Source organism: Ahaetulla prasina, chromosome 11 (genome assembly GCF_028640845.1).
Source record: "Ahaetulla prasina isolate Xishuangbanna chromosome 11, ASM2864084v1, whole genome shotgun sequence".
NCBI lineage: Eukaryota > Metazoa > Chordata > Lepidosauria > Squamata > Colubridae > Ahaetulla > Ahaetulla prasina.
Window position 1 is genome coordinate 28405166 of NC_080549.1, and position 237149 is coordinate 28642314.

General features: G+C 45.0%; 3 protein-coding genes across 5 annotated transcripts; 1 reads left to right on the plus strand and 2 right to left on the minus strand.

The window, feature by feature from the left end:
- Positions 1 to 26331: 26331 nt before the first annotated feature.
- OPHN1 (oligophrenin 1) lies at positions 26332 to 150228 on the minus strand. 3 transcript variants are annotated; one of them, XM_058196665.1, is made up of 24 exons: positions 149928 to 150228; positions 109355 to 109450; positions 107478 to 107539; positions 106393 to 106464; positions 95110 to 95211; positions 93772 to 93882; positions 92636 to 92740; positions 91312 to 91441; positions 87402 to 87502; positions 84663 to 84757; positions 83474 to 83552; positions 80302 to 80335; positions 78503 to 78565; positions 76566 to 76640; positions 67799 to 67883; positions 66570 to 66628; positions 62134 to 62239; positions 51907 to 52066; positions 41541 to 41688; positions 39500 to 39811; positions 30961 to 31123; positions 29845 to 29895; positions 28470 to 28522; positions 26332 to 28290 (listed from the first exon to the last, which is right to left on the minus strand). In XM_058196665.1, the coding sequence occupies exons 1-23, from the start codon at positions 150079 to 150081 to the stop codon at positions 28480 to 28482; spliced, it is 2406 nt and encodes an 801-aa protein (XP_058052648.1). In that variant the 5' UTR covers positions 150082 to 150228; the 3' UTR covers positions 26332 to 28290; positions 28470 to 28479. The 3 variants fall into 3 exon arrangements, with proteins under 3 accessions (XP_058052648.1, XP_058052647.1, XP_058052649.1); XM_058196664.1 differs by having other exon boundaries at positions 39500 to 39814; XM_058196666.1 differs by lacking the exon at positions 106393 to 106464 and having other exon boundaries at positions 39500 to 39814.
- Positions 150229 to 201962: 51734 nt separating this feature from the next.
- LOC131205179 (potassium voltage-gated channel subfamily C member 1-like) lies at positions 201963 to 206527 on the minus strand. Its single transcript, XM_058197161.1, has 3 exons — positions 206420 to 206527; positions 204450 to 204948; positions 201963 to 203315 (listed from the first exon to the last, which is right to left on the minus strand). The coding sequence occupies exons 2-3, from the start codon at positions 204933 to 204935 to the stop codon at positions 202506 to 202508; spliced, it is 1296 nt and encodes a 431-aa protein (XP_058053144.1). The 5' UTR covers positions 204936 to 204948; positions 206420 to 206527; the 3' UTR covers positions 201963 to 202505.
- A 1223-nt stretch (positions 206528 to 207750) lies between these two features.
- Positions 207751 to 212113, plus strand: LOC131205178 (potassium voltage-gated channel subfamily C member 1-like). Its single transcript, XM_058197160.1, has 2 exons — positions 207751 to 208545; positions 209701 to 212113. The coding sequence occupies exons 1-2, from the start codon at positions 208054 to 208056 to the stop codon at positions 210505 to 210507; spliced, it is 1299 nt and encodes a 432-aa protein (XP_058053143.1). The 5' UTR covers positions 207751 to 208053; the 3' UTR covers positions 210508 to 212113.
- The last annotated feature ends 25036 nt before the right edge of the window (positions 212114 to 237149 follow it).

Sequence of the window (237149 nt, forward strand, 5' to 3'; positions counted from 1 at the left end):
GTCCTTTGTGCACAGTTCACACAACCAGCTGGATTAGGCCATGTTGTGCTTGGGAAATCTGCTTCAGGAGACAGCTTTGGGCAAGTTGCTTTCATTTTTTTTCTTATCTCTAAAGAGTCACTGAGGCAAAAATGGCAGAAGAGTTGCTCCACGCCATATGTTCGCACCCAGAGCCACTGTTGACAAGCTCATAGCCAGATTGTCTTTCCAAACATACTTGAAGCTCAGAGGTCTATGCAGACACGATCAGAACCGTTTCAAGTCTGGAAGATAGGCTTGTGTTTCTTGGCACTTCCACTGTAACTAGCTCTCTCAATTGACCTTCTTGAAAGTATTTGGGTAAATATTAGAAGAAAAATAGGGGTCCTCTGGTGGCTCAGCAGACTAAGTCTGTCTGTTATTAACACAGCGGCTTGCAATTACTGCAAGTTCAAGTCCCACCAGGCCCAAGGTTGACTCAGCCTTCCATCCTTTATAAGGTTGGTAAAATGAGGACCCAAATTGTTGGGGGCAATAAAGTTGACTTTGTATATAATATACAAATGGATGAAGACTATTGCTTAACACAGTGTAAGCTGCCCTGAGTCTTCGGAGAAGGGCGGGATATAAATTCAAATAAAAAAAAGAAAAAAAGAAATGACCTTGCTATAGGTATGTACTGCAGGCCACCCAACCAACCAGAGGACATAGATGAATTCTTTGCTGTTAGCTGAGGTGTGCAGAAAACACATCAGGGTAGTAATGGGGCACTTTTAACTACTCTGACTTCAACTGGGAGACAAACTCTGCAGGCAGAAGGAGAGCAAACAGGTCCCTTCCGTGCCTAGCAGGCCACTTTGTCATACAAAAGGGATAGCAGTGGGATTCATAATTTTTTACTACCGGCTTGCAAGGCTTGGCAAGGGAAGAATACTGTAAAATCTCCATTTCTACCCCACCCCACCCCACTCACCTGCTTTCCAGCTCCATGTGTAGGGCAACAAAAGAAAACCCAGGAGGCAGCAAATAGATGGAGGTGGGGCCAGTCAGAGGCAGTATTTGCTAGTTCTCCAAAGTACTCAAAATTTCCACTACCGGTTCTGCAGAACCGGTCAGAACTGGCTAAATTCCACCTTTGAAAAGGCAGAAGATCCAGAGGGACAGCAATACTGGACTTAACTGATACTGATACTGAGAGAGAGAAAATAGTTGAGGGAGTAGAAGTTAGAAAATCTTTGGGAAAAAGCAACCATGTCATACTTGAATTAATCATAATGCAACCATGGTTAACTACCTGTCAGACTAGTGTTTTAGACTTTAAGAGAGCTGACTTCAACAAGCTAAGAGAGACACTAGGAAGGATTCGGTGGATGGGTGTCCTAAAAGGGAAAACATTTCAAGATTCTTGGGTAACCCTGAAAAAATTAGATACTGAAGCCCCAACCAAAATCAAGGTTGCAGAGGAAGACCAGACAAGCAGGGCTGCGCAACGAACTCTCCAATAAATTAAGGGACAAAAAAGGTCGAATAGAAAAAATGGAAAGAAGGAAGGGCACAAAACTAAAACCAAATATCAATGAATAGCCTGATCTGCAAGGAGGCAGAGAGGAAAACTAAGGCTCAGAATGAGCTGAGACTGGTAACTAATGCCCCCCACCAAAAAAAAAAAAAATCCAAAAAATTTCTTTCAATACACAAAGAAGAAGAAAATGAAATAAACAATATTAATGGGAGCAGATAACAAGAAAGTGATAGGCAGCAGGGAAAAGGCAGAACTGCTTAATTAGGTAGAAGATAATTAATTAGATAGAAAGGGAACACATCTTGCAGACAATGCCAAACTTTAGAAGAAAGGCTCAAGAGCCAGAAGGATCTTGACAAAGTTGAACACTGGGCCCTACTCAACGAATACAATTCAGGAGTGAGAAAAATCAGGTTTTACCCCTAGGCAAGAAAAATCAAATGCATAGGTACGACACAGGTGGTACCTGGCTCCACAATAGTAACTGAGAGAGTGGTCTTGATGTCTTGTGGACCAGCACTGACGTGTGAGCCAACAGGGTGTTGCTGTTGCCAAAAAAGCCAACATTGTCCTAGGGTGCATCAACAGAGGGATAGCATTGAAATCACTTGATAGTACCACTTTACACCACACTAATGAGACCATGCTTGGAATGTGGCGTCCAGTTCTGGTCATCATCATATAAAAAAGAGGCTCTGGTAAGTATGCGGAGAAGAACAGCAAAGATGGTTAGGGATTAAATCATATTATGAACAGCTGAGGATGCTAAGAAAGTCTAGTCTGATAAAAAAAGGACTAGGAGAGACATTATAGCAGCCTTACAATATGTGAGAGACTGTCAGAGAGAAGTCGACCTATTCTCCACAGCACCAGAAGGCAGGACAGGAAACAATGGATGGAAATTAATCAAGGAGAGATCCAACCTAGAACTAGGGAGAACTTTCCTGACAGTGAGAACAATTAACCAGTGGAACAGCCTGCCTCCAGAAGTTGTGGGTGCTTCATCAATGGAGGTTTTCAAGAAGAGATTGGACAGCCACTTGTCTGGAATGGTATAAGGTCTCCTGCTTGAGGTCGGACTAGAAGACCTTCTCTCCCGAGGCTACAATTCTATGATGCTATAATAATAGCTGCAGCAGAGTAGAAACCTTTATTTTAAAACATGATTCTATGTGGCCATGCCTTTGTTGTTTTTTTAAAAGTATATAAGTAACAAAAGTGAACTAACAGAAGTAAAGGTTTATTTTGACAATGCATAACCACCAGCATGAATAAGGATTGCATTCATGCCACACACAATCAGGTCAGTTGAGATCTCTGCTTGGGGATGTTAATGACTCAGTGAATTAAGTCTGAGAAGTTCCTTCTGAATGGGCCATTTTGCTATGCAGAGCAAGGGAAACTCGGGCAGGGGGCACCAACTGAACGGCGGGTGAGGGTGGGGAGGTCCTACCACAGCTCACTTCAGCCAACCAGAGTGGATGCATTAACCTGCATGGCAAAAGGCCCAGCACATGAACCAGCTGCCCTCCCTTCTGGTAAGAGAAAGTGGGACGTAAGAGCTGTAGTTGCTGCAGACTGGGGGAGGGGAAGGATGTCCTTTGCTTATTTTCTCCTGAAATGCTGGATAGCTGGAAGAAGCAGGAACAGCCCTTTGCAGCTGCATGATTGAATTTGCTCTTTTGAAGCAGCCCCAGTTTTGATTCATGGAGTTCTTTGCACAGAGTGATTCAGTGAAAGTGTTATCAAACCAATGTCCCTTTCTGAAGCATTGCACACCCTTGACATTATCTTAAGGATTTTCTAACCAGGCCACAAAATACCCTGGGAACATCTTTTTTGTCATGTCCTCCTGGATGCTGTCTTCCTCATGTCCCTAGGAGTGAAATAGTTTTAAATCAGTCAGATCGCGAAACCCGCAGAGGAATTGGAGTGGCTATTTTTTACAAAAAGTCACTGAATCTAAAAAATATTCTCGCTCTTCCTGAAACTATTGTATGCGAACTGTCCCTTAACATCACACTTCGCTTCTTGCTATGCTGCAGAAACCCTGACTACGACATTGCACATGCGAACATGTTAACCACACTACTAATATTTTGGACCCAGCTATTTTGGGTAATTATCGTCCAGTCTCCAACCTTCGCTTTGTTGCGAAGGTTGTAGAGAGTGCTGTGGCGCGACAGCTACCCCAATACCTGGATGAAGCCGTCTATCTAGACCCGTTCCAGTCCGGCTTCCGACCCGGGTACAGCACGGAGACAGCTTTGGTCGCATTGGTGGATGATCTCTGGAGGGCCAGGGACAGGGGTTATTCCTCTGCCCTGGTCCTATTAGATCTCTCAGCAGCTTTTGATACCATCGACCATGGTATCTTGCTGCGCCGGTTGGGGGGATTGGGAGTGGGAGGCACCGTGTATCGGTGGTTCTCCTCCTATCTCTCTGACCGGTCGCAGACGGTGTTGACAGGGGGGCAGAGGTCGACCGTGAGGGACCTCACTTGTGGGGTGCCGCAGGGGTCGATCCTCTTGCCCCTTCTGTTCAACATCTACATGAAGCCGTTGGGTGAGATCATCAGTGGCTTTGGGGTGAGATACCAACTGTACGCTGATGACACCCAGCTGTACTTCTCCACCCCAGGCCACCCCAATGAAGCTGTTGAAGTGCTGTCCCGGTGTGTGGAAGCCGTACGGGTCTGGATGGGGAGAAACAGGCTCAAGCTTAATCCCTCCAAGACGGAGTGGCTGTGGATGCCGGCATCCCGATTCAGTCAGCTGCAGCCGCAGCCGCAGCTGACTGTTGGAGGCGAGTAACTGGCCCCAAAGGATAGGGTGCGCAACTTAGGTGTCCTCCTGGATGATCGGCTGTCGTTTGAAGATCATTTGACGGCCGTCTCCAGGAGGGCCTTCCACCAGGTTCGCCTGGTTCGGCAGTTGCGCCTTCCTTGATCGGGATGCCTTGTGCACAGTCACTCATGCGCCTGCTACCTCTCGCTTGGATTATTGTAATAAAGCCTCTACATGGGGCTCCTTGAGGTGCACTCGGAGGCTTCAGTTAGTCCAGAATGCAGCTGCTGGTGATAGAGGAGCTACGCGTAGCTCCCATATAACACCGCCTCCCGCGCAGACTGCACTGGCTACCTGTGGCCTTTCGAGTGCACTTTAAGGTTTTGGTTACTACCTTTAAAGCGCTCCATGGCTTAGGGCCTGGGTACTTACGGGACCGCCTGCTGTTACCACATGCCTCCCACCGACCCGTACGCTCTCACAGAGAGGGACTTCTCAGGGTGCCGTCCGCCAAGCAATGTCGGCTGGCGGCCCCCAGGGGAAGGTCCTTCTCTGTGGGGGCTCCCACACTTTGGAACGAGCTTCCCCCGGGTTTACGCCAAATACCTGACCTTCGGACATTTCGTCGCGAACTGAAGACACATCTTTTCATTCGCGCGGGGCTGGCTTGAATTGAATTTTATTAATTTTAAATTTTTATTAATTAATTTTAAATGGGGTTTTTAGTTTATTGTATATTTTTACTTCTCAGGCTAATTTTAAAATAAGTTTTTTAACTTGTATTTTAAATTGTATATTGTATTGTTTGTTTTTACTTTTGCCTGTACACCGCCCTGAGTCCGTCGGGAGAAGGGCGGTATAAAAATCAAATAAATAAATAAATAAATAAATAAAATATGAGCTACCTCTTGCCCATATCATCTCATCTTCCTGGGTGACCTCAATCTACCTCTTATTAACTAGATAACAAACGAATGTACAGCTGAACCCATCCATACTACTGTTCTGTCCCCCCCACCTCAGTCCGGGAGACATGTGAACTGTCTTAATTAGCCAGCAATTTAGTCCATGGCAGCTATCAGCTCTGGCAGCAAATCAGCAATCATCTGCCAAGGTTTTCTTTATCTTCCCTAATGCCGGTGTCACAGAAGCTCGTTACTGGAGCAACCAGGAAGTCAGGAACAAACAGCAATCCAGGCCAAATGCTCAGTCAAATAGTTCAGCTCAAGTTTTCTCCAGTCAGTTTGTTTTGTTCGTCACAAAGTAGTAGAGCAGCCCCTCCTGCTTTTATACCCTGTGGGGTCTGGCTCCGTGACTCAGCACTCTCTAGGCCTGCCCCACCCCTTCTTTTGTTGTTCCCGCCTCTCTTGTCTATGAAATCTGGGATCTAACCAGGACTGATTGTCCACAGCTGGGTCTGGAAGCACTGCCTGGGCTGGGGGGAGATACAGGAGACAGAAGCCTCGTCACCTCCTCCACCTGGCCTGCCTCTGGCTCCTGGAGCTGAGCCAGAGAAGTCAGCCCTGCAGAGGGGAGCCCTGACGGCCCTTCCCCCTCACTCTCTCAGTCACTTTTTGGCAGGGGGCCAGGCCCAGGGGGGGGGGGCTGGAGCCACAACAACTACCCTATACAACGCTGTTACAAATCTAGGTCTTGATCAACTAGTAACTAATAACACAAGACTCAACAGCTGCCTAGACCTCATCTTCTACAACAACGCAAACTTAATTTATGACTACAAATAAAAGAACCCTTTTCCAACAGTGACCACAGCCTGATAGACTTTTGTCTCAATACATGCCCTTACAAAAATCTTCATAATAATGGTATTCCAAACTACAATTTCAAAAAAGCCAACTATGACCTTATAAACACCTACCTCTCATCTCTTGACTGGCAAAATCTATTCTCAATTTGTATCACTGCTGAAGACCACTATAGTGATTTCCTACTTGAAGTCAATAGAGTCATTAAACTATACGTACCACAAACTACCACCAAAATCAGAAAAAACAAATTACCCATATCAATAAAAAAGCTCCAATCCAAAAAAAAAAAATCCCTCTGGCGAAGAAACAAAACTGGCTATGTAGCCAACTTCAGAAACCGATACAAAAATATATGCAACCAAATAAAAATTGAATGCACCAATTACCACACCAAACGAGAAGAAGACATTCTGCACACAAAATCCAATTGTGCTTTTTATAATTTTGTAAACAACAAACTTAAAGACTGGAGATCCATCCCACCACTAAAAGGATCTAATGGTAAAGAATATAATGATGAAACAGTTAAAGCAAACCTCTTTAACACATTCTTCGGCTCAGTCTTTGTTAACAGTAATGGCTAACACCCAATATTCCCCAGTCGTACCAGCAATGAGTACAATGACCTAACACAAATAGATTTCACAGAGGATAATGTTGAAAAGGCCCTTCGCAAACTGAAACCATCTCTATCTATTGGACCTGATGGCCTATGTACATACTTCTTAAAAAAGCTTTCCACTAATATAGCAGAACCCCTAAGCATAATCTTTGAAAAAGCTTTCACGACCAGCTCCCTTCCCAAACTCTGGTCACTACAGACCAATCTCTCTATGCTGCGTCACCTGCAAAGTAATGGAATCAATCATCAACCAATCCATTATCCTCGACCTAGAAACAAACAACCTACTTTCTAATAAACAATTTGGTTTCAGAAAAAATTTATCCTGTAATTTACAACTTCTGCACTGCAAAAACATATAGACTACAAATCTTGATCAGGGCAAAGCAATAGATGCAATTTACATAGACTTCTGTAAAGCTTTTGACTCAGTGGTACATGACAAACTTCTCCTAAAACTAAAATCCTATGGCATCTCCGGACCCCTCCACAATTAGATAACAGCGTTCCTGTCAAACAGACAACAAGTTATTAAAATAGGCAGTGCCTTATCAAATCCTGTTCCTGTCAGTAGCGGCGGTCCCCAAGGCAGCGTTCTTGGACCAACACTCTTCATATTATACAATAATGATCTGTGACCATATTAAAAGTAATTGTGTTCTCTTCGCTAACAATGTTAAACTATTTAACACTACCAACAATACAGCTACCCTTCATAAAGACCTTGACTTTGTGTCGGAATGGTTAAAAATTTGGCAACTCCAAATCTCAACCAGCAAATACTCTGTCTTACACATTGGAAAAAAGAATCTGAACACTAAATACAAGCTCGATGGACATTACCTTGTAGATGACCCCCAACCCATTAAAGACCTTAGAGCTTTCATATCAAATGATCTAAGTGGCAAAGCTCATTGCAACTACATCACAAAAAAGGCTTTAAGAGTTAACTTAATCTTGCATAGCTTCTTCTCCAGAAACACTACACTACTAACCAGAGCATATAAAACATTTGCTAGACCAATTCTTGAATACAGCTCGCTTGTCTGGAACCCATACCTCATTTCAGACATTAATACAATTAAGCATGTCCAGAAATATTTTACAAGAAGAGTTCTCCACTCCTCTGAATACAACAAAATACCATATGCCATCAGATTAGAAATCCTGGGTTTAGAAAATTTAGAACTCTGCCGCCTTCGACATGACCTGTTCTGCCTGTTCACCGCCCTGAGTCCTTCGGGAGAAGGGCGGTATACAAATTAAAATATTCATTCATTCATTCATTCATGACCTGAGTTTAACTCATAGAATCATCTGTTACAACATCCTTCCTGTTGAAGACTACTTCAGTTTTAGTCACAACAATACACGAGCACACAATAGATTTAAGCTTAATGTGAACCGCTCCAATCTTGATTGCAGAAAATATGACTTCAGTAACAGAGTTGTTAATGCCTGGAATGAACTACCTGACTCTGTGGTCTCTTCCCAAAACCCCCAAAGCTTTAACCAAAAACTATCTACTATTGACCTCAACCCATTCCTAAGAGGTCTGTAAGGGGCATGCATAAAAGCACCAGCGTGCCTACCGTTCCTGTCCCAATGTCCCCTTTGATTGTATCCAATTCGTATAGTTATTTTATACTTATGCTTATATATATGCTTGTATATCGTATAGTTATTTCATGCTTATGCTTATATATACTGTTGTGACAAATAAATACATTAAATAAATTAAATAATAAATAAGTCATCCCCAAGTGAAAGGTATTAAAGGAAGACTGCCTCCATGACACCAATAGCATCAGTGACAGTTGCAAAGGTGTAACATTTTCTTTTCCATCCTTTACCCTGGGTGAAAATCTAGGTGACCAATAGTGGATAAGAGCAGAGAAGGGCACATTGTCCATTTTATTTATTATTATTTATTTTATTAAATTTTTATACCACCCTTCTCCCGAAGGACTCAGGGCGGTGTACAGCCAAAGTAAAAACAAAGATATATACAGTTTAAAACAACAATTAAAAAGAGCAAATTTTAAAGGCCGATTATTAAAATTTAAATTAAAAAGTTAAAAAATATTAAAAACCCAATTAAAATACATCACTAATTATGCCAGTCCCGCTTTAATGAATAAATATGTTTTGAGCTCACGACGGAAGGTCCGAAGATCGGGCACTTGACGCAGACCGGGGGGAAGTTCGTTCCAGAGCGTCACTGCCCCCACAGAGAAGGCCCTACTCCTGGGGGCCGCCAGCCGACACTGTTTGGCGGACGGCACCCTGAGGAGATTTTAAGTTGATGTGGACCCAATTTGTCCAGTCTTTCCAGCTTTGTCTGCTGCTGCTGTTTGGCTGTGATTCCACTCAAGAACTTGGAATAAAAATGCTGCTTCTGCAAAACAGCTGAAGAAACAGTGGCCCACCAAGTTAGTTGCAGCAAGAAGATTGCACAGACTGAATACAAAACACAGCATGGCAAATTAGCAACAATGGAAATACCATTTGCCTGCAAGCAAGATTACAGAAAGCTGCTCCTTAAAGAAACGTTGCTTAATTTTTAGCAGATGGTCTTGTGAACAAGAACTTCTTAGTGAGTTGCAAAGAATAATTAAAAATAAAGACACCATTAGAGAGCATTTCACCGAGGCAGCCTTCGGTGGCACCATCTTAGATTCAAACAGACAAGCCATTCCACTGGTTAATTATTTTCAATGCCAGGAAATTTAACCTTAGTTCTAGGTTGCTTCTCACGTTAGTTTCCATCCATTGCTTCTTGTCTTACTTTCTGGTGCTTTGGGAAATAGGTTGACCCTTCATTTTTGAGTTTATTAGGTATATTTGATCTGATAGTTTAATATGTGTCTCTTGTAAACAAATCACATCATTTTAAAATTGTCTCAAATAATGAAATATTTTTCTTCGTTTCTGCGCTGAATTCAAACCATTAACATTCCAAGTCAAGAATTTATTTGCCATCACTGGCCTCATGAAGCTTTTGAGCAATAAGCTGAAGATCCTCACTCCCCTTTGTCTTTGGCCTTGCTCCTCCCACTGCTTCTGTAGTAAAATCCTGACTTTTACTTTGAAGTTGATCCTCCTTTTCTTTGCGCTTAATAGCCGCCCTTGTCATCCTTTGTTCTTGTGGCTGTTCTTGGGATAATAACATCAAAGGGGCCAAGTCGGCTTCCACACTCATTTGCCTCTCTTGTGGGCTTTTATCTGTTGTTTCTAGATCAACTTTCAGCACATTAAAGAGGAAATCTTTTGCTTTCAACACAATTTCAATACGATATCTCCTTCCTTGAAAAAACACTGTGAGACCAGCTGGAACCTCCCATCTAAATTGAATCTGGCGTTTCTTGAGTTCTTGTGTAAAAAATATAAACTCTTTCCTATCTTTTAACAGGGGGAATCTCTTTCAGAACCATCACCTCTTGTTCTCTTATTTGCAACTTTTTCTGATACGTGGCTTGCAGAATTTGATTTCTCATTGTTCTTGTCAAGAAATAAACCACCATGTCTCTTGGCAATTTTTTTTGTCTAGCAATCCATGAATTAACTCTATATACTTTATCAATTTGAAAAGCAACCTCTTGTGGATCATGTCCTAGCATTTCAGCCAAAGCTTCTGATAGGATTTTTTAAAGGTCCTCATCCTTTACTTCCTGCAAACCTCTGATTCTCAAAGCACCTTCCATCGCCCTGTATTGTAACACCACCACCTGATCTTCATTTTTATCCACTTTTATTTGCAATTCTCCCATTTTATTTTCCAAGTGCTGATTAGATTGATTATTTTCTTCCACTTTCTCTTCCAAAACCTCCAAATTCTTTTCCAAGCCTTGAAAAGCCATCAAAATATCATCTATTATTTTTTTATTATTTTCTTTCATTTCCTCTCTAGTCAGTTCAATATGGTTCATAACTTCTTTAAACCTTTCTTCAAATATTTTTGTCTGTTCTTTAAACATATCTTCCATACCCACTTCAGATCCCCTTCTTGTTGTAGGTTTAGGTGGCTTAGAAGCCATTTCAATTTCCAAGTTAAAATTCAGTTATAAAATCAGAATCAAAGATATAAAATAAAATCTATCTTCTATCTTCCTTTCAATATAGGAGAGCCTCCACTTTGTTACAATCCACAAATACAATCTCCACTTGATTACAAAAACAGCTTCCAACTTTTTCTTCCTCTCAGATGCCATTTTCAGCAATCTTAATTAAAACAATAGAAAGTTTATTTTCTTAAAGGGTAGAAGTCAGGTTCAATACTTGCAATCCCAATGATCGATCACTTGTGTTTTTTCCGTCTGCATCCAGAAATCCAAAGAAAAATCACTTGAGCAGAGGTGGTAGCTTTCTTCTTTTCCTGCTACTGCAGGAGCGCGCTGGATTCAGAGCTCAGCGAAGTTATGAACCCTCCGAGGTTTAAACCCTCCGAGGCTTCACTTTCACAAAGCAAAGCAAAGCCTCTGGGGAGTTCTACCACTTTTCCGCTGCTCTTTCCCTTCCCTTTCTCCCAGGGAAGGTACTTCAAGCCAGCGAGCAGCTGATTTTCACTGTTTTTGCCAGCTTTTACGATACCTCAGCACGGGGCGCCTTTTCAGGCGTCTAGCGAGGAAAGTGGCGCCACCAGAAGTCCGTTGACCCTTCATTTTTGTGGCAGCCCCTCCAATATTGGAAGACTACTATCATGTTGCCCTTAGTCCTTCGCTTCACTAGACTAGACATACCCAATTCCTGAAACTCTTCATCATGTTTTAGCTTCCACCCTAATGGGCGAGGTCATCAGTGGCTTTGGGGTGAGTTATCATCTGTACGCTGATGATACTCAGCTGTACTTCTCCACCCCAGGCCACCCCAGTGAAGCTGTCGAAGTGCTGTCCCGTTGTTTGGAGGCCGTACGGGTCTGGATGGGGAGAAACAGACTCAGACTCAATCCATCCAAGATGGAGTGGCTGTGGATGCCGGCATCCCGGTACAGTCAGCTGCAACCGCGGCTGACTGTTGGGGGTGAGTCACTGGCCCCAACGGAAAGGGTGCGCAACTTGGGCGTTCTCCTGGATGGACGGCTTTCGTTTGAAGATCACTTGACGGCCGTCTCCAGGAGAGCTTTTTACCAGGTTCGCCTGGTCCGCCAGTTGCGCCCCTTTCTCGACCGGGATGCCTTATGCACGGTCACTCATGCTCTCGTCACTTCTCGACTGGATTATTGCAATGCTCTCTACATGGGGCTACCCCTGAAGTGCACTCGGAGACTTCAGATAGTCCAGAATGCAGCTGCGTGGGTGATTGAGGGAGCACCACGTTGCTCCCAGGTAACACCACTCCTGCGCAGTCTGCACTGGCTATCCTTATGATTTATATTGATATATTGATCATCAATTGTGTTGTAAATGTTGTACCTTGATGAACGTATCTTTTCTTTTATGGACACTGAGAGCATATGCACCAAGACAAATTCCTTGTGTGTCCAATCACACTTGGCCAATAAAATTCTATTCTATTCTATTCTATTCTACCTGTGGTCTTCCGGGTGCGCTTCAAGGTTTTGGTTACCACCTTCAAAGTGCTCCATGGATTAGGGCCCGGGTACTTACGGGACCGCCTGCTGTTTCCACATGCCTCCCACCGACCCGTACGCTCTCACAGAGAAGGTCTTCTCAGGGTGCCGTCCGCCAAGCAGTGTTGGCTGGCGGCCCCCAGGGGAAGGTCCTTCTCTGTGGGAGCACCTACCCTCTGGAACGAACTTCCCCCCGGTTTACACCAATTGCCTGACCTTCGGACCTTTCGCCGGGAACTGAAAACTTATTTATTTATACAAGTGGGCCTGGCCTGATTTTTAAATTCTAAATTTTTTATTTTTAATTTTTAATGGTAATTTTACTGGGTATTTTATATGGTCAATTGGACGGTTTTAATTTTGGCCTTTTATTGAATAAACTTTTTAATTGTTATTTTAATATGTATATTAACTGTTTTAAATGAAGGCTGTACACCGCCCTGAGTCCTTCGGGAGAAGGGCGGTATAAAAGTTTAATAAATAAATAAATAAATAAATAAATAAATCATTTTTGTTGCTCTTCTCTGAACTTTCTAGAGGCTCAACATCTTTCTTATATTGTGGCAACAAAAACTGGAGGCAAGAATTCCAAGTGTTTTAACATGTTTCTACCCATGACTTCTTGTCCTACCCTCAGGTGTCCTAGAGCAGCGGTCACCAACCAGTTTTGGAATCCTTCCTAATCTCAATCTCCCTCTCTCTCCCCCCTCTCTCCACCTTTCAAATCCTTCCTAATCTCTCCCCACCCTCTCGTTTGGAATCCTTCCTAATCTCAATCTCTCTTTCTCTCTCCCTCCCTCTCCATTTTTGGAATCCTTCCTAATCTCTTTCTCATCTCTCTCTCTCCCTCCCCATTTTGTATCCTTGCTAATCTCAATCTCTCTCTGTCTCCCTCCCTCAACCTTTTGAATCCTTCCTAATCTATCTCTACCCCCCTCTCTCTCCCCATTTGGAATCCTCCCTAATCACTCTCTCCCTCCCCTGCACGTTTGGAAACCTTCCTAATCTCAATCTCTCTCTCTGTTTCTCTCCCTCTCTTCACCTTTGGAATCCTTCTTAATTTCTGTCTCATCTCTCTCTCTCTCCTCCTCCACCCTCTCTCTCCACATTTGAAATCCTTCCTAATCTCCCTCTCTGTCTCTATCCATCCCTCTCTATGTTTGAAATCCTTCCTAATCTCAGTCTCCCTGTCTCTCTCCCTCCCTCTCTCCACATTTGGAATCCTTCCTAATTTCAATCTCTGGAAGGGACCTTGGAGGCCTTCTAGTCTAACCCTCTGCTCAAGCAGGAGATCCTGTAACAGTGGTGAAATCTAATTTTTTTTGCTACCGGTTCTGTGGCCGTGGCTTGGGGTGTGTGTGGTGTGGCTTGGTGGATGTGGCAGAGGAAGGATACTGCAAAATCTCCATTCCCCTCCCCACTCCTGGGGGAAGGATATTGCAAAATCTCCATTCCCACCCCACTCTGGGACCAGCCAGAGGTGGTATTTACCAGTTCTCCGAACTGCTCAAAATTTCCACTACCGGTTCTCCAGAACCTGTCAGAACCTGCTGGATTTCACCCCGACCTGTACCATTTGAGACAAGTGGCTGCCCAGTATCTTCTCCAGTGATGAAGCACCCACAACTTCTAAACGTAAGCTGTTCCACTGGTTAATTGTGTTAGGACGTTCCTTCTTATATCTCTCCTTGATTAGTTTCCACCCATTGTTTCTTGTCCTGCCCTCTGGTGCTTTGGAGAATAATTAGACCCCCTCTTATTTATGGGGCTCCCCTTGAGGGGCATCCGGAGGCTTCAGTTAGTCCAGAATGCGGCTGCGCGGGTGATAGAGGGAGCCCCTCGTGGCTCCCGCGTGACACCTATCCTGCGCAGACTGCACTGGCTACCTGTGGCCTTCCGGGTGCGCTTCAAGGTTTTGGTGAACGTCTTCAAAGCGCTCCATGGCATAGGGCCGGGCTATTTACGGGACCGCCTACTGCTACCGAATACCTCTCACCGACCCGTGCGCTCTCACAGAGAGGGACTCCTCAGGGTGCCATCGGCGCGACAGTGTCGTCTGGCGACGCCCAGGGGAAGGGCCTTCTCTGTGGGGGCTCCCGCCCTCTGGAACGAACTCCCCCCAGGACTCCGTCAACTTCCGGACCTCTGAACCTTTCGTCGCGAGCTTAAAACTCACTTATTCATCTGCGCAGGACTGGGTTAGTTTTTTAAATTTATGGGTTTTTAATGGGTTTTTTATTATTTATCCTAAATTTTAATCTCGGCCAATTGAATAAGTTTTTTAATGGTATTTTAATTGTATTTATATTGTAATATTATTGTGTATTTTTATCTGGCTGTGAACCGCCCTGAGTCCTTCGGGAGAAGGGCGGTATAGAAATTTAAATAATAAATAAATAAATAAATAAATTTGGGGCAGCCCCTCAAATACAGGAAGACTGGTATCATGTCACCGCTAGTTCTTTTTTTCTCTAGACTAGACATATCCAATTGCTGCAACTGGATTGGGTGGATTCAGGCAGGACGACAGAGGCAGGTCTTGAGAATATTATTTGGGCGGAGTTCGATTCTGTGACTCCCGAAGACATGGACAGGATACTGGGGAGGTTGAATGCTACCACATGTTTATTGGAACCGTGTCCCTCCTGGCTGATGCTGGACACTCAGGAGGTCACACGAGGCTGGCTCCAGGGTATTATTAGTGCTTCTTTGGTGGAGGGAGTCTTCCCAGCCGCCTTGAAAGAGGCGGTTGTGAGGCCCCTCCTCAAGAAGCCCTCCCTGGATCCAGCTATTTTATCGAATTACCATCCTGTCTCCAACCTTCGCTTTGTGGCGAAGGCTGTTGAGAGTGTGGTGGCTTGGCAGCTTTCCCGGTACCTGGAGGAAACTGTCTATCTAGACCCGTGCCAGTCCGGCTTCAGGCCTGGGTACAGCACGGAAATGGCTTTGGTCGTGTTGGTTGATGATCTCTGGAGGGCACGGGACAGGGGCTGTTCCTCTGTTCTTGTCCTGTTAGATCTGTCAGCGGCTTTTGATACCATCGACCATGGTATCTTGCTGCGACAGTTGGAAGGTTTGGGAGTGGGGGGCACCATTTTTCGGTGGTTCTCCTCCTACCTCTCCGACCGTTCGCAGACAGTGTTGACGGGGGCAGAGGTCAACCGCTAGGCAACTCACTTGTGGGGTGCCACAGGGGTCGATTCTCTCACCTCTCCTGTTCAACATCTACATGAAGCCGCTGGGGGAGATCATCCGTGGTTTCGGGGTGAGTTGTCAACTGTACGCTGATGACACTCAGCTGTACATTTCCACCCTGAACCACTCCAATGAAGCCGTTGATGTGATGACCCGGTGCCTTGAGGCCGTTCAGGTCTGGATGGGGACAAACAGACTCCAACTCAACCCATCCAAGACGGAGTGGTTGTGGATACCAGCATCCTGGCACAGTCAGCTAATTCCATCGCTGACTGTGGGGGGCGAATCGTTGGCCCCCACGGAATCGGTGCGCAACTTAGGCATTCTCCTGGATGCACAGCTGTCTTTAGAAGACCATCTGACAGCCGTCGCCAGGGGAGCTTTTTATCAGGTTCGCCTGATTCGCCAGTTGCGCCCCTTTCTTGATCGGGACTCTTTATGCACAGTCACTCATGCCCTCGTTACTTCCCACCTGGATTACTGCAATGCTCTCTACATGGGGCTCCCCTTGAAGAGCACCAGGAGGCTCCAACTGGTGCAGAATGCGGCTGCGCGGGGGATAGAGGGAGCGTCGCGTAGCTCCCATGTAACACCTCTCCTGAGCAGGCTGCATTGGTTGCCGGTGGTCTTCCAGATGCGATTCAAGGTTTTGGTCATCACCTTTAAAGTGCTCCATGGCATGGGACCGGGATATTTACGGGACTGCCTGCTGCCGCCAGTAGCCTCCCATCGACCGGTGCGCTCTCACAGGGAGGGCCTCCTTAGGGTGCCATCGGCCAAACAATGTCGGCTGGTGGTCCCCAGGGGAAGAGCGTTCTCTGGGGGCTCCGGCCCTGTGGAATGAACTACCTGTGGGGCTACGTCTTCTCCCTGATCTTCGGACCTTTAAGCACGAGCTCAAAACTTTCTTCTTTCACCAAGCAGGGCTGGCCTAACGATAAATTTTAATCGAGGGTTTGTTAGTGGGGCTTTTAAGGGGTTTAATTTATTTTTATAATTTTATAAACTTATTTTAATTACCCAGCTTATCGAATTAGATTTTTGATGAATATTGTATTTTAAATTTTTTGGTATTTATGTTTTATTTATGCTGTACACCGCCCTGAGTCCTCGGAGAAGGGCGGTATAAAAATGTGAAAAATAAATAAATAAATAAATAAACTATTCTTCATATGTTTTAGACTTCAGGCCTTTAATCATCTTAGTTGCTCTTTTCTGCACTGAACATCTTTTTTGTTGTGTGGTTTATTTATTTATTTATTAATCAAATTTCTAGACCGCCCTTCTCCCGAAGGACTCAGGGCGGTGTACAGCCATATTAAAATACATAGATAGACAATGAATTTAAAATAATTTTAAAATGAAATATTTAGCCGGCCAATTGAACTAAAAATAATAAAACCAATTAAAATCAGTATAAAATTTAAAATTTAAAATTTAAAAGCTAAAAAATCTAATCCAGTCCTGCGCACCTGAATAAGTGTGTTTTAAGTTCACGACGGAAGGTTCTAAGGTCCGAGAGTTGGCGAAGTCCTGGGGGGAGCTCGTTCCAGAGGGCGGGAGCCCCCGCAGAGAAGGCCCTTCCCCTGGGTGTCGCCAGACGACACTGCCTAGTTGACGGCACCCTGAGGAGTCCCTCTCTGTGAGAGCACATGGGTCGGTGAGAGGTATTCGGTAGCAGAAGGCGGTCCCGTAAATAGCCCGGCCCTATGCCATGGAGCGCTTTAAAGGTGATCACCAACACCTTGAAGCGCACCCGGAAGGCCACAGGTAGCCAGTGCAGTCTGCGCAGGATAGGTGTCACCCGGGAGCCACGAGAGGCTCCTTCTATCACCCGCGCAGCCGCATTCTGGACTAACTGCAGTCTCCGGATGCCCTTCAAGGGGAGCCCCATGTAGAGAGCATTGCAGTAATCTAGGCGAGACGTCACAAGGGCGTGAGTGACCGTGCATAGGGCATCCCGGTCTAGAAAGGGGCGCAACTGGCGCACCAGGCGAACCTGGTAAAAAGCTCTCCTGGAGACGGCCGCCAAATGATCTTCAAAGGACAGCCGTTCATCCAGGAGGACGCCCAAGTTGTGCCCCCTCTCCATTGGGGCCAATGACTCGCCCCCAACAGTCAGCCGCGGCTGCAGCTGACTGTACCAGGATGCCGGCATCCACAGCCACTCTGTCTTGGAGGGATTGAGCCTGAGCCTGTTTCTCCCCATCCAGACCCGCACGGCTTCCACACACCGGGACAGCACTTGATAGCTTCATTGGGGTGGTCCGTGTGGAAAAGTACAGCTGGGTGTCATCAGCGTACAGCTGGTACCTCACACCAAAACCACTGATGATCTCACCCAGCGGCTTCATACAGATGTTGAACAAGAGGGCGAGAGATCGACCCCGCGGCACCCCACAAGTGAGGTGCCTCGAGCCGACCTCTGCCCCCCTGTCAACACTGTCTGTGACCGATCAGAGAGATAGGAGGAGAACCACCGATAAACGGTGCCTCCCACTCCCAATCCCTCCAACCGGCGCAGCAGGATACCATGGTCGATGGTATCAAAAGCCGCTGAGAGGTCTAATAGGACCAGGGCAGAGGAATAACCCCTATCCCTGGCCCTCCAGAGATCATCCACCAACGCGACCAAAGCCGCCTCAGTGCTGTAACCGGGCCGGAAACCGGACTGGAACGGGTCTAGATAGACAGTTTCATCCAGGTGTAAGGGAAACTGATATGCCACCATACTCTCTACAACCTTCGCCGTAAAGCGAAGGTTGGAGACCGGACGATAGTTGCTTAAAACAGCCGGGTCCAAGGCAGGCTTCTTGAGGAGGGGTCTCACCACCGCCTCTTTCAAGGCGGCCGGGAAGACTCCCTCCACCAAGGAAGCACTCGTAATTGCCTGGAGCCAGCCTCGTGTCACCTCCTGGGTGGCCAGCACCAACCAGGAGGGGCACGGGTCCAGTAAACATGTGGTGGCATTCAACCTACCCAACAACCTGTCCATGTCCTCGGGAGCCACAGGGTCAAACTCATCCCATAAAATATCACCAAGACCACCCTCGGACGCCTCCCCTGAGTCACTGCAATTTTGGTCCAGACCATCCCGAAGCTGAACGATTTTATCGTATAGATAACCGTTAAACTCCTCAGCACGTCCCTGCAACGGGTCATCCCGCTCCCCCTGGTGAAGGAGGGAACGAGTCACCCGAAACAGGGCGGCTGGGCGGTTATCTGCCGACGCAATGAGGGAGGAGGCGTAGCAATGCCTCGCATCCCTCAATGCCACTAGGTAAGTCCTAGTATAGGACTTCACTAGTGTCCGATCAGCCTCGGAACGGCTAGACCTCCAAGAACTCTCCAGGCGTCTTCTCTGGCGCTTCATCCCCCTCAGCTCCTCGGAGAACCAAGGAGCCGTTTGGGACCTGCGCCGGGTCAGAGGCCGCAAAGGCACGACACGATCTAAGGCCCCCGCCGCAGCCCATTCCCAGGCCGCAACCAGTTCCTCAGCCGTGTCATGAGCCAGACCTTCAGGAAGTGGCCCAAGCTCCGTCCGGAACCTCTCCGGGTCCATCAGGCGCCTGGGACGGAACCAACGTAATGGCTCCGTCTCCCTGCGGTGTTGAATGGCGGTCAGAAAGTCCAGGCGAAGAAGAGAGTGATCTGACCATGACAAAGGTTCAATAGCTAATTCCTTCAAATCCAGATCTCTCAACCACTGACCAGAGATAAAAATCAGATCCAGAGTGCCACCTCCAATGTGAGTAGGGCCATCAACTACTTGAGTCAGGTCCAAGGCCATCATGGAAGCCATGAACTCCCGAGCAACTGTCGATGACGAGCCGGAAGATGGCAAGTTAAAATCCCCCATGACTAAAAGTCTGGGGGTCTCAACTGCCACCCCAGCAAGCACCTCCAGGAGCTCGGGCAGGGCAGCTGTCACGTAGCAAGGAGCCAGGTACGCGACCAGCAAGCCCATCTGACATCTATGACCCCATCTCACAAAGAGGGATTCGCACCCGGCAATCTGAGGTACAGTGGTCTCCCTCGGCTCTAGACTCTCTCTAATCACAACCGCCACCCCACCACCCCTACCCTGGCCCCTCGGCTGATGAAATGCTCGGAAACCCGGTGGGCACATCTGAACAAGGGGCACGCCCCCTTCTGGGCCCAACCAGGTCTCCGTAACGCCCATAAGGTCCGCGGCACCCCCCTGAATAAGATCGTGAATTAGGGGGGCCTTATTGGTCACCGTGTGGTGACCAAAACGATGCAGTATTCCATGTTCCAGGTGTTTTATAAGGCGATGCTATTTGCCCCACACAGGGATGATACCTGGTGCAAAACTGGGCAGAGTTTATTGTTTTGCTTTTCCTAAAAAAAATTGTTTTCAAAAACAATTTGAAAAATTTTCCAAATTTTTGCTGTTTGTCTGTTTTCCTGCTGTACCATTGAAAACCTGCCCTGCCCTGCCCCCCCCCCCACTTGGCAGTGCTCGGTCCTTTGCAGCATTGCAGCTCTGTTTGGAAAAAAGCTCTTTCATCCATTCCAAGTGATGAGCGCAAGAGTAATGATTGGTTAGAAAACAGTCATACAGGAAGTAATTGGTGGGTGGGGGGAAAGAGCAACAAATTAAAAGTGTTTCAGCAAACTCGGGCCCGTGAAGCTGCAACCCTCACCTTCTTTCCTTAAAGGGAACAACTATATTTGGGCTGTTGTAGCTGAGGAATTATTTGACCTTTGACTCAAAGCACGCCTTCTCTAATTTGATTGGCATCAGTGGGATTATTTTTCACATTTCTGAACCAGGCCTCAGTCAGAGTTGTTTGGTCCCGGTCCAGGCTTCCTAGAGGAACCTCGAAAGGGAACGGCCTTCTGGCAGCCCCAAAGAGTGCGAAGGGTTTAGGGAAGCTGCTTTTGCTCTCACATAGAAAGGAGGAGAGCAGAAAGCATGCAGGGAAAACATGGGGTGAGAAGACCAAAACTTTCCTGTGCTCCGCATTTGGAAAATCAATGTCCTCTGGTGGCCCAATGAATGGATCCAGAGTGATCCATTCAGAGTTCCTGAAAAGATTGAGTAGATGCTGCTGTTTACACACTGGGTAGTGTATAAGATGCAGCAGGCTCAATGAATGTTTTGCCCAGATTTCTATTTTTGTTTCAAATGATACCGGTGCTTAAGAATGACACCAAATTACAGGAATGGCAAAAGGGGGTTAATAACTTTGTATGGATGGGCAAAAAGCCAAGAATAAAATTAAAAATAATGCAGGATATAAGGGAAAGGGGGGGTCTTAAAATGCCTAATTTAAAATTGTATTATGAAGCAGTTGTCTTATCATTAATTACTGATTGGATTAATTTGACTGAGGAAAGAGTTTTGAATATAGAAGGTTATGGTTTGTTATATGGGTGGCATGCCTATTTATTATATGATAAGAAAGTAGATAAAATATTTAAAAATAATATAATTAGAAATGCATTATTGAGGGTCTGGAGGAAATATCAATATAAATTAGATGGAAAGATTCCAATATGGGCAATCCGAGACACATGATAGAAAATATAAATATATATCAAAAGATGGAGGTAGTTACCTATAAAGAACTTCTTTGTATGGAAAAGGGGGAATTACAATTAAAATCTAGAGAAAAGATGGGGGAAGAAGGGAAAAATTATACATGGTTCCAATATGGACAATTACAAGCTAGATGGAAATTAGATCAAAAAATAGGTGTTAAGCAAATTGAGGATAATTTGTTAAAACAAATGAGAGATCAAGGTCAACAGCATATTAAGAGGTTGTATAATCTATTAGTAGAAATAGACTCAGAGACTGAACTGGTTAAGGATTGTATGATTAAGTGGGCACAAAATTTTCAGCAACCGATAATGTTGGAAACTTGGGAAAGAATTTGGGTGAGGAATGTTAAATTTACACAAGCGCAAAATATGAGAGAAAATTTTTATAAGATGTTTTATAGATGGCATTTAGACCCCAAAAAATTGTCATGTATGTATCCTAATGTACAGGCTAAATGTTGGAGATGCGATTGTGAAGACGCCACTTATTACCATATATGGTGGACTTGTAAAAAAGTTAAAGCATTTTGGATTAAAGTATGGTGGATCATGCAGAATATTTTGAAAAAGATTAAGTTTACTCCGCAGTTCTTTCTACTAGGAATAATTATGGATTGTACAGCTATAGAGACTAAATTGATTTTGAACTTAATAACAGCCGCAAGACTTTTGATTGCTCAATATTGGAAGAAAGAAGAATTACCTACAATTGAAGAATGGACACTTAAAGTATCAAATCTGGCAGAAATGGTAAAATCTCTGCTTATTTGACAGACTATACACAAGAAAAATATATTTTAGAATGGAAAATGTGGATTGATTATATTCAAAATAAGTATCAGATAAAAAAATATCAAATAGCATATGAGTAAATTTAGGAAATATTTTGTATTAGATATATTTCTGAAGGAGAGGGGAATTGAGAGTGTGATTAAGTGTGGAGTGACTAGAGATTATAATGTAGGAATTATTTTAGATTATGATTGTTAGTTTTGATACCCTGCATTTTGTTCTGGGAAGTCGGGGTGGAGGGTGGGGGGTAAGGGGGAGGGGAATTGGGGGGTTGAGACTAGATATGGAGTGATGGTTAATGTACAGGGATTATTGAAGATGTATAAATATAATTAATGTAGGGTCGGGTCTGCCCAGTTACCATTTTAGAACGGTGGGGAGGGAGAAAAGAGAGAGTAGGAGGTAGGAAAGAGGAGAAGAGGAAGGAAGAGGGGTAGAAGAGGGAGAAGGAGTGTAGGGTGGAAGGAGGAGAGGATGTAGATAAGAGAAGGAGAGGAAGGTTTGGAAAGTAAAAGAAGGTAGAAGAGGGAAGAGTGTTAAAAAGGGGGGTGGTGACTGGGCAAGCCCGACTAATTGTATATAACTGTACATTGGATGAAATATTTGATATGATTGTAAAAATAAAACTTTTTTCTAAAAAAAAAAAAAAAGATGCAGCAGGCTCAAAAGAACTTTGAGGTTTGCCTACCTCATCGATCATCAGTTCAGGGCTGCAAAGCACAAGAGGGGATCTCTTTGGACAAAGGTGGGAAGGCCTGAGCTCTGTCCCAAAAGATCGTCCTCCACCACCCCACACCCACTGCATCCAGGAGAAGTATACCATGGGCTCAGTGCTCTTTGACATTTTCACAAATGACTTAGCTGAGAGGATAGAATTAAAATTAATTGGTGACACAAAAGTGCGGGTGGGGAAATGCCACTGCCAACATCTTAGAACTTATTTTCTCACTGGTTTGGCCAAACTGGTTGTTAACTTTGTGTGCAGTTTGGCAAACTGGCTGAATCATCACACACGGCCCGCCCCTCTCCTCCCTGCCACTCGAGCGAGTTGTCCCACGGCGAGTTGGCCATGGCGTGTTGTCCCATTCCATGGCTTTCTCCGGCAGGTCTTCATACTTGGACAGTTCATCAGCCATTAGGTGAGTCTTTAGCCATTAGGCGAGTGTTGGCAGCAGCACCTGGGATTGTGCAAGGAAGCCAAACCACTCCAAGGAAGGAAGCTCAGGAACAACGAATGGATGCAGTTCCTTGCACTCATTTGACACCAGTTGCTGTTTCCAGGCAGTGTGGAAGGATGACGTGCTAAATGAGGCACGGAAGCCACAGGGCTATTTTACAGGAATGATTTTCTGTCCTCAAGGACTTAAAGAAAGGCGGCAGAGGCCCCCCCCTTCCCCCCCCATCCAGGTGGGTCCATGTGCTGCTCGCCAGCATTTTCTGCCCTCGGATGGGCTCTGGTTGCCTCAGTTTGACTGGGTCTGAGCTGCGCTGGTGCGCCGGCAATGCTGGGGAACTCTTGGTGAAAACTGAAAGCACCAAGAACGGAAAATTTAGTAAGGGGAAAAGCTGCTATGCCGTTGCTGGTTTTCAGTCCTTTTTAAAGTAAAAATGCATCAAGATTTCCTTAAAACCAGGCATGCTTTCCTTTCCTTTCAGTAAACAAAAACTGCAAAGAGGAGACGTTTTGTCTGCCATAAGATGAAAAATGCCTTTTGCATTTAAGCTTCTGCTCCATGTGCAGACCGGGTTATCTCATGCTCTGCCTGTATCAAGCCATGAAACAACCTTCGTTCATGTCTGCATGCATCATATTGTCCAGAATGGTTTCTCCTCAGCAACTGCTCCATGACAAAGGTTTTTTTTCAAATCACAACGCTGCTGAAATCTATGCGCAGGGCAGCGGGTGGGGGCTTGGCAAGTTGCTATCGGAGCTTCCATTGTGGCGGCTGGATGAGCATCGAAGGGTCAGAGCAGACTTTCCACAAGGCTCCCTTTGTCACCATGGCAACCTGTGGAAAAAAGTGATGGCCGTCTTTCAACTCCCTATCAGAAGCTGAGGCAGCAAGCGGTTTGTAGTCACACAGATCCAAAAGGCCAGGAAAACGGCATCTCCCGAGGGCTGAAATGGAGAGCAAACGCCTCCAGACTGTAAGCAGAGCAAAGATGTCTTTGGAGAATCTAGGCGTCGGCTCAGCTCTCTCAGCTCAGGAGACCCTTGCTAGGCTTCAGCTCCCATGCTCCCCCACCCTTGGCTAATGCTGGTGAGCACTGGTTCAATAGCTGGAGGCCTGCATCCTGTGGCCCCTTCGGCCCCAGGGAGGCGTCCTTCCCAACTTTCCCTGGAGAAGCCAGGCCTTTCGCAAGATGGCTGACCAAGGGCTGGTCGGAGCAGGAAGGACCCATTTTGCAATGGCTGCCCAGGCACCTTTGCTTTGCTTTTCTCCATTATTACTATTATTATTTATTAGATTTTTATACCGCCCTTCTCCCGAAGGACTCAGGGCGGTTCACAGCCAATATAAAACAATAACAATTTACAACTAAAACAGAGATTAAAAAACTTATTATATAACTGGCAAAATTTAAAACATTTAGACCTAAAAACCCCTAAAATTTATATTAAATATAAATTAAAATTCAATCCCTATTAAAATATTAAAAATTTAAAATTTAAGCCAGTCCCGCGCGAATAAACAAATAAACAAATAAACATGCCGGCTTTAGCTTAGCCGTGCAACCCAAATGCTGCCAATGCAGTCAGCTGATGGGTCTGAACGGGTCTCACTTTTGACCTGGTTACTTATTTACTTATTTATTTACTTATTTATTTTTACTTATATTTTGTACTTCTTAACCACCCGTTTCCCTCAGAGAGGGGCTTTGGGTGATGTATAATTTAATCAATAAAATTTCGCATTAAAAACAGAATAATTTAAGATTTTTTTTCAAAAAAACTATAGAACATTATAAGATTTCAAAAGATTGAGCGTTCCAGATTGGGGAGGCTAGGAGTTGTTGATATAGGCATGGGGGTCTCATGGAGCTAACCAGCCCCACAGTTGTGTAAGACCATGTGTGCCCCACCCAGTTTTGACCCCCTTGTGGAAGGCCAAGTGACTGGGGGCTTTCCTCACCTCTGTGGCAGGATGTTCCCCAGTGCAGGGGCAGAAAAGGCCCTCTTCCTAGACCCTACCAGTCGAAATTCCTTGGCTGAAGGGCTCTGCAGTCTCCCCTTCCCGATCAAGTGGGAAGGGGGGATGTGATGAGGCAAATCTGGTTCCATAGGTAGCCTGGTCCTATAGGTAATAACCGAAACCTTGAATTAGACCCAGAACCAAACTGGCACCCAGAGCAGTTTACGGAGCAGAGGTGCTATATGTGGCCGCCTTTGGGCAGCCAGTCTAGCTGGCGCAGCTGCGTTCTGCACAGGTTGAAACTTCTGGATCCATTTCAAGGGTAGCCCCATGTAGAGCGCATTGCAGGAGTCCAATCAGGCGACGACCAGGGCACAAGTCACCGAACAGAGGGCCCCCCTGTCCAGGGAGGGGCATAATTGGCATACAGTGCGAAGTTGGGCAAAAGCTCTCCTGGCCACGGCTGCCATCTGCTTTTCCAGCAGGAGCCCTTAGTCCACGAGGTCCCCCAAGCTATGCATCAAGTCAGTCTGTTGTAGTGCAACCCCATCCAGGAGCAAAGACGATAAACTCCTGGACCCAGAGCGTCTCACCCACGGCCACTCCACCTTAAACAGGCTTGGTTTAAGGGGGCTGTTCCCCAGCCAGACTCCCACCGCCTTCAGGCACTGCATCTCTCCCTTCACCTGGGATGGAGATACATGGCTGGGTAACATCAGATTACTGGTGATCCCTTGCCTCGTGCAGGTTCATGTAGATGTTAAAAGGGACTGGAGAGAGTAAAGAAACCCACAAAGAAACAACCTTGCCCCCTATTACCACCATTTGGGACCGGCCTCAGAGGAGGGAGGTGAGTGTGCCACCTGCCTCCAACTCCATAAGTCAGTCCAAAAGGATACCATGGTTGACAGTATCGAAAGCCAACAATGAGACAACAATGAATCTGAAAAGAATAATGAGAGGTTATGAACAACGAGGGAAGAAAGTTAAAGAATTAGGAGCACAAGTGGTGTTTTCATCTATACTTCCACCAAAAGGCCAACATCCAACGAGGGAGCAAAGAAACAAACCACTGGTTGATTTTGTCAACAGAACTTTCCAACATGGCCCTCTGCAAATGGGTTGGCTTTTCATCCATGGCAACAGAGTCCATATTAAATCCAGAGAGGAAAGGCATACAGGCCAGCTCCTCTAAGGGAACTCCCAAGTAAGTGGACTGCAACCTTTTGTAACTCGTGTGCATGTGACCCTAACCCCAACTCTTGCAATGAGCAAGTGGTCTTGCTCCTCTGTCTAATGTTGGATGTGATCAGTCACGTTATGTTTTGCAAGCTGACTTTACTATTCTACAAATAAAGTTCACACAAGTTCAAAAACAACAGTCAAGAGTAATCAGGTGGATTTGTTTAATCCATGGGAACTTTATAAACATTATTACAAGTAATCTACTTCTTTTACCAGACAAGTACACCAGGTGGAAATTACTTTAAGTGCCTTTAAATTCACAAAACAGAGAGAGCTGAATTGCTGCACATCTTTAGCTTATGACAAAAGCAGGTTTGAGGAGAAATGTACCCATTTCGGATGTGATCACCACATCATCGTTTGGGAGCTGAGTACCCACCCTTCCTGCAGAGAGAAATGGCAAACGTTCACTTTCAGAACTTCCTTTCCTATCTCAGCTTTTACTCTCTGGAATCGATCACATCTTGAATGCCCCCCCAGTCATTTCCCACAGTTGAAATCAATGGTATCAGCATAATCCATTAATGGATTCCTGGGAAAAACAGATCGACACAAATTGACGTTTGCCCAACGCCTGGACTTCCTGGAGGTCACCGCAACCTCACACTACTCAATGAGCAAAGATCTGTGGCTCCAGGATTGGACTGACAAGGCTGCCAGGAAGACGTGGGCGTTTTCATATCCCTCAATCAACCTTCAGTTATTCTGTCCAACTTATAGTGGTGCTTAAGAACTCAGACTTCACAGAATGAACAATCTTCTCTATTTGATCAGCAACTTTGGGGAGTTCAAGTGAACACTGGATGGCACCGGTACAAAAACATAGGAATAAAGCATATACATCACTTTCTTCACCCCTCAAGGCATGTTAAATATCAATATGGCATTTTCTGACGATTTCTGTGGAAATAATTAGCAATCTAGCAATCCAGAGCCACTCTCAAAAGTTCATTTATTTCTTGTATCTGCAAAGCATGGCTAAAATGTGCTAGATGGATGCTTTCTATCTTGGTCCTTGGAGACATTTACAAGGTGAACTGAAACCTCTGTGGAATGGGGAATCCTGAGGAGGGGGCTGTCCAGAGAGTCTGCAGGGATCCAAAGTGGAGCTTGGCGAAAGAGCATCCCAGCTGAGATGCCAGAAGCTGTCAGACGCCTGAGGCAGAGAGACATGCACACAAGTGCAGGCAGGCAAGCAGACAACTACAACCAAAGCATCTCTTTCTTCCTTTGGCTGCAGGTCGAATAAAAGCAGATCTAAATGCAGGCTCTCATCTCACTCTACCGCAAGCAGGAAGGGCCCTTTGGGGAGAAAATAAGTCAAGGTGGAAGAGCGGAATGTCGTCTAACAAAAGATAAAACTACCTGGAATGTCTTGAAGCTGCTTTGGACTTTGGGGAAACTAGCCTCGCAGAGGGGCGCAGTTGGTTTCTGCTCCAGTTTCAGCACCATTCCTTTTGGGGTGGAGCATCTGGCTTCAAAAATCTTCCTCCTGTCATTCACTCTCTGGAACATCTGCCGGCTGTGCAAGCACAACCAGTAAGAGGTGTGGAGGCCTTACTGGGAATGTTTTCAGCCTCTTATGAGTTAACAGTTAACCCCACTCCTGCCCTCCACACAGCACTGACACAAAATCTGTCTTTGAAAAGGAAAATAAAATAAAATAACACAATGTGACACATTTGGAGCCACCCAGTCAGAAACCTCCTGAGGCAGAGAAGCCGCTTGCAGCCCAGTTCCTAGATCCAGGAAGCAGCTCTTCGAGCAGGACCCCATAAGAGGCCAGAGGTGGTGGATGGGCCTCACCTCCCGATGCTTCTGAACACTTAAAGGGGAAAGCAGCACTTTCTGGAGACGAGGAGGAGGAGGAGGAGCTTGGAGTGAGAGAGGAGGAGGAGCAGCAAAAGGCCCGATTGTTGCTCTGTCTTTTTCAACACTTACAGTAGCAGGTGGAACTATTGTCCCCCCCAAGAATGTCTCTGCTTCTCTTATCACAATGCAAGAGGTTCACAACAACATGCTCAAAGACGGGGTTGGAAATAGCTGATTTACAGAGCACACACCATGTGTTGCAAATCCGTGATCCAGGCTCAGCCATGCAGAAGTCTGGGAAGAAAAGAAACACAGGGAGTAAAACAAAGTGGAGGATGTCAAAACGCAACGCACCAGTTGGCTTGTTGGAGCTGCAGCCAAGAGGGAAATCCCCCAGGAGGTTTCTGCAACCCGCCCAGAACACCTCCAGCATTCGGGTTCTTAAGAAATCGGAAAATAAATGGCAGGATTACCTGGGGCCTTTCATCCCTCCTCATTTGGGGATCTGCCCTGGGGACAGGAAGAACTGCAAAAGAAGTGAAGCAGTAAGGAAAACGACCAGGGAGAAAGCAGGAATGCAGCTGTATCTCTACTGTCGGCCAGGCTGAATTGGAGTTAACTAGAGGGCCTGTGTGGTGTGGTGGCTTAAGTGCTGGACTAGGAGTAAGGAGTCCCAGTTCTCATTCCCCCCTAAGTCACGGAGATCCCATTCTGTCAGCTCAGCCCACCCGCAGGGACTGGCAATACACACCCTGATATATTCAATGCTGAAAAACAATGCCTGAAATCTTTGCAAAGGCCAGAAGGCTGCAAGAGACTGGAAGGTACAAACTTGCAAGATTCAGCAATCTCAATTGACTATCAAACAAAAGAATTATTTTATAACTCATGATGAAAATACTGCTGACCCTGAGCCTGCAATGGCAACTTCAGTTGAAAAGGACTCTCCTTACAAAGGAGATGAAGAATTGGGGTGACAGGGAAGGGAGGTTACGGCCCCTCAACAGGCCAGCTGTCCAACGCAGGAAACCAGAAGCCAGAGCAGTTCAAATGAACTCAGCTTTGTTGCATACTGACAGGCTCTACAAGAATCTAACGATCAAAGCCAAGTGGCGGGGGATAAGGGTCAACGGGGGAATTCAAGATGGGCTGGACTTTGATCTTTTGTGGGCACAGAGGGACTCGAGACTGGGAAGCACTTGTCCCCTCCCTTGGGCTCAGCCTGGTCATCTCCTCCACCAGCCAGCAAGACAAAAAGAGCCCTGAAAAGCTCTTCTACTGCCAGCTGGGCAACCCATGAGGCCCTCAGGGGCCAGTGGGACATTTTAGGGGGCAGAATTTGGCAGGTCTTTTCTTTTCTTTTTTTTGGTAATAGTAATTTTATTCCCAAGGCACCTAATAGCTGAAGAGCAATTAACAAGCAATTTCCCAAAATGATTAGGAAAGGAAGTATGTGAAGCGCTAACTTTGATTTGAACAAGGTTCCCTCATCCCCCAGAGTTGCAAACCCACCAGAGATCCCCGTCTTGCAGTTTCCTTGCTAGGAGAAACTGTCTGGAGCAGTTGTGGGCAATCTCAAATCCTCCCCTTGTCCAGAGAGGAATTATGAAGAGCCGGTCTATTCGTGGTCATCGGCTCCACTCTCAGTTGAGCCATCTTCAATTCACCGTCTCTTCCCCAGATATCTCACCAAAAATCTGCCAGTCTTTTCCACTCTCAGGCATCTAAAAAGCGCCTCTCTATGCAGAGGGGATGTATTTGGGATAAATGTCCCAAATATCCATGGGCAAAATCAGAAGGCCGCATGATTCACCAGCTTTTCAGAATGCAAACTTTTCCTGCTCTTACCTTCCTCTCCTGAAGGAAGCCGTCTCGAAGAACTTTGCCCTGGACGCCACCCTGAAAAAGCAACCAGCACAAACAGCCTCTTTGCTTTGTGGTAGCAATACAGCTGCTTGGTCAAAAAGAGCCCAAGATCAAAGAAGCAAATTTCCATTAACTGAGGCTGGATAGATATGAGAGAACACATGTGTGGACCAGGTTTCTAATCCTTATGACTGCCAAATTCTATTTGAAAGGAGAAAGGGCAGTTTTTGACAAGTTCTCAGAAGCTATTATATATATAATCAAGGATAAAGATATACAAACTCATGTTAAGCCCCCACTATGATTGCAGAACTGTTGCAGTTCAGCTGACAGAAATAGGAGAACTGGAGAGAACCAGTCTGTCCTCCATCATAGAAACCCCTTGTTTTTGTAAGGCTTCCTTGCAAGTCCACCCCATCCCCACCCCACCCCCTCCTCAGGCAGGAGAGGAAAGAGAGGAAGCAGCAGACAGGCCAAGTGGCTCACTGCTGATTTAACTGGTAAAAAATCTACTCTCCTTGGTACAGAACCTGCTAAGGTTCAGAGACACTGTGTGTGTGTGTGTGTGTGTACATCTATAAGGTGATGTACACTTGACAGGTCAGAAGGGTGTGCCCAGCTCTCCTGAAGCTTCCACCTGCCTTCAGTGGTGTGACTTAGTAGTTCTTGCCTGAAGGAGCTACCCAGAAGGCCTGCAACTGTCAGCCATGTGGAGGGAGACGTCCCCAGAGCTCAGGAGAAAGCTCATAGTTCACAAATGTTGTTTTCTGGGTGACAACAGAGGGACCTGTGGGAGAACAGTGGAGGATGTGCAATACAAGCCTGCCCCCCCTGCCCCCCCTTAGGAGGGCTAAACAGGGGCTCCAGAAGCCTTTGGCTTCGGTGTCAGCAGAGAACCCCACTCTTCACTTCAAGGGCTTCTGGCGTGGGAAGCAAACATTCTTCCTTGAAATGCGCTCCCTGCTTGACTGGGTGTCCTCCAGATGGGGAGCACTGAAGTTTTCCAAATTCCCCAGCCAAATGGCAATCGTTGGGAGGGAGGCCGGGAGAGTTGCCATCCAACCTGGCTGGAGGGCTGGACTTTCTGCCACTACTCACACTGAGGAGGGGGCTTCTGCTGCTGTTCCCCCAAGGTCTGCCTTGGCTTCCACCTTCTGTGGCACAGGAGCCTTGCAGGGAGGATCTGGCGGTCGCATTGGAGGTCGCGTGATGACTGGTTTCTCCCCAGGAAGCCGTGCTTTAGTAAAGCTCTCATATTCGCCTGGGGTGAAAAAATATTAACTGAAATGCAGGAATGAAATGGAAGAAAATATGCAGACCCCCACAAAAGAGCATTCATCAACAGTTTCTAAAAAAGAGGCACAACCCATTATTCCTGTGACAGGAAGAAAAGTATCCCAGACTTCCCTAAGGGGGAAAAAAGGCGAATATTGGTGATAAGGAGATTCAGTTCTTTGGGGAACAGAAGCTATAGTCTGCAGGCTGAACAGTCCATCTTTATTTATTTATTTTTATTTTATTTTTCATATTTATATACCGCCCTATCTCCCTAGGGACTCAGGGCGGTTCACAGGCAAGTAAAACATATAAATACAGACTAAAATAACAATTAAAAAACTTATTCTAATAAGCCAGATTATTAAAAACAATATAAATGATAAAAACCCATTAAAAACCAACAAATTTAAAATCTAATCCAGTCCTGCGCAGATGAATAAGTGTGTTTTAATCTCGCGACAGAAGGTTCGGAGGTCCGGAAGTTGACGAAGTCCTGGGGGGGAGTTCGTTCCAGAGGGTGGGAGCCCCCACAGAGAAGGCCCTTCCTCTGGGTGTCGCCAGACGACACTGTCTCGCTGACGGCACCCTGAGGAGTCCCTCTCTGTGAGAGCGCACGGGTCGGTGAGCGGTATTCGGTAGCAGTAGGCGGTCCCGTAAATAGCCCGGCCCTATGCCATGGAGCGCTTTGAAGATGGTCACCAAAACCTTGAAGCGCACCCGGAAGGCCACAGGTAGCCAGTGCAGTCTGCGCAGGATAGGTGTCACACGGGAGCCACGAGGGGCTCCCTCTATCACCCGCGCAGCCGCATTCTGGACTAACTGAAGCCTCCGGATGCCCCTCAAGGGGAGCCCCATGTAGAGAGCATTGCAGTAATCCAGACGAGATGTCACGAGGTACCTCTTGGGAGGTATATTGTCTCCCTGGAGCAAAAATCAAAGATGTAACTGAGAACCTTACTAAAGGATTATTACCCCTTTCTTCTACTACAAGTGGGGACCAATGACACAACAATGAATCTGAAAACAATAACAAGAGATTACAAACAACTAGGGAAGAAAGTTAAAGAATTAGGAACTCAAGTGGTGTTTTCAACAAAAGGCCAACTTCCAATGAGGGAGCAAAGGATTTTAGAAATGAACCACTGGCTTAAAAACAGCTGTGGTCAAGAGAACTTCAACTTTTTTGGATTGATTATATTCAAAATAAATATCAGATTAAGAAATTTCAGATTGCCTTTGAATGAAGGATGTTGTTTTTGATTTTAACGGAAGAAGTCAGGTTATGAGAGAGAAGGATTATAATTGTGTTAGATTTTAAAAATTTAATGTATGACTGTTTGTTTATTGAAGTATACCTTGTGTTTGCTCCGGGAAGTCGGGGGGGGGAGGGGGGTTTTGGAGGGAGGGGGGAAGGAGGGGGGAGTGGGGAGGGGAGGGGAAAAATTTAATTGTTGTTGTAAAACTTTTTCATTAAAAAAAGAAAGAAAGAGAACTTCGGCTTCCTAGACCATGCATTTCCTACATGAAGGGTGACTGGCAAGGGATGGAGTGAACTTCACAAGAACTGGAAAGAATATATTTGGAAAATGACTGGCTTATCTTATCAGAAGGACTTTAAACTAAAATTGAGGTGGAACAGGGGGCAATCTTTACAACCTTTAGAACCAGTGGTGGGTTACTACTGGTTTGCCCTGGATCGGGCGAATCAGTAGCGGTGGCAGCAGGAGGCTCTGCCCACCCGCCCAGATGCTTCTGCACATGCGCAGAAGCATCACACACACTCACACGCATGCCCCCAAGCGAACCGCTAGCGACGGGTTTTGAAACCCGCCCCTGTTTAGAACCTAATTCCAAGCAAAAACCACTAGATAACCAATCACATAAGGAAGTAAGGAGTAAAGAGAAAAAAGAAATAAAGAAAAACATAATGAAGTAGAGAGTGATGGGAAGGATGGAAATCCCAGTTACAAGGTAGGTGATATAAGAAACACACCCAAGACCCCTAAAGGACTCAAATGCCTATACACAAACACTCAAAGTTTAGGGAAAAAACAGGGTATTAGTACATGAAGGCAGGCAGCATATAGTTGCCATTACTGAAACTTGGTGGGATGAAACATGACTGGAATGTACTGATGGAAGGATACAAACTATTAAAAAAGCCAGACGAAACAGGAGGTGGAGTTGCATTATAGCAATAGTAATAGCCCTTAGACTTATATACCGCTTCACGATGCTTTCCAGTCCTCTCAAAGCGGTTTTCAGAGTCAGCCACTTGCTCCCAGCAATCTGAGTCCTCATTTTACCAACCTCGGAAGGATGGAAGGCTGAGTCAACCTTGAGCCTGGTGAGATTTGATCTGCCAAACTGTTGGCAGCCGGCAGACAGCCAAAGTCATCTGCAGTACTGCACTCTAACCACTGTGCCACCACCGATTGATTATATATAAAAGATCACTACATCTCTACAGAAATCCATAAAACCAAGAATGTCTATGGAGATTCTTAGTCATCCAGGTCCTGGTTGTCCCAAAAGTGCTTTTTCAAGAGTTAACTGGACTTTCTGGTTTTTCTTTGAAGATGTTTCCCTTCTCATCTGTTAGATTGGGTGAGTGAAGAAACTCAAAACAGGCTTCAGACAACAGCTCTCTATTTGACAACTATCTACAATCCAGCAGCTTGCCTCTCTGACAGCCTGCCCTTATGTCGGGAGCTGTCAGGGAGTTCAGCCAATCACGTTTGAGTATTCTTCCCACTCAAATGAACAGACCAGAGGGAAAACTACCAGGCTGTCAGTATCTAACACCATCCAAGAAGCTTCTACAGCTCTGACTGGATGGTGCGGAATGGAAGGATTTATACTCCTTGCAGACAGCTGGTCCTTTGCATTCTTTTAGAGGGTCCTTGAGGCCACCTGGAGGTTTATCTGTGTCCTCAGGGTCACCTGAGTGGTGCAAATGGGTGTGGAGATGCAAGGGCAGGAAACATTCTGCAAAAAGCACAGCTTCACAACACAGTCCTTTCAGCAGATCCAAGAAGGCTCCACACCCATAAAATCCTTCTATTCCCCACCATCTGCAAGGAATATAAAACTATAAATATAACTCATCAAATTTGCAGATGACATTAAGCTGTCAGGAATAGCCAACACCCCAGAAGACAAGTCCAGAATCCAAATAGACTTGAGCAATGAGCCCTATCCAATAACATGGAATGTAAAGTGGAGAAAAACAAGGTTTTACAGCTAAGCAGGAAAAACCAAAGGTACAAGTACATATTAGGCGAAACCTGGCTCAAAAACAGTTACTGTGAGAGGGATACCTTGGAGTCCCAGTGGATGATCACTTAGACAGGAGGCAGCCCTGTGCGGCAGCAGCCAAAAAAGCTAATACAACCCTTGGTTGTATAAACAGAGACACAGACTCAAAATGGCATGAAGTCTTAATACAGCTTTATAAATCTTTAGTAAAAGCACACCTGGAATACTGCATCCATTTAGAAAAAGTGCAAAGAGCAACTAAGATGATTAAAGGCCTGGACACAAAAATATATGAAGAAAGTTGCAGGAATTGGGTTTGGCTAGTCTAGAGAAAAGGAGGACTATGGGTGACACGAAAGCCATATTCCCATCTTTAAGGATCTCCCACAAAGAAGAGGGGGTCAACTTATTTTCCAAAGCACCAGAAGGCAAGACAAGAAACAATAGATAGAACCTAATCAAGGGGAAAAGCAACCTGGAATGAAGGAGAAACTTCCTAAGAGTGAGGACAATTAACCAGAGGAACAGTTTGCCTTCAGAGGTTGTGGGTGGTTCATCACTGGAGGTTTTAAAGGGAAGACTGGACTATCACTTGTCAGAAATGGTATAGGGTCTCCTGTATGAGCAGCGGGTTGGACTAGAAGACCTCCAAGGTCCCTTCCAATTGTATTCTGATTCTAATGGGAAAAGCATAGGCACAGGGGCTTAGAGCCATTTCCCAATCCTACTTGTGACCCAAGGCAAGGAAGAAACCAAGGAGCAGCTGATCAAAAATTCCGTTTTGAAAAGAACCCTTTAAATATTATTTGAAATGTGCCAACTGACTAGAATGATGTCTTATTGCAGCTGCCTGAACTTCTTGCCATCAGAAAGCAGAATGAGCTCTAGTAACGATTGTACAGTGGCCGACAACAGAAAGATTGGGAATGCTACCAGGTATGAAATAAATCCTTTTCTGTGGCAGAGCTACAAAAATTCAAAATACAGAAATGCAAACAATGGAGCTACATTGTATTTTCAATCCAAACTATGAACAATTTGTAATTGACTTAACAGTTGAAAATAGATTATCTGAATTTGTTTTAGTCCTCAGCATTTCAGGATATTCGAACAATTGTACACCAGAAGATTTTTAACTGTGGTAGAAATTCTGTCTATTGAATTTGAGACAGCTACAAACATGCCCTCTATAGCTTTTCTTAACAATTTATCTTATGTTGATGCATGACGACCATGGCTGTGATGAAATATCAAGACCCGTGATGCAAATCATGTAGTTTTACATCACCTGATCAATATGTGTGACTCCATCAGAGTTTGTATGAAATAAGCCATGTTCTGCTTAACCTAGTTCTGCAATCTGTCTTAATGATGTCACACCGAGTTGGATGCTGTTTAATAGTTCCTACTTTGTTCTTCTTCACTGCTCCTGCTGTTTTTATGATACTTTTACAGTGTTTTTTATAGTTTGCAGTGATTTTGTCCTTTTATTGTGTAATAATGATTTTGTGTTTGTACAATGGAGGTTTTCTTGTTATGGCTTTACCCTTGATGGCAGTTTGCACAGGATATTTTAAAGAAATAATGAAAATAAAAAAGAAATGACTCAAAAAACAAACAAACTGGTGGACAATGAAAAAATGGGATCTAGTTACAGCCTGAGTGTGTAATGTGACCAGTAGTTCCAGGGAGTGTGAGGAATGGTGGGCAGGTTGAGAGGAACCCCGAGGGGCCTTGCAGCTGCCTGTCTCCCTCTGTCCTGATTCAATGTCTGGCCTTCAGGAAAGGAAGCGGAGACCAGGAGCACATTCATCCCTATGGCACAGACCAGCCATCTTTTCATGCAGATCCTGAATGCCAGTAACACACAAATACAAATGCGACCAAATTCTTGTGGGATTGTAAAATGTATGCCATCTTAAGTATTTTTTTTTTACGAACGTGGCTGGAGGTTTTGCAGATGTGGTGTAGAGGGTAAAGAAGATGACCTTGAGAGAGACCAATCAAGTCGTTTACCAAAGCGATGAAGAGAAAAACATGGCTTAAATCCACAAGAGACGGACATCCTTTGGAAGTGCTTAGCCAGACACCTCCCTAATTCATTGGGGGGGGGGATGTAATTCATAATTCCTAGTCAGACCCGCAAGATTCCGTTAGCAGAGCCATTTCAATAAAAGTAGTTTTAACCTTCCTCTGGAGTTGATTTCTGATCTACTGGTGGGGCTGCCTAGCCATTTACAGCATTTGTTGAGCTTAGAAGAGAAGAATTATGTGACACATAACAAGGACTCTTATAGTTCTCTCACTGTTTTCTGTGCACACTGTGATGCAACGTGACAGGTGGGCAGATTGGCTGGAAAACTACAGTTGGACACCTTAAAGCAGTGGTTCCCAACCTTTTCTTGTTTGAGGCACAACCTTTTCTTGTTTGAGGCACCCTTGGAAAGCCTTTCAAAAGTTCCCGGCACCCTTATAAGGAAATAGATATTTAAAATCTCCGTAGCTCAAAAGTTCCCGGCACCCTCAAAAGATCTCACGGCACCCCTTAGTGCCGCGGCACACTGGTTGGGAACCACTGCCTTAAAGGATACACACCTCAAGGAATGAAGAGCACGTGCTAAATAATGCAAGGTGTCGGTTATCACCTTCAAAGCTCTTCATGGCAAGAGTCCAGGTTACTTCAGGAACCATCTCATTCAACTGGGAGTGGTCCCCGCCACCCATGCCGGCAGAGTAGACATGCCCTGGGGCCCGTCAGACGGGGAGTTCCAGCTGGTGGGTTCCAGAAGGGCCCTTGGGAACATCTTGCCCCCCAGAATAAGGCCAGCACCCAATCTCCTGACCTTCTGCAAGGGACTGAAGTCCTAGCTCTGACACTTGGCCGGGCCTTCAGCGGGTGACCATCACACTGGAGGTGGTTGATAGATTAACTACAGATCCCACCTCCCCATCTTTTAGTTAAAGTATTTGTATAGTGTTTTATTCTTATTATATAGCGTACATGTTCTTGTATAATTTTATTATTTTTAACATTGTAAGCGTCACCTTGGGGTGAGATGAGTGGCAAACAAATTGAATAAATAATAAACTAGGAAAGGGCAAGGCTTGGCAAAGCTGCTCCCCATGTGAAAAAATGGAAGGAGTCTACAAGAAAGGGGTTGTGGGTTGACCAACATGCATCAATTCCATGACAACAATTTGAGACTCAATATTGTCTCATTTATTTCCCGTTGCTCCTCAAAATCTGCATGAATGTGAAAAGGAGGCACCAGGAGGCTTCAGGGACGTGTGTGTGTATATGTGTGCGTGTGTGTTGCCATCTTGCAGGTTACAAACAGTCCCTGAAGATGCCGCTGGAGTTCTTCCTCTCCAACTCAAAGGAAACTCTCCGCGTCCTTGAATGCTGCCAGATGGAGAGTCCCAAGTTAAATAAGAAAGGCATCTGCAAATTAAGGCTCAGCTGTACTCCCCCCCACCTCAGCTGGGGGTGTGGCTTGGAACTTCAGCCCCTGCGCTTGCCCAGGGTTGCCCCAGGCAGGCTGCTGTGCCACCCATGAACCTCCCTCAACCAGCTGGGACTGGTGACATTTACAGTAGTTCACGTCTTGTCTTGATGACTGGAAGGGAATCCGGAAATTATAATTCAAACAAAATGCAGTTGCTAAATTGGTAACTGGTGCAAAATACAGAGATTACGTGAAGCCTGTTCTGAAATACTTATGCCAGTTCCAAATGCTTATTAAGCATTGTTTTACATCTGTATTTATCTTCAGAGTCCTAAATGCTAATGGACCCTTCTCCCAGAAGGAACCTGTCCAGCTGTTAACATCTGCAGAGAAAGCTCTCTTGAAAAAGTCCTCGCTGTCCCTCTGGCATGCAGGAACAAACCATTTCCCAAGGATGCAGATCACGTGCTCCTGAAAACAGCAACAGGGGCCCGTTCCCTCAGCAAAAACCCAGATGTTTAAGTAAGATGATTCAGAGCTTCTCTTACTAATTTTGATATACGTTTGTAATGCTTTGTTTTCTTTTAGATTTTATTACCCTAGCTTTCTTGAGTTCTCACCAAAGTAGAAAGGTGTGGTACAAATTAAATTACAGAATAAGAGAATTGGAAGGGACCTTGGAGGTCCAACCCCCTGGTCAAACAGGAAACCCTAAACCATTTCAGACAAGTGACTGTCCGGTCTCTTCTTAAAAACCTCAGTGTTGGAGTACAGGTAACCCTCAATTTACAACCACAATTGAGCCCAAAATTTCTGTTGCTAAGCAAGACATTTGTTAAGTGAGTTTTGTCCCATTTTACAACCTTTCTTGCCTCAGTTGTTAAGTGAATCACTGCTGTTGATAAGTTAGTAACCCAGTTGTTGAGTGAATCTGGTTTCCCCATTGACTTTGCTTGTCAGAAGCTCGCAAAAGGAGATCACGTGACCTTGGGACACAGCAATGGTCATACATATGAGTCAGTTGCCAAGCATTTGAATTTTGATCACACGATCATGGGGATGCTGCAAAGGTCGTAACTGTGAAAAACAGTCATAAATCACTTTTTTCAGTGCCATTGTAACTGAACAGTCACTAAACAGTAAATCCAGGACTACCTGTGAACTTCTGAAGGCAAGCTGTTCCACTGGTTAACTGTTCTAGCTGTCAGGATATTCCTCCTTAATTCCACTCCCTGATGAGTTTCCATCCATTGTTGCTTGACCTGCCTTTTGGTGCTTTGGAGAATAATTTGACCCCCTCTTCTTTGGGGCAGCCCCTCAAATATTGGAAGACTGCTATCCTGTCTCAAACACAAACACACACACACACACACACACACACACACCCTTCTTTCCGTTGATAAAGATGGTGGCCCAGTTTGGTGTCCTGGTCTTCTTATGGCTTCATGTATTCCAACTGCTCAGCCCTAAAATCAAGGGGCTTTCTTTGTTTGAGCAAGGACACATATAGCTACAATGCTTATTTTGGGGAGTTTCAGACTTGAAATGAGGAATTATATTGTAGTTTTACATATCCCACCATACTGACTATATCCCTGCCTTAAATAAAACAATCATACCACAATGTGATTTCCTAACCAACCCAAGAGGCTCACCTTCTTTGCAGCCAGCCCCAGGCCTTGGAGCAGGCTTCTTGGGGTGTAGGTTGGAAGCCTTCAGGGAATTGGGAGTTGGCCCGATGCTGTTGGCAGATTTACTGGAGAGTTTTGCTCCTCCTTCTTGGAGCCTGGACACCAGCTTTCCTACATCCACCTCTGCACAGGGTTCCCCAGTTCCACGGTTCTCTGGGCTGGGCCTTCCTGGATCCAGTTCTCCCGGCCTCTGCGGTCGGCTACGCTGGAACGGCTTTGGAATATCAGGGCCAATGGCAGCAATTATACCATTTGGGGTCAGGCCACAGCTGTCCTCTTCTAGAGCAAAAACAACAGATGGTTAGTTCTTAGGGCATCCAGGCAAGTCAGAAATGGAGGGAAGCTCTCCATAGACAACAATGGAAGCCGTGCGCTCCCACTGACGTTCTGAAATCCAGCTGATAGCAAATTTCTTGATTTTTCATTTCATGTCTCTGCAACTGTATCTTATTAATCTGTCCATCTATCCTGATTGCGTCTGATACTTTCTACTGAACCTGGATACTGACTCTCAAGCTATTCGGCTGGCAATCTGAAAGGGAAAACCCAACTCAAAGAATTCTGGCCACCAGGAACCTTTTCTGAGCCTACAGGTCGTACATGAACGGTCCACTTCCAGGAGGAGATGGCCATGTCAGCAAGGACAATGAAGATTTGGGTGTGTGTGTGTGTGTGAAAGAATGTCCGCCTTTCAATCGCCTGAAATTAATCCACTCAAAAAATGTCTACGTCAATATTGCCATGGAAATAGATTTCCCTGTTAGTGTTAAAAAGGACTCCTTAAGTATTTTCTCCAAATACATAACTTTATAATTAGTATTAGTATAAGGAACAGCAAGAATGACTGTAATAAATAGGAAATATATTTATAGGGCTTGGGGGCTTCAGGGCGTGCTTTTATTTAGCTCTAAGGTGATGGCAATACGCCCTCTGCACTGTTAGTAGGATTGGAGGAGATGGTTTTCAGGAGCTGCTGCCAGGAAGGAAGAAGGTATGAGTAAGTTCAAATTCATTTTTGCCCAATCCAATCCGGTCGGCTGAAGGGAGAGCCATCATTCCGAAAGGCTGCAACACCTCGACCCTAGGTTGTTCTGGATCAGCTTGCATCCAGCCAGTAGGATCACTGGCTTCAATTACCCTCGGAGCCCCACCCCACCCCCCCAAGAGGGCAAGTACTGCAACGCCCAACTCTTGCACATGTGATGTTTAAGATGCTTGCGTGTTCTGGCTCTCTTCCCTCTTCCGCTAGCAAAACTGCAGCACAAACCCCAGTGCTGGCTGTCAGCATGATTATTCCAAGCCCCTCCCCAATCACCCTGAGGACAATGTTCTCCTACAGCTTCAGACTTCTGAAGGAGCTAATGGGCCTTTGAAATACTTGAGTGTTGAAGAACAGAGAGTACCGGTTTGGTCAGGAAAAGAGGCTCAGATTGGAAATCTCCAGTTCCCTTTACAAAGTGACAATTCAAGTGGTCACCGGCTGCTGTTCCCAGAAGAACAGAACAATCCTCACAGCGAGTGTTGGAAATTAACAATGCGTTGGATCTTGGAGCCCTGGTGCCAGGGTCTCTTTGCTCCAAGCGCAAACCAAAACAACACAGGAGTCCATTCAGACATTCAGTTTTCCATCTCATCATTGCCACAAACCCAAAGTCCAGGCAAGCCAGCAAGACCAATGTCCTCTGGCCTTATGGTGAAATTATGGCAGCCACATTCTGGATCTGTTGCGTGAGAAACCAGAGTTCATAACTGCTTCAAAGTTCCAAAAACTTTTTGTCAGGTAGACTGGGATGACAATTTCCTTTTCAATAACTGTTGCAAGTTAACACCAAGTTTAATTTCTCTTCTATTAGTCTAAAAATGCCATACCTCGTTTGGCACATCAGGAGATATAATGGCATCCACCCCTTGACCCAAAACCATTAGAACTTGATCCTAATGACGCTCCAGCCTCTACCGATGGGAGGATTTGTGCTACGAGGAGACTGGGAACAAAAGAACCCACCTTCGCTTTCTTCCACAGACCCTCCAAAGAAGAGGGGTCTCTCTCTTAGGGGGCGCTTGGAAATGGTGATGGGCTTATGCCTTCGAGTGGCTACCCGGGGAGGTGGAACAGGGGGTGCAGCATTGTCTTCAGGCGGCCCAGAATAGATCTAAAAGGGGAAAAAGAAGCATTAAGAAGGAGATGAGAGAATGATGTGATAACCGTTTCATTGACTGAACAGGATGATCTTGATGGGAGAATATGCTTAAAAGCAATACCCAGTTTTCTGAAAGTGTCTGATGGATCAGAAAGAAGCTTGGGCTCCTGAAGGGCCAACTCCCAAGAAGGCCACTAACAAGGAAATAGAGCTGCAGCCCCTTTCAAACCATCTTAATCAGCAGCACTTCTTGCAATTGGAATTCTTTAATTTTGGTATTGTGAGAAGGAATACAGGGTCCTAGTATCACACGAGGCATGAAACGTCTCTCTCTTTCCCCACCTGGGGCTCGATTTCCTCAATAGCCACAGTCATGTCGCTGTTCAATTTCCTACTTAGAGTGGCAAACTCCACCAGAGTCTTTGCCAACACCTTCCAGCTGGAAGCCATAAATTCAAACCATACTAGTTTATGTTGGGTAAATGACTTTGCACAGAAATTCTCTTTTGAGTCTTGGGATGAGTTCCACAACCCACTATGAGTTTGGGAATCAAGACCATACATAAGGTATGTTACAACTCCAACTACAGAAGAACTGAATTCAGAACTGAGAGTTAGCAATCTGGGAAGCTGCCTCAAACCTTCTGAACTACCTGGCACCTATCACCGATGAGGCTAGCAAAAATGTTTAAAAATATGTCTACCAAATGTTGGAAATGTAATAAAAAACCGGGCATATGTTATCATCTATGGTGGATGTGCCCAAAAGCAAAAAAACGTTGGATGAAGGTGCATACATGGTTAGAAAAAAATGTTAAAAGACAGCATATAGATTGTAAGCCAGAATTATTTTTGTTAGCCATTAATACCAGAAAAATATGATAAAGGAAATGTATATTTGATATTGCATGTTTTAACAGAAGCAATAATTGTATTTGCACAACATTGGAAAAGGAAGGAAACACCCATGGAAGAACATATAATTAAAAAAATATTGGACTGTGCAGAAATGGACAGATTAACACTGAAAATAAAAGAAAAAGACACAGAATATTTTCAAACTTGGGACTTATTTTATCAATGGCTGGATAAAAGAGGTAGAAATTAGGAATTTAATAAGTATTATTATGTAAACAAATTGACCCAGACAGTGCACTGTTCATTAAGCACATATTGTATGTAAAGAGAAAACAAATAATAATAATAAAACCTTCTGAATTGCCTCTTTGGATGGGACACAGGGTGACAAGTTTTCCCCTTTGATTACAGCTCCTGTGCTCTCCACGCATCATAATTAACAAAGTAGCTGAGGATTATGGAACTCAAGTTCCAACACATTTGGAAGGCGCAAGATTGGAGAGCTCTGCCCCAAATTGAGTTTCCTGCAGATTGATTGGATTAGAGGACCCTTGCAACTCTACCATGGTGAGATACGATTCTGTGGTTGCAGGAACAAAAGGCAGGGATCCTGTTGCAATCCAGTGCGCCCATCTCTGTCCCCAGCAGCCAGAGGGGAGAGCGAATTGCTGCAAGAGCTGCAGTCTCAGGATGAGAACAACTTCACCTGCTGAACTTCTGCCACATTACACAGCTGTGAGACTGCACCCAGTCAGGAAAAAGAGATGCCAGTTGCCACCCAAGACACGGCCAGCAAAAGGAAACGTTTTAGAACACAAAGCCAGGAATAACCAAACTCCCCTTTACTCCTCTGTTTGGGAAAGGTGGCCTCTCTCAAACATCTGAAAAACACACCTTTTATAATAACAAAAGCGACTGCAAATGAATGAGTTATGCAGGTAGATACCAAAAAAAATAACTGTTGTTAAATTACACAAAGAAGTACATTTATTATTTTTGAAGTGACATCCAAGCTAAAATGACTGTCAACAAAATCTTTTAATTATACATTACTAGCGTTCTGCCGATCTATCAAGTCTGATGAAGTTATGATGAACAGTTAAAAAACACTTGAGAAACACTTTTATTTGCAGAAAGCAGCATTTGGAATTGGTGTATTTTTGTTTACTTTGTTCTACCTGATGTTCAAATCTGTTTGCCCCCTTCCTTCCTTCCTTCCTTCCTTCCTTCCTTCCTTCCTTCCTTCCTTCCTTCCTTCCTTTCCTTCCCTTCCCTTCCCTTCCCTTCCTTCCTATCCTCATCTTCTGCTTCTGAGTCAGTATTGATTTCTGACAACTGTCTGGACAACAACTGTCCATCCAATTTTCTCAGCACATTTTCTTTTGGTAGAGACCTGCCCCCCACCTCCCTGCGGGTGAGTGAAAGGGCTGAGAGAAAAGGATTGGCCCAAAGGCATCCATTAGGCTTTGTGCTTAAGTAAGACTTTTTTTTCTTTTTTTTTTTCTGTAAAAAGTTTTATTTTCATTTTCCAACAACCTATTCAATATACAGTCTCTTATTCAACATTAATCATTAACTTTCATTTGTTACTTATTCGGACCTGCCCAGCTACCACTTCCTTCCTTAACAAACCTTTCCTCCTCCCTTCTCTACTTTCTTCTACTTTCTTCATCCTTCCTCTCCTTCACTTTTCTACGTCCTCTCCTCTTTCCCTACTCTTCTCTTCCACCCTTTCTAACCCTCTCTCTTTCCCCTTTCTTCTTCCTCTCCTTTCCCTTTTCTACCTCTCTTTCCTACCTGCTTTCTTCCTTCACTCCTCCTCTCCTCTCCATTCCTTCTGAAATGGCAGCTGAGCAGCCCGCTTTCATTTCAAATTATTTCTATTTCTTAATTACATATCTTCAATCATTCCTTTACATTGATCCTTCATCTCCCCTCCCCTCCCCTCCCACCCCCCGAGACTTCCCAGAACAAAGTACAGGGTATAAAATTAACAATCATAAATTAAAATACAACATAAGTCAAGACCTTAACTCCCCTTCCAAAAACAAAACAAAAAAAAAACATTCTTCTTCCAGTCCATTATATATCAGTCCATTCCACTCCTAAAATCTTCAGAATCTTCCAATTAAGTTAGTATTTTCAGTTCATCAATAAAATATCTTCATCAATTAAGACCAAATATATATCCAATCTTCATCGATCAAGACCAAAACGATATTCCATCTTCCAGTATTCATCAAAAATTCTTCTATAATATACCTTTGATATATGTGAGGTATAAAGGAATGGGAAGATGGAATATTGTTTAACTTTTGGAGGACAGATAGAAAAATTTATGGATGTAATGTTGGTATTTGGTTAAATAGAATTTAATTGTTATAATTGATATATTTTGGATATAAGTTATAATTTTAATAATGTTATTTGTTAGATGTAAGGTAAATTGAAGAAATATTAATATTTGTAATGTTATTTGATTTATGTAAGTGATATTTTTGGAGATTGAAAATGTGTAAGGAAATGTGTAAGATAGAAGACAAGGGGAAGGAGAATGTTTAAGATGTGATTTTGATGGTATCTTTTTTTTTATATATATATATATATAGGGTTTAATTGTAAGGTAAATTGAAGAAATATTAATATTAGCAATGTTATTTGATTTAGGTAAGTGATATTAAAGATATGAGAAGATAGAATATTGTTTACTTTTGGAGATTGGATAAAAATTTAAGAATTTAAGCTGGAAATATGAATTATGTTTGGGACACTATTAAGGAAGAAAGGTGCTTAAGTAAGACTTGACTAGATGGTCTCCTGGTTTCTAATCCGGTGTCTTTAATCACAATGTTGATGGGACTCTCTAGTTTGGCATTTTTATTTTTATTTTGTTCCTTGCAGTTTGGCAAGATTCCAGAAGTGGTTTGCCATTGCCTTCTCCTTCCTAGGGCTGAGAGAGAGTGGCTGGCCCAAGGTCTCCCAGCTGGCTTTGTGCCTAAGGCTCACAGTCTCCCGGTTTCTGATGCTTTGACCATTCCAATGGCTCCCTTAATTTGGCATTGTACGCATTAAACGTTTCGGTTGGTCCCCATACATCCTTTTGGTGCTGCAGAAGAGGAGGAGAATTCTGGGGTGTGGCAATCTGTGGTTTGCCCTTTCCCTCAAAATGTGACCTCACAAATTAGGGTAGAAAAGTATTGTTGGATGGTTTGTTGATATATTTAAAAATAGCCACAGTCTGGAAAATGCATTAAAATGACATTAAAGTTTTGTTCCAGGTTAATGAGAAAGGCTTTTGCAATACCAGATTACTTAGTTTTGTCGGCCAACTTTCAATTTATCTTAAAACAAATAAAATGGTACCCAGGAACTTATTTTTTTTCCCATTTGGATGTCTGACCTTTCAGTAAAAGAAAGAGACAAAACTTCCACCACATTATGCTCTAATTTAAACTGGAGAAGGGAAAAATATATTGTGTAAACGTGATGTGATGATTTTTAAAATCTTCTCTCATGGAAAGAAATATGCCATCTTCTGCTTTAATTTCTCCAAATTCAGATTGTTTCCAAAACAATTTTCAAGAGTTTGTGGTCCAGCCACATTAATTAAATACATATGTTTGTGATTTTCAATAGAGTTGCTTCCAATTGGTTCAGAACATTGATTCTATACAATAACGATGTGGGATAGACAGCATCCCCATCAGATGGATTCGTAACTGGCTGACCAGCCATACCCAGTGCGTACTTCACAACTGAACAACATCTATGTGTAGGGAAGCATGCAGTGGGGTACCCCAGGGTTTTGTCTTAGGCCCAGTACTCCTCAACAACTTCATAAATGACTTAGATGAGAAGATAGAAGGGGAACTCATCAGATTTGCAGGTGAGATTGAGCTGGGAGAAATAGCTAAGATTTAGAAGATACGGTCAAGATCCAGAAGGATCCTGACAGACTTGAGTATCTATCCAGCAGTTCAGTAATGAGAAAGGTAAAGTTATAAACTTAGGCAAGAAACACCAAACTCATAGATACAGAATAGGTGTCCCCTGGCTCAACAGTATTAACTGTGAGAGGGATCTTGGAGTCCTAGTGGACAACCACTTAAGTATGAGCCAGCAGGTTTCTGCAGCTGCCAAAAAAGCCAGTGCACTCCTCAGCTGCATCACTATATGGATAGCATCAAGATCACGAGAAGTGAAAATACCACTCTGTGCTGCACTAGTGAGGCCACACTTGGAATACTGCGTCTCATTCTGGTCACCACGATACAAAAAAAAAAAAATAGGCTAAGGAAAAGCTAAGAGAATTTAGTATGCCTAGCCTAACAAAAAGAAGAATGAGGGGATGACATGATAGCTGTCCTCCAATACACGAGGGGTTGGCACAAAGAAATGGTGGCTGACTCATCCTCCAAAGCACCCAAGGGCAGGAGAAGCACCTGTGTGGGGAAGCTATCGGAGGAAAACCCAACCTGGAACTAAGGAGAAGCTTCCTGAATTTACAAGACCTCCAAGGTCCCCTCCGTCTCTGTTATTCTGATAGTGAGAACAATTAACCAATGGAACCATTTGCCTCCTGGAGTCATAGGTGACCTATCACTGGTGGTTTTCACGAAAAGGCTCAACCACCATTTGTCGAGCATGTATAAGGTTTCCTGTCATGGGCAGGGGGTTGGACTAGAAGACCTCCAAGGTCCCTTCCAGGCCTAGGACTCTATTACTTTTGTATCCCCAATGGAAACAATAAATCCAGGCGCCCTTTTCTCCTGGAGGAACGAATCTTCTACGTGTGGCATTCTGTAGAGGACTTCCTGCATCTTCCATACCTTCTTTTCCTCACATGTAAAAATGCCCTTAGCTGCTCACATGGATCCCTAGGAAGCTCTTGGACACAAAGAAGAGCCGTCTCTAGTAACAGAAAAATGCCCTGTGCCGCTGGTTGCTTCATTCAGCTCCCTTTTGTGGCAAAGGCATGTTGACAGGTAGCTTTTCTGAAATGACTGGTTGGATAGGGTGAGGGATCTTTCTCCAACTTTTACAGCCAGGTTGCCCCCGCCAAGTAGAAGCAGACAGACTCCCAAGGGGCAGCTGACAAGGACTTTTCTTCAGGTAATGAGAAGGATCGCCTGCTCCTTTCCAAAGAGGCTTGAAGCATATCAAATCAAGCAACTTCTAACAGAGAATCAATTCGTTCATCCTCCATTTTTTTTAAAAAAAGAGATCACCAAGGACAGTCCACGGAACCAGGCAGACCAAACTAATGTGATTGATGTTTCCATGGATCATGATGGCCTGCAGAAGTGATGACAGATGGCAAATACGTTCCCGCTTTTGAGGGTCATTTTAAGGATGAGGCATCTGGACCATAAAGACACGGGGGTGGGGGGGGTGGGGCTCATGCCATCCATTAAGCGAATGCTTGCTGTATCCGTCCTGCCCTCTTTTTACTGCCACTTTGGTGTCCAAGACTGCAATGGATACATACAAGCTGTCAACACAGATCTTGGGGTGGACTGTTCCTTCTGTTTCTCCGACCAAAATTAAATACCTTCCATGTCTGGCAACAACACAAACTTTGCTTTCAGAATTACTGGGCAGCCAGAGCATTTTAATAATACTGCCCAAATTTCATTTGCTCAGAATTTCTGACCACCAAATCCAAATATAGTAAAGCAGCTGCTAAATCTTGAATAGGTTCTGACACCAGGAGGGCTGCATTTGGGACAAAGAAACGATGGTGTTTTCCAAGGCTGGGACTCAGAGGAAGCTGGGCACCTTCCCCACCCAGAAGTCACAAACATTTTGACTTGTAAAAAGAAGAAAATTATCTATTGCAATTGAATGATTGGATGGCTGAAGAAAGTCCCTCCTTTATTTCATTTACTTCCTATCTCCTTTCTCTTTATATAGCAACCACAATAGGAGTACTACAACTTATTCATCATGTATTCTATTCTATTCTATTCTATTCTATTCTATTCTATTCTATTCTATTCTATTCTATTCTATTCTATTCTATTCTATTCCACCTGATTCCAAACAACCCTGAGAACCTCTCAATACTATATAAGCATAATACAGCAACCAACAAAACCAAACTAGAAGAAAAGGAAGAAGGAAGACCGGTACTGAGAACTTACTAGATGCCTCAAAGCCTCCTACCAAGCTTTAACCTTCCGTGGAGCAAGCCCCACCCAGCCTCGCCCAAGGCCTGGCAGGACAGACGGGCCCTTAGGGCCTCTGGGACGCTGTCAGGGCAAGAACCATCTGGGCAGGCCCTGGGGCAGAAGGGGCCCTTCCTGGATCCCAGTACAGGACAGGCCTTATTGGGAGGGAGCCAAGTCTGGTTCCAGCCGGTCAAAAACCACGCAGGGCCTTGGATGGTAATTAGCACCTTGCTTGACTCACCTCAGGAAACAAACTGGCAACCGGTGCAGCTTGCAAATCAAAGGTGTCGGGTGGACACTGGGAGTTGTTAACCATTTCTAGTTTAGTAAACCAATAACATTTTATCACAGTTCTCTGATTCAGAGTTAATAGGGAGCTGTGATTTAAATGACTGAATCCTAACACCTCTTGGACTTGCACAGCCACTGAACCAACATTTGAAGCATTCCCACATATTTCTCTTACTGTTATTTCAGACCCCCTTCAGCCCAAATAGTTAAATACTGCAATACTGGTAATAAATGTAACAGTCTGTGTAACAATGTAACAAATGTGTGCATGTATGCATGGATCGGTTTTATCCATATGGTATATGGAGATCAGCAGGACATGCAAAAAATAGTGCCATTTATCAAACCAAAATATTCCTTTTTCTTGGAGCAAAATTCATACAACCTATCGACAGAATTCTACAAATAAGTGTTTTTCTGGATACTAATGAGAATCCAAATGACCAAGATCACTAAGACTTTTCCAGCTTGAAGTCCCAACTGACAAGGGGCAACCATTCATGTGACACCCCCCAACCTCCCCCCCACCCCACACACTTTGAATTAAAAGTTATATTTATATGATTCATAAGAGAGGTGATATTGATCTAATCTCCACTTTCCAGGGCAAGGTCTGTGTATTGCCACATATTGTTTCCTGTGGGATTACTTTTTAAATTTTAATTTTAGTGTACATGTTTAAAGCTGCCAGAGCAATAATTATCCATACCAGGGAACATTTTCCTCCATCCTTTGAGTCTTCGTAATTCACATACAAATTATATACCATCCCGGCTTAAAAATTCATTTGGAATGTTTGCTTATGTGCAGGCTGAAGCATCAACTTCAGAACTACATTTAACAATCACCCAGCCTAATAAAATGTTACTAGCTTAACCTTATCATAGCAGAAATTGAAGGCCAAGGAGACACAGCCTCTTTTTTAATTAAAAGACTTCACTCTGGGGATCAGACATGATTTTTTTCTCTCCCTCTGCTGGCTAGAATCTCCTGTGAAACAGAGAAATCGTGGAAAAACTTTCTGAAGCCACAGCTTGGGCCTGTTATCTGAAAACAAAGCACTTTGCTGTTATAGCTGTTTTGGAGTTATTTTAATTCAGTGGAAAATTGTGTCACCCACTCTGCTTGGCCTTGAACGCCATTTATGGTCTTACACCCCATCAACAACTTCCAGTTACAGCTTAACTCCAGCCTCCCTCTATAAAACCAAGATGGCAGCTGGCAGCCTCAGCAGACCGGCTGTTGGTCTCCTATTTGTTCCATGTTTTCAGAAGTCTAGTTTTGAATTAGAAATAACCCAAATCAATTTTCCTCTTTTTGATAGCAACAGATGCTTTTAAATGAAGAGCCGGAAGTGAAATAGAATAGATGTGCTGATCTGTAAGAAAATACCCATATGCTTGGGGAGGTCTTTTGTTAGAGCCAACCAAATGGGAATAAAACTGTGGATAACTATTTTAAATCACTGGACATATTGTTGAAAGTACCCAAAATAAGAGGGAAGAAAGAGAATGATTTGAAGCTGAAATCATGGAAGGAAATAATTAAAACCAGCCTCGTTAAGATAATACTGAAGAAACTGTACCCTTGGCATGGCACGGGAATTTCGGGAGCAGAAGCCATCCATCTGCAAGAAATGTTACCTAAGTTAACTCACAAGATCAACCTGTATGTCCATCTGGGTGAACTTGTGATATTGCTTTCATATTCATTGCATTGCATTCAACCAGTGAATCTTTGGAAAACTCAAAATCATAATACTATATTTTATTCTCTTACAAGCAAATCAGTAAATCTCTTCATTTGGGAAAAAAAAAGATATTTTATGCCATAACTACCAGCCCTTTTCTATGGTTAGAAAATTAAAACATAATGCAATTATTACATAGATAATTGTCATAATTATCTACTACATAGTCCTACTGTCTTATCATATTATGCTTTCTAGTATAATAAAATATCATCTAAAACTATGCAATTTAATGAAGACAAAATAAAGGCTTCATCAGATTGTAAGCCAGTCTGATTCTGGATTGGAGAGTATTGTTCCATGGTCTTAATTTTAAAAACTGGACCCTCATCAAACACCGCGCCAGGAATGGAAAGCCAGAGGCGTTGCAAGGAAGCACCAAGAGAAGTTACGGGCAAGAGAAGTCCAAGGCTTCTGCTCCCTGGTCCACGCCTGAGGCCTCCAAACAGGGTGGAGGATCCTGGGGGGCCCTGGCTGCCCACCCTCTTGAAAACACCCTGATGAGGTGCTAAAAAAAAGCAAGTGTATTCCAGCAGTTTTCAGAAGGAAATTGATTAAAATTGGTGGGTTGGAAACACTGCTAAGACAGGTGTGGTCACCTCTGAACGCCATTCTGAGAATTCCTCCCCCTCCCCCCAGTCACCGCTTGCAGAGGGGTCCCCAAGTGGGTCAGAGCAAAAGCCGGACGCAGGGACAGGATTCCCAGCACTCCTCCTGGCAGCTGCATTCAGCCTGGGAATGTCTGGCAAGGCAACGCACAGCCACCGTTGCATAAAATAGAAATATAGAAGTCACCCAGGTCTTTTTTCCTTCTGAAAAAAACATATGCTGAGGGAAGGGGATTATTTTCAGACAGCATCTAGATGCATCATGGTGTTCTGGCCAGGCTTGCCCAAAAGGAGTGGCCCAGTTTCTCGACAATCCAAGCGCCTTGTCTTGAGCCAATGACTTCACCCAAGTTCCTTTCCAGTTGGGTCTGCTGGCCACCTCTTCCTTCCCCAGATGCAGCTGGCTCCCCTCTGGCTCTGGAACCATCTCTGCTAGCTCAGCCACATTTCCTAAGATTTGTTTGCCTTTTCCTAATTCTGTTTGTGTTCCGGGGAGGCCCTGCAGGCATCCTTGAGAAGCTGTCTGGGAAAAGCCAGCCAGGCACCCCTGTACCTTGTTAAAGTGCTCGATGAGAATCTCCACCACGATGTTCTGGAACTTAATATTCATCATTGCCGCAACCGTGTCCTCTTGTGCACGCATGAGGGTGGGGCCAAAGATCACCCCCATGTTGGAGGGGGACATGAGATTCTCCCTGCTGTGTTCACACACACTGTCAGGAGAAGGAGAGAAAACAGAGAGGGGTTTAGCCAAGGGAAAGGCACAAGAGACAGAGAGCAGGCAGAGGGGGAACTCCTTGAAGGAGGACTTGGAACTGCCCCCTACAGGCTGAAGAGGATGCAAAGTCAGGACCAGGGAAGTGCCAGGTGCCCGGTTTCCCGGCTGCCCTGGCCAGTTGGCAGAGGATGGAGGTTCTTCCCTGGCCCAGCTGACCTGGAGAGCCCAGGAGAGAACAAACACCTCCCGAATCAGCAGGGCCTGGCTGGATCTTAGAGCAGCACTTGACGTTGTCCAGGGGAAATGAATTCAGTCATTTTAATTTCTTCCATATAAACATACGCAAGCAGGAACTATTTTCCACTGCGGCTGAAGCCAACGGGAAGCACAAATATGTACTCAGAGGACTCTTGCCATGTCCCGGAAGGCAGCACCGCAACAGCCCTGATACCTGACCATTGAGGGTCCCAACTCACTCTTTCACCATCTGCTCACATAAAAAGCACACAAAGAATTTGAAATGATCTATGTCATTAAAGCCCCACTCATCTGGGTCAGAAAATGTTCCCTCTTATTTGAGAAATTGTAAGTACCACATCTCCATGTGTGCGTGTGTGCATATGTGCGTGCAAAAAAAGGACGCAAAATGGCAGTTATGAGCAAATTGGCTGTCGAAGGGAGCACCATCATTTTCCCTTTTGTGGCCTTTCTGGTCCCCTTTAATTCAAAGCATGGCTTCTTTCCGAAAGAAGACTGTTCACAAAAGGCTTTGCAAATAAAGCTAGAAAGAGGATCAGAAGAGACAGACAAAGAATTTTATTTCAGTCATTGACCAATAAAAATACAATCAATACAATGAACAACACAAAACTATCCCTGAGCAACAAGAACTACTGACAACCATTTATGGGCAAAGCTTACACATAATGTAGCAAACTTTCGCTGCTTAGAGAAATATTTTTTTCTTGATTGTTAAGCAGATAGTGCAAATAAAAATTATCAGAATGCCCTGGAAATTTAAATGAAAGAGGGGTGGAAAATGCCCCCGTAGTACTGACCGTATAGAAGAACATGCACTGTAGTTTCTATGGCACCTATATCACAGGGGCAGCATCGGGTCTCATGTGGGGTTTTTCTATATTTCCCTTCCAGGACACCTGGGGGACAACAAGCTACAAATGAGGTTCTCCCGAATTTGAGAGGCAGAGCATATTTTAGAAAGTTCACCATCTCTCTTGTGACAGATCCGGGCTGCCTACAAAGCCACCTCTGGGCAATTTCTGTCCCGTGCCAAGCCAAGCGGTTACGAATACACAAAGGGCTGGTTTTGTTCTCTTTAGTAAACGAGGCTTGCAGGCATGCACATTTGTAGTCTACAGACACATTTTCCCCCAAAGTTCAGCAACTCTGGCTTACAAGAGTTTCCAATCAAAGCAGCACGCTTTCAAATCCCCCAGCTTCGTCTTGGCGCCGTTCTGTCATTAATCGGGGAAGGGGGGGGATGACAAATGGGCAATTTGCTGTATACCTTTATGGCAGGATATTGGGAGGGGGGAAATTGACGGTTGAGGAAGAACAGAGCTCTTTGGAACCAGGTTCGTCCTGGCGCACTGGCACTTTCAAGGTCGCTTGTCCTGAGTGTGGAAATTCACCAGCCCAAACACCTCAGAGTTTCCCATAACAACTCAGCAGCGCTGGATTGGCTACGCACAGATGGACCACACGGGAGGGCTCGGGAAAACCAGGGGTTTAGTCCTGTATGGGCGCACAGGAATTCCCCTTGACTTCACCGCAATCAGCATCTCTTAGTAAAAGGGCCTTTTCACGTCAATCAAATGAGTTCTGCGTTGGGATCAGCCTGGGGCTCGTCTGACACATGCAGGCGAGAAGCCAGGTGGAATCTGAGGGCTCAGGCTTGTAGCAGATTCGTCAGCCAGTCCAGGTTCAAAGTCAGAGTTACGAAGTGCACAAGTCAAGGCACACAGAGTGGGGGTTAGTGAGCTCCTGTTGCCGACACAGAGCGGGTGCCAGCTGCTCCAGCCCCAGGGTAGTTGATTTAAAGGTGGGAGAGTCCTTCCGTGCAAGCAGTCTCCCAAAGCGCCTCGGCTCTACTCTTTTGGCCCAGCTCTTGTGTGGGGAGAGGGCGGTGCTCCCATCCCGCATCTTCAGCCATTGTCGGGTTGCCGTTTACCGTTTTGCCCTGCCTTCTTTGCCTGCTCAGGCAGCAGGAGTCTCTCTAGGGGAGCTGGAGTGGGCTGCTTCTAGGATCCCCTCCGACTACAAATCAGACCACAAATCAATTCCCACAGCAAGAATATGGAAGTGTTTTGCCACCGCTTCTTCTGGAATGCTTCTGCTGATTTCCCTTCCAACTCACAGAGATAAGGTTTCCTGGTGGTCTCGCACCCAAGCATTAGCCAGTTCTATTTCTGCTTAGCCGTTTAGTTGGATCCAGCAGGGGAAGAGAGACCTCTGTGGTATTGCTGGAAGCAGCAAAGAACTGGAGGATCAGCAGGAGGGGCTCATTTCCTATGCAGGTGACATTTGGGATTTGGGAAACTTCACAGGCTTTTGTGGCAGGTGACGTGGCTGTGGCATTTTCTTGGGTGTGACTGACACGGCCCACACATCATTCCCAGCTGGGCATCCTGGGAGATGGTTAGGGGAGGGGAGAAGCTGACAAGTCATCTGCATAGTGATGAAGTCTTCTCTTTCTACGCTGGCCTTCAGCTGTTCAGTTACCCTTTTCTTTTTGGTTATGCGTTACTTTGCCTGGGATTAGGATCTTGACAGAAGAGAGAGGGGGAAAGGAACGTCCCAGAATAAAGTGAAGAACTGGTTTGGGTTCAGCTGGGGGATAAAGGAGATGTCCATTCTCCAGGATGCCCCAGCTTGGCTTCTGAATGGATCCAGGGGCTCGGTTGCCAGGAGACTCTCCGGGCCCAACAGCTCAGAGCAGAAGAGGCCAAACAGTTGGAACAAGGAGATGGAACTGGACAGCATCATCCTGGGTACCAAGACAAAAGTCCAACCTGCCAAAAGCAGTTTCCTCTGCAAAGCGGTCAGCTTTGGATTTTATCTGAACAGAAAATGTTTTTCTAAAACGAATTTTAGAAGCTCCTGCACCTTCTCCAGGGTTTGCTAGAATTACAACTACCTCCTCTGTTGCAGATGCTTATCACAGGTAGGCTGGGATCGGGCACAGTGTAAAGCTTTCTGAATCATTCTTGTGCCCAAGTGAGCCTTCAATTTCACACTTACTCCCCACCTTGATGAAAGCAAGAAAGCTACGTGATGCAAAGCACAGCCACTCGGTACAATTGAAAATTGGTACCATTTACCAAGAGAGGAGCAACACAAGGCATTAGGAAGGAGTGCCCAATGGAAATCCTGCACAGGCTCCAAAACTAACTTGCACCAAAGAAATCAGAGCCGCTAATTGCTGAGCAATCACAGAACCCTGGAGGGTGAGGACTTCCATTCCCTTCCAGCAGAAAAGGCACGGACAGGCAGAGCCAAAGGAAACTAGGTCGGAAAAGAAACCCCTCAAAGAACCCTTAACTAAACATATTGGCCATTTAGTTTTCCAGAAAACGTGTTGTAAAGCTGTCCTGTGGGCAGTTGGAAAATAGCTAGAATTGCATGTAATTTGCTTGGTTTTGGAGGAGCCAACTGCAGGGAGTCAGACCATGAAGATCTTAACCATGAGTTACTGCTTAATGTTACAAGAGAACCGAGCCAATTGTGATTCCTTCAAAGGAAGGAATCCTTCTTCAAAAGATTGGTTCCCATCTTCAAAAAGGAGGGGGAGGGGAAACAGATGCAGGAAACTACTGACCAATCATCCTGACATCAATACGTGGGAAGATCCTGGAACAGATAATCAAACAATAGATCTATGAACATCTAGAAGCAAGCAAAGATATAACTAGAAGCCAGCATGGGTTTGTCAACAACAGATCATGCCAAACAAATCTTATTTCATTCTTTTACAAAGTGACTAAAGTAGTGGAGCAGCGAAATGCTGTGGATTTCAGTAAAGTATTTGACAAAGTAGATCCCAACCTACTTCTTAGTAAGTTATAAAAATGTGTGATAGACAGAGAGAGAGAATAGAGATAGAAATACATTTTTGGACTAATCTTTGCTAAGCCATATCAAAGAGAGATCTTCCTTAGACAAGATTTAGGGAGAAATCAATGGCCAGGGCCAATTAAGGATGCAGATTAATTTTGGTTGAGCCATGATCTGAAGAGGGTGACTAAGGTCAGCATCTTGCTGGTTGGTGTACAGCAGCTATTTAGAGATATGTGGGTGGTGAGTAAGGAAAATGAGGACCATCCTTCTTGGCTTGGGACTTTTTCTTTTCCTATGCCAAGTAAGTACTTATTTCTTTAAATAAACAGCCATGGGATACTGTAATGTAGAAATCAGCCAGTTTAGTGTAGTGGTTAAGGAGCTGGCCTAGAAACCGGGAGGTGCTTTTTCAGGAGGCAACTGGACTTCTTTTTAAGCACCTTTGGGACAACCATGACCTGGATGACTGAGAATCTCTACAGACTTTTAGCTATACAATTTGAGATGAACACCCTTTGAATGGTGTGGGAGTAGGAATGGATTTCCAGAGGAGGGAAAAATGACGCACTACAGGAACCATGAGCACTACTCAGGTGACCCTGAGGACACAGATAAACCTCCAAGTGCTTCAATGACCCTCCAAAAGGATGCAAATGACCAGCTGTCTGCAAGGAATATAAATCCTTCCATTCCCCACTATCCTGTCAGAGCTGAAGGAGCTTCTTGGATGAGAAACGAAATGTCTTCAAAAAAAAACAAAAACAAGAAAGTCCAGTTGCCTCCTGAAAAAGCACCTTTAGGAAAAGGAAGACATATGCATGTTAACCCTCCTTGAGTTATTTGTAAAAAATAAATCTAATAAACAAACAAAATAAAACATTCAAACGGCCTTGGAAAAGGTACTTTACTTCCTGCCCCTGTAAAACGTCACACTGCTGCCCCCTCCACCCACCCACCCCCATAGTTACATGTTTGCAACACAGGTGCTCTGCACTTCCAACTGCCTGCCAAGCGCCTCAGGATCGCCATTTGCAATCTCCTCTATCGGCTTCCCAGACAATCAATGAGGAAGCAGGCAGAGAAGGCTGCTGCTGCCTGCCAAGAAGACTCTCTCTCATCTCTGGGGACTGGCTGGAAGAGCTGCCTGCTGAACTTCAGTGGGATGCAAAAAATGAAGCTCAGATCCTGACAGTTTGAGCACCATTTCTGGACCCTGCTGAAAGCACTCCTTCGCCGCAGAGAGGGGAGCTGACATCCTTTGGCAGGCAGCTCTTCCAGGCAGCTCACAGAGATGAGCCAGAGCTGAAATTCCAGCAGAGCGGAGAGGCATGGAATAAGGGGAGGAGTGTGGGTGCCTCAGGTGGTTGGGGGAGGCCCTGGAAGGCCCGGCACAGGCCAGGCATCTTTATTGATCAGGGACTGGAAATCCTGCTTGGATTTCAACAGGGGCAATTTTCAGTTCCTGAGTAAAAACTCCCAGGGTGTTCTGTCCCCCCCCACCTCACCTAAGAAAACACACGTGCCGAAGAACGTCTGCCAGCAATTTATTTACAAGTTGGCCTGGTTTCCTTTGGCGGAGGAAAGTTCTGGCAGCTATTCTCCAAGTGCCTGCCAAGTTCTTATCAAGAGTCAGCGTGTTTACAGTCCGTTGCCAGAGCAACCAGGAGTCTAAAGAATGGTCAAGAGTTACTCACGAAAATCCAAGCCTTAAATCCAAAAACTGTCTGAAGCTCACACGATGCAGTTCACCCTTAGTAGCTTTTGTCCATCACAAGGGCCAGATGGCAACCCCACCCGCTTTTATCCCCTGTGAGGTGTGGCTCAGTGACTCAGCACTCTCTGGGCCTGCCACACATCTTCCTCTGCTGCGCACACCTCTCTTGCCGAGGCTGCCTAGGGTCAATCCAGGATTGATCCTCCTTGTCTTCCATCTGTTGGGGCTCTGACACGCCTTCTTCCTGGCCTTCTGCCGGCACTTGAGGCGTTGCCAGGAAGGAGGGACCTGGAGAGGGAGGCCTTGTCGGCTCCTCTCTCTCACGCTCCGAGTCATCCTCCTCCATGAGGACAGGCTCAGGGGCTGGAGTCACGACACAGGGTCTCCATCAACCCCCAAGGCACCCACACTCCTTATCTGGGGTTCTGTCTGCTTAACGACTGCAACTGTGAGTGCCAGGATTGCAATAGATGAGGATTGCATGGCCTGGGCAGCCATGAGATATCTCCCTTAAGTGCTTCACTCAATGACTCAGTTGGTGTCAGGCGTGCCTCCTTTCAAAACTCAAGAAAGGTCCAGCTGCTCGGAAGCTGACCGAACACTAGTTAGGTTATATATTCAGACCTACCTAGTGGCATTGAGGGAGGCTAAACGTGTTTATGTTTCCACCCTCATTGCGTCGGCAGATAACCACCCGGCCGCCCTGTTTAGGGTGACCTGCTCCCTCCTGCATCAGGAGGTGCGGGACAATCTCTTACAAGGGTGTGCTGAGGATTTTAGTAAGTATCTGCATGATAAAATCGCTCAGCTTCGGGACGGATTGGACCAAAACTGGGTAGATTCAGGTGAGATGATGGAGGCAAGTCTTGTTGAGACCATCTGGGATGAGTTTGATACTGTGGCTCCTGAGGACATGGACAGGTTGCTGGGAAGGCTGAATGCCACCACATGTTTATTGGACCCGTGCCCCTCCTGGTTGGTGCTGGCCACACAGGAGGTTACACGAGGCTGGCTCCGGGGAATTGTTAACGTTTCTTTGATGGAGGGTGTGGTTCCTACCGCCTTGAAAGAGGCGGTGGTGAGGCCCCTCCTCAAGAAGCCTTCCCTGGACCCAGGTGTTTTGGGAAACTACCGCCCCATCTCCAACCTCCGCTTTGTAGCGAAGGTTGTTGAGAGTGTGGTGGCACAACAGTTACCCCAGTACCTGGATGTCTATCTAGACCCATTCCAGTCTGGCTTTCGGCCCAGGTACAGCACGGAGATGGCTTTGGTTGCGTTGGTGGATGATCTCTGGAGGGTTTGGGACAGGGGTTATTCCTCTGCCCTGATCCTTTTAGATCTCTCAGCAGCTTTTGATACCATCGACCATAGTATCCTGCTGCGGCGGTTGGGGAGTTTAAGAGTGGGGGGCACCGTTTTGCGGTGGTTCTCCTCCTATCTCTCCGACCGGTCGCAGACGGTGTTGGCAGGGGGGCAGAGATCGACCACTAGGCGCCTCATGTGGGGGGTGCCACAGGGGTCGGTCCTCTCGCCTCTCCTGTTCAACATCTATATGAAGCCGCTGGGTGAGATCATCAGTGGTTTTGAGGTGAGGTACCAGCTGTACGCTGATGATACTCAGCTGTACATCTCCACCCCTAACCACCCCAACGAAGCTGTCGAAGTGTTGTCCCAGTGCCTGGAGGCATGCGGGTCTGGATGGGGAGAAACAGGCTCAAGCTCAACCTCTCCAAGACGGAGTGGCTGTGGATGCCGGCATCCCGGTACAGTCAGCTGCAGCCGCTGCTGACTGTTGGGGGCGAGTCACTAGCCCCAATGGAGAGAGTGCGCAACTTAGGCGTTCTCCTGGATGGGCGGTTGTCCTTTGAAGAACATCTGACGACCGTCTCCAGGAGAGCTTTTTATCAGGTACGCCTGATTCGCCAGTTGCGCCCCTTTCTAGACCGGGATTCCCTATGCACAGTCACTCATGCCCTCGTCACTTCTCGCCTGGACTACTGTAATGCTCTCTACATGGGGCTTCCCTTGAGGAGCACCCGGAGGCTCCAGTTGGTCCAGAATGCGGCTGCTCGGGTGATAGAGGGAGCCACTCATGGCTCCCATATAACACCTCTCCTGCGCAAGCTGCACTAGCTCCCTGTGGTCTTCCGGGTGCACTTCAAGGTGTTGGTTACCACCTTTAAGGCACTCCATGGCTTAGGACTGGGCTATTTACGGGACTGCCTACTGCTACTGCTTGCCTCCCACCGACCTGTGCGTTCTCATAGGGAGGGCCTCCTCAGGGTGCCGTCAGCCAAACAATGTTGACTGGCGACCCCCAGGGGGAGAGCCTTCTTTGTGGGGGCACCCACCCTCTGGAATGAGCTTCCACCAGGACTTTGACAACTTCCTGACCGCCGGACCTTCCGCCGCGAGCTGAAGACATATTTATTCTTCTGCGCAGGACTGGCATAAAATTATTACTATTGCTAATTTTAATGGGGTTTTTTATGATTTTAATGTATTTTAATTATTTTAATTATGGGCCAAATTGAATAAGCTTTTTAACATTGGTTTTAATTGTATTGTATTTATTTATTGTTGTTTTTACCTGGCTGTAAACTGCCCTGAGTCCTTCGGGAGAAGGGCGGTATAGAAATTAAATAATAATAATAATAATAATAATAATAATAATAATAATAATAATAATAATAATAATAATAATAATAATAATAATAATAATAATAATAATAATAATATTTTTAAAGAAAAACCCCAACTCCATTGTTTGTTTACTGAGTATGAACTGAATGCATCGCAGGAAAAGCAAGCTCTGGGCAATAGGTGTGGTTTACACATAGAAGTTCTCACATTAATCCCTCCTCCCCCCAAAGTTCAAGCAGTCTTGTCCAATCCACCTTCTTCTCAGGTGCCACGTAAGGATCATCTCCAGATAAGTTTTGTTTCAGCCCAAACTGGCCAAACTCCCCCCTCCCTCCATTTTATGACAGCCAAAGCAGCTAGACCCCAATCAGGAATATATTACCCACTACCATGTGCCTATCACTAAAATACAGCAATAAAACAATAAAACAATGAACTGGCAGTAGAAAACAACAAATGTAGCATGCGGAGGCTGACAGTTGGGGTTAAAGTTGAATTGTGGTTGTAAGTCGAGGACTACATGTAAGAAGGGCTTCTAGCTGCTTGGAAATGGCTGGAACCTCAGTGTTGACAACTTAATATTAGCTTTTTTAAATAGGTAAAAGATGAATATACGCACACTATAACTCTGTGCAACTACAGCTGTTTTTCATAATAACCAGGGGTGAAATCCAGCAGGTTCTGACTGGTTCTGGAGAACCAGTAGCGGAAATTTTGAGGAGTTCAGAGAACTGGCACATACCACCTCTGGCTGGTCCCAGAGTAGGGAGGAAATGGGGATTTTGCAGTATCCTTCCCCTGCCATGCCCACCAAGCCACGCCCACAGAACCAGTAGTAAAAAAATTTGGATTTCACCACTGATAATAACTCATAGTGCCCTGCTGTCTTTGATACAAAACTTTTTTGCATTTTTCTGTAATTGTATTTCAGATGTACTTTGCCCGTTTGATGCTCTTCTTGGAATGAGACACATTGCTCTACAGCCTAACCCGGCCTGCCATGGGAATCCTAGGCTATGTTGGCTTACAATACCCAGCATCCCCAGCCCAGAGGGGTTGGAGCTCAGCAATGCATGAAGAGCCACGTGGCCCAAGAAGAACTGCTTGCACCCGCTGATGACCAGGCCAGGCTGCCTGGAATGAGTCATTGAAGAAAGAAAGTGAATCAAAAAGGAGAGCCCAGGCCAAAAAGGGCCCCCCTCTCAGTGTATGAAACACAACCCCACAAAAGGGGAGGGGCCTTCTACAAGTGATTCCGGGAGAGAGGGGAGGACAGGGAGCCCAGCATGCTGGGGTCCATGAGGGTCACAAAGGGCCAGACACGACTTAGCAACTGAAAAACAACAACCATCTCTACAAATATCACTAGTGCCAAAAAAAAGGCCCCCAAATGGAAATGTGCTTACTTCATCCCCAATTCCAGTGTGTTTTATCTTTCTCCGCTGGAAAAAAAAGTGGCCATGTCACGCCTGCTCGTTTCTGGAACAGCTACTCAAGCTGCTTGGACACCATCGGCTTCTACTCCACTTTCCACCCCAGGCCCCCCAGGCCCCCCTTCCCACCCAGGCAAATGAGGCCAAAGCTCCAGAGGAACCCCTTGCTCGGGTTTCAGATCAGCTCCCACTTACTGGACCAGGTGCCTGATGAGCAGCTCGGACATCTCTCGGTTCTTGTCAGGAAGTTTATAAACCAGGGCATGAATGGCTCCCAGCCTGTAATCCAGGTTCTCAGACTCTGCGGGAGGGAAAGAAAAAAACAATAATAATCAGGCCCTCGGGGGCTTCCTTCCTTGCATGGAGGGCAATTTTACCAGGCTCAGGTTAGATACCTTCCTAACTTCCTAAGTTGCCTCTCTTTCTATAAAACCTGGGAAATTATGGAACTGGGATGAGGCCCTGTATCTTGAGAGGGAGGGGTGCTGGAGGAAACGGGGGAATGCGATGCGTGTGTGTGTGTGTGTCCAGCATAGTTAGACTATATGCCCTGGAGCTATATAGTCTATATGTTTTAAAAGCCTGGAATTTCATAAATCTGTATGCCACTCATCTCACTGTACCAGGTAATTCTGGGTGGCTTATAATACAATAAAAATTTAGGAATAAAAATACTACAATTAAGATTAGCAACCATTAAATAGCAAGTTAAAACCAAGGGTGGAAGCAGATCCCATCTCTGGCGGTCAGATGTTGCACAGGGTGGGGGCTACGGCAGAGAAGCTAAAATTCCAGGGCTGAGGGATCCCAAGAAGACCCCTTTTGCTGGCGCAAGTGGATTGTGTTTTTTTTTAAGCGTATGGCACGTATTAGCCAGGGATCACCAAAGTGGCTGGCTGCCTCTGTGAAAGGAAATTTTTCGAGCGGTGTTATTTTACCTGCGGGATGCCTGAATGCTGGTAGGCAATCTAGGGAGGCTCCTTTCCTGTCCCTACACGGTTTATTCCCCCCCCCCCCGGAATCGAGCTGCCAACCTCAGCGGTGCGCAGGCTCAGCCTCTTACCACATGAGCCACCACAGACCCACAAGTGGGGTGAAGCAGTGACTAGATAACCTGGCCCCATGTCATGAAGGGCTTTAAGGGTGATAAGCAACACCTTGAATTGGACCCATAAGCAAACTGGATTTAAATTTTTTTTAATTAAATTTATTTGCTGCCCATCTCGCTGCCGATCTTGTTTCAAAGCAACTCTGGGTGGTTTACAACATAAAAAGCATTAACCCCCAATGGGCCATGGGGCCGAACCAGGCCTTCAGGCTCTTACGGAAGCTCAGGAGGTGTGGGGAGGAGATGTTTCAAAGGATGTTTCTCCACCAGGAACCATGGTGGAGAAGGCTCTTCTCCTGGAGCAGGCCAACTGAACTTCCTTGGCTGACGGGATCCACACTATGCCCCTTCTGCCAGCGTGGGTTGGCTGGAACAGTCCCATCAGGGTCTTGGACCCATGCCATGCAGGGCTTTAAAGTTAATAACCAGCACCTTGAATTGGACCCGGAAGCGAACTGGCAACATGGGCCACTTTAGGGGCCCGAAGAACTGTCTGGCCACACATTCTGCGCCAGCTGCAGCTTCTGAATGTTCTTCAAGGGAAGGCCCATGTAGAGCGCACTGCTGTAGTCCAAATGTGAAATGAGCAGGGCTTGGGACTCCTGATCCAGGAAGGGCCACACTGGTGCATGAGACAAAGTTGTGCAGAGGCTGCCACAGTTACCCCCTGCTCTTTGGACAGGGTAGGTGACTCCAGAAGAAACTCCATGTTGCAGACTGGAGCCATCTAGGGCAGTGTCGCCCCATCCAGAGCTAAGGATGTTAAAAGTCCCAGGTCTTGAAGCTCCATGCACCCAAAGCCATTGGCCTTGCCAGGGCTCAGCCCATTGGCCCCAATCCGGCCTCCAGGCACCGCGAGAGGCCGGCAACAGCATCACTTGGACCACCAGGGTCAAGCAGGTGGCCTCAACCAGGTTGAGAATCTTCAGCATAGTGATGATAGCTCAACCGCTGGGGGTGGAGAATCTCACCGGCAGCTTCATGCAGATGTTACAAAGGAGTGAAGAGAGCACCAAGCCCTGTGGCGGCTCCAAAAAGGAGTGGCCATAGGTCAGCCCTCTCACTCCCTATCAACACTGATTGGGACCCTCCCTGAGGAAAGGAGTCAAACCAACACAAAAGTGTGTCACCCAGCCTCAAACCCTGCAGCTGGCCCAAAAGGGAAGCATGGCTGATGGTACCAAAGGCCGCTGACAGATCAAGAGAATGCACCACCCCATCCCCCTCTCGCCAGAGATCAGCAACAAGAGCAACCAAGGCTGTTTCCGCCCCATCCCCTGCTCTGAGTCCTGACTGAAAGGGGCCCAGATGCTTCATCCAGGACCCACCGAAGCTGCCAGGCAAGCAGCCTTTCTACCTTCCCTAAGACGGGAAACTGGACAAAACTGGATCAAGCGATGGTTACTTTGGGGGGGGAGGGGCAATGCAAGAGGCCAGCAACAGCATCACTTCCCCTCCTGCAGTGAAGAGTTGATCACTGCTCGCACCCACTTGAATGGCTGGAGATGGTTCCCAAGTGAGTTTTAAAAGAAACTCAGCAACGTTTTTACTCCCCGGATGCCTCCAGCTCCTGCTTTTCTCAAGGGGTTCTTGGAACAAGAGGCAGCAGAGCAAGTGCCTTTCTCCCCCCAAATGTCCCCCTTGTTTGGGGACAGAAGCAGCGTCCGATAGCTGGCCAAAGAGCACTGATGGCAGTGAGGGGGGGGGGAGAGAGAAGGGCCCTTATTCTGAAGGGTTTGGAGTAATGGCTGCTTCCTATCCGTCACCCCAACATTTGTTGCATTATTTTTATTTTGTTTATTAAAGATATTCATATGCTGCTCCAACTGGAACGTAAATGTAAACATTAAACACTGGGCTCTTGTGCCCCTAGAGATCCCCTCCCTTTTCAAGGAGCACAGGGTATCAAACTTCCCAGCTGCGGAGAAAGATCCTCCACAGCCAAAGTACCAGAGGAAAATTGGGAAATAAAATTCCATAAAAGAGCAACTCCAAGGCGGGAAGCCTTGGGGAGCTCATTAACGCTGAAGCTCAAGCCAAGCAAGACGACATGATTAGTGATTACCAGACTCAACGTATTCGATTACAGCCTGGTAATTCAATGCAAATGAAGATGGTCAAAGCGGCTGGGAGATTTCATGGCGCATTATCCGAGCTGCTCTAACAAGGCACAGCACAATCCATTTATCCATTTGGAAAATAACTCTGTCAGTCTCCAAGCGTCAGCACGTTCATTCTGGAAAAGGCCTCCGTTGTTAAAACTAAGTCAAAATGCCCAGGACCGCAATTTCTCCATCTAAGATTCCTCCCACTGCAGGGTTAAGGCAGAGATTGCAAGAAGGACAGGAGAGTAATGGGAAGGCAAGATAAAATAGTCTCATACATGGGGACTAAGTCCAGGATGCAAGAAACCCGGGGAAGAAACAATTCAAGCGTCTCCACTTCAATTAACGGATTAACAAATGAGGGTTAAAAAGACCATCTGCAATTTCCAAGGGGCTTATAGTTATCTCTTAACACTGATCTTTAAGACACCTTCCTGAAGTCTATGCCCCCCATGGGAAATAATATTTACAGTCCAGAAACACTCCCTCCTCCCCCTGTCCCCCCCACAAAAATCTGCCTGTGGTTTCAGGCAAAGCACAGCCATCTGGCTCTGCAAGTCCCCCCACCTCCGTCCAGAGACTTTCCAATTTTGGACTCTTAGTTCCCTCATCAATATTCCGAAACAGACCGCTGCCCGCAGCTTTTACTGATTTCACCACTAATTAACCTAGACTGCTATTTTATGTTGGCATTTTAAGGTTTTATTATATATGTTTCCATTTCATTTTTGTCACTGCCTTGAGGACCATTTTGAAGAGAGGCAAGACCTGACACAAGACAGAAAAAAAGAGCTAAAGGCAAAAGAAACCCAATTTATTTTAATGGTAAATTGTGTTTAAGCACTTAGTTTACTTATAGTTCAAACCAAATCCGTTGTTCCCTTATAGAAATTCACTCAAAATCATGACTTACACTTAACCGTGATGTAGCATCAATGGCAACAAAACTCCATAGCAACATTGGGGTGGGCCATACGTGCTCCATGCAAAAAACGAAAGGACTCCACTAATTGTTGTTTATCGGAAAGATTCTACTTCTGCTTACAGCAGAAAAAAGCAACTAGAAAGTTTATGCATCACATTAAGCCATCAAGTAGATGTTTATTTTAGTCCACATGATGTATAAAGCCAACCATTATGACTCAGGTTTGCACCCACTTGTACCTTCTAGCTTTCTTAATGGACTGTGGCTTGAAAATCCTGGTTTGGCATTTGGTACAAGCAGAGCCATTAATAGGCAAGGCTGTTCCTGCTTTTTGTGAGCCAAAGTCTCCTGGGGTTATTGAAGAGAGCAGCAGCATGGCATTTGTTCACATTTCACATTCCAGAAATGTATTTTTCACACCATCAGGAAAACAAACAACAAAATCAGGAAACCCTCCAAAACCGCCTCCTCTGCCCCCCTCTTGCAGACTTACTGGCAGCCAAGACCAATTCTTTGTGAAGCTTGTATGTCATGACAGGTTCAGAGAGGTTCCTGGAAAGAGAAGAAGCAACAGTGCCAAAGTCAGCAACAACCAAGTGCCATTCAACATTGGGAAGAATTTGGGGGGGGGGGGTACTTTATATTTCAATTTGTTGCACCGAGATTGCTCATCTGGTACCCTTTACACTCTCGTTCCCTATGACGCCTAGAAAATGATGCCTTACGCTTTTTTTTAAAAAAAGCAGCATCCTCTTTAAATAGTTGATAGAAGCATCAAACTGGCTTGATAAATGACAGGGGAGAAAATTTGCCCATCTTGTAGCAATTTAGGCAGCCTCATATCCAAGCTATTAAACAGCACGGCACTCACTTCCTGTATTCCTTCAATTTTGCCAAAGTTTTCACTACTCCACTATTCTGCTCCCATCACAGGCCCAAAGCCTGCCAGTTGCTCTTTGCTGATCGCTGCCTCCGACAGCAACCACTGGCCTGGCCAAGGGCCAGCTGTCCCCTGATGTGCTTAGCAGTGGTGAGACTGGTGGGTTTAACTACCTTTTGCCTATCTGAGACCAAAGGGAAAGCTTTGTTTCTATGGCTTTTAGTTTTCACCCCACCCTGCAATGGCCTCCTGGGATGAGCGGTGGAAAATGACCATAAAGGGGCAGAGCTAAGACCCATACATCCTGGAAACTCTATGAAGGCACAGTCCCAATCACACCACTGTAGATTATTAAAATTTTATTTTATTTTGCTCCACTGTTAAAGAAAAAGGAAGTGAGGCAGAAAACGAAGTTTCCAGGCTAAATCTGCCCACTGCCAGGAGTATGATCTTGACCGGCTCAAGCTTGACTCAATCTCCCATCCCTCTGAGGTCGGTAAAACAAAGACCCATGTTGTTGTGGGCAATATGCCGGCTCTGTAAATTGCTCAGAGAGGGCTGTAAAGCCCTTTCTAGTGGTACATAAGTCTAAATGCTATTGCTATTTCCCCACCCTCTACCAAGGACAATTGTCCAATGGCAGTTGCAACTCTATTCTCCTCTTGTGCTTACAGCATTGTGATTGGAAGGCCACCATTTGTGGTTTTAGGCAACTCTGACACAGAGCAGTGGATCCAGACATCACTGGCTAACTAAGCAGGAAAGCATCTGGGCCATGAGATCCATCTACAATCCGGAACACGGACAGTTATTTGGTAGACGCAAACAAGTTTGGACACTACCTCAAGTAGAACTTCAAGGAGCTAGTAATAGTCTTGATGTCCCAGTCATTGCTCTGGAAATCCACATCCCCGGGGCACTTAGGATCTTGAGAAGGAGGGGGAAGTAGAAAAACGTAAGTTAGATTGATTATGCATGAATGTATACTTAACATTTAGCTGTAGAGAAATAGAGGAATGATTTTGTAAAATCAACAAGACAAAAGGCAAATCCCAAAGCATTATTGAGGCAGTCCACAACCTGCGGCCAAAGTTCTCACCCAAAGGGTACTTACGCCCTATTTGAAGCTCCGACCATAGTCCCCACCCCCACCCTGAGATCACATGACCGCACTTGGGGTGCTTAGCAAAGCTGCTGCAAAATAGGGTCAGGTGACTGCAGGACGCAGCCGATGGCTGTAAATGCTAAACACTGGAAGGCTCCCGGAAGCTCAGATCCACGCCCTCAGCATCCCAGGGATGGCAGCTGCTAAGCAACCTGTCTTAAAGGCCACCTGTCGGCCTAGAATCAAGACTAGGATGGAGTCTAGAACAGACCAAACAATGACTGAAAACAGTGCAGTGCTTTCCAGAAGCCACTATGGATTTATCTGGAATTATTCTCATCCCATCTTCTTCCCCTGGCTTTCATTTATTTCTCAATAAATTGCCAAGGATGCTATAGGCCATGGGTATCAAATTCAAGGCCCGTGGGCCTTAGATCTGGCCCGCAGGGTTGCCCTGGAAACAGCAAAGGACCATCCCATGGTGCCTCTGCCAATGAAATCGGAGCTTGTGAGGGCTGCATATGGCCCTCTCGATCTCCGTTTTTGCTGGCAGGGGGTTGCAGGAGGCTGTCACAGCCAAAACTGGAGATCATTTTTGCTGGCAGAGCACTTGGGCCACCACAAGTGCCCCCAACACGAGTGACATCAAACTGGCCATTCCCCCCACCCCAGTCAAACACAATCCTCAATGAAATAGAGTTTGACATCTCTGCTACAGATGTATTTTGATTCAGAGAAACTTCTAACAAAATACTCTATTTCTGATTTTAGCAAATAATTTAAGCCTGATAATTAAGAGGATATGTAGATTATGAAAATATATATTCAGTTACTGCTCATTGATGCTTTTTCATCAATGTGGGATGCAGTTGTGGATGAAGGCCACAAAGTTTAAGCATTGGTTCCATATGCTTTGACGTTTATCAGATTTGACCCTTTTCAATCCTTACTGAATGATACAAAACTGGGTAGAAAGGTAGCCCCCTAGACCAGCAGTTCTCAAAGGGTGCCCATGAAATCAAATAAATGCATATTTTAAAACTACTCAGTTTTATTTTCTAATACAGGAAAGCTATAACCCACATAAACCAGAGCTCATTAGGGTCCTCAGCCATTTTCAAAAATGTAAAAGGGTCCTAAGATCAAGATGTTTTATCCGCCTTAGATGACTGAAATAAAATCCAAAATGACATTTATTAAGTCCGTGACTAGTGGGTCCAGAAAGAGTCTCACACAGAGGTTGTAAGGAACACAACCTTTATTTAACTCGCAATTAATCACAACGGAATAACATGTTAAGCTCAAAACTAACTCTCCGGGTGACAGCCCTTATATACTAGCTGCCTCAGGAACTTTATCCAATGACAGGACTTCCAAACTCCCGCTTCTTCCCTCCAGCGCGTCTTAACCAATCAGAGACCGCCTGGCTGTTGTCAAGGCTCAGGCGGGTCGTAACCCCGAGGACTTTGTTAGACATAACACCCTTCCCCTCCTGGATCGCGCATGCGTAATCGGCTAAGTACGCGGGCCGACGTCGACTCCGCTCCGATTTCCTTATTACAGGGCCGGACGCCGGAAGAGTGGGCGAGGCGGAGGCTGGGCTCGCTGCCGAAGGTATCTCCGCCCTCGGATTTGGATTGGGCGAGGCTTTGTTGGGCCTTGCCGAAGAGGATGACTCCACCCCTAGGGAAGGACTGGCCAGCGCTGGAACACTCGGAATCTCAGGTAAGTTTCCCGCCGAGATCGATTCACGGTTTAAGGGTTGAGTCCTCCCGCCTCTTGGCCCGGAAGGCTGGTCTCTGGACGGGGCCCAGCGTTGTCGTAGGTTCCTCTCGGGGTCATCGCCCTGGCGGTTGGGTAGTCCTGCTCATGGAGTGGCTCCTCGATGCCCGGCATTCTCCGCCGGAGCTGGTTCACATGCCGGCGCCACTCTCTCCCATCTGCCAATCGGACCCTGTAGGAATAGGGCCCAGTCATTTCCGTAATGGCTCCTGGCACCCATTTAGAGACGACCCAAAGTTCTGGGCAAAAACAGGGTCCCCTGAACTAAACCCCCGAGGCACACTGGCATTGTACCGAGGTTGGTCAGTATCATACTGTGGGTGTAATCGATCCAGGGTCGTCCGGAGACGGCGACCCATTAACAACTCGGCCGGAGTAAGATGAGTGACTGGGCACGGAGTGGTATGTTGTGCCCTTAAATACTGGCAAATTCGGTGGTGCCAGTTAGTGGGCCCCAAACGGCCAGCGCCTCCTTCGCCGATCTAACGGCCCGCTCTGCCCGCCATTAGCTTCCGGATGGAACGGGCCGTGGCGCATGTCTAATGCCATGCCTGGCTAAAAACATCTGGAACGGTGCCGACATGAATTGAGGCCCGTTGTCCGTCACCACGAGATCTGGCAACCCGTGGGTGACAAATAACCGATCTAAAATTCGGATGGTGGCCTCAGCGGTGGTAGTGGGCATAATTGCCAACTCCACCCACTTGGAGTAGGCGTGCACTACCACCAAGAATGACTTACCTGGCACGGCCCTGCATAATCCAAATGGATTCGGGACCAGGGTGAGCGGGGTACCTCCCACTCCCTAATGGGCACCGCCGGGGGAGCTGGCCTCGACTGTTGACAACTTGTGCAACAGGACACACACATTTCAATATCCCGGTCCACCCCCGGCCACCACACATAACTCCTGGCCAGCGACTTCATGCGGACAATGCCAGGGTGGGCCTCGTGTAGGGTATTCAGAATGACCCCTTCAGAGTAGACGGAATCACCACCCTACTTCCCCACAGAAGACATCCCTGAGCGCAGACAGCTCATGCTGTCTGCGCCGAAAGGAAGAAAATCCTCCGGCACTGGGCCCACAGGCCAACCCCTCGGACCCAGTCCAAAACCTTGGCCAGGGTTTGGTCCTTTGCAGAGTGGTGTGCAATGTCTGCAGCAAATTGGGGTCCCCACTCTTCAACTAATAAAACAGAACCGGGGCTGGGTCACAAACCAGAGTAGGCAGGCAGCGACTCAGGGCATCTGCATGCCCGATCGCTTTCCCTGGCCGATAAATCATTTTATAATTATAAGCGGACAAGAATTCAGTCCAGCGAGACATTCTTGGGGACAATATTTGGGGTGATGGCCTGTCACCTGCTAAAATGCCAAGGAGCGGCTTGTGGTCGGTCACCAACGAAAAGAAACGGCCATAAAGATAGTGGTGGAATCTCTTGATTCCAGCCACTGCTGCAAGGGCCTCTTTATCCAACTGGCTATAGTTCCGTTCGGACGCTGAAAGCGTCCGGGAATAATATGCCATTGGAGCCTCTGCTCCGCTAGGTAGCACGTGACTTAACACGGCTCCTATGCCAAATGGCGAGGCATCGAGGCCAGAATGACAGGGAGGAGAGGGTCGATTGAACTAGAACCGCTTGGGAAGTCAGAAGGCCTTTAACAGCCTTGAATGAAGCGGCCGCTTCTTTACCCCACTTCAAGGCGCATTGGCCTCTAACAATCGGTGCAGGGGCTCTGCCAGGGTCGCCTTATGGGGCAAAAATACGCATAAAAATTCAGGAGCCCCAAAATGCCTGAAGCTCCGTCTTATTTGAAGGGTGGGGCTTGTAAGATAGCCTCGACCTTAGAAGGGCAGGGTGGATTCCTTGGGAGTCCAGGAGGAATCCCAGGAATTCCACTTGTGGAACTCAATGTGGCACTTCTCCTCTTTAATTTAAGTCCCGCCTCCTGAACTGAGACAAACGGCCCTCAGCTTTTCGCCAGGTCCTCCGGACCCGTGGCGAAATGAGGACATCGTCAAAATACGGGACGACACCCTCCAATCCCTGGAGCAATCGCTCCATCAGGCATTGGGACAACCCGGGGGCAACGCTAACGCCAAATTGCAGGCGCGTGCATTTGAATGCCCCCCGATGTGTCACAATTGTCTGGGCCAGGCGGTGGACTCGTCTACCGGCAATTGCTGGTATGCTTGAGCGAGGTCAAGCCGCAAGGGTGCCCCGTCCCAAGGTGTGGAGCAGGTGCTGCACCACAGGAACGGGGTATGGATTGGCTTGCAGAGCCTTATTAAGCGTCCCCTTATAGTCGGCACATAACCTAACCGACCCATTTGATTTAAGGGAAATCACTAATGGCGTTTCCCAGGGGGAATGATCTATGGCCTCTAGCACCCCCTGGGAAATGAGTTTGTCCAATTCCTCGTCAACCTTAAGCCTCAATGCAAGTGGCACCCTCCTAGGTTTTAGGCGAATCGGCGCTATTTGGGGGTCCAAATTAAACGATATCGGGGTACCCGTATATTTACCCAACTGATCACTGAAAACATCAGCGAAGTCACGGATGATACTCTCGTAACAGTCGGGAACAGTGGAATGGACCCCTATGACATTCAGGCGGAAAGCCCTGAACCAGTCCAACCCCAGTAAGGTTGGCAGGTTACCCCTCACCACGATTAGAGGCAACCCACCCGAGAACCCCTCATGAGTCACAGGGACATTGCAACAACCCATAACTGGAATAACCCGCCCCTGATAGTCTTTGAGGGTGACAGGGCATGGCCTCAGACGAGACTTGGAGAAAGTTGGCAAATGTCGCTTGAGGGCGGACCAGGCCATTAGGGTTTTGGATGAGCCAGTGTCCAGTTCCATTCTGCATGGCTTGCCCTCTAGATTCACCGTAAGGTAGATCTTATTACCAAGAGGGTCAACGGTGGCATGCCCGACAGCGAAACAATCATCCTTGCGGGTGGCCGGCAGGCCAGAAGACTTCCGACGGGGAGCAGGATCTCTCAGGGAATCAGCCATAGCAACCCCGCCCGGCAGACCCGGGCTAGGTGGCCACGCTTCCCACAACGGCGGCAAACGGCATTTTAAACCGCAATCGGCCCTCCCGTGGCTTCCCCCGTAGCCAACACAACTCAGCGGAGAAGACTTGGCGGCTGGCAACCCGCGCCGAGGAAGGGACTTGAGACGGCGCACATCATCGCCTTCAACCGAAGAGCCATATGGTGTCTCCGATGGTTGCGCCTCCCCGTGGTGAACCGCCAGGCCAGGTGCGGCTTGAGTCTCAGGTGGACGGAATCTCTGAATCTCCGCCGCGGACTTCTCCGCCAACTCGGCCCCCTGCGCCTCAACCAACGCTGTGGCCAAGGTGATGTCTGAGCGGGCTGGCAGCCGGCGCTGCAGCCGCAGGTCAGTGGTCCCAGCCACCAGCTGATCTAGAAGGACATCGTCCAGCTCCGGGAACTCACAATATAGGGCAGCAGAACGCAGGGACGCCATATAATCGCTGATCGATTCCCCGGTCGCTGGACACGCCGCCGAAACGCAAGCCCCGGGGCGATACGAGAAGGCGTTGGGGAGTAATGGCTCCACAGCTTGGCCAATAAAGCATCCCACGGCATTTCAAAAACCAGCGATGGGGCAGCCAGGACTCTGGCGTTGCAAAACCTCACGGCCACAGAGGCTCAGGAAGTAGCCGCGCTTACGAGAGGCAGGCAAATCCACATAGTCCTGGGAGTGCAAGAAGCACTCAAAGCGCCCAGGAACGAATCCCATGTCTCAGCTGCCGGCTCAAACGGCAGGAATGCTTGGGCCTTCTCCATCTTGAGGTGATCGCGAGTGAAACCGCAGAACCGAAAAACAATAATTAGGTTGCTGCGCTGTGCGGACTCCCCACACCTTCGTCGCCAGTATTAAGTCCGTGACTAGTGGGTCCAGAAAGAGTCTCACACAGAGGTTGTAAGGAACACAACCTTTATTTAACTCGCAATTAATCACAACGGAATAACATGTTAAGCTCAAAACTAACTCTCCGGGTGACAGCCCTTATATACTAGCTGCCTCAGGAACTTTATCCAATGACAGGACTTCCAAACTCCCGCTTCTTCCCTCCAGCGCGTCTTAACCAATCAGAGACCGCCTGGCTGTTGTCAAGGCTCAGGCGGGTCGTAACCCCGAGGACTTTGTTAGACATAACACATTGATAAGTTCTAGGGAAAAGGAACAAATGAAACGGAGGATGCCGTGAGGCAAGCAGAGAGTTAGAAATATGGTCTCCGTCTTATTAAGTCCCAAGAGAGAACCACAAGCCAAAATCCAGTCGGCCGACTGGCCACGGGCCAGCCTCTCCCTAGCACTGCCTCCAGGGGAGGCAGGGGTGCCTTGCTCCAGCCTGTTCCCCCAATGACCCCAAGGGATGGAAGCCACTGCAAGTCTCTCTCAGGGAGGCCGGAGCAGGAGAGGGTCGGCCCCCTTTCTATCCTGGCCATGCAGGGGCCTCTTCTGCAGCCTGAAACCAAACACCTCCCCACTGGATGCTGGCTCCTTCCAATAGATCTCTCTCTTACCCGAGGGGAAGGAGACATTCAAACGGCCCATGCAATGTTTAACTTTCCCTGGTTGTGACCCTTTCATTTACTGAACTTCCAACGTCTCCGAAGCCCTTCCTGGAACCGGGTCTCCATTTCCCCTCTTGGCATTGTCACAACTGAACCTGCCTTCAGGTTATTCATTCTTCTTTATGAAGGACGGACCTATAATTTACTAATGACTTTAATGACTGCTAACCTCCCTCCCACCCCCCAGAGCAGAGACTCGGCCCTGACCTTCCCCTTCTCTCCTTTATCCCTTTTCTTTTTAACCAGGGAGGAAAATCTGTCTTTTTTCTTTTTTACTCCCCTGGCAATATTTCTGCTTTTGTTGCCTGCCCAACTGTCTGCAGCCTTTCATCATTTTTATTGGCTTTTCCCTCGGTCCCAGAAATCTAACTCTGGCCCTTCTCCTCTAAGCCTGAGCAGCTGTGATTGCTAGCTGCAATTTTTCACATTTATATACTTGTCAAATCAACCATCAGTTTTCCAGCTATTTAATCTTTACCAAACTCTCCTCTGTTTTCCTTCCCTCTTTGTGCTCGTATTTCTACTTCTCTTGCCCCAGATTGTAAATCTCCATATTCAGTCTAAAAAAAAAAAAAGCCCCAAGGATTTATTTTCATTTAGCAAATTGTTCCGGTTGTACTAGCAAGTAACAGTGATAGTTCACAATTGCAGCTGAATCACCAAAATGAGTGGAAAGTTGGAAGGTTTGGATTTACATATTTCAACTTTTCCATCAGCTTCCGGAAAATTCAAAGCTAATCAATATATTTTTACAAACACAAATCTTCACTCTCTTATGCAGAGCCTAATTCTCCAGGGCAAGCGCTGAGAGGCTCAATATTGGCAGAGTAGCAGATCTATCCATGCTCTCTCTCTCTGATGTTAGTCCGGTAATGAAACACCTGCAGGAAGCAACCAAGGGCTCCGCAGTTCAACCTTCAGCTCTGACTATTCTCTTTTCTGGAAACTGGTTCCTGTCCACAAGTTTGTGAGCCTGTTCAAGGGGGCACAATGTGTCCTGCAGATGTTCTATCCAGCTGCAAACATCACCGCATTAGACTACACCCCTTCCCAGGAATGACCGCCATCCAACTGTGGTGGAAAAGATGCTCTTGAAGGGTCCGATCCTGTCAGCGGCTCAGAAACCCTCCCATATGTTGCCGGATGACAGGGATGAAAACTTCCGGAATGCATCAGCTTGGATGCCCCCCCAGGGCCACACGGGCAGCCTCAACTGGGACCAGAACTTTCATTAGTAAGTGAGGATCTGGTTAAGTGAGTCATGCCCAATTTTATGACTGTTTGTCACGGTTGCTAAGCAAATTGCTATGAATCATGCAGTCATTAAGTGAATCTGGCTTTTCCCATGGATTGTGCAAGTCATCTGGGAAGGTGGCAAATGGCGACCCTGGGACATTGTCCCCCTCATAACCACCAAGTGCCTAGATTTTGAGGCTGCTGCAATGGTCACATGTGTGAGGACCAGCGGTGGGTTTCAAAAAATTTTACTACCAGTTCTGTGGGTGTGGGTTTGGCCTGGTGGACGTGGCTTGGTGGGCATGGCAGGGGAAGGATACTGTAAAATCTCCATTCCCACCCCACTCCAGGGGAAGGTTACTGCAAAATCCCCATTTCCTCCCGATCAGCTGGGACTTGGGAGGCAGAGAATAGATGGGGGCAAGGCAGAATTTTTACTACCGGTTCTCCGAATTACTCAAAATTTCTGCTACTGGTTCTCCAGAACTAGTCAGAACTTACTGAAACCCACCTCTGGTGAGGACCAGTCATGAGTCACTTTCTTCCATTGTAATTTCAAACGGCTGTAAGTCGAGGAGAGCCTATTTGCAGTAAAACACTACCAGTTCTGTCCTCTCTCCCTGCTTCCCCCCCGCCCCCGAGTCTAGTTTTCTATGATGTGGAAAACAGCATGCTAATAAAAGCCATTCTACCATAACTATGATGTGAATTTAATTCCCATGAAAAAGATGATCACAGATTATTCAGCAAATTAAAAAAGAGGAAACAGTGAAACGCTGAGGCAGATTTCAGAATGAACGGTGGTGGCTGGGTTTCCTCGCTTCCCTTCCTCTTGGGCAGCTTCTGATCGAGACCTGTTTCTTACCAAAGAAGGCATTCAAGAGCTTCTGGACTTGGATGTTGCTCCCAACGGTGCGATAGATCCCTTCCGTGGCGATTCCTGAAGGGGAAGAAAAAACAAGAAGCCACTCAAATAATTCACCCTAGCAAAACAAAGATCTTTATTAGGATTTGAGGAAGCTCACTAGTGCCACCTTATGCCACCATTAACGGGGGAAATCATTTTTCAAAGGCATTTTGTAACAAACTCTGGAATAATAATTTAAAATGGAAAGGAATCCAGAGACCGCAGTCCTCTTTAAAATGATTTATTAGAACACAGTAATGCTCAAAAAAGGCTTCCGGGTAAATTGCCTGCAGATGTTCCATGCGAGCTCAGGCAGGTAGGACAGCCATGTGGAGAAGTCAAAGTGGGGATTGTCCCACTCCAGGAAGTTGCAAATCTGAGGAAAAATGGCTCCCAGCACTTCCAAAGCAGCCCACAGCCTCTCCTCCCTTACTATCTGAAGTAATTAGTCATAGCCCCAAAATTTAGGAGCCACGAACCCTTCATAGAACTCTTTTGTGGCAGGAAAGTCTGTCCTTCGTGGCTGATGACCCTTATCCACATGGGGGTCTCGGCACGCATGCAGGCTGCCAGGAGATGTGCATAGTGGCACCAAACACAATCTATGCTACCTTCTAATTGAATGTCCCCAGAATATTTCAGCCAAAGAATTTACAAGGATACGCAAAGAAAACAATGACAACCTCTAAAGCAAACTGATACTTCTGAAGTTCTTCCCTTTATTTTGTTCCATTGTTGGCCACTTGTTTCAGTTTTCTGCCAGAAACACTCTACTGTCTGGGATTTTGAGTGTTGTCTGAAGAACTGAACTGAACAGAACCCATTTATTTCTGTGGCGCTTTTATGACACGGCTTCTCAAAGCCAGAAACAGGAGACTCACCCATTCCTTCTGCTCTTTTTTATTGTTTCATTCTGGAATATTAGCCATCCTGAATTTTCCTCTGAGCAATTCAGAAGTATATTTAATTCCCTTCCCAGTTCTTTTGAAATCGTATAAAATGTCATCCGTATAACAGTTTTCCACTCTTATTTATAGCAGGTGTCAAATATTTATTTTAATGCTTCTAAAATTGCATGTCATCTTTTCAACTGCTGTTTACAAGAGGTAACAAAAATGTGTGTCTCCACTAAATTGCACCTTGCTTTTGACAGATTGGCTTAATTTAGTGATTTAAGAATAAAGTTAAGACTACTTTGGCGTGTAACTTGCAAACTCTGCAACACTGTCCTAGAACCAAATAATTCCTCAGATCCCACCCACTCAAATTAGAGAAATTGTCTTTGGGAGCATAAAATTATCACTTCGGACCTCTACCTCCACCCCCCCCACAAGCTTCCTCACTGCCCTTTCTGAAAATATATCCTGCCCACCAAAAGCCTCCACCAGAATAACCTGAGGAAAGGCAGGACAGGAGATGGTTGGACTCCAAAGGAGGCCAAAGGTCTTTGTAGCCTTTCGCCACGTCCTCCACAGGTTGTTGTTGTTAGGGGCGGGGGGGTGTCCTTAGAAAAGTGAGTTGATTGGCCCCTCAAACAGCATTTCTCAACTCCAGCAACTTTAAAAGTCTGTTTAGAATATTTTTCCCCAACTTTGTGTGGACATCTGGGAGAATTCTGGGAGTTGAAATCCAGAGACCTTAAAGCTGTCAATGTTTGGGGGGGGGGGGGAATGACCTAAACAGTCTTTTAAAGCTGGGGGCAGAAAGGAGATAAAGAGGAATTTCTCTTTTGCTTCCCCTATGGAAAGATGCAACTACAAGAGACGAATTGGGGAAGCTCCATCCTTTAAGGACTGCGATTCCAGGTCAGCACTGCTCAGCCAGACATGCCTCCCCACCGCTGAACTCCAGTGTCTCACTCTAGTTTAATCAAATGGGCCACGTGCTCTCCTTACCGTTTGTCTCTACTGCATTGATGCATTTCCGGACAAATCTGAAGCCGATCTCGTTCAGTTCCACTGTTGCAAAAAAACAAAACAAAAGGCAGAAAAAATTATCCCTCGGCAATCTCCATAAAAGCAAGTAAGAACATGTTTACTTTGCTCCCCCTGAAGTCGCAATGCTACTTTTATGCAGCCAGCATCTGCTTGCACATGCAGGCAAGAAAGGCTCCCGTTCCTTCCAACCGAGGGTGAAACTATGGAGCAGCTCTGATATCCAATGAGGCATGAACAATGAAGCCAGCTCAAGTGGCAAGAGGCCCCGGGTTTAATCCTGCCCTTCTCCAGGTACGGCCAGGCTCAAATTTGTGGGATGTTAAAAAACTGCTGCCAGTCAGAGCAACCCAACCTAAAGCATGCTGGGATAAGAACCTGACTTATTCTAAGTCCTGGTGGTTATGCAATGAGAAAGCAGGTGATTCCAGATCCCACGAGACACAATGACATTTTGGAACTTCAAACCCAACCCTGCTCTGCAAATGTGGTTGGCTAAGAAATCAACCAAATTCAGTACAGTGGTCAGGGAAGTCTGCACTATATTTGGACCTCTCTGATTAGATTTAAGGTACAATTGTTTTATGGTATAACAGTGGTATGTCCACAGGTGTTGAACTCCAATTCCTGTAAGTCCTTAACTATGTGGACTGGGGAGGAGTCTGCGGGCAGAAGACCGGAGAACTGGAGGCACATACCGCAGGTAGGGAGGGGGCAGGTAGGACCATGAGAATTCAGAAAAACTAGTTTCCCCCATAAAGCCCCATCCTTACTGAAGTCAGTTTGGACTCCGTGTATCACATGCAGGAATACATATGCTAATTAAAATATCCCTAAGAGGCGATTAATGATGTTGGATAACAAGGTTAACAGGCTGGGGCAGAAACCCTCCACAGCGAGGAGGCCCAGCTGACTGGCCTGGCTGGGCTGCACTGAACGATGAGGAATTGAAAAATATATAATGGAGTTAATGCATATAAATCACGGGTTGGACATGCCCTCATTTGGTGGCCTTAATGAACATTTCTAATTAACTATTCCTTAATTTTTTTGTTTTTATTTTAAAAACAAATTTTTAAGCTTAATTCATGCAGGCACGGATCCTGCAGGAAGAAAGGAGCTGGGCACATCTATGCTGCACTCTTATCACGTCCTTGCATTTTACTACTCCGAGTCACATTTGTGGAGAAAGGTGAATGGCTTCCTGGGACCGAGAAAGGCTGGATTTGAAACTTTAAGTTAAAAAGAGCAGCTGCTGCCCTTCTTCTTTTCTAAGGCTGCCCTGCAGCAGAGTAATGACTGATGTTTTCAGAAACATCAGGAAGTCTAACAGGGAAACTGTACTGCTCCCATCAAAAAGCTACTAAGCTGCTGAAAAAAAACCCAAGATATCTGTAGCTAAAACTTGGAAATGGTGCAAGACAAGTTACCCTTTCAGAAGGCCAAGACTGTGAATTGCCTGCAGTTGGATAGATTCTGTAAGCCTATTCAAAAAGTTGACACCGAAGTCAGAGCAAGACTGAAGAACATGGAAGGAAGATCCTTCCCAAAACAAAATGCAAGATTTTTTTTTTTAAAAAGGAGGTTCGTTGACTTGAACCTTTTAAATTTCCTGACTCTAGCAATGTTGCTGATCATTCCTAATTTAAAGCCTGATTACAAAACCTGGACATGCCACCAGCAGGGGGCAGCAGGGGGCTCTCTATGAAACAGAGCAACTCCCTTTGGCATCCCCATGCTGGGAAAAGTCACATACTCACTTTCTTCCTGCTTGGTGATGGGACTGTGGTAGATCTAAACAGCAAAAGGGAGGGGAGGGGAGGGGAGGGGTCAATAAGGAAGGGTCAATTAAAAGCATGACAGGACAAAGGAATTGGGGGGGGGAGGGAGGAGAGAGAGACAAAGAAAGAGAACATCATTTGAAAATAAGCACTTGGGTTAATTTTCATCTTTGCAGTTTTTGCCAAGCTGCACATTAAAGACTTGAAAGGCTTAAGATGGAAAAAAGGCACCCTAGACGTGTGTGTCTGTGTGTGTGTTTCTAATTTGCTAAAAACAGTATTGGGAAGGGCCTGTTCCTAATATGAACTGACCCAGCTCCGTCTTCCAAATTTTGGCTGCCTAGCCTAGTGGGGAGGGACCTCCTAGTGCTACCCGTCAATGCTACGGCTCCCTCTTGAGGACAGAGGCGTCCACCATTTCATGTCTTCCATCCCATTCCTCTTTCTGCAGGCCTCTCTGTGCGGCTGCTCCAGCCTCCCGGGCCCAGGCACAGGACACCCCACATGAAGCGCCATCGCTCCCCAAAGCGGTGCTTGCTTCTGGCAACCGCAACTCAGCTGGGCAGCTCCACACAGAAGCAAAGGCTTCTTCTCCTGTCCTGCTAGTGGGCCAGCTGCTCCCCACCATCCCTGGCAGCCCCTACCATCCTCTCTTCAACAGCAGCATGAGATACACTGAGGAACGCCCCCCCCCACGCCCACCCACAGGCCTTCGCCTACTCCAAAACATCTGGAGGACACAAAACTGCAACAGGGAAAAGTAATTGTTGGGTGGGTGATGAATTAGGTATAAATAAGATATAAAGCCTCATTGGTTAGAATGCAGGAATAGAAGGGAAGGGGAAGGGGAAGGGGAAGGGGAAGGGGAAGGGGAAGGGGAAGGGAAGGGAAGGGAAGAGAAGAGAAGAGAAGAGAAGAGAAGAGAAGAGAAGAGAAGAGAAGAGAAGTTGGAAGGGATCTTGGAGGTCTTCTAGTCCAACCCACTGCTTAAGCAGGAAACCCTAGACCACTTCAGACAAATGGTTATCCAATCTCTTCTTCTTAAAAACTTCCAGTGTTGGAGTATTCACAACTTCTGGAGGCAAGTTGTTCCACTCATTAATTGTTCTCACTGTCAGGAAATTTCTTCTTCGTTCCAGATTGGTTCTTTCCTTGATTAGTTTCCATCCTTTGCTTCTTGTCCTGCCTTCAGGTGCTTTGGAGAATAGGTTGATCCCCCCCCCTTCTTTGTGGCAGCCCCTGAGATATTGGAACACTGCTATCATGTCACCCCTAGTCCATCTTTTCATCAAACTAGACTCAATTCCAGCAACCATTCTTTATATGTTTTTTCCTCCAGTCCCCTAATCATCTTTGTTGCTCTTCTCTGCACTTTTTCTAGAGTCTCCACATCTTTTTTACATCGTGGCGATCAAAACTGAATGCAGTACTGCAGGCTATTTCTGCTGACTGCCGGCTGTTCGGCAGTTCAAATCTCACCAGGCTCAAGGTTGACTCAGCCTTCCATCCTTCTGAGGTGGGTAAAATGAGGACCCAAATTGTTGGGGGCAAGATGTGACTCCGTAAACCATTTAGAGGGCTGTAAAAGCACTGTGAAGCAATATATAAGTCTAAGTGCTATTACTATTGCTAATAAAACCCACTTAGAGCAATTCTCATGAAGAACCTAGCAACTAACAAAGAGAACGAATCTCTCAGGGCCCCTCCCATAAGCAATAGGGTGGGGGCAAAGTTTAGAGGTCAGCCTGTGGCCCCATTGCCAGGTTCACAGGGGGCTTTGGGCAGGTTGCTCTCCAGGGGCGCCACACATTGCCCCCGTTGCTTCGCTGGCCTGCTCCTTCTTCCCCCTTTCAGTTTTCCACCTATTCAGCTCCCCCCCACCCTCCCCGCACTCCCTCAACACCCAGACCTGCTGCTTTCCAAGTGTCAGAAACAGAAGATCTGACCAAAACGAGGTCCCTCTTGTTTCCCAGAATGCTCTGCTGCAGCTGCCATATCTGGAATTCACCGCAACTGAGAAGAGACTACAAACCAGCCAGGATCTACTCTTAAATGGGGTGGGGGTGGAGTATCCAGTTGGGTGCTGGCCAGGGGTGAAATCTAATTTTTTTTGCTACCGGTTCTGTGGCCGTGGCTTGGTTGGGGGGGTTGGGTCATGTGACTGGGTGGGCGTGGCTTTGTAACCATGTGACTGGGGGATCAAAAGACAGAAACTCACTAACGATGTCCTGCTGGAGAAGGGTTGGACTAGATGACCTCCAGGTCCCTTTCAGCCCTGGTTTATCCTCTGAAGCTGCGTCCTCCTTCCTCTCTTCTCCTCCTTTCTTCCTTCCTTGCCTCCCTCCCTTTCTCTCTCTCTCTCTCTCTCTCCCACACACCCTGTTTTTCCTCCCAACAGTCTTCCCTGAAGCTGCTAGCCAAACCAAAAACCGGGCGGGGGGGGGGTGTTTGTCCGTTTTTCTTCTGCGGCTGCAGCTATCTGAGGAGGAGCAGAAGATGAGGGGCAGGCCTGGCGCTAAGCTGTGGTGGTGGCTATTCAAAGGTAGCTCAGACGCAGCAGACTGAATCGTTCAGCCTGAGAAGCAACAGGGAAGAGAAACGGGACTCGGTTTCTTTTTCTAACTCTCCCAACAGGCTCAGCTGGAAGTCACGCTACCCTTTCCCCTGAGGGGGCTGAAGCGATGCCAGGAATTTGATATAATCCCATAATACAAAGACTAAAAAAACAAAATGTAAAAAATTGCCAGGACATTCATTTCTTAAAAGATCTCAACAACTCAATTACTTGTTGAATTTATTTATTTTTTTGGGTGGGGGGGAGGTCCATGAATGCCATCTGACGATCTGTCCTAAGGAGCCAGGTGCTCCGTTGACCACACCAACCTTAAGTGATGTCCAGCTTCATTCAGAAGGACTTTACTTCTGGGTGGACATCCACTGGATGACACGGACGGCTCCAGACTGAAAATTAATCCCAAGGCACCCTTTTAACCATGCCAAGGCACATTTTTTATTTTTTAAAAAATCAGCTAAAACCCTTTTTGTGGAGCGTTTGCCCATCCAAAACTGCTCCTTGAAAGTCCCATTCTCGGAAGAGGAAAACGACCAGCCGATGCTCTGGCTTCAGCCAGGAGCAGCCCTCCATACCTACCGGCTCCTTCCCATCCATGGCCTCCATCCAGAGCCGTCGGTTGGCTTCTGAGGGAGCTTGTAAGGTGATGGCACCAGACCTGCATAAAATTCAGCGGGGGGAACCGGACAAGAAAGAAAAATTAACAGCCAACTCAAATGTAGCTTTTATTTTTTCTCACAACTCCCAAAATAAAACTGAAAAATATGAGGGAGACTGAAGGAAGGGCTCACGCTGAGAAAAGGAGGCAGGGTTCTTTCAGGAAGGACTCCTCGCTATATTAATGCTTCAAAGTTTAGCAATTGGAGGGAAATATTTGTTCATTCTGGTTTTTCTCCTCTTATGGTAAATCAATGCTTCTCCAATTGACCAACTTCTCGACATGTGGATTTTATCTCTCAAAATCTCAGCAGTGGCCATAGTGGCTGAGGAACTTGGGGGCCTGAAATCCACAGATCTGGGAGCTGCTCAGCTGGAAATAAAACCAGAGGAAACAGGCCAGCTGCTGGTTTGATCAAGAGAATGTCTTGGATTAAGGGCCGGACTCCTATTTTAGTTCAATCCGAAACTGAATACAAATGCCTATGAAATTTATTCAAAGAAATTTACCAAATTTATCAAATCATTTCTAAATTTTTCTCTCTGTATTTAATCCATTTTTCCACCAATCTCCCCTTTTTCTTTCAGCAGATATTTTATTAAGTCAAGCGTCTCATCATCAACACTGCCATGACCTCATCGAGCAGCTCTGGATTTTTAACCAGCATCCAATCTAGATGCCAACAACAGCTGAAAGGGAACAGAAATCCCCACTAACATTATATCTGAGCAGAGCTGCTTCCTCTTGAAATTCTCCATCATCACTGCAGGCAGAAAGCACTAAAACTCTCATGTGAATGATTTTAGGAAACCCTTCCAAAAAGCAAGAGCAAACCCAGAGAAATGACAGCATTCCCCTGACGTGTTTGAAACAGAGAAAGGAGAGACGTTGGCCAAGAAAGCTTTAATCTCCATTTATCCACTTTGGGGGAGGGGAGAAGGGGGAGATCCCTACAACCCTTTCAACTCTCAAATAGAATAACCTTCCCACTCATCTGAGTGAGGAAAAGCTTTCATAACCTTCATTATGGTTTATTTTTATCTGCACAATCTTTAAAGAGGAGCTGCCCAATATTTCACTGGGACCGAAACGGCCAAAGGTTTCGCTCACCTTTCAACTGTCTCAATGTCAAAACAAAACCTTTTGTCTATGGAGTCCGTCTTCCTTCGCACGCAGGATTTCAGAATCAAATGTACAGTGGGGCCCTGAGAGAAACAGAACATTTAAAAGAAGCAACAACAGCAGGGAAGGTGGCGCTTTAAGAAGCATGCGTCAAGAGTAATACCCAGCCCTCCAGTCAAAGCACAAGTTGAAAGTTTAATCTTAATCTCAATCTGATCTCAGCCAATCAAAGCACAAGACCAGGAACCAACATTTTCTCATTACAGGAAACCTTGCCGGACAGAGGGCCGAAGCAGGAACAGCCTGGCAGATGTGCCCTTTGCAGCTGGACTCCTGGCCAGGCTTCATTCGTCTGCCAGGAACCCCCAGCTGTCACCGTGGGATCTTGTGCAAGCCTTGATCCTGCCACTGGCTTGAAGGAGCAGCCTCACTTCTGCTGGCACTTTGGAGCCAAGGCTCCTGGGAAGCTCTGAGAAAGCACCCAGCCAGGACCAATGGCAGGGAGGGAGTGGGATGCGAAGGGGGACACAGTGCAGCGGCACCTGGGGAAGGGGGGCACCTGACAGAAGGGGAATGGAGGAGGACCTTCGGGGCAGCAGCCAGCCTGCTGGGCCAGGAGGGTTACTAGGCAGTTACCGTGAGCGTCTTCATTTCTTTTTTAGGTATGAGTAATAATCAAGTGGAGCTGCAAAACTGTACGTAAGAGGGGAAAGGAAGACCTGGATGGGACCAAGTAGGCGGAGGATGTCTGGGTGGCCCAGGGCTCTGGCAATGATGGGGATGGATCTCCTGACACCACCTTGCCACTCTCCTTCCAAAAGCCCGAATCCTAGTAGCAGAAACTGAGGAGGTAAAATGCACCAAGATCCCAATGTGGTCAAGAGGTCCTGGAAAGCGGCAGGAGAGGGAGGTCCTTTGCGGGCTTTGCCTTCTCCCTTCCGGGAGGACTGTGGCTTGAACCAGGAGGCCTACAGCTTCTTCTGGCCAAGCTACAGGCTCATTCACAGCTGCCAACTGAGCAGAACACCATCTGTCCACACTGGAGAGCTGGAGCCGGGAGTCGCATGCCCAGGCAAAAGCCCTCTGAGGATTGTGCCTTGCGCCTGCAGCGCCACATGGCTGCCAGAACTCGGTCCTGCTCTGCCTGGATGAGCCAGCAAGACAGATGTTGGGCTTTGCCTGGTCACAGAGAATATGGAAGGGAGCCCAGCGGATTCTCAACGGGCAGCCGGCAGGCTCACTCCAACTGGGAGGAGCTCATCCGTTTTGCTCACCATGGGGAACTCCCACCCATGCATCCATTCTATGGAACCACCAGTGGGCCAGAAGATGCGGGGCTGGAAGGCAGCTGATCCTGCTGGTGGGATCTTCCTTATTCTGAATCGGCTTAGAACGTCTTCAGGCATCATGATGTCACTATTGTGTTATTGTTATTTGTTTTTACGTTTGTTGCTTTTGGATTTTTAATACTATCTGCACCCTCCACACCTGCATTTGCAAGATGGGCAGCTATATAAATGAAAGGGAATAAACACCTAGCCGCTACCTGGGGTGCAATTTGTTGGCAGTGTGGAGAGAATTAAACATTTGCTTCCCATACAAAAATACTCGTTCTTTTGCATTTCTTTCCAGTAGGTCTCATTCCATGTGATGAGATTTCTTTCAAAAGAGAAGAAAAAGTTGACAAAGGCACGACCACATTCTTTAGTTAGCCAACACCCTGCTTTCTCTAGTTGCAATGTACGTCCCGGTCTGCCACTCTTCCCGTTTAATCTGACGGAAAGATCAGAAGGGAACTTCCTGCATGGGACCCCTTCAGACAGGGAAGCAGGGGCAGCCAAGGGGGTCCAGCACACTGGAGAGACAATCAGCAGCCGCCCAAACAAGATCATCAGTTGGGACAGGCACAGCAGAGAAATCCAAAGGAAATGCTCAAACTTCCCCAGGAAGAAGTAGAATATCAGAAAGTCTTTTTGGCAGGAGAAGAACATTTTCAGGAACTTTATATTCCTTCCCTTGCTGGCAATGCAACTGGGTGAAATGAAGCTTCCTGTTGTTTCAGTAGAAAGATTTTTCCAAACCTGATTGATAAAGATGCAAATAGGGAATTGCAAGTAAAGAGAGGTCTTGGGTTAGGCATGCAAAATTTTGTCTGTATTAACAGAAATGCTGCTCCTTTAAGAGAGGCTTCACTGAGAAAAGGTCTATAATGAACTACTTTTTGCTTGATGAAACGGCATTTTGGAGGAACAATAAAGTTTAGCGAGATAAAAGATTTTGGTATGATCCAAGAGAACGTCCTCAACTTCAGAATTCTAGACAGAAGACTTGGGGAAATGCCGAAGGTTTTCTCTTGCCCAGACAGCTGATCCTGATCCTGCAGGTTATTAGAAGATCAGTTGTCCTGCTTGTGATTCTTCTGACAAATGACACAATGCAAATGTGACATGTCAAAGAATTTCCATTTTGTTAAGAGGAGGTTTCCACAAACTAATGTCTTGTAGCTCTTACAATCGCCAGCCTGCACGATTTTGCCTCTAAACACTCTAAAATTAGTTGGTGAAGATTACAAACAAACGAATAAAGCCAAGTACCTCTCAACTGGAGACCAGGAAGTTAGAGAGGAGGGGAGAAGCCACAAGTTGCCGTTTGAGCCCAGTTAAGAGCTGCCAAAGGGGTGCAGAGGTTCTGCCTGGTTTCCCACCATTGATGCAAGAAGCGACTCACTTGTTTTGCTCCTGGTTTCTGCTCCATGGGCGTCATTCTTAACATCTTTGTTTCCTTCTCATACTGGCAGTAGTATTTGACCCAGGAGATTCCCAGTGCCCCTACATCAAATCAAGAGACGAATTAATACCCGAGACCCCCCATCCCAATTCTCACATTCAGAGACATGCAGTATCTAATACAACCATCTCAAACACTGCCTGGGTCTCCAGCACTAAAAAAAAGACAAATGGCAGGCAGACCTCTCTCACTTCTCTGGGTTGTAAATAAAAAACCGATGCCATAGGCTAGCTATCACATCCTGGCCCTTGCCGACTGTTCTCAATTCAATATATGTGAAGTCAATTCCTTGACTTCAGTTCTGGTTACAAAGCTGAATTTAACTAACTGCATGGCCTTTGCTTTCATTAAAACTCATGATATTCTCATTAGCAGAATGGGGAAATCTGGTTTAGATGATACCACTATCAGACAACCCCATAGTAGGACAACTACATTGCCTAAAGAATGCTTGTTAATGGCTCCATTCAGCTGGGAATAAAGGACCACACCTTTACTAATGGTTTACTAATGATTTACTAATAAATCATTTTATTAATTAATTAATTTATTTATTTATTTATTCGATTTTTATACCGCCCTTCTCCCGAAGGACTCAGGGCGGTGTACAGGCAAGATAAAACATACAATGTACAAATTAAAATGCAATTTAAAAAACTTATTTTAAAATTAGCCTGAAAAAATTAAAATATGCCAAGAACTAAAAACCCCATTTAAAATTAATCAAATTTACAAAATTTAAAATTAAAATTCAATTCAAGCTAGCCCCGCGCGAATAAAAAGGTGTGTCTTCAGTTCGCGACGGAATGTCCGAAGGTCAGGTATTTGGCGTAAGCTCGGGGGAAGCTCGTTCCAGAGTGTGGGAGCCCCCACAGAGAAGGCCCTTCCCCTGGGGGCCGCCAGCCGACATTGTTTGGCGGACGGCACCCTGAGAAGTCCCTCTCTGTGAGAGCGTACGGGTCGGTGGGAGGCATGTGGTAACAGCAGGCGGTCCTGTAAGTACCCAGGCCCTAAGCCATGGAGCGCTTTAAAGGTCGTAACCAACACCTTAAAGTGCACTCGAAAGGCCACAGATAGCCAGTGCAGTCTGCGCAGGAGCGGTGTTACGTGGGAGCTACGCGTAGCTCCCTCTATCACCCGCGCAGCTGCATTCTGGACTAACTGAAGCCTCCGAGTGCACTTCAAGGGGAGCCCCATGTAGAGAGCATTACAATTAATGACCTTGGCTGTGGCTCAGATAGAGGAGGGAACCCTATTCCAAACATCACAGTCTGGAAGAAGAAAAAAAGACAAATTGGACTATCTCAGAAGAGGACTAAATGACCTAGGAACGGAAATTGTCCAGTGAGGAAATTTAATGGAAGGATATTTGTTTTCTGTTGCCCCAGAGGGCAAGACCAGAAGTTGAAATGTAAGGAAATAGATTCAGGTAAGAAATTAGGAAGAGCTTCCTGAAAATGAGAGCTCTCAAACAGTGGGACAGATCTGCCTTGTACATCCATCCCCCTTTACTGGAGGATTTTGAAGTGAAGCTGATTGCAGCAAATAAGGTGGGGAGGGGTCAGATGGTCAGATACTTTCCAGCTGTGTGGTTCTATAGGAAACTGGGGGTGGGGGGGAGAAAAGGGAGAAAAGCAAATACGGGAATCGTTTATTTCTTGAAAAACGGAACCTGGGAACTCTTTTTGCAAGGATAACTGCAGTCATATACAGCTCGCAAATAAGCATTTCTAGCTTCCTGAGTTTTTCAAATAAATAGCAGAGACTCCCTATGAATACGAGTGTGGATGCACCCTTATAGTTAGAACAAAACTGAAACTCACGAACGTATTTATCCATGATCGCATGCCTCTCCCCCACCCCCTACTGCTTCAAGGGAGAAGGGTTGGCTTGGGTCCCTCAGAATGAGCTCCATTCAATTTGCAGCCATGCTAGATCCCAAGCAGGGGGGGTTCAACCTGGGGAAGTACAGGTGGTCTTCAACTTACAATTATTTACAATTCACCATTATGATTATTCATTTAGTGACTGCATATATTTATGAGAGTGTGCACCCTCCTGGGGCCACATGATTGCCGTTTGCCATCTTCCCTTTCGAAGAGCAAAACCAGTGGAGGGAAATGGGGGAAAGGTCATAAAATCAGGCCTGGTCACACCTAATGACTCACCTAATGGCCAAATCGCTTTGCAACAAAAACTCTGGTCCTAACTGTGGCCCTAAGCTGAGGACTATCCATAATATGGGGAAGCAGGAAATGATTCCATTTCAATTTTTCCTCTTTTTCCTGTATCCTTGGTAATTTTTTTAAAGGAATAGTGAGGATTCTAGTTAAATCCCCATAAATGGTTGAAGGGATCTCCCTCTATTGGAGCAGAAGCCTCAAGGGAGAAGGGTTGGCTTGGGTCCCTCGGAATGAGCTCCATTCAATTTGCAGCCATGCTAGATCCCAAGCAGGGGGGGGTTCAACCTGGGGAAGTACAGGTGGTCTTCAACTTACAATTATTTACAATTCACCATTATGATTATTCATTTAGTGACTGCATATATTTATGAGAGTGTGCACCCTCCTGGGGCCACATGATTGCCGTTTGCCATCTTCCCTTTCGAAGAGCAAAACCAGTGGAGGGAAATGGGGGAAAGGTCATAAAATCAGGCCTGGTCACACCTAATGACTCACCTAATGGCCAAATCGCTTTGCAACAAAAACTCTGGTCCTAACTGTGGCCCTAAGCTGAGGACTATCCATAATATGGGGAAGCAGGAAATGATTCCATTTCAATTTTCCTCTTTTTCCTGTATCCTTGGTAATTTTTTTAAAGGAATAGTGAGGATTCTAGTTAAATCCCCATAAATGGTTGAAGGGATCTCCCTCTATTGGAGCAGAAGCCTCAAGGGAGAAGGGTTGGCTTGGGTCCCTCAGAATGAGCTCCATTCAATTTGCAGCCATGCTAGATCCCAAGCAGGGGGGGTTCAACCTGGGGAAGTACAGGTGGTCTTCAACTTACAATTATTTACAATTCACCATTATGATTATTCATTTAGTGACTGCATATATTTATGAGAGTGTGCATCCTCCTGGGGCCACATGATTGCCGTTTGCCATCTTCCCTTTCGAAGAGCAAAACCAGTGGAGGGAAATGGGGGAAAGGTCATAAAATCAGGCCTGGTCACACCTAATGACTCACCTAATGGCCAAATCGTTTTGCAACAAAAACTCTGGTCCTAACTGTGGCCCTAAGCTGAGGACTATCCATAATATGGGGAAGCAGGAAATGATTCCATTTCAATTTTTCCTCTTTTTCCTGTATCCTTGGTAATTTTTTTAAAGGAATAGTGAGGATTCTAGTTAAATCCCCATAAATGATTGAAGGGATCTCCCTCTATTGGAGCAGAAGCCTCAAGGGAGAAGGAGAACAAGGATGCTTGGGAGCAGGGCTTGAAGCAGTGCGAGAACGGAAGATGTGGAGAGTTGGACACAGCAGAATGGATATCATCATCATCATCATCATCATCATCATCATCATCATGACTTGAAGGTTTGAACTGGGCAAGTCAAGGCACCAACCTCCCAGGTTCATTTTTGAATTGTTCTGCCCTCCCCCCTCCAAACTTTCATAATTATTTCAATTAGTTTTAGGCCAAGGCTTAATCAAAAGGTAAATTTTGATGAGATCAGTGGGCACAGGGACCTTCAGTTGTCTACAAGGAGGCAAGCTGAAGAGCAGAGGTCACTTATTTCCAAGATCTTCTATCAAAGGCATATTTTAGCCATAGCCAGAAGGAATGATTCTTCCCTTTCAGGATTCCACTCTGTACAACCTCATTTAAGAAAGCAAGTCTGCCTCTTACATTTTTCTTGTGAATAGAGGTATCCCTCAATGGCTGGTTTGCCAGGTAATTTGCAGGTCAGTGGGGCTTCTTTCATTCTTTTCTTGAGGTCTTCCAGCTCTTCACGCGTACTGCTGAAATGATTCCTTGTCTATTGAGCAACGGGAGAAAAGACTCAATTCGTATTTGGGAGGCAGACAAAATCCTTATGTTCAGACGGCCAATGGGACACTTCAATGGTCTTCTATGAAAGAGCCAGAGAAGAAGACCACTCTAGCAATCATTTCAAGCAGAGGCTGGCCAGATGACCCTGGGGACTTTGCAAAGATATGCAGGAAGTAAAGGTGTGTAAAACATTCTAAGATCAGTGGGGCTGTTTTGAGAATGTGCCTCCACAGAGAATAGTGGAAGAGTCGACTTTCCATCCTGGAGCTTTAATATAAATGGATGGTAATCAAATAGCTCTTACTAAAAGTTTAGCCAAAGGGATAATTTTTAAATATTTTAAACAATCAAGCATACTTTTGCATCCTGCTTTCACGGTGCTTAGGGAAGGTGGGTTTTACCCAAAGTACAAAACAAAACTTTTGCATATTTGGGAAGAATATTTATCCAAAGAGGCTCAACATATTTGATTCGTGACACACGGTTTGCTCTTCCCTGGAGCCTGGGGAAAGAGGACAGAGCCTTGGGTTCAAAGCTGTTCTGAAACCAGTTCTCTCCCACTGGGCTGGGCAGGAGTTTGAGGGGTGGCAGGTCTCCCTCTCTCCAGAGGTCCATCACGTCTAGACACCCACCAGCTTCCTAGGAAGGAGGAGGCATAGAATCAACACGGCCTGATTTCTTCCCTGGGCAGCCATTTCTCCCTTCCCCAGGTTGGAGAAGTGGAGGAACATGTCCAGCTCAGCTCCTGGAGGGGCCCTCTGATCCACTTTTCCCTCTTCCAGGGAAGGCATCTGCTGCAGCTGGGATCCCTGCCAGTGTAGGCCTGGTGTCCTTGGCTAACCAAGAGACTGTCCCCACACCCTTTGGGGAAGGCCCAGAATATCTGAGGAGGGCCACAGGGCAGTTTCAGCAGACAAATTCATCAGGCCCCATGGATCAAACTAGGCCACAGCTGGGGTTTCTCAGATGTCCCTGTCTCGGGTTAAAAAAAGGTTGAAAACAGACCCAAGTGCTTTCTAGACATAACCGATTCCTTGTATTTTTTTAAAAAGCGAGTTAAAATGTACATGCCTAAGCCTAAAAATCAGTGGTGAGAATAAGAGTTGTCACTAAGAATTGTTGCTTCTCCACGTAAAAAGAAGAGGTGGGAAAACACTTGGAATATTGGAAATTCACTTACATTTTGCAAACTGAGCTGAAGCTGTTGCTTGTATGGAAGGAAATCTTGTGTGAGCTCCACAGTCAGGTTGTTGTAAGTGAAGAGGCTATGAAGAAAAGCCAACACCTGTGCAGGGAAGAATGATAATATTCTTAAAAATTGTACAGGCAAAAGCCACAGACCATGTCAAAAATGGAACTGGGCCTCTGCAGGAGGAAAATGCTGCCAAATGACTTTGCAACCAATTAGAACTGCTTTCACACTGGCCAAGCAGGGCTGATGGGCATCACAGGCGCCTGACAAGTTAAAAGATTCTAAGTTCACACCCGAAGAGGAAACATAAGCAACTAATGATCACCTGCTCTTCTTCACTGAGGTCTCAACCGATTGTATGGAATAGGTTTTTCCCTCTAATTCTAATTTATTAATTATATAATAATTTATTATATATTTTCTATAAATCAAGGACAACAATGTTTGAATATAATAGTAGTGGTAGATATGGCTCTCTTTTGCAACTTTGAGGGTTAGCTGGTACAGGTAATCATTTCTTATGCAGACTCAAGTTTATATAGTTTATAGAGAATACAGAACCAATTTTCTACCACTTCTAAATGGAATGGAACTATTTATTTCTGTGTGAAACTCTGCAGATTTCACTTTCCTGCTTTTGATCACTTTACAGCCAAGAGAAACCCTCAATTTCTACTTATAGCAAAATGAAATAAAAAGAAAATAAAATGCAAAATTGAAGACCAATTTCACCTCCATGAATATTTTTATTTACTTTTCTTCACATTTTCTTTCTTTTCTCTTAAAGAATAAAAGCATTTCTGAAACAAACAATTGTACCTTGATGAACGTATCTTTTCTTTTATGTACACTGAGAGCCTATGCACCAAGACAAATTCCTTGTGTGTCCAATCACACTTGGCCAATAAAAAAATTCTATTCTATTCTATTCTAAAGGCTTACACTAAAGAGTACATAGGTAGTTTTCAACTTATGACCAGCCATTTAGTGACTGTTCAAAATTATGCCAGACCGCCCAAAAGGTACTTACTACCCAGTTCTGAAGTTCCAGTACAATTTTTAAAAGGTTGTAAAATCTAGTCCGTTAGTCTAGGCGAGGGGGGTGGGGGAGGCATCAGACTTACAGGCTCCACAATACTGAATTTCTTGCTCTCCTGCACTTCTTGGATTTGATAAACATATTCCAGGGAAGATTCAAAAAAAACGTGTCGCTCTTTATCAACCAGCAAATCAGCCTGAATAGGAAAAAAAAGAAAGGAAATACTACACGATCTTTCTGCTGCAATTAAGGAAGCTGTAAATCTATGAGCAGCTAAACACTATTTCTAAAAGTAGACAGAGAGAATGGGGAGGAAAATACCCCAGAACAGAAAGCACCATGTGTTTTGAATTGTTTCCCCAAGAACAAACTGTATTAGCTATACTAGCCAGAATTCCTATTTGAGACTTGCATTCATTTCAAAGCGTCCATTAAAGCGGGCAAATCAACAATACTTTACATAACAAATAGGGGGAAAATAAATAAAAAAGTTCAACTAATTCTCTCTATTACTGAACACACAATTTTGCCAGTTTGTGAATTTTTATTTATATTCCACCTTTATTACATTTACAAATAACTCAAGGCAGCGAACATATCCAACACATCTTCTTCCTCCTATTTTCCCCACAACAACCCTGTGAGGTGGATTGGGCTGACCGAGTGACAGGCCAAAGGTCATCCAGCTGGCTTTCATGGCTAAGGTGGGACTTGAACTCACCGCCTCCTCCTTTCCAGCCTGGAGCCTTAACCATCAGACCAAACTGGCTCTCCAAACCATCTTCATGAAGAGACTCATTCCAGCTCTAGGCCTCTGCTCATGGATGCGGAAGCCAGGCGAGGGCGGGGGGAGGTGTTGGGCCAAGACTAGCAAATCCAGGCTTGGTCCCCTTAGCCAGCAGGACTGACTGGCTGACCTAGGTCCAAGCGCTGCTTTCTCAGACCAACCTAACTGACAAAGTTGTTGCAGAGGTGGCTCTTGTTCCTTCTTGGCTGGCCGCTGAGAATAAAATGTAAAGCCCAGAATGCTTTTGCTTGCCAGTGAAGTGCCAAAATAAGCAGATGTAATGAGTGCAACAGCTATATGATTGTGGCCTGTTATATCAATTCAAAGAGGTAACTGTCAACCATTGATTGATAGCCTTAGTGCCAATCTGTTTGCTGGGGTGGGGTGGGGTGGGGGTCAGTGGGCCTGATCCACTGGTGAGAGAACTCAAGGGTGGGAGAAAACTTCCTGGCAGGCAGAAAAGGAACAAGAAGCACGGGGAAAATGCAGAGCGATTCCTGTGTCTCGATATCCTGAAGAAATGGCCGGACATAAATAAACAACAGACAGCCACCTTGAGCTGCTGGGCTACATGAAGATGCCTTTCTCGCAAACACAGTTCTCTGACCACCACCCAACCATCAGCCTCTCCTTTACCTCTTGAAGTTGAGACTCCTTTTTCTTGGAAGATAAATGCAGGTGGCGGTCCAGCATGGAGTAAAATTTCTCCCCATCCTTTTCAAACTTCTTCTTCCTTTCCTACGGAGAGGGAATTTGCACAAACTTCTGTCAGGATCCACTGAGCACAAATGGAAGAGCCAAAATCAGAATTCACTCAAAATGTTAAAACTTGGATCTTGGAGAGGAAGGGAAATTGTTCTGATTATGCTCAAAAACTCTGCTAATATTATTTTCGTATAATCCCAATTTCTGGCTGGGGAATGCCCCCACAAGCCCAAAATGTAAGTGTTTTGATTTACACACACACATTTACAACTATGTTTGAACTTAGCCCATGAGCACTGTGAATGGAGGATTCTCAGATTAATTTTTCCTATGATTTGCCCAGAATGTTCATGAGGAAATCTGAACTGAATGCCCATCTTCTGTATCTCCCCTTTGCTTATTCTGCTGTGCAGAAAAACAGTTTATTTCTAACACAGACATTGTGTAAAATGTTAAATTGCACTGAGTCCAGGAATAATTAAAATACTAGAATAACAGACTAATAACAAAATTATGCAGATTGTTAACCACAAATGAACTCTTAAACCCTAGACTTTACTACTGTATATGAATTGTACTTTCTATCAATATTAAAAGTATAATTCATAGACATTACAAACTATGATATGAGACCCAGTTTGGTGTAGTGGTTAAAGTACTGGCCTAGGAACCAGGAGATTAGTAAACAGCATTTACTAATGAATTTGTTACTCTAAATGAACAGAACAAAATATTATTCTATGATATCATAAAATCTTTGCCATAGTAACAAATATTACCGTATTTCCCCAAAACTAATACCTCTCCAGATAATAAGTCCAATCGGGCTTTTCACTGCATGCATTAAAATAAGCCACCACCACCCCAAAATAAGTCCCCCACCAACTACCTACACACATGCACAGCCGGTCCCGCCATTTCCTCTGCTTGCTTGCCACGCAAAAAACATGAGGTGAGGAGGTGAGGCCAGGGGGGGATGGAAGGGGGGGGACATACCCTCCTCTTCCTGTTTTTTGCGCTGGCCGAGCAGCTGGCTGCTGCTGCCCTGACTTGTCCTGCTGCCACTGCTGCCTCATGGAACAGGACTCTGCAAGGCTTGTTCTGCCATTGCACGCACGAACAGCAGCACCGCTGCAAGCTTCATCATACTGGCACAGCTTGCGTCCTGCAGCTCGCGGCTGCACCAGTAGCAGCAGGACACCAGTAGTGCCGGTATGTCAAACCTCGTGGCAGTGCTGCCGTTCATGCGTGTGGCGGCACAAGCCTTGCAAAATCCTGCTCTACAAGATGGCGACGGCACAATGAGTCTCACAAAGACTCATTTCTGGCAGGTGGGGTGGGGGAGCATGGAGCAAAACGTGGCTCCCTTTGCCATCTCGTCTCCCCCCCACCCCCCTTTTTTTTTAACATTGTAAAAAAACCTACTGAACTTGCAAGAAGTTTTTTTTTACAATGTGTTTCCCTGGACACAACGGTGAGGAACGCCACGGAGCTGGAAAGCTAAGACCCGCGTCCTGCTTCTCGCCACCCCACTTGCCACCCTCAAATTGCATCACTAAAGGGAGCGGGTGGCTAAACAAGGGGCAGGAGCCCTGCCATGCCCGGCGAAGGGGGGGAGAAGAGGCGACAAGGGAAGCCATGTTTCCTGCCAGAAATGAGTCTATGAGACTCATCGCGCTGCTGGCGCTGCCTCGTGGAGCAGGCTTGTGCCATTGCATGCACGAACGGCAGCACTGCCACGAGGTTCGACATACTGGTGCAGGCGCAAGCGGCAGGATGCCAGCTGTGCCGGTATAATGAAGCTTGCAGTGGTGCTGCAGTTCATACGTGCAACGGCACAACAAGCCTTGCAGAGTCCTGCTCCACGGGGCAGCAGTGGCGGGACACATCAGGGCAGCAGCAGCCAGCTGTTCGGCCAGCACAAAGAACAGGGAGGGGAGGTGGCAGTGGCGACAGGACATCCAGTCCCACACTTGCTGCCTCCTCCACCCCCAAAATAATAAGAAACAAACCCACTCACCCCGATAATAAAGCCAAGCCCTTATTTTGGGATTCAAAAGAAGATAAGACCCTGTCTTATTTTCAGGGAAACACAGTATTACTGTAGAATATACTGCCTTTTTCAAAACAGATCCATCACACATTTTCAATAATCATTCCTTGACATCTGGAATATCACATTACCAATTTCTCAATATGATCTTTCTTGACACCCCTGTGCTCAGTACAACTATATTCCAAAGCTTTGCTATATAACATTATGTTAACATAAAGATTTGAAGTTACAACTGCCAAAACATTTTAGGAAGATATTACATGAACGAAATTCGAACAGCTTGACACAATGGTCACATATGGGAGATTCCATGTTATACCTTACAATGAGCGTCTCTGCATTTGCGGAGACCTGGCTCACATCCTATTTGATTGTTGCTTGTATAAGGGGGTGAGAGACAGTTGCCTTGGTCCATATACCAAATGAAGGACCCATTGGGATCCCCATATCAAAACAACTTACTTTATGTGCGGCCGGAACCTGAAAATAACAATTAACACAGCACAGTATTCGAACAAAATGGTTCGGTTGAGATCTGTGTACGTGGGACTGATTGGGGTAGATTGTAAATGTGACACCGAAATATAATTTTATGTTATTTTATTCTATTTTATATATTTATGTATTAATGTATTGAAATAAAATACCTTTTCTGCTACAGGTTATACTAGCCATAATCACATAGGTAATAATTTGACCGGAAGCGTCACGGTGAGACAGGGAAGAACGAGCTCCATCAAGCTTTGCGAATTCTCAGGCTGACAAACCGCCATCGAGGGGATTTTGGACCAGATCTGTCCTGTAGGGACAGTGAAGAAGGAGAGGCACCTTGGATGACTGGAGAGGAACCAGCAAATTCCTCAGAGGTTAGAGGGAAAGCTCTTTGACTCGGCGACAGGGGCAGTGGCCATAGCAGCCATCATTAAGCTGGGGCAACTAAACCAAGTTTTTGAGCAGGAATGGTGATTTGAACGGAATGTTGAAGCCGGGTGAGTGAACACCAACTCACAAAAAAAATACTTTAATTTGAAATTGGCAAAGAAACTTTTTTGGCAGTGGAATAGCGGCTAAATTGAGAAGGAACGAAAATGTAGTAAGCAACAAGAGAAACGGAAGTATTTACCCTAAGACCCGAAAGGAATTTGGCTTCTTAAACTGAATTGGAGATCCCCCAAGTAGAAGGGGGGGAAGGGGGGGGAAACCTCAAATAAAGCTGGAGAGGTTTGGAGATTTTTAAACTTGTTTCCGGAATATAAAAGAAAGCTGGGGGACTTAGAATTACAATGTGGTGAAATTTCTCTGACTTCCTTTTTTCCCCTGGTGATTTGGATTTAAAATAACTGAACATAGACTCAAAATTGAACAGTTGGGAGAAGTTAAAAAGTAAAGCAAAATAAAGTGCAGATTTAAGAAAAAGAAACAAAATGGATACCTTCGCTAATTGTTGATTGGAACTATGGATTGGAAAGAGACACCCTTAGGTGGACAGGAAAACTACATGGACTAACATCTGCTGCGGAAAACTTTCTTGTTGAAGCGATAAGGCTGGTGAGAATTTTAAGGGAGGATTTTATGCCTGCATGCTGTTTGACTTTGATAATAAAATAACAAATACAATCCTGAAAATACAGAATGGCACAGGAAATAATTGAAATGGTGAAAAAAATGCATATTACTTTAAAGCGAGAAATAAAAGAAATAATTACAAGACCATATGGACAACAGAAACCAGAGGAATTAGGAGCTGCACAGGAATCTACAGAAAACAAAGAAAAGGGGAAAAGCACAAAGAATTTAGAAGATTATACTGGGATTGACAGTAACAAAAGAGAATCATTAAAAGGGGAAGGAGGAGAAGAGTAAAAGGGAAAATATTGCAACCAAAGAGGGGAAACAAAAATAGGGAGGGACGGAAGAGACAAGGAGAGGAAGAAGGGAAGAAAAAAAATACAAAGTTAAAGGATCATTTTGGGATTAATAGAGAAAAGATAAAAAAAGGGGGAAGAGGGGAGAAGGAGAGTTGATGGAATTATAGGACAAGCAAAGAGAGTAGAGAATTTTAAGAGAAAAAAAGAAAAAAGGAGGAGAAAGAGAAGGAAATTAAAAATGAGAGAAAATATATTGATGAAAGCATATAAGATGTGTTGGAGAAGAACTAAATTTGGTATGAACATGTACCTGACCGATATTCTGTTCAGAAAAGATGCATTGCATTTTGTTGTTTGTGTGCAAAAAATAAAAAACCTTTACAAAAAAAAAGCACATAGGAATGTGTCATTATATATTCATTTTACAAGCAGCTATCTGATAAGGCCATTTATTAAAAAAAAATTACAGGGATTGTTATTGTTAGTTGCGAAGTCGTGTCAATTGTGTTCTCTTTGCTGACAATGTCAAACTATTTAACACCACCAACAATACAGCTACCCTTCAAAAAGACCTTGACTTTGTATCAGAATAATCTAAAACTTGGCAACTCCAAATCTCAACCAGCAAATGCTCAGTCTTACACATTGGAAAAAAGAATCTAAACACTAAGTACAAGCTCGATGGACATTACCTTACAGATGACCCCCACCCTGTTAAAGACCTTGGAGTTTTCATATCCAATGATCTAAGTGCCAAAGCCTACTGCAACTACAATAGCAAAAAAGGCTTTAAGAGTTGTAAACCTAATCTTGCGTAGCTTCTTCTCCAGAAACACTACACTACTAACCAGAGCATATAAAATATTTGCTAGACCAATTCTTGAATACAGCTCTCCTGATTGGAACCCATACCACATTTCAGACATCATTAAAATTGAATGTGTCCAGAAATATTTTACAAGAAGAGTTCTCCACTCCTCTGAATACAACAAAATACCTTATGCCACTAGACTTGAAATCCTGGGTTTAGAAAATTTAGAACTCCATCGCCTTCGACATGACCTGAGTTTAACTCATAGAATCATCTATTACAATGTCCTTCCTGTTGAAGACTACTTCAGCTTCAATTGCAACAATACACGAGCACACAATAGATTTAAGCTTAATGTGAACCGCTCCAATCTTGATTGCAGAAAATATGACTTCAGTAACAGAGTTGTTAATGCATGGAATGCACTACCTGACCCTGTGGTCTCTTCCCAAAATCCCCAAAGCTTTAACCAAAGACTATCTACTATTGACCTCACCCCATTTCTAAAAGGTCTGTAAGGGGCGTGCATAAGAGCACATACGGTGCCTACCGTTCCTGTCTGTTGTTTCCTTTCATTATATCCAATTAATATAGTTATTACATACTTATGCTTATATATATGCTTATATATTGTATAGTTATTTCATACTTATGCTTATATATACTGTGTGACAAAATAAACAAAATAAATAAATAAATAAACGTTCCTCCAGGCCTTCCTATCCTCTGGAGTCTATTTAAGCTCACACCTACTGCTTCAATGACTCCATCCAGCCACCTCATTCTCTGTCGTTTCCTTCTTTTGCCCTCAATCTTTCCCAGCATTAGGCTCTTCTCCAGGGAGTCCTTCCTTCTCATTAGGTGGCTAAAGTATTTCAGTTTCATCTTCAGGATCTGGCCTTCTAAAGAGCAGTCAGAGTTGATCTCCTCTAGAGAGGACTGACTTGTTTATTCACCTTGCAGTCCAAGGGACTCCTCCAGCACCAGAGTTCAAAGGCCTTAATTCTTTGGCGCTCAGCCTTTCTTATGGTCCAACCTTCACAGCCATACATTGCAACTGGGAAAACCATAGCCTTGACTAAACCCACTTTTGTTGGCAGGTTGATGTCTCTGCTTTTTAGTACGCTTTCTAGATTTGCCATAGCTTTCCTCCTCTGGAGCAAGCGTCTTTTAATTTCTTGGCTGCAGTCCCCATCTGCGGTGATCTTGGAGCTCAGGAAAATAAAATCTGTCACTACCTCCATTTCTTCCCCATCTATCTGCCAGGAATTGAGAGGGCCGGATGCCATGATCTTAGTTTTCTTAATGTTGAGTTCCAGCCAACTTTTGCACTCTCCTCCTTCACCTGCATCAAGAGGCTTTTTAGTTCCTCTTCGCTTTCTGCCATTAGAGTGGTATCATCTGCATATCTGAGGTTGTTGATATTTCTTCCGGCAATCTTAATTCCAACTTTTGATTCATCCAGCCCCGCCTTTCTCATGATGTGCTCTGCATATAAGTTAAATAGGCAGGGTGATAGTATAAGGCCTTGCCGGACTCCTTTCACAATTTTGAACCAATCAGTGGTTCCGTGTCCAGTTCTCACTGTTGCTTCTTGATCTGCATACAGGTTTCTCAAGAGACAAATAAGATGGTCTGGTACTCCCATCTCTTGCCACAATTTGTTGTGATCCACACAATCAAAGGCTTTAGCATAGTCAATGAAGCAGAAGTAGATGTTTTTCTGGAACTCCCTAGCTTTCTCCATGATCCAGCGTACGTTGGCAATTTGATCTCTAGTTCCTCTGCCTCTTCAAAATCCTGCCTGTACTTCCGATCAGTGGTGGGTTGCCCCGGTTCGCTCCGGTTCTGTACAGCCACTAATAAAACTCTGCTGGCGTTCGGAGAACCGGTGGTAATGGCTGGCTGGCCACGCCCCCAAACCGGTTCTCCGATCATCAGAGGTTTTTTGTTTTGTTTTGTTTTGTTTACTTTTAAAAGCCTCTTTTCTTCAGTCATGTTGTGGCTGAGCAGGGATCCCCAGAGAAGCATTTTAAAAACTTTTTTTCTCTGGCCACCCAATCCCCACTCCTCACTTAATTAAGCAAGCTCCTTTTGGGCTCCAATCAGTTACATTGTCTAGAAGGCAGAATCAGTTGCAGTTAATGTAATTGATTGGAGTTCCCCAGGAACTCTGGGAGTTGAAGTCCACAAATCTGCCTGGAAGCCATTGCTCAGCCAAATGCTTTGCTGGCTGAGGAACTCTGGGAGTTGAAGTCCACAAACTTTAAAGTTATTAGGTTGGAGACCCCGTTCTAAAAAATTTAAATAAAATAACAAAATATTTGTGCAGCTTTCTGAGATTTGTTGTGTTTCTGTAGTGTTTCACTCTAACTACACAAACACACAGAATCTCACAAAGCTGTATGTGGCATTTTGTGTGTGTGAGTCTGTTGTGTTGTGTTGTGTGTGTGTGTGTAAAGTGTGAAACTTGGTTTTTGAGCTTTTTGTGGCTTTGTGAGGTTCCTGCTTTGTTGCAGGGGCCCTTTTGGGTGAAGTGCAGCTGCTTTTACATTGTGTGTGGGTCAGTTATGTTGTGTTGTGTGTGTGTAAAGTGTGAAACTTGGTTTTTGGTACCTCTTATTGTTTTGTATACTTTGTTTATTATTTTTATTATTTATTGTTATTGGCCACGCCCATCCACTCACATGATGGCCAAGCTACTCTCACCCAGTCACATGACCACCAAGCCACGCCCAGTGTCACATGACCACCAAGCCACACCTACAAAATAAGCCATGCCCACAGAACCAGTAGTAAAAAAATTTAGAACCCACCCCTGTTCTCGATCCACATACTGCTGGAACCTAGCTTGTAGGATTTTAAGCATAACCTTACTAGCATGTGAAATGAGTGCAATGGTGCGATAGTTTGAACATTCTTTGGCATTGCCTTTCTTTGGAATTGGAATGTAAACTGACCTTTTCTAATCCTGTGGCCACTGCTGAGTTCTCCAAATTTGCTGACAAATTGAGTGTAGCACTTTTACTGCATCGTCTTTTAAGATTTTGAATAGCTCAGCCGGAATAAATGTTATATAAACAGGGATAAATGCTGCCATTTCATAAAGAATATCTACGTTTTAATCTGATAAAAGGAAGCAGATATCTGGTCTACCTCAGTATTTGCTTAAAAGAAGAGAGCCATGCTGGTCTGTGGTTGCCAAGAATCAGGTGTCTGTTCATCTGTTGAAACCAAGATATTTTATTAAAAGGCATCAGCTTTTGTGAGTGCTTTTCCTCAGATGAAGGACATTGAATTTAATTCAACAGTACTGCCACTCAAATCATCTGATGAAATGAGCTGTTGCTCACAAAAGCTTATGACTTCTGATAAAATTTGTTAGTCAGAAAAGGTTCCTCCACGTTTTTTGAATAATGATTGGCAGTCCCCGTTAGGAAGAACACTGTGATGATACCCATGACACTGATTCACAAATTTAGAAGGGAACAAACAGGGATGGTCTTCACTATTTCTTGACCTTTTGGCTAAGAGCAAAACCTCTGTGGCTGGTGGAAGGGCATCTAGGCAGGCACTTGCTTCAGGATGACTTCCATTCCTAACTTTGTACTTTAGGCGGAACTTGTATTTGTTAATAGGCTGCCTACTGCTCTGCATTGCCTTTCCTTGAACAAGGCTGCTGAAAACAGGCTGAATATTAAAAATGGGTGGCTGAATTATTATAAAGCATTACATGGCTTCCGTGGTTTGTCAGGTCAAGGAAGGAAAACGGCATCTACCATTTTTAGTAATAGGCAGCCCCGTTGCAACTAGGGGTTGTCCTTCAGTCTGACATTCTTAACCTGGGGACTTTAAACTCTACGCCATATGACTGAACATAGATGAATCCTATAAATCAGATCCTCTTTTTAAAAACGCAGCATTCCTGAATCACCCATGCTAGCCAACCATAGGAAACTGCTGATCTAACCCCCACCTCTACAGTGGTGGACCACAAGAGGAACAGATTGCCTTCAATTCACACACACCCCACTCAACAAAAAACCAAAGGAATTGAGCAGCTGCCACAAAGGAAGGAGAAATCATTCAGAAAAGGAGGCAGACAGCAGGTGCCAGGTCAGCCGGATGAATCATTAACCAGGTGTTATGCCTCGTCCTCCCTCCTCTCCTCAGCCGGGCCCCTCCCGTCTCCACCCGGACCTGTTATCAGATTCCGAGTCTGATAATGAAGATGAACGACCTATCATGCCTCCAGCCCCCGGCCTTGGCCCCATGCCCGGAGAGGATTCCAGGAATGAACAAACAAACCCGATAAACCTCACTCCTACAGCGTGTGAGCAGGAGCCACGTGCTGGAATTACTGACAGCAGATCCAGCTGAAGAGAATTCAAAGTGGGAGAATCCTCGCTTCCAGAGATCTGAGAGGCGACGCCAGCAGAAGGAAGGGAGGGGCAGGCCTGGATAAATGCTGAGTCATGGAGCCACACCCCACAGCCTATATAAAGGACCTGCTTGTGGCATTCCAACCTTGAGTCAAGCAAAGTCTCATCTAGTTTGCTGCTATCGGACTCTATCACTGAAGTCACAACTTGGACTCCTGCCTGCCCTGAGAAACCTTGAAGGAATTTGACAAGCTGCAGAGGCTTCATTGCCACGTTTGATACGGACTTCCTTGACCCGGTCGTCGGAGTAAGAGGGGAACACGACACCAGGAAGGTTTAGTTTAGTTATCTGTTGTGGCTCCAGCTCCCGCCCCCCCCCCCAGGCCTGGCCCCCTGCCAGAGAGTGACTCAGACAGTGAGGGGGAAGGGCCGTCAGTGCTCCCTCCTGCAGGGCCGGCTTCTCTGGCTCAGCTCCAGGAGCCAGAGGCAGGCCAGGTGGAAGAGGTGACAAGGCCTCTGTCTCCTGTATCTCCCCCCGCCCAGGAAACGCTTTCAGACCCAGCTGAGGACAATCAGTCCTGGTTAGATCCCAAGTTTCGTAGACAAGAGACGCGGGAACAACAGAAGCAGGGTGGGGCAGGCCTAGAAAATGCTGAGTCATGGAGACACATCCCACAGGGTATAAAAGCAGGAGGGGCTGCTACACTACTTCGTGACGAACAAATCAAACTGCCTAGAGAGAACTTGAGCTGAAGTGCTGTTTATTCCTGACTGCCTGGTTGACACGCCGGCATCAAGAAAGATAACAGAAAAACCTTGGCAGACGCTCGCTGGGTTGCTGCCAGAGCTGATAGCTGCCGTGGACTCAATTGCTGGCTAATTGAGACATTTCTCGTGCCTCCCGGACTGAGGGGGGGGGGACAGAACATTATCTCCATCACATTTTTTTCACCCACGGAGGAGATTCAATCACAATTATTTTTAGTAAAAAGTATGTTTTGGTTTGATTTAACCCAAACAGATACTCTTCGAGGGGAGAGAGAGAGATGTAGAAATCATTTTAAATGGAACAGCCCCTCAAAGCCATTTTCCAGCCAAACTGTTCCCACATTTATTTTCTTCCAAAATGGAGCAGTGATCTGAGTAGCAATGAAGGAGGCAGAAATTTTGAGAAACCACTGGGAGCTCTACCATGTCCAGGTCAATTAATTATTATGGAGGTTTGGGAAGTATTTTGCTGTGCCAAGAATATAATTATCAATAATTTTTTAAATGTTATTTGTAAAATGTTCACAACAAGATCTTATTTATAGCCGGAAAAGAAAAAGGAATCTCCTGGACTGTCTCACTTAAATTCTTGGGACTTAAATTTTGCTTCATTCCCCCCTTTCCAGTCATCTCCCCCGTCTGCCTGTTTATAGACTGCTGTCGCCACCACCCCTTTCCATCACCATCAGCCCCATTTTTCTAGACATTGCAGGACCCCCCAAATTAAAAAGGAATAAACAATACAGTACCCCAAGAGAGCGAAGGAGGCCTTTGTACTTTTTTCCTCACCCTGAAATCCAGCAAGGATGAGCTGCTGGTCTAGACTCTAGGAATGGGACCCCCCTTCTGCAAGGGTCCCTGGGTCAAGCTGGCCCAAACAGAGAGGCTGGAAAAAGTCCCTCACCTCCAAGGAGCTCCTTGAAAGGAGAGACTCACTCTCAACTGAGTAAAAAGTGGCACTTAACAAATAATTAAACATGAAGGTTAGTTTTGTGACTTTGTGACAGAAGGCCAATTCAAAGATATTTGTATTCATAACATAACATATTCCTTCAGCTGTTTTACAATATTCCTCGTCTGCACAGGAGACTATTGCGTAGTTCACAATATGGAAAGAGCAAAGTCAGAACATCCTAATTTTTAAAAAAAGTATAAAAAACCATAACTACTGATAAATGTAGCCATCCGAGACACTACTCTGCAATTTATTTCTTTTTAGGAACTGGCTAGAGATTCTTTGAATGAGCGTTGAGAGTCACACAAAAAGAATGACATCTCCTCTTAATACAGTTACGTTACAAATAAAATGGAGTTAGGCGGAGAACTTACTTTGGTGAATCCAATTTGCTCCTTACGGAATTTTTCAAGAGGTTTGATCAACAAATTACTGGCATTTTGCACCTGTGAGAAAAAATGTAGCCAAATAATAAATAGGCAACAACTCTATACCTTTCAAATCTGCATGATTTGGTCTTCCACTGTGCTCCAGAACTAATTTTAAAGTAACTAATTTGAAACTCTGCAGAACTAAGGAAGGACTCGTGACACGAGAGTTCACAGGAGCAGAGTTTGGCCAGGTTCTCACCTCAAACTAAGTCTTCTTCTGGATTAGTGTGTTTTGTGAGACCAGCCACTTTGGTCTTTTCAAGAAACCATAATTAAAAGCTAATCATGGAAAGGAGTAATGGAAATCATGATACGATGCAATAGGGTTTTTATAATGTGATGTGTGGTTTCAGGAAACCTCCTGTTCCAACAATTTGGAGACCTCAAAAATCCTCAGTTGCCAAGAGCTCTATAACATATCAAGCATCTCTTAGAATGTCCAAGATCTTGGACTGATCAGTGTTTTCTGGAAGGGAGTTTTTTAGAAGTTTTGTGCCCTGAACTGAAAGAAGAATGGAAAAACCTGGAAGAAAGAGGACATACAGCTTTGCAGAGAAATGGGCATATTAAGCGTGCACCAGAAATGCAGCTGCTTGATTTAAAACCCCCACAAAAAATACCCACAGTAATTAAGATGTTTTAATTAAGGAATCTAATAATTAGGAGTGAAATGTACAGAATCCCAGAAAATCCCCGGAAAGAAAGTAACTTGTTAAAATGGGATAGATCCATACTGACTCCTTTCCAGCAGGGAATTCTGCAAGGGCACACTATGTTAGAAGTTGTAGCTATTACTCATTTTATTTTGGCTGGGTTTAGACATCAAATATGGATCATACAACCTATTATGGTTTTAGTTGGTCAAATAAACCACAACAGCAGAAATTTTCAGTTCCCAAGGTTCAACATTGACACAACTTGCTAGGCCCAAGGCAAACATGCTTTGGGTCATGCAATGATGGAGCTGAGTCCCATTTATTGAATCCTCAACCCACTTCTGACTAAGGAGGAAGGAGAAACGTCCTTACCATCATGGACCGCTCAAGTTCCACCTCTTGGAGCAGCTCAGCAAATTCCTTAAAGGATTCAGCTGAAAAGGAGAGAAAATACTGTCATGAGAAAACATTAATTAAGAGATTAAATAATTGAGAAATAAACAGAAGCCAGTTTGGTGTAATGGTGAAGGCACCAGACTAGAAAGCAGGAGACTGTGACACACGCCTTAGCTAAGAAAGCCAGCTGGCTGCCTTTGGGCCAGTCACTCTCTCTCAGTCCAACCCACCTCACAGGGTTGTGGGAAAAATAGGAAGAAGGGGAAGGTTATGGGATCTGTTTCTTGCCTTGAGTTATTTGTAAAACTAATGAAGGGGGGATACAAACGAAGACTGACTCTAAGAGATGGGAATATACAGTACTTCCTATTTCCCCCATCTTGCCTTTAGTATCCTCATAGTGGATTAATACCCTGAATGTGTAGGCTTCTTGGCCAGTTATCATATCCATGTGTCAGGACAGATTAGTCAGCTGTGACCAACGAGAAAGGATGTCCCAAGTCTCCCATGTCCAAAACAACCACCCACTGGAACCAAATGAAGCATTTCCACGTGATCGTTTTATTACTCCCTCAAATCTGGGTCAAACCACATATGGCTTCTGACCCAGAGCCCGCCGTCTTGCCTCGGCTTTTTGATTTAATTCAAAAGGGCCCAAGAAGATGGATCTCTTCTACCCCAGCATAATGCTCACAAATTCTTCCCTTTCCTTACAGGATAATATGGAATCATCTATTGGATATTTATGATGCGCCAAATCTGTTTTGCAATTTATCAAACTTTTTCCCTCCTTCTTTAGAATAGAATAGAATAGAATAGAATAGAATAGAATAGAATAGAATAGAATAAAATAGAATAGAATAGAATAGAATTTTTTATTCTTATCCTCAGGGTGCCCCAATGCTCACCAGAGAGGGCAGGAAGGCAACCCAGGCCTGCTGCTTTCTGACATTTGTCTTTTTTCATCACGTTGCAGCTGCCTTGGCTGTTCACACCTTCATACCTTCTACTTATTCTTCCCCCAGATATAAATTCTGCATGATTTTACAAACATTTACTAATTCCGCAATAAAAAAGCTGATCTGACCTTTGCATCTATCAATCCATCCACCTCAAATATTAATGGACAAAGTAATCACTGATCAAACTGGGTTGTTTATCAGCTAAGAAATGTGAATAGTAAACACACTCTTTAGAAAAGCATTCTCAAAAGACATTTTCCAGTTTATTTTCTTGCCATGGAAATAAGTAGAAGCCCACCTTCTGATCAGGACAGACTATCATACAACTCTAGCATGAACAGACTTTTTTCAAGAGAAGGAAGTTGCATTGTGTTAAGGGCCTCCCAAGTCATGCTGGGAAGGGGAAACCAAATGGGGTGGGGGGGTGGGGGGGTGTCCCATGCTTGGAAACACACATTCCAGCTGTTGCTGGGTTCCTCAGGCTGCTACACGGATCCCTTGGCCAGGGGAAAACAAGACATAAATTGACTAGACATATCAACAAGGCCAGATATAATTTGAATTTTTATTTATTTATTTATTTATTCGTATTTGTATACCGCCCTATCTCCCGAAGGACTTTTAAACTTAACAACTTGCACTTTTCAAAGAAGTTTCAGCTGACCTAATACACGGCTGCTGCTCTGGATCTGAGGTGTTCCAAGTACTGAACTGCCCATCACAAGAGGCGAACATGGCAGTTATGGAGAGGCCGTTAAGTATGCCTGATAGGTTTGATGCACGATATTCTAAACTGAATTGCAACCAAGAATTTTATTACTCAAACAGGACATTAAATGGACTCCTAGCCCTGACAAGGCCAAAGAGGCAGCTGGCCAAAAAAGCACTTACCAATGTTGATTTCATCATCCGTCAGAGTGTCCCCAATGAAGTCAAACTGGAAGGATTGGAGTGTCAAGGAGAATTTCTGGACAGCCAAGGAATAATCTGGGAAAGTTTAAATGGGAGAGTTTCACACGTGAGGATACAAAGAGAGCAACACAATTTGCAGAAACCGCATAGATGAAGCAGAGCACTGATTTTGAACTTTGCCCGCCCCCCCCGCCGCTCGGGGACTTCTGAATGAAAGCTGGGCTCCCCCAAACATCACCTGCTTAGGAAGAGGCAACTGCCCCCTCGCAGCTGGTTTGCCTGCCTCATCCTAGCTCCTCCCCCTTCACTCCCGGCCCCGCCCACAGCCCCGACTGGCCTCTGCAGCTTCTACAGAGCGCCCTGGATGCAGCTCCTGACTTCTGCCTGCCAAAAATGCCTTTGGGGGCCAACAAATATTCTTGGAAAGAAATCTCATGTTGGAGGCTGGCACTCTATTTTATAGCATGGCAGCTTCTCAATATTTTTTTTTCATGAAAACAATCTGTAATGGAATCAGGAATCAGAGAGAGGCAGCAGAGTAAATGTTTACCAACACGCTGCTCTCCGTGGCTATTAAACTGCCTTCACCAGTTTTAAAATAAACATGCAGAAGAGGGACTTCGTGTGCATTAAAAATAATTTCCATGCTGGTGTCAACATAGGTCTGTCTATGAAGGAAGGAAGGAAGGAAGGAAGGAATGAAAACGTTGGCAAGGCTGTTCTGGATTTGGTTCTTCTGCAGAACAATCATCCGACTGAATGGTTCTGCAAAAGTGCTTAGAATAGAATAGAATAGAATAGAATAGAATAGAATAGAATAGAATAGAATAGAATAGAATAGAATAGAATTTTATTGGCCAAGTGTGATTGGACACACAAGGAATTTGTCTTGGTGCATATGCTCTCAGGGTACATAAAAGAAAAGATACGTTCATCAAGGTACAACATTTACAACACAATTGATGGTCAATATATCAATATAAATCATAAGGATTGCCAGCAACAAGTTATAGTCATACAGTCATAAATGGAAAGAGATTGGTGATGGGAACTATGAGAAGATTAATAGTAGTGCAGATTCAGTAAATAGTCTGACAGTGTTGAGGGAATTATTTGTTTAGCAGAGTGATGGCCTTTGGGAAAAAACTGTTCTTTTTTTTTTTTTTATTGAAAGAGTTTTAAAAAACAAAAACATTTTCCCCCTTTTTCCCCCCTCCCCCCCCCAAAAAAAACCCCTTCCCCTCCTCCCCGGCTTCCCGGGTCAATCACAAGGTATTGTTATACATAAACCAAACATAGAATAAAATTTTCCCTTCCAATCCAAATAACCACATCCAAAGCTTTTCATCTCCCAACCCCCTCCCCATTACATAAAATAACTTTCTAATTATTCAAAGGCAATCTGATATTTCTTAATCTGATATCTGTTTTGTAGATAATCAATCCATTTTTCCATTCAATTAAATATCTTTCCTATTGTCTTTTAAAAACGCTGAGATTTTAGCCATCTCAGCCAAATTAATAACTTTCAATATCCATTCTTCTATTGTAGGTATCTCTTCTTTCTTCCAGTATTGTCCAATCAACAGTCTTGCTGCTGTTATTAAATTCAAAATCAATTTAGTCTCAATCCCTGTACAATCCGTTATAATTCCCAAAAGGAAAAATTGTGGCAGGAACTTTATCTTCTTCTTCAGTACATTTTGAATAATCCACCAAATTCTTATCCAAAAGACCTTAATTTTCTTGCAAGTCCACCAAATATGAAAATATGTAGCATCATCACAATCACACCTCCAACATTTCGCTTGGATATTAGGATACATACATGATAATTTTTTGGGATCTAAGTGCCATCTATAAAACATCTTATAAAAATTTTCCCTTAAATTCTGTGCTTGTGTAAACTTAACATTTCTAACCCAAATTTTCTCCCATGTTTCCAACATTATTGGTTCCTGAATATTCTGTGCCCATTTTATCATACAATCCTTTACCAAATCCTTTTCGAATCTATTTCAAGCAACACATTATACAATCTCTTTATATGCTCCTGGGTCTGATTTCTAATTTGCTTTATTAAATTTTCCTCCTTTGCATTATACCAATTTTTTGATCTTCTTTCCATCTAGCACTTATTTGCCCATATTGAAACCAAGTATAATTCCTCCCTTCTTCATTTAATACCTGTAATGATTTTAATTGCAATCTACCTCCTTCAGCATACAAAAGTTCTTTATAAGTAATCATTTCCTGTTTCTGTTCTATATTTATATTCTCTATTGCATGTCTAGGGCTCACCATATAGGAATCTTGTATTCTAATTTATAGGAATATTTTTCCAGACCAAAAGAGCACTTCTCAACACATGATTCTTAAAAGCCCTATCCACTTTTTTTCCATAAAATAAGTACGCATGCCATCCATATAACAAGTCATAACCTTCTATATTCAAAATTCTTTCCTCTGTTAAGTTAAACCAGTCACTTATTACTGAAAGGGTTACTGCTTCATAATATAGTTTAAAGTTAGGCATTCTTAAACCACCTCTTTCCCGTGAGTCCTGTATTATTTTCATTTTAACCCTCGCCTTTTTACCCTGCCATATAAATTTATTAATCCCACTCTGCCAATCTTCCAAATTTTTATCCTTTTTAATTATTGGTATCATCTGGAACAGAAACAAAAATCTAGGTAACACATTCATTTTAATAGCCGCAATCCTTCCCAATAGGGATAACTGCAATTTCTTCCAGCCACTCATATCATTCTGAACTTTTTGCCATAGCAAGTCATAATTATTCTTATAAAGTTTCTTGTTCGATGAGCTAATATAGACCCTAAATATTTAACCTTTTTACTACCTCAAAATCCTGTCATTTCCTCTAGTTTTTGTTTCTGTTGTATAGACATATTTTTAATTATCACTTTTGTTTTATTCTGATTTATTTTAAATCCTGATACCTTTCCATATTTATCAATTACTTCCAACAAAAATCTACTTGAATTTATAGAATTCGTTAACGTAACCACTACATCATCTGCAAAAGCTCTAACTTTGTACTCATATTGTATATTCGTTGCCACCTGGTCTGCCATTAACATATTAAATTGACTCTGTAATATTTTTATAGCCTCTTTAAGTTTATGATCTTGTGGGTTTTGAATTAATAACTGTTGCTTCCTTTGAATTTCTTCTTCCAAATATCTACGCTGCCTTTGTTTATTATTCCTTTGCCTATTGTCCAAGTAAATCAATATCCTCTAATAAACGCTTTGCTCGCCTCCCACACAGTTCCTATAGGTGTCCCTTTGTACATATTAAAATCAAAAATTCTTTAACTGTTTCTTACAATAAGTTACATTATCCTCATATCTAAACAGATTTTCATTCAACCTCCATGTTCTACCACCTTTTTCCCTTGTAATAATTCCATCCATACTGGGCTATGGTCAGTTAAACACCTCGAAATATCTTCGTTTTCTTCACCCTAGAAAGCAAGTCATTAGAAATTAAAAATAAAATCAATGCGTGAAAAGATTGATGCCTATCAGAAAAAAGTAAAATCTCTCTCATCTGGATTCCGTAACCTCCATATATCTCTAAACTCAAAGTCTTCCATCATTTCAAAAAGATTTTGGTAATTTTGCATGTATAGGTATCTTCTTGGAGGAGGTTCTCTTATCCTTCTTGTATCAATTACTCCATTCCAGTCTCCTAATAAAATAAACGAACTATAATCCCAGAGGTCAACCTCTCATGTAACATTTTGTAAAACTAATGAAGGGGGATACAAACGAAGACTGACTCTAAGAGATGGGAATATACAGTACTTCCTATTTCCCCCATCTTGCCTTTAGTATCCTCATAGTGGATTAATACCCTGAATGTGTAGGCTTCTTGGCCAGTTATCATATCCATGTGTCAGGACAGATTAGTCAGCTGTGACCAACGAGAAAGGATGTCCCAAGTCTCCCATGTCCAAAACAACCACCCACTGGAACCAAATGAAGCATTTCCACGTGATCGTTTTATTACTCCCTCAAATCTGGGTCAAACCACATATGGCTTCTGACCCAGAGCCCGCCGTCTTGCCTCGGCTTTTTGATTTAATTCAAAAGGGCCCAAGAAGATGGATCTCTTCTACCCCAGCATAATGCTCACAAATTCTTCCCTTTCCTTACAGGATAATATGGAATCATCTATTGGATATTTATGATGCGCCAAATCTGTTTTGCAATTTATCAAACTTTTTCCCTCCTTCTTTAGAATAGAATAGAATAGAATAGAATAGAATAGAATAGAATAGAATAGAATAAAATAGAATAGAATAGAATAGAATTTTTTATTCTTATCCTCAGGTGCTAATGCTCACCAGAGAGGGCAGGAAGGCAACCCAGGCCTGCTGCTTTCTGACATTCGTCTTTTTTCATCACGTTGCAGCTGCCTTGGCTGTTCACACCTTCATACCTTCTACTTATTCTTCCCCCAGATATAAATTCTGCATGATTTTACAAACATTTACTAATTCCGCAATAAAAAAGCTGATCTGACCTTTGCATCTATCAATCCATCCACCTCAAATATTAATGGGCAAAGTAATCACTGATCAAACTGGGTTGTTTATCAGCTAAGAAATGTGAATAGTAAACACACTCTTTAGAAAAGCATTCTCAAAAGACATTTTCCAGTTTATTTTCTTGCCATGGAAATAAGTAGAAGCCCACCTTCTGATCAGGACAGACTATCATACAACTCTAGCATGAACAGACTTTTTTCAAGAGAAGGAAGTTGCATTGTGTTAAGGGCCTCCCAAGTCATGCTGGGAAGGGGAAACCAAATGGGGTGGGGGGGTGGGGGGGTGTCCCATGCTTGGAAACACACATTCCAGCTGTTGCTGGGTTCCTCAGGCTGCTACACGGATCCCTTGGCCAGGGGAAAACAAGACATAAATTGACTAGACATATCAACAAGGCCAGATATAATTTGAATTTTTAAACTTAACAACTTTTCAAAGAAGTTTCAGCTGACCTAATACACGGCTGCTGCTCTGGATCTGAGGTGTTCCAAGTACTGAACTGCCCATCACAAGAGGCGAACATGGCAGTTATGGAGAGGCCGTTAAGTATGCCTGATAGGTTTGATGCACGATATTCTAAACTGAATTGCAACCAAGAATTTTATTACTCAAGCAGGACATTAAATGGACTCCTAGCCCTTCCAAGGCCAAAGAGGCAGCTGGCCAAAAAAGCACTTACCAATGTTGATTTCATCATCCGTCAGAGTGTCCCCAATGAAGTCAAACTGGAAGGATTGGAGTGTCAAGGAGAATTTCTGGACAGCCAAAGAATAATCTGGGAAAGTTTAAATGGGAGAGTTTCACACGTGAGGATACAAAGAGAGCAACACAATTTGCAGAAACCGCATAGATGAAGCAGAGCACTGATTTTGAACTTTGCCCGCCCCCCGCTCGGGGACTTCTGAATGAAAGCTGGGCTCCCCCAAACATCACCTGCTTAGGAAGAGGCAACTGCCCCCTCGCAGCTGGTTTGCCTGCCTCATCCTAGCTCCTCCCACAGCTTCCATAATGGGATCCTGACTTTTACTTTGAGACTGTTGCTCTTCTTACGCTTAAGGGCTCCTCTTGTCACCCTTTGCTCTTGTGGTTCCTCTAATACTGGCAGCAATGAAGGCTCTTGGATCACCACGCCTTCTTGAATCTCTTGAAGTTTTTCTATCACTTCTATTTCGACTTTCAAAACTGTAGAAAGAAAATCCTTTGCCTTTAAAACAGTGTCAATTCTATATCTCCTTCCTTGATAGAATACTGTCAGTCCAACTGGCACCTCCCATCTGAATTGAATCTGATGTTTTTTAAGTTCTTGTGTAAAAAAAGCAAATTCCTTCCTGTCTCTTAACATCTTTGAAGGAATCTCTTTCAACACCTTCAACTCCTGTTCTCCAATTTTTAAAGTTGTCTGATATGAAACTTGCAGAATCTGATTTCTCATAGTCCTTTTCACAAAATAAACCACAATGTCCCGAGGAAGCTTTCTCTGTCTTGCAATCCAGGAATTAACTCTATATATTTTATCAATTTGGTAAGCTACCTCTTGGGAGTCCACTTCAATAAATTCAGCCAATGCTTCTGATATAATTTTTCTTAAATATTTTCCTTCTTTTCTGAGCTGAATTCAAGCCATTAACATTCCATGACAAGATTCTATTTGCCATTACTGGCCTCCTGAAGCTTTGAAGCAGACAACGGAAGCTCCTCCTCCGGTATCTTCCGTCTAGCTCCTCCCCTTCACTCCCGGCCCCGCCCACAGCCCCGGCTGGCCTCTGCAGCTTCTACAGAGCGCCCTGGATGCAGCTCCTGACTTCTGCCTGCCAAAAATGCCTTTGGGGACCAACAAATATTCTTGGAAAGAAATCTCATGTTGGAGGCTGGCATTCTATTTTATAGCATGGCAGCTTCTCAATATTTTTTTTTCATGAAAACAATCTGTAATGGAATCAGGAATCAGAGAGAGGCAGCAGAGTAAATGTTTACCAACACGCTGCTCTCCGTGGCTATTAAACTGCCTTCACCAGTTTTAAAATAAACATGCAGAAGAGGGACTTCGTGTGCATTAAAAATAATTTCCATGCTGGTGTCAACATAGGTCTGTCTATGAAGGAAGGAAGGAAGGAAGGAAGGAAGGAAGGAAGGAAGGAAGGAAGGAAGGAAGGAAGGAAGGAAGGAATGAAAACGTTGGCAAGGCTGTTCTGGATTTGGTTCTTCTGCAGAACAATCATCCGACTGAATGGTTCTGCAAAAGTGCTTAGAATAGAATAGAATAGAATAGAATAGAATAGAATAGAATAGAATAGAATAGAATAGAATAGAATAGAATAGAATAGAATAGAATAGAATAGAATAGAATTTTATTGGCCAAGTGTGATTGGACACACAAGGAATTTGTCTTGGTGCATATGCTCTCAGGGTACATAAAAGAAAAGATACGTTCATCAAGGTACAACATTTACAACACAATTGATGGTCAATATATCAATATAAATCATAAGGATTGCCAGCAACAAGTTATAGTCATACAGTCATAAGTGGAAAGAGATTGGCGATGGGAACTATGAAACGATTAATAGTAGTGCAGATTCAGTAAATAGTCTGACAGTGTTGATGGAATTATTTGTTTAGCAGAGTGATAGCCTTTGGGAAAAAACTGTTCTTGTGTCTAGTTGTTCTGGTGTGCAGTGCTCTATAGCGTCGTTTTGAGGGTAGGAGTTGAAACAGTTTATGTCCAGGATGTGAGGGATCTGCAAATATTTTCACGGCCCTCTTCTTGATTCGTGCAGTATACAGGTCCTCAATGGAAGGCAGGTTGGTAGCAATTATTTTTTCTGCAGTTCTAATTATCCTCTGAAGTCTCTGTTTTTCTTGTTGGGTTGCAGAACCGAACCAGATAGTTATAGAGGTGCAAATGACAGACTCAATAATTCCTCTGTAGAATTGGATCAGCAGCTCCTTGGGCAGTTTGAGCTTACCGAGTTGGCGCAGAAAGAACATTCTTTGTTGTCCTTTTTACCAGCAACACCAGCAAACCTCCAAGAAAAGCCTTGCCTTTGCCCACCCTTGAGACCTTCACTGGAGATCTTGCACCTTCTAAGCAAAATGTGCTTTTATTTATTGCATATAAATTATACTTCCATTCAAAACCACATTTTTTCAGGATGGCTTTTATCACTGACCCTTAACCTTCCCCTTTCATGTTCATGTTCATTGATCAGGTTTTCAAGCCATTAATTCTTATTATTTATTATTATTTATTTTATTTTTATCCTGCAATTATTACTTTTTATAAACAACTCAAAGGGGTAAACATAACAATATAGAGTCACAGGGCTGGAAGGGACCTTTATCATCTTTGTTGCTCTTCTCTGCGCACTTTCCAAGATGTTTCCAACATCTTTTTTGTACCATAGTGACCAGAACTGGACTTGGTGTTCCATATGCGGTTTCAGTATAAAGAGGCATAATCACTTCTTGTGATCTTGATACTGTCCCTTCCTGCATGATTGATTGTGATTTTTGATGCTTCCTCTTATTCTTCCCTCTCAGTGCAACTGAATCTGCAGACAGCATGTATGAATTAATTTACTTTTGAGTCACAATCTCTAAAATGCCTTAAAAGCTCATCTGCCCTCTTTTTCTATGCATTCTGGAATTTGGAAGTTTAGAAAATACTTGCCTAACCAAAAGCAACTCGGTCTTAAAGACCAAGAGAAGATAACTGTTTTGACCAGCGCCATAGACTTGCATATGAACTCAACAGAGTTGCTTGGTGGCACGTGAATTAATTTGAAGGGCAGGAAGCAAAACTCTCAGGAAAAAAACTCTGATTGCCATGCTGGGCTCATGGAGCAGAATCCAAAGAAGAGCCGTTTATGCTCTTCAGCCTGGTGTGAAGGCCAACAAACCACAAAGACGCAAAGGGCCAGGCGGGTGAGCTGCAGATAAACCAGACCCTACACTGGTAAATGCCATGGAACCAGTGAGGAGTTTGATATCTCCTGGCCAATAAAACCTCTGACTATCTGGAGTCAGATGAGTGAAGGATCCATGGGAAAGGAGAAATAGAAGGACCTTGAGCAAGATCCTACATAGCCAGGGGCAGTATTAAGGGCAATGGACCAAGAACGTGAAAGGAATTAAAGCGCAGCGTGAATGTGTGTACTATGTGTGTATCATTTACTCTTTCCACCCTCCCCAACCCTTCCTTATTTTAACCATACACTCACATTTTGAGGTAGGCGGAGCTGTGATTCAGGGACTGGCAACAAAAAGACCTCTAAAGATTTGTAAGAAAACAAGGACTCAAGATCTGGATGTCTCTTCATCTCCACCCCAACCCTGTCCTAGCTTCCTGTCAGTTCTTTTCACCACACCAAGTCTCTTCCCATGGCCAACTGCCACATTCTCAAGCGTAAAAAGATTGCTTTTTTTGAGCTTAAGCAGACTCTTAATTTGCAGTGTCTTCAGCGTAAAGCATCTAGGAACTGGACATGGGTGTGTCCAGGAAGAGCTGCAGAGCCCCAGATGGGCTGCATTGAAGAGGAACAACAACAACAAAAAGGTCAGCCGGGTCAGAGAGATGACATGATGCGGCCAACAGCCACTCAACTCATCCTCAGACTGTCCGCAACAAGCTTCTGCCTTCTCCGTTCACTTGTTCTGCTAAGCACAAAAAAGAAGAGCTCTTCAGAAAGCCCAACTAGAAGGTGGGGTTTTTTCCGTCTTATTTTCTGAACCTTTAGGCAGCCAAAGGTTTTTCCAAGGGTCAGGAGATGACTGGGCCGTTCTTCAGGTTTATGATGTTTGACCATGGCACAAAGAAAGGTAACATGATGCAGGACTCTGCTTCTATCTGGGCTGAGGGAATGACTGGCCCAGAATCCCCCACTTATGCTGTATCCATTACACTCCGCTCTTTGCTCCCCCCCCCCAGTTCTCTCCAGATGCTGGGATGCGAATCTCTGCTGCACCCCGTGGTTTTATAAAGGGCTAATTCTGACCCCAACCTTTTTGGCCTTCAGAGATGGTCACCCTGCAACTCTTTGCCACGTCACAGAGGGGCCCTCAACCTCCTGAAGGAGAGAAGCACCCAACATGGTGGTCCTCCTTCCTGTTCCTCTTGTGCAACTCAGTGCTGAAAAAAGATCCGGCAGCTGAAATTCATTCAGCCCTTCATTCAGAGGGAAAAGATGGTTGGCCTTCTCTGCAGAAGGAGATAGAAGGGCACAAGTAGTCTATGGGGAGGTTAAGCTGGTTATGTTTCCTTAGAAGTTGGACCACAGTCATACATGGGACTTTAAGGTTATTGAAATTGGGGGGGAGGGGGGAGTTATTTAAAAAAAAAAAATCACCAGACTGCCAGAACTAATCAGTTGGATGTGGAAAACATTTGATATGAAATGGAATATTTAAAAATCTATAGATACATGAGTACCAAAATAGAACCTATAATGGAGGCTTTGCTGATTTCCTGACTGTGACAAATGAAACAAAAAGTTATATCCCTAATTTAGACATGTTTATAATAGTTTAGATTTTTTATTTCATATTTTGAATTTTTATCTTTTGTTTTTATAAAAATGTGATGTGAATGTGCCGTATGATAACTAAAGAAATGATGATGATTCCTCCAGATGCCAGTTCAGAGGATGGACCAGTCCCAGCCACGTCAGGAGGGCAGTTGGTCATTGGCTCCGAGCAGCTGCCCGAGAGGGATTTGGCTGAAGCACAGCTGCAGCAGGGCAGCCCTGAGGCTTCAGGTGGGGGAAAAAGCACACAGGTGCAGCTGATTAGTGAAGATGAGGACGAACTACCTTCTGCACCTGATCTGAGCAGAGAAAAGGCAGGAGCAGCAAAAGTCAGCCTGTTTACTCGTGGGAAGGCAGCCTCGTCCCTCCTGATGGACTGCACCAGAAACTGGTAGACAGATGGAGACAATACTTGGAACGTGTAAATTTCCTAGCTGTTTGCTCTTGGGATTCCAGCCTTGCCTCGACTTTGGATTGTACTTTCTGAATTCTGGACTTTTCATAACCTCTCGTATTGTGGTTTTAATTTTGCCTGGTGGGTTGATCCTGTTTGGGAAACTTTCAAGGGCTCACTGGCCATTGCTCTGTGGACTAATATCAGTCTGCATTTGGCTGGACTTAATTGGGACAGCTTTAGAGAAGGGAATTGCTGGGCAATGTTAATAAACCCACTAACTCACCATTACGTGTGCTTGTGAGTGAGTGTGACAGCCAAATGTAAACCTTCATCAGTGTGAATATTACAAAACTCCCTACTTAGATGGTCTTTACATGCTTGGACCAAATGTCCAGCTTTCCACCAATCTGCCCTTGTGGGACAAATGGTCAGGCCAGCTCTGGCTTAGACAATTAGGAAAGAAATTGGTGATGGGTTCTTTTACTAAAGTTAAGTGGTTGCCATGAAAGCAAATCTAGAGCTGAGTATTCACCCACAGGAGCTACACTTTTCTCCCTTTCCCTGGCCCTCCTCCTTTGACCAGTTCATCTGTGTCCAATAGTATTCCTTTTTCATGTTTTGCGAACTGCTTTGAAGTTTGGCGCCTCTCAACGCAATTTTGCATTCTGTTCCCAGGCCAGGTGTCCTTGGTGGTGGCTTATTCCAGTATGACATCTCTGGTTCTTTCAACTTGTCTCCCCACCCCGTTTTAGTCTTCCCATTCCCATGCCCAAACTTCATTTACCCAAATTCTTTTCCCACCCTCCCTTGTGTTTTATGGCAGAATGTCAGCGAAGCGAAGAACCTCAAGATGGCAGGCCTGACACAAATTAACTAATAGTAGTTTTCAAAAGTTCAGAATAAAATGCTCTAGAAAATAACCCTTCTTGTAAAACAGTATAAAAAAGGATGCAAAGAACAACAAATGCCCCTCCTTCAAAGACCTGCTGCTGACAATTGGACGTGTGTGTTTGTGTGTGTGTGTGAGAGAGAGAGACAGAGGGGGGGAGGGAGAGAGAGAGGGAGGGAAGAAGGGAAGGAGAGAGAGAGTTAACTTTCCTGGCAAGATCGGGTGGATCCCTTGTGCCGATTTCTTTTCCTGCAGGAGAAGAGCGAGTCCAATATTCCCTAGACACCTCTGCGCAGGCCTGGCCTGCAGGCAAACCCAGTGCTGAAGTAGGGCATAATGGAGACGGTTAAAACGCCATTCCCCATAGCCCCCATACAAAAAAGGGAAGGAAGAGAGCTTGAGCTGAGCCCTGTGAATGAGAGAAGCCCCGCACCTATTTCTGCCCTTCCTCTCTGCAAAAAAGCCTCTTTCAGCGTTTTCTGCCCACAAAGATCTGTTTTCCAACTCTGACAGGAGGAAGCGCTCAGCTGCTACCAGTCTCTTGAGAGCCGTTCAAAGAAATTCAGAATTACCTCCTCCATTTTGAGCGGAGGCTGAGCCTCTGTGGCTCTTTTGTGGCCATTCCTCAGAAGGGCAGCCATAGGGGGAAGACTCACTGGCTGGGCGGAGCTTTCTGCCCTTCGCCAAAACTTCCAGTGAAATGCATGATTGAGAAATGAAAACTTCAGCTGAAGACACTGCAAAGCCAATGCTGATGCTGGGCAAGCCCCCAAGGAGGGAGACCCCTGAGAGATCCCGACAGGGAAAAGGTTCTCTCTCAGATCACAACATGCTTCCTCACCGGTGGCAGCAAAACCCGGCAGGAAGCTCTGCCGGGCCCCTTCCTTCTGGGGTGCGCCTCTACCTCCCCCATACTTGTCCTCTGGGGTTTAATCTTGAAACCCTCGGTCGTGAAGCTCAACCCCGGAGAGCTGGACAACTCTTCCTTGGACAGAATCACCGTGGTGCCACAAGCTCAGCAGGTGACTCTGCCAAGTGCCTTTTGCAGTAGACAACATCTCAGGAGGAGAACCGGACGGGGGCCTAATTCTCCATCAAAAGCTTCTGGCCACCGAGATTGACCACTGTTCTAAGGTGACTGAAGAAATGACCATCCAACAAAATCAGGAAGATCCAAGTACTTAAAAGAGATGAAAATTAAATTCAAGCGATCCAAATTATCAGGACTGTTCCTAGGCAGCAGATTTGCAACCGCCTTCTTTGTTTGCTCCTCATAAGTTCCCTGCAGCAAGAGGCCAATGGAGGAAAGATGAAAGATGAATGCTACATTATCAGTCTGCCCACTACAAGAGGCCAGGTGAAAAAAAACCACTCTTGCCCTTGCAAAAGACAAGCAAATGGGAAAGGAGGCAGATGTGGGGGGGGGGCAAATCAGACAGGAATTGTGGCAAAACAATGTAAGGATGGGAGAATAATATTCTCATTAACTTCAATCTCACCAGTCTAGTGCAACTTGCATGAAGAAGAAATGAAGAGAACTGGGATGTTGCGGTTCTGGGATGAAGGAAAGCCGAGTTCTGGTCTATGCAAAGGTATGGAAGCTCTCGGAGTGACCTTGGGCCAATCTCAGCCACTCAATCCATCCTATTGGGAACCTCTGTTGTGGAAGGGCAGGAAGGCGGGACAGAAGGTGCCCCGTATGCAACCTAGCAAATCAATTCTGAGTTAATCATGCCTCATCCAGCCTGTGAAAAGCCAAAAGATCTCCCACTGGCTCCCTGCCCTTCATTCTAAAGGTTGGGACGGAAAAGTAATTACTCCTTATGTATCACTCTGGAGAAGACAACAGCGTTGGGCATAACTCAGAGCTAAACTGCCTGGGCGGCATCCTAATTAGTATCCGAATTGGCTTAGGAAGACTTAAGCTCATAATAATAAATGCACTGTTGTTGTTGTTTTTTTGACCTATGCAGGAAGAGAGGGAACCAGATTGGAGAGTGATGGTGCACAATTCCAATTACCACAAAGCAAACAAAACTTAAATTCAGCATAAACGGTGTCATCTCCCATTGCCACTTTGTCCTGTGCTAAATGTTTTCGTGGATCAAGGAACTTAGTAAAGCCCCACCATGAGGCATGTCCAAGACAAGGAGTCGTCTGTTACTTGGAGGGAAATGGTGAGTAGAGAAAATGGGGGCGGCGATTCAGATTCTTGTAATGCCTCTTGAGGCCAGAATGCATTTAATGGAAAACAGATTCAAGGCTGAGCAAATGAGATTGTACTACAATATTCAGGAGGCAAAGCAGGACTTGGTTTAGGTCACTTTTCAAACAAATCAAATATGCCAAAATAGAAAAAGGGACCATGGAAATTGTTCAAGCTGCTAATCCCCCGCCCCACCAACTCCGGGCAGTTGATTTAACAGGAGGGAACTGTAGCTTTGTACTTCAGACTAACAGGGAAAAAGAAATGCACAGCGTGAATTAAAGTTAAATGGGGAGGGGATGGAGGTAAGTAATTGACTTCGCTTTTGTATGGAAGAGGTTTACGGGAAGCTGTTTCTGTTTCTGTTTGTGAAGAGTAGAGCCAGATTTCAGAGACTCACAGCGTTCTGCTGCCTGCACTTTAACTCCCATTCTGCTTGAACCCATTTCCCATTGGAAGACAGGCGAGTCTCTTGCTTGGTCTTGCTCCATTTTGTCAGTCTGTCTTTTCCTTGCAGAAAATGACTGGGCTTGAACCACTGAACACTGGATGGTCGCAGAACAGGCCAACCGATCAGCAACAACACCAGCACACAACACCAGTGGAGAAACCAAACATCGGAACAAAAGCAACCTTCAGTTTGAGTCGCTCAGAGCTGCCGCTCATTTTCTTTCAGTTTTCCATAGTCAGTGTAAGTAATCGGCTTAAGAATCCAAAAGCAGGATAGGAGGAAGAGTTTATCAAACAAGTACGAAGATTAAATAAAGCCTGTGGCATAATCTGCTCAGCGGGACTAATTCCTAGTTAAATATACAGAAGCATACAATCCTACGTGCACTTCACATACAAGCATGCCTGCTGCCAACTTGCCCAAACGTTTCCGTATACCAAAGGGAACAACATATTGCCACCCACTGTGCTTGGTAGATGTCCACACACTTTTAAGGCTGCGTTTTAAAAAGTTGTGTTAGTGCACATTGTTGAAATACTTCAGATTTCTGTTCCCTCCCAACAAGAGGTGTCCAGCAGCTCTGTCTGAATAGGGCCGAATACGTCAATGCCCCTGTTCATTCATATATCTTCATTCATATATTAGATCCAGACTGGTCCACAACTGGCCTTTTCACAGGCCTGAAAATAAAGACACAAGTTAATACTAGCAAGAGGTCAAGATGAAGAACACTTCTAGGAGCGAACAGACTCCATGGTATCCTTTGGGTTCCTTTCAATATTGTCCGGTTCTCAGGGACTGCCACTTTCTTGGGAGGGTTTTTCAGAAGTGGTTTGCGTTGCGTCTTTCCTGGGACGAAGAGAAACTGACTAGCCAAGGTTACCAGACAGCTTTGTGCCTTAGGTGGGGCTCACAGCCTCCCACTTTCTAATCTGGGGCTTTAACCACTACATCAAACAGGCTTTTTATTTAATTTGAAATAAATACTAACAGCTGCAGAGACAGCAACCAACAGCTTTTTCTTGCTAACTTCTCCTCACTTGGTTAAGCAATATTTTTTATGTTTTATAAGCAGACGCAGCCTGAGTCCAAACTGATTTTTCCTTCAGCTTGAAGTGCAACTAGCAGGTCCTGAGATTAAGCCACTGATCAAAATGTACTTTTTTTTCCTTCATCAACAAAGATTACAGTTTACTTACTCACTATACACAGGTACTGAATACCCGAGAGTAGGCCTTTAGTATAGATTACCTTTGAGTCTTGATAAACAAACATAACATTATAAGATTAAATAAACGCAATGACCAGGAAACAAAACAGCAAACATGAAAAGGCATGGAGTGCAGGAGAAGAGAAGAGCAATAGCAGCAGCCTATTTCTGTTTGAAAAGCCCAGAAAACATAACAGGGGCTCAAAGAAATTAAAGCAAGCTGCAAGGGAGGTGTAATGTTCCTAAAACAAGCCAGGACAGAAACACACACAATCAAAATGGTTGCCAATTTTTTCTCCTGAAAAGAGTGGTGTTATTTTGTCTTGCCTGATGCAGGATGTAACAGGCTGTGTTTGTCCCAGCAGGAAAAGAAGCCCAATGGAGCTGGGCTGTAGATGTGGGCCACAGTGAGAAGTTTGCATGCAAAAGCCCAAATGCCTGAGAAAGACCCTCACTCAAGAGCCCACAAAGCCTCTGCCTCCACCAATATCAAGGAAGCAGAGACACATCACCTATTGGTCGACTACACAACCCCTAATTTGGACGCACGGTGACGTCCAGCATCTCACTTTCTCCAAGTCGCTGCCACCGGGAGGAAAGGGTTGACGAAAAACAGATTTGAGGCAGAGCCAATGCTGAGCCTCCCCTGAAAACCCCTCCGGTGCCCTCTTTCCTGTTGCAAATGGCTCCTGCTCAAGGAAGAAAGCTGCCCCCGCTTCAGACTGGTGGTGAACCCCAAAGTGTGTATTTGTAACAAACCAGCAGGACAACTCTGCACCGAGAAAGCAGGAGCCAGAGCCAAAGCCAAAGCCAAAGTTTTACGAGCCTGTCACAAAATAAGAGCAAGAAACCACCAACACAAGGATTGCTCAAATAAGGATAAGAGTTTACATGCTTGCCAAGGAAAATGGGCCCAAAATACAACTTCCTAAACCCTCTATTAAAAATTGGATTTGAGCTGCTACAAATATTAATCTCTGCCATCTATAGCAGTGGTCTCCGACCTTGGCAACTTTAAGACTTGTGGACTTCAACTCCCAGAATACCTCGGCCAGCAAAGCTCTATAGCAACGTCTCCCAACCTTGGCAGCTTTCAGAGGGGAGGCCTCCAACTCCCAGAGTTCCTCAGCTGGCTGGGGAATTCTGGGAAATAGAGTTCACCCATCTTAAACTGGCCAAGGTTGAGAAAGGATGTGTAAGGAATGCAAAAAGAATGACCATCCAGGGAGACAGGCCTGTGGGGCAGAAGAGCACAAGCCTTTGACCTGTGGGGAGGAGAAGGCCGATATCTGGCCTTTGGCTTGCAGGGCTTGGGCCCTCCTCAAATGGGAGCAGCAGCTGGTTCAAAACAGCTCCTGAAAAGCACACCTGGGTCTTGCACAACAGTGCCTACCTTTCAGCATCGCCAGTTTTGGAAAAAAATGGTTATTGTTTATGTTTAAAATACAAATACTTTGCAGTGAAGTTGTCTTCCAATGAATTATTTGTGGGGGAGGGGGTGACTTAGATTCAGCCATTCAGCCATTCCCATACCAAAATACAACAGATGTAATGGATTCAAGCTTGAAGACAAGGATCGAGTGCTTACAGATCAACAGCAGAATAAAATTATGGATCTCAGGAATGAGTCTTGATGATAAAAGATTTTCTACTTGCTACAATCTCTCTTTAGGCCACCCAGGTAACAGATCGCTTCTGCGTTCCATCATTGCATTCTAGGACTTTTGGTGCTTATTTGGTGGGCATCCCATGTAAGTTCTCTGAGAATTCATGAGCCTCGTTTCCCTTCCTCTTTCCCATCCCTTCAGTCCACATTTGACACTGCCTAAGCAAGGACAGATCTATGATTTATACTGTGGGCAGTTTACAAACCATCACAAATTATAACTTGATCAGTTTTAAATTTGGGGATCAGGCAAAATCTAGAGTCAAAACAAGACTCTTGCATAAAACATATATTTTGTGCCTGTTTCCTTTCCTGTCCCCACTCCAAGCTTGCAATATGAAAGATGTTTCTATCAAGCCTTGTTCTTGTCATCTTCTTCTGCTACACATTTCCCATCAGTTTCTTACACCAACTGCAGCACCTGAAAATTAGAAACCTTTTACAATCTTTCCTCCAGTTTATAACTACCATCTCCTTGTGGACAGTGCTTCGGTCACTTAGGTCTTTTTCTGCTGTCAGATTTCTAGGATTCTGTGTTTCTATATTATTTTAAAATCTCCGTCAGTGTCATTATTTTCAAAAATATTTCTGGTCAAGTCAGAAAGCGAGTCTGTCTATTCAGAAAAGAGACAAAGGTGAGCCCAGATGACAGGAAGCAACCTCTGCAGTCAGTCTCCTGGTGCTTTAAAAGGATCCAAGCCATTGGCACCAAACTCTTATCTCTGTCCACTGACTAAAAAAGATCCTCGTGCAGAGAACAGCTGATCCTTCCGTAGTGTCCCTCAGTGTAGTGCAAAGTAGCTTCATGTACTGCATTCAAAAATTTCTCACAACAAAGACATTTGTTTGAATGAAGAGATGCCCAAACACAAGCACTGAGCCACTGGTACCCATAAAGGTGTCCTGTGTATCATATCATCACACCAATGTTTGCTTCATTTGCATAATGATATCATGGTACGTGAGACATCAAGCACTGTTCCCTCTAGAAACCTACCATGAAGAATCATGCTATGGACACAGGGAAGCAATGGCACAGTCCTGGGCAGTTTTAGGAGCTCCACTGAAACCCTGAAGGGACCTGGAAGATGTGCCCAACTCTTTGTGGCAGGAGCACTGCCTATGCCTTTGCAGGAGCCCCCAAAGGAGATATCACCAGGGGAAAGAAGCAGGCAGAACCAAGACAAAAGCAGAAGTTAGTTTACATTTAAATGCGTATTACGATTCTTGAAATATTTCAATGATTTCTCCCTTCTATTGCATTACTGATTACAACTCTAACACCATTTTCAGAAAGGCTACACCAAAAGGCTGTGTATGTGTGTGTGTGTGTGTGTGTGTGTGTGTGTGTGTGTGTGTGTGTGTGTGTGTCATAAAGTGTGCCTCCCGCCCAAAGGCATTTAAGCAGAGTGGAAAGAAGAGCTGAGTGAGCTGCAGAAGAGAGAGGGAGACTCCAGAAAGAGGGGTTGCCCTAGAAGCTGGAGCTCCAATGCCCTTCTTCAACCTCAGCTCAACGTGCCCAAGTGGGCTTTGACTGGAACCAAGACAGGTGGACAGAGGAGTCTTCATCTTCCCGCAGCATCTTGCCAGCATGAAAGACGCACACACACTTCCAGTGCTGGCAGAGCCACTTCTGGGGACATGCACCCAAAGCGATAAGACTCTGGATTTCAAAGACCTGCTAAACTGGTCCTGCAACTAGAGACCAACTGTGTCATGCCAATGAATTCTTGGGAAAAGCAGCAGGTAGACAAGCTATTTTTCTGAAATTCACCTTGCTTAACTGTAGCAGTGCCAGGCACTCCCTAATCCAGAAGAGACACACTCATTTTCGGATACAAAGTTAGCAGCAGCTGCTGCCACCTTCAGTAATAAAACTGCAGCTGGGTTTCGGTTGGGTTGGGTTGGCACTCTTCTGAGCCCAGAGGTTCTCCGACTGGAGGGTGTGAGCTCTTGGGGAAATGGTGAGCCTCTCAGAAGGGAGTCCCAGCATTGGCTTTAAAGCAGATGAGGCTTGGGGCAGGCAGTTTGTGGGGATGATGTCAGGATGACTTCGGTTTTGCTGTGGGTGGGTGGGGGGCAAGCCTGCAGCAGCCTTGTCCAGAGTTTTAGAGGGGCAAATCCGGGGGTCTCGCCGTCTGTCAAGATGGCTCAGTTTGGCCCCGACTGACGTCTTCTAGCAGTATGCAATATATCCACAGCCTTTGGAACGTCTGTAAACGTGTATGGGTTATGTTTGCTGCCTTGAGTAATTGCAAAAATAATAAAGGCAGTATATAAATAAATACATTTTTAAAAAAAATAATGCTCTTTTATCTCCTGTTTTAAAAGTGTACTTTCAAAAGAGAGCAGTTTTTGCTGGGATTCACGGACTATAGCATTGTGGCTGAAAAGTTTCCTTTTTCTCCTCAAGGCAGCCAAAAGGCAAGACCAGAGCAACATCTGCAGAAACGCCAGAGCTCCCTTCCCTCTTTCCGAGCCCCACCCAGCACCCAGCTGGGAACTGCAGCCCTGACACTGACACCAACTCTCCACCCACCCAGCCTGCCTGCCTGCCTGCAGGAAAGGCTTCTCTCTTGCATAAAGCTTTCTGAGATGCAAACGTAACCACAGGAGTAGCTCTATTTCCATAAAAAACAACCTAACAGACCCCAAGAAGCATCGCTGAGGGCAGAAGAGGCTAGCATGATAACTTGCAGGTACACAGGAGCAGCTATGTGGGTCAGGCTGCCTTTTTCAGTCTGCACAATCTATGCCAGTCCACGGAGGGGAGCTCTGGCCATAAGAGGCAGTGAGGAAATCAAGTGTAATGAGTGAATTTTTAAGAGAGAGAATGTCATTGTCCAGTCTGACAGGCCGTGAGACATCCGTGTCTAGAAATCAGAAGTACCAAGAACCATGTGGGGAAATTTCTTGAAAATGACCGAGAGAAGAGGGAGTGGAGCTGCCTTTGAAGGTTAACACTACGGAAATCATAGAAGCACTTGTGACCTTAAAGTTAACTTCAGGATGATAGCTTTAGTCTTCTAAAAAATCCATCTTCCTGTTTCATCTTTAATAGCTTTAAAAATGTATGGTTTTGTTCCGAGACTCTAAAATATGAACCCCATGATAGAGTCAAACGATCACTGAATGACTGGTCATTAAGTGAAGACTGCCTGAACTGTGACAGGAGGCTGAAGCAGAGATGCTTTCCAATTTTATAGCTTGTTCATTAACCCTTTATTCTGATATATGTGCTGTACGCAGTTCTATTTCTGAGAGATATTTCTGAATATTTCTGAACCTCCTAACCGTGGGGACAGCTCACCTGCTTCTTTAACAAGGGCCCTGAAGTCCCCCTGACGGCTACGATAATGCCACACTGCGGGCACTTTGCCAGGTGGGGTCGGTGGCAGAACAAGCATCATCACCCATTCAACACAGATAGATGCGGCTCTTCCAACAGGATTGGCAAAGTAGGAGAGCCACCCACAGATAGCAACCTTTGCCTTTCAACCTCATTCACGAAGAAGCTCCTTTTGTGGCCCACCAACAAAAGCTCCATTCTTCTCCTCTTCAGGGCTCCTGTGGAAGGAAACAGTGGCCATGGATTCCAGGGCAGAAGTTTGCTCTGTCCGAATTATAGACAGCAACAAGAAAAGGGGACCCTTGTAGAGAGGGAGACCCTCGTCGGACAGGCACTGCTTTCAGAGCTCAGACTGCCAGCCATGAGCTGCCTGGCATATCCCATGGACCTGCTCCTTCCTCTGCCCATCTGCACTGAAGCCTGGAGGAAATGACAACAGGCTCTTTCAGCACTCCCCACTGCCCATGGGGGAAAGGATATGTTTGGAAAGGGTCAGCATTCATCTTCAGGTCCCACCAGCACTTCAGACTGGAAAGAGAGACCACAGACAGACAGCTTTCTCTGCAACCTGCTCATCTGAAGGCCCCTGAATGGGGCAGAGAGCAACTCTTAAAGAGCCATCAAATGATTCCTTGTGCCAACACGGCCAAAAGGCCAGACAAAAAGTCAGGCACTTTAAAGCCGTTTTGTTACCAAGAAGATGAAGAAATATCTCATCTAAATGTATAAATTATCCTTTATAGCAGAATAAAAACTAGATGTAACTAAGGCCGTTGGGTATTGTGGTTAAGGCGGCAGGCCCAGGCACTGTCTCCCGGCCCTAGTAAGGAAGCCATGGCTAACCACTTCTAAAAACCTTTGCTAAGAAAACTGCAGGGGCCAGTCCAGGCAGTTACCAAAAACTGATCGAAGGCATAAAAAAGAATAACTATTTTCAGAACTAGAAGAGCAGAAACCCCAGTGTGAAGGAAATGCACTGAGATACACACACACATACACACCGAGAGTAGCTAAGAGGAAGGCACATAGTTCAATAGCTTCACCTTTTCCAGGTACCCTAAGGGCTGAAGTAGAAGATGATAAAGTTGACTTTTTAATTTAAATAGCAACTATTGAGGAGAGAGAGGGTGGGAAGAGTTTTCTCTACGCAAAGATCTTAGCATTTCACACCAAGAATTATTCTAAAAAAGAAAAGACATAATTTACTATGACCTAGAGTTGGCCTTCAGCCTTTTGACAATTTAGGTCAACATCTTTGATGCAGGACTCCAAGGACTCTGAAGCTTTTGGAGGTGCCAAAGAGACAGGCTCTCCTGAAAGTGGCAGACGCTCCTTCTTTGCCCCCTTATTTCTCTCAGAGGACCGTGCTCAGTTCATGTGCCCGGATCCCAGCACCTTCGCCGTTCTGTTCCTCCCGAGTGATCTTCAGGCATTTCATAAAACACTGCCTGTCAAGCAAGCCCAGAAGAAAAAGGCATCTCAAGGCAACTGGTGAAAACCAATCACATCAAAAGAAGCATTAAGCAAATACCTTAGAATTCTTGATGAAGGTATCTTTTCTTTTATGTACCCTGAGAGCATGTGCACCAAGACTAATTCCTTGTGTGTCCAATCACACTTGGCCAATAAAGAATTCTATTCTATTCTATTCTATTCTACTTCCATTCCCCAAGGCTTCCTTGGGACACATCCCCTCAGGGCCCAAAGAGCATCCCCAGCCATCCACAGCTGTGCATTATTGTTCTCAAACCTAAGAAGGCCTCAGGATAAGGCAAACTTTGCCCGGTCATAAGGGAGAGGAACGGCCACTTACCACTTGTGGGAGGGAAGCAGAAGCTTCTCTAAGAAATATTTGATTTGAGAGGAAAATTAAAATGCCGGTGCTAAAATGCAGGACCACCTGAATGTCCCAGAAGCTGTTCTAGAAATGCGGAGGGAAAGGGAATGGGAATCCCACCTGTTGAAAGTCCCGGCACAATCCAAGGGCTCAGAGGAAGCCTACAAAGCCTGTTGGTGCTTTCTGGCCACCCCTAAGTATTTAAATTCATCAGGCAGAATTTCAAAAGGCAAGGAAAAGAAGTTTAGAACATGTTCTACAACTAAGACGCCTGGTGATTCCTCACCGGTGGCCTTATGCAAAGGAAGGCCAACTCTGACTTTTCTCCTTTCAAAAAACTATTCACAGCAGGCTTGCCACCTGGGGGGGGGAGGGGGGGAGAGAAAGAGAGAGAGAGGGCGGGAGAAAGAGAAGCTTTCTCAAAGAAACCAGCATATCCGTCTCCTTTTGTCTACAGAACCAACTGCTGGAGAACTGCCAGGGGTCTTCGCTTCCTTCAGGAATGGACAGGCAGGGGCTGTGGGGGGCTGCTGAGACCCAGTGAGGTCTCCCAGGAAAGGCCACCTAGCCTGGAGGGAGGCTTGTGGGAGCCACATGCCCAGAGAGCTCTCGTCCTTCCTGTTTATGCATAGACCAAAAAGGAGCCACCCAGCTAAGCTCCTGCATTTCAGCTCCGGATTGATGGAAAAGTAGCAGCCAGGAACTCCTTGTTGGCCAGGAACTCCTTGTTGCACCGCAGGAGTAGCTGCATCCTCTTGAAGTGCTCTCCTTTGCAAAGGTTCAACAGCAACGGCTCTCCTGCTCCTACAACCTCTATACATCTGGATTCTCACAAAAAGGTTTGCAATGTCCCATAGTGGTGCAATGTGATGGTTTGATTCCTACCACAAGTGAAAACCATCACCAGATTCCCACAATGCGTTGCCCTACAAGCTGTTCCATGTCATTTGAGTTTGGACAGCATTTTGTGTGAATTCAACCTGAATCTCTCTGTTGTCATGGCTGAAAATGAGTTTGATGATCCCAGCCATCATCATCAACAAGAGGAAGATTCTTAGTAGGCAGATTCTGTTCACCTCCAGAATTTGCCTGGCCCACCAAGCTCTCTACCAGATCGGCTTTCCTATGTATGTCCACTGACCATTCAGACAAGCAATGCAGAGAGAAGAGAGGCCAGCGGTTTATCTGGGACAATTCTTATAACACTGTAAAAATTTGATGAACAAAATAAATCAAGCTAACACCCACAGCAGCTAGACAAAAAGCAAAATCAAGAAAATATGTGACTAATATATCCAGTCCTGTGGGCAGTGATTTATAACCTGGTGCAATGCCCAATAGCAAGCGCACAAAATGTATCTTTTGATTGGAGGTCTCCTATGCTGAAGAGATGGGGAGGGGGCTCCTGCCTCGTTGCAGACTCTTTTAGAAGACTACAGGAAGGGCATAGCCCACTTATAAGGCATAGGAAGAGTGGACTTATAGGCCAACACATCCCGAAGACATCAGTTTGGAGAAGGCATTATCACCTCTCAAACAAATTATCCGAAATATACTCCTGGCCCTAAAAACAAAGATCAATGGAAAAACTTGAAAAGAGGTGACAGGGGATCATCGTCCTTTACTTCTAAGAGTCCTTAGACTGTGGCAGAACGTAAGTTGAACAAGCTAATAAAAAGCCAGGCAGCAAATGCCCACTTCCTGGTCAGATTGCGGGGAGTGGCTGATTTCAGTATTTCCAACCTTGGCAGGAAGCCAAAGGACTCACAAAATCTCTCTCGTGATCTATGAGCCATCCAAGGAAGCGGTGGGGGGTGGGGCGGGGGGTGAGAGGGAGAAGTCCTCTGAGCATGAGCCACACTGGCTGACCTGAGTGCATAACTGCAGCTTGTACCTTCTTGGAAGGCACCCGCAGCTGGAAGGGAGGAGAAACAAGCGGCTCTCCCTTTTCCTGAAAGATCACCCAGCTCAGCCCACAAGGCCACCATTCATGGGATGCCCCAAGCCACAAACAATTGGCATTCATCCCACTATAGGAGGCCAAGACTGCAGGGGCCCTAAGCCTCTTTAGATCTCTAGGGCCAACATCCCACAGCCAGTCAAAACCTCACACTGAGACCCTCAGAAGTCTCTCCCCACAGATATAACCTATTTCAAAGGGGGGGTTCAGCATCACATATGCCCGGAGCCCAGTGGTGAAATTTAAAAATTTTCCCTACCGGTTCTGTGGGCGTGGCTTGGTGAGGGGTTCCTGTGACTGAGTGGGCGTGATCAACTTGACATCACTCACAACCACGCCCACTCAGTCACACGACCCCCACCCCCACCAAGCCACACCCACAGAACTCAGAATGAAAAAAAAATGATTTCTATTTTCTATTCCAAAACCCTATTTTCCCTGTCACAAGATGCCTCTTTTTTTCAGTGCACCTGGAGGCGCTTCTTGCGCCAAAAGATGCAGTGGCTGCAGGTTTCTTGTAGCAAAACTTACCGGAGCCACGCTCCTTATTAAACATGCGGTGAGAGGGATAGGCCCAGCTGCACCACCGCGGAGACTTTCCCTTTGCCCTGGGCAGTGGCGCTTGCCCGGCCAAGCCAGTACAGGTAGCCCTTCATCTTGCCAAAGACCAGGTCGCCGCATTTATAGTCGCATGGCCGGTCAGAGCGGGACATGGCGTGGGCGGAGAGGCCAATGCAGCCCCTGCCAAGGCTGCCCTGGTTGAGCAATCGCAGTGCCTCCACAGCAACAGACACGCCGCGGCCACCTTGCCCGCCTTCACTTTCATGTGCTGTGCTTGGAAGGGACTGCCGTCGCTCTCCCTCCCCACCTGGCTGCGCAGTGTACAGACATCCGACTGCCCTCTTGCAGCAACTTTTACCGGCGGCGCGGCACATGCAAGATGCTCCCCTTCTTAAATGCACACTGTTGCCTGCTGCGGCTGATGAAAGTGAACGGTGGCGCCACAGCAGTGCTCCGGGAGGGCAGGCTGTCCGTGGACATCCCAAGGCTGCTGCACATCACACGTGCCGCTGCAGCGCCATTCGCTTTGTTCCTTGTTCTGCTGCAAAATGAAAGCAAAGGGTGGCGGGGTTGCTTTGAGTGGGCAGGCGGATGTGTGCACACTGTGCAGCCAGTCAGGGAGGGAGAGCGGTGGTGGCCCCTTCCAAGTGCAGCACACACAGAGGCAACACCTGTTGTTGCAGAGGCACTGGGATCAGTCAGCCAGGGCAACCTCACTGGAAGCTGCACGGGCCTCTCCTGCGCAGCTTCTGCGCCATGTCCCGCTTCGGCCGGCAGCGCAACTATAAATGCAGTGACTGGTCTTTGGCAAGATGAAGGGCTACCTGCACTTGCCTGGCTGGGTAAGCGCCACCGCTCAGGCTGAAGGAAAAGTGCCACGGGCTCCACGGTGGTGCGGCCAGGCCTGACCCTCTCCCCACAGGCTGGCAGGGCCTGCTGCCCTACCAGCCACCAGAGGCTTCCACGCTTCTTGCTCCGATTCTTTGCTGGTGGGAAGCGGTGTTGCAGCCGAGCCTCCTTTCCCCAGAGTGCCAGACTCTGCAGGCCGAGTTCCTGGAGTGCCACAAGTGGTCAAAGAGAGCAGGCAGGTGGCCAGATGGGAAGCCAGTGGGCTGCTTTGGAGCCCCAAGCCCCGTGGAGCTGGCCTGGGAGGAAAGCGGGCCCAGGTAGAAAGCAGCCTTTTCTGCAGCATCTCCCTCCACTCTTTGGATCACTCTGCAAGGGAGGTGGGCTCTGCCTATGCAGAAACAGGGCAGGCAGCAGCCCAGGGATGTCCGCTTGCCCTCCCAGAGCACCACTGCCACTCCTCTCAGCCCCAGCTCAGCTTCTGCGTTTCCTCCAAGGACCGCCTGCCTGCTCACTGGCGGGGCTGGGCTGGACGCCAACCTCAGAAGGCTAGCAGGCATGGGTGACCACCAGGAAGGCTGTGTGGCAGGCAGGCAAGCATGGCAGGGCTGTGGAGAAGGGAGTAGGCTGCTAGGTCCTTTCCCTGCAGCCCTGCCATGCTTGCCTGCCTTGTACGTGGCCTTCCCCTAGCCTGCCTTCGCAAGCTGGCCATGGGGATGCCAGGAAGGCCCCGTGGAAAGCAGGGAAGCATGGCAGGACAGCAGGCCACAGGGGCATGGCCAGCAAGCAGTTGCTACCGGTTTGGCGAACCAGCCCCAATCTCTGCTACCAGCTTGTCCGAACCGGTAGCATTTCACCCCTGCTGGAGTCATTGGATATGAAATGGGCAGCAAATAAATAAATAAATAAATAAATATAAATACACCTCCCCAATGCCAAAGTTTGGTTAAAAAAACCTTAACATTAAATGAACATGCATGTACACACACAAAACATTTGATGGCATATATGGCAGAAGAACATTTGCGCCGAGGCTCCCCTCAATTCTCTTCAGAAAAAAAGAGCCACAAGGAGATGTGTGAAGTCTTTTTCAGGAGCAGGTTGTGCTCAGTTGGAAAGCGGAATGCCTTCCAGCTCCTGCCTGTCTATGTGGCGCTCCACTGCTGTGTACCTGAGCCCTCCCATTTTCGGGGTCTCATGCAGTCAGAAGGGACGGGAGTGTTCATATTCACTGGGACCCAAACAGCCTTTCTTCCAAAACAGCAGGAGATTGGAGAGGATGCCCTGCCTTCCAAAGCCCTTGGGCACTGCCCACTGCAGCAGGTGGCAGCACCTGGCCAGTCATGTCTGCGCTCATTAATGCCTGGAGAGGAAATCCCAGAGACATCTGGCAACCCTCCCAAAGAAGAGGTGCCATCTGTGGAGTCCTTGGCGCCCTGTGAGCTCGCTTGCTCTGCCAGTGTTGATCGGGTGGGGCTTCTTCTTAGAGGTTCCTTGATTAGGGTAAATTCTGCTGCAGAAAAGAACACTCTAATCAAGGAAGTGCCAAGGAAACACCCCCCTCCCACCCACACTGGGGACGGGGATTTCATCAATTCTGAGCGAACCCCACACTCGTTCACACTGATGAGGTTACCTATTTGGGTAATGAAATGTCTGCAGCCAAGCTAAGAGAGCACCAAGGACCCCACAGTTCAAATATCTGACCTACGGATGTTCTCTTCTATCAATGTAGAATCTGTAGTTCAGATTTAATCTTTTTTACTTACCGGTAGTTCCAAGGCAGTTTCAATATGGTCTTTCTATCACCTCCATCTGAAGTCTATTCATAGGGCAGCACTCAACCACTACGTGCTAACTACACCAAGCATTTCAATGCATTAAACAGTACCCATAAGTATAAAACTCATTAGATACCCGTGTATTTAAAATGCCTAAGACATTGGAACGCTCATCTGCAACAATTTAGTGTATGGCCAGCCAGTCTATTAACCAAGGATGCTACAAACAATGAAGAGTAATGAAATGAAATGGTTTTCAATCAAAATTAAAAATACGCTAATAGACAGCACCTAAGAAGAAACCCAGGTACCCAACCAGCTTGTTCATCAAAGATCTTTCTCTGAATAAAAACTTATTTGGATGCCAGCAGAAGGGCAGGTGATAAGGAACCGGCTGAACTTCCCTTTGCAGCTAGGTTCACAGATGGCAGCAGTCAAGCAGCCCTTTCCGACATCGCTGGCCAGAGATGCTCACCTGATTTTATGCCATGCAGGGCTTGGAACTGGGCCTCCAAACAGGCTAGAAGTCAAGGGCAAGTACTGATTATTTGGAGTAGCATTCTGACCAGATGAGACTTGTAAACATTTTTCAAAAGTTCCCAGGATGTTGTAACAAAACGATTCTGTTTGAAAGCATCTCCTAAGAGGATCAAAGGCCTATAAGTCACCGGCATCACCTGGAATTAGGCTCAGACTCTTCCTTTTCCCCAATGCAGGGCACAGAGGACAGCTGTCCAGCTGCTAAAGTGACTCTTGCCTGCTAGCAGCAACATTGGGGTTGCTTACAGCGTGTGTTCCAAAAAGGGCAAGGCAAAGACCTCACCCTGCAGAGAATCCCAGTCACTTCCTCTGGGTCCAACAACTTTGACAGACTTCCAGATGTCCTCACAAGCCTTGCCCTTGCTGCACTGTAAGAGCCTGCTACTCTGGAGCCCAGGCCCCAGTGAAGAGGAGCAAGAGTTGCTTCAGCAAAACCAAGTTCTCCTGCTCACTCCTTTCCCCAGAGGGAGCAGTGCTGCCTGGACAGCATCCCAATGGTTTGACAAAGTTGGAGCAATCCTGCCTTCTTTCTTCTTCTTTTTTTTTGCCTTGTCACCACCACGTACGTTTGGTTAGACTTATTCCATGTCTTTCTCCTCTACCACTGCTCTAGCTTTTGTATCTTCAACCATGATGGGGTACCCCAGGATTTGCTGCAGCAGTCGTTATGTGACGGCACCACAACCACCACTCGTCACCCTCCTGTTCCACAGATTAGTAGCAGAACTGCCCACTCTTTCACTGGAATCTCCCCAGCACTTGATGGAATCCAGCAGGATCCATAAAGCATCTCCTTCTCTTGTGGAGTTAGAAATAGCAACTACTTGCAGACTGGTGGCCAAAAAGTGATTCAATCCCAACGGTCGTAGGCTGCGGACACATTCAGCTAGAAGTTACCATGTGTGTCATTGTGAAGGACCATCTGACTGATGGCCTCCTTCCACCAATACAGATAAGGAAGAGACTCTGAAGGTATTACATAAATGTCCAACTGAAGGGCGCACAAATATTACAGCTGTTGCAAAATTTCTTTCGAGATGAGAAATCTCCCTGCTGTTGCTTAGATCACAACATCTGTTTTCAATTTGCAGCAACCTGGGAGGTAGCTTTTGGGGGGAAAGCACAACACAACAGCCTTAAAGAAGAGGGTACCCAATAGCTTTCTAAACCAAACTTACCTGCCCAAGCCCAACTGCTGAGGGGGCAGTGAGGATGGGGGGTGGGTGGGAATGGGGTCTTCTTCCAGTGGGCTCTGCACAAGAATGGCTGGGAGGAACGGACTTGGCAAACAGGAGAGACTGGGGCCATTTACTCAGGTGAGAAGAAGGTTTAGTCCAATGCTGCCTTTCCCAACCAAGTACCCTCCACCAGTGGTGAAATCTGAACTGATTTACTACCGGTTTGCTGGCTGTGCATGCGCAGTGTGCACCATGCACCAAATGTAAGGTCAAATAGGTTGTAAAAAAATGCTTTTAAAAGAAAAAAAAGGCTCTGACAATCAGGCAGCTCAGCTGGGATCGTCAGAGTCCTTTTTTTACCTTTAAAAGCATTTTTTAAAAGAAGCGGCAAGCGGGGAAGTGGGTGACCGGGCATTGAATGGGCATGGGCGGGGGAGGGATTTTTGCTACCGGTTCTCCGAACCATCCACCACCATCGCTACCGGATCAGGTGATCCGGTCTGAACCGGAAGCATTTCACCCCTGCCCTCCACCTATGCTGGGCAACAACTCCCATTAATCTTAGCTCACAGGGGATATTGGGATTTGTGGCCTGGAGATCCCCAACACAACAAAATGTGCAGGTACCCTTAACCAACGCCTCAAATCTGTAAGTAGTCTTCATTGTGATTCCAACCCCTTTTCCCACTGGGGATGTTCCCTAAAATAACTCTACAGTGTCTGAAAATATTGCTAAGAATTCCTTGTTAATGAGTTCTTTGATTTCTTGACTAGAAGCTGCTGAAGTCAGGCATGAAAACTGTCTGAAATATGAATTCAGTAATAGGAGACTTCTGTGAGAACAAAGGCTTTGTAAAAAGAGGAATGTAGATAGAAATTGTTATGCATACTAGGCCTGTTAAATACATATACAGACACACACACACATCTCAGGACCAGGCTTGAAATGGTGGGCTCTGATAATGTTATCTAGTTTGGATAATGAAATCTCACAAGAAAACCACCCAAGCTCAAGAGTACCAAGGACCCCACACACCCCCGCACATACACACCAATTTTCAGGCCACCATCTCCCAGCAAAGATCTCTAAGAAAACCACCTTGGTGCTAGAAAGACACCAAGGAAGACAGGGTCCCTACTCCCACACATGGTCTTCCCCAGCATCCCCAAAGTCCAGAGCAGCTTCAGAAACATCGCTGGACACAGGACCTAAAGAGCAGGAGGCATGCTCAGCGCAAAATTCACTCAGCAAACTACACCACCACCTTAATTTTAGACTTCAGCTATTTCCTGGAAAGAATAATTTGCTACTGTCAAGCCGACTTCCAAGATTATGTCTGCCTCTGAGAGCAACGGGCACTTTTCGGTCACAGTAAAGGTGGTTGTTTTTTCTAAGCGGTTGGCGTTAGACAGCCATGAAAATTCTTTAAATAATTAAAAAACAAAGGCAGTCCATTCTTGTGTATCTCCAAGTTAATTGTTTCTTGCAGAGGGATACCCTAAAAGAGGTGGAATTCTCATGCAAAGCTCAGCTACACAATCCGCTGATCTCCTACCCATGCTCAGACCCCATTTCCGTCTGAAGCCCTTCAAGGAGCATCAAGCCCTCCCATGCTCTTCCGTGATACGCTAGACCCAAATGGACAAAATCCACAAGCTCTGCTCTTTTGTTCTGCCCCAACAAATAAATCATATGGAAGTTCAGTGCTCTAAATCTCTTCACATTCCACACCGAGACAAAGGCTGAACTTCCACTACACACAAACTGTCAACCTATTTAGTTTAATCCATGCAGCACATGCAACAGGGAGCGCACGAAAAGATGCATTATTCACACTTGGTTTGCTGAATTGGCTGGATTTACACAATAACTAAACCAGGAAGTGTGATTTGTTGCTGCAACTTGCTAATCCAGTTCCAATCAAACTCCATTACAATTGAGCATAAAAGCCTTTTCTGCCCTTTGGCCAGATTTGCTGAATTTCAGGCAACTGTTGGACGGATGTTGCTGAAAAAATTTAGGGATTAATTTTGCTGGAATGTCTCCATCTGCCCCATCACCCTCTCAAGAGCACCAGCTGAGCACAAATGCAAGCGAAAAGAAGGCAGACAAAAAGCGCTTATTTGACAATTCCCATTTTGTTCTGTTTCAGTCTGATCACTGTGTAAGCCCAGAGAAATACACAAAAAAATCTTATGATTTGATTTCAGTTTAGCACATTGCGTGAATCCAACTTTGTAGGCTTTAAACTAGGCAGGACCAGAAGTAATAGGTGAAAGCTTGTTAAAGAGAGGTCTAACCTAGAACGAAGGAGATTCATTGCTCTCTGACAGAGAGAACAACCAAGGGAACAGCTTGCCTCCCAAAGTTGTGGGTGCTCCATCACTGGAGGCTTTCAAAAACAGACTGGACAACTGTTTGACCGGCTGGTATAAGGTCTCCTGCCTTGAGCAGGGAGCTAGACTGGAAGACCTCCAAGGAACCTTCCAGCCCTATGATTCTATGTCCTAAACCATGGTTTAAGGCATAAATGTCATGGAAATCCAGTCAAGTGTGGTTTAGAGCAGTTCCACACAGCCTCCATTTTCACCCACCCAGACCACCTTAATTGTATCTTACTCTTGTCAGAGACTGAAGAGAGACAAACCAAATGATATTCATATCTTCTGCTATATTTCTACTGGAGTGGCCAAACCACCTTTGCGCAATCTAAAAGGGTCGTGAGATAGAAGGCGGCAAGGAAGGCATCCTTCACCAACAATGGGAAAGCCCGGAGGCATTGGTTAGTCTTTGCCAGCTTTTCAAATGGTCAGGAGATGATGATGATGATGATGATGATTTATTGGATTTCTAGACCGCCCTTCTCCCAAAGGACTCAGGGCGGTGTACAGCCAGGATAAAACATAAACAATGTACAATTAAAAACTGAATTAAGAAACTTATTATACAATTGGCCGAAACATTAAAATATTCAAAAATCTAAAAACCCAATTTAAAACATAAATAGAATTTAAAAATTTAAAAATTTAAGCAGTTTAAGAAAAACTTAAGTCAGCCCCGCGTGAATGAATAAATGCGTTTTCAATTCACGGCGAAAGGTCCGAAGGTCAGGTATTTGGCGTAAACCAGGGGGAAGGCAGAGGAGTTTAACAGTTATCTATACGATAAAATTGTTCAGCTTCGGGATAGCTTGGACCAAGATTGCGATGATCCAACCGAGATGGCGGAGACACGTCTTGTTGAGGTTATTTGGGATGAGTTTGATTCTGTGGCTCTCGAGGACGTGGACAGGTTGCTGAGGAGGTTGCATGCAACTACATGTTTACTGGACCCGTGTCCTTCCTGGCTAGTGCTGGCTGCTCAGGAAGTGACACGAGGCTGGCTCCAGGGGATTATAAACACTTCTTTGGTTGAAGGGGTTTTCCCCGCCGCCTTGAAAGAGGCGGTGGTGAGACCTCTCCTGAAGAAGCCTTCCCTGGACCCAGCTATTTTGGGAAACTACCGTCCAGTCTCCAACCTTCGCTTTGTGGCGAAGGTTGTAGAGAGTGTGGTTGCGTGGCAGCTCCCCCGGCACCTGGAGGAAGCTGTCTTTCTAGACCCGTTCCAGTCCGGCTTCTGACCCGGTTACAGCACGGAGACGGCTTTGGTCGCGTTGGTGGATGACCTCTGGAGGGCCAGGGACAGGGGTTGTTCCTCTGCCTTGGTCCTATTAGATCTCTCAGCGGCTTTTGATACCATCAACCATGGTATCTTGCTGCGCCATGGCTGGAGGGATTGGGAGTGGGAGGCACCGTTTATCAGTGGTTCTCCTCCTATCTCTCCGACCGGTCGTAGACGGTGTTGACAGGGGGGCAGAGGTCATCCGCGAGGCGCCTCACTTGTGGGGTGCCGCAGGGGTCGATTCTCTCGCCTACCCTGTTCAACATCTATATGAAGCCGCTGGGTGAGGTCATCAGTGGTTTCGGGGTGAGTTATCATCTGTACGCTGATGATACTCAGCTGTACTTTTCCACCCCGGACCACCCCAACGAAGCGGTCGAAGTGCTGTCCCGGTGCCTGGAAGCCGTACGGGTCTGGATGGGGAGAAACAGACTCAAGCTCAATCCCTCCAAGACGGAGTGGCTGTGGATGCCGGCACCCCGGTACAGTCAGCTGCATCCGCAGCTGACTGTTGGGGGCGAGTTAGTGGCCCCAAAGGAGGTGGTTCGCAACTTGGGCGCCCTCCTGGATGGACGGCTGTCCTTTGATGAACATCTGGCGGCCGTCTCCAGGAGGGCCTTTTACCAAGTCCGCTTGGTCCGCCAGTTGCGTCCCTTCCTTGACCGGGATGCCTTATGCACAGTCACTCACGCTCTGGTTACGTCTCGGTTGGATTACTGCAATGCTCTCTACATGGGGCTGCCCTTGAGGTGCACCCGGAGGCTGCAGTTAGTCCAGAATGCGGCTGCGCGAGTAGTAATGGGAGCCGCTCGTGGCTCCCATGTAACACCACTGCTCCGTAGTCTGCACTGGCTTCCTGTGGTCTTTCGGGTGCGCTTCAAGATTTTGGTTACCACCTTTAAAGCGCCCATGGCTTAGGACCCGGTACTTACGAGACCGCCTGCTGTTACCCTATGCCTCCCACCGACCCGCACGCCTCATAGAGAGGGTCTCCTCAGGGTGCCGTCCGCCAAACAGTGTCGGCTGGCGGCCCCAGGGTAGGGCCTTCTGTGGGAGCATCGACGCCTGGAATGAACTCCCCTGGCCTACGTCAAGTGCCTGATCTTCGGACCTTCCGTCGTGAGCTAAAAACATACTTATTTATTCAAGCGGGACTGGCATAATAGTTTGATTTTAAATTGGGGTTTTATTAATATTCTTAAATATTTTAAATTTAATTTTAATTATTAGCCGTTTTTGTAATTTTGATATGTTTTAATTTGTTTTAATTGTACATATTTTGTATTTTATCTCCGGCTGTCCACCACCCTGAGTCCTTCGGGAGAAGGGCGGTATAAAAATTCAATAAATAATAATAATAATAATAATAATAATAATAATAATAATAATAATAATAATAATAATAATAATAATAATAATAATAATAATAATACCAGAGAGTAGGAGCCCTCACAGAGAAGGATCTTCCCCTGGGGGCTGCCAGCCGACATTGTTTGGCGGACGGCACCCTGAGAAGTCCCTCTCTGTGTGAGCGTACGGGTCGGTGGGAGGCATGAGGTAACAGTAGGCAGTCCCGTAAGTACCCAGGCCCCAAGCCATGGAGCGCTTTGAAGGTGGTAACCAAAACCTTGAAATGCACCCGAAAGGCAACAGGTAGCCAGTGCAGTCTGCGCAGGAGAGGTGTTACATGGGAGCTACGTGGAACTCCCTCTGTCAACCGCGCAGCTGCATTCTGGACCAACTGAAGCCTCCGAGTGCACCTCAAGGGGAGCCCCATGTAGAGAGCATTGCAATAATCCAGGCGAGAGGTAACGAGAGCATGAGTGACTGTGCATAAGGCATCCCGATCGAGGAAGGTGTTCTTGAAATGCAACCCCCACCTGACAGATGTTGAGAGTCATGTCAGAGAAGATGCCCCAACACCTGCAGCTCAACCGCCTGTCCTTGAGACCTCATGCCTCAGCTCATAGAGCAGGAAAGCCAAGCACCATTGCAAATGAGAGCCAAGCTTCTCCCAGGGTCTCCTTTCCTTCTTTATAAAGAGAAGCTTCTCAGTCCGGATGCATCAGGAGAGGAGCTGCTTCCTTCCACCCAGACTTTGAGCTCGCTGCAGCAACGCAAAGCCAAGAGCCCAAGGACTGCAGTCATGGGAAACACACATGTAAGAAGCCCAGCCCCAAAGCAAAGGGGGCTTTCAGCCAAGTTTCCCTTTAGGTGCTAAGAGGCTCCTTCTGCCATGGAAGACAATCAAGGAATACAGCTCTTCTTTGGGTAATTAACATCTGTCTCATTTTTCTCGCTTCTTTTATTTATCTCTGGGAGAGAAATTGATGCTTGCAAACGAAAGTAAAACATCTTTCTTCTTCTTAGCCCAAGGAGAAAACCATCCCAGTCAGTTATCAGCCTCCACTGGAAATCGGCTGTGCTTGCAGGATGCAGAGAAAGCAGAGAAGACCACCACCACGCCGACAGATCCCCTGGGGAAACTGCCCTCTTGGAAACCAAGCCCATCTCAGTAGGCAGAGAGTGCTAACCTTGGCACCCCGAAGGACCTTTGCCAAGCCTCAGCATCCTTTAGCAGCTTCCTCCTGCTCCAAGCCACAGATAAGCAGCTTTGCAGCCTCCCCTTCCTTACTCAGCAATACAAGCTTGGAGGAAACTCCCATTTATAGCATCGCAGGCAGAAGAAACTGAACTCGTGTCTGCAGAGGAGCATCGACCTCCTTGTCCTGCCCTCAGGTGCTGGAGAATAAATCAACACCCTCATCCCTGTGACAGCCCTTCAAGTAGACAGTCCTCAATTTGTAACAATTCATTTAGTGACTGTTCAAAGTTACAACAGGACTCATGACAAAGGTCACACTTATGACCTTTTCAGCACCTCCATTGCCATGTAGTCAAAATTGTGATGCTTGGCAACTGGCTCATATTTATGACTGTCTCCCGGGGTCACGTGATTTCCTTTTGCGACCTAGAGGCAAGCAAAGTTAATGGGGAAGCCAGAGTTACTTAACAACCATGTTACTAAGTTCACAATTTCAATGATTCACTTAACTCTGGCAAGAAAAATCCTAAAACGGGGCAAAACTCACTTAACAAATGTTTCACTTAATAACAGAAACGTTGGGCTCAACTGTGTTGTAAATCGAGGACTCCCTGCCCTGGAAGACAGCTATCATGTCAGCCCCAAGCCTTCTCTTTGCTAGGCTGAACATACCTCGTTCCTTTAGCCATTCATCATCCAGGCAGCCACTGTAAGAGTTGCAGACAGCTGTTAGGTTTGCACCTGTCTACTCCAAAACACCTTTTGGGATCAAATCTAAACCCAGGTGCAGCCCTAAGAATTGCTCGCCGCCGCCGCCTCCTCCCATGGAAATCTCGTGGGGTTTTTTTTTTGTTTGTTTTTGTTTTTGTTTACATTTATACCCCGCCCTTCTCCGAAGACTCAGGGCGGCTTACAGTGTATAAGGCAATAGTCTCATTCTATTTGTATATTTTTACAAAGTCAGTTTCAGTTTCAGTTTCATCTTCAGGATCTGGCCTTCTAAAGAGCACTCAGGGTTGATCTCCTCTAGGACTGACTTGTTTATTCACCTTGCAGTCCAAGGGACTCACAAGAGTCTTCTCCAGCACCAGAGTTCAAAGGCCTCAATTCTTTGGCGCTCAGCCTTTCTTATGGTCCAACTTTCACAGCCATCCATTGCAACTGGGAACGCCATAGCCTTGACTATACGCACTTTTGTTGGCAGGGTGATGTCTCTGCTTTTTAGTATGTATGTAATAAGTAAATGTATGTAATATGTATGTATCATGTATGTAATACATGATACATACATGTATGTATGTAATGTGTATGTAAATGTAATAGCAGTTACTTTTATTTTAAACTGTAGTAGAGTTAATTCAAAATAGTTAATTTGCTTTGCCCCACATTTCACATTTTTCTTCCATCACTTGAAGAAGCACCATTTCAAGGTGGGGGAGGGGACAACCGAGATACACCCCCCCCATGCTTCATACCATTTGCCATGTGGTAGCTGAGTGTGCAACTCTAGTTAAAAGGCTATTGCTTTACATGATAGCAGCTCAGGGTGTCAAACTGTCGTCCCCCGCCCCCCCGCCCCAGCTGGATGCATCTCACACACAGGCCACGCCCACCCGGGCTCTGCAGAGGCAAAAAATCTGCAGATCTGTCACATGACTTCACATGACGCAATCCATGTGATAGCTGAACCCAAGTTCAGGGCAGTTCAAGGTGAAATGAGAGGAGGAGACATTCAATTAATTATTTTGGTTTTCATCAAAACTGAAACAGTCCAATCTTCCTTTCCGAAATTGCCAGGCTTCACCATCTGCTGCCAACTGGCTTAGTGCTACCTTGTTTTTGTTCAACTGCCCAGTGAAAACCGAGTGCCACTGTATGGCACTTTTTAGGAAAAGGTCCCTGTCAGCTTTTTCTATCAGGTAAAGAGCTACCTGTTACTGCATTATTCTGGGAACAGGCTTCAAAGGAACTTGCTGCTTTTGAGGGGTTCAGAAATATGTCATTTTCATTTGTAGAGAATTTAGGCAATTATTATTTCTGGTTATTCTACAGACTGTCCTGGCAGCAGATCAGCTCTAAGGAGACAATTTAACCTACCAGAATAAAACACCCACGTATCTGGAATCTGCACTCCTTTTAAATGAAGGAAAATGAGAATTCAGCCTTTGTGCCTCAATTATAGGCTGTGCCGGGAGAAGTTGCAGAGTTCTTTGGCATCCAGCCCTAACTTATCCTGCAGCGTATCTTTTGCCCTCTATAATAAAGACATAAGTAATTGCACATCCCACTTGTTATTTTTCACAGATAGTTATGATTATAGATTCTTTCAGGCTATGCATGTGCATCTTTCAAAAGACACACATCAAAGACACAATACTGGTGAAACAGCATAAAATAATTTCTGGGTGAGTATTTCTACCACCCCACCCATCTTCTGAGACTCTTGTTGGAATGGACAGCAGTTCTTGGGAGGCTGAAATCAAAGGCAGGTATTTATGAACTTGGGGGGCGGGGGGGGCTTAAAATTTTTCTTCTTGTAGCGTCTTTGCGCTCTTCTGCCTATTAATTAGTAGCGCAATGCTTACAGCTGATGCAATTTAAATGACACACTGCTGTCTCATTGTATCTGGAGTACTCCAAAATCCATCACTGTTTTTAAATATTTCAGCAAACAGAAATGTACCTCCTAGATAAAGTATTGTATAACTCCAGCCTTTTTCAACCAAGGCATTCTGTGAGGATGTTCCTGCGAAATGAAATTTCACCTCTGAAAGTCTAATTTCTCCTGCAGGAAAGTGGGTTGACTGAGCTGATTTAACATCTTTTTCAATACTACGGTGCTCAGAATCCAAGGCTTCTCAACTTCCTAACGTCCCACCTAGCCCACCATTGCCGGCTACGTTAGGTCAGCGAGAGGTAAATGGCCATCAACAATTGTAATCAAAGAATACAACCTGCTCTCGATGGAGCACATCACTCAGCAAGGCCACTGCATTTTAGCTCAGCTGTGAACGACAAAGTTCTTCCTCTCGGGATCTGGACGCTTCATCACGTCTCCAGATGGCTGAACAGATGGAGCATGGCTCCTTTTCAAAGACGCCGTGAGATCATGGCTGTCAACAGATGACATGGCTCTCGCCAAGGTTCTGTTCCTCCCTCGCTGCCTTCCCAGTTTTGGCATCCTCCAGGTGAATGGACTTCAACTCCCAGAATGCCTCAGCCAGCACAGCACATGACACATGTGCTCACTGCCTTCCAGAAAGCTGCGTTTCCAAGAGCCTCTGCAGCGATAGCAGCCAAATTTCACAACCATCTTGGAGAGCAAACTTTGAACTCCCAAGCTGGTGTTCCTACCTGGCTGGCAGCATTACAAAATGCCAGCAAATCTACACACCTTTCCTCACATTTTCTTTCAATTTATTTGGCTCAAATCTCTCACACGAATCTTTCCTGGAGATGGCAGGACTGGCCATGAAGCCCTGACTCGAAGGCACATCTTCCACCCAGAAGCTGCCACGTTTACGATCTCAAAAAGGAACAGCTACCTGCTCAGCCCATAAGGAAAAAGTTTGCCCATAACACTGCCAGCCCCACATCTGTGTGAGTTGGGAGCCGGAGCTGCTCAGGCAGCAAGGCCAAATCAGCTGAGATCTCACGCCAGGAAAGGGAATTTCTCAAAGCAAAGCAGCCAAGGCACCCCCAAGATGGGGGGATTCTTTTCCAAGACCACCCAAGGGCAGACCTTAGCGGCTCTGAGTCTCTTCCCTGGGACTGGCCACACAGAAAAGCTGAGAGGGAGAAATAGAAACCTTGAGAGTGGAAGGGGAGGATGGGAAGCAAGCTGACTTCCAATCGACCCACCTACTATAGGGTTGGCTTTGCATAAACGAACCCTGATTTACCTAGCCATGGTTTACTGAATAAGTTACAAATGGCTGGGTCTATACATTGTGTTAAATCATAAACTGTGTTTTACAGACTGTGGTGCTGGGACTATAGGACACTTCCAGCCATAAGCAAGTGATCCAGATTAGAGTTTAGCCCAGGTTTGAACCCATGCCCGAGGGTTGCCTCCGCAAGACTAGTGTTCCTCTTTCACCTGCATCTGAGTAAAGGGAAGCAGGTTAAAAATGTCCTTGGCATCCTGACAAGACTACTCTCCCCCACCCCCACCCCAAGAAATCTGCAGGCAGCTCATTCTGAATGAGTGTAAGGTAAGCAGAGATTCCTGCTTCCCTGGAGAGGAGTCCCATCACCCTCAATGCAGATTCTCTCCCCGAAAGACTTTTTAGCCCTTCTGCGGGGCACCTGCTGCTTCCCAGGAAGGGCTCATCCTGCCTAGAAATGTCTTTTTTCAGAAGCTTTCATTATGCAGGAACGAGAAACATGCCACACAATCCGGTTCTCGCACAAACGTTTGAATAAAATACCCTGCCTGTTAGATGTTATGTATAAATTGCATTTTCCTCTAAAATCTTCACTCTCTCAGAGGAAAAGGTAAAGCCACACTCAGAGAATAATAGGTATTCCAGAAAAAATGTCCTGTCCTGGAATTCAACACATGCAAGAAAGTCTGCCTCTGTTCCCCAAAATAGTGCCCAGAACATTAGGAGCAGAAGTCCTGGGAGTCCTATCTCTCGGTCTGCCACCTGAGAAAAGGGGAGGTGGGGAAACCCTCCGAGCAGCTCCTGGGGCTGCTGTCTTAAGCCCCTTCCCAGTGGAAGACAAGCCAAAGTAGCCCAACAAGTCCAAGAGGGAACCCCACTGATATCCCACACCACCAACCTCTCTGAAATCCTGACCTCCGCCCCAAGAGCCAGAGGAAGCCACATCTGGTGAAGGGGTTGCCCAAATTACCGAATCCCAGCCAAGAACCATCAAGGCCCGAGGCCCTGACCTCACTTGCCCCCAGAGCCGCAGCTGCCCCCGCTGGCGTTTATCCAGCCACGGGGGTCCCGACACTCGCACCGCTCGCCGCCTTAGCCGAGGCTTGCGGAACGGACCGTTTTAAACCCGCAGAAGCGACGTTTGGCCAGGCGCCCCAAAGCGCTAAACTGGGACTGAGCCCCCGCAGGGCCCAGGTTCAGGAGACGCCGGCGAGCGGCGCAAAGAAGCAACCGGGGCTCCTGGGACGCCCGGCGCAGCCCTTCCTCGCCACTGGCAGAGGAGCCCCTCCGATGGCTGCCGGGGCTGGGGGGGGGGAGCGGTCGCAGTCGGGGATTTCCTCGTGGCCTCCCATCGAAGCGCCGGCCGGGCAGAGGCCGCAAGGCGGAACTACGGCCGCCGCGAGCGCCGCTCCATCGCCATCTTCCAAGGGGAGGCGGCGGCGGCGGCGTCCCCCGAAGCCCGGCTCGCCTCTCGCCCGCCGCTTACTTTTGATGGCCCCGATGAGCGCGTTGCCGTCCTTGACCACGTCCTTCAGGAACTTGTTGGTGCGCTCCAGCTCCTGCTCGGAGCACCGCAGCCGCTCGCGGAAGGCCGGGCTGTCCAGGTAGCAGTCGCTGAACTCCAGCGCCGGGAGCCCCATGGCCGCCCTCCGCCCTCCGCAGCCTCAGCCCCGGCGGCGCGCTCGCATCCCGCGGCGGAGGGGCCTCCTGGCAAGGCGGGCGGCGCTTGGGCGGCTCCGCATCGCCTCTGAGTGAAGGCGGCGGGCGCGGGCTCCGCTCCCTCCCCCGGCGGGCCGCCCTTTGTTCGGCCGGAGCGCGGCGGCGGCGGCGGCGGCTGGCGCCTCCCTCGCGGCCGCTCCCCTTAAAGTCGCAGGCGGCGCTGCCGGGCCCTCCGCGTGGCCGGGAGGAGGCTCTGCCCCAGCCGCGACCCCGGCCTCGCGGGACGCTTCCTCGCCGCCCCTCGCAGCTGACTCCGGGCACCGCTCGGCTGCCTCGCTCAGGAAGCCTCCCGGGGGGGCTCCGTCCTCGGCGCCCACGGAGGCCTGGGGGGCGACGGGCGGAACCCCGGGCGCCCTCCTCCGCCTGCGCTCGCCGCCCCTCGGCCTCCGCGAGTGCAGCGCCCTCCTGCCCCGAGTGCGAGGGTCCCAGCCAGCGGTGAAATCCAGTTTCTTTACTACCGGTTCTGTGGGCGTGGCTTGGTGGCGACCCGCCCCGCTCCAGGGGAAGGATACTGCAAAATCCCCATTCCCACCCCGCTCTGGGGCCAGCCAGAGGTGGCATTTGCCGGTTCTTGGAACCGCTCAAAATTTCTGCTACCGGTTCTCCAGAACCTGCTGGATTTCATCCCTGGTCCCAGCCTGCTTTTGGACAGGCAGAGGGGCAGCCTGGCATGGCAGCGCAAAGCGGGGTGCCCAAAGGAACGGAAGGAGTGGAGTGGACGGTGCCCCGAGCTGCCTCCGCAGAGCTCGGCCTCGCATGAGGTCAAAATGCTCCCGAACTTCCTCTAAAAAATTGGTCCAGCTCCTTTTGGAACAGAAGCCACCCTCATTCAATGGTCAGAGTTGCAGCAGGAGCCCCGGGAGAGCTGCCCGGCTTTCGGCTGGCCTCTCTTGGAAGCAGTTACTGGCTTCCTGCCTCTGAGTGGAATAGCAACCACGTTATGGCTGAAATGGGCAAATGATAAGGGAAAAGGGAACAGCTGCAAAAGTTCCACTCTGGGCTGGGATGAAAGCAAGGCCGTTTGGGGGGCTGGGGGGGGGAGGCGTTGATTTAAGGATGGTGAATCCTTGGTGTGTGCTGTGCTTCTAAGGATTCACCAGGTGAGAAGTCTTCCCATTAACTCCCTCCCTATTCAGTGTCAACTTAGCATGAAATAGAACAGCCCCAGATGCTGGCCAGCCTACCAAGGGCATATTGCACCACAACCTCTTGGCCTAGTCAGCCTCGGGCCAGCCCTCCCTCAAAGCCAGGAGCACTGGAGCAGCAATGTTCATACAGTGAGCGCTGGTGTTTCTAGGCGACTGAGCGAGGCAACCAAGTTGCTAGGCAACAGAGCTACAAATTAATACCACTTTAGACTAGCAAGTTGTAGGAATCCAGGCAGCCAAGGGTAAACTTGTTATACAAGCACAGTCACTTTGGATGAATAAACTCTTCATGCTGTGTACAAATCCTGGCCCACTCGGCAGGAGTTATGGGACACAACCCAGGGAGAGCCACCTATTGGGGGTGCCAGCGGCCAGACCATTCCACCAATGGCCTACTGAGTCCACTTCTGGTCACCATGATACAAAAAAGATGCTGAGGCCCTGGAAAGTGTGCAGAGAAGAGCAACAAAGATGTTAAAAGGATCTGGAGGCTAAAGGCTAAAGGCACGTGTAGCATATTGAAGAGAAGGATGGGGGGGGACATACGATAACTGTCTTCCAGTACTTGAGGGGTTGTCATAGAGAAGTTGTCAACTTATTCTCCAAAGAACCCGAGGGTAAGACAACAAGCAATGGGTGGAAGCTCATTAAAGAAAGATCCAATCTTGAACTAAGGAGAAACTTCTCGATAGCAAGAACAATCAATGGAACAGCTTGCCTCTAAGAGTTGTGGGTGCCCCATCACTGGAGGCTTTCAAAAAAAAATTGGACAACCATTTGTCCAGGATGGAATTAGGCATCCTGCCTTGGGCAAAGGTTTGTATTAGAAGACCTTCAAGATCCCTTCCAGCCTTACGATTCTAAGTTCAACCCATATTCTCCTTGCCTGCTGGACAAGAAGAGGGAAACCTGGTTCTTCTTACCTTGGCAGCCCTGAGGCAGGAGGGAATGGAGATGCCACTTCCCTGCGTCTCCCCGAATGAGGCCATTCAGAAGCTCCCAGGAAAAGCTCCAAAGATTGCAGCCTGTTGTCAGTTTTGAAGGCATAGCCTGATCGTGGAGGTCCCATAATTCCCTGCATGGACCAGCTATTGAGGGAAACCTCCATTGGAAGATGTGACCACCAAGCTTGGCAGAGCAACAGAAAATCCCAGCCCTTGTTAGCTCCTTCTCTCTGACCATCTCTCGGTGCTTTGCAACTAGCATATGTTTGAACTTTCTTCAAAAGACAGCTCTTAAAGAGAAGACTCTCTAGTTCAATGTGTCTGAAGTAGAGCAACTTCAAAACATGGATTTGCTGAGGTTGAGATCCTCATCTCATCTGACTGAAGCTTTATCAAAACTCTGGATTGGGAGGAGTTACGAAGCTTCTTGAATAGGATTCAACTATCATTTCATCAATGAGAGTAGCTCACCATTTTAAACACTGGGATTGGATTGGATTGGATTGGATTGGATTGGATTGACTGATTTAGCTGTAGGATGGTTTGTGGTTTCTTTGAATTGGCAACTATGGTTTGCTCCTCAGATCACAAAACTAACAATGGCTAGTACAATCTGTAGCAAGCACATGGACAGCTACACATAACACAGATATGGGACTGCAGTAGAGTGCAAGTGTCATCATGTGGAACGTGGAATTGTTGCACAAATGCCATAAATTATATGTTTTGTGTCCAACACATGACAATCTCCAAGGTCTACCACTCCCCCATACAACAGCAATTTGAGGCAACCAGGAAACAAGTCACAGGGCCTTCAACAAGCTACAAAAAGCTGGTTTTGTTTTCCATAATGCTCTGGAAATTGGTGCCTCTGTGCAGACAAACTTTGTGATATGACATTTACAAAATAGGAGGAGCAAAGGGCTTCTGAGCAGTGCAAAAGTGCTTCTCTCCAGCAAGCGGCAGATTTTTGAAATGGAAAATTGGTGTCTGAGCCAGTACTGAATGTTGAAACGAAAACAAGGAAATCATAAAAAGGCCAAGGCCGTTCCCTTCTCCGTGCATTTCATCTCATCTCTCTGGGGAAATGTCTTGTCAGGAGAACGTTATTCTGGGCAGGGCAAGACAGCGTCTCTGTTTTTCCCACTCCACCCAAACTAATCCTAAGAGAAATAGCTCAGTGTCCAACTGGCTTGGAGAAGTGAGTAAGGATCGTGTGATTCCTGATTGTCCTAGTGCCTTGAACTCTGTTCTTCTGCCAGTTGCCTTGCAATAACATCCTGAAGACAGACCTGTGTGGGGCAATCAAATCTGGGTTCTCGCTTGCCCAAAGCTGTTTGGGGAGGGGGTGTCAGGACTGACTCACATTTTCATCTCCATTCTCCTTCGCTCACAGCTTGACAATGAAAAGGAAGGGGTGGAATGGAATGGACAAGGGTGGACAGAATGGCATCCAAGCATCCGTCGGTTCTTGTGAGGCATTGCTTCCACCAATGGTGGAATTCAGATTTTTTTACTACCAGTTCTGTGGGCGTGGCTTGGTGGGCTTGGCAGGGGAAGGATACTGCAAAATATCCATTCCCTCCCCACTCCTGGGGGGAAGGATACTGCAAAATATTCATTCTTTCCCCGCTCTGGGATTAGCCAGAGGTGGTATTTGCCGGTTCTCCAAGCTACTCAAAATTTCTACTACTAGTTCTCCAGAACCTGTCAGAACCTGCTGAATAGCACCCCCAGCTTCCACCAAGTGGAGGTCCCAGTGTGGCTGGGATAAGAAAATGAGCAGAAGTGATTGGTGGACATAATGGTCTGTGGGGAAAAGGGGGAATGAACTCTGCATGTTTTTGAGCGGGAAGCCTAGAGCTGGTTTCATGCCTTCTGTCCAGTATGGATTTATTCGGTAAAGTTTATACTCTTGATAAAATAACATCCAGGAGTTTCTTTTTCTGGAGTTGCCAACTGGACAGTTGACATTAAACCAGCTCTCTTAAGTAGCAACCTACCTGGACCCCACCAGGAGGTTGGCAGTTTTGAGATGTCGGCAACCAACAAAGGAGTGGAAGGGGGGGCAAAGCCAGGGAATGCCTCCTTTTGAGAGACCCCAGCAGCAGCCCAAGCTGAAGCCAGGGTGCAGGTGGCTGGCACAAGCCCCAAAGAGTGGACTGAGAAGCTGGAGCAATAGCCTGCTCAAGGAGGAGAGCACGACAGAAGAACCCTATTTGAGCACCAAGAACGAATGGGCGGGGAAAGCATGGAAGCAGAGGATTAATTGATCCCCCTGGAGTCACGGTGACCCTAGGGAGCAAGTGAAAAGCTAAGAGAGCAGCCGAATGGGAATACCCAACCAAGTGTAAGTTCCCAGCTGTAGCTCGCAGTCTGTCTATGAAGCAGCTGAGAGAGAAGTTGGAGGTCTGGGGAGCCACCTCACCAAGGGCAGCAATCATGGGATGGAGGCTATGAAACCATTGCCTATCCCGTCTCCTCCCCTCCTGCAGCCGATGGTTCCAACACCACCCGGGGCAGTAGGAGCCCCCTACCAAAGGACAGCGGCTCCTGTCCCTGCTGCTGCCCCATTGTGGGAGTAGGCACCAGCACACACAGCCCCAGCAGCAGCCGGTATCCCTTTCCACTCCAAGCCCACCTTCATCAATAGGTCATCTTTATGTCTCTGGAACCATTCATCCGTCTCCAAAGCAGTGGTTGTATTGCCGAGTCCCCAGCTGGCTGCAGGGCAAGCGCCAAAAATACTGGGGAGAGATAGAACAGAGAGGCAGCTCCCAATCAGCTCATCTGATCCACGGGTTGCGATTAAGGGGCTCAGCTGCCATTAGCTGACCGGGGAAGGGAAGGGCTCCTCCTGTGCTGGCCATGCCCACCCCTTCACTAGGGCTTATTGGGGGAAGGGAATATATTTATGCCCACCCCAAAAATCAGGCTTGGCCTTATTTTCAGGACATGTCGTATTTTTGGGGAAACATGGTAAGTCTAGTAACTAGACCTTCTAGTTTCCTCTTCCATCTTTTGGGAGATAAAGTTCTCAGCTTCAGCGGACTATAGTATACATCTATAGTAATGATGTTTTTCCCCCCTAATATTCACCCAAATACTTTAAACATAGCTTTCATCCTTGGTATTGTGTATTTCTGTAGAGATACAGTAGTTCTTTACATACATTGCAACTCCTCTCCACTTTTGTTGGGTCTCTTTCATTTAACAATTTATATCTCCTTCTTGTGGCTTGCCAGTGGATGAGGAGGTTGGGGAGGAACTTGGGCCAGTCCTGGAGTCTGGGGAAGGCTCTAATGGATGCTCTGCATCAGAAGTAGAGATAGGGACAGGGCCATCCAACATTTCCCAGCTGCCTTCGGAGTCGGAGATAAGTCAAGAAGAACAGCTGCGGCCTGTTCCAGATGTGCGTATGTGCAGAGCTGTCAGGAGAGGAGAACAATTGAGGAATGGGCTGACTCAGGAAGAAAGGCACACGTGGATGCTGAATGGTCCCTCCCTGGCTGGGGAATAAAGAGAGGCAAACGGAGTGGTGGTTGCAGGAGACAACAGTTTGTATTTCTTTCGGAAGATTTGCTAATAGTGGTTGGTTCCTCAGAGAGGACTTGCCAGGAATGAATTTACAGCTTTGTGACTGGAAGCTGGCAATTATCCAAGGACTGATAAGGTCTGTTATTGCAATTAACCCTTGGAAGGATTATTGCCTGGACTTTTCTGTGTGTGAATGCCATGAATTCACAGTAGCTAATAAAGAGGGGGTTTTTTGGGACAGGGAGTCTGTGTCTTGGTTCTGCTAAGGCTGGGTCGGAACACCCCTAGCAGTATGTACCATTTGTGGGTTTCATCCCACCAAGTTTCAATATTAGCTGCAATATCACATTGCCCTCATGTCCTAGGATCTTAGATTCTCCCTGTTTGTTCCCCATACTTTGAGTATTAGTGTACAGGCATCTGAGCCTTTTATGGCTGACCCTGCCTTTGCTTCCTGCAGTTCCTCTTACACGCCTCAGTGCCCCTTCCTTTTCACTACCTCCTTCCTCATTGTCTGATTTATTGTCTTGGTCTTCATGCTTTGGGTTTGGTCCCAAAATTTGTCTCCTTCCCCTTCCAGCTTTAGTTTAAAGACCTACGGATGAGGGGAACCAGCTGTTTTCCAAACATATTCTCCTCATGCCAGAAGCCATTCCTGTAGGATTAAAATAAAAATAATAAAAAAGTTTCTTTCAACATATAGAAAGCAAGAAAAAAGTCAAGGGAACAATCAGTCCATTAATGAGAGAAGAGGGCAAGGAAGTGGCGGGCAGCAGGGAGAAAGCAAAGCTGCTTAATTCTTTCTTTGCATCTGTCTTCATACAAAAAGAAAAAGTAACCCATCTACCAAAAACAGAACCACAAAAGACAGACTAGTAATTCAAATTTTAAAAGGCAAGAGAATGGTAAGAGAATACCTGTCCACTCAAGATGAGTTCTGAAGTTTCTGGCAGGTGTGATCATGGAACTATTGAACTATATTTTTCAAAGATTCTAGAGCACCAGGGAAATGCTAGAGGATTGGAAAAGAACTGATGTGGTTCCTATCTTCAAAAAAGGGAAAAATAGATCCAGGAAACTGCAGATCAATCAACTTGACCTCAATACCTGGGAACATCTTGAAAAAAATAAGCAACAGATCTGCAAACACCTAGAAGCAAGTAAAGTTATAATCAAAAGCCAACATGGATTTGTCAGAAATAGACCATGCCAAACAAATTTTCTTTCATTCTTTGACAAAGTGACTAAATTGGCGGGCTAGCAAAATGCTGTGGACATACTATACTTGAATTTCAGTAAGGCATTTGACATAGTAGCCCACAAACTACTTCTTGGCAAGCTAGAGAAATGTGGAATAGACAGCACCACCACCAGCTTTTATTTTTATTTTTATTTATTTAATTTGTCAAGTATGTATTAGATAATATATATATATAGGTATAAACATGAATTGAATATATAAAATGAATACAAATAAAGGGAACTGTCAGGCTGCCTCTGATTATATGTAGGAAAGAATACACCTTGACTTCATTTGCAAATAAAGAAAAGTACTTTTACTAGTTACATCTGGATAGCAGCAGTGCTAAGTTGAATCTGAGACAAAATATGGCTAACAATCTGTATCACCCTATTCCTCCCTCCTCTTTCCCAAAAGGTCATCAGGTCTGGTCCAATGCCAGCTCCTCCGTGGTAATCTTCCGCAGGTCTCGGGTTGTCAATCATATCAGGAATGCAATGTCCGTTAGAGTTCGCGCTCAAACATTCCTGTTGAATTCAAAACATTAATCTCCCCTCCCACCTTAATTATGTCAGACCGACACTCTTAAAGGCCCCTCTCTACTTAACTTGAATCCAATAGCTATTTACATTAGAAATACAATCCTATGCTATCTAACAACTGAATATAAGGAGTACAAAGAGATACGAAGTTTGGAGTGGAGGCTGACATTCGGCCCTCCTGTAACAAGGACGTCAGTCCTAGAAAGAAAAAAAGAAAAGTTAGGGTTTGTCAGGATATTTTTTATAGAATTGAGCTATTTTTTCTGAAGCACGAACATCTTCCTTGTTCACCCATTCGGCCTGGGACAAAGGGAAGTGCTTCCAGGCAATGAGATATTGAATTTTATTTCTATGTTTTCTTGAATCCAAGATTTCTTTTATTTCAAAATGTTGTTCGCCCTCTATGAGAATTGGTGTAGGAGGGGGTATATGGTCAGCACGAAAATTGGATGTGTGTTCCGGTTTCAGCAAGCTGACATGGAAAACAGGATGAATTCTTCTAAGTGTTTTTGGTAATTCTAGCTGTACAGTCACGGGGTTGATGATTTTCACTATGGGGAAAGGTCCCACATACTTAGGTCCCAGTTTTTTAGACTTTTGAGTGGTTTGTAAATATTTGGTGGAGAGATAAACCTTGTCACCAACTTGGTATTTGTTCTCAGGGGATCTTTTTTTATCTGCTTGTTTTTTATGTGCATGGTGAGCGTCATCGATCGCCTTGCGAGTCATTTTCCATGTGCTTTGTATTTGATCTATCCATTCTGATAAGGAGGAAACCGTGGTTTTCTCCTTTGGAAGTTCTGAAATGGGAACAAAATCTTGGCCTGAAGCTACTTTAAAAGGAGTAAATCCTGTACTACTATGAATTGAGTTATTGTAGGCGACTTCAGCAAAAGGTAAGTAGGTCTGCCCAATTGTCTTGTTGATAGTTAATGTAACAACGTAAATATTGTTCCAGTACCGAGTTCGAGCGTTCACAACTTCCATTAGTCTGGGGATGATGGGAGGAGCTTAAACCTTGGGTGGAGCCAATCAGTCGCAAAAATTCTTTCCAAAATTGAGAAGTGAAAGCACAGGGCTGTAGTTTACCATCGGAATTGTTTTGGAGTAAAACGGCTCCGACTGCTACATCACTAGCATCAGCTTGTATCACAAAAGGAACATCCATGTCGGGGTGTTTTAAAATAGGTTCAGCGGCAAACAGTCGTTTTAATTTCTCAAACGCTGCTTGACATTCCATTGTCCATTCAAGAGGTAATGATGGTTTGGGTTTTGTATCTCCTTTAGTTTTTAAGAGGTTGGTGATTGGCAAAGCAATTTGAGCAAAGGAGGGGATGAATTGACGATAAAAGTTTGCAAATCCCAAGAAACTTTGCAATTGTTTGCGTGTGCGTGGGGGGGCCCATTCCAAGACAGCTTTCACTTTCTCTGGGTCCATTTCTAGTCCATCCGCCGATATGCGGTACCCTAAGTAGTCTATTTTAGTTTGATGGAAATCACATTTGGATAGTTTGCAGTAAAGTTCTGCAGATAATAACTTTTTAAGAACTGCTCTTACTAGTTTAATATGTTCTTCCATTGTTTCTGTATAGATAAGTATATCGTCAAGGTAGACCAGAACTCCTTTAAACAAATGTTGATGGAGTATTTCATTTATTAGTTGCATGAAAACTGCGGGCGCCCCCTGCAGTCCAAACGGCAAAACTCGAAACTGGAAACACCCTAGGGGGCAATTGAAAGCGGTTTTCCATTCATCCCCCTCCTTTATACGAACTCTGTAGTAAGCCTCTCATAGGTCTAATTTGGTGAAAAATTTCCCTTTTGCTAGATGCGCTAACATATCTTTCATGAGCGGCACAAGGGTCACCTCCGACCATCCTCTCATCAAGGGAACTAAATCACTGAACTCCTGGCTGTAATCAGCCATCAGTCTCCTCCCTTGCCTGATGGTTTTCATCCGGCCTTTGGCCTTCTGCTCTGCCAGGGGGTCCTCGAACCTCCTCCTCAGTGCAGTCATAAAATGTTCGTAGTTTTGCAGTAAGGGGGAGTGGTTGGTATATAGTGACACAAACCATGCAGCTGCTCTTCCTGTTAGGTTGTGGGTCACAGCTCTAACTTGTGCCGCCTGTGACCAATAATCTTCCCCCTATCTATCATGTGGTCATTCACTATCGCCAGGAACAGTTCTAGCTCCTTGGCATTTCCATCAAATTTCTCTGATATGGGGGGGATTTTTGGCTTTTTCCTTCCTCTGCACAGCCTCACTTGGTCAGCAGGTGGCATGCGCCCTCCATCCAATTCAGCTGCCTCTGGGAAGGGGGTTTCTGGCTCTGGGCCTTCCGAAATCTCTCTGCCCTGGGAATCTCCTCCAGCTGGCCCCTTTGTATTTACTTCCTCCTCTTCTCCCTCCCACCTGGAGGACTGAACAGGAGATTCATACCTTTGGCGAGCAGCTTGCCTTACTTTCACTTCACGAAAAAGACGCAATGCCTCCTCCAACTGGAGCTTGTCCCTTATCTCCTGTTCTTCCTTCCAATCTGAAAGTCTTTCTTTCCCCTTTTTTTTTCTTTTAGTCACTCCAGACGGAAACTCTTCAGGGTTTGGTTTCCACCCTTTCTCTTCCAGTTGTAATTGCTCTATCCACCGAGCTCTGCAATCTTCCAGTTCAGGGTTAAAAGTGTCAGCAGAAAATCCTCCGGACGCCTCCCCCAGTTCAGCAGTTGGCTGGCTTTCCATCAAATTTTTTCTGTCGACCCCCTCGGTATTTTGGTTAAAATACTGGTTGGTCGACATGCTGTGAGATTCAACTTACTGTCAGGCTGCCTCTGATTATATCTAGGAAAGAATACACCTTGGCTTCATTTGCAAATAAAGAAAAGTACTTTTACTAGTTACATCTGGATAGCAGCAGTGCTAAGTTGAATCTGAGACAAAATATGGCTAACAATCTGTATCACCCTATTCCTCCCCCCTCTTTCCCTAAAGGTCACCAGGTCTGGTCCAATGCCAGCTCCTTCCCGGGGTCCCGTGGTAATCTTCTTCCGCAGGTCTCGGGTTGTCAATCATATCAGGAATGCAATGTCCGTTACAGTTTGCGCTCAAACATTCCTGTTGAATTCAAAACATTAATCTCCCCTCCCACCTTAATTATGTCAGACCGACACTCTTAAAGGCCCCTCTCTACTTAACTTGAATCCAATAGCTATTTACATTAGAAATACAATCCCATGCTATCTAACAACTGAATATAAGGAGTACAAAGAGATACGAAGTTTGGAGTGGAGGCTGACAGGAACATCAGGACAGGGATAGTCGGCACGCTGGTGCTCTTGTGCACACCCCTTAAAGACCTCTTAGGAATGGGGTGAGGTCAACAGTAAACAGTCTTAGGTTAAAATTTGGGGGGTGAAACCACAGAGTCAGGTAGTGCATTCCAGGCATTGACCACTCTGTTACTGAAGTCATATTTTCTGCAATCTAGTTTGGAACAGTTCACTTTAAGTTTTTATCTATTGTGCGCTCGTGTGCTGTTGTGGTTGAAGCTGAAGTAGTCATTGACAGGTAGGACATTGTGGCAGATAATTTTATGAGCTTCACTTAGGTCATACCGAAGGCGGCGTAGTTCTAAGTTGTCTAAGCCCAGAATTTCAAGTCTGGTGGCATAAGGCATTTTGTTGTGAGAAGAGGAGTGGAGGACTCTGGTGAAATATTTCTGGACACGGCCAGTTGTATTAATGTCCAATATGCAGTGCGGGTTCCAGACAGATGAGCTGTATTCGAGAACTGGTCTAGCAAATGTTTTGTATGCTCTCTTTAGTAGTGTGATATTACCAAAGAAGCTACATAAGATTAGGTTTACAACTCTTAATGCCTTTTTGGCGATGTTGTCACAGTGGGCTTTGGCACTTAGATCATTAGATATCAGTACTCCAAGGTCCTTGACAGAGTGAGGGTCATCTGCAAGGCCATGTCCACTCAGCTTGTATTTTGTGTTCTGATTCTTTTTGCCAATGTGTAAGACAGAGCATTTGTTGATTGAGATTTGGAGTTGCCAATTGTTTGACCATTCTGACACAAAGTCAAGGTCTTTTTGAAAAGTAACAGCATTGTCGGTGATGTTAAATAGTTTTATATCATCAGTGAAGAGAATGCAGTTGCTTATGATTGCAGAGGTCATTTATGTATAATATGAAGAGTGTTGGTCCTAGAACGCTGCTATGGGAGACACCGCTATTAACAGGTGCAGGAATTGAAAGGGCACTCCCTATTTTGACCACTTGTCTGTTTGACAGGAATGCAGCTATCCAATTATGTAGGGGTCTGGAGATGCCATAGGATTTTAGTTTTAAAAGTAGTTTGTTATGTACCACTGAGTCAAAAGCTTTACAGAAGTCTATGTAAATTGCGCCTATTGCTTTGCCCTGATCGAGATTTGTAGTCCATATGTTTTTGCAGTGTAGAAGTTATAGATTACAGGATAATTTTTTTCTGAAACCAAATTGTTTGTTAGAGAGTAGGTCATTTGTTTCTAAGTGGAGGGTAATGGATTGGTTAATGATTGATTCCCTGACTTTGCAGGTGACGCAGCATAAAGAGATTGGTCTATAATTTTCAACTAGGCTGAGGTCTCCCGTTTTGAAGATAGGGATGACCATGGCTAGTGACCATAGGCTGGGTAGGGAGCTGGTCCTGAAAGATTTTTCAAAGATTATGCTTAGGGGATCAGCTATAGCAATGGAAAGCTTTTTTAAAAAGTATGCACATAGTCCATCAGGTCCGATAGATAGCGATAGTTTTAGTCTGCATTGTGTCTTTTCAACATTATCTTCTGTGAAATCTATTTCTGTTAGATTGTTGTAGGTATTAGTGGTATGACTAGGGATGCTGGGCATGAGCCATTGCTGTTTACAAAGACTGAGCCAAAGAATTTGTTAAAGAGGTTTGCTTTAACTGCTTCATCATTGCATTCTTTACCGTTAGGTCCTTTTAGGGGTGGGATGGTTCTCGAGTCTTTAAGTTTGTTGTTTACAAAATTATAGAAGGCGTGGTTGGATTTTGTGCGCAGAATGTCTTCTTCTTGTTTGATGTGCATTCAGTCTTTATTTGGTGGCATATATTTTTGTAGCAGCTTTTGAAGTTAGCTACGTAGTCAGTCTTGTTTTTTCAGAGAGATTTTTTTTTGATTGAAGCTTTCTTATTGATATGGGTAATTTGTTTTTCCTGGTTTTGGTGGTGATTAGTGGTACATTCAGTTTAATAACTCTATTGATTTTGAGCAAGAAAATGTTATAATGGTCTTCGGCAGTGTTACAGCCAGAAAATAAATTTGCCAATCAAGAGATGAGAGGTCGGTGTCTGTGAAATCATAGTTGGCTTTTTTGAAGTTGTTGTTGGGTATCCCATTATTATGGTGATTTTGGTAAGGGCGTATATTGAGACAAAAGTCAATCATGCTGTGGTCACTGTTGGAAAAGGGTTCTTTTATTTGTAGTCCATAAATTGAGTTTAAACTGTTGCAGGAGATGAGGTCGAGGCAGTTATTGAGTCTTGTGTTGTTAGTTACTAGTTGGTCTAGACCTAGATTAATAACAGCATTTTATAGGGTTGTATGGATGGGTTCCGTTGTACATTCGTTTATTGTCCAATTAATAAGAGGTAGGTTGAAGTCACCAAGAAAGATGAGAGGGTATGGTCAGAAGGCTGCCCACATTAGTAGTGACGTTAACTTGTTCGCATATGTGATTTGTAAGTGGCTGATAAACTGCACTCAATGAGTCATCCTTAGTGGAACTACATCTACACGGAGGGAAGTAAGCAGTGGGGTCCCAGGACACGTCAATGTCTTCATAAATGATTTAGATGAGGGAATAGAAGGGGAACTCATCAAATTTGCAGATGACACCAAGCTGGCAGGAACAGCCAACATCCCAGAAGACAAGTGCAGGATCCAAATAGATCTTGACAGACTTGAACAATGGGCCCTATCCAATAACATGAAATTTAATGTGGAGAAAAGCAAGGTTTTACACCTAGCCAGGAAAAATGAAAGGTACAAGAATAGATTAGGCGAAACCTGGCTCGAAAACAGTAACCAGTGATAGGGACCTTGGAGTCCTCATGGATGATCACTTAAACAGGAGCCAGCAGTATGTGGAAGCAGTCCAAAAAGTTAATACAATCCTTGGTTGTATAAACAGAAGCATAAAATCAAAATCGTGAAACATTAGTACAATTTTATAAAACTTTAGTAAGACCACACCTGGAATACTGCATCCACTTTTGGTCACCATATTACAAAAAGATGTTGAGACTACTGTATGGAAAAAGTGCAAAGAAGAGCAACTAAGATGAATAAAGGCCTGGAGACTAAAACTGAAGAATGGTTGCAGGAATAGGTCTTGACAGACTTGAACATTGGGCCCTATCTAACAAAATGAAATTCAATGTAGAGAAAAGTTAAGTTTTATATTTAAGCAAGAAAAACCAAATGTATAGGTACACTTTAGGTGAAACATGGCTCAATAGCGGTAATTCTGAGAGGAATCTTGGAGTCCTAGTTGGACAAACGGAGCCAATGCGTTGGTTCCGTCCCAGGCGCCTGATGGACCCGGAGAGGTTCCTGACGGAGCTTGGGCCGTTTTCTGAGGATCTTACCCACAGCACGACTGAAGAACTGGTTGCGGCTTGGGAATGGCCTGGGGCTTTGGACCGTGTCGTGCCTTTGCGACCTCTGACCCGGCGTAGATCTCAATTGGCTCCCTGGTTCTCCGAGGAGCTAAGAGAGATGAAACACCGGAGAAGACACCTAGAGAGTATCTGGAGGTCCAGCCGTTCCGAGGCTGATCGGACACTAGTGAGGTCTTTTACTAAGACCTACCTAGTGGCAATGAGGGAGGCGAAACGTTCCTACGTTTCCACCCTCATTGCATCAGCAGATAACCGCCCGGCCGCCCTGTTTCGGGTGACCCGTTCCCTCCTTCAACAGGAGGGACGGGATGACCCCCTACGGGGACGAGCTGAGGAGTTTAACGGTTATCTATACGATAAAATCGTTCAGCTTCGAGATGGCTTGGAACAAGATTGCAATGATCCAACCGAGATGGCGGAGACTCGTCTTGTTGAGGTTATTTGGGATGAGTTTGATTCTGTGGCTCTCGAGGACATGGACAGGTTGCTGGGGAGGTTGCATGCAACTACATGTTTACTGGACCCGTGTCCTTCCTGGCTAGTGCTGGCTGCTCAGGAAGTGACACGAGGCTGGCTCCAGGGGATTATAAACGCTTCTTTGGTTGAAGGGGTTTTCCCCACCGCCTTGAAAGAGGTGGTGGTGAGACCTCTCCTGAAGAAGCCTTCCCTGGACCCAGCTATTTTGGGAAACTACCGTCCAGTCTCCAACCTTCGCTTTGTGGCGAAGGTTGTAGAGAGTGTGGTTGCATGGCAGCTCCCCCGGCACCTGGAGGAAGCTGTCTATCTAGACCCGTTCCAGTCCGGCTTCCGACCCGGTTACAGCACGGAGACGGCTTTGGTCGCGTTGGTGGATGACCTCTGGAGAGCCAGGGACAGGGGTTGTTCCTCTGCCTTGGTCCTATTAGATCTCTCAGTGGCTTTTGATATCATCGACCATGGTATCCTGCTGCGCCGGTTGGAGGGATTGGGAGTGGGAGGCACCGTTTATCGGTGGTTCTCCTCCTATCTCTCCGACCGGTCGCAGATGGTGTTGACGGGGGCAGAGATCGTCCGCGAGGCGCCTCACTTGTGGGGTGTCTCAGGGGTCGATTCTCTCGCCTACCCTGTTCAACATCTATATGAAGCCGCTGGGTGAGGTCATCAGTGGTTTCGGGGTGAGTTATCATCTGTACGCTGATGATATTCAGCTGTACTTTTCCACCTCGGACCACCCCAACGAAGCGGTCGAAGTGCTGTCCCGGTGCCTGGAAGCCGTACGGGTCTGGATGGGGAGAAACAGACTCAAGCTCAATCCCTCCAAGACGGAGTGGCTGTGGATGCCGGCACCCCGGTACAGTCAGCTGCATCCACAGCTGACTGTTGGGGGCGAATTAGTGGCCCCAAGGGAGTGGGTACGCAACTTGGGCGTCCTCCTGGATGGAAGGCTGTCCTTTGATGAACATCTGGCGGCCGTCTCCAGGAGGGCCTTTTACCAAGTCCGCTTGGTCCGCCAGTTGCGTCCCTTCCTTGACCGGGATTTATTTATTTATTTTATTTTATTAAATTTTTATACCGCCCTTCTCCCGAAGGACTCAGGGCGGTGTACAGCCAAAATAAAACACAGAATATATACAATTAAAAGAATTTAAAATAAAACTATTACTAAACTGCTGATAATTAAAAAGATTTAAAAATTTAAAATATTAATAAAACCCCAATTTAAAATCAACTATTTATGCCAGTCCTGCTTGAATGAATAAATATGTTTTTAGCTCACGACGAAAGGTCCGAAGATCAGGCACTTGACGTAAGCCAGGGGGGAGTTCATTCCAGAGCGTCGGTGCTCCCACAGAGAAGGCCCTACTCCTGGGGGCCGCCAGCCGACATTGTTTGGCTGACGGCACCCTGACAAGGCCCTCTCTGAGAGCGTATGGGTCGGTGGGAGGCATAAGGTAACAGCAGGCGGTCTCGTAAGTACCCGGGTCCTAAGCCATGGAGCGCTTTAAAGGTGGTAACCAGGATCTTGAAGCGCACCCGAAAGACTACAGGAAGCCAGTGCAGACTACGGAGCAGTGGTGTTACGTGGGAGCCACGAGCGGCTCCCATTACCACTCGCGCAGCTGCATTCTGGACTAACTGCAGCTTCCGGGTGCACCTCAAGGGCAGCCCCATGTAGAGAGCATTGCAATAATCCAGCCGAGACGTAACCAGAGCATGAGTGACTGTGCATAAGGCATCCCGGTCAAGGAAGGGACGCAACTGGCAGACCAAGCGAACTTGGTAAAAGGCCCTCCTGGAGACAGCCGCCAGATGTTACTATTATTTGAGCTGTTTGCTTTTGATATATAGCCTTAATTGCTTGAATAAAATAATCCCCAAATTGCATTTTTTCTATTACTTTAAACAAAAACTGCCAATCCAATCTATCAAAAGCTTTTTCCGCATCCAAAAAGAAGAATGCTGTTGAGACCTGGCTGTTTCTTTCCAAATATTCAAGTAAAATTACAATTTGTCTCATATCTCATCTGTCTCCCCTTAATAAATCCTGTTTGATCGTTATGAATTAATTGAGTCATCAGTGGCATCAATCTGTTCGCTAATATCTTAGCAAATATCTTATAATCAGTATTTAAAAGCGATATTGGCCTATAATTCTCTAGTTTAACACCATCTCGATCTTCTTTAGGTATTAATGAAATAAAAGCTGTCCTCCATGAGGGAGGAGCTTCTCCTCCCCTTTGTATTCTGTTAAAGAACTCCTTAAGTGGTACAATCATCTCATTTTGTAAATTTTTATAATAAGTAGTTGTCAAACCATCTGTACCTGGTGCTTTATTCACTTTAAGCTGCTTAATTGCAAACACTATTTCCTCTGAATAAATTAATTGATTCAACTCTTCCCTTTGATCTACTGTAATTTCTAAGATACCGTGGTCCTGTAAATATCTATCTATATCTTTATCATTAATAACATCTCTAGAATATAACTTAGTATAATATTCTAAAAAAGCTTTTTTAATCAAATTTTGCTGATATACTTCCTTACCTCTACATTCTATTTTATCAATTATACGTCGTTTCTGTTTCTTTCTTAATAAATATGCTAACCACCTTCCAGGTTTATTAGAATTATTAAACAAATTATGTTTTGCATATTGTAAATTAGTTACCACCTGATCTGCCATTAACATATTAAATTGACCTCTTAATATATTTATTGCCTCTTTTATTTTACTATCTCCTGGATTACATACCAATAACTGCTCCTTCCTTTTAATTTCCTCTTCTAATTCTTTTTGCCTTTTCTGCAATCTATTTCTATATTTATTATTCATATCTAATAATAATAATAAAGGGCCGGGATAGCTCAGGCAATAGAGAAGCCTGTTATTAGAACACAGAGCCTGCAATTACTGCAGGTTCGAGCCCGGCCCAAGGTTGACTCAGCCTTCCACCCCTTATAAGGTAGGTAAAATGAGGACCCAGATTGTTGGGGGGGCAATAAGTTGACTTTGTAAAAAATATACAAATAGAATGAGACTATTGCCTTATACATTGTAAGCCGCCCTGAGTCTTCGGAGAAGGGCGGGGTATAAATGTAAACAACAAAAAAATTCCCCTCATATAAGCCTTGCTGGTGTCCCAAACTATCTCTATAGGTGTCCCCTTATCCATATTCAAAGAAAAAAATTCCTTCATTAGAATTTTACATTCATTTACATTTTGTTCGTATTTAAACAAGTTCTCATTCATCCTCCACGACCTCCTGGCCTCCTTTCCCCGATTTAGCTCAATCCAAGCCAGGCAATGATCAGACAAAGTTCTAGAACAAATTTTTGTCTTCTTCACTCTGAAAAACAAATCATTGGTAATTAAAATAAAATCGATCCTAGAAAAAGATTGATGTCTATCAGAAAAAAATGTAAAATCTCTCTCTTTTTCATTGCGTTCTTGCCATACATCTCTCAATTCTAAATCTTCCATCAAATCAAAGAAGGCCTTTGGCAGTTTTACACGATTGGAAATATTTCTAAGACTTCTTTTATCTTTCTGGATATCCATCACTCCATTCCAATCACCCATTAATATATGAGTTTTATAATCCCAAGATGTTATTCTTTTATGTAAAAACTTATAAAATTTTTCTTGTTGTTGATTTGGTGCATAAACTCCTATTAAAAGTATTTTTCTCCCCTCCAATAAAAGTTCAATAGCAATATATCTTCCTTGATTATCCGCCTCAATTAATGTTGCAGATAAATTACTCTTCATATAAACAACTAGTCCATTCTTCTTTTCTGTAGCAGATGCAACAAAATGTATTCCCAATTTTGAATTTATCAAATATCGTCGTTTCTGTTTCTTTCTTAATAAATATGCTAACCACCTTCCAGGTTTATTAGAATTATTAAACAAATTATGTTTTGCATATTGTAAATTAGTTACCACCTGATCTGCCATTAACATATTAAATTGACCTCTTAATATATTTATTGCCTCTTTTATTTTACTATCTCCTGGATTACATACCAATAACTGCTCCTTCCTTTTAATTTCCTCTTCTAATTCTTTTTGCCTTTTCTGCAATCTATTTCTATATTTATTATTCATATCTAATAATAATAATAAAGGGCCGGGATAGCTCAGGCAATAGAGAAGCCTGTTATTAGAACACAGAGCCTGCAATTACTGCAGGTTCGAGCCCGGCCCAAGGTTGACTCAGCCTTCCACCCTTTATAAGGTAGGTAAAATGAGGACCCAGATTGTTTGGGGGGGCAATAAGTTGACTTTGTAAAAAATATACAAATAGAATAAGACTATTGCCTTATACATTGTAAGCCGCCCTGAGTCTTCGGAGAAGGGCGGGGTATAAATGTAAACAAAAAAAAAATTCCCCTCATATAAGCTTTGCTGGTGTCCCAAACTATCTCTATAGGTGTCCCCTTATCCATATTCAAAGAAAAAAATTCCTTCATTAGAATTTTACATTCATTTACATTTTGTTCGTATTTAAACAAGTTCTCATTCATCCTCCACGACCTCCTGGCCTCCTTTCCCCGATTTAGCTCAATCCAAGCCAGGCAATGATCAGACAAAAGTTCTAGAACAAATTTTTGTCTTCTTCACTCTGAAAAACAAATCATTGGTAATTAAAATAAAATCGATCCTAGAAAAAGATTGATGTCTATCAGAAAAAAATGTAAAATCTCTCTCTTTTTCATTGCGTTCTCGCCATACATCTCTCAATTCTAAATCTTCCATCAAATCAAAGAAGGCCTTTGGCAGTTTTACACAATTGGAAATATTTCTAAGACTTCTTTTATCTTTCTGGATATCCATCACTCCATTCCAATCACCCATTAATATATGAGTTTTATAATCCCAAGATGTTATTCTTTTATGTAAAAACTTATAAAATTTTTCTTGTTGTTGATTTGGTGCATAAACTCCTATTAAAAGTATTTTTCTCCCCTCTAATAAAAGTTCAATAGCAATATATCTTCCTTGATTATCCGCCTCAATTAATGTTGCAGATAAATTACTCTTTATATAAACAACTAGTCCATTCTTCTTTTCTGTAGCAGATGCAACAAAATGTATTCCCTATTTTGAATTTATCAAATATTTCTGGTCTAATGTTCTAATATGTGTTTCTTGTAAACATACAATGTCATTTTTAAATTGCTTCAAATAATGAAATATCTTTCTTCTCTTTTGTGGTGAGTTTAGTCCATTAACATTCCAAGATAAAAGTCTAATTGCCATTATCAGCGATCAGAAACTTTTGAAGCACCAGCCGCAAATCATATCTTTCTTTGGGCCTTGCTCCTCCCACTGTTTCCGTCTTGGTAGTAGCAGATTGAGCCTGTTGAGCCTTTTCTTCTTGTTCCTTGCGTTTGACAGCCGCTCTTGTCATCCTTGGCTCTTTTGGAATCTCTGATCCCATCTTAGACACATCCAACACTTGTAAAAGGTCTTCTTCCATTACTATCACTTCTTTTTCTTTAATTTCGCCTTCCTTTCTCCTACCATCTGGAGATGGTGGACTTCCAGCTTTAAGCACATAAGCATAAAACTCTCATGCTTTACTGACTGTATTAAGACGATGTGCTTTCCCTTCATAGTAAACTATTATACCAGTTGGGATGTCCCATCTATACTCAATCTGACGTTTTTTAAGTTCGTTCACCAAAAAAGCAAACTCCTTCCTACCTCTCAACATTTTGGGGGGAATTTCCTTTAGTATTAAAATATCTTGGCCAGCCACTTGAATCTTGTCTCCTTTAAAAGAAGCTTGTAAAATCTCATTTCTCACTGTTCTAGTAGTAAAATAAATGACAATGTCTCTCGGAAGATTTCTTTGTCTTGCTATCCAGGAATTCACACGATAAATTTTGTCAATATGAAAAGCCACATCTACTGGCTGAACTGCCAAAATCTCCGCAAAGGCCTCAGAAAAAATTTGCTTCAAATTTTCTTGTCTATTTTCTTTCAGGCCGCGTATTCTCAAAGCAAGTTCCATAGCTCTATATTGTACCAAAACAATTTCATCATCAGCTTTATCCATTTTACTTTGAACTACCTCAATCTTATTTTCCAATTTTAAATTAACTTTCTTTATTTCTTCTACTTCCTGCTCCAGTAAAATCACATTTGATGCCAGACCCTGTACTGCTGACACCAAACCTTCCTTGACTTCTTTATTTCCAATTTGAATTTCTAACATCTGTTTTTTCATCTCTGACATTTCTTCTGTAATTAATTTAAACTTATCTTCTATCTGAGAGGTTTGCAAATTCATAGCATCATTAAGAGATTCTTTCATAAAATCTTTCAAATTATCCTGAAGTGCTTCCAAATTTAGTGATTTTGTATCTGCTGTATGTGCTGGAGAGACTCCCGGTGTTGATGTTCCTGGGGTTTTTGTTACAGTTGTCTTTAATTGTTTTGTTGCCATCTCTTAAAATTTCTCTTTAACTTAATGTTACGTATAAATCTTCTAAGTCTTTTAAAGAAACAGTCTCAATGTCTCTTCCCCCTTCTCATTACAATGTTTTAAAGAATCTCCAGCTGGTCTTCAGCAATAAACAGCAAACAATGAGAATTGTAACACTTTCGTTTTCAACTGCTTAGCTCATTAAAGAACAGCCGCCATTTTCGCTTTAAAGTCAACTCCAAAACTTAAAAAAAATAACAGGGAATTGATTTAATTACTTGCTTTTATAGTTAGAGCTCTCCTGTTTCTGTTCAGTCCGGTATTTTCTTCTTTAAGTTAAGATTGGTCCCGGCAGTTGGTCGCGGCAATTAGGTCTGCCGAAGCAGGAAAAAAGCCTCAGATCTGGAGCGCTTTGAAGTTCTAAGGGGGCTTAACCCTTCGAGCCCCCTGGTGTCTTCCAGGAGTTCTAGGGAAGCTCTACCTCTGCTTCTTTCGCTCACCTCCTCTTCTTTGCCCGAAGAGGGGGAATTTCGAACCGCTGGGCAGCTGATTGTCGCTGTCTTAGGGGTCCAACATGATCCAGAGGTTGGTGATCAAACAGATCACCTCCATTGCCAACGGAGCCAACCAGGAAGTCCCAGGTTTCTACTGTTGATACTGTGTTGTCTAGTATTGTGAGAGGTGGAAGTATGGAAGGGTTTCTCCTAAAGTCTACCGCCATTTCTACGGTTTTGAGTGTGTTCAGTTCCAGATTGTTTTGGTTGCACCACAAGGCTAGTCGTTCGACCTCTAGTCTATATGTGGATTCGTCATTGTCTCGAATGAGACCAATCACTGTTGTGTCATCTGCGAACTTCAGTAGCTTAACAGATGGATTGTTGGAGATGCAGTCATTGGTATACAGAGAGAAGAGAAGTGGAGAGAGCACACGGCCTTGGGGGGCCCTGTGCTAATTGTACAGGTATTTGATGTGAACTTGCTTAGCTTCACCTGCTGCTTCCTGTTTGTTAGGAAGCTTGTGATCCACTTACAAGTCTGTTCCGGTACCTGTAGCTGGTTTAGCTTAGTTAGAAGAGTGTCTGGAATGATGGTATTGAATGCTGAACTAAAGTCTACAAAGAGGACCCTTGCATAGGTCTTTGGAGACTCTAGATGTTGTAGGAGGTAGTGCAGACCCATATTAACAGCATCATCTGTTGATCTATTTGCTCAGTATGCAAATTGCAAGGGGTCTAACAGCGGATCAGTGATGGTTTTCAAGTAGGAAAGCACTAGCCTTTCAAAGGTTTTCATGACTACAGATGTTAAAGCAACTGGTCTGTAGTCATTCAGTTCCTTGATGGTGGGCTTCTTCAGCACTGGGATGATGGTAGAGCGTTTGAAGCAAGAAGGAACATAGCACATCTCTAGTGATTTATTGAAAATATGGGTGAAGATGGGGGCCAATTGGTCAGCACAGACTTTTAAGCAAGAAGTTATTTTGTCTGGGCCTGGAGCTTTTCCTGGCTTTTGTCGGTGAAATAGGTCCTGCACTTCCTTTTCTGTCATCACTAGGGGTTGTGAACCCAATGAAATGGTGTCAGTTGTAGGAGGCTTGGCTGTTGTTGGTGTGTCTGAGATGGGGGTTGTGGAGATAGGTGGCTGTAGTTTCCTTTCAAACCTTTCAAACCTGCAGTAAAACTCATTCAGGTCATCTGCCAGTTGTTGATTACCTTCAGCCTGGGAAGGAGGTTTTCCATAGCCGGTGATATTTTTAAGAGTTTTCCACATGTTTGCTGGTTCATTTGCTGAAAACTGATTCTTTAGCTTTTCAGAGTAGCTTCTTTTTGCTGCTCTGATCTCTCTTGTTAGTGCATTTCTGGCCTGATTGTACAGCATTTTATCACCTTTTCTGTAGGCTTCCTCTTTGGAATGTTGTAGCTGCTTAAGTTTAGGTGCGAACCAAGGTTTGTTGTTACTGTATATTCACAAGTTCCTTGTAGGTACACATAGGTCTTCACAGAAGCTGACATATGATGTTACAGTATCTGTGAGTTCATCCAGGTCTGCAGAGGTCTCTTCAAAAATATTCCAATCAGTGCAGTCAAAACATGCCTGTAGCTTTAATTTTGATTCCTCCGTCCAGGTCTTCACTGATTTAATTGTTGGTTTTGTGGTTTTAAGTCTTTGCCTGTAAGCAGGTACAAGGTGAATCATGCAATGATCAGAGTGTCCTACTGCTGCACATTGTAAAGACCGATAAGCATCTTTTAGTGTTGTGTAGCAATGGTTTAGAGTATTCTTGCCTCTGGTGGGACAATTGACATGCTGAAAGTATTTTGGTAGCTCTTTCCTTAAGTTTGCCTTGTTTAGATCTCCCAAAACAATGGCCAGTGAATCAGGGTGTTTGGTTTCAGCCTCCATGATTTGGTCCACTAGAGTTCGTAATGCCTTGTTTACACAGGCTTGTGGTGGGACATAAACAGCAATTAGAAGAAATGAGGAAAATTCATAAGGCGAATAGTATGGTTTGCAGTTGATAATTAAAGTCTCTAAATTGTTGTCGCAGAATTTGTAAATTATTTTAAAATCTTGACACCAGTTGTTGTTAATATATAGGCATAAGCCTCCTCCTTTCTTTTTACCAGATGTTTCTGTAATCCTGTCTGATCGTTGAATCTGAAACCCTGGAATGTTCATGCTGCTATCTTCAATTGATTCATTTAACCAGGTTTCCGAGAAGCATAGGACTGCTGAATTGCGAAAATCAGAATAGTATTTGTTTATGAGGAGTATTTCATCCATCTTATTTGCAAGTGAGCGTATATTTGTTAGGAAAATTGAAGGCAGAGGAGTTTTAATGCGATTTCTTAATCTGTTTAAGATCCCAGCTCGTTTACCTCTCTTCCTTCGCTTCCGTCGTTTGGTTTTTTTAGTAATCCATGGCTCTGTGGGAATTGCCTCCTCCTGTGTTAGAATCTCCTCCGTGTTGTAAAGACAGGCGATCAAAGAAAGCTGCTCCTTAAAGAAATGTTGCTTAATTTTTAGCAGATGGTCTCGTGAGTAGGAAATCCGTAGTGAGTCACAGAGAACAATTAGAAATAAAGAAACCATTAGAGAGCATTTCACCGAGGCAGCCTTCGTCGGCGCCATCTTGAACTGCCAATTCACGTTATCAAACACTTTCTGCGCATCCATAAATAACGCCATTTGCTTTTCTGGATGTGCTTCATAGTATTCCAATGTGTCCAATATAATTCGCATATTATCTCTAATCTGTCTTTTAGGTAGAAAGCCATTCTGATCCGGATGTATAAATTCATTTAATAATCTCTTCAATCTTTCAGCCATGATTGTTGCAAAAATTTTGTAATCCGCATTTAATAATGAAATTGGTCTATAGTTCTTTATTTGTTGTAGATCCGATTCTTCTTTTGGTATAAGGGTTATATATGTTTCTGTCCACGAATTTGGAATTTTGGGTTTTAATAATAAGTCATTAAATGTAACATTACATTGCTTAATACATCTTGCAACGTTTTGTATAGTTCTGCTGGCAATCCATCTGGTCCTGATGTTTTACCATTCTTTTATTTCTTAATTCCCTCCATCAATTCCATCATCAATATTCTTTCTTCTAATAAGTTTTTACATTCTTCTGGGGTTTTAGGCAGTGGTGGGATTCAAGTAATTTAACAACCGGTTCTCTGCCCTAATGATTTCTTCCAACAACCAGTTCACCAAACTGCTCAAAAAGTTAACAACCGGTTCTCCCGAAGTGGTGCGAACTGGCTGAATCCCACCACTGGTTTTAGGTATTTTAGCTTTTTCACAGTATCGTTCTATTTTTCCTTCTGCCATCATCTCTTGTTGGTATAGTTAACCACTCCAGCTTAAGCTTTCATTGATCTGCTTAGTCTTTTTAACTTCAGTAAACTTTATTCCTTGGCATATAAGATCAAAGGCTTAGTCTTCTAAATATGAAGCTCCAGACTAGTTTGGGAGATGTGAAGGAAGCAGAGATATAAGCATCCAGGAGAAGTCATGGCAGCCTCATATATTTCCTGTAGATATCACACACATTAGGTGACTGATGCAAATGACATAGTTCGTATGTTTACTCCATGATATTAGGATCTAGGTGACATTATTTGCCCAGACCAAATTACTCATGGGAAGGATTGGGGTTAGATACCAAGGTCCCAATTTACAGAGTGGCTATTGTCAGTCATTTGTTTAACCATGGTTTACTGACAAAATCACAATTGCCTGGGTTCCCATAACTTGCCAAGCCATATAACGTGATCTACAAAGCATAATAGATTAGTTCCCAGGAATATTAAGGCCACATGTCATGGGGTTGGAGGTGGGAGCTAGGTGGGAGCCTGCTGCACTGGCTTGCAAACTAGTCAGTGTGTCAGAAAGTGCATGTACAAGGCTCCAAAATTATTACAAGTAAGCAAAGTAATTTAACCACAGTAAGCAAATATCTTGCTGCTAGTATAAAGCTTCTCCTAAAATCTTTTGAATTTTTCTCATTAATACAATGTTCCTTTGGAAATAAAGATGTGGGGCCTCTAGCAGTGTTGGTCTTTTTGTTCTAGAAAAACTAATAGTGTTTGCAAATTTATTTAACAAAATTCCCATATTGATTCCTTTTCCCTGCAAAATTAGCATCTTTGAATACTTAGAACTTCAAATGGAGACTTTGCTTTATATGCCAGAGAACATTTCTGTTTGCAACATGGAAAAAGGAATCGATGAGTTGTTAGGGAGATTCCTTCAAAAACCCTCAGAGAGGGTGGACCTAGCCCAAGAAGGCGAGTTGGACAATCTTTCCAGCACACACGAAAGCAGTGCTGAATCTTAGCAGTCCTGACCATCCCAGCCTGAACTTGCTTTGTTGCCCTTGGGACCAGCCCACCAATCCAGCTCACAAGGAGATGGGAAAGTTAAGAGGGGTCTGCTCCTGGCAGCTGGCGCATTTCGCACAGGGACGCTGCCCAGTCCATTTCTCAGGCCCATCGCCCTCCATGGCTGCAGAGGGAAGGTGTGGAGAGCTCCCCTTTCAGGCTTTCTCAGACTTCTCTCTTCTGCATTGTGGGGATGATAAGAAAGCAAAGGCAGGAATAATTCTGTGGGGGCTCAAAGTGAATTGGGGAATGTCGCAATCCACTGCAGTTAAAGGAACTTCTGAGCAATCAGGAGGGGCCTCTTTGGGTTGTTGTTTTGAAAAATGACATTTTGCAATTCCCAATAGCTGTTGCAAGTACCCTTTTGCAAAGAGGCCTTTCTACGTAGCAGCCATTTAGGGTGCACATTAAAAAGCTCTCAGAAATCCAGAGTTCTGCTTTTTCCTGAACACTCAACAATGTATTGTGATGTTGCAACTACTTCTTTTTGGGTAGCACCTTCATTTCCACATTGCCTTTCCTCACAAATCTTTCCAGGGTTGCCCATTGCCAGATGTGACTGGGAGGTCTTCCAACTTGTCATTGAGATGGTCAGTAGTCTTAGTGTGCCCCCTGCTGGGCAGAGGGAATCATTGACCTGGCAAAATAGCCAGTCTGGGCAACAGTTGGAGGCAAAGAAAAACCAAGTCCAAACTGGTATGTCCTCAAATGCCAGGCAACCTCAGCTTTGGGAGGAGCTGCAGGGTGGAGTGCAAGTTAAATCTCACTTCTCATTCTCATCTCTTTACCCATCCTAGCATTTACATATCACATGAAAACAACATGCCACCTATTACAGAAGGAGATGTGAACAGAACCAGTTTGCTGTGGAGGTTCAGGTGCTGAGTAGAGAGCAGGAGAAGGTCTCTTTCTTGGCCTCCCTTGGTTATGAAAGCTATCTGGGTGCCTTTGGGTCAGTCACTCACTCTCAGCCCAACCCACCTCACAGTAGGCAGGTATATTAGCTACGCTTTCCACCTTGAGGAGAGAAGAGAAAAGGAGAGAGAAGAGAATAGGAGAAGGGAAGGGAAGGGAAGGGAAGAGAGCCCCAGTGCAGATCTCATCTTTCATCTTATGGTACTTAATGACCTCATCTACAATGAGGCAGGCTAGTGTTGTGCACACATGTCAATCCCGCCACTGTCAAAGTGGACAGGAAGTGAAGCAAGAGGAGGAGGCAGCAGAGGCAGCAAAGAAGGGGGGGAGAAGAAAGAGGGAAAGAGGCCGAGTCAGAAGCGGGTTCATCCCAGTTGGCCAGGCACTGAAGCACCGCTGCTGCAACGCAGTCATGTACGCATCTGCCACTATTCACCCCATGTCAGCCATGCTCTCCATGGCATGCTGCAGCTGATCCAAGGCACACAGACCAATGCCCTTTGGGCGCATGCCTCCCTCTACCTCCTGCTGCAGCCTGGTGGAGTGCTAACCTCTGGCCCCTGCCTCACTCCCACCTTGCCCCCTGCGCCTCTCTCCAATTCTCCAGAGCCATGGCCATGCCGCCTTTCCCCTTCTAAAGATGAAGCAATCTGGCTTGCCCAGGGTCAGGTTGGCTGTTGCGGAAGGTGGGGGCCGAGTGCATAGGGGCCACAGCATGGCACCACCCCCATCTACCCTTATCCTCCAGCTCTGCCGCACATGAGGGACAAGCATGATGGCCAACCTGACCCTGGGCGAGCTGGATTGCTTCAGCTGTGAGGAGCCTGGCCTAAGGTTTCCATCACCCAGGCTTCCTGAAGGGGATGGGAACTGCAGCCCACCATAGCTGAAGAGTTTAGCTGAGCTGTGAAGTTGTATGTAACAGTGGTGCGTCCCGATCAAGGAAGCGCTATGAGTTTTGAGGGTGCAAGTGCCTCATGCGCAAAATTCATACCGCGCCTTCCCATTGGTGTTCAAGGAGGCTAATCATGGTCAATACAAATACAAATTTTTGAAAAATAGAGGGATGGATTACAATATTGATGGTGAATGTGAATGAAAAGGCAGTTTTAATTGATCGTTGAGGCTCCAGCCAGCTCCCACCCTCGCCTGCCTGCCCGCCCACCTGCCAGATTCCTTGACTGAGGGCAGGGATAGAAAATAGTCAGCCTCTGTTTGCCTCCACCCCCAGCTCTCTTGACATTCTGGCCACCTCAAGGTGGTGGCATCAACAGCAGGCAGAGGCAGAGGCACAGGGGGGAGGCATGTGATCTGGACTGCTGGACGTGCCGCGCAGTTGCCTGCCCCACCACGGCCATGGTCACAGGCAAAAAAAAAAAAAGACAGTGGGATGGAGTGGACGGACTCTTAACTAGGGCTTATTTTTGGGGTAGGGCTTACCATTAGGTGCACACTAAAAATTATGCTAGGGCTTATTTTCTGGAAAACATGGTGGTAGTCCAAGGGCAAAAAAAAATCATCCACAATGTCAGAGTTTCTTGCAAAAATCAAATCCAGAAGCACACACAGATAAACTGATTCAGCAGGATTCATTAACTTCTTTATATACATATAAAGATGAAGATAAATGTACAGTACCAATATAGATTCTTCTTCAATGTGGTAGCAGTTACAAGTAAGGCACAAGGCAGGAGAGAATAGTTAGTTTCATTTCAGCAGAGCAGACAAGCACACACTAGTTTCAGTTTCAATTCTCTGCACAGACTCAGAAGCTGCAGACTAAGACATGCCCTGGCTCCAGTCTGTCTCAGCTCCCAATTGGCTGACTTAGTTGCTATGCCTATTCATTGGCTGACTTTGTTACCATGTCTCTACCAGTTCATGAATAATCTGACACACAACATCCACATATGTAACAGCTCCTATGTAGGACAGAAAGGCAAAAAAGTTCATTCTTTTCTTTTCTTTTTTTTGTAAAAAGTTTTTTATTATTTTTTTTATTACAAAGATAAACATTCCATCTTTCCTTATGCAGTGTGTCATCTGGGTACAAACATTTCTGTGCTACATCGTTCTTTATTTGTCACATCTTTCACATTCACATTCACATTATTTCTCTAAGCTTAATATTATAATACATTAAATATTTAAACATTGTAAAACTCTCCATTTTCTTAATATTTTCTAATAATAATAGCATATTTACATTAAATATCATTATTCTCTTCATACACATACTAACAATTTTCATCCTATTTATATCTCTATCTTAATATATTTTCTATTTATTCTTTAGTCTTCTTCATTTCCAAACTCCATTTTTATTCTTTAAACATTGATAAAATACTTTCCATATCATATAATATTCAGTTTGCTGTTTCTCTTTAATTGCTAATGTTAATCTGTTCATTTCTGCACATTCTAATATTTTCTTTATCACCTTCTCTTCAATGGGAATCTCTCCACTTTTCCAATGTTGTGAAAATACAATTCTAGCTGCGGTTAATACATGAATGGTTAAATATACATTATTATAAATTTCAGGTAAAATTCCTAGCAGAAATATTTCTGGTTTCAACTCAATACGTTGTTGTATCATCTCTTCCAACCATTTCTTAATTTTTGCCCAATATTTCTTTGCTTCTCCACATGTCCACCACATATGATAGTAAGATCCAGGTATTTGGTGACACTTCCAACATTTAGCTGATTTATCTTTAAACATCTTTGCCAGCCTTGCCAGTGGTAAATGCCATCTGTAAAACATCTTACACAAATTCTCTTTATATGCAGTTGACATCATTAATTTATAATTCCTATCCCACAATTTCTGCCATTTATCTAATTCTATCGTAAAACTAAAGTTTTTCACCCATACTATCATTGTCTCTTTTACTTGTTCCTCTTCCAATTTAAACCCAATAAGTAATTATTGTATATAGTTTGTTTATTAACCTTTCTTCTGTTCCTGTTAAGATATTATCTAGCTCTATTAATTCTTTGTAAAAGCCCTGTAATTTAACATCTTTCTCGTATCTAGACTGTATCTGCACATGTGAATACCATGTTGTATCGATCCCTTGCTCACTCATTTCTTCTTTCATTTTAAGACCCCCTTCTTCATTTAAAATATCTTTATATCTGATAATATTTTCCATATTAATATTTGGGTGAATCCATGCTTCTATTATTGAAAGGCAAACTGGTATCCTCCAATAATGTTGTTCTTTAATTTTCTCCCACACCAATAATAATGCATTCCTTATATAGTGTCTCTGAAAATATCCATGTATCTTGTTTTTCCCATACCATAAAAATGCATGCCACACCCCAGTGGTAAATCATGTCCTTCCAAGGTCAATAATCTTACACTCTTCAATACAATCCACTGTTTCGTCTATGCTAGTACTACAGCCTTATAGTACAATTCCCAGTTTGGTAGTCCAAAGCCTCCTCTACTTCTTAAGTCTTGCATCATTTTCAAACCAATTCTTGCTTTTTTCCCTTGCCAAATATACTTACATATTATTTTATTAAGTTCCTCAGAATATTTCTTTTCCAGTATTAGTGGAATTGTCTGAAATAAATACAATAATCTTGGCAATATGTTCATTTTAATTGTTGCTACTCTTCCTACCAGAGATAATTGCAGTCTTCCACTTTTCCAGATCTGCTTGAATTAGCTTCAACAACTTATAATAGTTATCTTCCTTAATTGTTACACATCTTTTTGTCAGCTGGATCCCTAAATATTTAACTTTCTTTGCTATCTGAATGTCTACACTGTTTATTAATTCTTTTTTTCCCTTTTTCATGAGATTTTTAACTAAAATCTTAGTTTTCTCTTTATTTCTTTTCAAACCTGCCACTTCTCCATATTCTTCTATTTTTTTTTAATTAATTTAGGCCCTATTGTTAGTGGATCTTTCAGAATAAAAGCTAAATCATCTGCAAATGCCTGTAATTTATATTACATTATATAACAATAATGGAGACAGAGGGCATCCTTGTCTTGTACCTTTCTTCATACTTACTTTCTCAGTCATATCTCCATTTACCATCACTTTTGCAGTTTGTTTATGGTATATCGCCTTGATCATTTTAACAAATCTCTCCCCAAAATCCATCTTTTTAAATTGTGCTAGCATAAATTGCCAATTCACTTTATCAAATGCTTTCTGTGCATCTAAGATCAAAGCCATCTGCTTCTCTGGATGTGCTTCACAATACTCCATGGTTTTGCCAGCAGAGGGCACTCTGGCTCTGCTACTCTCTCTCCTCCTAGTCTTCTCTTTCAGACAGTATAAGCGGTTCAGTCTTTAGACAAAATAAAATAAAATAAAATAGGGGCAAAAGGCAACTCAACTTCTCCAAATATTATGAAATTCAAAACTTTTCTACAGTCCAATATTTACTGGATATTTTCACTCTTTCCTAAAAGTTCCTCCAGCCTCACTTCTTGTTTTAAAAGTGGCTCAAAAAGGCTCTTCTCGCCACTGCATGGGGAAGTGGGAAAAAACAAATCTATCTCCTTCTTGGAGTCCCACTTCCACCAGCTACTTCCCAGAGGGACTCTTAACTCCGCTTCTAATAACAAGTTGTAAGTAGGAAATCTCTCACCCAGATCAATCATACTGACAGTCTCTCACTTCAATGCTTCCCTTCTTTGGCTGCCCCAGCTTTGGTCTGGTATGCCGTGGCTTTTGTTTCCATTCTGTTGGGTTTGAGAGCCTTCTCTGGATCGATCGGGGAGTTTGTGGGTTCCATGAGATTAGCAGAGCATTCTCTCTTCTTCCTCACCCCTTCAAGGCGATTCTGGTCCTAGTGGACAGTCCCGGCAGCAGGATTCAGCACTATCCCCCAGGAGGCATGTCATCTTGCTCCGATGCTAGCCACACCTTCTCTCCAAAAGAGCTCATTCTTGAACACCAAGTAGCAGTCAGAAGACAGAATGAAAACACATGAATTTATATGGGGGAACTGAGAACATGGTAAACCAAGTAAAAACCTTTCACTGATGTTTGCTAGTTGGTTCTGCAACTAATCAGCCAAGCTCAGAGAGCACCCATTTTGCATTTTGTCTTTCTTAGCAGCCTTTCAAGAGCCACACGCAGTCCTGAAGATACGTGGTGTTAAGGGGAAGGCTGGTTTCTCCTGGTGTTGACAGCAAGGTAGCAGGAGTTGGTGGAGTTTAAGGCAAAAGCAGGGATGCAGCAAAGAACCAAGCCGGACAAGGCAAATTCCAAGTCAAGAGGTCCAAAGTCAAGCTAAAACGTGCACAATTGTTGCCAATCTTTCCTTAAGCTTGGCTGCTTCATTCAGCATCTTGATGCTTCCTTGCCAGTCTCTCCCTGCAGCAGGGTCCAGAGGAATCGGGTGGGTCTAAGTGAGCATGTGAAGCAGCCTGTGTGGTGGCTGAGTTCAGCTCCGAGATCACAGGAGATTTCAGGCCCTTCCTCTTGGTGGTGATTTAAGGCGATCTCAATATGGTCTGGATTCTTCAAGACATCCATTTTGCACATTTTGTTTGGATCCCTGGAACCATTTCCCCAGACTGTTTCTGGCTTCATCTGGAGATTCTCGTCTGAATCTTTTCAGATATGTTTGTAGCTTGTACCCCTGTTCTGCACAGAGTAGAACCACACACTCTGGAACTTGCAAATCTATCCTTAAGCCTCTTTCAGAGCCATCAGGTTCTACCCAAATCACTTTCTCCTTATTCTTTATTAGGCTTGCTTTTGATGCTTTACAGCAGACATGTCAAACTCAAGGCCTGTGGGCCAGATCCAGCCCATGGGCCCGCCCTGGAAATGGCAATGGAAATGGGGCCCCGCCCCGCCCCACCCTGCCCTGCCTTGCCTCGCCTTTCAAATTTCCTTGAAAAATTTGTGTCTTACAAAAGGAAACAGTGAAATAAAATCAGCAATGAATATTTGTTCATCATCAAATATAAATTTGAATATACATCTCCTGGGTACTCTAATGGTCCTGTTCTTAAGATGACAAGGAATTCTGGGAGTTGAAGTTTCAGCATTTCTGGGTGGAAAACTCAATCTTATCCAGCAGTCAAGGTAACAATATAAAAACAATTATCACAAATTCACTGATCGATTAATGAACCCAGGAGCAGCTGGGTTTAAGGAAGTACAGAGTAGACCCATTTTTACTCAAATATTTAGCAATTTTGCACAGCGGCTTGGTAAGCTTTTGCAGCTTCTTTCTGGCTTCCACTGCGCCCGATAAGAAGGAATGGGACATATGGGAAGTCGTTCTACTATAGCCCCAAACAGCAAAATATGGATGAAATATTCTAATGCTATTCCTGCTTGTGTATATATTGATGTGTGGGTTTTAAAACATTTCAAGAATACAGATTTTCTTTCCCTGGTGGCACAGTGGTTAGAGTGCAGTACTGCAGGCTATTTCTGCAGACTGCCGGCTGCCTGCAATTTGACAGTTCAAATCTCACCAGGCTCAAGGTTGACTCAGCCTTCCATCCTTCTGAGGTGGGTAAAATGAGGACCCAGATTGTTGGAGGCAAGAGGCTGACCCTGTAAATCGCTTAGAGAGGGCTGTTAAAGCACTGTGCTGTAAGCACGGTATAAGTGCTATTGCTATTGCTATTCTAGTTTAATCAGGGCTGGATGATCTTGGGATGCCCTAAAGGAGGCAGGATTATTCCAGTGGTGGGTTTCTACCAGTTCACCCTGCTTCATGCAAAACAGCAGTGGCGGCGGCAGGAGGCTCTGCCCACCCACCTGGACGTCATCACAGACACTCTGCATGCGCAGAAGGTACTGTGCATGTGTAGAAGCACCATACATGAGCAAAGCATGCACACATGTGCACGCTCACAGTTCCAAACTGGTAGCGAAGGTAAATGAAATCCACTACTGGATTATTCTGTCCCTTCATTTTAAGTGGAAAGTGCACAAAAGATGAATTGCACCCATGCTAAATTCATGTAAAATCTCCCATGGGAACTTTTAAATATGTTCCCATTAAATATGTTAAATCAATATTTACAATGATTTAAGCTGGATCTGCAAATTCATTGATTCATTCATCTAATATATATGGCTGCCCAACCAGCAATAGAGACTCTGGGTCTCTCTGTTTTTTCCCCTTTCTATTTGTTTGCATTTGATGCACAACTTCTGAATGCAAACTGGTCCACTGGTTAATTGTCCTCACTGTTAGGAAGTTTCTCATTAATTTCAGGTTGCTTCTCTCTTTGATTAGTTTCCAGCCATTGTTTCTTGTCCTGCCCTCCAATGCTTTGGAGAATAATTTTACTCCCCTCTTCTTTGTGGCAGCCCCTCAAATTCTGGAAAACTGCCATCATGTCACCCCTAATTCTTCTTTTCTTTAGACTAGCCAAACACAATCCTACAGCCGTTCTCAAGGCCTTTGATCATCTTAGTTGCTCTTCTCTGAACTTTTTGCAAAGTCTCAACACCTTTTTTGTAATGTGGTGACCACATTAGCTGAAAAAGAACAAGAAAAGGAGTCAGGAGAAGATGTTGACTCAGATATGAAGCAAGAGAGGGTTGAAGCACAAGAGCAATCAATGCCATGCAGGAGAGAGCAATGGAACAAGGGGATTCCACCTGACAGATATTCTGCTAGTGAAGTAAAGGTGTGTAATGTATGGTATGAGCCAAGGAACTATAAGGAAGTATTGGCATTACCCAAAATTGAACAACTGAAGTGAAAAGAAGCCATGGACAAAGAAATGCAATCCATGGATGAACAAAAAGTGTTCACACCTGACTTCCAGTTGTAATTCTTGTGCCTTCGGAAGTTAGACTGTGACCTCTGTGGCCCCTTTCCAATCTCTCCTCATTGGAGGGCTCAAAATCGAGCCATAGCCACCCTGGAGGGCTGGTGAAGGAAGGGGGGACCACCTGGCAGGTCGAGGAGAGCCGCATCTCTCCTCCCTGACTAGGAAAGCCCCCTCATGAAGACTTGGAGCAGCAGCAACAAACATGGCTGCCATGAAGCTGAAGACAGCCTGAACACCTAAGACAGTGCTGGAGTGGAGAAAGAGCAGTGTGTGAACTGGGTGAGAGAATACTTTTGATTGAAAAATGACCCCAAGAAATCCAAGGGGAAAGTATACTTAGAACCATCTGCCAGCAACGGATAAGAATATTTACAAAAAAAATATGGAGAATTTAAGAAGAGAAAAAAAATTAAAAAAAAAAAAAGAAATATGAACTCTCAAAGTGCAAGACATGGTATTGAAAAGGCATTGTAAAACATTGGAATTAGATCTGGAACTCTTTTTCTATTACTACTGCCCACTTATTGGAGTTACAATTTTAAATAATTAAAATTGGAATTGTCAGCAATAACACAGACAGGCTTCAGCAAGTTGAAGTTAGAGTGCCATCTGCTGCTAAAAGGAGAACTGTGCAATTTTGGGAATAATCATCTAGATTTGCTGGATTATAAGTATTTACTTTAAAAACCATTGCACATTAAACATCTTTAGTCAAGAGACCCCCTGAACATTGTTGAATAAATGAAAGTGATTGGAAGAGGTGTGGATAACCCCCTGTTGTTGTTTTTTAAATTGGATTGACTGCTGGTTGATTAGACATTTAAAATTGTGAATTTAGTAATTTCTGGACAATTGGCCTAAAAGGAGAGCTGTTAATCAAAGACATAATATAAAATGGAAGCAAGTGGAGATAATGAAATGGAGCTGAGGTATCAAAACAATAAGGATTTCATAAAAGAACAACATAAGGAGAGGATGGAAATGCTTGATCACATAGACTAAAAATTGGAAAATATAATAAAAGGAGCAAAGACAAGGAAAATGAGGAAGAAATAGAGCTAACAGAAGAAATGGAGGAGGCAGCAGAACCGAGAAACCAGCAAGAAGAAAACAAGAAGGAAGAGACATTAATAAAATTAATATGACTAAGGAATTAAAACAAGAGAAAAATATTTTAAAAGATTTAAAAAGGGAATGGGAGAAACAGGAAGATAGCTGGAGGAAAGAGACAGGGGCTAGAATAGACAGCTTCAAAACTAGACAGTAGGGAAAGGTAGAGAGGGGAGAAAAAAGCTAGAATACATAGCCAAAAAATAGACTTAAATGTAGATGAAATAAAAGAATTAAAAGAAGGATATGGGAGGCAAACCTCTCCCAAAAAAGAAGAAGACTAAAAATTGGGATACGGGCAAGTGATAATGGATAAAGGAAAAAGGAAAGGAAAGGAAAGTGAAAGATATTTCATGATAATATTTTAATAATGTGCATTAATATAAGAACTATATAATGGATAATTACTTTGTATGTAGCGTGGAAGTTAAATATGTATAAAAATATAGCTAATAGTGAAATGCTAGAATTAAATAACAGGTGATTAGATAATGGAAGAATATATTTTAATGTAAACATGTGTATTGATAGTAGAATTTTGTGTGCTAACTTTCTACACTAGTTTCTGCCCCACTTTTTCCAGAAGGGGAGGTGGCTGTGGCTGAAATTCTCACCCACTTTACCAATATAACAATTGGTGTACCCCCTCAATGATTGTACCCCCTCAATCAGAATTACACTGAAACCCAGATTTGGGGGGGGGGAAGTCATTTCTAAAGCAAATTCTCCTCCGTGAAATGGGAAGAACTGTGGACAAAACAGGCCCATTTCATGATTTCTAGCTCGAAGGTGCTGGGGGCAAGGATAGAGAGGGCACTAGCATCATACAGCTTCTCATTGGGCTCCAGGATCTCAGCCAGATCAGTCCCTCCCTCTGGGAGTGACTCCGGGGTTCCCTTCCCAGAGTGAACCTCATTCCTAGGATTGGAGTCGCAATGGAGGGAGGTAGCAGGTTCTTTGGTCTTCTTTTTTATTTATTTTTAATGTTTATTTATTTATTTTTGTCACAACAGTATATATAAGCATAAGCATGAAAATAACTATATAATATATAAGCATATATATGAGCATAAGTATGTAGTAACTATATTAATTGCATATAATGAAAGGAAACAATAGGACAGGAACGGTAGGCACGTTTGTGCTCTTATGCACGCCCCTTACAGACCTCTTAGGAATGGGGTGAGGTCAACAGTAGACAGTTGTTGGTTAAAGCTTTGGGGATTTTGAGAAGAGACCACAGAGTCAGGTAGTGTGTTCCAAGAATTAATAACTCTGTTACAGAAGTCATATTTTCTGCAATCAAGATTGAAGCGGTTAACATTGAGCTTAAATCTATTGTTTTGCTCTTGTATTGTTGTGATTGAAGCTGAAGTAGTCTTCAACAGGAAGGACATTGCAATAGATGATTCTATGAGTTAAACACAGGTGCTGTCGAAGGCGGCGGAGTTCTAAGTTTTCTAAATCCAAGATTTCAAGTCTGGTGGCATAAGGCGTAAGGTATTTTGTTGTATTCAGAGGAGTGGAGAACTCTTCTTGTAAAATATTTCTGGACATGTTCAATTGTATTGATGTCTGAAATGTGGTATGGGTTCCAGACAGTCGAGCTGTATTCAAGAATTGGTCTAGCAAATGTTTTATAAGCTCTGGTTAGTAGTGTGTAGTGTTTCTGGAGAAGAAGCTACGTAAGATTAGATTTACAACTCTTAAAGCCTTTTTTGCGATGTAGTTGCAGTGGGCTTTGGCACTTAGATCATTTGATATGAAAACTCCAAGGTCTTTAACAGGGTGGGGGTCATCTGTAAGGTAATGTCCATCGAGTTTGTATTTAGTGTTTAGATTCTTTTTTCCAAAGTGTAAGACAGAGCATTTGCTGCTTGAGATTTGGAGTTGCCAGGTTTTAGACCATTCTGACACAAAGTCAAGGTCTTTTTGAAGGGTAACTGTATTGTTGGTAGTGTTAAATAGTTTGACATCGTCAGCGAAGAGAACACAATTACTTTGAATATGGTCACAGAGATCATTAATATATAATATGAAGAGTGTTAGTCCAAGAACACTGCCTTGGAGAACGCCGCTATTGACAGGAACAGGATTTGATAGGGTACTGCCTATTTTGACTACTTGTTGTCTGTTTGACAGGAACACTGTTATCCAATTGTGGAGGGGTCCGGAGATGCTGTAGGATTTAGTTTTAGGAGAAGTTTGTTATGTACCACTGAGTCAAAAGCTTTACAGAAGTCTATGTAAATTGTATCTATTGTTTTGCCTTGATCAAGATTCATAGTCCATATGTTTTTGCAGTGAAGAAGTTGTAAGTTACATGATAATTTTTTCCTGAAACCAAATTGTTTATTAGAGAGTAGATTGTTTGTTTCTAGGTGGAGGGTAATGGATTGGTTGATGATAGATTCCACAACTTTACAGGTGACGCAGCATAGAGAGATAGGTCTGTAATTTTCAACTAAGCTGGGGTCTCCTTTTCTGAAGACAGGGATGATCATGGCTAGTGACCATAGTTTGGGAAGGGAACTGGTCATGAAGGCTTTTCCAAAGATTATATTTAGGGGTTCTACTATATTAGAGGAAAGCTTTTTTAAGAATTATGCACATAGTCCATCAGGTCCTATAGATAGGGATGGTTTCAGTTTGCGAAGAGCTTTTTTAACATTTTCTTCAGTGAAATCTATATGTGTTAGGTTGTTGTTAGTGCGGTTGGGGAATGTCGTGTATGAGCCATTACTGTTAACAAAGACTGTGCCGAAGAATGTGTTAAAGAGGTTTGCTTTAACTGTTTCATCATTATTTTCTTTGCCGTTAGATTCTTTCAGTGGTGGGATGGATCTTGAGTCATTAAGTTTGTTGTCCACAAAATTATAAAAAGCACAATTGGAATTTGTGCACAGAAGGTCTTCTTCTTGCTTGGTAATTTGTGATTCAATTTTTATTTGGTTGCATATATCTCTGTAGCGGTTTTTGAAATTAGCTATATGTCCCTTTTTGTTTTTTCTCCAAAGGGTTTTTTTTTTTTTGATTGAAGCTTTTTTATTGATGTGGGTAATTTGTTTTTCCTGATTTTGGTGGTGGTTTGTGGTACGTAGAATTTAATGACTCTATTGACTTTGAGTAGGAAAACTCTGTAGTGGTCTTCAGCAGTGATACAGGTTGAGAATAGATTTTGCCAGTCAAGAAATGAGAGGTAGGTGTTTATAAGGTCATAGTTGGCTTTTTTGAAATTGTAGTTTGGAATATTATTATTATGATGATTTTTGTAAGGGTGTATATTGAGACAAAAGTCTATCATGATCTTTTTTTTTGTTTCATTAATAAAATAGCTGTGGTGAGAACAACCACAAATTAAAGGAATTGGTCATTATTTAAGACACTGATTTTCTGAAGAATTTCAGTGGCGCAATCTGTGGGGCTTGGGAGCTGCAGAAAAGAGATTTCCAACCCCTGCAGGAAAGGAATGAGGCTGGGTGGGCAAGGACTCTTACAGCGGGGACATGCAAGGCTGGATCCCACCACAAGGAACCACACATGCAAGCACTGTACTTATGTGCTCCCTTCCCCAACCCTCTTTGAATCGAATGACCAGGAGAAGCTCTGGAAGCTGTGTGGCCACTGCTGGGAAGTCAGAGTGTTGTTTTAGCTGCTTCAATTTGGGCAGAAAGAAGAAACCCTGGGAAGAAGGTCATTTGTTTTGTTTCCATTTCTTTCTTGCACAACATTTGAGGATCACTTCTTCCAGGAACAAGAATCCTGCTGACTCCCAAGACAAAAAGAAGGGACAGAATATGCTGTTCAGAAGATGTTATGCAATCTATCTACCTCCCTCCCTCCCTCTCTCTCTTTCTCACACATATACACACACACAGATTGCTGTACCCATGGTTTGGGTAGGACAAATCAGGGAGGGATGGGATCAAGGGAGGATCCCTCTGAATCAGGTTAGCTGTTGAGTTGATGGCTCAGTTCAATAGGGCTTTTATGCAACAAAGACACCCACACACATTTATGTAAAAAAAATGCCCCCACAGTCCAAGAGAGAAAGAGAAATGGTGGCTGGTTAAACTTCAGGCTCCTGGTCTGATTTTTTCCCACTCTTCTGTCAGATGAACAAAGGAAGCTTTTTCCCAACCCTGAGTCTGTTCCAGGGGTTCGTCCTGTAAGTGGGCCTCTCCTCCTCTGGAATGTTCCCTTACATTGTAGCCCCCCCCCTTGTTTAACAGACCATTGGAGGGAGGGACTGTCCATTATTCACAAACATCTGCTAAATGTCATTCCAGTAACTTGGTGCAAATCATGCAAGTTGCACCAACTGACATAACAGAAGCAAGGATATTGTGATGCAAACAACAAAACAACACACACGGCATACTTTGCAGCATTTGTGTAATGACATCACGATCCAAATGTTGCAACTCTCAGAGAAATTTGCCATTTGGTCAAGAGAGTGTGTTCCAACTCAGAATCACAGTCACAGTGGTGTGGCCTTATATATTAAAGAAACAATAAAATCAAGACAAATTTTTGCAGATGAAGAGGGAAGAATATTGATGGTGGAGGTAACAATGAACTACAAACAACATATGCACCAAATAATAAACAAGAATTTTTTAATGAAAATTTGCATAAGAAAATTATGGAATTGGAATATGAAAATATTTGTGTGGTTGGAGATTTCAATGTGATTGTAGATGCAGAATTGGATTATAAAAGTAGTAAAGTAAGTAAAAAAGCTAGAAAAACGCTTCCAAAAACTTTTCTTTTTAAATGGCAGAAGAAATAGGAATCCAAGATGTACAGAGAGAAATAAATCCTAAAAGAAATCAATACTCATTTTATTCAAATAGACATATGTCCTGGTCAAGAATAGATATGATATGGATGTCACCGGAGTTAAAGTCAAATGTGCAAGAAATAGAAATAGAAGCAAGCACTTGGGTAGATCATAATCCAATTGGAATTAAGTGGAAAGGACAAGGGAGAAAATGAAAATCAATCAATACTAAATACTAAAAGACAAGGAATTTATAAAAAGTATGGAAAAAGAAATGGACTTTTCTTTCAAAGAGAACAGAAAAGAAGAAACTTCATTACAAAATGTATGGGATATTGCTAAATTATACATTCGGGGATTAGCTATAACATACCCGGGGTAAAAAAACAAGAAAAAGAAACAAAATCAGAAGATGTTAGCAGAAGATCACAAGAGACTGGAATTAGAATTACAGAAAGGACCAAACAAGAAGATCTTAAACAATCAAATGGAACAAATAAAACATAAAATAAACTTACTAGATATAGAAGAATTGGCACAAAAAATCAAAAATGCTAAGCATAACTTTTTTGAAAACGCAAATAAGCCAGGAAGATGGCTAGCATATAAATTGAAAACAGAAAAAGAGAAGAAATTGATACATAGACTGGTAGATGAGAAAGGAATTTTATACTACCAAAATGAGGATTAAAAATATAATAATTCAAGACTATAATGAAAAGTTGTATGAGCAAGAGAAAGTTTCAGAAGAGAAAATTAAACAATATTTGAAAAAAGCAGGACTACCTAAAGTACCAGAAACAGTGAAAGTCATGTTAAATGAACAAATATCAATGATGGAATTATCAGAAGCGATTAAGAGACAGAAGAACAATAAAACACCAGGACCAGATGGGCTGCTGGCAGAATATTACAAACATTTACAAGATACTCTAGACCCATCAATGTTAGAAGTCTATAATGAAGTATTGATTGATGCAAAGGTACCAAATTCATGGAGGGAAGCAAATATTACTTCGATTCCGAAAGAAGACTCAGATTTAATACAGATAAAAAACTACAGGCCAATATCTTTACTGAATGCTGATTATAAAATATATGCTTCAATAATGGCAGAGAGAATAAAAAGGTTTCTAAATGAATTTATACATTCAGACCAAAGTGGCTTCTTATCTAAGAGACAGATTAAAAACAATATGGGAATGATTTTAAAAACATTGGAATATTATGAAGCACAACCTGGAAAACAAATGACATTGATCTTCTTAGATGCACAGAAAGCATTTGATAACGTGAATTGGCAAATTATTTGTTACAACTAAAATATATGGACTTTGGTGAGAGATTTATTAATATCATAAAGGCAACATACCATAAGCAAACGGCAAAGATGATGGTAAATGGAGATATGACCGAGAATTTTAATATAAAAAAAGGCACAAGACAAGGATGTTCGTTATCTCCTTTACTATTTATATTGACATTGGAAGTGTTAAATAGAAACATTAGACAAGATAAAGAAATTAAAGTTATGGACATAAAAAAGGAACTATATAAATTACAGGCATTTGCAGATGACTTGGTTTTTATCCTGGAAGACCCATAAGAAAATGGACTTAAACTAATTAGGAAAATAGAAGAATATGGTGAAGTAGCAGGACTGAAAATAAGTAAAGATAAAACTAAAATAATAGTTAAAAATGTCACAGACACACAGAAAAAAGAACTAATGAGGAAAATAGGTATACAGATAGTCAAGAAAGTTAAATACTTAAGAATTCAATTAAGTATGTAATGATCAAAGAAGATAACTACCAGTATTATAAATTGGTGCAACAACTTATAACAGATTTAGAGAAGTGGAAAAATTTACAGCTATCATTGATGGGAAGAGTAGGCACTTTAAAAATGAATATTTTGCCAAGATTATTATTTTTATTTCAAATAATACCAATAAAGCTGGAAAAATATTTTGAAGAATTTAATAAAATATTAAAATATATTTGACAAGGGAAAAAAGCAAGGATAAGTTTGAAAATGTTGCAAGATTCTAAAAGTAGGGATGGTTTTGGGCTACCAGATTTGAAATTGTACTATCAGGCTTCAATACTTACTTGGGTGAAAGAATGTATAGGCTTGAGGAATAAAAGAGTACTGACATTGGAGGGACATGATCTTGAAATAAGTTGACATGCCTCTTTATGGTAAAGAAAAAACAAAATACATAGCTATTTCCAAAGACATTATGTTAGGAATGCACTTTGATTAGTTTGGGAGAAAAACAACATTATTTGAAAATACTTTCAACAATGGAGGCATTGATTTATCCAAATGTTATTGATATAGAGAATGTTGCTAGATATACAAAATATTTTAAATGAAAAAGGGGAAACAGGAATTGAGTGATCAAGGGATTGAGACAGGGATGAAATGTAAAATTTGTTACTAGTGGTTCTGTGGCCGTGGCTTGGTGGTGGGGGTAATGTGACTGGGTGGGTGTGGCCAACTTTTTTTTTCTTTTAAAAGCATTTTTTCTACAACCTTTTCAGCCAAAGAGGTTGTAAAAAAATGCTTTTAAAAGCCTCTGATGATCAGGCAACTCAGCTGGGATCGCCAGAGGAGCCTTTTAAAAGCATTTTTTCTACAACCTCTGAAGAGGTTGTAGAAAAAATGCTTTTAAAGGGTTCTGACAATCCCAGCTGAGCCGCGTGCTCATCAGAGTTTTTTTTTTCTTTTTAAAAGCATTTTTTCGGCTGATCATTGCATGGCTCAGCTGGGCATGGACGGAGGGGCAGGGATTTTTGCTATGGGTTCTTCGAACCACCTGTTGCCATCGCTACCGGATCAGGCGATCTGGTCCGAACTGGGAACATTTCACCCCTGGATTGAGATAACATGGTAGTCATGTGTGCAGATACAATCTAGATATGAGAAGGATGTTAAAAAGTATGGTTTAAGTAAAGAATTAACAAAATTAGATCAGATATTAACAGACAGATGAAAAATTAATAAAGAAATATATAGCTATTTTTTAACTATTAAGATGGAAGATGAACAAATAGAATAGAATAGAATAGAATAGAATAGAATAGAATAGAATAGAATAGAATAGAATAGAATAGAATAGAATAGAATAGAATTTTATTGGCCAAGTGTGATTGGACACACAAGGAATTTGTCTTGGTGCATATGCTCTCAGTGTACATAAAAGAAAAGATACGTTCATCAAGGTACAACATTTACAACACAATTGATGGTCAATATATCAATATAAATCATAAGGATTGCCAGCAACAAGTTATAGTCATACAGTCATAAGTGGAAAGAGATTGGTGATGGGAATCATGAGACGATTAATAGTAGTGCAGATTCAGTAAATAGTCTGACAGTGTTGAGGGAATTATTTGTTTAGCAGAGTGATGGCCTTCGGGGAAAAACTGTTCTTGTGTCTAGTTGTTCTGGTGTGCATGCTCTATAGCGTCGTTTTGAGGGTAGGAGTTGAAACAGTTTATGTCCAGGATGTGAGGGATCTGCAAATATTTTCATGGCCCTCTTCTTGATTCGTGCAGTATACAGGTCCTCAATGCAAGGCAGGTTGGTAGCAATTATTTTTTCTGCTGGTAGTATGGTAGACAATGGTAGTGTGGGCTAAAAATTTTGGCTACTCGATTAAGTTAGACCAATGGCAGAAATTATGGGATAGAAATTATAAATTAACAATGTCTCCTGAATACAAAGAAAATCTTTATAAAATGTTTTATAGATGGCATTTCCCACCCTCAAGATTAGCAAAGATGTTTAATAATAAATCTGCAAAATGTTGGAAATGTCACCAGACACCTGATTCATACTATCATATGTGGTGGACATGTCAAAAAGCGAAAAATATTGGACAAAAATACATACATGGTTGGAAAAAATGATAAAACAACATAAAGACTTGAAACCAGAGATACTTTTGTTGGGCATTTTACCAGATAAGTATAATATAAAGGGAATGTATATCTGATTTTACATATATTAATAGCAGTGAGAACAGTATTTGCACAAATGTGGAAATGTGAAGAGATCCCAACAGATGAAGGTGTGATTAGAAAAATATTAAAATGTGGAGAAATGGACAAGCTAACACTTATAATTAAGGAAAAGAAAAAAATGGAATATTTTTTGACTTGGGACTTATTTTATCAATGGCTAGCTGACGAAAACAGGAGCTAGAAACAGGGAAATATATGAAAGGATCAGTGATACAAGAAAGATGTGTTAAACTGGTTAAACAAATAGTATGACTATTATTGGTACATAAATGTGATGAATATTGTTGTAAACATTTTGCATATTACTTCCTAAAATGATTTGTACCCAGTCAACACACTGTTCGATTGAAGTGGAATTTTTTTTTTTAATTCAAAAAGTTTTACAGAAAATTTTCCCCCCCCTTTCCCCCACCTCCCCTCCCCCCTCCCCCCCGACTTCCCAGAACGAGCACAAGGTATAGTTAAAAATAAAACAAACATATGCTAAAAAATTTTCGTCCCAACTTAATTATACCCCTACAATCATCAATTCCTAACTTCCCCCAAAAACAATCAAAAATAATACATCATAATCATTCAAAAACAGTCTGATAACTCTTAGTCTGATATCTACTTTGAATATAGTCAATCCATTTTTCCCATTCCTTTAAGTATCTTTCTTGCGTATTGTCTTTCAAAAAGGCTGATATCTTCGCCATCTCAGCCAAATTGGCAACTTTCAATATCCATTCTTCTATTGTAGGTACTTCTTTTTTCTTCCAGTATTGTCCTATTAGTAATCTTGCTGCTGTTATTAAATTTAAAATCAATTTAGTCTCAATTACTGTACAGTCCGTAATAATTCCCAACAAAAAAAATTGCGGCAGGAACTTTATCTTCTTTTTCAAAACATTTTGTAAAATCCACCAAATTTTTATCCAAAAGGCCTTTATATCCTTACAAGTCCACCAAATATGAAAATATGTAGCATCATCACAATTACATCTCCAACATTTTGCTTGCATATCTGGGTACATACATTATAATTTCTTAGGATCCATCCAACAAGCACGACTGAGACTGTCTCATCCCAGCCTGGAACCTGACTGGCTTTCAGGTCTAAATGATCCATTTCCTCTGGATTTTCATCACCTCCAGACCAGCCACCTTCCTCAGAAAGTGAGGTTGGAGACTGATCAGTGGTTGTTGAGGACTGCTGGGTCTAATGACAGCCCCTTGGCTCACCTCTCTGGCTGTTTTCATGACCCCGGATCCAGTAAACAGGAGGCTGAGCTGACAGCACAGAAAGCCGTGTCCACTCAAGGACCACACCCTCAGGTTGTGCCCCTCGCATCTCAGTGCCCAAGGCTCTACGTGCAAATTTGAACATCTGAGTGATTTTATCCTTCAGACAACCTGAAAAATCCTCACCACAGTTGCGTGGGTTGGAGGGGCTCCCATCCAATGGGGTTTGGGTTAACCTAAAAGAGCCACTGAACACAAGGAGGCAGAGAAATATGGATGTTTCATTGCCTTATTGTCACAATGGGAGATGGGCTCTTTGAGTCTTCCGCCAACGCTGCTCTAGGCATCTCTTCTGGTGCTTTGTCTCCCAGAGATGCTCGGTAAACCGATGGGCACAACGAGACCAGGGTAGAGGAGATTCTGCATAGGAGTGATAACATCCAAAGTCCCAGCCTGTTCCAGGCAGCGACTGGGGCCTCTGCCAGATCCTCAGGGAAACCCCGAGCTGTCCCTGGAACCCACCGGGCCCATCAGCCACTTGGTCAGGCAGATCAAGGGGGCCCTGCCTGCTGGCCTGCAGGAAGGGGTGACCTCAGGGAGCCTGATCTGTCCACACCAACAGAGTGATGATGATGTCCTCCACTGCCAGATCACATCTCAATTGTTCCAAGGGAGAAATCAGATCAAATGTGTGGTCCTGGAACAGATCTCTATGATTGCCACAGAGGCCATGACTTCCTGATCTGCCTCAGAGATTCCAAGATCTTCTTCATAAATGCTACAATCAATGCTTCAAAATCCATTTTTTTTCTTCTCTCAGTGTTTCCCTTTGTATTTGTCACCTTGGCTATTTTTTAGCTCACTTCTCTAACATACGAACTTCATGTTGAACCCTTTAGATGTCCTGTTTAGAGCTGTTCTGTATACAATGGATCTTACACATTTGCATCTTGTGCTTCCTTCCTCTCCTCCTATTTGTCTGGTCCCTGTCCTCCCCTCGTTCTTGCTGCCATTTCTGGCAGGAAGCACAGATATGGCTCTTCTACTCACCCTCCTCCTCAAATTCTTTTTACCCAGGAGAAAAGTGTAGTGTGGTTACATAGACAACCAGCAGACTAAGGGAGGCTTGGGGTAGACTGATAACCTCCAGAGGTCATCCAACATTAACTCCCAACAGTTTCTTCTTATGTGGTAAAAAGTCATTGTTTATTTTTTGTATGGTGTGCTTCGAAAGCAGTCTGATGCCCACAAGCAACAAGATCAGAAAACCCATTTTCAGGGACATTGTAGCAGTTAGAAGATTTAGAATTCAGTTCTCTCTCCTCCTTTTCCCAATTCTGAGGCTACCATTCATGCAAAAGGCATACATCTGTACGCACCTTAATAACATTCACACAGTTCTCATCCTGCTGAGGTTGACCCTGAGATTTGTGCAGCAGACATTAATGTCAGGATTCACAAAGTTAAATCGTGCACTGCGAAAGCAAAACGTTATTCCGAGCAATCTCTGTTTGCAACAGTGAATAATTTTCACAGGTGCAGTGTCATCTGTACGCTGATGATACGCAGCTGTACATTTCCACCCCAAACCACCCCAACGAAGCCATCGTGTCTGGAGGCCGTGCGGGTCTGGATGGGGAGAAACAGGCTCCGGCTCAACCCTTCCAAGACTGAGTGGCTGTGGATACTGGCATCCCAGTATAATCAGCTGATTCCATCGCTGACTGTGGGAGGCGAGTCATTGGCCCCCATGGCGAAAGTCCACAATCTGGGCGTTCTTCTGGATGCTTGGCTGTCGTTGGAAGATCAAACAACGGCCGTCGCCAGAGGAGCTTTCTATCAGGTCCGTCTGATTCGCCAGTTGCGTCCCTTCTTAGACCGGGATGCCCTATGCACGGTCACCCATGCCCTTGTTACCTCCCGTCTGGACTACTGTAACGCTTTCTACATGGGGCTCCCCTTGAAGAGCACCCGGAGGCTTCAGCTGGTCCAGAATGCAGCCGCGCGGGTGATAGAGGGAGCAAATCGAGGCTCCCATATAACACCACTCCTGAGTAGGCTGCACTGGCTTCCGGTGATCTTCCGGGTGCAATTCAAGGTATTGGTTACCACCTTTAAAGCGCTTCATGGCATGGGACCTGGCTATTTACGGGACCGCCTACTGCAACTGATGGCCTCCCAGCGACCAGTGCGCTCCCACAGAGTGGGCCTCCTCGGGGTGCCATCGGCTAGACAATGTTGGCTGGCGACCCCCAAGGGAAGGGCCTTCTCTGTGGGGGCCCCAACCCTCTGGAACGAATTACCACCTGGTATTCGCCAACTCCCTGATCTCCGGACTTTCCGACGTGAGCTGAAAACATGGCTGTTTCATCGTGCAGGACTGGCCTGATAGTTTTAATTGGGAATTTTAAATGGGTTTTAAGGAATCAGCCTAAACTTAAATATTTCATTTTAAATCATTTTAGTGTTTGTAAAATTGTTTTAATATGGCTGGAAACCACCCTGAGTCCCTCGGGAGAAGGGCGGTATAGAAATATAAACAAACAAACAAATAAATAAATAAATAATTTTTGTGTGAGGTAGGGACAGTATTTCTCAACTTGGATGAGAAATGCCCTGAGTTGAAGTCCGTCTCTCTTGAAGTTGCCAAGATTGAGAAACTGGGCTGGTGGCTTCTTTCCAGCTGTGGCCACATCACAGTTGCTCATGATGGCTACAATAGTGGGAGATTGCCTACTGCAGTTCCACAGATGAAGAGTTCTTTGATGGAGAAAGCTTGATTCTAGCACCCAGGGAGATGAACAACTTTAAAAACACTGAGCTTCAGATTGTACATCACCCTAAATGTGATTCAAAAGTTGTCACTCAAGAGAGAGAGGGTGAAAAGGCCCCTTTTTCCCAGATGAAACCCTCAAGGGCCTCTTGATAGAGCTCAACTGTCGGTCTTACTGCTTCTCTTGCTGTCCTGAACCAACCCCCAGAGACTGAACAAAAATCCAAAGCATTGTCCGGCTGCAGGAAGGCTGCCTGTCCCTTGGAACAGCTGCCCTGATCCATTCAAAGGCCCTGGAATTGCCTTTTTTCTTTGGGGGCCTTCAAGACAGGCCTAACTCCTGGCAGCTGCTTGGTCTGGGCCCTGCTGCTTTCCTGGCAAGAGTTTTGTAAATGATTGCCCTTGCCTTCCTCTGCGGAGGCTCACAGAGAAAGAATGGCCCATCCACCCCCCACCCATCCCCCATGCCAGAGGTGGGTCTCAGGCAGGTTCTGACCAGTTCTGAAGAATCAGTAGCGGAAATTTTGAGTAGTTCGGAGAACATGTAGTAAAAATTCTGACTGGCCCCGCCCTCAACTATTCTCTGCCTCCCAAGTCCCAGCTGATCAGGAGGAAATGGAGATTTTGCAGTATCCTTCCCCTGCCACGCTTACCAAGCTACGCCCACCAAACCATGCCATGCCCACCAAGCCACACCCACAGAACCGGTAGTAAAAAAATTTGAAACTCACTACTGCCCCACGCCAGCTTCATGCCTCAAGCTGGAGCAAAGCTCACAGCCTCTTGGTCTCTAGCCTGGTCCTTGAGCCCCCACATCCAAGTGGCCGGCTGAAGCTGCTTTTCAATTAGAATAGAGCTGGAAGGGACCTTGGAGGTCTTCTAGTCCAACCCCCTGCTCAAGCAGGAGACCCTATACCATTTTAGACACGGGACTATCCAGTCTTTTCTTTAAAATCTTCAGTGATGGAGCACCCACAACTTCTGGAGGCAAGTTGTACTCCACTGGCTGATTATCCTCACTGTTAGGAAATTTCTCCTTAATTCCAGGTTGCTTTTCTCCTTGATTAGTTTCCATCCATTGTTTCTTGTCTTGCCTTCTGGTGCTTTGGAAAATATGTTGACCCCCTCTACTTTGTGGTGGCCCCTCAAAATACTTGAATACTGCTATCATGTCACCTCTAGACAGTGGTGAACTACAATTTTTTTTCCTGCAGTTTCTGTGGGTGTGGCTTTGTGGGAGTAGCAGGGGAATGATACTGCAAAATCCCCATTCCCTCCCCACTCCTGGGGGAAGGATACTGCGAAATCTCCATTCCCACCCCACTCTGGGGCCAGCCAGAGGTGGTATTTGCCGGTTCTCCAAACTACTCAAAATTTCCGCTGCTGGTTCTCCAAACTGCTAAAAATTTCCACTACCAGTTCTCCAGAACCTGTCAGAACCTGCTGGATTTCACCCCTGCCTTTAGCCCTTCTTTTCTGTAGAATAGCCAAACCCAATTCCGGCATGTTTTTCATATGTTTTTTTTTCCAGGTCTTTAATCATCCTAGTTCCTCTTCTTTGAACTTTTTCCAAAGTCTCAATATCTTTTTGTAATGTGGTGACCAAAGATGGATGCAGCATTGCAGGTATGGCCTTACTAAGACTTTATAAAGCGGTAATAATACTTCATGTGATTTTGATTCTATGCCTCTGTTTATACAACCAAGGATTGTATTAGCTTTTTTGGCTGCTGCCCCACACGGCTGGCTCCTGTTTAAGTGATCCTCCATTAGGACTCCAAGGTATCCCTCACACAGTTACTGTTTTTGAGCCAGGTTTCGCCTAATCTGTACTTATACATTTGGTTTTTCCTGCCTAGGTGTAAAACTTTGCTTTTCTCCACATTAAATTTCATGTTGTTGGAGAGGGCCCATTGTTCAAGTCTGTGAAGATCTTTTTTGATCCTGAGCTTGTCTTCTGGGGTGTTGGCTATTCCTGCTAGCTTGGTGTCATCTGCAAATTTGGTGAGGTCCCCTACTACTATTCCCTCATGGAAGTCATTTATTGAAGAGTACTGTAGTCCCATTAAGGATACTTGTTGAATATGGTTTGTCAATTTTTCTAACTTACCAAGAAGTAGATTGTGGTCTACTTTGTAAAATGCCTTGCTGAAGTCTAAATATACTATGTCCACAGCATTTCTCTGGTCTATTAATTTAGTCACTTTGTCAAAGAATGAAATAAGATTGGTTTGGCATGATCTGGCATGAATTAGGTCCAGCATAGCTAGTTCCTTCCTCTACCTTTTGGATGACAAAGTTGTCAGCTAAGTTGTTAAGAATCTGTTCGATCCCCCACTTGCTACAGAGTTTGTCTCCCAGTTGATATCAGGGTAGTTAAAGTCTCCCAGTACTACTGTGGCATGTTTCCTACATACATCTGTTAATTGATTAGCAAAGAGTTTGGGGAGGCAAACACAATCGGCACCCAAAGAGATGCAGACAGACCATGCTTTGAATTAGAGACAATGGGGAGAAATGGACCACATATGTGGGCCTTGGGAGGGGGGAGGAGTCTCCCATCTCTCTGGGCAGAGAAATTGGGTCAAGGCAATGGCTGTGAGACAGGGGCAGTTACGGATTGAGATATATCAGTAAAATACGATAGGTTTCTGCTTGCATGCTTTTTTTAATTAGAGATACATTACAAAATGATTTCCAGAGTTTTAAAAAGATTTTCAAAAATGTTATCAGTATAAGTGATAAGATTTTCTTGAAAGAAGATACAACTGCTTCAAAGGTGACTGTAAAAAAAAAGCTCAAGGATTTCCCTGTCCAGTTGTCTGACTTTAGTGGGTGCTGTTTGTCTCAGTTTCTTAGCTGAGGGAGCCAGTGTTTTCTGAAGGCACCTCTGTGGTCATGTGGTCAGCATGACTGTTGGCCAAGGCACATGGAATGATGTTACTTTCCCGTCGAAGGGCTAATCGCATTTGCATGCTTTCGAGCTACTAGGTGGGCAGGAGAAAGGTTATTGATGGGCTTCTAATTTGCAAAAAAAGAAAGAAAAAATCAAGTTGTATGACAGGTGTATGAAGAGCCTGGTAAATATACTGATGCATGAGGAGGAATCCAAAATAGCCAATAATGCAATATTCCCCCTGCTTTTGGCACACAACAGCAAAAAGGTTTGCCATCACTGCCTTATTGCCTAGATCAGGGGTGTCCAAACTTGGTCCCTTTAAGACTTGTGGACTTCAATTCCCAGAGTTCCTCAGCCAGCTTTGCTGGCTGAGGGACTCTGGGAGTTGAAGTCCACAAGTCTTAAAGGGACCAAGTTTGGACACCCCTGGCCTAGATAGAGCTGTGGTGGCAGAGTGGTTAGAATGCAGTATTGCAGGCTAATTCTGCTTACTGCCAGCAGTTTGGCAGTTCGATTCTCACCGGCTCAAGGTTGACTCAGCCTTCCATCCTTCCGAGGTGGGTAAAATGTTGAGGATCCAGATGGTTGAAGGCAAGATGCTGACTCTGAAAACCACTTAGAGAGGACTGTGAAGTGCTATGAAGCAGTATATAAGTCTAAATAAGTCTGTAGTGGGAAAGAGGCTGCTATTTGCCGGCTTAGTTGGAAGCAAGAACTTTTTCAAAATTATTCTGAAACCTTTTGAAAATAAGACTTTCGTGAAGATGATCATGTCCATTGTGGAGAAGTTCCAGGAGCAGACTGAGAGTGGCTTTATGAAAGCATTAACGCATGACAGGATGGAAGGAGCAGAAGCAGTTTGGAAGTACACATCTTTTCCCGATGAAAGACTGGAAGCATCCAGCCCATCCATCATGATGGCAAGGTGACCGTTTGTCTCTTTCTCTTCTCTTTGATCATGACCGCATCATAATAGCCTTGGAATTTGATACAGAAGAAGGGAATTGGGATGATAATGGTGAGGATACCACATAGTGCTGTGCAGGCTCCAATCAGTTTACCAACTAGAGAAATAGGTACAATGTCTCCATAACCTACTGTAGTCAAGGTGACCACTGCCCACCAGAAAGCTGAGCCGATGTCAAGAAAATGTGTATATGTGTTATCTTCAATTATGTCTACAAAATAACAGAGACAACCAAAGAAAAGGATTTCAAAGAGTAGAACCAGCAGGAGGAGGAAGGTCTCTCTGATGAGGGCCCTGGAGGTATAAGAGAGCACTTTCAGCATCACAGGAGTCTCTACCAGCTTGAGGACCTTCAAGAGTTTGAAGAAATACAAGGCCCGCAAGAAGTCCAGCCAGAATACCAAATGCTGATGGCTTGTGGGATGCCCAAACAAAGGAAGTTCGATGTAAACAGGGAAGAGGGAAAGGAAGTCAGCCACATTCAGTGGGCTTTGGAGAAATTCCTTCTTATTTGGGCAGGAAAGGAGTCGCAAAAATAATTCAAGCGTGAACCACAGGACGCAGAAAAGTTCCGAGAGAAGGAGGTAAAGGGGCCTTGCGTAAAAGGGATGGTCAGCTTCAGTGTGAAAGGCGGAAGTAAGATTGGTTTGATTTTCCAAAATGTAAACATGAAAAAAATGGGTGTCTTCAAAAGCTTTGGCAATAAAAAGGCAGCATATCCCTATATTGAAGAGCAGACACACAGCAGCCAAGCCCTGTTGGGGGGGGAAAGAGAGAAGGTCAGAAGGATGGATGGATGGATGGATGGATTGCTTTATCAATCAAACGTATACACCGTTCATCTCATGGTTTGAGGTGACACTGACCCTGATCATTCCTGAGTATGACGGCTGTGCAAATATCCTGGGCAAAATGCCAGCTGTGCAAGTGAGTTACGTTACAGGTGCTCAGCTTTTAGCACATGGATCACCTCTCTGAGTCCAGGGCATAGGAGTGAACTGTCTAAAATTAGAACCTCAGGAGAAATGACCCCTCATTTTCTTAAAATGCATTCTTATCCAACCTCAGTCTGCTTGAGAAAAAGTCCTTGCAAAGAGAAGAGGATTTCAGAGAAATCCGCCAGAGTGATGGGTGGGGCTCCTGTACATACCTGAGACTGGCTGGCCAAAGGTGGGTCTGAATAGCCGGCCTTTCAGAGGACAATCCTCTAAAATCCCCCCCCCCCCACCCCTTCTATCCATTCCCATCCATAATCTCAGGAAGAGCCTCCTCCCAGGCAGTCTCTGGAGAATTTCTCCTTCCCCTAGAAAAATTCAGGGGGAAAAATGTCTGCTCAATTTCTCTGCTCATGAACTTGGGGAAGAATTGGGGGGGAAAGCCCATCTCTGGCCAGCTTTGTCTGAAATAGAGGAGGAGCTGGAGGCGGCTGGAGGAAGGCTGTTTCAGTGTTGCATCCTTAATAGGTTGATTTTTACCCCACGGTGAGCTAATCAAATCCCCATTCTTACTTTTACTACTATTATAGTGAGCAGCAAGATTTATACTTGATGTGCCATGCTCTTCATCCCAACAATCCTGAAGGTATTTTCTTATAACGCCTGAGAGAAATGGGCGTCAAAATGAATAAATTGCCCTTCAGCTGACCCTGAGCCTGTCCTGCAGGTCTTCAAGGCCAGAGGGGCAACTACACCAAATGGCTGCCCTCCAACTCTCCCTGCAGGGGGACCAAGGGCTCAGTGCAGTTCTGAAAGAGTGACCAGCTGTTTCACGCTACAAAATGGGTGGGTGCCTTTGGCTTGGCCTCTGGCCATGGCCCCTGAAGTGGCCGAGAAAGCCACTGGGGCAAGACTGCAAGGAGCACATGCTGCCCCCCCCAAACTCTAGTTGACCTTTGTGCTTAAACTGGAGAAGGGCTTCTCAAACATGGCCCAGATTCTGGTCCGGCATCGGCCCCTCCAGGCGCTCTGGTTCCTTCCCGCCTGGTCCAGGAACCCAGTGACTGCTTGGTCTTCCTCTTGGATGCTGTACTCTTCCTTTTGCCCCTCAGCGATGGCCAATTTCTGCCAGCAGCAGGGTGCCAGGGGGGCATTGCTGAGCCCCCAGAAGGCCAGTTCCTCGTCCAGGGCTGACTTGCAGGTCAGGTCAGGGCAGTGGAGCTGTTTGGTTCTGTAGTAGTTGAGCACCTCCTCAAAGAGGCAGGAACTTCTATCAAAGAAGAACTCCTTGGTGTCCGGGTCGTAGTCAAAGGTGGAGGCTGCCTGGGGCTCCATCAGGCGGCATAGCTTGGTACCAGGGAAAGCCTGGAGGGTGCTGGCATAGGTCTCATACCGGAGACCCCCAATGTTCAAGGAGATCTTTTCCTCCAATGGTTTCATCTCTTGCAACTGGCTGCCAAGAACAGGAAAAAGTCTGTCATCATCATCATCATCATCATCATCATCATCTACAATATTCATCCAGGAGATAGCAGAGACTTCATTATCCAGTGATTTGGTTCTAACTAGGAATAATGGAGGTATTATTATCATTATTCTTACTATTATTAAGCGTCCAGCCCTTTTAATAATGTTTCAGAAGAAAAGTCACGGGAGACTTCTGAAGACTAAATAGGCTGGACTTGTCAGGATCTTGGATTGCCTCCCTTTCCTAGGATGAGAAGAGAGGGACGAGGGCCCTTCCTACCCCTGCCCCAGTTGGGCAGAAAGGGGAGAGGGAGTTGGTGGGGCTGCTCCTGCAGCCCCTTCCTCCCCACTGCTCTTCCTCTTTTCTGATGGAGGGAGATCGATCCAAAGAATATGGAAGCTGGTCTCAACTTCACAATCACACCAAACATTTAAAAGAAAGAGGATGTCCACCAGAGATAGCCCTCAAATACTTCCTTCGCACTTCATCCTACATCAGTATAATTCTTTCCAGTTGTTTCTTGACCACTAAAATCAGCACCCCAGAAGTACGTAATAAAATATCAAAAGAAGTATTAAATTTAACTCATTCATTTTAGCACCCTAGATGAAAAAAATGTTAACTCATCTGATTCTTTCAAATACCTGACCATCCTTTAGATGGGTCTTTCCAGCTGTGGAGCCCAAAGTAATTAACACAGTAATTTCCTCAGAAAGATCGAGGCTGAACATGAAACCTGGTTGCCTCTTTAATTGTCTGCCCAGGGAATACGAATGATTTGAAAAATGAGGATTTTTTTAAAAAAAATTAATAAAATGCATAACATTTCCTGAAATTTTGAGCAAGTATTACCATAGCTAGCTGAATGATTTATTGAAAATTATAAAAATAAGAAAAATAAATATATGATCATGAGAAAAATAAGAACTACAATTCAGTTCTGAAGCTCACAAATCCCATACCTGAGAATAAAAAGTTCCTGGTTGTAATTAAATGTTAAACATATTCGCCCAGTTTCTGCCAGAATAGAATAAAACAGAATAGAATAGAATAGAGTAGAGTAGAGTAGAGTAGAATTCTTTATTGGCCAAGTGTGATTGGACACATAAGGAATTTGTCTTGGTGCATACGCTCTCAGTGTACATAAAAGAAAATATACCTTCATCAAGGTACAACACTTACAACACTTAATGATAGTCATAGGCTACAAATAAGCAATCAGGAAACAATCCATATCAATCACAAGAAGTGGTAGTAACAACTCGAGTCTTCTACAGTCCTACTCAAATGAAAGCATCAGACCTGGATCCCTCTTGGACAAAGGCTGTTGAGCCCCTAGAATTGGGTTTAGGTCACTCCTCACCAACATCAAAGGACGCCACTTTTCAACTCCTGGTTCCTTTCCCCAGTTCTGCTGAGGCTCTACCAACCCTCTCGTTAGCTTTTATATTTTTACCTTTGTTCTTGTAGAGCAGTTTTGCAGAGTGCTTGGAAAAAGTAGCCCGCAAAAGGAAAGAGAAAAAGAGGAGAGGAAAACAGGCTGTGCTCTGGCTCAAGTCCAACTCATGGAGGCAAAAAACAAAACCAGGCTATAAACAGAGGCACCAGAGGGATGGGGAGGGGGGGCGAAGGGGGCAGGTAGATTGCATAAGATCTCCTGAACAACATGCTCTGTCCCTTCCCATTGCTTTGGCAAGAGCAGAGTGATGTTCTTCTGTGTTTAATTTAAAAAAAAAAAAAATTAAATACACACACACATGAAGAAGAACCAACTCTATTTTATTTTGGAAATTGAGCAATTTTCTTTCCAAAGCAAATGTAGTCAAATGATTAATAATATAACTTGACCATAATTATAAGCATCTTTAGAAAATGATAATGTAAAACTCATCAGCAGCTATTCTAATGATTGTAACCAACCCCCATCACACACACACACACACACACACCGCTCTTTGTCAGTGGCTTAGAAGGACGGACAATTGAACTTTCAGCCCAACTTTGTCAAGCTGACAAAGAAAGGGAGAATATGAAGTCTCTGGTGGGACCCCATGTTTCTGGTGCCCCATGGACCCAATTTCTCTGCCCAAAGAGAGATGAGAGACCAAAGGCCCACGTGTGCCCTCCATTTCTCCCACTGTCTCTAATTCAAGGCCTGCCTGTCTGCCTCTCTCTGGATGTCCTTTGTGTTTGCTTCCCCCAAAGCAGTTTGGCATCCTGGCTAAAGGACCAGCACAGAATCCACCCATCCTGCCCAAGACAGAGGCAGCGCCCCCCACCCCCCCTTCGCTTCCAGGATGGATGGCAGAGAAATTAACGGGGAGGCTGATCAAACGCATTTCAGCCATTTGTTTCAGGTTGGCAAGGGAACGGCAGCCCTGGGGAGAAGAAGGGGCTCAGGCAGCCTCTGGCCCTCTTTGTCCGTCCCCCGCAGAAGCGACTGTTGAGTTTGATCTTGATTAACTTCTGCGAATTATTTCTGTAAGGCTTTTCATTCCGGAAAGTGACAAAGCCGCTCGCAACTCTACATTTACGGTAAGGCTCCAGTTGTCAGGACAGCTCATGTCCGGGGTGGGGGCTGGATGAGCGCCCGCGCGTGTCTTCATCCCCCCCGTGTCTCCCAGGAAAAGCTGCCCTCGGGCGGAGGCTCCGGGCCAGGACTGGAGGCGGGGCGGCTCTTCCCTCCTTGCGCAGCGGTCGCTCGGTCAGCTTCCAGCTGCGGGGGGGAGGGGAGGGAGGCGCGACTCTCCCCGGATTGGCCGCCTAGTTCGGCCGCTCGAGCCCCGTCCGCCGCTGCTCTCGCCCTCGCCACTTGGGCTGCTGCGGGCCGGCGAGCGGGGAGCGGGGACGGAAGCCCGCAAAGCGCCTGGCCAGATAGCTAGGCGGGGCGGGGCCGCCCTCGGCGCCAGGTGGGTCGGCGGAGGGCAGCGAGAGGAAGGCGAGCCGAGCCCAGCAGCGCCGCCTCCTCCCCCGCCGCAGCGGGCGCCGCTCGGGCAGCCGCGAAGAACCGGCGGAGGGAGGCCAACGGCCGCCGCTTTGCCGCCGCCGCCTCCTCCTGCTGCTGTGGCTCTTCCGAGCCCCGCGCCGGGCATGGAGGAGCCCTCGGCCCGAGTCACCCTGAACGTGGGCGGGCTCCGCTACCGCACCTGCCGGGCCACCCTGGCCGCCTTCCCGGGCACCAAGCTGGGTGGGCTGGTGGAGCCCGGGGCGGAGGCGCGCTTCGCCTACGACGCCCGCGCTGGCGAGTTCTTCTTCGACCGCAGCGGCCGCCTCTTCGAGCAGGTGCTGCACCTGTGCCGCAGCGGCCACCTGCACGGCCCCGCCGGCTGCCGCGCCGCTCTGCGGGCCGAGCTGGCCTTCTGGGGGCTCGCGGAGGCGCGGCTGCCCGCCTGCTGCTGGCGCAAGCTCTGCCCCGGCGACCACGACGAGGAGGCCGAGGAGGAGAGCGGCGGGCCCGGCCGCCAAGAGGACCGGCGCGGCCTGCTGGAGCGGGGCCCGCGCGGGACGGGCGGCCGCTGGGCGCAGTGGGCGGCGTCGGCCTGGGCTCTCCTGGAGGAGCCGCGCTCGTCGTCCTGGGCCACGGTGAGCCGGCGCGGGGCTCCCGGCCTTGGGTCGCCCCGGCCCGACCCTCGTGGTCAGAGGGTCTATCAAGAGTTAGTGGGTTTGTGGACGTGTTTTATTTGGAATTTCCTGGTGGTGTCCCTTTCTCCAGGCTGACCAATCCCTAATGCCTCTGACCACATTCCTTGAACATGCTCCGATATGTCAATGTTTCTCCTAAAATACCCTGCCTAGTGCAATGAAGAAGGTAGCAGCTATCCTGAGCTTCTCCCCTTGTGGATGTGGCCTCAGCGGACTCCTTGCCTTGTACCTGCATCAGACTCTTGCCTCCTGTGGTGCTTCTGTCCACCTGGTGCTTTTCTCCTCTACCGTTCCTGCCCATTTCATCCCGCTTTGATTTTGTTTCTCCAATCAAACCCTTTTTCTTTCCTGCTCCTTGTTTCAACGTATTGGGATTCTCTTCTGACCATTGGAGGGCAGATGGGCAAGCTAATTTAGAAACCTCCTGTAGAAGCAAGAAGTTTGACTTTGGGCTGGAGCCATTTGCTGGGATCTGTTTTCAGGGTCTCCCTAGAAAAAACTATTTGACACCATAGAGGCCTATTGCTGTCATCTAGTCATGAATATTCTTTTAAGTGATGAGTTATTGATCTTGGAACATTTTCAATGTGTTCTAGCCCAGCCATTTAAACTCCAGAGCGCAAACTCCTTCAACTAAGGCTGCAGAACAACTTCTGATGACCCGGAGATGTGTGTTTGGTTTTTGTCTTCCTTTTGTAGACTTTTCAAGGAGGAGAATAGGAGTGCGAAGTCTTCAGATGGCCCAAACCACGACACCGAAGTCCAGTGACATAATGGTTCAATGATGGTGGTTTGGTTTCAGAATTTAAAGCTGGAAACGGAAGCAGTTAGCCTCCTAGAGACATCCTCCACTTATTCCTACCACTATTTGATGGGAGGGGGAGACTAATTGGGAAGAACTTAATCACAAAATAAGAGACGGGAGAAATAACACTTACGGGGGAACTGAACGTACAGTTGTATGTAAGTTTAAGGTGAAGTGGTGGCCCTTGGCTGGCAGCTATGGCTCTGTTACTCCTCTGGGTGATTTACAATCGAGTTGGGGAAGTGATGCTCCCGGCAACTGACATGGGGTCTCCCTCTCCTTCCTTGTAGGGCTTCGCAGTCATGTTCCTGCTGTTCAACGTTGCCCTCATCACCATCCTTTGTGCCAAAGGAGGCCAACGTGAAGACTTTTTTGGACCCCGCAACTTCACCCACACCCACCACTCCTCAATGGAGGCTTTGTGTCCACAGATACCTTCTCTCCTCCATCTGGAGTTCTTCTTCATTCTTTGCTTCATGTGTGAATTTGTCATCCGGCTCGTTTCCTGCCCAGACAAAAAGAAATTCTTTCGAAAGCCCCTGAATGTGGTTGACTTCCTGGCACTTTTCCCAGTTTGCCTGGATCTCTTTTTCAGCCGACATGGATACCAGCCTGGAGCTCTGCCGTGTTGGCTGAACTTGTTCCGTGTGGTGTATATCATCAAACTCTTGAAGGTCTTCAAGTTGCTGGAGACCCCGCTGCTGCTGAGAGTCTTCCCTTACATGTTCAAGTCTGTCTTGAAGGAGATTGCCATCCTGATGTGGGTTTTCCTTTTTGAAATCCTTTTCTTTGGCACCCTCATATTGTTTGCCGACTTGATCGAGGATCACCCAGATTCGCTGCTTCATGACATCTTCTCGTCCTTCTGGTGGGCTGTGATCACCTTGACCACCATCGGCTACGGCGATATATACCCCATCCAGACAGCTAGCAAAGTGATTGCGGCCTTTGCAGTGCTTTGTGGCCTACTAACCATCATTATCCCCATTCCCATCTTTTTCATAAAATTCAAGCATTATTATACCTCCGCTGTAATTAAGGAGAAGAAGAGGAGAGAGGAAAAGGCAACGCCAACCGTGACATCCTCAGAAGTCTAATGCGGTGATCGAGGCTTTTATGTGGGGGAGGAAACCCCTTTCCCTTCCACACCGTCCAGCCCAATTAAATGGGATGGTCCCACACTGCTTCTCTTGCTGACCTTCATCCCTGCCGGGTCCCCCTGCTCTGGCCCGTTTTGCATTTGACACGAATATATCGGGCACTGCTGCATTGCAGTGGCAGCTCTTCATCGTTTGGAGAGCCATTCCATAAAGCAGTCTGTAAACGACTCCTGCAACAACATCACTAACCAGGTTTCTTATGGTTTCCACTTCCATTCCGACGAATCCCTGGCAAACCCTTTACTGTCACTCAGTCTGAGTTTCCTTCCTCCCTTCCGTCTTTATGTCCTTGTGCCATTTTGCAGTGCCAGACGTCCCCTCGGACAGCTTGGAGCCTACACGAGGGCTGGGCTGCTCCACTATTCCCGAGAACCGAAACAGCCACCTCTCTACCAGTAAAAGGGCGGTTGGTTTCAAACGTTTATTTCCTTGCCTTGGAATAGCCTCTTTGGTGGGTCGAGGAGAGGAGACCAGTGGTGTTAGTTTTGTGGTGTAAAAGAGCAGGTTTTTTCTTCCACCTAAGATGCTTTTCTTCAAGACTGATTCCTATAAACCATGGTCCATAAAGTCATCCTGCAGGAACCTCAAGCTGGTCTTGTGAGGCCATTTGCAGTCTTGACACCTAACTGGCTCCTCCACCACCCTTGACTTGTTCCCTAATGGTCCTGCACTGTATTCACAGGCCAGCCTCACTCACTCAGGAGGCTAATCTGCACAGGCACCCAAACTAAGGCCAACCAAGCTTAGGGGGCTGTGCAGACACTTCTGTATTTTAACTAGCCTGGTTTCACATAGTGTGTAAAAATATCGTGCCTGCCCCAAGTAGCTGTGCTTTGCTTGGAATAGGCAGCAGGAAGTAAGTGAGAGCCCAAGAGAAGTTTGTAGCATCTCGAAATGGAGATTTTTAATCACATGGAGATTTGTAAACTTCTGTGAACTTATTGAACTCCTCAGCAACTTCAGGTCACCATCTGCAGCAGAGCTTCAGCAGGGTTTCATACTTGTAAGTCAGGGGTGTCCTTACAAAGCTCAGTCTGCTGGGATCCCAAAAATGCCATTTTAGGGCTCCAGAGAAGATGCTCTGGGTGTCTCAGGTCTAAGACTAAACAAGTAGCACCTGCTTTCTTTGTCACATCAATCTGAAGGATAATTCTGTGAACATGACCGCTCTTTGTTTTTCCTGCTCTGCTTCTATTTAGCTTGCGTTATTTACTCGTATTTGATGGGGAAACGTCAACTTTGTCAACCATTTACTGTCCTATGGAATTTTTCCCCAGCAGCTCCCAAATTGCTTTTTTTTTTTTGCTGAAAATTTAAGCTATGTAATTTTGTAAAATTTCACTAATGTTAAAGTTTTAGTTTCCCATTATTCTTTTTAAGATAGTAGCAAATCTATGCATCAATGAAAATAATTCAGCACTGTAACTATATGACAATATTTGTTGTAAAACGTTTCCTAAAATTCTGATTCATTTTAGAAATACTGAAATTCAGCTTCCTTTAAATAATGCTTTTGCATTATACATCTATGATACTAACTTTTAAACAGCTCAATTTTACCTGTTTTTTAATTGAAGTATCTGATTGTTATATAAAATATAAATTTCATATACTGTAAGTTTAATTAAAAATAAAATATATTAAACTGCATAACATGTTTTTGTTTTAATAGAATAGAATAGAATAGAATAGAATAGAATTCTTTTATTGGCCAAGTGTGATTGGACACACAAGGAATTTGTCTTGGTGCATATGCTCTCAGTGTACATAAAAGAAAAGATACGTTCATCAAGAATTATAAGATTCAACACTTAATGATAGTCACAGGGTACAAATAAGCAATCAAATCATACTAGGAAACAGTATAAATCTTAAGGATACCAGCAACAAAGTTACATTCACCATCTTGGGAAGCAGCTTGTAAGTTTCCTCCTCTCTTTGCTTGCATTTTAGAAACCATCTCTTCTTCCCAGCAGAGGGAGCTCTTGGACTACCTAAAGGTGGTCCAAGATTTAACTTTAATCACTTTAAAGATGATTGGGGGCTGGAGGCTAAAACATGATGAAGGGTTGCAGGAATTGGGTATGCCTAGTCTAGTGAAAAGAAGGAGTGGGGTGACATGATAGCAGTCTTCCAATATCTCAGGGGCTGCCACAAAGAAGGGGATCAGCCTATTCTCCAAAGCATCAGAAGGCAGCACAAGAAGCAATGGATGGAAATTAACTAAGGAGAGAAGCAACCTAGAACTAAGGAGAAATTTCCTTACAGTGAGAATAATCAGTGGAACAACTTGCCTCCAGAAGTTGTGGGTGCTCCGTCACTGGAGACATAAGACAGCCACTTGACTGGAATGATGTAGAGCCTTCTGCTTAAGCAGGGGGTTAGATTGGAAGACCTCTAAGGTCCCTTCCAACTCAGTTATTCTGTTAGTATTCTGTTAAAGGTACAGCTGGGGGTGCAGAATATATCTCAAGGATTAGCTGAGTATCATGAGGTCACAAGAAAAAGGAGGTCTGTTGATCAGAGCCCCATTTTTCCTTCTGGGGTATAATGATATTAGAATGCTTAGATTTTCTTTGCTCAATACATTAATTGTACATTTACAAAAGGTGTTGGTAATTCCAGTCACAGCATAGTGGCCCTACAATAACTAAAAACTAATAAGACTATCTGTAGCTCCAGATTGAACTGTAGGGTCCTTGATGGTCTTTGAGCTTTGTTTTCTTGCAGACTGCCAAACCTGGTTTTTACTGGCTATTATTACCTGTTTCCACAGACATTCCTCAGAGGAGCAGAACTGCCTAGCTGCCATTTTCCGCTCTGGGGTGAAAATCTTGTCTGTGCTTTCTGCCAAATCAAGACCTGCGAGGACTGTTTCTCTGCAGTCATCTGATGGTTGTTGGCACTCTCAGTGAGGCCCCTTGGGCGTTTATCTGTGCCCTCGACGACAACCTGAATCAAGTTCCGGGATAGCTCAGGCAATAGAGAAGCCTGTTATTAGAACACAAAGCCTGCAATTACTGCAGGTTCGAGCCCGGCCCAAGGTTGACTCAGCCTTCCACCCTTTATAAGGTAGGTAAAATGAGGACCCAGATTGTTGGGGGGGCAATAAGTTGACTTTGTAAAAAATATACAAATAGAATGAGACTATTGCCTTATACATTGTAAGCCGCCCTGAGTCTTCGGAGAAGGGCAGGGTATAAATGTAAACAAAAAAAAAAAAAAGTGCCAATGGGAGTGGAATCTTCTTGGCATTGCTGAAATGGCTGCCTTGTAGACAGGAGATAGGTGGGGTCTTAGTCCTCCCCCTCTGTGGTGGGAGGGCTGTTCAATTCTAACACAGATGTATTCTTTGACCCCACCCCAGTCTCCTCTCTATCCAAACTGTGGACTTTGTTGTCTTCAAAAGGGTGCCCTTTGTCCTTCAAATGCAGATGGATCGCTGAATCTTGTCCTGATGGGTTGATGAGACAACTGAGTCAGTTATGACTGGATGTCTGAGAATCTCCATAGACATTTGGGGGAACCCATTTAGAGAGGAGCTCAGGCAGAGAAGCTACACCTCAAGCCCCCTACCCCCCCCCCCCCGTTTGTCCCTCTTCCAGCTGGGGAGAGAAGCTGCTGGATTCTCGCTAGCTGTGGCCCCGCAAAGCAGCTGCCTGGCATGGTGGACAAGATGCCTGCGGAGTTCCAGGCTGGCCAATGGCGTCTCCACCTTCAGACCCAGTAAAGGCAACCTTTTGGTGACGTGCCATTTTTCTGGGCAATACTGGTAACATCTTAGGCCTCCAGTCAATTGCAGGGGCTCTTCCAAACATAGAGCTGTCAGCCAGAAGAAGCCATAACCCTGGGGATGGGGCTACCTCCGCTGGGTCACCCATCTTGGGTGCTTCACTTTGATGTCCTGCTGTGGGCTGGGTGAGACTTGATGGCCTCAAAAGCCCCTTCTGGAAGATTCATGGCTTACTTGTCATGCATATGGAGTTCCTTCAGTATGAAAGAGAATACTCTTCTTCAAGTATCAGGCATGGATCATCTTCTCATTTTCCTGATAGATGGGAGAAATGCTGTCGAGGATCTTTCCTGTGCTGGCATGGATGGCTGCAGGGACTAAATGAGGAGGCGATAAATTTGCCAAGGCCCAGGAGAAGCCAGCTCAAGGACTGGGGGCTGAAGGCAGGTCATTTCTGAGGAAGTTTCTTTCATCATCATCCCGAGGGTGGGGCCCTTTGTTACCTGCATACAGGCCTTCTGTATGTTCTCGCCATCTGTTCTTGATGCCCCTTGCACTTTTTCGCTGGCTTCTTGTGTGGCATGTTTTCTGCACTTCCAATAATGGTTGACTGAATTTTGACTGAACAAAATAGTTCAAGCCTATTTTGCACCTCTATTGTATATTTGATAGGGATTTTGGTGACATCAAACTTCTTTGGAGGCCCTGCCATTTGATAGTGCATAATTTGACTTTAATCTTTGCAACCAACAATTCATGATCTGAACCACAATCAGCACTTGGATATGTCTTAACAGCAAAACGAAGCTGGTGCACTGATGACTGCACAGGACATGGTCAATCTGGTAACAGACTGGTGAGGTCCAAGCGCATAAAGGGCACTTGTGCTGTTTGAACCATGTATTCACGGTAAGTGGGAGGGGCAGATATGGCGGAAGTGAGGGCTCGTATCGATCTTTGGGGGCGCGTGCTCAATGTTTGAAGGCGATCACGCGCCCCGACCCCTCAGACTTTTCCCGTTCCCCGGGTGGCCAAGACCCTCAGAGCTTGGGCCTCTGGTTGATGTTGTGCAACACACGGTCCGTGGTTAATAAGCCCCCCCTAATTTGTGATCTTATTCAGGGGGGATCCGCGGACCTTATGGGTGTTACGGAAACCTGGTTGGGCACAGAGGGGGGAGTGCCCCTTGTAGAAATGTGCCCACCAGGTTTCCGAGCATTCCATCAACCGAGGGCCCAAGGTAGGGGTGGGGGGGTGGCGGTTGTTATTAAGGAGAGTCTAGAGCCGAGGGAGACCACTGTACCTCAGATAGCCGGCTGTGAATCCCTCTTTGTGAGGTGGGGTCATAGGGGTCACATGGGCTTGTTGGTCATGTACCTGGCTCCTTGCTGCGTGACAACAGCCCTGCCCGAGCTGCTGGAGGTGCTTGCTGGAGTGGCGGTTGAGACCCCCAGACTTATGGTCATGGGGGACTTTAACTTGCCATCGGCCAGCATGTCATCGACAGCAGCTCGGGAGTTCATGGCCTCCATGATGGCCTTGGACCTGACTCAAGTAGTTGATGGCCCTACTCACATTGGGGGAGGCACGCTGGACCTGATTTTTATCTCTGGACAGTGGTTGAAGGATCTGGACTTGAGAGATTTAGTCATTGAACCTTTGTCATGGTCAGATCACTCTCTCCTTCGTCTGGACTTTCGGACCGCCACTCAACACCGCAGGGAGATGGGACCAATACGTTGGTTCCGTGCCAGGCGCCTGATGGACCCGGAGAAGTTCCGGACGAAGCTTGGGCCTGGCTCACGGACTGGCTCACGGCACGGCTGAAGAACTAGTCGCGGCTTGGGAACTGGCCGCGGCTGGGGCTCTAGACCGTGTCGTGCCTTTGCGGCCTCTGACCCGGCGTAGGTCTCAACCAGCTCCTTGGTTCTCCGAGGAGCTGAGGGAGATGAAACGCCGGAGAAGACGCCTAGAGAGTTCCTGGAGGTCCAGTCGTTCGGAGGCTGACTGAACACTAGTTAGGTCATATATTCAGACCTACCTAGTGGCATTGAGGGAAGCGAGATGTTGTTACATCTCCTCCCTCATTGCGTCGGCAGATAACCGCCCGGCCGCCCTGTTTCGGGTGACCTGCTCTCTTCTTCAACAGGGGGAGTGGGATGACCCATTACAGGGACGTGCCGAGGAGTTTAGTGGTTATCTATACGATAAAATCGTTCAGCTTCGGGATGGGTTGGATCAAAATTGGGTGGATCCAGGTGAGAGGTCGGAGAGCTGTCTTGTTGAGACTGTTTGGGATGAGTTTGACCCTGTGGCTCCCGAGGACATGGACAGGTTATTGGGGAGATTGAATGCCACATGTTTACTGGACCCGTGCCCCTCCTGGCTGGTACTGGCCACGCAGGAGGTGACACGAGGCTGGCTCCGGGGGATTACTAACGCTTCGTTGTTGGAGGGGGTCTTTCCTGCCGCCTTGAAAGAGGCAGTGGTGAGAACTCTCCTCAAGAAGCCTTCCCTGGACCCAGCTGTTTTAGGTAATTATCATCCGGTCTCCAACCTTCGCTTTGTGGCGAAGGTTGTAGAGAGTGTGGTGGCACGTCAATTACCCCAATACCTGGATGAAACTGTCTATCTGGATCCGTTCCAGTCCGGCTTTCGGCCTGGATACAGTACGGAGACGGCTTTGGTCGCGTTGGTGGATGATCTCTGGAGGGCCAGGGATAGGGGTTATTCCTTTGCCCTGGTCCTATTAGACCTCTCAGCGGCTTTTGATACCATCGACCATGGTATCCTGCTGCAGCGGTTGGAGAGTTTGGGAGGGGGAGGCACCATTTATTGGTGGTTCTCCTCCTATCTCTCTGACCGGTCGCAGACGGTGTTGACAGGGGGGCAGAGATCAACCCCGAGGTGCCTCACTTGTGGGGTGCTGCAGGGGTCGATTCTCTCGCCTCTCCTGTTCAACATCTATATGAAGCCATTGGGTGAGATTATCAGTCGTTTTGGGGTGAGGTACCAACTGATGACACGCAGCTGTACTTTTCCACCCCAGGCCACCCCAACGAAGCTATCGATGTACTGTCCCGGTGTCTGGAAGCTGTACGGGTCTGGATGGGGAGAAACAGGCTCAAGCTCAATCCCTCCAAGACGGAGTGGCTGTGGATGCCGGCACCCCGGTACAGTCAGCTGTAATTGCGGCTGGCTGTTGGGGACGAGTCATTGGCCCCAATGGAAAGGGTGCGCAACTTGGGCGTTCTCCTGGATGGACGGTTGTCTTTTGAAGACCATTTGACAACCGTATCCAGGAGAGCTTTTTATCAGGTTTCCCTGATCCGCCAGTTGCGCCTCTTCTTAGATCGGGATGCCTTATGCACGGTCACTCATGCTCTGGTTACCTCTCGCTTGGATTACTGCAATGCTCTCTACATGGGGCTCCCCTTGAAGAGCACCCGGAGGCTCCAGTTGGTTCAGAATGCAGCTGCGCGGGTGATAGAGGGAGCCTCTCGTGGCTCCCATTTGACATCACTCCTGCGCAGTCTGCACTGGCTACCTGTGGTTTCCGGGTGCACTTCAAGGTGTTGATTACTACCTTTAAAGCGCTCCATGGCTTAGGGCCGGGTTACTTACGGGACCGCCTACTGCCACCGATTGCCTCTCACCGACCCGTGTGCTCTCACAGAGAGGGACTCCTCAGGGTGCCGTCCGCCAGACAATGTCAGCTGGCTGCCCCCAGAAGTAGGGCCTTCTCTGTGGGGGCTCCCACCCTATGGAATGAACTTCCCCCAGGACTTCGCCAACTTCGCCGGACCTTCGAACCTTCCACCGCGAGCTGAAGACATATTTGTTCATCCGCGCAGGTCTGGCATAGGGTTTTTGACTTTATCTGGTTTTAATTTGAGTGGGTTTTATTCTTTTAATCGTATTTTTATCATGGGCCAAATGGAATCAGTTTTTTAAATTGTATTTTATTCTGTATTTATTTTGTTTGGTGTTTTTATCTGGCTGTAAACCGCCCTGAGTCCTTCGGGAGAAGGGCGGTATAAAAATTTGATTAATAAATAAATAAATTCATGATCGTAAATGTTTTCTTGGCAAAAGTGTAGCAAATATTCACCTGCATCATTCCTTTCAGCTAGTGCAGACGACGCTCGTCTCCCCTTTGCCAATTTTTGCACTGAAGTCATCCAGGATGTAAACGACGTTTTTTTAGTTTCAGAGTCTCTTAGCATAAAAGCCTTTTTTACAGGCTGGGTTGCAGCAGTGCTTGGGGCATAGATTCAGACAACCATGATGTTGAGAGGCTGGGCACGAATTCTGTCATAATTCTGTCACTGACAGTTAAGAAGCTTTTCCCTGCTCTAGGAAGTTTATTGCTTCCCATAAATGCCACTCCATTTGTTTTCGTGGTATCCTCTCCTGAATAATAGGCAGTGAAGTCCTCAGACTGGAAAAAGCCATTGTCCAATCAGCACCGACTCCAAGATCGGTTTCTAACCTGATCATCTCACATTTGACAATACAAATTCATTCCTCTGACGTCCCATGCGGCCATCTCTGCGCAACGTAGTAAAACTTTGTTTCTGCCACTGGCTGCCTCAGGCGCTGGGATTCCTTTTGTCCTGTTGTTGGGCTCCCTATCTGACATGTTCGAGACACTTTCCACAGGATTTCCTTTTTTGCAGAGTAGCTCTCCAGGTCTTTCTCCAACTCTATAACTCGCTTTTTACTGCTGCCCAGGGAGAGCAACTGCTGCGGTCCTTGCTAACCTGGGCATTATGAGATTGTTTTTCTGTTGTCTCATCACGATTAATGGGTTTGTCTTAGCCTGGCTCTAAGTCGAGACCCGTCTAGACCCGTCTGGTATATTTTCTGGTGGAATTACGCTCCAGCATAGGTCTCACCCTCAAAGAACACACTAGCCCCTTCCCCACCTGCAGGAATTTATTTTTTTGTACTTTTTAAATTATTTTCCTGTTTTAGGAGGTGGGCTTCCCAGGGCCACGTGTTGAGATGGGTGGCTGTGGAAATCACATCAATAAATAAAATAACCATGCAATTAAAGCCCCACCCTTGTTAGACTGATGCAGGTCAAGAGAGGCAGGATTTGCAGGCACGCAGCAGTTGGAGTTGCCACCTGGACTTCTTTGTGGGGCCGAAGATGCTGGTCCAGAGCAAGTGCACAAACTAAGCAGCAACCCCATCCATATGGCCCCCCGCGCAGGAGAAAGGGGGACGCTGCGGGCAGAGGGGTTCCAGGCGAGCTTCATGCCAGCGGAGGAAGAGCTCCGGAGCCTCCCTGGGCGAGCGGCTGGCGCGGAGCGGGCATTCCGCAGCCCTCCGTCCGGAGGCGGATCCAGAAGAAGAGCTCCTCGCCTGGAGCCACCGCCCTGTACAAGAGCTGCTCTGCGGCTGCTTCCTTTCCCAAGCGGGGGTGGGGACCCTCAGCCGAGGGCGGCCGTCCATCCAGAGGCTGGCGGCGGCCCTTCGCGCCCTCCCCGCCGCACGGGCCTCTCCTGCCTCGGCTCCCCACCCCCCGCTTCCTCTGCCTTCGGTCCCGGCCATATAAGGCTGACAATCGGCCCCTCTGGGAGGAGCAGCTCCCGCGACGGCCATGATGTCACCGCGCATTTTGGGCTACAATAGCAGGAAATCCTGGCGTGTTTGCCCGGACAGGCTGGGCTGCGTGGAGGCTCTCCAACCCGCCCGCTTCCTCCCATTCAGCGCTCCGCCTCGGCACTGCCGGGAGGGGGGGAAGGGAACCAGGGGAATTCCCCCCCCCACCCGAGCCAAAGGGGCTTCTCTTGGCTTCTCCGAGAAAAGGGACGCGGAGGCTTGCGAGGCCCCATCGGCCCCCTCCGCTGCTGGCCCTCAGAGCCACGGGAGGGGGGCGTGGGCTGTTGGGCCAGATGGGGGCTTCCTCGGAGAGCACCTGCAACGCCCGGGGCCTCCTGGGCATCCCCGGCCAGCAACCCTCTGCAGGCTGGGTTGCAGTCAGAGGTTGGGCTGGAGAAGCTCCAGCTGAAGGTGGAGGGAGGCGGCGGCCAGGGATTCAGCTTAGCCGAATGGAAGAAGAAGATATTTCATGCTTATGCTTATATATACTGTTGTGACAAAATAAATAAATAAAGAAGAAGAAACGCCATTCGGTGGCCTCAAATTCAATGGCTTCTGGTCCCGCAAGGCAGGCAACTGAGCTGCCTTTGGCCTGCTAGAAGGGAAAAGCTTCTGGCCGCAGCTGCCCCTGCTGGGTTTGGTTGAGAGGCAGCTCAGAAAATTAGATTAAGAACATTCTTTGAATGCAGGGCTGTCAAACTGGTGGCCCCCAGGCGGATGGGTCAGGCACAGCCATGCCCATCCCCAGCTCCACAAATGGGGAAAAAGTCACAAAATGTCACCTGATGCCACAAGTTTGACACCTGGGTTCAAATGAGACTCACGAAGGAAGTCAGATCTTTGACATAAATCCTAGTGGCCCCATAGACCAGGCAACGTGGTTTCCGTGGCTGCCATGCCACAATGTCTTGTTCCCGCTCCAGGGGTTTGCTTTCTTCCTTCACCCTGTAGTTCTTTGATCTTCTGGTGGTCTCCCTTCTCAGTAACAATCAGGCCTTAGTCCAGGAAGAAATAGTAATTCTATCTCTAAATGTCAATGGTTTAATCTTCCCATTAAAGAGGAAAAGATTTTTTAATAAACTTAAGATGAATTTGAACATAATACTGCAAGAAACACATACAAAGAGGCAGCATCAAGATTTATTAAATTACCCCGTTAGGGAATATGTTTGCATCACTAGCTCAACAGAAGAGAGTGGGAATTGTGATATATATTAAGGAGGAAATTGTGCAAAACCAATCTACTTCCATTATTAGGATACTAATAATGGAAGTAATTCTGAACCCAAAAAAAAGTAGTTCTCTGAATCATAAAAAATTTAAATTAAAGATGGAAGAACAAATGAACCTGTTCTTGCAGGAGAACAAGAAAGAAGGTACAATCAATCAATTAATGGGACACGGCAAAAGCCTTTGTATTGAGAGCAATAGCCTATATGGCCAAGGAAAACAAACAAAAAAGGCATCGACTGAAAAGCTTAGAAGAACTTAGTGAATTCTGAGATAGAACTTCAAAAGGAACCACAAAGACGGGATTTGAAACAACGAATAGATTTAATTGAACATAAATTGAACATTATTAAAAAGGAAAGCCTGGCACAGCAAATAAAAAGTACTAAACATTTTTTTTTGAAAATGCGAACAAGCTGGGGCATTTGTTGGCATATAGATTGAAAAAACAGAAAGATATAAAATGAATGAATTAGCAAATTATGCAATGATGAGTGAAAGGCATCAGAATGAAGGGAAGAGAAAAGTGACATACGAGTTCTTTAAAAAATTGTACAAAGAGGAATATATAGGTGAAGACAAGATTTTACAATACCTTCAGAAAGCAGGACTGCACAAAGTTTCAGAAGATTTTAAAAATTTGCTGAACAAAGACATCTTAGAACTAACGAAGGCAATCAAAAAAGAAAAAATTAACAAAGCTGTAGGTCCTGATGGACTACCATCAGAAATATACAAAAATCATCAAGAGTTATTAGGCCCCATATTGTTAGAGGTATTTAATGAAGTATTGCAAGATGCAAAGAACTCAGCTTCATGGAGAGAAGCAACGATTATATTGATTCCCAACTCCGACCTGACACTGATCAAAAATTATATATCACTATTGAATTCAGATTACAAAATTTTTATGACGATAATGGCTGAAAGACTTAAGAAATTTTTGGAAGAATTTATTTATACCATCAGAATGGATTTTTGCCCAAAAAGGCAAATAAGAAACAATCTCAGGACCATTTTAGATATCTTAGAGTATTATGAGGTACATAATGAGAAGCAAATGGTATTAATATTTGCTGACGTGCAAAAAGCATTCGATAATGTTAAATGGGAGTTTATGCTGAATCAGCTATGTCATAGAGATTTTGGTGTAAATTTTATAAATATGTATAGAGCAATTAATTCTAAACAGGAAGCTAAAGTACTAATTAATGGTGAATTAACTAAAAACTTCCAAATTCAAAAAGGCACAAGACAAGGTTTTCCACTATCGCCGCTATTATTTATACTATCACGAGAAATTTTGACCAGAATAATTCGAGAAGACAAAGGGTTAGAAATCAAGGAAGAAATTTTTAAGGTACGGGTTTTCGCAGATGACCTTGCCTTTTTCATAGAAGAGCCCCTACAGTCTGGAGTAAGGCTATGGAAGTACTGGGGGAATATGGGGAAGCAGCAGGCCTAAAGATACATAAGGATAAAATGAAAATGTTAACAAAAAATATGGTTAAATTGTGAGAAAAGGAATTGGCTGAGAAAATAAACGTTCAGACAAAAAAATAAGGTATCTAGGAATTCAAATGACTGTAAGATGTAGTACACTCAAAGGGGATAATTACGACAAATTAATTGAACAAATTAAAATGAATTTAGATAGGTGGGAAAACTTGCAACTCTTCTTCATGGGAAGAATCTTGACAAGATGAATGTTCTACCCAAAATACTCTTTTTATTTCAGTGTATTCCAATTAGATTAAAACAGGAATTTTTTACAAACTTGAATAAAATCATATTGAAATTCATTTGGCAAGGTAAAAAACCGAGAATTAAATTAAAATTATTACAGGATGCTAAGGAGAGGGGATTGGGCCTTCCAGACAGAAAAATATTATCAAGCAGCCCCAGTCTTCGCTACCTACTCGCCCAATCCGGTTCGATCCAGTAGCATTTCACCCCTGACTAGAGCTATTTAAATTGTTTAAAAGAAACAGTCCTAAAGAAAGAGGATTTGGAACTGTGATTATAAAGAAATAACTACATCTGTACAGAAATACAACAGAAGAATGATAAAAACTGTGTTTTGATTGCATTTAGGTGAATATAAAAGAGAAAAAGAATGACGTTGCCATAGGTGTATGGAAATAGATGAACTTTTTGTTAGTCACTTAACTGAGTTATGTAGGAAGCACATCACAATAGTAATGGGGGACTTGGTACCCTGACATCAACTGGAGACAAACTCTGCATCTAATGAAAGGTCAGATTCCTGACAAATTTAGCAGACAACTTTATGTCTCCCAAAAGGTACAGAAGGGAACTAGAGGGTCAACCATACTAGACTTAATTCTCATTAACAGAGATGAAACGACAGAAGGCGTTGACGGTACAGGAAACTTGGGTGCGTGTGTGTGTGTGACCATGCAATATTGGAATTCCAAATTCTGCGAGCACATGCAATAGAACAAAGTGAAACTAGAGTCTTGGATTTTAAGGAAGCTGATTTCAATCAATTTAGAGATTGAGGATTCCATGGATGAGAATCCTCAAGAAGCTTGGAAACTTTGAAAAGTGAGATTATAAAACTCCAGTCTAGCAGAATTCCAATGAAGAAGAAAAATAAGATATCTCACAAGAAACCAGCATGGCTGCACAAAGAACTCTCTGATAAACCGGAAAACAAAAAGGACAATTATAAAAATGGAAAGAGTGGTACATAACCTAAGTCAGAATATCAGCAAATAGCCCAAACCTGCAAAGATGAAGTCAGGAAAGCCTGGACTCAAAATGAAGTCAAAAATAACAACAAAAGCTTCTTTCAATACTGAAGAGGCAACTGGTTCGCTAACGGGAGAAAGAGGCAAGAACGGGATAAGCAGCAGAGAGAAAGCAGAACTGCTTAATTCATCTTTACACAAAAGGGAAAAACAGTCTAATCTATAAAAAAATACGGTAAAATGCAAATTAGGAAAGCAAGTCAAAATAAGTAAGACAATGGTAGGAGACCCCCCGCTAGTCTGGACACGCTCAGATCAGAAGTGGCGGGTGCTCCGTCACTGGAGGGTTTCAAGGAGAGCCATTTGTCTGAAATGGCCGAAGGTCTCCTGCTTGAGCAAAGGGGCTGGACTAGAAGACCTTCAAGGTCCCTTCCAACTCCATTATTCTCCCCCCCCCCACGCGTCTGCCTCGGGAAAGCTGCTCCTCGCTGAGAGGGAACCGCTGCCGGTTGGTCCCCTTCCCTCCGTCCCACCGGAGCTTCCTGGGAGCCCCTCCTCGGGAGAGAAAGACGCGCTTTCTTCCGCTTCAGCCTTGGAAGAAAGGCGGTCGCCAGAGGCCGCTAACACCTCGCTGGGGCGCCGGGAACCGACCGGGCAGGAGCGGGGCAGCCCTGGAAGCTGGGGAAGGGGCTCCTGGCCCCGCCCTCCCCAGCGACAGGACCCGCCCTTTCCTCCCGGACCCAATTCTGGCAGCGGCTGGGGAAGGGCAGCCTCTCCCGCCAAAGGGGGCGGGGGGAGAGGAGAGGAGGGGGCGACTGGTGGGAAGGAAGCGGGCCGGGGGAATCCAAGGACCCTGAAGCCCATCCTGCGCCGCGCGAGCCAGGCTCCCAAAGGGGTCCGGCGGGGCGGAGGAACCCAGCTGAAGGAGGGCGAGGCTTTTCCCTGCAGACGGACTGCGGCGGGCTGCGGGAGCTCCAGACCTGGGCGGAAAAGCAAGGCGGAGAGCCGGAGAAGGCCGGTGGCGATGTGGCGATTCAAAGGAGCGCGAGGCTAAATGAAGGGGAGTTGAATCTTGGGCCCAAAGTAGAAACCTCTGGAGGAAAAGCCCACCGCCGTCTCGGGCCTGTGAGCTGCGGCTGCGGTTGCCGGACAGCCCGTCCTGATTTCCCTCGGTCGCAGCATCTCTCTCATCGGGGCTTCCTTTCAAACGCCGGGAATTGCAGTCCAGAAATGGAACAGCAAAGGAAACCAGTTTCAAAGTTCAAATTATTGGGTTCTGCTATTAAAATGTAATTTTATTTTAACCTCTTTCTGGTTTCTTCCAGCTTTTTAAAGTTTTCTACAGCGCATGTGTCTGCGGGGGAAATGAACCTCACTGAATCCAATAATTCCCTTGTTTTTAAATGCTTTGATCTGCATAGTTAATTTAAAAACAAAGTTAGCCCAGAAGGTGACTTTTACATTCTGAAAAAGAGGCCAGGAAAGTTTTGCTTTAACCCGGGGCAGCAGCTGAATGTGGAACCTAAGTAAGGGAGAAACTGGTCTGTTCTTTGGTGGAAGATCACACCTCCCCCACCCCTCCATCTCCATGCTGCACTCAGCACTGGGAAATTGAAAAGGCATCTCAGAATCTGGCCAGTCAGTCACACAGTTCATGGTGTGTTTCCATGAAGTCATCAGACTTGAACTCTGAAAGTCCCAGATGGTAAACGCAGGACAAGCCTAACATTATTCCTATTACTCTGCTTTATTGTTAGCTATCAAATAATCCAGGGGTGAAATCCAGCAGGTTCTGACAGGTTCTGGAGAACCGGTAGTGGAAAGTTTGAGTAGTTCAGAGAACCGGCAAATACCACCTCTGGCTGGTCCCAGAGTAGGGAGGGAATGGGGATTTTGCAGTATCCTTCCCCTGCCATGCCCACCAAGCAACACCACGCCCACCAAGCCATGCCCACAGAACCAGTAGTAAAAAAAATTGGATTTCACCACTGAAATAATCCCTTCCTAAAGTCCTCTTCTTTGCTTCCAGCTCCTTTGACAGAGCAGCTCCTGTGTTGGTGTTGCATCAAGTCTTGGTGACTATATGGTCACATCCTGCTGCTTTCCAGGCCACAGTGCAAAGGTGGCCTCCTATTGAAGCACACACCTGGGCTGACTCCACTCTCAATAAGCCCCACCTTCCTGCTCCTTTACTGGAGGAATAGATAGAAAGAGAGATGCTCAGGTTGACACCTTAAGCCCATCGGTAGTCAACTAGTTAGTCTTATTGCCAACTGCTTTGAGGCATATCCTTGTGGTCATTTTTATTGGTATCTTTCATGGTGAAATTTATGCGTGTTTCGGCCCCTTAAATCCTACAAAAAAGAATACAATTGTCTATTAGCAGATGCATAAGAATCAGCCTTCTTTCTGGACTTAGTAAAACATTTATATGCTATTTCCCATAAAATATCCCCAAAGGCCTTGCAATCAATTTTAAAGCGACAATAAATGGAAAGAGTTATAGTACAATGTATACATGTTAAAATAATGAGTAAAAAACTTAATTTATATCGTACTTGCAGTTCAGACTGAACATTCAAGGTTGATACATTTTTAAACTAAAAAAAAAAGGAAAAAGATTTGGACATGTTTAGCGTCCATGAAGAGCAGTTGACCTGCATTCTTGTGTGTGGCCAGTATCGTCGCTCCACCATTGCCACCAGGGCCAATTGCAGGGGGAGTGAAACAAGTCAAGATGGCATTTGTCCAACTCTGTTTTAGATGCATCATGGTGCAAATGCGATAATGTGACCGTTGGAATGCGGTGATGGCCAGAACTTTGAGGACTAGTCCCAAGTATCAGATGTTCAGGGCTATCATAACTGGACGAATGGCTGAGGACTGAAGCTACACTTCTTTGCACTTCCAAATCACTGATACACCTTCCTTGTGCAAAAGGGTCACCTTTGCAGATAGAGACTTGGGAGGTTTCAGGGAATGAACCGCTGGGCCTGTGACTCCCCATATTTAAGGGGAAAGGAAGCTGAAAAAGGGGGCTTTTCTGCCTTCCTGTAGCTCTTAAGCAATCTGCCTTTCCTGTCAGCTGCCATGAATGTGGGCAGCATTCGTTGATCCCAGGCTGAGCTGACCGTCTGTATTCAAGGCACTCTTGTCAGCATTTCACCCGTGCGCTCTCACAGGGAGGGACTCCTTAGGGTGCCGTCTGCCAGGCAGTGCCGACTGGCGACACCCAGGGGAAGGGCCTTCTCTGTGGGGGTTCCCACCCTCTGGAATGAACTTCCCCCAGGACTCCGCCAACTTCCTGACCTTCGAACCTTCCGCCGCGAGCTTAAGACACATCTATTTATCTGTGCAGACTGGACTAGAATTTTAATTTTAAATTTAATTTTAATGGGGTTTTTATCATTTTAATTGTAATTTTAAATCTTGGCCTATTTAAATAAGTTTTTTAATTTAGTGTTTTATCTTGTATTATATTTGTATTTTTATCGGGCTGTAAACTGCCCTGAGTCCTTCGGGAGATAGGGCGGTATAAAAATTTGATAAATAAATAAATAAAATAAATAAATTTCCCTCATTCCATGGGCTCTTCTGCAACTTTATTATCAAGCATTCTCTCAGCACTCTGCTTGTGCTCAGAGGCACATCTTTTAACACAGTTTCCGGCTGGAGTAATCAAATCTCAAATCCCAATGTGTGCTAGTGGTAGCCACTGGATAAAATCCCTCTCCAGAGGCCTGGCAAACATCTGGGTGTTTTGTTTGTTTGTTATCTACCACAAGGCAGAGAATGGCCCTTAACTACTGTGGTCTAATCTGGAGCAAATAAATACAGTACTGGAACCAAGGAGAGTCAACAGATAAAGGATAATGGCATTTTCTCTGCTCTGTTGATCTACTGTAACCACAGCCAAATAAGAATAGAAAGGAAAAGCCTAAAAGCACACACAGACAGACACCTTACCTTAAACTGACCTGCCTCTACAAGGTGATGATGTTGTGATCCCTGTGGCCAAAGGAGTGTGATTAAAGTCAATCCTCCAGATTGCCATTCTGAGGGAGTTGTCTCCTCTAGGGAAGCCACGGCTGTCTGGCCAAGCAGCCCAGTGTTTAGCAGGGGGTCTTCAGGTATGTTGTGGGGGGGAGGAGGCAAGATGGCAGCTACAACCACGGGGCTTTTAACCAGGGCCAGCATCTTGACTTTTTTTTACTCTTCCAGGACTTGCCCAAACTTAGATTATTTGTCATGAGGTCAGAGCTAGTAGAAAGTTGGAGAGAACCTGGAGAGGAACAATTCTGAAGCTCTCTCCAATCCACTCAGCCTCATCTTGGGTCATGTGACCAGGAGGGGGCGGGCTTAGAATGGCAATGCACCTGCTGATCCAAGGTGCGGGGGTGGGGGTGGGGGGGTGGAATGGTTCTGGAGTCTCCGTCATATGCCCCTGACAAAAAGTTAGGCTTTCTAGCAGTGGTCATGCCTGGCAGCTTGGCTCCCTCTGCAGGCATCCCTGCTTGTTTGCTTATTTGCTTATTTGCTTATTTATTTAGCATCTGGCATTTACAGCAATCACTGATCTACAAATTGAATTTAAATAAAGCATTAGCATTAAAACATACAATTTGCATAAAATATGAGGACAACACAATAATGGAGATAATATATTAAATTAAGATAAAAAACATAATAAAATCTCCATAATATGGAGCCATAGAACTGCAACGGGATGCATAGACGTTATAATTTAATATCTAAGGAAGCTAACTGTCTAAAAGCTCCTGGTGGGACTGGGCTGAGATCATCTCAGGTGCCTTGAAATTTCCCAAAGAGACCTATTTTTGAACGATATGTGTTATCCTTTGTTCCGGTGCCCCACAGCCGCATGGGGGCTCTCAGCTCCCACTTAAAACCCTACTCAAGGGACTTGATTTCCAGTGGGGCTGTCCGCAGGATGGTGGCTACAACCAACATTCTCACGCAACTGGCACAAAAGCCAGTGACCCCAGTGACCACGTCAGGACTTCTTTTCCCCACACCATGCAAGCTCCTGCCTTCAGCCCAGGGGTGGGTTCTACATGAGTTTGATTCTGTGGCTCTCGAGGACGTGGACAGGTTGCTGGGGAGGTTACATGCAACTACATGTTTACTGGACCCGTGTCCTTCCTGGTTAGTGCTGGCTGCTCAGGAAGTGACACGAGGCTGGCTCCGGGGAATTATAAATGCTTCTTTGGTGGAAGGGGTTTTCCCCGCTGCCTTGAAAGAGGCGGTGGTGAGACCTCTCCTCAAGAAGCCTTCCCTGGACCCAGCTATTTTGGGAAATTACCGTCCAGTCTCCAACCTTCGCTTTGTGGCGAAGGTTGTTGAGAGTGTGGTTGCATGGCAGCTCCCCTGGCACCTGGAGGAAGCTGTCTATCTAGACCCGTTCCAGTCCGGCTTCCGACCCGGCTATAGCACGGAGACGGCTTTGGTCGCGTTGGTGGATGACCTCTGGAGGGCCAGGGACAGGGGTTGTTACTCTGCCTTGGTCCTATTAGATCTCTCAGCGGCTTTTGATACCATCGACCATGGTATCCTGCTGCGCCGGTTGGAGGGATTAGGAGTGGGGGGCACCATTTATCGGTGGTTCTCCTCCTATCTCTCCGACCGGTCGCAGATGGTGTTGACAGGGGGGCAGAGGTCGTCCTCGAGGCGCCTCACTTGTGGGGTGCCTCAGGGGTCGGTTCTCTCGCCTACCCTGTTCAACATCTATATGAAGCCACTGGGTGAGGTCATCAGTGGTTTCGGGGTGAGTTATCATCTGCACGCTGATGATACTCAGCTGTACTTTTCCACCCCAGACCACCCCAACGAAGCGGTCGAAGTGCTGTCCCGGTGCCTGGAAGCTGTACGGGTCTGGATGGGGAGAAACAGACTCAAGCTCAATCCCTCCAAGACGGAGTGGCTGTGGATGCCGGCATCCCGGTACAGTCAGCTGCAGCCGCAGCTGACTGTTGGGGGTGAGTTAGTGGCCCCAAAGGAGGTGGTTCGCAACTTGGGCGTCCTCCTGGATGGACGGCTGTCCTTCGATGAACATCTGGCGGCCGTCTCCAGGAGGGCCTTTTACCACGTTCGCTTGGTCCGCCAGTTGCGTCCCTTCCTTGACCGGGATGCCTTATGCATGGTCACTCACGCTCTGGTCACGTCTAGGTTGGATTATTGTAATGCTCTCTACATGGGGCTGCCCTTGAGGTGCACCCGGAGGCTACAGTTAGTCCAGAATGCAGCTGCGCGAGTGGTAATGGGAGCCGCTCGTGGCTCCCACGTGACATCACTGCTCCGTAGTCTGCACTGGCTTCCTGTGGTTTTTCGGGTGCACTTCAAGATTTTAGTTACCATCTTTAAAGCGCTCCATGGCTTAGGACCCGGGTACTTACAAGACCGCCTGCTGTTACCCTTTGCCTCCCACCGACCCGTACGCTCTCACAGAGAGGGTCTCCTCAGGGTGCCGTCCGCCAAACAGTGTCGGCTGGCGGCCCCCAGGAGTAGGGCCTTCTCTGTGGGGGCAGTGACGCTCTGGAATGAACTTCCCCCTGGCCTGCGTCAAGTGTCTGATCTTCGGACCTTCCGTTGTGAGCTTAAAACATATTTATTCATTCAAGCGGGACTGGCATAATAATGTTAATTTTAATTGGGTTTTCTTAATATTTTAAAATTTAAATGTTTAACTATCAGCCTTTACAATTTGCTATGTTTTAAATGTTGTTTTAATTGTATATATTCTGTTTTTATTTTGGCTGTACACTGCCCTGAGTCCTTCGGGAGAAGGGCGGTATAAAAATTTAATAAATAAATAAAAATAAATAAATTCTTACCTTTATTACCGGTTCGCATCGTGCCCGCACACGCACTCTTCTGCGCATGCGCAGAAGACTTTTGATAATGTTTGGGGTCAGTGGGCAGAGCCTCCCACCAGTTTTACTACCAGTTCTATAGAACTGGTCCGAACCAGGGGCAACCCACCACTGCTTCAGCCCACGTGGGTCTCCGACATCTCAGTCGGTCTGCATCCTTCATTCCGTGGCAGGAACTGGATGGTGGCCAGACAGTACCACCAAGCCGAGCAGAGTGGGGCCAGGACTCCTCCCGACTGGCCTTCAGATTCTGGTCAAGCGGCCCAGCCGGGGGATCTCTGGCCCAGCAGCTTTTCTTGCACTTTGCCTTCACCAGTTGCAGATCACAGTCGATTTCATCCACCCCTTCAGTCACTCAAAACAGGGTGGGAGGAGAGCTGGCAGGCAAGCGCCCGGTGGGCACCTTGCCAAGGAAACATTTTGAGATTTTGTTGTTTGCAGGGTGACAGATCGGAAGACGGGTGGGGGTGGGGGAGTCCTTCCACCCAGGAACTTCATTTCCGTTGTCTTTTTAGTAGCAGCGACTCTGTTTTATCTCAACAGCTTCCTGTTCACATGATTTGCCGTCAGCTTCAGCACCATCTTCTCTCCCTCGTCAACCAATAATGAAACTGAGCCGATTTTTTGTAGCTCCATTCTGCAGCCCATCGAGGTCATTTCAATCTCCTGCTTCTCTCCCAGTAGAATTACCTCTCAGACACCCCTGAGCCAGCGTATCCTGGATCCTCTCTGGCATTTTAAAAATATGACATTGTCGTCACAATAATATGAAGTCCAGAAAAGTTAAAAATTCCCCACTAACTACTGAAAAACACGATGAGTTCCTAAGATCAAAACCAAAACGTGGATCAGAATCTGAGCCAGCTCTGAGATCATCAGAGAGACATTTTCTGAATGAAAGTTGCAGGAGTACCACCTTGGGGTGGAGGGAGCTCTCCCCTCCAGTCATTTGCATGAATGGTGCTGCCACTAATCTGCGTATCCATGCCAGGATGAATACCAAAGAATGAGAACACTAAGGGAGACGCCAGGACAATAATGAACCTGGTAGAAGCTTTATTAGGAAAGCTCTCCCCAAATATACTCCAGGGGTCTGCTCTCAATCTGCCAGGTGAGCCCAAGTGGCAATGAGGGTCTCCAGGATCTGACTCACAAAGGGTTTGGTTTGTTGGGCAAGTTTTAGAGCCCCTCCGTCTCTCTTCCCCTCTCCACCCACAAACCTGCTTAGTTCTGGCATCAGCAAGAAAGCTTAGATAGTAATGAAGTTTGCTTGTTTCCTGGGCAACCAAAGAAAGGAATAACTATCTGACTGAGGTTAGAGCAAAACCTTGGTTATCTCATAAGATCAAATAGGAAGAGCAGCTTGTCTAAGCAACCTCTCTTCCTGATGAGACAGCATTGAAAAATACATATTAATCACCATCAGGTGGCTTGTTTCTGCAACCTCTCCCCCAAACGATGGCAGGAAAATGATGCCCCCCCCAATATGCTAAAGAGAGGACAGTGGCTAAGGGTTCTGATTCTAGGGATCCGTTTCTTTTCTCCCTTTGGTTCAGTCAAAGGCTTCTTGCTCTCCCTGCAAGCGCAGCCACTTCTTCCCACTGTGACCTGAGAAGGCTGCTCAGCTGCGGGTTGGGCTCCAGCAAGGCACAAGCTGAGAGGCTCACAGGGCTCCTTAAAGCTGCTCAGGCAGGTGGGGGAGGAGGAGGAGTGGGGGAAGCTGGCTTCTCACTTGGCCTGTGCAGACCTGCAGGGATTGGGCAGGCAACGCAGAGCCAGAAGCCCAGAGGGAGTTTGCCAGGTTTATGAGAAGGTAGCAAAGAGCCGAAGCAAGAAAAGTTGGTTAAATCAAAGGCCAACGCAGAGGTTTTAGTTTATTTTTGTAAAGTTACTTTTTAGTTTGTTTGTTTTATTCATGGGAGCAGGTCTCACAACTTCCTTTATTCTTTTGAGGCTTTGTAATATTACAAAGTTTGAAAGGCAGGCCAAGTGGGGTTTTTTTTTGGGGTGGATGGGTGTGTGAGTGGTGGTGGTGGGACAGGGAGAAGATCAACTCAGCAACATCCAAGGACATTGTCATGCAGGCTTCTTTTCTTCTACTGCAGCAAGAAAAACATGTTAAAATTGCATAGTCCTTGATTCCCAATTAACCTGGCCAATTTGAACAAATTGTTAAAAGCATTTAAAACAAGGAAACAGTATGAAATTAAAAAGAACAAACATGGCAGGGATAAGCAACCAGAAGGGGACAAGAGCCAAGTCCAAGTCCCTTCGGAACACCAGCAGGGCGGGGGGGGGGTCATCTGGACATTGAGGCAACCTTATTCCAGGCGGCAGGTGCTGGGACAGCTGCTTCCAGGCTCCTTGATGTTGTTCAACTGAAGAAACTCAAAGCACACCATCCTTGCCACATCAGATCAGCTGGAGCCGTTAAGGGAGACAGGTAGTTCCTAAACTAACCAGGCCCTATGCTATGTGGGGCTTTATAAGTAACAACCAACACCATTATCGGAATCATATCTGGAAGCAAACTGACAACCAGTGCAGCTTGCAAAACAGAGCTGTTATGAGAGCTTACCAAGATGCCCGTATTACACCACTTTAAGCTTCTGAGCAGTCTTCAAGGGCAGCCCCAAGTACAGTGCATTGCAGTAGTCAAACTGAGAGGTGACCAGCAGGGTATGAATACTGGTCTGTTGGGGCTGCACCTTCTAGAGCAGTGATGGTGAACCTTTTCGGTACCGAGTGCCCAAACTGGAACACATGTGCGTGTGGGCCAGAGCCCCGGACACCCAAAGACCAGCTGGCTGGTGCGCATGCCCAGAGAGAGGGCTCTGCATGCCACCTCTGGCACGCGTACCGTAGGTTCAGCACCATGGTTCTATAGATCTCACTTGGCCTAAGGCTGTGTTCTCAATCCCAACCCATCTCAATGAGCAGCACAGAAAATGACTGGAGCTGAACTAGGCATCTCTTAGGCAGAATGAAATACATTTAGATTCTTTGCCTTCCCTGTGGGAACTCAGGTTGCAAGCATCTACTCCCCCTGCTATCTTCACAGCAAAATCCCCACAAGGCTAGGTGGGCTAAAGAGGACCTGGGTCAGTGGGCTGCATGGTTGAGCCTAGGACTGCTTGTGCCCAATCCACCATTGTACACCTTCATCTTCGCTGAAAAGGAAAAAAAGGAGCATCTTTATGAGAAACTGGCAGCCTTCTAGAACTTGGGAACTGAGTCTGGCACTGTTAGGTTTTCACAAAGTCTGTTGTGGCTGACAGTAGCTGGCAACGCCCAGGTTATTTTTAGTTTTTTAAAAATAGATTTTGACAAAATGAATTGAGGCAAATTTTGGATGGAAAGAAGAACCAAGGATCTTCTATGAGGCTGCGGATTATAGGGGATTATGGCCATGTTGAATCCTCCCAAACTGACCACTGCAAGACAAAGCCCAGTTTTATTTTTGCTGGGCCTTTTGAATTACCTACTGATTCTGGAAACAATCTTTTGCAGAACTTTGTATTACAGATAATGTTTGATTTCCTCCATCCCTCCCTTCGGGGCTGCGATCCTTCCTTTAGGAAAGATTTCCTCCACCTCCTCTCTGGAGTCTTGAGTTCCCTTAGCAGAGAACTCTGCTGGGTGGGCTTGAACTTTCAAGATGGCAAAATGAGTTTAGCAAACAGAGGCAAAGGGAGGAAAATTTAATAAAGCAAATTAGAAATCAGACCCAGGAGCATATAAAGAGATTGTATAATGTGTTGCTTGAAATAGATTCGGAAAAGGATTTGGTAAAGGATTGTATGATAAAATGGGCACAGAATATTCAGGAACCAATAATGTTGGAAACATGGGAGAAAATTTGGGTTAGAAATGTTAAGTTTACACAAGCACAGAATTTAAGGGAAAATTTTTATAAGATGTTTTATAGATGGCACTTAGATCCCAAAAAATTATCATGTATGTATCCTAATATCCAAGCGAAATGTTGGAGGTGTGATTGTGATGATGCTACATATTTTCATATTTGGTGGACTTGCAAGAAAATTAAGGTCTTTTGGATAAGAATTTGGTGGATTATTCAAAATGTACTGAAGAAGAAGATAAAGTTCCTGCCACAATTTTTCCTTTTGGGAATTATAACGGATTGTACAGGGATTGAGACTAAATTGATTCTGAATTTAATAACAGCAGCAAGACTGTTGATTGGACAATACTGGAAGAAAGAAGAGATACCTACAATAGAAGAATGGATATTGAAAGTTATTAATTTGGCTGAGATGGCTAAAATCTCAGCTTTTAAAAGACAATACGCAGGAAAGATATTTAATTGAATGGAAAAATGGATTGATTATCTACAAAACAGATATCAGATTAAGAAATATCAGATTGCCTTTGAATAATTAGAAAGTTATTTTATGTAATGGGGAGGGGGTTGGGAGATGAAAAGCTTTGGATGTGGTTATTTGGATTGGAAGGGAAAATTTTATTCTATGTTTGGTTTATGTATAACAATACCTTGTGATTGACCCGGGAAGCCGGAGGGGGGGGAGGGAGGGGAAGGGTTTTTTTTTTTGGGAGGAGGGGAAAAAGGGGAAAATGTTTTGTTTTTAAAACTCTTTCAATAAAAAAAAAAAGAGTTTAGCAAACAGAGCTCAGTCCAGGAAAGCTTTTGATGGGCATTTGGAAGTTACAGATAATGGGATATAAGAGGGATCGGCTACCTCTTCTAAGTTTTAGCTATTTTTTTTAAATTTATTTTTGTCACAGGGTATATATAAGCATAAGCATGAGATAATTATACAATATATAAGCATATATACGAGTGTGAGTATGTAATAACTATATTAATTGGATAGAACGAAGAAAAACAATAGGACAGGAATGGTAGGCACGTTTGTGCTCTTGTGCATGCCCCTTATTGCTGCAATTGCTAATGTAGTATCGCTACAAGATAGTGCAAGCTTTCACCAGAACTCCATGAGGAGCTGCAGAGTGTGGCTATCATCTGGATGTTCGTATAGTTTACAGGGTTGTCCCTCTCCACCCCAGTGAAGATGTACAGAGCGCAGCCCTTTTTCAGACCACCCATTTAGAGAGATTGTCCCATCTCCTGGTTGCTGGGCTCTCAACCTGCTGAACCAGGTTGGGCTTTTTCCAGGGACAAACATTGACGGGCACTTTCACCTGCTACCGGAAGCTGAAATGTGCTGCCTTCGGCTTCAAACAATGCTGCCCCGCCCCCCGGTTTTGAACCCAGCTGTTCTGCTCCATATTGTGTGCACAAGTGATGGCAGGGGACCGTCCTGGGGCCAGCCTGATGGGCAGCATAAAGGGGAAGTTCTCCTGAAGGGGGCAAAGGACTGGTGTCCCTTGCCTGCCAAGAGCCCTGCAGCCCTTCCTAACTCCATGTCTGAGCCCTGACGCTTGACCCGAGTGCTGGCAAGGCAGGGAGGAGGAAGACAGCGGGAGGGAGAGGAGCACACCCTGTAAAGAGAGGCCTGGCACTGCTGTGCCCCTGAGCTCCCCTGCTAGGCGGCCTTTCTTTCTCTTTCACTCCCACCCTCAATGACCTTGTTTTAAAAGAGATGTAATGTTTATAAGTGATGTTGAAATGAACATGCCATAAAGCTGAAGAAAGGCTCACAGTCCGGTGTTTTTAGAAGTGCAATGTGAACTGAATAATTTTCTTTCAAACTTGTCCTCACACTTTTGAGAAAGCTTGAAAAAAGGGTTTTCTCAGAATGGGCCAGCATTAGGAAAATGCTGGCTGAGTAGTGGTAACTGGCAGAAAGTGTTTTGAAGGATAAATTCAGCAAACACCAAAAGGATAACAAGAGAATGATGAGTTCAAGTCCTGCTTTAGGCATGAAAGCTGGCGGTGTGCCTTTGGGCCAGTCACTCTCTCAGCCCAACCCACCTCACAGGGTTGTTGTGGGGAAAAGAAGAGGATGAAGGTGTGTTGAATATGTTTGCCACCTTGAGTAAAAAAAAAAAGGCAGGAAACAAACAAAGAAATAAATCTTGCGAACACGGCTTATAAAATGCTTATCTCACTACGTAAGTTTGTAGATTTATTTATGAAGTATTCATATAATATTGTGTTGACAATTAAAAACCTTTGAGAAATCCCGTATCAAGGGAACCTTATAACAGTAGCACTTAGATTTATATACTACTTTATAGTTCTTTACAGCACTCTCTGAGCAGTTGTTAGCCTATGGACCCCAACTGGGGTCCACTTATTTATTTATTTATTTAAATTTCTATACCACCCTTCTCCTGAAGGATCATCACTTAGATGATCGACTTGCTTCCCAATGTGTTCTGCACAGGACCGAAGGATGATGGTGAAGTCCATCTATCTTAAAGTTGCCAAGGTTGAGAAAGTGTACCAGTCCATCA

Coding starts and splice junctions, on each gene's coding strand:
- OPHN1 (XM_058196664.1), bottom strand. CDS start 150,081: ATGGGGCTCCCGGCGCTGGAGTTCAGCGACTGCTACCTGGACAGCCCG. Junction 93,883..95,109: donor AGGAGTCTCAACTTCAAGAG/GTAAAGGAGAGG, acceptor TTTCCTATTCAG/GCTGATTTGCTGGTTGATAA. Junction 66,629..67,798: donor TCCTTGAAGTTCTACTTGAG/GTAGTGTCCAAA, acceptor TTCTCTTTCCAG/GAACCTCTCTGAACCTGTCA.
- LOC131205179 (XM_058197161.1), bottom strand. CDS start 204,935: ATGAAACCATTGGAGGAAAAGATCTCCTTGAACATTGGGGGTCTCCGG. Junction 203,316..204,449: donor TCTCCAGTTTAAGCACAAAG/GTCAACTAGAGT, acceptor CCCCCCCAACAG/GGCTTGGCTGCTGTGTGTCT.
- LOC131205178 (XM_058197160.1), top strand. CDS start 208,054: ATGGAGGAGCCCTCGGCCCGAGTCACCCTGAACGTGGGCGGGCTCCGC. Junction 208,546..209,700: donor GCTCGTCGTCCTGGGCCACG/GTGAGCCGGCGC, acceptor CCTTCCTTGTAG/GGCTTCGCAGTCATGTTCCT.